The 288358-nt window shown below is 40.5% G+C and overlaps 4 protein-coding genes and 1 long non-coding RNA gene across 6 annotated transcripts; 1 reads left to right on the forward strand and 4 right to left on the reverse strand.

The window, feature by feature from the left end:
• Positions 1-30059: 30059 nt before the first annotated feature.
• CD86 (CD86 molecule) lies at positions 30060-39306 on the reverse strand. The gene is made up of 6 exons (XM_058045562.1): positions 39242-39306; positions 39075-39124; positions 37447-37788; positions 33138-33446; positions 30901-31099; positions 30060-30171 (listed from the first exon to the last, which is right to left on the reverse strand). The coding sequence occupies exons 2-6, from the start codon at positions 39118-39120 to the stop codon at positions 30060-30062; spliced, it is 1008 nt and encodes a 335-aa protein (XP_057901545.1). The 5' UTR covers positions 39121-39124; positions 39242-39306.
• Positions 39307-68377: 29071 nt separating this feature from the next.
• On the forward strand, positions 68378-200641 carry MAN1A2 (mannosidase alpha class 1A member 2). Its single transcript, XM_058045284.1, has 13 exons — positions 68378-68830; positions 97950-98205; positions 112253-112349; positions 128496-128614; positions 130966-131046; positions 154466-154560; positions 155964-156087; positions 156500-156593; positions 174496-174611; positions 180337-180556; positions 187483-187655; positions 194744-194859; positions 197296-200641. Exons 1-13 carry the CDS (start codon positions 68523-68525, stop codon positions 197426-197428), a joined length of 1932 nt encoding a protein of 643 aa, XP_057901267.1. The 5' UTR covers positions 68378-68522; the 3' UTR covers positions 197429-200641.
• Positions 200642-200647: 6 nt separating this feature from the next.
• Positions 200648-201757, reverse strand: LOC131096728 (uncharacterized). The gene is made up of 2 exons (XR_009116003.1): positions 201011-201757; positions 200648-200978 (listed from the first exon to the last, which is right to left on the reverse strand). It is a non-coding gene; the product is annotated as an uncharacterized LOC131096728 (long non-coding RNA).
• Positions 201758-213803: 12046 nt separating this feature from the next.
• On the reverse strand, positions 213804-223610 carry LOC131080379 (3 beta-hydroxysteroid dehydrogenase/Delta 5-->4-isomerase-like). The gene is made up of 3 exons (XM_058018598.1): positions 223442-223610; positions 218529-218693; positions 213804-214618 (listed from the first exon to the last, which is right to left on the reverse strand). The coding sequence occupies exons 1-3, from the start codon at positions 223593-223595 to the stop codon at positions 213804-213806; spliced, it is 1134 nt and encodes a 377-aa protein (XP_057874581.1). The 5' UTR covers positions 223596-223610.
• A 5457-nt stretch (positions 223611-229067) lies between these two features.
• On the reverse strand, positions 229068-237241 carry HAO2 (hydroxyacid oxidase 2). Of its 2 annotated transcripts, XM_058018444.1 has the most exons (7): positions 237111-237241; positions 236326-236477; positions 235278-235561; positions 234685-234900; positions 232787-232945; positions 231004-231073; positions 229068-229300 (listed from the first exon to the last, which is right to left on the reverse strand). In XM_058018444.1, the coding sequence occupies exons 1-7, from the start codon at positions 237239-237241 to the stop codon at positions 229245-229247; spliced, it is 1068 nt and encodes a 355-aa protein (XP_057874427.1). In that variant the 3' UTR covers positions 229068-229244. The 2 variants fall into 2 exon arrangements, with proteins under 2 accessions (XP_057874427.1, XP_057874429.1); XM_058018446.1 differs by lacking the exon at positions 234685-234900.
• Positions 237242-288358: the final 51117 nt, after the last annotated feature.

Raw genomic sequence — 288358 nt, forward strand, 5'->3', positions numbered from 1 at the left:
CATCACATTCAGAACTGCTTACTGGAAAATGTTCCTTTTGCTGCTAGGATCATTGCCACCCTTGCCTCCTGTCTCGTTTCCCTTCCTCATCCTTCTTTCTTTTCTCTGTCTTCCTTTTCTTCTCTTTGCATGTGTCACTGCAGATTCCCACTCCCTGTGCACTGTGCTGGAGTGGTCACCGTAACACACGAAGTGCCACCATCAACCACAAGTATTTGCATTCTGACAACTCCAGAGGAGCATTGATTCAAATCTCTCTCCAAACTGAGGACACAGCACAATGGCCCTCACTTTCTGCTCAAGAGAAAATTGCGTATTTCTATCTGCAATGTCACAGCTGGGTTTAACACTTCCTTTCCCCCGGTATTTTTCAAGAATCAAAAATCACAACCCAGGCACTTACTAACTGCTTTATCCATTTCAGACACTCACCCAGGAGTTCTGTATCTCATCCACCAAAGTATTCAACGCCAAGTACTCTCTATTCCAGGCCATGGAGGCAGAGGCAGGTTAACGCTCCAGCCCCAAGTGCCCCAAATTAACTATTATTAAATAAAAATTAAAAGTTCAGTAGCATAAAGTTTTCTCTCTAACTCCAAAATGGATTTAGATCAGTAAAGCTGGTTTCAGACACAAGGGTTCTAGTTACAAGGACCACATGAAGGCTGCAGATAAGAGAAGTGGTCAATCAACCCTATGCACCACAACAGTCAGTTGAATTGTGCCGAAAATGGAGGGAAAAAGGATCAGATACTTTGAACCGCTCTGCTTTGCCTGTTCTCATATGTCAATCTTACCATAAAACACTGCAAAATTTTTTGTATGGAAATTCCAGTGTGCTTTAGAAACCCCTGTTTCTAACTAAGGTATTTCTAATAAGATCCTGTGAGGTACAGTTCTTATGCTCACTTTTTCCAAACCAGAAAACTGAGAGAAAATGTTTGCCTGAGGTCAGTGTCCAAGCCCAGAACAGATTCTGGAATGGTTGTTACAACTGAGTCACTAGATTGTGTTGCCTTCACCATCATTTAATGTAGGCATGAAGAGATTATAATCTCTCTTTTTTTGAGCTGGGCAGTTCATGTCACCTAACTTTCTCAGCTGAACAACAACAACAAAAAAAATGTGCTTACACAGAATTAGCCTTGAAACACGAGCAAAGAAGACTTTGGTACTAAAGCTACCACCTCTCTGTCAATGTCCTCCCTCAGTCTACTTGGTGTTAATAATGTTCTCAAAATTGTTGGCACAAATTAGTGCAGGCAAAGAATTCTGCACTCTTGCAGTTAATAAGTGACTGAGGAAGGCTGTCAATTTATGCAGAAGAGGTTGTTTGCAACCAACAATAGATGCAGCAGCTTGCAACCAACGTGCAGATGGAATGAGAATGAACTGAAAATGTCCCCCTGTCCCACTTGACATTTTTGCTCATAATTCAGAAGATAATCCTAATAATCTTATCAAGAAAGTATTGAGGTTTGAGAATGGTAGAAAGAGTGTCAGGCTGACAGACCTGGGATCTGAATTCTTCCACTAAGCCATAAAGTTTAACATAGGAGGTAGCTGTTCAACCTTTTCTGCCAATATTGCTCTATTGACATTTTGAGAATGATGTCAAAATTTTGCCTGCTGTCACCCACTCCATCACTGACCTCTCTGAGAAGTTAAGGGTAGGACAATCTGGTGTCAAATACTGTAATGAGATTTGACACACACTTGGGCACAGAGTCAGGATCACCCTAATAATTTTATAGATGTCTCCAAGCATCAGCCTTGTCATGTCTTAGAACAAAAGAAATTACTTTGAGATGCTTTGTATGGTTTCTAGTCACTAACCTGCCATAATCGATCCTCTTTAAAAATAATTACATTTCAACAACTTCAATTACATCAATTAAATGCAAACTAGATTTTGGAATAGTATTTAATCTGAACAGCCATCACCACTGCTCACTTAAACATATTCCTAATAATCATCCAACTAATTTTTCCCCTCTCACAGCTAGAAAAGATGTAAGAATTCGGTCTTCACAACACAGGAATCAATGGGCAGACCCCAGTGAATGCACAGAGCACAGAAACAGATTTTGTTATTGGGGTTGAAACTTCTATTTCTCTTTGCAATGAGAGCTTAGTCCTGCAGCGTGGTGAGGGGTAAAACATAGAACAGTAAGTGAAAAAGGTGCACAACTGCCCAGCTTCAGACTAAATCAAGTACAGGAGTTAAGGGCTCTAATTTCCACAATTAGCACAAGCACTTTCAGGGGCACCACAGTGCCTGGGAAATAGCCTTAGCAACGCCTCACTGATACTCCCTTGACCTTGTCCCTCCCAGCACATCCTCTCTGAGTTTACACTGGGTGGTGAAACTCGAGTAGGAGGTAAAAAAGTCCCAACTGTGATAGAGACACTACTCAAAAAGGGAAATCGGGAAAAGCCTGCAAAGTCACTCTCCTCCATGATACATGAGAAAACAGAAGAACTGTGCTGGCCATGGCTGGGAGATGTAGGGCTATCAGCCCTCTCCTCTGCTCCTCTGAATCCCACCCAGAGTGTCCAACAAGCTTGATGTAGTTTGCACCATGACTGCACAGAAAGACACACAGAAGTGGTATTGGGGAGCAGAGCCTGAGAGGGAGCAAGGGGGAGGTGCAAAATGGACCACCTGTTTAAAGTAGGGAAAAAACCCCAGTAGAAAGGGAACTAGAAAATAAATAAAGGGAACTTAGGGAACTAAGAAAATAAATAAAAAAACAAATAAGAAAATAATTTTATCATATACTATATCTACATGAGTAAAAATGAAGATTTTAATGGCAGCTTCAGGACTTCTCAAAAACTTTCTTCATAAATTTGGTGAAATTTGTTTGAATAGCGCTAAGGCTTCAGAAACTCATAACTGTGGTATAAATCAGTTTTCAAGATACTGCTATTAAGCCACTTTCTATCAGGATCAGTGAGGTGATTTTTTTTCCCAGCGCGTGTGATTTCAGTAAAACAACTTGTTGCTCTTTAAAGTTTTGTTATGAATTACTGTTCTTCTACCCCTCAATATTATTCCTAGATAACTTGAGCCAGAGAAAACACCTCAGAGCTCTACGGAAATTTCTCCTTTCGCTTGATCCTACATGTATCAGAAACCACCCTGCCCAAGATTTGGGGAGGGGAGGCGGAGGGGTCCCTCCGTGGAATTACGTCTGCACCTGGCATGGCCGGCCGGGCTCAGCCTGAAGTGCCCCCGGCTCCCTGTCGCCCTCGGCTCGCTCCGCAGCCCGCCTGGCCAGGGGCTCTGCTTCTCCAGTTTTCTGCACCCCAAAGCCAGACCCGGCGCTGCGCAGCGCTCCCGGCCCGTCAGACCCCGCGGGCTGTCCCCGTCCGTCGCTCCCCCGTGTGCCCCCAGCGCGGGCGGGCTGCTCCCGGCGGGAGCGCTGCCCGCCCCGGCCCCATCCCAGGCTCCCATCCCGGGCGCGCACCCACCTGCCCCGCGCCCCGCTCACCTCGTCCCGCCGCCGGGGCTGCTCCTGCCGCCACCAGCTCCTGCCCTCACTCCGGCGCTGGGCAGGGCGGCGGCAGCAGCATCCCCCGCCGGCCCCCCAGCTGCCGCGGCGGCACTTGCAGCCTCACGGGAACCGGCGGCGAGGGGAGGAGGGGGTGGGGGAGAGAGAAACCCCTGGCCAGGGCCCCGTCCCAGCCCTCCCCGCCGCCTCCGGCGCCCGGGCCCGCTCCCACGGCCACGCAAGGCGGGGCGGGCGGCGGCGGCCACAGCGGGGACCCGCCCGGGCGCTCCTCGCTCCGCGCCGCCCCGCGCTGCCCCGCAGGTAGCGGCGGCCCCGGGCAGGCAGCGCGCGTACCGCCCCGTAGGCGCAGGGCAGGCGGATAGCTGTCCCTGAGCCGCCCTGCTGCCAGGCTTCGGGGCGCTGACCCTGCGGCTCCCCGTGCAGCGGCACCCGGCGGGTTGGCACACGGGTACTTAACCCTGCAGCAGGACGCTACTGTGGGGGAAGAAAAAAAAATTAAAAAAAAATCATTGCTTGCTCACTTTTCTTTTCAAGACTGGTCTTCTTCCAGCTCTCAACGAAAAGGTCTGACCTCTGGATTTATGCTGCTCCCTGGTATCTGAAGCTCAAAGAGTAGCCACCAGGGACCTGAATTTCTTGAAGATGAAAATCCTCATCTTGCTCTGTACAGTTAAATTTTGGTTTGGTTTTGCAGAGTTTTACTGCTACAGAGCTGCTATACCCACCAGTTGATTTGGATCTTAAAAATTGAAATGCAGAGAACAAAATGTTTTCATTATTATATGGTAGCGCTTACATTATTATACTGCTTCCTTAGTCCAAAAATCTTTCAACACCGTTTGAGAGCAACAGTCTTTTGGGATCATTATACAGTTTGTATTTGAAAACTCTTGACCTCATAAGATGCTTTTTAAAAAGGAAAATTAGCACGTAGCTCTATACACAGACTCTGGTGCCATTCTACAGCCAGCCCAAACTTAGATGTTTGGATCTGTCCTGAGCATACAGTTTTCCTTTGCCAAATAATAACAGCAAAAATGTTGATAGAGTTGCAATATATTGCTGAGAGTGACACTTAGAATGTATTTACAGTGTGTTGTATTTTTACCTTGAAGAGGTGATAGAGACCTTTATTTCTGAAGGAGATCCATGAGACATAACTTTAGTAAAATTGTAGTCTATGTATTACTACAGAATTATCCACAGAGCTGAAGTCACTTACTTACTCAAATAGTATTTAATGTATTAGGATACAGCTAATTGTGCTAAATAATTAGTTTTCCTATTTCTACTGCAGTACACTAACTTTTTAAGAAATAGATCATCATCCTTTTGATAGTTAATACAGTATAATTGCACAACCATAATAAAATGCCAGGAAATACTTTTCAGATTTAAAAAAAGACAATTATTGATACCAAAGGGGAAAGAATAGCTTTCTTAATTCTTAATCATGCTTAACTGGAGATGGTTCCAGATACAAGGTCTACAGATTCAGAGAATTCTCTTCTAATGTTGTACTAAACTTTGATTTGCAACCCCAAGAAAACTTAAGACTTCCCTGCAGCAGTCAAAAGTGTTCATGTTTCAAATACTAAATCAAAATAAAATCTTGTTTGAAGAAACAGTACACCAAGTATTTGGACTCGGGCTCTTCAGGGCCATGCTGTAGCATGGCAATGAAATGGAACTTTTTTTAAAAACTGTTCTCTTGTGAAGAAACCTGAGGAGAACAGGAAGCTGGTTATTTTAAGTAATCATGTAGTTGTGGGCAGAGACAAAAAAGATGAAAGAAAACCTTTAAAATGGCAAACTCCAAACTTCTTCCACAGAATCTGTAAATCGGCTACTGCTATATTCATTGCTGCACTGCTCCACGTAGCCTGCCATGCCATTTATGCCACACGAGTTTTTGTGGCCCAGTACTTCATGCATGGTTGTATCAAATAGAAAACAATATAACAGAAAGTTTTATTTCTTAATTTCTCTCAATATTAGTTGTAGCTCCCCATTATCTGTGACTTCATCACATTGTGATGCCTTTTTCCAACATGTTTCCAGCAATAAAAATCAGATGAGGAAGAGGCAACAGGACAAGCCCACTGGGACAGTCTTTGACCTTGCTGGACATCTCCTTGGCTTCTAGAACACAACAACACAAGGCGAGGTGGCAGGATGACATCCATTCAGGGCTCTTGTATTTAAGCCAGTGCAGCACTTTCTTCCTCTTTCTCACCTACAGAGTTTGAGCAGATCATACCAGAATGTGCTTTATCAGGGCACTCTCAGATCCCAGTGTTTTGGGGAGCCCAACCAAGATGTAGAAGGCCCAGTTCTTTCAATTTCTAAGCAGATTTGAAACCACATCTCTCAGTTAGCAAGGAAATAGCCTAAACAGCTCACCACAAAGCATTCCAGAGGAAGAATTACCTATGCTGCCCTTTTCAAACCCACGCTATCCTTCATTCTGATTCACATGGCTTTATTTTATTTTGAATTAGATGGGAGGAGAAAGAAAGAGTAAGCTACTTACACCAGGGAAATACTAAGATTCTGTGTTCTGTACTAATGACAGTAATTGTGGGTTTGACTCTATTGCCCTTTTCAGATGAAGCTGACATTTTTAGTAGAGACTCTGGACCCAATCCATTTTCACTAGTGACCTGATTTTGGAGTCCTTACATCGCAGCTTCTCTCTGCCTTTGCCATATACAACAAACACATAAAATACAGCATAAAAATAATAAGTAAAATCCAAATATTAATTTATTTCCTTCTCTATTGCAAGACTGAACAGCATCAGCAGCTCAGTGATACAATGCCCATGAAAGAAGGAAACCAACAAATACTGAGAATCATTTCTACTTAAGAGGCACATGTGAAAGCAAAAGGAAAAAGGATACACAGAACTACTGAACCTTAGTTCCTTTGAAACTACAAGTCAAGCCTCCCTTTGAATTTTTCCCAAAAATATCACAAACTGTGAAAGAAGGAAAAGGTGGGAAGGACTGAGATGGAATATCAGACATAAGGATAAAGGAGAGAAAAGTTGAGGTGGCGTGGAAGCCAGAGGTTTCTCTGCCTTCCACAATAGTGTGGTCACCTCTACTACACTGTGGCCTTCAGGGTTAGGTCTCAAAGGATCAAAGGCTCCACTGTCAGGCCAGTCTGCCCAAGCTGCAGCCCAGTCCCTTGTGATGGAAAGACACCTGTAGTGTCCGTGGGCAGATTCTTCAGGGAGCTACCAAAGGAGTCTCACAGAAGAGGGAGAGAGAGCTCAGAATCACAGAAGGATGCTCAGAAACAGCTACTTTCCTCTTGTAAGAGTTTTGTTTGATTGAAAGGCTGTTATGGTTTTCAGCTGCATCTCATCAGATGCACAGATGCAGTAGCAACTCAGCCCAAAGCAGACTGGGAGAGAGGATGGCAGCTGCTGGAAAGGGCTCTTGGAAGAGATCGATTGGAGTAGCATCCGTAATCAGCTGGCCCTACCAAGGGTTGATGTATATATTGAGCAGAACTAAGGCAGATAGTGTCTCATGGACTGTCTTTTAGAACACTGTTGGGCAAGTTATGCTGGCTGATGATTCTCTTGATGATGTCTCTGATGATTCCTGGTCAGGAATAATGGCTCTGCTGGGTGGCATTGCACAGACATCTTACACCAGCTCTGTGAATGGTTTTCTCTATTCCAAGTTAATTTCCTAGTGAGTAGCCAGAGTAGGAAATGTGCAGATGCCATGAGGTGGTGGAGTCTCACAAAGGTGAGGGGAGCGGTGAGGTCCTGTGTTGACATGAGTAGGGTAAGTGACAGCTTGTAAGACAAAGTACTGAAGGCTCCTCATTGCATACAGGCATTTTGTTCATCGGTTGTCTCTAGCTGTGAAGGACAAACTATTCCCACAGAGGCATTTTCCTGCCAAAACTCTTTAGAGGGGCAACTCTTCCCATCATCTGGACAAAAATGTTGGTCACCTCCCAAACAGAACTCTTGCAGCTCTCAGGTCAAGTCTCTCAAGTCAGCCAGCACTGCAAAAGCGCTTGGAAAGCCTCTACTTGATTCACCTAGTCCTTGTCAGGAGTATGAACTGGTGCTAGGACAGGCTTCCTGTTCTTGTAAATTAGCCTCTTCCAGTTTACCTGTGTCCCTTATCCCGGGTGTGCATGTGGCTGGGAAAGAATAAAGAATTAGGGAGGACATATAAAAGCTAGATGCCAAGGTGCAAAGTTAAATGGGATAATGGGAAAATTTATTGTTCCTTCTGACAAAGCTTTCTGAGGCAGAAGTGAAGCAGCTGATGTTTGTCAGAGATATACCTCATACAATGGATGTGGATATAAGTGCCTTGAGCCAGATGCTGGGAATCTGAAGCCCAAATCTGAACCAAATTACTCATGGCTGAGTCTTTACCCCAAGGCCTGGCATGCTGAAGAGAATAGTACAATGAGGCCTGAACCAGGTTCTCCATTGTCTTGTTCTGGAACATATGTTCAGGTAAGTATGCGATCAGGAGAATGACAATGTCTGCCTCAACTTCTTAAACTACTTTTATTGCAAAAAAAGAGGCTAGACTGATAGTCTGAAGACTGACAGCCCAGAAGGCTGACGTCTTCTTTCTGTTGTACAAACTGAGCACCACAGGCAAGACTTATCCCTGTCTCCCTCTGCCTTAGAATGTTCTTCAGCTTCAGCATGTACAGGAGAAAAGGGATAGTTAAAGCCTTCTTCTCTGCTGAGACTGAATGCTGAGTACTCAGAAGAAACATGCAAGATGAGTTTTTATAGGGATTCAGAGAAAACTTGAGCTGCTGGCTTGTGAAGGAAAGGCTGGAGAGAGGCTGGGGCTGTTAGAGGGGTGTGCTTTGGTTGTGTAGATGTGGCTATATCACTGTCTAGTGGCTGTCCAATGGAACACAAGTCCCCTTGCTGCAGCTAGACTTTGTGGACACACCACGTGCTCAAATAATGAGTTCTATGTTTTTTAAGCCAAAAATTTTTCTCCCCCTGCTGAGGAACATGAAGTTTGTGTATCTGCAACACATGGATTCCTTACAGAGGAGGAGACTTGCTCTTGAAGGGTAGTTTATATTGTTTTAGGCAGTGCAGGAATGAAGAAAGGAATCAGATTTTGGTTACGAAATGCTTAAGGATTAGACTGGTATTGCACTACCCAAAATGAAATCTACTGGTCCAGCTAGGAGTGAAGCATAAACAAGGCAAAATCTGAATTAAAAGCTGCTAGAGAGAGACAGCACCCAGTGTGCATTGGATAAAACCAGCAGCCCTGTGGACTGAGAACAATCCAACAACAACTCCAGCCCAGCTCCACAAATGTTATTGAACAAGTCTCATGAAGGTGTGTCCTATGTGAATTAGCCTTAAACAAAGAGGACTAAAAATCTCAAGCCTGTTCCTTCTTCCTCCCTGCTGTCTTGGTTTAAAAAGTTGAAAAGTCATGATTAAATTGGCTGCACTTGTTATTTAATATGTTTTATTTAGTTTGTATCTATGATTTTTTTAAATATTTATCATATTGCTAAAGAATGGTGACTGTTTTCATAGAAACTGGAGATGGAAGAGACCCAATAAGTTCACATCCAGTCCATCCCCCCTGCTGCCACTGCCAAATTGTTCTGCATGTTCATTTTCCAGGACCACCTCCAAACTAATTTTGAAATGTTCTACTTTCTTGGAGAGGGTCTGCACTACTCGTGTACAGATCTGGAAGTAGCTGGTGATGCCCATTCTCATTATCTTTCACTCCTTTCCCCTCTTCATCTTCTTTATTCTTGTATTCCTTTTTTCGGGCACAGGACTTCTTATTTGGTTATCCTTAAATGTTTCTTCTCCCTCCTTAGATTTTTAAAAGGATCTGCGCAGTTGGGCAGGGTTACTCTGGCAGATGAAGCAGCCCAAGCAATATCATTTGAGCAGTTATTTGTTGAGCAACCCTACCCTGGAATATCCTGTCCTGGGGAGTATGAAAAACCAAAACAAAATCTCCAAGGTATTTGCTGAATATCAAAGCAGAAGCACACAGAGAACATTGGCCCTCTATTAAACACAGCCAGTCACACTCCTCTTAAAATCCTATTCTGTTATAATTCTTTGGCAAGGAATTTTCTGCTAAAGATATTATTTATAACTATTGCAGTGCCTTTGTTTGTTACCCAGTCCCTGCATTGGTTTGATCTACAGATCACACTTGGCCTACTTGGGGCAGCTTAGTAAGCTGGCTGTTTTCCCTCAAGACAGTCATCTTGTGCTTCAGGAGGTAGCCCTGGATAGAATAACAGTTTCATGTCCACATTTTATGATTGCAAAGAAAACTTTCCAGATGTGAGCCACTGTCTTCCTTTATTTTCACATCCGTATTTCTTCTCTGTATTTCCATCGTTTGGTTCAGGTCAGCTATGGCAAAAACTTGCACATGTTGCCCTGTCCTTTTTACCTTAGGCTGAAGCACAAAAGCAGCACATCAGCCTGAGGCAATAGTGATTATTAAGTCTGCAGGTCTGTAAAAGTTATTCCCTTTGTATTAGTCTGCAGTTAGTGAAATGTTGGGATGGAAAACCATCAGATCTGACTTCAGAGGAGGCTTCCAAACATCTCTTCAGCACAGACAACCCAAGCAAAACTTTATAGTATAGGATTAAAATCAAACACAAAAATCAGAAAAACATTGAAATCAGAAGATCTTTTGAAGTTTCAGGAGTGTTTTCCCTTTCTATATTTAGAAGAGCTTTTGGAGCACCTGTGTGTACATACTGAAAATTTTCAAGGTGAAAACTGAACCATAAGTGCTCATTTACTTTTGGGAAGCCTCTTGATCTTCTCTCATGTTTCCCACAGATCCTTAGCTGCCATCCTTCCTATTCTGCTGCTCTTCTGTCAAAAGAATGAGTCACAGAAGTGCTGCATTTCAGCCAGATTTCTGGCCATATGTACATGTGCTTGCTTTTTTGAGTTCCTCTCCCAGCTCCTTTCTTTCTCTTGCAATTTCTATTCCATTTTTGAGTTGCACACACTATCTGCCCCAAAATTCTAGCATTCCCAGAGAACTTGCACTTTGAATAATAAACAGCCCTCTAAGAACAAAAGAATCTTAATTAGCTCACACACTAACTATAATCTTAAAATGTGATTTATTCAAACAGTCAGTTCTGTTTAATGTGATTGCAAATGTGAGCAGATTTTGATAGATTGGCTGAATGTGGGTTTTGTGTTTGATTTTGGTCAGTTCAGGTATTATCTGCCTTGAAAAACATTAACTGAGATGAATCTTAAGTTCAGCTGCTGTCATGGTTAATTATTCTTGATGATGAAAGTTAATAGCTATTTTTCTCTACAATCTTTGCAAGTCTAAGTTTTTAATCTAGTAAAGACTGAATACTAATGCACTGTTCTACATAAATCACAGGGATCTGCCTTTTTACAAATTAGTTACTGTCTCCTATTGTTATCTAATAACAATAGACACGAAGAACTGGTGGAGTGAGCAGTGATGTAAAGCAGATCCTTTAGAATACTTTCTGTATAACAAATAATAGGAGGTGATTCAAAATAAAAGGCCCCATCAAAAGATCTGAATGGCCCTCTGTAGGTTCTCTATGAATAAAGAGTCAGCATGTGGCAATATTTGCTCCTAAACAAGACATTTCATCCGGGACCTTAAAATTTGAATGAAAAAAAAATAATCTTAAAACCAGTATGAATGTAGTTCTCCATATCTTTTTAGATTCACGCAAAATGCCATTCCCTCTGCACTTCTACCCATTCACAACAATCTAACCACTTTAGCTGATGTTGAGTGCGAAGTGAGATAATAAGAAATTCACACACATTGACATTTGTGCATGTATTCACTAAGCCTTAGGCCTCAACTGCAAAGAAAGCACTTGGACATCTCAATGGACATGTAGATGAACATCAGGTTCACCCAAACAATGCTTCCCAGAAAAGTGCTAATTTGTAAACTGAGGATCTTCTGCCTCTGATTTGCACTACTGTGGCAACAGATGGAATGCTGTATCAAGTGCAAGTGTTCTTCCTTTAAGACAGATGGCCTTAAAACTGGAGATGAGCAAGAAAAAGGACATAAGAATGATGAAAGATTGGGGGGAAAAAAGCCTCAGTGAAAATTTGAAAGAGACAGATTTGTTTAGTTTGTGAAAAGGAAGATGGAGGTGTGAATTTATCACAGCCATTCAGTACCAACATGGTGGTGGGCAAAGTGGTAAATTGAGTTAAGTTTCAACATCAAAGTCAATTTTCTGGTACTAAAAGGAAAAAAGTCAATAACCTTTCCTGTCTACTAGGCACAAAGAAATGGGTAAGTTCTCAACTCCTCAGATATGGAGAGACACCCATTTGCCTGCATTTACACCCAGACACCTAGTCCAGCAAGAGACAATTATTGGAATCTGAATTTATGCAAATTCAGACTTGAATTCAAGTAAATTTGGTAATGTTCCTGACAAATAGTTGTCAGAACAATTACCAACAATTACTCATGGAAAATATTTTCTATTAAAAACTAGGGTTTTTTTAGTAGTTAGGGCATTAATACCAAATAAAACAGTCTCTATTAGAGAGGAAGTCAAACAATGTGTTCACAATACTCCTGTCTTTATAATATCCAGCCTGAATTTATGCTTTCATTACAGTATGGTTTGATCATCAGTCTTAATGAAGCTCTCATTAACCACCTCTGCTTTCCTGCGAAATGGTCACACATACTATTCAGCCATTACTGAATAAAACTACTCATTAAAAAAAGGAAATAATTTATCTACTTTTGTCATCTGTGTCATAGTTGCTAATGGGATGATATGATATCTAAAATGTAGATTAAAAAGTAAATTGTGTTTCTTTTTTAAAGGATAAAAAGTAGTTGAAAATGTTGCTATTGTGTTGTACCTACTTTTTTTCGTACCCCTTCCCACACTTACCATGCTTTAGAATGTCCTTCTTGGGTAGAGTGAGTCTTCAAGATTTTATAGACAATAAGAAATTTCTGGCTGGCTTTTAAATACTCATGTTTTGGTCAATATTGACATTTGTGTTTGAAGAGCAACAGAAGAAGAGGTAATCATGTTTAGCTGTATGTCCCACTACATTCTTTTTATACATCAGTCTTAATAGTTCCCATGACAAGATGCCTTGACTAAGGAAGCATTTTGCTTCTCAGAAAGCTCCTTGCTACAAAACCACACTTGTTTAAGTATTGCCTCTCCTTTGTGCATAGCAATCAACTCACTTGAATTAATATCCTCATCCAATATTGCAGAAATAAGTTGCAGATAGTTACAAGAATGAGGAACTCCACAAAAAAATACTCTCTGTCCTGCTGGGCATTGATTTATTCCACAGGCTTTTAGTGCTGGGTATTTATAAACCTTTTCACCTTACTAGCTGTGACTTGGTCTGATTGTCTGTAACAAATCTTGGTACAATCTTGTTTACCTTATTATCTGTCAGTGACTGGCCACTTTACCTGACTGATTCCATAGGCACACCCACATCTCTGCCTGGTGGCTGATTCAGTAACTAAGTTACTGTTGAAATAAAACAAAAGGACCTGACCCCAATAGTTCTGGATTTTTATCAAAAAGAAAGAGCCTAACATAAGCTCCAACATAAATATTCATATAGATACTTAGATACTAATCTAAGTATCTGAGTATCTATATGAATCTTTATCACCTGGTTGAATCTGAAGCTACGGCTCCAAGAAAATCCTCCTAAGCAGAGCCACAAGGTTAAGGGATTCCTGTTTGCCTCCCTCAGGTACCCAAACACTCATTTATCCCTCTTTGTTTGGTGTGGTTGACTGTGGAGGTGGACAGGAAATTGGGGAATAGATCTGATTAAAGAATCAAAATTAAAAATATGTCTATGTTGAATCTGGTCCTATCTCCTATACAGACCCACAAACATTAGTATCATCATGACTAAAGAGGCTGGATAGGAGGGAAAGGGAATCTGCCAGAACCAGGAGAAATACCTGTAGAAAGTGGCCTGACAGGATCCCTCTATTCCTTGAGGTTTCCTAAAACTGTTCTAAGTGTTCCATAGTCAAATTATTAGTATTCTACCTTATTCTTTATGTTGATTATTGCATAGTCCTACATCAGTAGTTGTCTCACTTACTGCTTTCACTGTTTTCTTTCTCTTTTAGTCTTTACACTTGCTTGAGTTGTTTGCTTTTCAAGTAGCACTTTTAGCCCTCAGAAAATACTGTAGTTATTAATTTTTTAACTTTTCCCAGAATCCAATTATTTTGCTTGGAGTTTGAATTAAACCCATCATCCATCATCTTGTAAGACAGGAGACAACACTTGGCACTGTAGCTTGGTGTTAGTAACATTTTTCAAACTTATTTTTCTACTGCTGGTTTGTTTTGGGTGACAGCAAAAATGTTTTAATTTGCATTGGCTTTTTTCTTATTTTTATTTTAATGGTAGTTGGTTTTATTTATTTTACTTGTGGTTTTTAGAAGTACTTATGCAGTCCAAGAGGATTACAGTGATTACAACTGCTTGCATCTCAGCTACCAGCTGTTTACCTTTCAGCTTCTTGTTGAATGTGGTAGGCTAGGAGATGTCATGTGAAGATTAAAAGACTGTCACGTCCACATCCTGAATGCTGTCCTCAGCTCTGGTCTTTCCCACCGAAAACAGGATGTACCAAAACTAGAAGAGGTACAAAAGAATTAGGATTGTCAATGAACTGGAATAGCTTACATACAGGCAGAGATAAAATATGCTGTTCAGCTTGGAAATGAGGCAGCTGAGGTATGTTGTAGTAGAGGTTTGAAAAATCATGACTGGGTTGGAAAAAACAAAAGATAAGTTTGCCATTTCAATGCCTCCTTCAGGACTGTTTTGGCTTTCAGGGAGGATTAGAACTGGTTGATTTTAGAACCTAGGAGACAGCTGAACGACATATGGACTGTTCATTTACTCCCTCCCTCAGCACTTGTTTCTAGTTTACAGGGGTAGTATGCTGCCTTCTTAACTGGAGCTTTAGTACAACTGGGGATGGCTGCAGAGGCAGCCTGGAACCAGGGAAGGAGGGGTGGAGAGGAGGCCTGGATGCACCATGCTGTGAGATCAAGTCTCCAGTGAGACAGTCCTGAGTGGTGTTATTTCTAGTTGACTGCTGGACAGGAACAGCAGATATTAGGAGAGAAGGGAAAGAATCTGCCTTTTCCTCTCCTGCTCCTGCACTTTCAAGTGTCTTAGATCACAGTTTTCACTGCAAGGCTGCTGTCTTGTTTTCTGCCTTCCCCATGTTAACATTCTCTTTGTGACCCTTGCTTGCCTGGGCAAGCAGTTTCTTTCTTAACTCTTTCAGGATAGTCATCATATAAGTAAGGTGTTCAGGGCCGTGCCTGTTTCTATTCCTGCCCCTTTCACAGACACACAACATTCTTCAAATCAAATATTAGAGGCAAGGTATCAGTTAAAAAAAGATCTGCCCTGAAATAAACCTTACACATTTCATAACATTTCCTTTGTCACCAGAAGCCCTGCAAAAATTGAATCTCTTCTGCAGGCTGCTGCTTCTCTCTTCTAGCCACCACATTTTTCATTCCAGGCCAGCAACTTCAATGTTGCTAATGGTTTCCCCTTGGTGTGCACCCGATGTATAAACAAAGATCTTTTTGCACAAAACAAAGTTGAGTTATCATCTTTGATCAGATTGTTTGGATCAGGTTCAGCTGACAACTACGGAGTTGTTTTTCCACCCCTATGGATTTTCAACATGCTGCAAATCCCTTATGCTTGTGGGATTTCTGTTTGTTTGCTTGGGTTTCTTCAGAGGTTAACTTCTCCAAAGAGCAGTGTGGAAAAGAGGAATGAAGTAAATTTCCCAGATCCTGAGGAGCAAAGAATGCGTGTTCCTGGCAGAATATGATTGCTAAGAAACATCTTGGATGCCATCAAGCTAAAAGCATAAGGGCTGTGAAGTCAAAGAGTGCATCCACAGAAGAGGTGAAGCTGAAGCTGTCAGGCCTTTGAGCATATGGTGCACACATGAAATAGATCTTCAAGATCAAAGGTTAAAAGTTATTTTTTAACTCGTGTAAACAGTTCTTTGTGCATCCACAGTGCCTTTCCTTTTGTCTAGGGATGCTAAAGCGTTTTTGTAACTCTGGGGACCATTACCTTATCTAACAATCAGGAACACTAATGTACAGAGAGTTGAGGTGCAAAGTCAAGTCATGCAATCAGAAGGTAAGGGCTGGCAAAAGCAGGGACTGTGCCTTTCTCTGTGGACCTTGCTTTTACAACATCAAAGATTTAATTTTTAAAAGGGCCAAATAACTTTTAGTAGTGTGTTTATGAGCAGGCTAACACTTCCTATAGCCAAAAGACTATCAAAAGATTACTTTGTACTGCGATTTACCGAAGGGAAGACACCAACGCAGGAAATGAAATACTACTACTACTACTACTACTACTATTATTATTATTATTATTATTATTATTATTATTATTATTATTATCATTATCATTATCATTATCATTATTATTATTATTCCCATTTGAAAGATGAGATACGCAACACTCAGTTTTGTCTTCTAATGGATGAAAAGATACTTCTACCTCTACTCTGCCCACCTTTGTAAAGGCACACATACTGAAATACACACCTTTAGACAAAGCAGCAGCACTGTTGCTGAAATCTTAGCCTTCCTGCAGGCTCTGATTTTGTCCCTGAGCCCCAAGTATCAACTCTCCACCTGGGACACACACATTGGGATACTGATGCTATCAGTATCAAAGAAATTATTTTTTGGATACAGAGCTTGACAACAGCAGTGCTAGGTATGTTTTGTCCATGTTTCTACTAACATCAGTGCTTCAAGTTCAGATTTCATTTATACTTTCAAGTGCTTACAAATCTCTTCACTTGCCCTCATCAATGAGGACTGAAACAAGAAATAGCATAGTACTGAACAGATAGACCAGATTGTTCTTACACTACTGTAGATCCTGGAAGTGAAATATAGTTGTTTCTTTGATCTAGAAAGTCTGAATAACACCTTGAGTACCAAAGTGATCTACAGGAAAGGGCATGATGGAATGTATTCATGTTGCCAAATGTCTGTGAGTTAAAATGAACCACACTAAACTCAAGCAGATGTTCAGAGAACAGGCAAAGTTATTGGCAAAGACCCCAGTAAGGACCACTTTAGAGGAGTGCCTGATTTGCAGTATCTGGGTAGGCAGTTTACAGAGGAGTCTGAAGCAGTTTTGAATTCTGTGATGGTCTGATTTTGAAGTATCTCTTCTTCCTGAAGTTTCACACAGACCCTAAGCTTACCAAAAATAGTGAGTGGAAATTCTGTGGGGAAAAAATAATAGGGGAGATTTGAAATATTGTTACATTGATTTTGAAAACCATTTTTTCCATCTGAATTTCTGAATATTTTAAATATTTTAAGACATAAATGTTGGAAACCAAAGGGTATTCCTGTTAAAGAATGCCTAATTTTGGAAATATTAAATTCAGATAGCTTAACCACATAATTTCTTCCCCAGATTTTACTGAGTCAATTAATAAAAAGCTGCACTTTCTCACCAGCAGGGCTGATTTAAAAGAATTGGCTTTTCCTAATAAACAGTATAACTTCAGAAAAACCACAGCCAGTTTTAAGAGGCACTGTGTTAAAAAGCACTGCAAAACTCTTCACACACGCTCCTCACTGCTTCTCAGTAACAAACATATCACCTGGTGGTAACCAGCTTTTTATCAATAGCTGTCAAAAGGTACAGGTCAGCAGGATCAGCACAGAAAAAAAGGTGCTGATGCAGGTATTCTGAGTATGAGGCCTGACCAAGTAAGATGAGGAGATGATAACATGAGGGCTTTCTTTTTTGAGGGCTTTCTTTTTTTCCTTTCTTTTTTTTTTTTTTTTTTTTTTTTTTAACAGAGGCTGGAATTACTGGAGGTATCAATTAGTCACATAGATAATCACACAAGAAAGTTTGTTCTCTGTGGACTGCAAATGAGAAATGAAATAATTTGCAAGGAAATGTGTCTATTGCTATATGGTCCCCAGCATGGTAAAGGTCAAAAATTCCTGATCAGGTATGGAGGTTGATCCCTACTGCCTGCTGCCAGCTTCCTGGAACTTCCCATTAGCTATCTCTGCACAGTATTGCAGATGTGATGCATTTCCTTGGGTATCTAGGAAGTGAGCAACTATAAAAAGATTGTTATGGAAAAGTCTATTAACACTACTGTGTACTGATTGCACATGTACAATATTTTAGGATTCAGAAGTCACGGAAATGCCAATGGCTGGTTTAAGAAACAAAATTATTAATAGAAGATTAAGTGTATTCACTTGGATGAATGACAATCAGGGATATTTGCTTTAGATAGTGCAAAAGCATATTCTGATGAAAATATGGGGTAATCAGACCAATAAACCAATTCTTCCTTTAGTCCACATTTGTCAAACTGGTACTTGCAAGCCTCTGACTTGACTTGTTTCCTCCACTGTGCTCTTTTTCCCTTGCAGATCAAAGCCTGCCCAGGTTCTAAATATGCTTGTTATCCTACTGCCACTCAGAAACAACCACATCCTTTCCTAACCCAGTCCAAGCAAAGCCCAGAATGTCTTGGAAAAGTGGTCTGCACTGACTGAGATCCACTGTTGAACAGTTGGCTCAATAAGGAAGAATGGCCTTGTGGATTAGAGAGTGGAGTGATTCTCAGGAGATCAGACTCTGTACCTTGCTTTTTCACAACTTACCTGAATGAGATTGGCCAAATTACTTTACTCTGTGCTTTAGTTCTCTTGCAGCGTGACAGTACTTGTGTACTTCTCTTGGAAAATGCTAGTACATTATAATGATGCTGACAAATAGAGCACCTAAATGTCTACATAACTCCAATGCCAATTTCTGTATCTGCCCTGACATAAACCTCAGTGCCACAAGATACCAGGACCTTCACCGATGCCTTCTCTCAGTTAGCTTTTTCTCAGTTTCAGTGTTTCAAAGTTAGTGTTTTCTCAGCTTTTCTTTGGAACCACTTAGCTCCATTGTTTCAGTTCCAGGCTTTCCTTAATGCTGAAATGTTTCATTTATGCCAGATTACAAATCAGATTGTAGCTAATGAAAACAGCCGTTTTATTTTTTCCCATCTACTTTCAAATGCAGGAAAAACATGCTTCTTGGAATTTTCAACTACTCAGCCATTCTTCTAATTCATTTCACCAATTTCATTGTAGGAAATGTTAAAAATTGCTATGGTCCTTCTCAGATATTTCAGTAGTGAGTTGGTCCTACACAGAATAAATGTGACATGCAGAGAACTAGAGCCTTGACATGGCTCCCTTGCTTCCCAGGTGCATTTCCCTGCGTCTGAGAATCCATTGCAGCTCATTCTTGGAATGCGTTACTGTAGCTGTGGTCCACAGCACCAGTATCCTGGTTTAGAGCAAATTTGGGAGGAAACCTCCAAAGGGGTTCTTCTAGAAAGCAAACTTAAGTGGCTCCTCTCTCAACTGGTTTGGGAAAATATTTCCTTGGAGAAAAGTGGAAAAAAAACCCTGTTTATTTAACAGGCAAAGAATTCACTAGCACAAAAAAATTGAACAATATTAAACAATAAAACCTCTTGCCTCTCTGAAGGGATGACAAACTCAGGAAGTCTCCTTCATGGGCTGTAGCTCGGCTTACTCAGTCTCTTATCAGTCCATCCAGCACTGGGAAATGCCACGGCCCAGGCCTGGCCCAGTGGGCCACAGGTGTGAGTTTCTGGTGCTTTTTTGAATTTTCAGTCTATAGCAGGTTTAAACAGTTCTAAGAAGAAGAAAAAATATACAGTCCAGGGAACTTCTCTGCCTCAGCTAGCTAAAAACAAACTAAAAATAAAGGAGAGCTCTCTCTTGCTGTCTGTCTGTGCTGCAGACAACACAGTTTGGGAAAAGGATGCGGGGGAGCAAGTGCAGTACTTGATAACAAACTCTGCACTTCTTCTCTCCCCTCTTTTGTTCTCAGAACTAGTCTTAAAGGCGCAAAACTTATTTCTGGGCTAAACAGACAAATGGGGATACAAGCATCATAAAGTCACCCCAGGACAACCAGTGACTTGGTTTTCCCTCTCATCAGGGACATTGTAGAAGATGAGCCTGCAATTCTTCTTCTTATGACTTAAAGTGGCAGATTCCTTCTTTAGTTTACGAATTGAGAAATTTTACTTTGTTTAAAAAAAATTCTCCCCTTGTTTAATTTTACATCAGACTGGATGACCAACAGGACAACCACCTCTCTTTTGCTGAAATTAATTGTACCTAGCATTCTGCTGTAGAAATTGCTGAACAGAACGAAGCTTTGAACATCTTAACTCTTTCATGTGTAAAAAAGGACAGAACAGCCACATTTCCAAATATGCAATAGACACAGGTAAGCTCACCTCCTTTTACAGGTCTATGTGTACCTACCAGAAAGATGAGCCTGTGATGTTTCTTCTAATTCCCAGCCAGCATAGTTCATACAAGATTGTTTCCAGGGCACGCTATATTTTCTAGTTCAAATAGTTATATTTTCTAGTTCACAATTTTACCTCTTCTCACAGATCTTCAGATTAGCCAAGAGTGGCTCTATCACTCACTGGCTTAATCACATCAGCTGCTTCCTGATCTCAGAAGGAGGAATGGAGTAAGCTTGCTCCTTTTCATAACAGGCATTTTTAACCAGGGGGACTGGGCATACAGGTCAGAACAATCTGTGCTCTCCATTATGTGCGAAATCTAGCTCACTTCTTCCTGAAACTGCATTTCTACCAGCTATATTTGACTACTTGCTTAAAATAAAAGCAGTGCATCCTCCCACTGAACGCTGAAGAGCAGCATTGCAATCGTACACAAAAGAATTTTTTTTCCTCACTGATCTACTTTGAAGGTCCTAATGCACCAAAATCTACTATCTACCTAATGCTACAAAATCTACTTTAGTTAGGTTAGGTTTGCCTAACTAATGCTCAGAAGTCTGTGTCGATCTGCTGTCTTCCTCATCTTTTCACACAAACAATTTGGTTGTATTTACAGCACTTGGAAGAGAAAAAGGCAAAGACTCATTGCTGACCAATATACTGTATTTGTTAACAGACTTGTTACAGACTTTTTAAGGAGTTCACTTGAATCAGGAGTAATACTTCTCTCCATGATTTTCCTGCATATATTTTTGAGCTTCTTGTGCAATTTGCCTTTCAGATAATGTTTTGTCCACGCACAAGGGGCCCAGACCTAAGAGCTGGCAAGTACAGCACAGAGATTGTTATTTTACCTCAAATTATTCAGATATTTATAGCTAAAATTAGAAAAAAAGATGCTCCTACTACAATCAAGGTATCAATTGCAACAGCCCAAGTTATAAGGATGGCTCTCTTCCAGAATATTGTGTACTCTTGGAATATGCAAAGATGCTGCCATCACTAGATGGGTGGGACACTCCTTTTTTTTCTTTCTTTTTTTTCCTCTTTCCTGCACATGTGAGAGGGAGAAAGAGATGAAAAAGGAGTAGGGGTTTTGAGTGTATTTCAAATCTTATCAAGGCAAAAACTTCCATTAATATTGCTTGTATAACCAGAGCAGGAAGGTACACAAAGTGTCTCAGAGAAGATCAGTAACAGATAAATGACATTTTTATATAAGTCCAATAAATAATTATGGCAACGTTTCCAAGTCTTAAGTCCAATGAGCTCCACAGCTTACCTCCTAAAATGTCCAGAGCAAGCAAAAAATTGGCTGCTAAAAATCCATAACCACAGGACATCTTCCTTCATCTCCTTTGCTTGTGCACTGTAACACTGTGTTATCATGTGAGGACATGAAATTGCTATCTTGCACCTTAAGGTGTTAAACTCAATAAGAAATGTGACAAAGAATACTTTGCAAAATGTCCTTGTGACACCCCTACCCAGCTTAACACTTTTGTCAGCACCACTCAGCATTGCATGGGGGAGTGACTGCAGGTGTGCAATAACTGTGATCCTGGAGCCTTCCCCTTAGGGTTCATATTCAACTCACTTAAATGCTTGGGAATTGTCAGGGGCATGTAAAGGAATGGATTACCATGTCTCAGAAGTACGGAGCGTTAATGTAAACTGAAAGGATTGGTACTACAATCTCTTGGCTTCTCACAGTTCTGTCTGATGGAGATTTTTTGTCAGACATTGTCTTTTATAGCCTGACATTCCTTCTTTTACTGGTATTACTTTTTTTCATATTGTTACTTGTTCCTGAAATTGTACTTATTCACACCAATAAAACATTTAGGAAACAGCTGATGGAGAAGTGTATGTACAATGGAGTTGTACAGCACTATGGAGCTTCAAATCCATCCACAATACTTATATTGATACATGTCTAATGACTTGTGTTTGATAAGCAAAATTATCATGTCTCTTTATTCACTGGTAGATCAGCCTCCAAGTACTTCTCTTTAGGCTGGCTGAAATTCAGTGCAGGATGCCTCTGGTATTAGAACAGAAAGTTTCAACAGATTTTTAAATTTCTCTTGGAAATGCTGAAAACAATGTGCAAAAATTGTCTTTGTAAGTTGGGGGGGGGAAATAATTAAACATTTAAAAGGATTTTTAAAATATTTTATATGTTCTCATTCTGTTCCCAATTTTGTTTGGATTGTACTATACTGTCTCTATTCAAATTAAATGCTTTGGCTAGATTTTTTTCCAAGGTTTTACAAATTCTTTTTTTATAATTTCCCTTTTAAGTATATACTTAGAATTCTTAATGATTTCTCTGAGAGGACAACTGCTTTCTATCAGTTGCAATTTTCACCCGCATGGTTTGCAAGTTTTATTAAATAGGAACTTCTCTCCTTAGAGACTCTTTGTCCCTGTCTCCAAAGGGCTATCATCCATATTCTCATTTGTCTGCATGAATTCAATTTTTCCTCTTGCATTCAGTTGTCTGAATAGCTTTAGACTTTCAAACACACCTTATAATTAATTTCCCCTCTTTTCTAAACCTCAGTCTTCTTGTCCCACATCATCTTTCCCTTGACTGCCTCAGAGTTCTGTTCACATGAATAATTCTCCTTTTCCCTGTATTTTCTTCTAGCTTCACATGAAAATTTCCCAGAATGAGAATGGAGCAAATTGCAAAGAATTTGTTGAGAGTGGGCTAGACTGGTGGGATTGATCATGAGGCAGGCCTGAGTGGAGGGGAAGTGACAAGAAAACTACAGTGCAACATTAAACACCAGCAGAGGGAATGCATAGGCACTCAATACCTCATGTCCAAAAGTGCTGTAGCTGCTCTGGAGAAAAGGTGGAAAGGGGATGATGCTGGTGAGATGGCTTCTGTCTCTGTAGCTCATGACAAAAGAGTGGCAGCAAACAAGGCTGATGTTTGCTAGGGCTGTATTGACAGCAACATTGTCAGTAGATTGTGTGAGGGGAAAGATGCTACTGCATTTTGTTCAGCACTTAGACCACCTCTAAAATAGCCTGTCCACTCCTGGGTTCCACAATGCAAGAAAGACACAAATTAGTGCAAGTTTGGTGGTGATGGGACTGAAGCACTTGCACTGTGAGGAGAGGCCAAGGAAGCTCCCGCTCCCTGGGCGGCCCAGTCCAGCCTCATCGCTGACTCCTTTGGGAGTATGAGGGGGACTGGAGCTTCCTGGCGTTGCTTCCAGCCCTTGGCGCTGTGACCCTACAGCTCTCCCTCAGCATGCCCTGACGGCAGCCCCCGCACAACACCGCAGAGCTCCTCACAGCGTCTCAGCCCTTCACAGCCCCTCAGCCCCCTCACAATCTCTCACAGCCCCGCGCAACACCTCACAGCCCCTCACAGCCTCTCACAGCCTCTCACAGACCCCTCACCGTTCCTCAACCCCCCCACCAGCCCCCTGATAGCCATCTCACAGTCCTGCACAGTCCCCTCACACCCCCCCACAGCCCCCTGACAGCCATCTCACAGTCCTGCACAGCCCTGCACAGTCCCCTCATAGTTCCTCACAACCCCTCATCCCCCTGATAGCCATCTCACAGTCCTGCACAGTCCCCTCACAGCCCCTCTCAGCCCCTCACAGCCCCCGCACGGCCCCGGGGCGCCGGGCCGAGGGAGCGGCCTCCGGAGCCGGCAGGGGGACCTCGCGCCCCAGCCCGCCGTGCCGGCGCCGCAGCCTCGGCTTTTAAGGAATAAAATCGATGTGGAATTCAAGTGAAATTGAAGTGGAACCCAAAGGGTCCCGTGTTGCCAGTTCAAGCCGTGCTCCTTGCCACAGGGAGTCTGGGGGGCAGGGGCAGGCCGCCAGGCCTACTCGGGGTCTGTGGGGACTGCTGGGAGGAAAAAGGAGGAGAAAGGCGAAATAAAGACCCAAGCCCAATGGCCTGACTGGGCACCGTCATCATAGGACATTACAATGTTTTCCCTCTGTGGTGCACTGCCACTGCAGGTGTTTGTGCTGGGCTTTAGAGCGGGCAGATACAGTCAGCACTGAAATGTCTCTTTTCATTGGTGTCAGGGATGTGGATTCCCTTGAATCCAGACTTTCACTCACTCTTTGCCAGTGAGAGGAAGGTTAGCAGTCGTAAAACTGATACGAGAAGATAAGTAGATGCCATGATTCCTAACTCTGTGTTCTGGGATCAAACAGCTGCTTTGCATCTCTTTAGGGGAAGGCAGGGTTTGATGTTTCTGTGTGCTATGCTGATCAAGCATTTCTGTATTTTCATTGATAAAACTTCTATGTTCCTGTACCGAGTTGTTTTTATACACTTTCTGCTCTGGGTGCATACATAATATTGAGGGACTTAACTACTGACCCGATTAAAAAACCAAAAAACTACCTTCTTAAAAGTCTAATCGAATTTCTATAAAGGCTTAGGTCTGCAAAATAGTTTTCACTCTTTAGCACTTCTAGCCTGCTTTGCCATGATTTCAAAGTTCTTAAGTGATAGCTTTGCCTTTTAAGCTTCAACTCTGATTGAACTAAAGAAGATGAAGGAATAAGTTGTTCATTATTATTAATTATCTTTTCCAATACAGCGGGGCAAAGATGACTGGCCATGTGACCTGTTGTTATCCCTCAGCATAATTCTGCCAGTTTCAGCCAATCCAATCCAATCCAATCCAATCCAATCTAATCCAATCCAATCCAATCCAATCCAATCCAATCCAATCCAATCCAATCCAATCCAATCCAATCCAATGCAGCCTCAGCTGTGTCATTCTCCAAACAGTTAATTGGACAGCAGGTCTTGCATGTTATTTCAGGCACAGAAAGAAAAATCTCTGAAGAAAGAAGATCTTGTAGTTTTAAGATCTTCTGCTTCTGGATGTCTGATCTACTAGGAAAGGCTTCTACCTTGTTCACAATATGCTCTGTTGCCATAGGCAACTTGAGAAATAGAAGCTGTGGTTCTCATAATTCTTTCAAGAAACTATCTAGTGATAAAGGAATAGGATACCGAGCATCTTTTTTTTTCTTTCCTTGGCTTTGTGTTGGTTTTTCTTTCCACACAGAATCTCTTGCTAGGTGTCATAATTTGTTTTCTCCCTCATATCTTGTTAAATTAGACACTTTCTATTCCACAGTACAAATGTAATATATTCTTGATGTTCCATAAACGTTCAAGAAACCTGATTATTCTGACTCTTTCATCTTCACTTCTTTGTCTCCTTTCCATGCAGCAGCACATGCTGGCAGATGACAAGCTGGAAAGCAGCTTTGCAGAAATAGTTCTGGTGGACCCCAAGCTGTACAAAGTGACAAAGATACCCCTCCTGGACTGTGTTAGGAGGGGTATCCTTCCCGCACTGAGCACTGGTGAGGCCACACCTGTAGTACTGTGTCCAGTTCTGGGCTCCCCAGTAAGAGTCACTGAGTAGGAAGGATCTTTCACACCTTCCTTATTTAATCAGTCATTTAAAGTGTTTTTGCACCAGACAGATTAATCAGGTACTTTCTCCATTTTCTTCATCACTTGCATAGGTTGAACTTCACAAATTCCACATTGTAAACATGCTTTCTAGAGACTTAACCATCTTTTTTCACTTCTCCAATTCTAATATTTTAACATTTTAGAAAATATGACATGTTTCTGGGTATGGCAGTGCATTTAACAGTGCAAGGTAAAGAAGTAAGATCTCTCTGTTGCTTCCATGTCATAGTCCCATTTTAAAACCTGTACAAGTTAAATCACATACATGTTTCAGAAGAGGGCAGGAAATATACATGATGCAGCAGCTGTGCACATAGGTATGCAACTGCAGTCTGAGCTACTCTCAACTCAAAGTTTCCATTTTTTCCTAGGTGTATGCCCTTCTGAAATAATAAGCACTGCTTATTAGAAGCATGTGGCTGGCCATAATTTTTTATTATTTTCATGAGGTTGTTTTAGGTTTTTGTTTTAAGAGATTAACAAAAGCAATGGACAAAAGATATGCTGGTCTCAATATCAAGAACATACCAAGTGGAAGATAATTTGAGGTTGTATATCAAATTCAGGTTGCAAGCTCAAATTCACAAGTATGTGAGGAGGTATGACATGTTAATGTCTGTAAGAATATACCAAATTTCTGGACCTCTGTGCAAAATCTTTCTTTGCTAGTGGCAAGCCTTGCCTAGCTTTCCTGGAGTCTGTGAAGCTGCTCTGCACTTGGTGCATTGCACTTCCTGTTGCAAGCCAGCCTGGTGTATCACTCATCTCCTTACACTTTCTCAGTCCTCATCCATTTCCCATCTTTCACAGCTTTCACCAGCTTTCCTGTCTAACTGTAGTTTTTGTCTTGAAAACCTTCTGGCAGTCCATCCTGAAATCAGAAAACATGTTTTGCTTAAATCCTTCCTGGTCCCAGCATTATGGTCCTCTTAGTGCAGAAGATTGAAAACCAAGGAGAAATTAGTTATGAATTTATGACAGCCTGGCATTCCAGTGTAGAGAAGCATTTTGTTTATACATATATATAAAATTTTGCTTTTTGCCTTCTGAGTTTGGAAAGGAGGAAGAAAGATAATTTGAAACCAAAACATAGATAGATTTCTTTAATAGAATTATTGTATTTTTCTGGCTGAGTGTAACCTCCAATAGCAAATAATTCACCTGAAAGAGGAAAAAGTGCCCTAAGGCCTACTTGCCGTGTGGTGCTTTTTTAATATCGATCTCTTCAGAAGTAACTGCAGAATGTTCTGGAAATGCAACACTTCACTGTTCCATCACTTGTTAACCATAGGGAAATATTGCTTGTTGCAGTAGCACTAGCTGGCATTAAGGAATTTTCAGTAAAACTAACTGACTTTCCTCTTTGCTAATGGCCTGTATGCTGGGAGCAAGTGTACACTCACCAAGTTTAAACAAAAGACTTGGAGCAGTGGAGCCCAGACAATTGTGTGGCCATCCAGAGGGGTCTCAAGAGGCTGGGGAAATGAGCAGAGAGGAACCTCCGAAAAAAAATCGAAGGAAATCCAAAGTTCTGCATCTTGGGAGGTATAGCCCCCAAAATGCACAGGTACAGGCTGGGGCAATCCATCGGGAAAGCAGCCGAGGAGAAAAGGACAGGGATGGCCTGGTGGACAAGCAGAAGATGAGGCAGCAGTGCGCCCTCGTGGCAAAGGCGGCCAACAGTGCCTGGACTGCATCGGGGAAAGCGCTGCCAGCAGGATGAGGCACGTGGTACTGCCCCTCTAATCAGCGCCAGTGAGGCACCATCGGGAATCCTGTGTCCAGTTCTGGGCTTCCCAGTATGTGAGAGACGTGGACATACTGGAGGGAGTCCAGTGAAGGACTGCAAGGATGATTTAAGGACTGGAGCATCTCTCGTCTGAGCCCAGGCTGAGTACATTGGGGCTGCTCAGCCTGGAGAAAAGAAGCCTCAGAGAGACCGAATTAGTGTGTATAAATCCCTGAAGGGAGGGTGCAAAAGACACTGAGCCAGACTCTTTCCAGTGGCGCCCAGTGACAGCCCAAAGGCAATAGGCACAAACTGAAACACAGGAGAATCTCTGAACGCCTTTCAGAAGGAAATTCTGTTAACTGTGAAGGCTGAACCCTGCCCAGATATGCTGTGGAGCCTGCCTCCATGGAGATACTCGCAAACTGTCTGGACATAGACCTGGGCAACTTGCTCCAGGTGACCCTGCTCAAGCAGGAGGGTTGAGCTGGATACACTTTCTAGATCCATTCCAATCTCAACTATTGGGTGATTTAGTGCTGGTTATCAGTTAACTTGAAGCACTCTATCACAACTCTGAGTCTGATAAAGAATTTTACATTAGAGCATTGGATGTGAATTTAATGCATCTTTGCCATTTCTTTGTTAACATTTCTTTGTTTTCTGAAATTCATAATATTCTGCCTAAAAATAAAGGAATGGTGTTTTTGAGTGAAGATGTTCTATGCTGTGGTACATAATGGATGTACACTCTTTCATGTTCTTGCCACATTGATGGAGTCACTGACTGAAAGCTGTCAAAGAAAGAGATGAAGTATGTGAGGAGATAGCCTGGAAATGTGAATACATTTGTATGGAGGACAAAAACGCCAGCACATCAGCCACGCTTTTCCTGTGCCTTGCTACTGTGCTCATTACACCTGCTAGTGCAGAGGAATAATTTTTCAATGCACAGAGGCAAATTAAGATTTTCCTTGAAGCCCATCTGCTTTTTTCCCCTTAAATCTTTACCTCAGGAAGGAATTAGACTTGATTTAAGGGAAAGAAAAGAGGAGGTAGAGAAATTGAGCAGTTAATAGAAAGTGGTTGGCAGCCTAAAGTAGAGGGATGGCAAGGGAGAAAACAAACAACTTCACCAATTAGGAACAAATTAAGGATGGAAGGGAGTTGTCAAAGGACAAACCTAACCCACCGTGTTGCCTTTTCCACTAGCTACAGTTGCTGATGTACATATCATATGTACATATGTACAAATGAACATATGAAGCCTCCACTTGTCAGTCTCAGTCATTGCAGCAATACCTTTTTTATTCATTTGTTTCCAAGAAGTAATTCTGGAAATGTTTCCTCCCTGAGAACACCAAATGTTGGTATTCCCTAACAAGAAGCTTTAATGGAAGGAGAATAAAAACAGCAACACAGAAAAAGACATATGTTTTAATCCATCATTAAATAAGCTTGCTAGAAAGTACAAACTTTTACAAAAAATTAAAACCTTTACCTTCTAATATCGTTTGAATGATATTAATCTGAATGAAAATATTTTGAATGTTAGTGTAATAGCTTAATAAACTGACTCCCAAATAATTTAGCTAACTCAAAATGACATGCATTTCTCTCATACACTTGAAAATGGAGTAAAAATTGAGTTGAAATCTAGCAACTCTCATAATTTAACAGAAAAGAATATTTCTACCCAACAACTGTAGAAAATTTATGTCCCCAGACTGCAACTCTGAGCTGAAATTTGTCTTAAGAATATGATGCTAATGTCCCTGCTCTTTCTGAAAGTGTCAGACCTACAAACACAATCAAGATCTCAGAAGAATTTTGTCTCAGTTCTGCTGCATTCTTCCTCTGGAGAGATGTCAGTGCTGTTGAAGAATATAAAGTGCAGAGATCATTCAAGATTGGAGAACTGACACATTTTGAGCAAAACAAAGGATCTTTTCTGAAGGATAAAACTCCTTCCTATGGCTGAATATACCACAATGTATGAATTGCTCTATCATCAAGGTCTGAAGCAAAATTAAGAACATAGTCAACAAAAAAGGAACATGACTTATGTAATGTTTATCATTATCTGCTCAGCCTAATTTTGTATGGTTAGATATACACACATATGATACCTCATGCTGTCATTTTCTATCCTTGCATCCACCTGAACAAATCTTACAACTCTCAGTCAGAATACAGAGGAACAAAGTGTGGAGGTACTAACTGTCTGGGTGTTAAGCTTGGATGATATATATATTAAAAAAATAAGATGTTAATCACAAATTATGTTTAAAGCAAGTATTTCCTTTAGATTATTTCTAGATTCAAATGCTTGATGGGAATTCCATGACTTTTCTCAGAAAGTGGGGATGCGCCTCGAAGTTCCTCTTCCTGATGTGAAGCTTTACAAGGAAGTTACACAGTCGCTCTGCCAAAAGCATTTATGGCTTATGGTCAGGCAGGAGGCTTGAAACTAGATGAGCTTCAAGGTCCCTTCCAACCCAAGTCATTCTACAATTCTATGGTTCTATGATTTATGGGTAATAGCTTACCTCTGATTGTGTTTGCAGTGATGGTTATGAATCACAGATTGTGGCTTAACTCTTTCTATTTCTGAGACATTCTGTGACTCATACAGCTCTGCTTTCTCCATTGACTCTCAGGATTTTACATTGTCACAGTGCATATTAAAAGATACAACAAAAAGGTAGTCATGCAGACAGGCAGAGCATCATATTTACTACCATTTACTACCATTCTGGAGCAACAATAAAAACAGAGAACACTGGGCAGTAGGTTTCAGCCATCACACAAAAGTGTTGCATGTTGTTCTGTAGGGCTTCTGGGGAGGATTCTTGTTCTGGCAGAACCTCTAAAAACACGGGACTTCATGCTTTGCTGGGTGCAGAGGTGGTTCCCAGTCAGCAGTCTGACTGATGGCCTCAGTTTCAATCTGGATAGCTTCTAGACTGCTAGACTGACATCTAGAACAGATCAATATGTGATTTACAGACATGTGAAAAATAGGAGCGGGTAAAGGAGTTGATAGTAAATGTCCAGTTATCTTAGAATTTCAGAAAAGAACAAGGTGGGGCTCAGGACCCTTAACTGTATAGGGAAACAGGACTGACTGAGGGATGCATTTCCCTCTTGCTATAAGGAAAATGTATTTTGATGTCAACATGATTCAATGCTGAATAAACCCTGGACTGCTGAGAATTAGTGTGAGAATAAAATAGAGAAATGAAATGCCAAGATCAAGTTCTGTTCCCAGTACAAGATTATTCTTTTAGTCCAGCGTGTGGGCAGCTTGTGGTGGAGCAATGTTCAACTCTGTGATGACAGAGATCCTTCTGTGAACTTCATGTAAGTTCATCTCATCCCTGCCCCAACTCCACCTTTCTTATAGTAGTGATAGGCAAGAAAGATTTATATAGTTCAATGACTTTAAGAGCCAAATCTACCCCAAACCCAGAAAAAAAAGAAGGATGAAACTACTGGAAAAGGTGGTAAAATGGTGCCATGGCAGTCTCACAAAGCACAAAAATGGGCAGAAGTGGATTCCAGGATGAGACAGGAGAAAGATGCTTTGACTTACTGCAGGATGAACTAAGTTGCTACAGGAACTAAATTGTCCTAGGAAGTTTAGCTTAAGTCCAACATGAAACCTAACTTTCTGTCAGCAGCTTGAAAGTAGGTAGAGGGATGATTACGAAGGGTAAAGCCTGTGAGCTGAGGGATGGTAGAGCTGAATGACACGTAGTAACTTACTCTGGTTGGTAGACAAGATATTTCTGTTCTTCTTTAATATCACAAAACCCAGAAGAAGTGCAGAAATGATCACTACAACCACAGCTATAAGTGGGCCAAAGAAATTTATCTTTGCTTGCTCCATTTCTTTCTCTTTTATCTCTGAATAAGAAAACAAAGAAGATACACACAGCCAAGATTTAATTTGGTGGCAATTACTTTAAACACTCTATCCCAAAGTTACATGAAATAGAAGTTTAGGTCAAGGCCCTTGACATCCTTTTTGCTTTGCTAGTGTCAATAAATCACTATCCACATTATTTTATTTCCGGTTCCAATAACTAGTGAAACTACCTGGTCTTACTACTCACTTAAACAGCAGCAAAGCAAATAACTCTTTCTAAGGTTTGGGTAGCATGTGAAAGATCAGCAACTTAATTGGTACAACAGCCTATGAGGCAGCTACAGTGCCAATGCTGCTCCGTGTTACCATGCAAGTTGGAAGAACCTGGAACATGTTACTACTTGGTGTCTGTTGAAAATGATGGTCAAAGCCTAATGAAATGCTGTAAGGGATGTGAAAGTAGCAGGGAATTCAAAGGACTTTCCCTCTATTTCTGGTTTTTGTGTTTTTGAGGTTTTGGTTGGCAGGGTTAGCAGCTGATAGAGCTTTAGTTATTGCCAAACAAAACTGATGTTTGTGTAGAGTTCCTGGTTTCTTACCCACCATCACTGTTTGTCAGGTATCTATTTTCATAAAGCCAGAGAGGAGAGAACAATTGAAGAGGAAAGAGGAAGATTCAGCATTATAGTTAATATAACCATTTCAAAACTAATGAGCAATGTGCAAAGCTGAACAAACATTAGAAGGCTTCTGGATTGTATTTTAAGAGTATTTGAAAGTCCTAGAATGCAAAGACATCAGAAGCAGTTTGCCATATCTGGTGTTGATAACTTAACCCTTTAGCTAAATTTATATTAAGGAAACTTCACTATGGAACTTGTTTTCAGAACAAGTGGCAAATTTATTTTACATCTGCAGTAATCAGGTGCATGTTTATACTGCCCTGGTAGGCTTTCCTGCAATGCTACCATTCCCTCTTGGCTCCTTGTTCCTGTTAATTGAAGCACAGCTCTCCATCTTCAACATTGTCTAAAAGAGACATGTGCAAGCCAAAGGAACGTAAGACCAAAATGGGAATTGTCTTTGTTTTGATGTTCTTGTGCCATAGCTTATAAACAAAAACATGTGAAAAGAAGTTTTCCTGGTCCAGAAGATAAAAAAAATACTGCTTTAGTTTAAAAAAAGGATCAGCCATGTGGAACCCTGAGATAATCCGTCAGTAAAGTCATAATGGAACTCAGGTCCCCAGCTTCTTCTTGCAAGAGGTGTCTAAAAAAGACACAATTTCAGAGATGAAAAATCCCCAAATAGTCATTTTGGAATGTGCACTTAATTCTGCCAAATGTTATGAAAACCACCAGGAATGCTTCTAATATTAGTCCAAGTTTCATGGTCTTTACAGTTAAACTCAGCACAGTTTATTTGGCAGTTTGTGAACCAAATATGGTCCATGGAACTCTTCTGTTTAGCCTTCTGCCTCTTTCTAAGGAATAATTAAGAATAGCAGCTCAAGCACTTTAAACCAGCAAAAGACTCCTTTTTTAATATCAGGGTAGTAAAACTCTGGAAGTTTGTGGAGTCTTTATCCTGGGAGATGTTTAAAATTCAACTGGATAAAGTGCTGTGCTACTTACTGACCCTACTTTGAGCAAGGTGGTTATACTAGATTATCTCCAGATGCCTCTTCCAACCTCACCAGTTCTCTGATTCTGTGAAGTGACAACCTCTCCCAACAGCTGTCACCTCCAGAGACTGGTTGCTGCCTGATCCAGACTCCTAGGTTGCTTTGTTGCTACTGCAGCATCTTTCAGGGAGGGGATCAATAGGGCTGTGTTCTGGATTGTGTAGCAATTCCTTCTCTGTGCCCTCTCTTTGCTGTAATAAGATTTCCCATGTGGAAAAGAGAGGAAGTTCAGTGGTGAATAGGATAGAGCACCTACAACCCTTTTAATCAACTCCTAGTCCTACTTAGAGTTTATTCCCTGCCTTGAACCTGCTGCTGTCTGTGATCAGCTGTGCTGCAGTACTACCTGCTCCTACCCATGCAGAAATTGGAATGGCCAAAGGGAGACTCACCTATGTTCAGTGGGACTGAGACAAGGCTTCCCAGCTGCTCCCGAAGGCGAAGTAAGCAGCTGATATTAGTGGGGCTCCCTGCAGGAACTGGGATATTCAGCTCGCTGGTAACGTTGTACAGCTTTGTCACAGCATCCTGTGAGACATTCATGTGAGCCGGACTGCTGAGTGTTATGTTCTCATGTGAAATCAGCCAAGTCATCTCCTTGGGCTCTGGATAACCTCCACTGGAAGAGCAGGTGAGGTTCAAGTATCCGTTGGGCTTTAGTTCCCCAGAATGCAGTTCTATCTCAGGTTGACTATAGTTGGCTGAAATAGACCAAAGACAGAGCATCATGAGCCAGCCACACCATGTTTGTGGCAGTCTCTGCCAGTTATTTAATATTTAGGTTATTTAAGATTTTCAGGAAGCAACAAGTCCAAACACTTTTCTTCAGGAAGACAATGGGAATTCCAGTAAGGGATTTTTTTTGTGTGTATGTAGACTTGCTGCTTCTTGTTCTCAGGGTGTTTCAAGGATGCAAGTCTGATCAGTCAGACAATGGGCCTCTGTCTCTCCCACCTCTTTGAGACACATTAATACCTCAGAATAATGAAACCTTAAGCCCCACAAATAAGGGCTTAAGCAGAAAATGGGAAGGGACTACAATGTTCCCTACCTTTGGTATCCTGAATGGGTAAGGGGAAACCCACAAACTTCTAACTGGGAAATGTAAAAATAGAAATAATCTGAGAGAATCCAGATAGGGTAAGTTCAAAGTGCAGTGCTGTTTAAGTAGAAATATCCCTGGTGTCTGTCAGTATTGTAAGTAAACATTTTGCAGCATATAATTCATCATCACTTTGTGGCAGGGTTCCCTTAGCTTAGCTTTTCTGATGGAATTGATTATAGCATAAGGGTTTTTTATTTTGTGTCATTCACTCATCATAATAAATGAAAAACACACCTGTTGCTTTAAAAAGTCAAGTTTCCCGTGCAAGAAATAGTGAAACAGGAATGGGAAGAACTATTTAAACATAAATAGAAGCTTTTAACCAATACCCTCTCTTAATTAATCTAGATATACTCAACCAGGATTTGTTTGGTCAGAGGTTTATAGTAAAAATAATAGGCTATAATTGAAAAGGAAAAAGAGAGAATGTTGACATAATACTGACCACTAAGTTGGCACATAGCAAGTTAAAAAACCCCAATGAACATCCCAAAAAGTCAGAAACAAATACCGAGAAGTAGACTCAAGATTTGATTCCAAATTTTTAAGGCCAATAGGACTAAAGAATATGCAGAAATATTGGAGAAGGGAAAAGGGCTCTTAGGAAAATGTGAGTCTTGAGAGGGTGAGTGTCACTCTTCTGCACATACACTCAGTGTGTTGGAACAAGGATCTAATCCTTGCCCTAGAGGACTGTTAATATGTATGAATGAAGAAACATGATATTGCTTTTATTTTCTCTATCCTAATACACAATGCATAGGATTTAGCTTAGTCACTTAAATCCCCCCAAGAGAGTTGATGGATATGAATTCAAAATGAAAAAAAGCCCCCCCTTTTCTATACCTCAAAATTTAGTTAAGGTGTCCCTCAGAAAAGCTCAAGGTCTGACTTGCTTAGCTGACTGCTGTCAGACTTCTAGTCTGGAGTATTTATTCTCTCCTTGGTATTTTATAGGGATAGCAAGAACGTAATCCAACGTGGATATGAAACTTGCCACAACATCCAAGTGATTTAAGGGCTTCAATCTTATTGACAGTAAGCAAGTGGAAATAGTAGAATACAGGTTGCACTTCTCTTTTATAGTTTCTGGAACCTCAGTTTACTGAAAAGTGATGCTGGGTGCATTCAGGGTATGGGCTACATATATGGGGTTTATGTTTGTTAACAGAAAAGCACATTTCAGGAGGTCTTTTTTATTTAAAGATATTGTCTTCCAAAAAACTTTGGGATTAGGTTAAATAACTCAAGAGACAGCAGTCCATCAAGCCCTTAATATTTTTATCAATGGCTTAATCACTTTGCTTTTATTCTATTTTCTTAAGTGACCATCTGCCTTACTTCCTTCCAGACACTGACTGTCGCAGAAATAATTAGCTAGCCTTTTTTTTTTTTTTTTTTTTTTTTTTAATATGCAATATTTTACATGTATTTCAGGTTCTCACATTCTGGAAACAAAACTCTTCTGATTATTCTGTGTTATAAGGTTGTAAGATTGTTGTTTTAATGTTTCTAGTTGACTGTATTTTTTTCCAGTCTTCAGATAACTCTACTAGAGCTTTTTTTCACACTTTTCAGTTTTTCAACATCCTCTTTAAAATGAGCAACTCTAAGTCTCTCTTGTGACATCATTTCAGCCTCAATGCTCTGAGTAGTGCATATTTTGAAACAGCTTCCCTAGTCTTACCTACTTCCCTTATTGATCTATCCAGAGGAAGCACTGCAGACATGCCACAATAGCAGATTTTCCAGTTAAGCTGCTTGTCGGCATGGTCCCTACCTTGCATTTTTAAGAGTCAAAGTTTTCCACTGTGAAGCCTTCCTTTTTTTCTGGAGAAGGATCTGAGTCTGTTTTTATATAAGTCATCATGGCAGTATGAAATACATCTAACATATATATAGAATCCTAGAATTTCTTGAGTTAGAAGGGACTCAGAAAGATCATCAAGTCCAACTCCTGGCTCCACAAAGGATGGCCAGGAGTCACACCCATGTGCCTGAGAGCATTGGCTAAACTGTTCTTGAACTCTCTCAGGCGCTGTGACCACTTCCCTGGGGAGCTTGTCAGTGCCTGACCTCCCACCCACGGGGTGAAAAACCTTTTCCTGCTATACAACCTAAACCTCCCCCGACACAGTTTCATGCTATCTATATATTGTACAAATGTAATACATAAAAATAACATGTTTAAATTGAATTCAAAGGTACTGCATTATTTCTGAATACTTTGTCACCAAGTGATCCAAGCAGCTTTGTATGACTGCCCTGTCATTCTCATACAGCCCTTGGGTTTTCTTATGCCCATTTTAAGTGTGACATGCCAAACTACAAAAATCCCTTCCTGTATGATATGAGATTCTAATTAAAAAGCAGCATGTAAGCACAGGTACATTTCAATATTTGCATTTTTCATCTAATTATTTTGAAGGGCTTGAGTTTCTTTAAAATATGGTTTTGTACTGCTCCTTCCTTTGAGAGTTTCTTGAACAGAGAGTAATTTGGAAGGAAGACAACAGCACATTGTTAAAACTGTCTTCCTAACCTAAACTTTAAAAGGTGTAGGAGACTTTTAGTCCTAAGAGTGAGATGTCTGCAACATGTTGCTCAGATTTTGGATAAACTGATAACTGATTCAACTGTTTGAATTGATTGAGCACTTGATGCTACACATCTTAAACCAAGGGCCTTGATACTGAGTGCACATTGTGAGTTTCTGAGTTCTGAAATGCCACTGAAAATGCTTCTCTAGTAGATCCTGGGAGAACCAAAATTAACAATCTACATTTTCTGTCTGTGGAACAAGGGAACACTTGCTAGTAGCACAAAGCTAAATAGGGTCAATTGTCCTGGTACCCTCTTTTTGGCTGCTGTTACACTTGGCCTGTTCTCTTTTAAAGCAGTATGCTGAAGCCTGAAAACACCAGCGCAAGTTAGAAGCTGCTTTATTAATGACTAGCACTAGCACAGTGGAAGACAGAACACAGGCATAGAGATAAACACTACTAACAGAATAATTTAAAATAGAGAAACATTAGGATTATATATTAGGAATTAAAATAATATTAGAAAATGTGAAGAGAACATTGGTGCCTCACTTCCATCTCCCTGTTAAAAGACTAACTGCCTTTTCCTTTGATTACAAAAAATTCTCTGATGCAGAAAAACCAGGTGGAATCTCACCAATGTATGTATATAATTTTCTTCAGAGGTATTTTCTGCCTTCCTTTACCTGAATATATGAATTTCTACTCCTACACGTGGGCTGTTTTTTTCTTTATTTTCCCTGTGATTTATATGATCATAAAATAGCTGTGTGTTTGCAGAGATCTTGCCATGTTTCAATTCTAATTTGCCACCAGTGTTGATAAGGTTGGATAACTACTGCTACTTTTAATAGAAGGTAGTTTGTCAGATGCAAATAAACAAGTTTATTTTCCAGAGTCCTAAAAGCCATAAAAATTGCAGGAAGCAAGTCTCTTATTCATGTTTAAAAGTTTTGCTCCAGAACAGGCGCAATTTCAGGACCCATATTTCTGGACTGAACAAAACCACGGAGAATCCCACAGACCAGATGGCAATCAGAAGAGATTACTTACCAATGATGTGCAGTGACCACTCAGATTGGTGTATGACCCTTTTTGGTTGTTCAGTTGTTTTTTTCATAATAATACACTTATAGTGTCCCTCATCTTCAACTCCTGCATTTAACAACTGCAAGGTCCATCTGGCCATGTCCACCTTGGTGCGATTTATATATTCAGGACTAAGGTTCTCATGCTTTTCTTGGCCATGATATACTTCATGCACCACTTTATTGTCTTTTTGCCAAAAGATTATTAAATCCTTTACGTCAATTTCCTGAGAGTTTGGAAAACAGCAGGATAGGTGTACAGTGTGATGGAGAAATGCCTTCACCGGATGCACACTGGCAGCAATACCTTAGACAGAGAGAGAGAAAAATCAAGATTTCTACCAGCTACAAAAGAATATCAAGTTGCACTCAGATATCCAACACTTAACAACAGTGGAAATAAAACCACCAACATTTAGACATAAATTATCCCACTAGGTATGACAGGACACGTAGTAGTTCAAACTGACTCATTTAGTCATGAGGAGTTCAGGTCATAAAACTATTTCTTGTTTTTCTTCCTATATTTTACTTTCCAAAGAAGGCCTACCACACAGAGGTCATGAGCATCTATATCTTAGAAAACTTGTCTCCAGGCCAAAGATTCAAACAATTCTTGCTTGCAGCATGCTGAATGTAATGAGTTTCTGCCACAAAGAAGATAGATGCACAATTTCTGTTTAAAAAGTTGAGTTAATTCTCCTAAGGAAATTACAACACATTAAATTTTTGAAGAAACTGTGAAGTACACACTGTGTGGTAAGTGTGAGTGTCTAGGGAATGCATGACCAGAAGGTCAGAAGCAGGTGAACACTTTCAATCTCTATGAAGAATTAATCTAAAGTTTAATGACAAATTAAATGTCAGATTTAACTGTTCTGTAATTAATTTAGAATTTAATGACAGAGTAAATGTCAGATTTAACTGTTCTGCTGCTGATCTTGTTAACAGAAATGGTCAATAAACACAATTATGCCTTCATGCAAAGAAGGGATGAACTGCACTACACAAGAGATTATTTTTCTCCTGCTTTCTCCTGTGCATGTGTCCATTATTATGAGTAGTGGCCTGGGGGACTGTGTTTTCTTGGAAAAAGAAATGCAGCCCTCTGTCCCAGAAGATACAAACATCTCTGATGTGTTCAAAAGGAGAAGATTTACAGTCTCTCTCCTGGTGCAAAGTTTCGACTGTTCTTCCAGAGCACAAGACTACAAAATGATCTCTGTGGCTGCCTCAAACTCCAGTTGTCCCATATCAGACTGCCAGTTTTCAGTTTAGTACCACTCTTCTCTATAATGCACAGAGGGGATACACACACATTTTAAAGACAGATTTAAATTGAGAATTTAGGAGCAACATAAAATAAGTGTAATGTAAAGATATAAAGTTGAAGAGAGGAAGTACTTACTATATATATTTTATAGAGTCCCTGCACACAATTTAAATACATGTCACATGGGCTACATGACCTTGATTGTGCAATGGAAGTGATTAATAGTACTAAGGAATGAGCTTCTTAGTGGATGAGAAAGTATCACATAGCAGGACACAAACAATCAAAATAATTTTAATAATTAAAAATGTGCCTTTTACCTGGGAGAAATATCATAGCACAAAGAAAGAATATGCAGATCTCCATGACACTGTAAGAAGAAGAAAAGAAATCAATATATTAGAGGTTGAAAACATTCCAGTACTCCCAAAGAGGTGGTAAAACAAGAAGTTTTAGCAAGAGAGAGTATTGAGAAAGTTAATCTCACCTTTTTCTATAGATTGGTGCAAGGGATTCTATGTGTTTCCCAGCCTTTAGCAACCACAACTAGCATGCTATGGCAGATTTCTGGTTTACAGAGAAGGTGTTGTGCAAGATTACTGCAGACTGTGTATGCCATGGGAGGAACACAGAGTCCCTGAGGTCCAAAGGGCAGGACAAGTACCCAAAATGCCTGGAGCGGAGGAAAGAGGAATGGGGAGCATACTTGGTCTGGCAGTGTAGGGGAGAAGATGGGGAATTGAAAGTAGAGGGGGAGGAGAGTGTGATGAAGAAGGAAGAGGTGGGGGAGACATGTCGGTGATGTCAGCTACCAGAAGTGATGAAGTATGTGACCTTCAGTTTTGTGACAGGAACAGGAACCAATCCTTAACAACAGCAAAGGATAACAGGGAAATCTTATGATATATGATACAGAGAGATGATGCTAAACAGCACATAGTTCTCGGTAAAGAAAAAATTAGTTTCTCTTTAGGAAACAAAACCCTAAAAAAAACCCCTATATCTTGTCTCCTAAGCAAAACACCTCTCTGGCTGCTTGGGTTCATGTGGTGTAAGGGCCCATAGTCCTGGTAAACAGCCAAATGTCATTCCCATGCAACCTGAGAGTGGCAACTGCCTCCAGTCTGTGTTTGCTATTTTGCATTTTAGCAGCACCTTTGTGGTTTTTGTGTGCCTTTTCCATAAATGTGGGACCTGCCTCCAGACCACCCTTGCCAAAGTCCTTCCCTCTCCTCCTTCAAACAGCTCCAAAGAAATCACTTTGCAGGAGCAGATGTAAAACTTTCCAGCTTTCATACTACCTAAAACCAGTGAGATCTCTGTCTGCTGTCCTCACTAGCAGTACACTTTCCTGATGGATGGTTTCCCATTTTTTGTCATGTTTTATTTTAGACTGGTATACTTGGGTCTTTACCCCAGGTCTCTGGTGTCTTCTTCTGCTTAATACAGAATTCCCCTCAGTCCACTGACATGTGTTTTGTGAGTATGCTGTAATGTACAGGACTGACAAGGGTATTTTTTCCAACTTCATCCTACCTTTTCTTAGGAAAGGGGAGAAAGAAGTCCACATGGCTTGGAGGATATGGATAACTTTCTTTTGATCCACCTGTCATAGCAAAAGAGGCGAAAGGGGAGGGAGGGCTCATGCAGAATCCATTGTCATAGACAGAGGTCTTTCTTTTTCTGCTCCAGCCACCCAATTGCATGGTAAACTTTTATCAAGGGATTTTCCTCTCCCAAGCTGGGTCCCACTGAACTAAACCAGACAACTGACTGCCTAAGTAAAAATGCCCATGCCAAGCCACTGAAAACAATAGAAACTGCTTTGCAGCAGTCATATTTCCATCCTATAAATAAGAATTTTAGCTTTCAGTCAAGTGAAAAATAAAGGATAGCTCTATTTTTTTTTTTTTGATTCAGTGCAGGTGTGTAAGAGGAGAAATTAAAGCAGTTCAGCAACTACTGACATAAGTGGAGAGAGTGTTCTGCATGTTTTGCAATGACTGTCTCACAGAAGCAAAGAGCAAAACCAGAACTGAAAATGAGAGAGAGAGAAAAAACCCAGGCAAAAATACCAAATAGCATTGCATGCCTTTCTTTATGGTTTGGATTTGGAGCTGTGAGAACAGAAATCCTCAAAGTTCCTACATGTATTCCTGGCTGCCATCTTCCAGGAGAAGGCACTTTGCTGGGGTAGATGGCATGAAGAAGCATCCTGTGAGTCTGCAGAGGGGTGTACATTCGCCTTCTCTCATGGGAGCTGCTTTATAGAGAATTGCTGAATCATTAATCAGGCTGCTACAACTTCAGTGCTGCGAAGAGCTTTACTTCCCCTTTTTTATAAAATGCCTTTAACCAACGAATGCAAATCCTTGGAACTAGTGTCCAGAAGACTGAAGGGAGGAAGGGGAATTACACAGTATCACTGTGAGTTACTTACACCATTCCTTTGGCATATTCAATACAGATTCTGTGCTCAATTCTCTCTTATATTTGCAGGCCTTTGAAAGTCTTCAGTCCCAGAACTGACCAGCAGTCAAAGGCGGCTAGGTAAGAGAGGAAAGATGGACATTGTGAGTCTGTGTGTGGATGTGCAGTTTTGCTTTTTACAGGCTGAGTGCATCCATCTGTAGAACTGGCACTTTTTTATGGATAACTGGTGAGATGGGAATGGTTTGAAGACCCAGGGCTTTAAAATTATCTCTGACATCCTGAATAATGTGAGGTCAGACCATGGGGAGGTAAATATTTTCCCTTGCTAAGTAAAACTAGCATACGTGGTGTGTCTTTCTTCCCTTTTGGAGCTTTTTCTGCCATTCCTGGAGATGTCTCCATGACTCACAATTACAAATCACGTGTGGACGTCAGAGATGAAAATGGAGAAGCATATTAATTGAAATTATGTCAGTATGCAGTCCCGGGTCACACTCAACTTTTTATTTACTACCTCTGCAGTGCAATCACTGAAAGGAGAAGAAACCATATGAGCACATGCACTTTAGAGGCCTGATTCATGAGGGCTTTGCTTTGGTCCAAACCAGTCTGAGAAAACTCATGAGGCAGTTCCCACTTGACTCAGTACAGGGGGATTCCTATCCTGAATCATAAAATCATAGAATGGTAAGAGTTTGAAGAAACCTTAGAGATCACCAAGTCCCAGTGCCCCCTGCCATGGACAGGGACATCTCCCAGTGGACCAGACTGTTCCAAGCCCATCCAACCTGGCTTTGAACACTGTCAGGGGTTGAGACATCCACAACTTCTCTAGGCAACCACTTCCAGTGCCTCACCACCTTCATGGTAAAGAATTTCTTCCTAATATCCAGTCTAAATTTCCCTCTTGCAATTTGCACCCATTCTTCCCTTTCCTATCACTACAGTTTCTGATGAAGAATCCCTCTCCCTTCAAAAACTGGAAGGCTGCTATGGGAGGGACTCCTTGTGGCCTTTCTCTGGACTTGCTCCAACAGTTCCATGTCCTTCCTGTGTAGGGGGCACCAGAACTGTACGCAGCACTCCAGGTGGGGTTTCATGAGAGGAGAGTAGAGGGGGATTATCATTATTACCTCCCTCAGACTTCTGGCCATGCTGCTTTGGACACAGCCAGGGTATGGTTGGCATTGTGGGCTATGAGTGCACACTTCCTGCTCATGTTGAATTTTTCATCAACTGTCGTGCCCAAGTCCTTCTCCACAGGGCTGCTCTCAATCACTTCACTTCACCAACCTGTTGGTGTCCCTGGGATTGCCACAACGCAGGTGTAGGCCCTTGCACTTTGCTTCTTTGAACTCCATGATATTTGCATTGATCCACCTCTCAAGCATGTCAAGGTCCCTCTGGATGGCAAAAACTCTAACACCAATGTTTGGGAAAAAGAGGCAACTTCATTCCCTTTACTTCTGAGGGCAATTGCCAGAAAACCCTGTGTTACTTATTGAGATTGGTTTTCTGTCTCCTGTTCCTTCCAATCCAGCATGTGAAACCAGCATGTAAAACCCCAATAGGCACAGTGGAGCATGAAGGTCTTGGAGAAAACAAGAGCTTTGTATCAGGTACGCTTGCCTGGGTTTTCATTTGCTCTCCTTTTTGCTGTTTTCAGTTTTGGATGTAGTCATTATCTTTTAAAAGACACTGGCACATCTGTGCTCTTTGACTCCTAAGTTCCTTCATTACCCTTAAGTTCCTTCCAAAATGTTCCTTTCTTGCATATTCCCACAGGTAATTAGTTTGTTTTCTTACAACAAGTACACATATTCTATGGGAACACTCTCCTACCCCATACTGAACTCAAAACAAAACTAAACACTGAACTAGTAAAATACTCTTTTTATTTTTCTAGCATGGGGAATTTTTCTAAAATTTCCACCCTATGCAACACTGAGCAGCTCCATGAGCAGTGCTGTGAGCCTCCTGGAGGCAGGACATCTGTGACAAAGACTTTCCACTGCTGACTTGGAAACTATCCCAGGGGCTTGTAAATTAAATTATCCTGAAAATGCATTTACCGGCCTTCCCCCATGTTGTAAATACAGGTTGATCTGTACAAGTCTTATGAAAGGAAATCACATCTTAAGAAAAGTTCCTTAACATGGCAAGTTCAGAGGATTCTATGATGCCCTCCCCACTAATACTAAGCCACATGACCATATAGCTATCCAGCAAGGGACATGTTTTAAAAACATACATTACTCAGGCAATTTGTGTTTCCTATGTGCTTTCCCAGTCAGAAAAGTGTCACTGTTTTAATCAATTGCAAAACATTTTCTATTGCTCATTCTTTTAGAACTATTTTTCATTCCAAATTACATTTAAAAATGATGGCCTTGTTATTTAATTATTTTTTATTACATGAAGAAAATACAATCCTCTGTCTTCCTGATGTTTGATTTCTGAATGCATTTTGTATCCCTTCCCATTCAGCAATATCCTTACTGTACCTAAGAACTTCAGGAGAACCATGACTTTCACTATGATTCTGGGATCACTTTGCTCTAACATCTAGAAACTCCTCTTTTAACAACAATAAAAAACATCAATTATTTAAATAATACCTTTGGTCCAGAGATCATGGAGCATTCCAGTGCCTCTGCAAGCAGAATCCTTCATCCACGACTTGGGGCAGGTATCTGTGAAAGAGGGCACAGCGGCTGCCCAGTGACACAGAGTCCCACTGCACAAATGACAGGACACAAATGTGTTCTCCCTGCAAGTGAAACCGTGGGGGAAATTCGGAGGGGAAGAACGTCATCAAACCAGAATTAGACATTCGTTTGGATTAGCTGTGGTGTTTGAGTTCCACCTAAAGGAAAGGTCAGGTGTACATATCTTTCCACGCTTTAAGCCACACTTGGGCACAGGGTTGGCGAGTTGGTTGAACCACTTCTACATCACAGGTACAATAGGTGACGTCTGTGCTCCTTTCCCAGCTCTCACACTTGCCTCAAGGCTAGTAAAGCAAACTTGTCATCTGGGAAGCAGCAGTTGCTGGGTTCACATCTCACCAAATCACAGCAGCCTGTTTGACTTTGCACTGAAACAGAGAGAGACCACACCCCTGTTCCCACACAGGTCACTATTTAGAGGTAACAGCTGATTCACAGGCCAATCAGTTGCTGGAGACTCTTCAAGAGTCATTGTACAGAAGAGGGAATGTAAATGCCCATTCCCAGGCTGTCCCTCTTCCAAGCCCCCCATTTCTGCACAGGACACTGCCTGGAAATGGCATCATGGCTACACAATGCAAAGCAGGCATAACTTCAAATAGCAGTTTGCAGGGCACCTCTGGTGTCAAGGTGTGTGCTGCATACAGAAAGATGAGTCTGTATTTGACTCCTAACTGTACAAACACGGCTAACGAGGATTAGCTGCCATACAATATATTCTGTGCTTAGTCCTCAGGTGTTACATGCTTTATTTTCAATAGGAGTCTTTCAAAATCAGCTGAGCATGTGACACAAACCTCATACTGCTTTTCAAACAGAAGGATCGCTGATCAAGTGCTACTTTTCTTGCAATAAATTAATCTCAATTATTAAATGAAGATGTGATATTCAGTAGCTCAGTTAAATGAGCCAAGCCTCTGCTCTAGTGCAGAAATCACTCTAGGGACACATACTGATTTTCTCACAGTGCTTCTTATGGCACATTAACTTTACAAAGGTAGAGGAAATGATTCTGCCTTTTGGTTTTGGTTTCTCCCTTCAACCACCAGAACTGAGCTGTGAAGAAAGGACCTGAGTCTCATACTCCCTGGTGTAAATTAGAATCAGCCTCCTTATAATGTGTATGATTGGACTACACCCTGGAGATCCACTTTGGTCCTTTCACCCAGGTCCTGATTATAAACATCCAGCTCCAGAAATTCAGGAAATGATTGTGCTGATGCCACCATAGGATGGGCTCTGGCTCATTCTGCTATAGCCTGGTCAGCTTGCTTCAGGAAGTAAGGGATGTGTGTGAAGCTGCTATGACAGCAGCTGTGGCTCAAATGAAACAGAGAGCAGCTGTGGAGTCACTTCACTAGTAGCAATTATGTTTTTATGAAGGTGTGCTCCTACTTGTTTATAGAAGCATTAGAAATGCTTGTGTCTGTAACTATCCAAATCATTATCAGATAAAGAAGAAAGGCTAAAGCACTCGATCAAAAGGATTATTTCAATACTGGGGAATGCCTTATTTCTTTCTCCAGTGTTCCTATCTGAGAGGCAGCAAAATACTGCAGTATGGATCTTGCTTGATAACAGAAATGTTCATCCTTTCCTCTGTCCTCACTGCCTGTCTTCCACTGTGTGCAAAAAGCCCAGATCACAGAAAATCCACCCTTTCCTATCAGAAATACGTTTGTGCTACTTATAGCAAGTACTCTCTGAGCAAAAGAAGCTTCCTCTTTTTTTAGCCAAAATTCCCCTTTCAAGGCACATTTAATTCTCTCACAAGTGTCAGTGTTATTCACAGTGTCCCTGAGCTGCTGTGTAGCCCCAGCCTCCACGAAAACCTTTGCTCCGATTTTGCCTGAAGGAAATAACCCTTTTTGAAGAAGTTCTTATGGCTGGCAAATACCATTCACTTTTCTTTGCTTAAATGGGTCTTTGAATATAAAATACAGTTTTTTGGCAAAGACTAAAGTTACTACAATGAGATTTTAAAAAAAAGCAGCCTGTCCTTCCCTAGTACTCCACTGCTGAAAGTCACCAAGTTAATTTAAGAACTGATGACACAGTAAAAACATATCTGAATGGATTGTTATGTAAGAACAATGATATCAGTACTGATTCCATAATATTTATAGGAAATTCAAGAAATTTAAGGCCATATCTCTGCCATAGCTGCACTTCTTGCTATATTCTCATTGACTTTTCTACATGACTGAGTAAAGACTTTGTGATTATGTGTTTGACTATTTATATGTATAATTCTTTGGCAAATTGATAACTTCATTTTCTTGTACTGCCAATTTATTTACGTGGAATTTGATTTCTCCTGTAACCTCATTTTGATTCTGCTAGCTTAGTAAAACTTGTAATTTTATCATCTATTTAGATTTGTTTAAGGTTGGCTTATGAGCATGCAGTAAGCCTCATAAAAGCCCAGCTTAATGAGTGCAGTTGTTCTTGCCAGCTGTAGATAAAACAGTATTCACACCTGAGTCCCTTTTGTCTGAATCAAATTTTATATGTGGCATTCAAAAAGGGGCTGCCTGCGTAGAAAAAAAATCCATCCTGTATCCTTAGCCTATTAAGCATCTGCATCTATTGCCTATTATTAGAAATGAATTCCAAATCAGTTTCTGTATGCACGTTTTTCTTTGCCCAGGACAAACTACTCAACAGCTCTGATTAAAAATAGAGAAGTAGGCTGTTAGGAGTGAAGAAGGGGAAGTTTTTTTTCCAGTCTGTAGCAATCAGAGAACTATAATTTACTTTTAACAGTTTCCTGTGAATGCAGCCAAAAGAATAATTTCTTCAACTAGATTGATTGAAGACTAATTGGACCTAATTTAAGTGTTTCCCAAACATATTCAGCAAAAATCTAAAACCTAGGAGCATTTACAGGCTTCAGATTTTTCCTTGCATGCAACTTAGTCTTGCAGTTAACAAGAAAAACAGGAGAAGTGCATACGATTTTCAGAGATGATGGAGTATCCTCCTCCCACTCTAAGATGTCACAAGAAGTAATGATGGATGAGACCTAAACATTGCAGTGGAAGAAATCAAATTGGAAATGTTAAATATTCTTTGTCTTTCTGCCTACAGAGTCTCACCATTTATTCTGAATGTCATACTAATTTATTGAGTTCAGTTTTCATCTGAGTGAAATCCCTCACCAACCAGGCTGGTTGCAGTTGGATTAGAAGGTAGTGAATAAGAACTTCTTCTAAAAGGGTTATTTCTTCTTTGTATGAGCCTGGGTAACTTTTGATGAGATGGGATGTGGTTCCTAGTTCATGGAGAAAGATTTGCTATGCATTTACAGGTTAGCTTTACCTATATTTTTATTGATAATAATATGTATTTAATCGAGACAGCTGTGGGGGCAATGTATTACTGTGATGCTCTCTTAAAAACTTGTTGGGTGACATCTGAAAGAGGAAACCAATGTGTCTAAATCAGAAGGGAATCTAAAAACTGTGAAGGAAGACAGTGTGTAGGCAAGGAAAGAGAAACTAGATCAGGCTTTAATTGAAACACATAAAAACTACATGAGAAGATGATAGAGCATAGAGAGGCAGGGATTTTGCCGAATATAAGTTAGCAGCTGATAAGAAGGATTTTAAGAAGAGGTCAATTTAATAGTCTTAAGGGAAAAACATACTTCGTGGTAGGTCATAAATAAAAGGTAAGCAATTATTTAAAAAGACAGACTGAACTTGAAAGTCCAGGCTGAAGAGTGAGTTTTCGTCAGAATTTCATCCACTTCTTTGTCTATTCCTAAAAGAAAGACCTTGAAGTCTAAATTGAAGAAATAACAAAGACAACAAAGTAAGGATTGAAAAGAGATCTCCAAGTTGGCACATATAGAAAGAGGAAACATGTTCTTTGTTGAAACTCGGTCACACAAAACGTGTGTATCACTAATACAGCACAATCCTAAAAGCTGACAGGTATTGGGAAAGATGTTTCCTTGTAGCTGTGAAAAGGTTTCCCTTGGAGATATGTAGCTGCAAGGACAAGATGCTATGGTGTGCACATAGCCTCACTGAAATTTACAATTGTGCATCAGGGCTGCAGATTAAAAAGGTTTGGCAATCTGTGATATTGCAATACACTTACATTATGGTAGGACTGTAGGTGCAAAAGAGGGGTTGAAGCATATGGGGACACACGGGGGCATAAGCCTGTGCACAAAGCACAGGTATGAATGCTGTGAGCAGCCCAGACATGCTCAGCAGACACCCCAAGCTGACACAGGGCCACAGTGAGGATGCCTGAAGTCTTATTTTTTTTTTTTGTACACACAGATACTACTTACCAGTTAATGTTAGAAAGATTTTACTAATGGTAGGCAGATGTTTTGTAGGTGCTTATCAGAGTGGGAAAAGCATGGGATAAAATGATCAAAGGCAAGCAGATGGTGTACTGACCGTGTGAGGATGTGGAGAGGTTTTTTTAGAAAGCTGGTGTTGGGTTGTACTGGAAAGGAGGTAAAGGACATCCTGAAGGAAGGGGTCTTAGTGCCCTAGGAAATGGTGTGTCCTGAAAGTAAGTGCTGCCTTCCTTGGGAGCCCCAGAAAGCTTCCAGAGGAACTGAGTGATCCAGTGTCTAAGGCTGAGGTGGCCACCAGGAAGGCAGGTGAGAAATCATAGGACCCCAAAACTGTGGTGATGACATCAGTGGCAAAGAGAACCACCCGTTTTACAGCGACAGAACCCCTTAGCCATATGTAGGATCTGAGTTTTCTGCTAATGGCATAAAGGATGGCAAAATATTCTTCATTATCCCCAGAGTATTAAATGCTGATGCAGAAATTATGCCTGAGAGATTAAAAAGCAAGATGAGTTTCATAAAAAGGTGTGTTACAGTAACAACAGGGTGTTGTTACAGTAACAACAAGGTGTTGTTAGGAGGTATCTTGACTCTGGAGACAGGATTAGGAAATTGTTTTGGCAATGTTCCCCTAGAGTCTCTGGGTAGCACCAAGGCCAAAACCTCTGCTAAGTGGCATAAGCATACCAAGACAAAAAAGACTGAGAAATCAAGCTGTCTTGTTTCTTCTCCCACAGTCACAGCTCACTGTGAGAAATGAAAGGCACAGAATATTACCAAAATGTGTTGTACTGGACAAATCTTAAAATCTAGGGAAAATGGTGATGAATTGACAAGACAAGTTTTGAAGACTGAGAAATATCTTTTATTAATCCAAATATTGGCAGAAAAGACATAAGGAGATTCAAAAGCCTTCAAAAATGCCTGATAGCCTGCTTTTTTTTTCCAGTTTTTTTCCTTTCTAATAGGAAACATGATCTCTCTACAAATCTTGCTTCATTTAGACTATCCTGGCTACATCAATACTACTATTATAATTAAGGCTTTGAATGCCCACATGCAGAAAACAAGAAATGCTAAACACAATTAATGGGGAGAATGAAATGCTTCCAAATGGAAATTTTGGTAATGCTAATTACCAAAGGAGGAGGAAGTCACCTACGTGAGTCTATGGGAGAAGCCTGCAAAAATATGTCTTCAATCTGACCACTTTCTAGGATAGCGCTTTCTCATTCGATGCTAATAGGTACTAGATTTCCCTCAGGATTCCCAGTCTAAAAGCTTGTTCTGCTAAGGAGGCACCTTCATCACCTCCTCTAAAAAGGGTGCACCACTGTATCATAAGGATACAAGCAAATCCCTTTTTCCTTCTCTAGGAGGCTCAGGTTCATCAGAAGATTCTGATTTACTTTTTCACACTGCAGGACTACTTTGTGTACCAGGCTAAAGGCAGTCCTGTAGTAGGGCCAAATCCCTTCTGAACCAGCTCTACTTTGCACAGGACAGTTACAAATCTCTTGGTCAGAAAAGAAGGAGCATAATGACCTCCATTTACTAGTGCTTCAAGTGGGATGTGGGAGCTCTGGATTCATGTTGCTGCCCCCAGGACTGTATTAAGAGTTTTGTGTTAAGTATTATTATGCCAAATGCACAGGCAGTGGTTGGGGCTAGGAAAAGAAGACCAGGAATGACCTCTTCTTTGAGACTGCTTGCATCATGCAGCTAAAGCAATATTCTCCCTTTCTAATTCACAGGTTCAGGAGAGGTTGAGGATTGCCATCTACCAGGGAATAGCTGTCTAGAGTGCTATTCCATAATGTGAGAGTTGGAAGCACACCAGCACCTGACAGACAGGACTGGGAATTGGCCTGCACCCTCCTAGCCTCTGAATGAGAACTCTAACCACTAAGCAAGTGTAAAAACCGTCCCAGTCCTATTGGCAGAGAGAGACATCATTCCTCTTACCATATTTCCAAAGGAATAAGCACCTGCAATCCAATTTTGTGCAGAGACTCATTCAATAAATATGTTCTGAGACAACCAACTACGTCAAGTCCATCAAAAAGGACAACCAGAGAGAAGGCTGGGACTGGCTCTTTGTAGGGCCTGAATTACTAAATTGCCTCTAAGCATCTCAGGCTTTGTCACTTGCAAACCTGAAATTCTGGAGGCCTAAAGAATTTGGCTAATAACAGCTGAAAAGGGGCTTTTATCTTTGTCAGTCTGTGTTTGGATGCCTTAAATCCAGCCCAGGAACCATCCTAAGTACTGAGAGATTTCAGTGGATTTGTCCTAACTGGACAGACTTCTTGTCTCCTTTCATGGCCAGGGGCAGCTCCTGCACTGCTTTTTGTTATGTCTTTGATCACTGGTGAGTACCAAAGTCTACTGAAAATTACATCCCACCCATAGCATGGAAAAAACTTCTGGAGATGAAAGCAAACCTTTAGGAAGAAGGTACTTATTACAGTTCCTAGGAGCCATGGCCAGCAGTACTTAGGAAAACCCTCTCCCTTCAGAAAAGTCTGAGATTTAAAATTCTGCTGGTCCCAGGGCCCATTTTGGCAAGTCCTAACAGTTGTCCAGGAATGAGAATTCTCAGGCACACCCTGCTTAGTTTTGATTCAGAGAAAGAAGGAGTTGCTATTATGAGGCAGGGGAACTACATTTAAACTTCAGTTTTTAAGTTTATTTAGTGGACTGGATCTTACAGGATGTTCCAGTTAAACTGGGAGCAAAGTTTATTTAACATATAATGCCTGCATTTTGAGAGATGGAGATTAAAGCATCCAGTGCATTTGGAGAGGATTTCATTCTCATGGCATCTGGTTTTGCAACTTGTTTAAACAAAATGTGATTCTTTGATGTGGAAGTGATGCTAACATGCAAGGGAATAAAATCCATGAAATTTAAATACAGGGAATGAGTTTACAAATACTTAACCCTGTGTATATGCTGATGTACTGAAGTGCTCTTGTCCCATGCATCCTATATACTTATTCACTCTTCTTATATATTATGCCAGCTGGAAGAATTATGACATTTGAGACCACAGCAGAGAGAATATCCTTTTCAATTCAAGTCCTCTCCAAGCATAAGACAATCTGGCAGTCCTCCGAATAAAAAATAAAAACAAAAACTGTCTGAAAATGGAAGAAAATTACTGCAACCTCTTCTGCAGTACAAGTCCACTATGTGGAAATATTATCAAAGGAGAAATATAAAATTTTGCTTTTAAATGTTTTTGAGGGTTTTTTATATATACCTTAAAATAAATTAAACTCATTGCTGGAAAATGAAAATAATCACATAAGTTGACAACTTATAATCTCTCAATCACTTTTGTTCATTTTTTAAAAATAAATACTGAGAATGACTGTTTTCTTTGAAGCCATTGCTTGGAGACAGCAGTAAAATAAGCTTTGTCTCCTTTGGACAAAGCGTATGTATTTAAAGCTGTCTTTCCATACTCTCCTATCTAATGCTCTGCTAAATTGCTTAACTAAATTTCTTATTAGTGTACCTGCAAAAAATTCTTTTGCCAGGGGTGACCTTCCTTTGGACAGGGTGAATAAAATGACTTAATTCTCCTGACCCTTTGCTGCTCACAGGACTAAAAATGATTGAAAAATCATTGAGAGACTTCAAAATATTGGCAGGTGCAATGGGAGTATCAATGAAGTCAGAGAAAATATTGGTGAAATAGATCATCAATGAAACTAAACAACCAGAGGAAGTGAGAGAAACTGACAGCATCATCAATTCACCTCTTATCCTATGTGGGATTTGATAAAAGAGCTGTGCACTAATCTCCTTATCCTGAAACCTTCCTATTTTGAGACCCTTCTATCATGGCTTTAAAAGAGGTTGACAACATGCAAACTGCTAGCAGAAGAGTTCAATTTACAGGGTTTGACATGGGGCTAAATTGAAGATAATCCCTGGAAGTTAAAGAGGGCAGAAAAAAGGAGAGGAAACAGCACGTTTCAGAAATGTATGATGTGACAGCCCTCAGTACATCTGAGCAGATGAAGAGAAAGGAGGATCCCATCCATAAGGGTAAGCAGCACAGGAAGTTTCCTCTGGGACCAACAAGATGCAGATTACTGCTGTCCTGGAGCTAGTCCAAAGCAGATGTCAGCTCAAGGCTCTGCAAACTTGCCTATGGATGGTTTCCCTACGCGTGAGTAATATTTGTAACCTTTAGAAACTGTGATTAAGTGTGTCTGCATGACAACTTGTACACATCCAAATATGTAGGAATTGCTGTCTTAAATCATATTGAATTCCAAGGGTTGGAAACTGTGTTTGTCGTGTATTAGCTTGCCAAAATGGGAAAGAGAGGGTTTTAAGCCATTTTGAAGGAAACAAGGGCAATTAGGTTAAATAATGGAAAATTGCATAAATTGCTCAATAAACAACAATTCTGATAAGCCTAGCAGCTGACTCAAAGAGGCTGGAAGAAGGTTATGTTTGTTATACTGCCATTATCATGCGTTCTTAGTCTCAGGCAGGTAATTTTACAATCTGAATCCCACTTGTGTTCATATAAAGTGCAGTTGTTGACTTCATACTGTAACTTAAAAGTATATTAATTCGCTTTATTGCAGTTGTAATTTAATTTGAGATCTATCCTGCTTTATTTTATTTAGCCTAATGGGTAATACTGGGTTTAGGCTTCTTAGTTTATTAATGGGTAATCACCCTTGTAAAAGGCTCTCAGGCATAGGGTTTTTCCCTTTCAGAAATGTAGTAAGGTTATAAAAGCTACAGTAATTCTGCTGGTAAATATTTATCCCTATCTCTTGATGTATCTGTGCTCTTCCCAGCACATTATACACCTCTGTGTAAGATACTTGTTTACCTTAGGTTTTGGAACTCTTATATTACATGCCTACATGTACCTGTGTGTCAGTGAGTACTAAATGAACAGGGTATGAATAAATATTAAAAAAACCCTAGTTTTTCTAATTAAATATAACTTCAGAAGGTTTGATGGACTATGTTTGTGCAACTATGGCCTCTCAAAAATCTATTTGTTCTACACTGCATTTCCCACGGTATTTTGTCATCTGCCATCATTAAACCTCTACTTTTTTAACTACTGTAACTTCTAGAATTTGAAGTACTTCACCTTGAATTTACATTATGTATAACAGCCAATGGATCTTGAAATATTCTTCAAGGTGGTTTAATGTGCTTCTGGTACCTCATCACAGGTCTGTCAAACACAAGTGAAAAGTTGTGGAGTTTATTAGCAATGCTGTAAATATTTAGTCCAACAGAATATGCCAAAAAATGATTATATAATTGACAAAGATGTTTTTTATACATTCTAGATTTACATTTTTATTGCAAAGGCAGGCTTTTCAAAACTCAGAAATTCCTGCATATATTATAACGCTCCACCTGCCTTGCCCAGTGCATTCATTCATGTAGGCCTGAAGGAAGCAATGTACCAAAATCAGAATTGTGCAAGAATGGCATCATCAAAACCTCTTCAGCTGAGGCAGATGTGTCTGCTTTTGTGTAGTACCATTCAAACACCTCCTTCACTGCATTATTTCTGTTACATACTATTTATATCTTACAAAAAGTCGGGAGGAGCATTGGAGTACCTCACTACGCTGGCATACTAATACTTGAAATATTATCAAGGATTTTGTTTTTATGAAGCATAAAGGCTGGGTTCCAGTCTGGTGAGGAAAAGACCTGAAGAAATGGTACAGCCTTAATAAAAAGACATTTTAATTTCACTGACATTATCAATTACATTGACCTGCTGAGACGTTAATGATGTGAATGTTAACACCTCTGGTTATGATGTGATTAAGACAGATAGAGAGGAAAAAAAGAGTTTCAGAGGTAGGACTGTACAGTGAAGACACAATTACTTTGTTTTAGGTCTATAGCTCATAGAGCCATGAATTATTTAGCTTGGACAGGATCTCTGGGGAACCTCCCTGCTCAAAGTATAATTACATCAGGTTGCTCTGTACCATTTCTAGTTGAGTCTTTAACACCTCTTGGGAAGGAGATCCTTTAAACTCTCTGGGCAACCTCTTCCAGAATCTGACCACTCTCAAGGTAAAAAAAGAAACCCAAATCAAACAAAAAAAAGGTGATCCATAATTTAAGTTTTTCATGTTCTAACTTGTGTTTTTGCCTCTCATGTTATTGCTGTGCAGCTGCGGCAAGAGGTGAATCAGAAGTGAAGATTCCTAAATGCCTGTAGACCAGTGTGCTAACTAACACTGGAAAATACAATAAGGCAGCAGGGTGGAAGGAGAGAATAAGAGAAATATGAAAAGGGCTGACCCCTTAAAAGGGTTAGAAAACCTGCAATTACATTGATGAGTTATACCTAACCAAGTTTCTGCAATGGGCAGAATTCAAATCTGCACTGTTATGGGGAAATTAAAAATTGAAAGGTTTGCAGTTACCAGTTAAACATCAATAGAGATTAATTTTTGTTCAAAGAATTTAAGACTCTCTGGACAGAAGGGGCCTCCCTGTTCACCTAGGCTGACCCTCCCTGTGCAGAAGCTGGATAAAGTTTTTCCAGAACTAGATCAAAGAATGTCTTTTTAAAAGAAATCTAATTTTGTCTTCTGCATTCAAAGGAATGGTGACCTAACCACTATTCCCAAAAAGTTGGTAAAAATGTCACTTACATAACTAAAAAGCCTTACTATCATAGGATAAATATTTTGGACTTCACTACAAGGAATAAAGATGAAAGTTGCTGAATTGGAAGCTGGTGGTTACCAAGAGACCAGTGTTCAAGGCCTGATTATATTTAGCATGGCCAATCACATGAGAGTCTCAAACACAGCTTCAAAAGCTTTAATTTATGAAATCTTGGGAAAGTCATAAGGAGAATCTGTTTGGGTAATATATCTGGGCAGAACAATGTACATGGAAGATGATGGCTCTTGAGGAGCATTTATCAGCTATCCAAAAGTCACTGTCTAAGAAAAGAACATTGGTACTCTTTTCAGTTGTTGAGGGAATGCCATGACAAGAAATAATGAAGCAATTTTTAACAAGTAAAAACAATTGGATACAGAAGAATGTCAAATGAGAAGTCACAAATCTTGGGAAATTGATATGGTAAGATAAAGCTGCCAAAGTAGTCTCTGATTGGAAAGTCAAGAGCATAAATATGAAAAAAAAAACCCAACAAACCCCACCATTAAGCCCCAGAATTGTTTGGTCATAGCTAGATAAAGCTGGTAAAATTGCTTTTAATGGTGCAGAAAAGACAAAATAAGAATTTCCTTACTATATTTGGAAGAAATCTGTGTGATACACGTCTATCAAATGAACTGCTTTCTGGCCCATTAGCTATTGGCTTGTTAAGTAACAGATGCTAACATCAATAAATCTGCAGGCTCAGCTTATTTGCTCCTATGAGTTATACAAATATTGGCCAACTTGACTTCTGCATCTTTGATAGTTTTAACAGACAAAAGAATGATGAAAATACCCCAGAAAATCATGTCTTAGTGATAATATTGTGTCAATATTCACAGAATGAGAATGATACTGCTAATTATAACTTAGTTAGCCTGATTCAGTCATGGTAAAATAAGGGAAAAGCGGTTAAGGGATTAGCTGAGAAAGACCTGAGGGGTAAGATTATAATTAATGTCAGTTAGCATGTTTTTAGGGAAATGAGTCAGATCAAACAGTTGTGCTGGGAAGACAGCAAGATACACTGAAAAAGGCAACCCCGTTGATACATAATATACAAATGTTTATAAGGCAGTGGATTCAGTATCTCATTACACTGATCAAAACTTTGCACAGCGTAGTGAGAAGGGAGCCCACATACCCTGGGTTAATAGCTGGCCAAACCCGGGCTCCCAGTACCAATTTGCAAAGCAGGAGCTGTGGCTGAGCAATTGTGCTGAGCTCCTGGGAAAGAGCAGTGCCATGTACTGTGGACTCCTCTGCCACTGCTTCTGGGCACAAGCTGCTGGCTGGGGCTGTGCTCAGCAGGGCTGTGCTCTGGGGCACATCCCTGTGCCATGGAAGCAACTGTGAGGAGCCCGAGGACTCTCACAGTGACAACTCTAGCACAAAACCACGGTAAATGACCACAGCTTCTTCCCCAGATGTTTTTGAGTGAAAATGCCCACTTTCTCAGCTAAAGAGTGGAAGACTCTGGTTGATAGTCCATGAAGAAATAGCTCAGAAGAGCCTGGTGCAAATCAGGTCAGTGGGTCTGATAGCCATGGACTGGCTCTTCTTGGGCAGGAAAGCCAACTTGATTCCTCCCTGACTGTGGCAGAAATGCCCCAGAAAGATATTTTCGAAGTCTCCTTGCCTAATTTAGTCAGGACTTTTCTTTTTCTATTCATTGTTCAAACTGCAAATGGTTTGGAGATAAGATTGTAACACAATGGGAGTTCCCCCTGCTTTCCTGATGAGAATGGCTGAAATTTGTTTTGCTTAAACCTAACAGAAGAAAATTCAGCAACCTGATAAACCAGACATGGGAAATTTTTGTCAGAAGGTAATTGTGGGCAATTGTAAACAAGAGAGTTGAATTGAAACCCTTCTGCATCCTGACCAAAATGAGCATTCAATAAAACTACATTTTAGATTCTGTATCTTTTGTTTAGCCTCAATTTTTCAACTGGTTCCTTTTTTTCCCCCTGAAAAGCGGCTCAGTGTAGGCACATATTTCTTTGCTTCCCATAGTCTGTGTCCATGAGCACTGAGCAGAGGCAGACTAAAGGGAATTTTGGAAGAATTTTTCAGAATGAATCTTGGGTGCTTTCTCCTTAGGTGCATTTCTCTTTCAGTAATGATAAAGAAGTACCACAGTGGAACATTTATTCTGACCTGTGGGGAATGTGTCATGATTTGTTTCCTGCTTGAAGACTGATGAAGCTGCTAGCATGTGAAACTCCAGTTGTTGGCCATGCTGACAAAAAAGGAATTTGTAGTTTTTAAGAACTGCCATTAATCATCCCTCGTGTCAGGGAGGGAAGAGTGCAGCAGTGCCAGCACATTTCTAAGGAAAGCTGACAAAAAGGGGAGTGGGACTAAAGAATTGTCTGTGCCTGGCTGTGAGGCTGTTTGGTGCTCTGCCAGGTGGGTGGAGTGTGCCAGTCTCCCAGGTAAGGGGGGTCCCCAGGCAAATGCTGAGCTGCTGATTCAGGAGGTGACTTTCACAATGCTCATGCCTTTGGGAGAGGTGTGGAAGGTACGAGTGGGTTGTTTGCCCAAACTTTTCACTCCCTTGCTTCCCAGGGTCCGTGCCAAGATTATTTTGTACTTGTGCACCTTAAAATTATTTTTGAAGTGCATCAAATTAGTTTCCTAGTACATTTCAATTGTTAAATAATGTCTGTGAGGGATTTGAAGAGTGGCTGCTGACAGAGAACATTCAAGATTTATGTGCTGTCATTAGCTGTGTATGAAGTTTAGTGCAATAAGCCATACTTAAAAGCCTTCTGTCTAATGTAAACAGTACATTTCTTCTACCTGTTGGTAAGTAGGCAAATAGATATGAAATAGCATAAACAGAGCCATTCCAGGCACAGATCTACACTAAATGTTACAGATATTTGCATTATTTATTATGGGATATCCATGAACAATCTCTGAATCTCTGCCATGAGAAAAATTCAGACAAAACTAAATTTCAAGCTCTTCATAAAAAGAAATCATAAAAACCTGAATGCTGGTACTTTAACAGTAGCATTTGAGCAGAAAAAAATGGTGATAAATTAGTTGGAGCAAATTTAAAACAGATGCTACAAGATTTTAATGACCGAAGAATGAATTTCTGGAATATTCTTGCATATTGAGATGTAGGTGCAACTAAGGTTGAGTCAAATATAGCACAAAGGAGGCAGAAAATGTGGGTCTGGTATGCCATAAACTCATAAAAATGCAGCTGATAAATTGAGAAGCTGGTATACCTGATGATGGGAGGATGATGGGCTGGAGAATGTGTCGTGCAGTTTAGCCACAGGATTTCTGCCAGGATTGCTCCTCTTCACAAAAGCAGGCAGAGTAGGAGCAAGCAGGAGGTAGAAACCAGGCCTGGAAATATCTAGTCAGGTCCTTGTGTCTGTGCAGAAAAGTCACAGCTGCAGAGCACTCTATGAAAGAGTTTTGTGAGGCACTGTCTACCAAACACATGACAGGAACAAGCGTTTAGTATTGTAAAAAGTCTGCAAGTTACAGTGATCTCCAAGGCCTTCTATAAATATTCTTTTGTCTCTGGGAGACATCTCTTTCCTGCAAATACAACTCAGCGTGATGCAACCGGCTCGCTCAGATCTGGGTCAGGTTTGTTAAGGAAGCTGATTTTCTGTAGTTACACACACCTTGTTAAGGCAAAACACATTTGCCTGTACTCCCCCTGAGATTCTAATGGAAACTCACTGGTTGCCTGGGTGTACCCCCACGCCCTTATCTCACTGCTCTGCCTTTTCTCTGAATCGATGCTGCTCAGATACTCGGTTCTGGAATTTCTCCCCCAGTGTGGCATTTTACTCTTTGGCATTTCAAGCTTGTTCCATGTATATAAAAATTGCTTCAGTTATTTCTATTTCTGCTTTCACTTTCCTTGACAGTGTTCTGTGTGTTCTATATTTTAGAATATGAAACTTCTGTGCCTGGTTTTGTTAGGTATTCTCAGAAATTGCACATTTCCCCTTCATCCTGCTTACAAGGACCTTACTCCCAGTTATTCCATCTTTCCTGCCTTGTATGTACATCTTTGTGAACTAGTTGGGCTTGTCACTACAACTGCTGGTATTTTAAAATTTTCTGTTATATCTGGTCAAACAGTGTCAGCTGATGTTTTGCTGACGTTGTTTGGCATGTTTATTTATTTTGCTTCTTTGTTTTTTATAGTCTTCACTGAAATAGTCTTAAATGGGTTGTTTAGTATCATGTAATCTGTTCCTTTTAAAGACCTTTGGGATTTTGATTCAGTTGTCACTCAGATTTCTTTTTCAATGATTCACAAGTTTCTTATCATTAATGAATAGATCTGATTAGGCCAACCAACCAAAAAAAACCCCCAAAAAACCAAAAGCCCCCACGTCCCACAACAAAACTCTTCAGAGTGGAGGGGAAAAATCCTACTTCCTCTTTTTATTCTGCACTTTTTCTGAGAAACTGGACATTTCCTCCTATAGACACAATGTTCTTCCTACCTTTGCACTGGCATTTCAAATCAATCTTCTCTTTTATCTCTATATACAAAAGGCAACCTATATTACTCAAACCAGTGCCATTCCTTTAATTGTCATCTCTTTTACTAGTCTAAATGATTTTCATGTACAACAGAAAATGCTAGTTGAATGTGATCTTTTTCAAGATTTCATCAGCATCTCATAATTTTTAAAGCTGCCATGTTATTTACACAGTGCCGCCCAGAGAGGTTGAAACTCTATTGTGATTTTTCTGTACCAAAGTTAGTGATTTTCATCTAACATTTTAGAGTTATAAAATAATTTAGATTGGGAAAGACCCTTAAGATCACCAAGTCCAACTATAAATGTGACACTGTCAAATCCAGCATTAAACTATGTCCCTAAATGCTACACCTAGATGTCTTTTAAATACTTCCAAGGATAGTGACTCAGCTTCTTCCCTGGGCAGTCTCTTCCAATGCTTGATCACCCTTTCCATGAAAGAAATCTTACCTAATATTCAGTCTAAACCTCCCCAACAACTTGGGGCTTGTACTGTTGCTTGTTACTTGGGAGATGAGACTGAGTTCCACCTGGCTACAGCCTCCTTTCAGGGTGTTGTTGAGAGTGATAAGGTCCCCCTGATCCTCCTTTTCTCCAGGCTAAACACTTGCAGCTCCCTCAGCTGTTTCTCCTCAGACCTGTGCTCCAGACCCATCACCAGCTCAATTCCCTTCTCTGCACTCACTCCAGCCCCCCCATGTCTTCCTTGCAGCGAGGGGCCCAGAACTGGGCCCAGCCCTTGAGGTGTGGCCTCAGCAGTGCTGAGCACTGGGGGACAATCCCTGCCCTGATCCTGCTGGCCACACCATTGCTGATCCAGGCCAGGTGCCACGGGCCTGCCTGGCCACCTGGGCACAGCTGGCTCATGTTCAGTCAACCAGAACCTCCAGATCCTTCTCTGCCAGGCAGCTTTCCAGCTGCTCTTTCCCAAGACTGTAGTGTTGCATGGGGTTATTATGACTCAAGTGCAGGATCTGGCAACATCTTCCACTGCCTTGATCTTTTTTCTATATTTACTGTGATTTGTAATTTCCATTTTAAGGATTCTAATGCATTGAATTCTGATTATACACACATTTTAGGTACCAAACCACAAACAGTAAGCACAGCATTCATGCTGCTATCTTTTATTTTAGCTTTTGACTTGGCCACTGTCCCTGAAGAAGTATGTGAATATCGAGCAATAATACAACACAATAACCTGTCAGCAGTTATTTAACTATTGGATGGAACATAAACTTCCATTGCAGCATTTATAGGGAGGCTGGATAGGCTCTCTGAGGCATGAAAGGACTAAATGTAAAGCTCTGAAGATGTTCAGGTAAGATCAGCAGATTTTTATTAATGCTTGAGAGAAGGCATGAAGTTAGCTTCATTCTTCCTGAGGGGAGACAGCTCCCTGTTCTTTGTTTTCAGAGTGTGTGCTCACATGTGGGTGTTTATGGAAGGGGAAAGAAGACAATGCATAATGATGGTGAAGGTGTATAATCACAGATACAGTAGAGCAGAAGTTCCTGTCTCTGGGCATTTTTATCAACAGTGGCAACACTGGTCGTTACAACCAGTAGAAGCAGACACAGAAACACCTTTTTCCTTCACCCACTGTCCCATGCCTAGATTTACCCAGAGAAGCTCTGTTTTGGTATCCAGAATTTCAGTTTCTCTGGAACAGGAGAATTTCTAAGTGTATCTAGTGGACCCAAGTAGCTGAAAATCTCCTGCATAGTTGTTCCAGCTGGGGGGGCTATGTATCTGGAAGTTAGGGTGGTTTCAAACACACACCTCACACAGTTGCTGCATAGCTGTCAAGCAGAGCTCGTGCCATGAGGATGCACTGGGCTCAATTACTTTCTGTCTGCTACAGCTGGTGGAGCCTGAACAGCATTTTGAGCAAATTCTGGGTTCCTTGTGTGTATATGACTTTGATTCATACCTTAATAAATGCAGCACGATCAAAAAGGTCAGGCTTATTACTCACCCACACCTACATACATCTTGGAAATCCCAGACCAGCAGTGGGAAGCCACTCGGGCTCACATGGCACAGCTGGAATACAGGCAGGGACCCCATGGGATTTGTGGCTACAAAGCTTCATGCAGTGGGAGAGAGGGTAGAAGTTCCTAACTAGAGGTACTTCAGAGATGCAATGTAGGGCCTTTGCTGGATACATTCCCATTGCAGCTTCTGCAGGGAAGCCCTGCAGTGCTAGTCTGATGTTTGGATATGTGTAATTACAGACCCACACACAAGCTCAGCTAAAAGATGGTGGGTAGGAAAAGCAGTGGCCACCTGAGGGCTGGGTGGCTATAGATGACTTGGAGGGAATGGCGGGGGAGAGGGAGAAAGTGTTAGATAAATGAGGGCAGGATTACTGAATGGTCAGAATAACAAATCAAGAGGATGCCTTGTGTTTGGATGAGTAAATCTTCCATTTCCACTGGCTTGACTTTCAACCTGCACAGAGGCAGATGGAAAAATCCCTGTTACCAGTCCTGACAGGCACCCCCTGATGGCTTCACAGGGTAGCAAGGATGAGCACAATGCTTGGGACAATGCTTGGGACACAGCACAGCATCTTTCCCAGCTGCACATCACTCTGCAACTGGCTGGATAAATGTAGGACAGACAACAGTCTGACAGACATTTGTTGGGTGACACTGCATCTATGCAACAAAGTAATGTATTTGCCACTGTAGCTGATGATGGTGCTCCTGATCTGGCTTTTTTGATTCATTTGGAAGAAAGGAGCATTGGTTCATGAACTTCATAGTGTATCCTGTGAACTGACAGCTACTGCATCTGGTCAATTTGTCTTGATGCCTTCAGTTCCACTGTCAGGCTTGAGTCAGCCTAAGAGATTCCAGGTATGAAGGTGTTATAGGTGAAGCCTGGAAGAGCTGCAAGTTGTGTAGAACCTTTCTTCCCTCCAGATCTGTGGCTGGGCTAATGAAGGGAGGTAAGAATGTGAGAGCTGACACTGTTATTTTTACATCAAGTGGTATACTCTCCTGTAACAGCAGAATTCTTCACTGACTGTTCATGGTCTGAGGCTCATTCAGTAGCATGAGTTGAATGAGAACATTTTACCCAAAGATTAGGCTTGCCAAAGGACTTCCTTATCAGCTTGTTGTAGCTCTAAGGCAGTTTATTTTTGAATGTCCACCTTTGCTTCATGTTTTTTCTCTTTCTAAAATGAAACATCTTTTAATTGCTCTTTTGGTATTGAAGGAAGATAATGCAAACTATCAATAATACAATGATAAAATGTTAAATGGCGATATATGGAGGGGCCCTTCAGTTTTCCACATATTTGTGACTGACTTTCTTTAAATAGAAAACCTTTTTTTTCTTTTAATGTACAGATATAGAATAAAAACACTTGAAAGCAAAGAGTGAAATTGGATCTCATTAAAACATGGAGTTAGTGGAATGGTGACAGATGGGCCCTGCTGGGAAGGAGAAGATCGTTGAACGAGACTGGGATAAGTTAGTGACTTTGCAATTATAAAGCATGTGGCTTTGTAATTTCTAACCCCCAGTTCTGCAAAGTAATCAGTGCAGTTGGGTCCATATGCCTGCAGGGAGGCTCATTGAGACAGGCACGAAGATCTGCATAGAGGAACAGGGGACATGCAGATATTCCAAAACACAGCTGCAAGGGAGCGAGTCTCTCTCTTTTCCAGCCAAATTTTAATCTGCCCTCTCCAGAATGGAAGAACGCTTCACTGTGAAATACGAACTTGATTTTCACGCTCTCCTGTAGTGCTCACCAGACTAGGGATGGAATTTTAAGAAAAACATGACCCTTTCAAACATTGATTGATCTGCCACTGTTAAATGTTGTCCATCTCAGTATGCCTGTGGCAATGGGTGACAGGTTTTTCTAATTATGTTTCAAAGCAGACTCTGACCTGTTTTTTATAATGTTGAAAATCTTTATCTTGACTCATTTCTGTAATAAACTTCTGGCAATGGGAAGCTATAATTTATTTACTTAGAAATTTCTCAACTCTATTATCGTAAAGATGTCTTAGCAATTCTATTTTTAGGATTGCACAAATGGGGCATAAATCCTGTTTTTCTTTTAAAGCAGATTGTGCTAGGATGTCGACCATCAAATGTGTGAGATTCATGTCCATCTGAATAATCAGCTTGGTTTTTATTTCCAGGGACAACCTCAGCCATCAAGTCCCACCATATGCAAACGTAGATCATGAAGCAGGTGATATATTTAACTCGTTACACAATCTCTTTCATGCACTTAACAAGCTGCAATAATTCAGGGATGGTCTTCCCAGTGCACACTACAGGCAACTATTTGGTTTCAAGGCCTTGAAGCTGTGCAGCTCTTGGCTCTTTTTTCTCACCATCCCTGGAAAACTTATTTTCACTTCCAAGCCAAAGAACGGCATTACTGCTGCTGATTCAAATACACACTCATAGATATCACATTTCCTTTACAATCTGATATTTATGCCCATTTTGTGTCTCTGTAGAGAAGTTGCCATGAGTAAGTTCAGTTTTCATAGCTGCAAATTTTCTGGTGCAGTCTAATACACTTTCATGGTTCCCAAATTTCTTTTTGATGTGCAAGTGCTTTCATGCCTTAGGGAAGCGCAGAAGAAAGCATGGAAGTACTTGAAACATTAATAAATAGGTGTTGGAGGCTGATATTATGGGCCAACTGGGTGTAGGAGGAGCTGGTGTCTTAGAGATGAATCAGAAATCCTAGGAGAGGGGGAAGGCATGTCAGGAAAGATTGGGAAGATGCAAAGCTTGAAGTGACACAGCAAGGGCAGTCACTCACAAAGAAAATGCATTTCCAGAAGAACTCTGAATGGACATGAAAAGTGCAATACTGCCTTTTTCAGAACCAGAGACAAGGAAGCATGATAATACCTAGGTGGAATAGTTTGGCTGAGGTGACGGATCAGAAAGTTTGTATCTTTGGTATGTTACACAGAAAAAACTCAGCAAGGTGTGAGTTGGAGTTTGGATGTGAGGACATAGGGAGAATTCAGAGAAGCAGACTTGCACATGATATAGGTCTGAATTAGGAGAAGAGTGTGTTCTCATCTCAATTGAAAATGGAAGGATGAGAATGAGATTAGGACAGTAATAATCATCCTGCTATAGCCACATTAAGGATGACCAAGGCTAGACTCCCTCATAAAGTTATAGGGTAAGGGTTGCTTGGAAGAAGATGGGATCTGAATTGCAAAGGTCAATTTGTGATTATTATTTTGATAGAAATAAAGTGTACGTTTACATACACCCAGCAACACAGGGAGGAGGATATAGAGAACAGGGCAATGGGCCAAAGACCAAAGGTTTGTGGCAAAGGCTGGCTGAGGCTAAAGTCTTTTTCAGATGGGCTGTGATTGGAGGGATAGGGGGGAAAACATAAAGACAGCCACAGGAGCCACTAGTGAATCTCTAGATTTTAGATTTCATAAAGAATGTGCTCTTGGGACCACAGTCACCATTGAGTCCAAGAGAACATGAATGTTGTTTCAAGATACATCGGATTTTCCATGGAACTTGGAAAGGCTGGACAATTTTGGAGAGAAAACTGAAGAAGAAGCTTCGCAAACAATGAATCCAGACTGTGTGCCCAAATTCTGATGCTAGAAAGGCTCACTGCAGTTTCAAGAAGAAAGAAATAGTACATTGATATGGATCTGTACTTCTACAAGACTTACTTTGTGTACCTTTGAAAAATGTGGACTACCCTAATAGCTTTCCAGAAATATTGGGTTGTGGAAATACAGTGACTTTAGAACTGATGATCAAGCACTTTTGGACCTCAAGTTCCCAGTTACATTAGCAATTGATCAAAGTCAAGGCAGTGAGTACAGGAAATTCCTGGTTCTTGTAAAAGCCTTTATGTTTCAGCTCAGGACACTTCTGAGAGTGTTCTGGGTGTCTGTGATAAAACACTAATAGATGCAAAATCTTTACAATGTAGCACAGGCTCACAAAACCCAACTAATTCAATATGGTGCTATATTTAATGTTGTTCAGCTACAGAGTAACACCACTGCAGCGTGGAAAATCACTGGCAAACTTACAGGGATATGCATATTACCCAGTATGACAGAACCAAAGGATGAAAAATTACTATTAGTCTTTGGTAAAAAATAAGGAAGTCAAAACAAGCAAAAAATTGTAGACAACTTCATCACGGTTTAGACACAGATGCTTTAAAATTTGGAAAGGTCATCATAAACTAAAAAACCTACAGAAATGTCACTTTCTTCCCATAAGCTAAACACAAAGAAACATTTTCTAAAGAAATTGGAAGCTTCTGCTCAGTTTTTTAAAGCAAAGGAAAAACTAGCAGTTGGCAGAGAAGAGTGAAGCAAAGGGCAAAAAGACTGAAGAACAAAAGTCTTCATGGACTGATCTTTGTTTTCCAGACTGTGTATAAAAGCAATTTAACAAGTGAAGACATGAACATATTTGAAGATAATTTACTTTACCAGATCAAAACTAGAAGACAGTTGAAGTGGCCAGCAGACCAGTTGAAGCATGTTGATCCTGTTCTAATAACATTAAATGTTGGGTTTAGTTTCTGTACTGACTGGAGTGCATTGTAGTGTCATTGATAATACAGCTCTTTTTGCATCTCCTCTCTTTGGTATCTCTGTCCCACACTGGTGTTTTGGATTTTATCACCTCATGGCAGTTTCTCACTTTATAGTGCTTTTCAGTAGTGCAAGACTACTGAGCAGGGCCCAGCTGTCTGCTGCATGGCATTGTCACAGGTCTTCTTTGTAGAAAACAAAGAGGAAGCAAAATAAATTGATGAAAGAGTTTAGCTGGGCGGAGAGATGGGAAAGGCCAACAGCTCTGACATGGTACACCGTAAGATCCAGCAAGGTGGGATTCATGGCTTGGTTGTGAGGACATAGGGAGTGGTCAGAGCAGAAAAGTTAATCTTGGCAAGGTCTCCTTTACCTTGAGCAGTTAATTTCAACTAACTTGATTGGCCCTAAGTGTTCCTTAATCTGGATTTTCTTTTGACACACCCACACCTGTGCCACTATATCAACTGTCAGAGTATTTTTTGTTAGCTCAGCTGCTTTCCTTCCCTGGAAACATCCCAAAGTAACCTTTCTTGAGGACTTAATTTCCATAGTAAACCACACTCAGATGAGAAGCCGAGGACTAATCTTCAGCACATCCAGCTGGACTTGGAGTTCTTCTTCCACAGGCCAACATGATTCAACAAATTCAAAACATGTAAAACAAAGTATAAGCCAGATAACAAACCTAAATGCCCGGGATTGCTGTTATCCAACCGGCATTGCTCAGATTCCTGCTGCTGTGACAGGGATCAAGGCACTCCACTCAGGGCCACTGGCAGCATTTGTGGTACTGGAAACCACTCTTGGCTGCGTGTCTGCTTTGTCTACCTGCAGGACACGTGTCTCAATGCTTTTTCTCACTTTCTTTGTGTATTTACACCTCTAGATGGGATTCCTCTTCCTTCTGGAGCTTGTCTCAGCAGGGAGGTTCCCTGCAGGGAGCTGCTGCCTGCTGCTTCAGCTCAGTTCTCATCCTGTCACTCCTACCAGAACCTGGGGTTGCTGCCTGCCCCTGGGAAGTCCCCTCCAGCCCAGTTAGCTTCACTTCAGCAGTCTGGGCTGACCTGTTCTCTCCCTTGCCTTTATACCTCCTCCGCTGTGATTCAGATTTGCTGCCAGTTTCACTAAACAGACCCTGGTCTCCATAATCTGGGAGTACCTGAGTCTCCAGCGTTGTTAAACCTTTATAATGTGGAAAACACCTTACTCTGAAAAAAAGCTGCCAGTGAAACTTGTCTCTGAAATTTATGAACCTACTTTTGTTCTGTGACCTCCATTGAATCTGGATCCTGCAGCTCCCTTGACCAGGTCTTTCCTTTTGCCTTTGCATGAAACCTTGTCATGGTGCTCTGTCGTTTCGGGTGTCCAGGACGACTTCGTGGAGATCCTCCAGTCCAACCCCCCTGCCAAGGCGGGGTCACCTGGAGCAGGTTACTGTGTGCAAATAATGGAGCAGGAATGCCTCCAGGTGGGCTTTCAGTGTGTCCAGAGAGGGAAACTCCACGGATCTCCATGAGCAGCCTGTTCCATTGCTCTGCCACCCTCAGTGTAAAGAAGTTCTTCCTCCTGTTTCGGTGAAACTTACTGTATTTTAGTTTATGGCCACTGCTTCTCGCCCTGTGGCTGGGCACCAGAGGAAAGAGTCTGGCATCATCCTCTAGGCACCCACCCTTGAGATATTTATGTGCATTAACGGGATCCCCTCTCGGCCTTCTCCAGACAAAACAGGCCCAGCTCCCGCAGCTCCCTCGTAAGAGAGATACCCTAGTCCCCTCAGCATCTGTGTGCCCACCCACGGGCCCTGTCCCGCAGCTGTTTGTTCGTGCGGCGTTTCCCCCGAGAGACGCGGCTCCCTCAGCCCGGCCCCGCTCCCGCTGCCCGCGGGGGCCGCGCCGGCCCCGCCCCCGCCCCGCCCCGCCCCCGCCCCGCGCGCGTGCGCCGCCCGCCGCCGCCGCGCAGGCGCCGTGGGGGCGGGCAGAGGGTCCGGAGCGGGACCGGCGCGGCGGCCGCTCCCGGCGTCGTTCGCAGCGGGGCCCCGGCGCGGCCAGGGGGATGCGCCTCCGCCCGGCCCGGACAGGGGGACGCGGGTGGAGCCACGCCGCGCGCCAGGCCGGGCCCCCGGCTCCCCGCTGCCGCTCGTCCCGCAGCCCCGCGGCCGCGGAGCTCGGGGAGCGCCGCTGACCGGAGTCGCTCGCTCGGGCCCGGCTGGCCCCGCGGCGAGGGAGGGAGGCAAGGAAGGAAGGAGGGGGGCGCGCAGGTAGCGGGGCGACCGCGCCCCGGCCCGAGCCCCCGTGGGGGCGGGGGCCGTCGGGGCGGCCCGGCCTCCCCCCCGTCCTCCCTTCCTCCGGCAGCCGCGGGGAGGATGGTGATGGTGCAGCCGCCCGCAGCCCCCGAGGCGGGCCGGGGCCGCCCTCCGCAGGGGCTGAGGGGATGAGCCGTGCCCCGCCGGGGGGTCGCTAGCGGAAGGATGACCACTCCCGCCCTGCTGCCGCTCTCCGGGCGGAGGCTGCCCCCGCTGAACCTGGGGGCCTCCGCCTTCCCGCACCACAGGGCTACCTTGAGACTCTCCGAAAAATTTATCCTGCTCCTTATTCTTAGTGCCTTCATCACCCTGTGCTTCGGGGCGTTCTTCTTCCTCCCCGACTCCTCGAAGCACAAGCGCTTTGACCTGGGCTTGGAGGATGTGCTCATTCCCCACGTGGACACCAGCAAGGGGGGCAAGAACCTCGGCGGCTTCCTCATCCACGGGCAAGGGCACGACGAGCACCGGCACAGGTGGGTGCCTCGCTCGCCGGGAAGGGAGCGGGACTGGGTGACAGGGAGATCCCTTAAAATATGTCTTTCTGCTGTCCCTCCTCTCACCGACGTCCTCCCAAACGTGTATCAACTTCTGAGCGCTAGCCCTGTGTCCTCCAGCTGCCATATGTAGCTGTGGCCCCGTGTTGCCTTCCCCAGTGTGAATTTAGCCTTCTGGCGAGCTAGACCTGAGAGGGCAGATACGAGGTGTCCTCCAGTGGCTGATTTATTTTCTCAGCCTGGCCAATTCCATGCATCAGCCATGGAAAGAAGGGGGTTAAGTTATGGCATTTGTGGAGGCAGTACAAGTGACTGAAAAACTGCCGCATCTCTTCTACAGCTATTATGTGCTTACTCAAAACAGCTGCTTGTTGCTGAATAGTGCACAAGAACTTTGATCTGAAAAAGACTTCATGCTGTGATCCAGAGACTGTCAGCCTATGACGTGCAGGACACAGAACTAGTGCAGATGGCACAATTGCCTTTTTCTGGCCCTTAAAATCACTTGCTCTAATGTTAATCCAGACGATTGAAGGTGCCGGTGGCTCAGTTTCCTTAATTGTATTTGCCAGTGTAAAGAAATCACAGATAGAATAAGAGTATCAAGGGTAGATATGCTGTATCAACAGCTTTTGGGGGGCCACCCATAGCTTTGTGTGGTGCAAGCCTCTATATGTTTAGGACTGGATCATGTGAAGTTAAGCATTCAAAACGCTGGTAAAAAACCTTAAATCATGATTATGCAGTATATTTGCTTCTAATATACTTCAGTTGCCTAAACCTTAAATAATGATTATACAGTATATTCACTTCTAACATACTTCAGTTGCCTAAATCCTACACTGCTGCCTGGATCTTAATGAGGCTGACAGATATATCTTCACTGTCAAAGATGTGTTAAAATATGATGGTGGGTGATAAAATACCTGCTTTTCCCTACTCAAATTAGTAATACAGGGGATTTTAAAGAAAGGTTACTTATGCTGATAGTGTTCCTTTGGAAACAGCTTGAAATATATCTTACTGGCATAAGAATGTTTTTTAAGGTTATTTATATGAGATTAAAAGGAGAGGGTTTAATTTACTTATTTTTATTAATATGTTATGAGTTATAAAGAATACGTGAATACTGTGGTATTTTTCCTTAAGGCATCTTGGATGTTTTTGGGCACTTAAGTTGAGCCCTTTCTCCCTATTTGAGAGAGCACAGGTACTTAATATTTAACAAGGACTTGTTTTGTCTGTGATGTTAATTGCTGGTGTTGTTAAACACTGCGTTAAACATAGGTTTAGACAGTCTGTAATATGCCTCTGAAGTTCTTGTCTTTCACTGTGTGGGTTTATTTTTTTTGTGTGTGTGTGATCTTATTTCTTAGCTTCCCCAGTCCCTGTGGCACATGCAGTCAGATTCAGTTTCTAAAATATAGGACAGATGAAACAAAAAGAAGAGTTCAGGAATGTTCAGGACTCCAGCTGTGGCTGTTGTACCTTGTGTTGCCCAGTAGATGGGCTGTAGAAAAAAGGAGTCTGTTGATAGTGATAGTTCATATTCTTTCCAGGTTCCCTCTTTTAGTTACTGAGGCCACATCTTTAGGAATGAAGTACTACTTTTTTGTGTGTCATGTGTAGATAAGCAGTAGCTTACAACTGTCAGACCTAAGTTGTTTGGGATCTGTTCTTAAACAAAGTGGTTATCCTGACATCAGTTAACTGAGCTGTGGTTCCTGTATTGCTATGGCTGTGTGTACCTCCCACCTGCCCTACATCCAAAATTTCGTCATGTTCATTTTTTGAGTTGTTATTTGAGCAAGAATAGTTATTATTCCTGTTGTTTTAGCTTTGCAAAAACAGGCATATCTTAACTACTTAAAAGCCTGCCTGCTTAACCTGCTTGTGAAACCCTTTTGTGAATATCACAATATGCATTGTGAAGCAAGGTTATGTGCTTTACTTTTGAAGCAACTTTGGCTGATCACTACAGTTTAATCAACTTTTATTTGCCATCAGCTTGTGGCTCATGTGGTTGTTTACCATAATGGAAAACACATGCTGCCATTTTCATTGCATAGTTCTTGCTCCTGGATTGCAGGGATATTGACAGATGGTATTTTGAGAAAGTGGAGGATCTTCAGTGGTGAGCTCTGGATTATTTACTGTTACAGTTTGGGATGGAAAAATTTGTTCTGCTTACTATCAAGAGGCAAAGTCAAGCATCAGCTACTTTGTAAGTGCTGTTTTTTGAGAGAGGCAGAGGACTTAGGGTAGAAAAGATCAAGAGAAATTAACCTAATCCTAATGTGAAGGAGGATGCAGTCTGAAATGTGAAGGGTGAGGATGGATTGACAAGCTGTTTCCAGAAATCGAGGGGCTTCAGAACTAATTGGATCAAAGGTCATTCATATGAAGTATACACTTGATTATGAAGTGACAGATGTTTTGATTAGTCACTAAAAGCTATAGTGTTTCTTCTGTGAATGCTGCTATTGGTGTCTACCAAATGATAAAACACATCTTATTATACTGCTCCCTTGGTATATAGGCTATAATATTTTAATGCTCATTTTGCCTTTCTCAAATCTTTAGTTTTGTAGGCTACCGGAAAATATTTGTATTTCTGTCTTCTAGAAAAAAATGCAGCAGTGATGTAGGTAGAAAATCATTGTGAAAACCATGCTTTACAGTTGGGTGTGCAAACAATGGTTCCCACTGGACTTTCTCTGTATTCCTTGCATTGCTTTCCCACCTCTTCCCCTGGGCACCCTTGACATTCTTGAGTGCTTTTATTTTTATTGTTACAGTGGTTACCCCTTGCTGACGTTAACTTTACATCTTCCATTAAATTGTTTTCTTTACTGCTCCTGTCTTTTGTTTTCCCCTTCCAGGCAGAAAAATTGGGTGGGGGGTGTGGAGGGAAAGCCCTACTCCCTTCCTGATGAACTTAAATATTTATTCAAGAATTACAATGTTCTTGCCTGTCTCCTGAGAAAAACACAATTCTTCTAAGAAGATGGTTAAAATCTGGAGTGAAACTGCAGTTTGTGTTTGGGAGATGGATGGGCTGTATTGCAAGGCAGTTCTCACTTTCAGCTGTTCATTTCATCTGTAAGCTCTTCCTGCAGGGTAGTGCATGGGGAATGAATGAGTAATGTTGGGAAGGTGTACCACAAATTTTTGCCTTTGAGAGGAGGGAGAATGGAAAGGATTAGTCCAGGACTTAGGAAGATATGTGCATACACATATCACAGTTTTAAAAAATCAATTTCATTTCCTGAAGATGAATTTCTTTCCATTTCAAATAGGATATTGCAGAGATTCTGGAACGAGAGCTGCATGATTTTGAAGACACATCTTTCCAAACAAACTTGTGTAGCACTTAAAATTTGTTACATGATTTTAGATAACTGTAATTTTCCCCAAACTTCTGCATCTCTTGCCACACAAATATACTTAAGGTGTTTCTTACTATCCAGCTACTTTTCAAGTATCTGTGGTGTTTCATTCTTCAGTACCAGATCTAAAAGATAGCTCTGGATGTAAACCAAAACATTCTTATAGCTTCTTTGCATCTGATGCAAATGACTGAGAATGCAAATGCCCTGTAATCTCCTTGATTTCTCAGATTTTTTAAAAAATAAGATTATCTGCAATATGTAAATTGAGAAGACTTTTTGCTTTAATGATCTGTCAAAGCAGCTGCTCTCTGTGTTACTTGACAAAAGCTAAGGCCGTTTCTGTGGTGAAAGTGTGTTAATCTTAGAGGCAACGAGTAATGTAATTTTATGAGCTCTTAGCTACTTTGTAGCAGCACTTGGACTGCTGTTGGGCAAACAGTTCAATCCTTCAGAATCTGTGAAGATGTATCTTCAGCTGCTGAATTCCTGTGTATCACTTCAAGTCAAAATTTCTGTCTGACTGGAAAAAAGCCTCAGCAGCCCTCAAGCCATCGGGTTGACAGCAGCTGCTCATACATGTGCCCACCTCAATGGCCTTGCCCTGTGTGTGGCAGTGGGTATAGATCAGTTTAAATCGTGCTTTTGACTTTGTTTCTGGAATGCTGAGGATTACTCTCTGCTGTGTTATGCAAAGATGGAAGGTCTGCAGTCTGATATGATGAGTTGTGGGTCAGCAGATGTATGGCAATAGCCTAAAAGTGCTCTTTCTTCTGTTGCTCAGTAGGTGAAAGCAACAAAAATTATTCTGAGGTGATTTTGGTCTTAATTTCTTCTTCTAATTTCTGCAGTTTTTTAAAAAAGAAACATGAAAAGCTTAATATGCTTATTTTGAATCCCTTTATCTTCTCTCATCTATATTACTTAGTTAGCTATAGTAAAAGTGGTCAGAGGAGATAATTTAGCTTCTATTGCTCAGTGGGATCAGTGCTTTCTGTCATCCTCTGCCATGCCATTGAGTATAAAAGTGCATAAAACTCTTTGCTCTTCCTTTCCAACTTTTCTTGAAGCACAGGTCATTAATGAAATTAGGAGTACTTGCTATTGTGATTCAGGGAACCTGTTTTTTTCCCCTGAAAAATCAGGAGCCACTCTGGTGTCTGCATCCCAGCTCCTACTGCATTCAGTTTTTCAGTGTGTGAGATTGAGCCTGTCTTTAGAGCAGGTTCCCCACAGCCTCTCTGAAATGTGGGCACTGATTTTAAGCTGAGATGCTTGATCTAGAAGCAAGGATTTTCTGGAGTGCCACTTTCAGGAAATGCAAGTCCTCATGGTGACATCTCTGGAGCCAGTGAGGGCAGGATAGTGCATTCCAGGTCAGGCTTCAGAGACATCTCATATGTCTAGTGTGAAGTTGAGGTGTAACTGCCTGGTGTCATCTTCAGCTGCTGAAGCTTCTGCAAGAGCACTGACCCTCTTTATTTGAAGACTGTTCTTGGCTAGAGTTTTTAGTAGCTGCATGTTATTCTTTTCTCTGGAGCCTGTGTTGAGAAGAGACTTGAGAGATGATGCTGGTACTTGGAAGAATTAGGGGGGTTTGATGTCTTCTGGAGTGCCTACGTTATAACCTTAAACATAATTGGTACTTTTCCTGCAGTTGCACTGGACAGTGGGAGAGGTGCCCTCTTGGATTATTTCTAAGGTTCTGCTGAAATTAGTGCTTTATATTGTAGGCTGAGAAATGCTTTCAGCTTTGAAATACAAAATGCAAATTTTAGACCATCTGTTTAGATGTCCTCCCTCCTCCCCCCCCCCAATCTGCTGAGCAGCCTACATCATATGTAGAGTGCTGCTTTCTTCATGTTCTCTTGCTGTACTTCAGTTAGTCAAAGTATTTCCTGTATTATGAAAGAGAGGAGTTGAGTGCTGGTATTCTCCAATTCTTACCCTTTCCAGTAAAAAAAAAAAGTTTGAACTTGTTGGTTTTCTGCATGATCTACACTTTGTCTACATGATGGGAAACAATCAGGCGTGGGAAAACAGCAGAAAGCCTGCTGGCTGGATTTATGCCAGCTAGTGGGTGGAAGGCAGTAGCAATTTGGTTCATTTGGAGTTTTGTAGATTAAAATCTTTGAAGAACTTTAGCATAAATGTGGGTTGCTTGATGATGGTAGCAGTGCAGGCAATAGTAAGCAGTATGGCTAGTTGTGGGCATACAGCACTGCAAGAGTTCCCCCATCTTCTGATCCTTTTGGTTTCCTGTAGTAAATACAAATATCTCAGTCCTACTGGGCTAGTTCTGAATGATGGGATTTTTCTTCCTTACAAAAATATTACCAAACTTGTAATTAGTTTTACATCCACGTATGGTTTGTGTACATGTTTTCATAACAATTGAAATGAGGCTGAATATGGGCAAAGAAGACAAATTTTGTAATATCTTTCTTCTTATGTCCATCCCTAAGAAGCCTGTAAAATTTTAAACATGGTCAGTGCTTTTATTCCACCATCCTTCACTTTTAATTATTGCAGCTCTCAGTGTTGAGAAAAGTCTGGTCTCATGGGTAGGCAGCTGTTTCTCACAGTAGTTATTCAGGCTAACAGAGTAGGAACTTGGGGACACGTGTTTGGGTATAGCTTATGGGATTTGTTCTTTTCCCTTCATTTTCTGAAGCAAGCTCAAGTGAGTGCTGTCATCTGTCTTAATTCAGTAACTAGATTATCGCTTTTTTACTGAATTAAGAGTTCTGTTGCAAGTAAACTGTGGGGAGAGGGGTGCTTAACAGGCCAATAAGCCTATAAGGGGCAAGAAAGGGAAAAAATAAATGCCTTTTTCCTGCCACCTCAAACCCTGAAATAAAAATTCTGAGTGCTCCAAATGTCCTGTATGCCTGTAACTGTTCTATTTAGAGTGAATACATGTGTTCATGGGGGGAAAGATAGGGAATAGTTTTGGTGCCTAAGTTCTTGTCATAAAATCTGTAGGCTTTTGATTCCTTTTGTCTTTGTTGTCTAATCTAGTGCCCAGTATAGAGCAAATTATATAACTTCATCTGTTCACTCGAGGATATGGAGGTTCTGTGTTATTTTTCAGGTCTGCAAATACTAAATGATAAATAGTAAGGGAGATAACTTTCCCTGGTAACTTCCATTCCTTCCACTCTTGTTTTTTAGAGTACCTAACCAGGTACACTAGCATTTCTAAAATTTAAAAGGAAAAAAACCCCCAGAAGATAGGTTAAGAAGTAACCTGTAATATTCTTTTGTTATCTAGAGACTAGTTTTGAAAGGTCGTTTTTAGCCTTGTCTTGGAAGCCAAGAAACTTTGTGGCCATGCTGTGGACACATTGTAGCTCTCACTGATCCCTTGCTGTTCTCTATTCCCTCCTTTTCCCCACTCAATCAGCAGCAAAGGGTGACCTGTTAGAATTACATTTCTCTGTCTTGTGTGTCCTGGTGCTGAGGGAAAGACCTTAACTGGGAGCTGTGCTGAAGGAAGGATCACAGAGCCCAGCAGTACCTGGTGATACTTCTGCTGCTGCTAGTCAGTCTGCACAAGTGTAATTTTGAGCCAGCCACAGCATGAGTCTTCTGTTCTTCACTGATTGTTAGAGAAGGGTGGCTGGAAATGAATGCTGTGGTAAGGAGAACCGGGGTTTTGTGGCACAGCAGTAGCAACAGGGCGTGTTTACTGAAGTAGTAGAAAACATTGGGACAGAAGGCTAAAGGTCATTCAGGTTTGAAATACAGGGGTGTGTTAGTTCTGTTTCTCCAAGGATTTATTTGCCCAAACATTGAATCATATTTGTCATTCTGTCTCGCTGCCTTTGTTCTTTTAAATATTCTTATGATGCACACCTATGAACTGGATTACCTGGCATATTGTATTCAGCATCAGTTTTGTTAATGTTTGATGTGCTCTGTTACTTGTTAGTTAACTCTTAACCCACCGGATGATTTTGGAAATGCTTCCCCAGCTCCTTTCAGCAGCACTGCCATTGCAGCTTCCAGTGGCCAGCTAGTTATTTTCTGTGATTCTATTTGAGAGAGCAAGTTTGAGGTTTTCACTAGGCTTAACATTATGTAATCTGATCAGTATGGCATGAGCAAAATTACAGTTTTAAGGGAGTGACGAAAGTATTTTCTTGCTATATAAAGCTCTAAGAGCTCCTCAATGAGATTACTTTGTGTCTGTTAACACCAGCATGCAGAAGTGTCAATTTTCACAGAACTTTGTTTGGGTTGGAAGGTATCTGAAAGAACATCAATTTTTGACTCCCCTTCCAAAAGCAGGGACCCCTTCCACTAGACCAGATTGCTCAAAGCCCCATACAGACTGGCCCTGAACACTTCTAGGGGTGGGGTATCCACAGGTTTTCTGGACAGCTTATTCCAGTGCCTCATCACCCTCACAGTAAAGAATTTCTTCCTAACATCTTATCTAAACCTGTTTCAGTTTAAGGCCATTCTCCCCTATTCTGTCACTACAAGCCCTGGTAAAAAGTCCCTCTCCAGCTTTCTTGTAGGACCCCTTTTGGTACTAGAAGGCTGGTAGTAGGTCACCAAGGAGCTCACTCCAGGCTGAATGAACCCCAGCTCTCTCAGCCTGTCTTCATAAAGAGCTGCTCCAGCTTTTTCTGTATGCCAGTACCCATTTGGAAGTCATTTGCATGATGACATTCATCTCAGCCGAGTTTTAGCACTGCTTGCAGGTCAGCAAGGCATCTGAAGCTTGCACCGACAAGCTGTGTAAGTATTTTCTCAGTAATTTGTTATCATATCTCTCTGTGACCTGCTGACATGTTTTAAGGCTGAAGTGTACCATCAGGCCACTTAAGAGCAGGTGACCATCAGTGGTAAATCAAACGAATCCAATTTGCTTTTTATTGGATCAACCTGAATGTACTTACGGAGGGTGAGAAAAACATACCATTTGTGGGAGCGGTATATCCCTTAAATCCTTCAGTGGGAATCTTGCTTTGATTGTCCTGCTGGATAAACAAACCTGTGGTGAATATACTGGGTTCTATTTCTGGTTTAGGTTTGTTAGCAAATAAGAATAGCTCACAGCAGTGTGCTGTTTCCTCAGCAGATTTTTCTGGGTGTGTTGCTATCTTTACCAATGTATTGCCTTTGGAGGGCTATTTGCTGTTTTCCCAACGCAAGTTAGAGGATCTGCTTTTGCTCCAATATACTTGCATCCTTTCTGCAGTATATTTAGAGACTCATAATCCAGAGCTGACTTTCTGGACATCAAACTTCCTGTTTGTTTTCATTACTTTTATGAAATAAAATTTGCTGTGCACTTAAAAATAAAAATTGAAAGAAGACCTGCCACTCTCTTGGGTTGTTTGAGATGACAGTGCAGTAGTGGGAAATATGCTTAGAGAAGAGGGAAGTTATTTTCCTGGTTAAGATACAATATTTTTCCCCCCTCTTTTTTTTTTTTTTTTTTTTCCTCACAGAAAGAAAGTGGTGGTTTTTTTTGAAAAAATGATAGCATGAAGTAGCTTGACTTAGAACTGTGTTTCTAGTGACCTTTTAAATCTCTTAATCAGTTTTATCTTGGAAACACTGATGACTATTTAATTCTAAACTTAATAATTGCAGATGATGCAAGCATGTGTCTGTTTTTCCAGTACTGTAATCACACATCCTTAGTTTCCTAAAGGCATCTGTTCTGTTGTCACTGGCTTCTATTTGAGTGGAAAGTGTTCTCTAAGTGATTAAGTAACACATGAAGTGAATTCTGAATTGCAATGCACAGTGTTCTGGAGAAGAAGATATTGCAGAGGTGTAAGAGGCTCTTTGCATTCTGGAGTTCTGATGTTAAAAGGAGTATAATGGAAATTCAGATTTCTGATTTGTGAATAAATCTGCCTTCTACAGACAGTGGAATCTATGACAATTAAAATTTTAATTGGTCTGTAATACAGACATTTTCCAATAAGCAGAAAAAAATCAGAACAAATGGGAAATAATGCAAGCAATTAAACAAAACTTTAACTTCAGTTTTATCACTGTCTTGCACATGATTTTAACTGGTTCTAACTGTTCTGATTTAGATACTTAAAAACAGTCAAGCCGGATGTGCTAATTGTTACACTTGTTAAATTGCTCCAGATCCATGCAGTGAAAAGTTGAAAGAGCTGCAGCATTACACCTATTTTTATGCGAAATGAGTTACTTTTTCAAATCCCAAATTCTGGAAGGGAACTTAACTGCTCTTCAGTAGCTGACACACTGATAACTAAGAATTTTTTTAGTTTTGTGTCATGTCTGGGAGCTTTGTCATTTTGAGGGTCTGATACCTATGGAAGGATACCAAGGTATCTGTGTGTGTAATATCTATATCTATAAATTGCCCAGTGAGGTGGATAATCAGTTGTCACTGCCATAATTTCAGTACTTGAATGTGAAACTTCAAAGCCAGTGGCTAAGGAGATGACTGATACTGTATTGGCACTTTTTATGAATAAACTTCTGTATGAACTTGGTTTAGTATTTATCTGAACACAATGATCAGAAATGATTCAGAGTTGTGTTGGTAACCAAAGGAAGCTCTTTTGTGAAAATAAGACCAAAATTTACTCAAATCCCTACCCAAAACCAAACAATAAAGCCTGCCATCATTCTTGGTTTTCCTTAATGTGAAAAAGATTCCAGGTTCTCTTCCAGCAGTGTTTTTTTGTTGTTCTTTCTGACTGGCTTTTACTTAGCCCCATGTTGGCATCGCAGTGTTTGGCAGCTGCTTGCTGGCCAGAGTAGGCAATGGGAACAGTTTATTGACTCACTAAGCCAAGAGCCTAATGGTGACTTTGTTCTTGTGTGTGTTGGTGAAACAATGGAATTTTTGTGATTGCGTTACTCCATGTGAACTCCAGGTGCTTAGTTTGGTCCAGGTTTTATACATCTGTGGTCTTTTGATATGTTTGTTTTGATTTCCGTAAATCACTTGAGCACTAATTTTGTTCAGATGGATTTGCTGTTGCAGTTATGCATCGTCGTTTGCTTGACGCCCTGTCTCCCCTCTTCAGACATAATTTTCTCGGAATAGCATCTGGCCATCACACTACAGTGGGACTAGATCATCCAATCTACTGCTATTACAAAGAAAAATGAGGCTTGACATATTCGTGTCAATTTGGCAAAATGCCTGAATCATTATGCTCAATGAAATATGTGACATTTCAAGTGGGAATGTAACCTGCAGGAGCACTTGCTGGAGAAACTGGAGGCAGTGCAAGGAAAATGCCACCCTTACTTGTGCTGGGAGGTTCAGATACTGACACAAGCCACCTGATCAGTACCCATCACAAGATTGTGGTTTACTCCATTAAGATATTTAATTTTGTTAAAAGATTTTCAGTCTCTAGAATTTGGTGGTGGTGATGATCCTGGGAAAATGTCAAGAACCTTTTAAGTTTAAAAGAAAAAAAAATCCAAGGAAACATCTATGGAACTTCCTTTCATATAGTAACAAGTAAACCAACTAGCAACTAGCCCAAACTCCAAAGCAGTGTGTGTAACTTCTGAGTCAGTCGTAATTACTTGCTGTTCTTTGGTTCTCTTAGCAAATTTGTTTTGAACCTTCATGGATTCATAGTGTGGAATTTTTAGGAAAAAAGCAGGCTGTCTAATATTGCCTAGTGTTTTAGTAACTAGAAAATATATGGAAGCATAAAAAAATTTAAGTATTCCTTAAATATGATACCTAACAAATTCATTTTTCTATATCTGAAACCTTTTAAGAAGGAAAAATTCCTGGAGCCTGTACAGACTGTAAGTAGAATTCTTCCAAGCTGTCTTGAAAAAATTGCCTTAAACTCCATCAGCCATAACCTTGCTCTTTCTAGCTTTAAAGTGTATTCCGTAATGCTTAAAATAGAATGTCTTTTGAGATTTAGAAGCTCTTATATTTACATCAAACTGTTCAAACACATTTGTGGCAGATGGTTTTTGGTTTAGTATTTTATTTTCAGTTCCTGCTCTACCTTTCCTTTTTATAGAATTGTTCACTTATATTTAGCAATTTGACCCTACTGCTTTCAGTTCAGTGCTCAACAGTTGAAATGAAACAGGGCAGTGAAGTGGCAAGGGCTATGCAGTGGCTCTCTAGTCCAGAACTTCTGAAACAGCAGCATCATCTTCTATGCTCTCTAGAGATGGAAAAGCTGGGAAGGGAGGAAAGGATAGGAAGAGTTGGATTGAAGTGTAACCCAGAAATTTTTCTTGTATTGCTTTATACCAATGTCCTGGGGTGACTTTGTGATGCTGAATTGTATCCCCATTCATCTGTTTAGCCTAGAAATAAGTTTTGCACCTTTAAACTAGATCTGAGAGTGAAGGGGGGGAGAAGAAGCAGTGGAATGTCTGAGGTGGCTGTACTTAAAAACGAAGGGATAGGAGCTTCAGCCTGCTCTCTCACAGACAGTACTGTCTGCAGCTCGGAGAGGGCTCTTCTTTGCTTTTAGTTAGTTTTGTTTTTGCTAGCTGAGACAGAGGAGTTCCCCAGACCGTGGCTTTTCTTTTTCTTGGAAGTGATGAGCCTTGCTTTGGACCAAAAACCCAGAAAAACACTGGGAGCTCATGGCTGTAGCCCACTGGGGCCTGGGACACGGCATTTTCCAGCACTGGAGGGACAGATAAGAGACTGAGCGAGCTGAGCCACACCCCACAAAAAGGACTTTCTGTTTTTGCCATCTCTTCAGAATAATGAGAAGTTCCATTGTTTAATATTATTCATTTTTCTATGTTTTGAGTACTTGTTAAAGAAACAGGGGTTTTTCCACTTTTCTCAAAGGAAATTTTTGTCTCTTGAACTGGGTGAGGCAGGGGCCACTTGAATTTGCTTTCTAGAGGGACCCCTTTGGGGGTTTACTCCCTAAATTTGCCCTAAACCAGGACAGCTATGCTGTTTTTCACATCACAGCCTTTGCCCCAGCCTTCTTCCTACAAAGGCTTGGTGTGGTCCTGAAATGTGTTATGGTGATGGCTGGATAATATTGCTTCTTTTAACCTGTTGATAATGACTGAACTTTAACCTCTGAAAAGAAGAAATTAGTAAAATCTCAATAAAACTAAAGAAATCCTCAAGAAAGAAAGTTACATTAGGCTTTGACATCAGTCTTAAATACCAAGTTTTGTGTTATTTATTTTGCCCCATACTTTCTTACTGGAATCCAAAATGGTGACTGATGGTGATATAGTGTTTATTGGAGATGGAATAAAACTTTCAATTCCTAGTCTGCGTACTTAATTTTGCAGTGTCTTTAGGATTGGAAAGAACTTCCAGCTAATATTATCTTCCATGCAGGACACTGGCTGCAAGGACACAACAAGGACACATTAGTCTTGAGAAGTAGAGTCTGTCTTTAAAATTGCCATGGGTGAGTGTCCGGCATCTTCTGCCATGCGCGGAGGTTCTTCAAGCAGGGGATACACAGCAGTTATTTACTGGCTCATGCAGAGAGCCTAGCCAGTTAGGCAATTTACTGTGGATTAATGTGCTTACCAGCTCAAGGAGTCCCTGCTGGCCTGGAAGGTATAAGGTAGGAAAATACCAGCCTCCTTTGATCTTGAAGTGGATTGATTCTTGATCTTGCTGAGTCAACATGTTCCAGATCCACTTTTTTCTCAGTTTTTATGCCTCTTTTAGTCAATATTCTTCTCTTGAATTAAGTTAGTGTCTCATCAGTTACACTCTCTTTCTTAGCTTTTGTGACTTACAGTGATGAGAGAATCCTCTTATAAGGTACCACTTTATTTTTGGAGGAGCTCAGCCCAAGCTCACATTGGATTTTTGGGTAGTAAAAGAGTACAATTCTTGGTTTGGTGATCTTGGGACTGCGTGCTTGTTTACTCTGGACAAGTGTATTTGAAACTATTAGATCTGAACTCAAAATAAACATGACTGTTGCCTACAGCCAGTGAAGTGAAGGAATGGGTTGTGGGTCTTTTTCCATTTCCAAAACTTGCATTAGTCAAATTGACAGTGTTATCCTGCTTGAGTAATCTCTTTCTTAATTATGTGCAGTTATAGCGTGGATGTATTTGTTAGTGAAATGAACTCCTTTTCATGAATGAGGTAAGAACGTTGCCATAATAATTTTAAGTAATGGAACAGATTTTAATTTAATCTTGAAGGAATCAAACATGTAACTACAGCTATCCATGAATCACACTTTGTTGTTGGGAGTTCAGGAAGTTGTATGTGGTGGTGGTAGAGGAAGAAGTTAGACTTTACATGCTGGATGCATATGTTATTTTATTCTGCAAATGAACAGGGGAAGAAAATACTGTGTACTATGTACTGTTTCTAAAGCTCTCTGAAAAACCTGAGATTCTGTTGAACACAATTCAAAGATCAAATCGTTGAGACATTTTATACCCCCAGCTCTCCCATTGTTCTAGATTCATGTTTTGGGCTGTGGTACTTCTTTGTGTTTTCTGTTTTGGTCAAGAGTAGTTTGTGTCCAGCTCATCTACTGCTGCATACATCTAAAGCCTGTGTATAGCTTGTAAAACATGTTAGTATTAAAAGTATTTCACCGATAGTGGAAATAGCACTGATAGCTTTAAATCAGCATTTCATTGCATTAGCTTAATCTGTTAATATTATGATAGGCTTGTGAAAACCACATGTGGTAGTTCTAAATGTACATACTGCTGAAACATTACTCATTTGCTATATTTTTTTTCCCTTCTTGTGTCCTGACAATATTTTGATTGCAGATATATGTGGACAAAGATTTGCTCAGCAATTCCCAAAGAATGGCAAGTCATCTTTGGTGAAATTATTTACATATCATTGTTTCTTCTCTTGTACTTTTTACATTCGGTGGTGTTTACTCTCATGATGCTTCGTACCATCCTTACCTTGTTTATGGGTCAGTGATTCCTTAGACTGCAGCCTGGATTTTGCTAGCTGAGATGGCTGTCAACAGTGTTTAGTCATTTGGGAATATATTTCAATTGGGAAGGTATCTTTTGTGGAGTGAAGCTTATCGTTCATATTTTGTGCAGTTTGCTCATGGAATGGAGCAAATGAGCAAACTCCTGCATAATTTGTGGCAATGATATCTATATTCTTGAAGATATTTGGAAGCTGTCTGGATGTGATCCTGGGCAAACACCTCTAGGTGACCCTGCTTGAGCATGGGGTTGGATCAGATGACCTCCAGAGACATCTTTCCCTCTCGACCTTTCTGTCATTCTGTGACAAGGACTGTGTTCTCATCTGACATGCAAATAGCTGCTTTTCCATATTTATAGATGCACAGAGTAGTTTGAGCCTTGCATTGCTAGGTTTTTTTGGATGGGAGTTGCTAACCTAGTGTTGCTTTTCTGGCCTTTTTGAAAAGGAAAAAAGCCAACATCCAGTTATCTGTCTCCTGAATCAAAATTGCGTATTTTATTAGCAGTGGGGATTATTGTCATGTGGAAACTTATTAAAAGCACCTGGAAAGCTAAATAATTTGTCATATAGTTGTCTCTTATCCTCTGCTTTACTGACAAGATTAAAGAACTTTGGGAGTAATGAGATAGAGTTTTGCTCTGTGGAAACAGCACAGATTAGACCGTACGTCATGATTTCCAGGTATTTTGTTGCTCTATCTTTAGTTACTGTTTTGGCTGATTTGCTAAGTGGAGAGGCATAAAGCTTTGGTGTTCTTTCTTTCTGACTAGTCCCAGCAGTGCTGAATGTGAGAATTTACATTTCTGTTTTAGTTAATGCAGCATTACTCTTAAATATGTCCGCACTGCAGCCTGTGCCATTTTATATGAAAACGTTTTGAATCACAGTGTATGTACTATATGTGTGTGTGTGTGTATGTATTTCCACCCTGAAACAAGGACAACTGTGTTTAACAGCAGAACATTGCCTGCAGCTCCTGTCCTGTCAGAGCTTTTCTCACGACATGTCACATAATACCTTCTGGAAACTATTGATATTCAGAGACTGAGTTCGAACTAATTTTTTTTGTTTGTTTAGTTACTGTTGTTGCCCTGTAATTCATCCAGTTTCTGCAGAGCAGGGCTAGGTTTTAAACTGCTGCCATGTAGAAGGAAGGGACTGATCCTGCCAATCTTGCACTCAAAGCTCTGTGTCTTTCAGACAAATCCAGTCCTGCTGCTGCGCCACAGCAAGGCAAATTGAGTAGCACTGATTCTGTGTGAGCCAGGAGGGTTGAGCATAGTGGTGTCCTGGGGGCAAGAGGAACAGTCAGGAGAAATTGTTCTGGGCCTGTGTTTGGATAGAGCTGCCCACTCCTGGTAGTGTTGGTTCCCCATAGCAAAGAGCTTGTCTCCCTTTCCTATGGGAGATCCCAGGATACTCCCCCTCCTCTTTCTCTGCAAGCTCTGCCATACAACATTTCAGTGCAGGGCTTGTGGCACCATGCATGTTGGGTGCTATTCTGATTTTAAACACATTGGTAGACAGGTGTCAATTTACCATATAGACATACAGTAATTATTGGTACAGGAGGAAGAGAAATCTGAGCAATGTGTGTGAACTTCCAATCAGATATTTAAAGCAGTGTTGCTTCTGGGATGTGCAAGGCAGCTTTGGCTGGGTGATTAAAATAGCATTATGGAAATGTGGTAGCTTGAGTTGACAGAACATCTGTGTGAGGGTAGTCACTTCCTTAGAGCTCTGTAGGACCTGCCAGAGGGTTTCCCATGCAGAGAAGCCTGGTACCATCTGCTTACCTGAAAGTTTGCCATCTCTGAGTCTGCATTATATGCCACTTGCTACTTTTACTTTGTAACAGCCATTTTCACTTTGTCTTTTTTTGCTGTCTATTTATATTTATATTTATTTTTGCTGTCTATTTAGTATTTGAACAATTAAGAACTTTCAGACTAAGACCATAATATCATGACTGTTGCTTTAAATTGCTAACTTTCTCCAGCTGTTTTTCTTCTGTTGGTGAGAGTTTTGGTGCTTACTCCTGGAGATCAGGCTACCAAGGAGACTCAGAGTGTAAAAGGAGGGAGCTATCTTATTTAATTGTGATACCCCTTTTGAACACAGACATCAGGAAGAGGGTATTCCTTCAGTTAATATAGTTCTCATTTTCTAAGTATAGGGGGTGGGAAAAGGGAAGGAAGTACCTGATTGGAATGGGAACCTGGAGGGGGAGGGGTGAGATTGAGCCAGGGCTTGCAGAGGACCTTGGTGGTAGTGAGGAGCAGCAGTTTATTTCTTTGAAAGCTGGAGATGGAAACTGCTCTTGGAGCAAAATAGACGAGTGTAGGATAACTCTGAAATATTGCTTTTTGGTTTCTTTTCCTTTTTCCCTAAGTAGAAAAAGATTATTGTTGTCTCAGGTGTAAGAAGAGGCAGGCATTGGCTGTGTGAGATACCAGAGGCTAATCAGAGGCCTTGAGAAGAGGAGACATTTGGTGGATGTTGATAGTTAGGAAGGCAGAAATAGAATTTAAGATGGTAGGAAGTGACTCTTGCTGATGGAAGAAGCAGTATCAATGGGGTAGAGTAGAGGAAACCATGTGGCTGAGTGATGGAATAGATAGAAGTGATAGTAGAGAATGGCCATGGATAGTAGTGGTTAATGGCCATGTGAATTTGTGTGCAGAAAACATGCTACTTGTACCTTGGGCTTTAGTTTAACACCCCTGAACATGCAGGTCTAAACACTTTGAAGCTCATTTCCTGTTCTGCTGTGTCCCCAGACATTTAATCTTCACAATATTCTAGCCTCAACATCAGTGTTTGGGCAGTCGGCCAGTTAGGAGACCTGATTTGGCCTGAAATGATCCATAATTTTTCAGCTGGCTCAGCTCACCACTGGCTGCATGGCTTGTTGCCCAGTCTCCTGAGTGCCAGCATAAGGAGTAAGGGAGCTTGCTTTTACAGGACCACTAAAAGAGAAAAGAATGATTTGTACAGAGATAGTGACCAGTACAAGGAATATAGGGTTATAACATCCTTTATCCATAAACCAATATTTCAGCTGTTATAGTTGATCATTCTAGTAATGCTGCAGTCACACAAAATCAGTCTTTAACCTACTAAATCAGCAGCAGGTATGGACATCCGAGCATCCTTATATGCCATTTCTTGTTCCTACAGAAGTGCTAGTTTTGTAGCCATAGGTGACTGGCTGTGACAATGCCAGGGAAGCTGTGTTCTGGGCTTTATCTGGCTGGAGGTCAGCAGAGGGGACCCATGCTGATGAAGTGCAACTCTAACTTACCCAGAGATATCTTCTTACCACACAGGGTAGCTTCACAATCTCAGGTGTGAAGTGGTGGCAGTGTTATTCTGCAACTGGAAGTGGGGTCTGCAGATAGATCCCCTCTCAGTTTGTCAGAGAAGAGCTTCCCAAAGCTCAACCTGCCAAGGCTTGTGCATGCGCTGGTGTTCTGTGCTTTAGGTGCTGTTTCAGTTGTCCAGCTATCATTTATCTCACCATGTTTTTATCCAATAGTCCTCAGTTTCCAGCAGATCCTTGCTGTATTGTTGTTGGGACATTTCACTTGTCAGTAGCTAGGTATTAATCAGCTTAAATATAATGTGTAATGGAGTCTCTTTTATTTTTTGCTGTGAGCTGAGATGTGTGAAACCCTGTCAAGGTATTTTCTCTTCCTCTGTTGTTTACGTAGATAGAGGATGACAGCCTCCTGCTACTAGCTCAAATGGTAGATTCTCTTAGTGACAAAAAGCTCTAGGATTTCTGTTTTGAAACACAATAATATTTAAATGATTGTCATAATTTTCAGTGATTGCTGCTTCTTAATTTTCTTTAAAAACACACCCTTATCCCTTACTGCAATTCTATATGGCAAATGTCTTTTGTCAGCCTATTTTCTGTTGTCTCAGGTTCTGTTCTTAAGGCTGCTTACTTGATGCTTCTAGAAGTCAGTAAGATATTGCTACTCACAGTTGCTGTCTTAACTTTTCCTGGCTGTTATTTGAAACTAAATAAAGTTTTCAAACCCTGTTCTTAATAAAATAAAGGAGAGCTGATAGGGATGTTGGCTTGTTAACTGTGTTGCTTGAAAAGCTTTCTTAGTCTGTGTTGTGATTTGCTTGATCTTTTATACAAAACATCAGTAGACCAGTAGTTTTCTTCTTTCTACTCTTCATCCTGGAATCATACATTTAGTGTGGGTGTTTTTGGACAAATTCTTTTCAAGTATGTCCTCTCTTGTTCCTTCATTTTAGAACAAGCTTATAATGTCTTTGTAGAATGTCACAGAAGCATCTGTCCTACCACATGTGGAGAATGAGGCTGTCCTGTTCTATTAAGGATTTAGAGCATTTGTATTAAGCACTTCTCATTGCAAGGAAGTAATGCAGCTTTCACTGTGATAATCTTACACAGTGATTTCAGCAAGCTTTTGATACCTGCTGAATGAAAGTTTTCAAGCTCTAACTTTATGAAGGTAACAGGCAAAATCCTACTTCTCTTTTGCTTGAAGATTCTTCTATATTGCTGTTTCTGTATATCAGGTGAGATGTTGGAGAACTCTTCATAGCTTATGAGGCAGACAAATATTGTTCTCTTATTGGGCTGAACAATCTGAACAAAGGCATGTTCACATCAATAGATGTGCTAAAAATTCCTTTGCTTTAACATGTGCATGTGCAGAAACTAAATTTTTTCAACTGGCTAAAGCTCCTACTCACAACTTCAGTTTCTGAAGACTATTATTTGGGTCCTTTCCATTACTCCTGAACATTTTTTGGCCTGACTTCAGAAACTGTTTCTTTTCCTCTGGTAGTATCATGTGTAAAAGGAGAGGTTTATAATTCTGGGGTCAAGGAAGATCAGAAAAGGAGGGAGGACAAGATACTGTGTATAACACACATGTATGATTGCAGTTCCTTTGTTGTCACTTTGTTCTTGTGTTTGTCCCCATATCCTCCCAAAATTCCCGTACAAATTTGAGGTTTTGAACCCAGCATCCTGTCTTGGCACAATTCTTGGGCAATGTGGGTGGTACAGAAGGTGAAGGAGTAGTAAGCCAGTACTGTAGTGCTGAACATGTAATTCAAGCTTCTGTAGGGTATGCACTAAAACAGTTGCTGGTGGTGTACAAAATGGAACCCATGATTCATTTTTCTTAGGTAAAAAAGATTTAGGAATTATGTTTCTGAAAATTCAAAAAAACTTGTCACTCCCAAGAATATTAAAATATGTAGAATAGCAGTTGCACATGCAACTTGTGGGTCTGCATGTGCTTGAAAGGGTGAAAATTAAGGTGTAGCAGAAACCAGTGATATTCTTGGGGTTTAGGTGTTTTAATCTATTGTTTTTAATCTAAAATTAGCTAAGTCTAGCTAATTTTAGGGTTCTGTTTAATGTTGGATAGCTAATTAGCAACTTTTTCTCTGAAAAAACTTCTGTCGAAGCAACTTTGTTTATTATAGTGAAAAACTTGAGTTTACGAGTACTCAGTTTTGTATAGAATAAAGAAAAATAGGTAATGCTTGTGAAGATTGTAACGTGGTGACCTCTGCGAAGGATGAGCTTTGAGTGATATGGAAAATGCAGCAAAGCTTCAGACTCTGCAGCAGTTTTTGTGATATATGCCAACTCATAGAATGTACCACTCTTATTTTCCTTTGTGTCTTGTGTGGATGGGTTTAAATATTTGGGTTTTCTTCCTATTGGAAATTCAGTTTTGGGTAATAGTAGTAGACTAGAAATAATATTTAAGAGCTTAATGCTGTATGTGGGAGTTCTCTGTTTCCTTTTAGTTCTGCTTGAGCATATGCTTCAGTATCTGATCTGTGCCATCAGCATCAGTGGGACTGCCTTGTCCTATATGTAAATGTGCCTATTTATAAAAATTCCTTCTTTAGTAGGAAGCAGAGATGATGCATTGGTCTTGCTTGAGAACTCAGTTCATTACTTCCTCAGTGCCACAGGACCAGCTATGTGTTATTCTACCTTCATCAAACTGCTCTTTGTGTTGATAAATAATGCAGTATGCAAGGTGGTGGTCCATGCTTAGACTTGACTAAAGTGAGTAGAGTGTAAATACATTGCTACATACATAATTAATTTGTGTAACAGCAATGTTTCCAGTGACTTAGAGTGATTTGTTGTGGAAAATACTGAGGTTTGACATTGTTAGTTGTAATGGGCTTCTGAAATTAATCCTGAATTAAACTAATCCTACTGGTTTTTGATAGATTGAAACCCATGTCAAAATAAACCTAACATTTCCAAATGGAGAATTCTTAACTTTTATCCTACCCAATTCTCTTGTTCAGTATTGATTTCTTTTTCTGGTTATTACTCCCCTAGTCTATATGTATTTTTCTCTCCCATTTCTTATAAAGTCCTTTCATCTTTATTGTTTTTAAAAACTAAAGTCTGTCTCATTTGAGTGCTAGTTGGAAATGAAGATCTGATGCTCCAGTCAGTATGGTGCTAGGATACAGGAAGCTATTTAAAACAGTTTTACTCAGGGCAAGGTACCACCACTCTTCTCATTCAGTTTTCTTGAGGAAACAGGAAGAGATCCTAAATTTCCTGAACTTTTAGTAGAATTTTCAGAGTCCTTTTATAGGCATAAGATTGATTACTAAAATATATTTTTCCCCCTCTATGTTAGCATTGTAAGTGCTTGGACCAGATTTAAGACCTTGTTCTGCAGATGCTTAATATTCTGCACAGAAGCAATTAGTTGCAGGTGTTAACTCAAGTTCCTTTAATCATCAAAAAAACTGAAATAATGCCTATTTTTGATTGTGTTAGTGCATTGAGGCAAAAGTGGTTGTATTCTACTTTACACTGGAGGAGCAGAAGAGATACAAAAGAGATGTTTGATAGGGCTGTAGTGATTGAAAACTCCATATTGTTGAACTTTGTGCAACTCCTGCTTTTTCTAATGAAGTGGTTTTGTACCCAAATGACATTAAGACAGTAAAAACTAAATGAGTTTGCCTATATCTAGTTGAAAATGTGTAATTTTGTTTGCTCCCCACTAGTGAACGTTCCATTAATTGCTGTTGTGGTCTTAAAAAGTATTATTTTTCTTCCTGAAATAGTTGATCTGATTCTTCTGAAAATCTGTTTCAGCTGATACTCTAACTGCAAAACAAAGAAGTTTCATGTAAGCTTTAAATGTTTACAGTCTCTGGTGACCCTTCTTAGCGTTGACAAATGCCTGGCTGCTCGTGTAAGTGCAAATGTAGGAGTGTTTGTACAAAACAACTACTTTTCTTCCCTAGTAAAACTTGAGCTGACTGTACCAGCAGTGCTTCCTAAGCTTGGCACCCTTGTCCTTTTTTAAGTTTTTTTTTCAGATTACACGGCTGCTGTAGACAGAGGTGAGGAACAAATGCCTTTACTAATGGTCACGCCACTTGACAGATTCTCAAAATAAGTTTTACCAATCCTGTTCGTGTAAATATTAATAACATAGGAAGCAAATAATTCCCAAAGGATGATCCCTTACCTGCATATCTTTTTTTCCTTCTTCCTTCAAAGGCTATACATGTTCCAAATTTGATAGTGTTAGCTGTACTATTTTGGTCTTAACTGGAAGGTATGTTTTGTTCTTTTTATTATGGTTGTAAAGAAACCCTATGAGTTGTCTTTTATGTTAACATTCTTAATTAATAACTTATTAGCATAAGAAGATTCATGAAGGTCCTGGCTGTGCTCCAAGATACTATACAAGATACCAAGGAATATTCAGTGTTGTTTCATTTTGTAGAGGACTTCATGCGTAAGGGATGTGCTTCAACTCTGCACTCCCTTCTGCAAGTTCTGTGTGCCCATTCAATCTCTGTTTTTGAAATTCTCTCTAAATATATTTCCCCCAGGATTTTGCTTGTCCTCATTCTAGAGCTGTTTCCAAGGCCCATACCTAAATTAGAGGACAAAGGAAAACAATTAGGTAGAGATAGTAAAGTACTAACAAGCAGAAGGCCTCTAATGACTAGCATAGAAATCTGTGAGTTTAACATACTGGATTTCTGGAAATAGACATATTTTTTGGGTGTTTCTAAAAAAATGCATATAACGAATTAAAGTTGCAGGGGAAAAAAATACAGAAAGGCAATCTAAGGATGTCAGTAGTTAAGTGGCTTGTCTTCCTGGTGGAATTGCTGGATGAAAGGAGCACAATCAAATTCTGAGGGCTTCTAATGATATGGGTTAAGAAAGACTGAATTTAGAATACTTGGCAACTAAGCAGATAAATTAGATGTAGTCAGGTTCTAGAAAATGGGAAGAATGCCCAGACACTGGCAATCTGGACAATGGCAAAGTTTCCACTGCTAAACAAAAGATAGGGAAGGAAGATTAAAAGTTAAGTTAGTTTATTTGCCTTGAAGGTGACACCCAGCTATCTACAAAAAAATGTCAGGGGCTAAGATTTTGGTTTAAACACAAGATCAGATCTGTAACAGGATCTGTGAACTTCCGTCATGGAGATGAGAAGTCTTGAGGGCAGTGATGAGGGTGACTAAAAGCTCAGATTCTTGGTCTGAGATTTGGGCTACGAACAAGATCAATAAGAAGCATCATTTCTTGCAGAAGGATGGAAGGAAATTTTATTTGGAGAAGGTCTGTGTCGACTTTGTGGGAGTATTTAGGATTCAAGGAGAGCGGCTGTGTCAGTGAATTCTCTCTTCTGCCTAACATCGTCCAAGTAAGTTGAATGATTACAGTGAGGAGGACTGGCATCCAGAGGGGTGGCCCTGCCCTTTTTGAAGACCAAGGAAGGAAGCTAGTGAAGCCTAAGTTGGTGCAAATAATAGTAAAGGAAGATAGGAAGATGAAGGAGGTTAAAAGGAAGTGTTACAGCAAGAGGAAGAAAAGCTAAAACTAGATGGAAAGGGATAGGAGTTGAATTAGGATTCTGTCTCATTTTCCTTCTGTTTGAGGAACAGTGCTCATGTCACATGCAAATTAACCACTTGCAAGGAAAAGATTTTACTGTCATCTTTGTCTAAAAGAAACCACTCAAGGCATCTATTTTTTGGGGTAATTTTCTGGGCAGTAAATCACAGAATCTGAGAGTATCTTGAGTTGGAAAGGACCCAGAAGGATCTTAGAGTTCACTCCTGGTACTGAGGGGACAATTTCAGGAGACACCATGTACCCGGGAGCGTTGTCCGAATGCTCCTTGAACTCTGTCAGGCTTGGTTCTGTGACCACTTCTCTGTGGAACTGTTCCAGTGGCCAACCACCCTCTGGGTGAAAAACCTTTTCTAATGTCCAACCCAATTCTTCCCTGACACAGCTTCGGGCCATTTCTTTAGGTCCTTTCACTGCTCACCACAGAGAAGAGATCAGTGCCTGCCCCTCCTCTTCCCCTTCTGAGCAAGTTGCAGCCTGCAATGAGCTCTCTCCTCAGTTTCCTCCTCTCCAGGCTGAACAGACCAAGTGATCTCAGCTGCTCCTCACAAGGCTTCCCCTGCAGACTGTTCACCATCAGAGGATGGCTCTCCTTTGGACACTCTCTAATAACTCAATGTCTTTCTTGTAGCACCCTAAACTGCCCCAAGCGCTCGAGGTGAGGCTGCCCTGGTGCAGAGCAGAGTGGGACAATCCCCTCCCTTGCCCTGCTGGTGATGCTGTGCCTGATACAATGTTGGCCCTCCTGGCTGCCAGGGCACTGCTGACTCAGATTCAACTTACCATTGATCAGGATTCCTTTCCACAGGTTTTCTGTATATGGAAAAGTTGTTCAACAATAGTTTTTCAAAGTGTATTAGATATGTTCTCTTCTGATGTCATAATGAAGTGTTATTAACTCCCTTGGGGAAGAAAGGTTGAAATGGGGAATATTCTGCATTTCAGCATTTCATTCCCAGGCCACCACATAGATGCTCAAGTAACTGTATAGAGTGTGTATATAGCACATGTAGGTATTGCTGTTTTAAGTAAAACAGTGAGCAAGTAGGATGCTTGCAGATAACTAAAAGAGCATAATGTTCTTAAAGTAGTTTAGAACATTGACAAAGGACAGTTTGACTTAGTAGTTTTTTTTTAAATAACAAAACCTTTTTCCTACTAACTTATCTCTTTACTCTGTGTGCTAGAGTTTTAGGCTGTGTCCATCTGCAAGGTGAAAATATATTTAGAAACAGTGTTTTGGGGACAAAACATTTGGTTGAAAACACGAATAAGATTCTTCTTAAAGTCACTTTTGAAAATCTTTATAACCAATACTTTGATAGTATTTTTGATGTACCAAAGTTACCTCCATGCCCGTAGAATTCATTTTTTTCCAATAAAAATATTCCTTTCTAACCAGTGATCTCTGACTCAGTTCATTACCTGAAGAAAAAAAAATTCAGTCTAATAAATACAACCTTGACTTGCCTTGAAAGAGAAAACTCTTGCTGAGTAACAGCCTCTGTGTTAATGGTGGAGCTTCCCTCTTCATCTGTCACAGACACATACAGCTCTGGTACTCCTTCATGAGCCTACCTCTGATGTCTCAGAGCAGCCCAGCAAAGTGGGAGAAAGTGGTCACTTCTGCAGGATGATCATGATGAAAACCAAATATTAGAGAAAAATAATCAGGCCTCTTTTTCTGTGTGTGCTTGACAGTAATACAGCCATCCATACAGTAAGGGTAATCCAGCAAGAACAAAACCCAGCACAACTGCTCTGTTCTTCCAGTTCTTCCTCTTTCAGACTCCAATCATGTGAGGGGCAGGATGTGTATCTCCATGCCTCATGTATGCCATGAATGTATATTCACCATATACTGAGGGAAGGTAATGAGGTTGTGATACGTGGGGATAGTATAAAACAGTGTATGCTGAAGGACTGGAATGAAGTCTTGCAGTTAGTGTGTGAAATGCTTCTTAGGGGCTGACTCTCAAACTTTTTAGTTTTAATTAGTGCCTGCTTTTTTTCTTTCACTGTCTCTGAAAGTAGCCTCTGGTTGAAGATCAGATGTGACCAAAGGGTAAAAGTTCACAATTTCCACACAGGAGGTTATTTCTGAATGATAAGCTTACACAAATATTTGTGTCCTCTAACAGTTGTCTATCCATCTGCTGAAAATCCAAATGATAATAAACTGTGTGTCCTTTCTGTATAGTAAGCCAGTGGCCTACTTTTTCGTGGCAAGAACAGTTGCTGGTGGCCTGCTTGCTTTTCTTGACTCCGTTCTAATTTTTATTTCTCTCTTTTAAATCTTGAATCTCACAAAGAAATTTGAACAAATTTTAGAGGGTTTTTTTTCAGTTTGCTTTCTAAAGAGCCTGTTGTGTCACAGCAGATAGGGAAGACTTTTGTTAAAAGTCATTGTCTTGACAAGTGAGGCTTGGGAGCTGTTGAGAAGGCTCGCTACTGTGTTCATAATTAAAGCACATTAAGTTCCAGTTGGTGATTTGGGTGTCAAGCGTTATAATTTGTGGTCTTCTCTGAATGATATTTAGGCAGCTCGTGGACACTGAGAGCATACAGTGTTCCTCATAGGCAGCTGCAATAGCTCATGGCAGTGATTGTTTAAAGAACTTGCACCTGTTTCTAGTTTCAGATTCTAATTATTAAATCTATTTATGGTTCTTCTTGGCAAAAACAGTCTAATCACAGGTTATTTTAATAACATTGGTTGTTTTAAAGTAGCTACTGCTGTAGTTTCATGGTACTTGAACATCTCTTGAGACTCTTGAATAAGCTTTAGGGATGCCTAGAAGTAAGTAGCTTTCTCTTAGATAAGGTTTTGAAGATTTACTCAAAATACTTTAAATTTTAAGAGTTTACTTATGTTGCTTGGAAGCGGGGGTGGGATACGGAAACAGTTTGACAGGTTTTGGTATACGTGTTTATGCTGGGATTCTCTCCAATCTTATATTTTTAGATTGATCCTTCTGAGGTCTCTGAGTATTTTAATATAGTGCTCTCTGCATGTATTAAATTGTTGCTTACGCCTTCCTCTGCTGGCCAGGAAGCTTGGTGACTTGAGGGGGTGTCAGCTGCTCACACATAATCAGTCTTCTCATTCTCTGAACTTTATTCTCTATTTTCACTGAATTCTTGCTGCTTAAGAGCTCAGATGAAACATGTGGTATTGTTATTTAGGGGTGTGATTTTTCTTCTATCAGAGTCTTATACTTGAATGCATTTAAAAATATGTCTTCAGCTGGCATGTAGAATATGAGGTGTCATGTAGCTCATGCTGTCCATCATTGGTAATTGCACAGAGAATATGTATCTGCAGAAGAAGCTCTTGTGCTATCTCCTGTAAACTCCCTCAAATACCTGTTGACCTTTCTCTTCATCTTACTGTTTGTTTATCTCAAAATGTCACTTCCTGGAAGAAAGTCTTTGAGCTGATCATAAAGTTAGCATTGGGATTTTTCATCTCTATTGAGTCTGTTTATTTTCTTCTGAGTGACTGAAGGAAATCAGACTGTGCCATTCAAACTTTCTTAATTGCTCTAATTGGATTATTGTGCTCTAGAAATGAACAGCTTTTGTATGTTTATACAGTGGTTCCTGCAGTGTAGACAGATGCGAGTTCAAAACTTGTTTTCCAATTTATGGCTGTTTCATGCACTTTGAGTCTAGAAACAGATGAAGTTTGTAGAGTGATGGAGCTTGTATTATGATTATTATATGTGGCACCTGGAACGGAAAATTAAAAAAAAGGTAAAAGCAAAATCTTCCTGGCACTTGATATTGGTGGTGCAAAGTTAAGGTTCACAAAGCACATCGGCAGTGACTCATTTCAGTGAATCAGACTCACTGTAACTACTCAAACTTCATAATTCTTTTTCACACAGGGGATTGTATTTAGGCACTTCCAAGTTAACCATGTGTTTTACCAAACATATTTCTATTTATTAATAAGCAATTAGGTTAATGTAAAGATACCTTGACCAGCTTTTTATTAAGGTCTGAGATACACTGTTACCTTTTCTGTCATAAAAATGCCATTATTTCAATGATGATTGATCCTTTGCAAAAAGAATTTCAATACCTATCAGCAAAATATTTGTGAACTTAGAGAGTAAATACTGTCACTTGCCTAAAGATACTGAATTTTGAATATGGGAAATGTACCTGCAAAATACATTATTCCCACACTGAAATATTTTGACTCTTAACTGTTCAGTAACATTTCAGATTTCTCATTCTTTGTCAAGCACCTCTTTGGCTCCTTTACTGTCTCTCGGGGAGAACATGACTGTGGGAGTGATGTCTTGTTCTGGCGACCTCATTCTCATTCTCTCCAGTTGCATTTTATGCAGAGCCCTCTGCTAGCCTTGGAAAAGCTTTCCAGAGCTTCAGATCTTCCAAGTGGTAGAAATGTTTTCTGTTTTTTGTTATTGCTATTTGAGCATGATATTGCTGCCACGACAGAGTGTGAGTAGCTTTTGCAGGAATACAAGGAAGTTTTTTTCTCATTTAAGTGGGCCACAGTAGAAGTAAAAGTTATCCTAAATGGTATTATTTGTTCTCTCTTTTTAGAATAGTGTTTGTTTTGCTGCTTTGGAAGTTTTTTCTTTGCTTCTCAGTTAAGGGAGAGAGGCGCTGATACCTTTAGACAGTTATTAATGATCTTGGATTTCACAGTCAAATTGAGGAGCTCAATCCTTTGTTTTTTTATTGTTCGGAAGAAATATGGATGTGGTGTGAATCATATTGAGAAAAGTGGCTGAAGAACTTCAGTTTGAAAGTGTTTCCATCAGTGCATCTATTAAAATGTTGCTTTGTATTCTTAGTACTGATATATTGAAGGTAATAATGCTGCTATAATTTATTTTAAATGCAAACCTAATAGCACTTTGGAAAAATGTAAGAGCTAATAAAGTACTCTGTGTAACAATGCATTTTTTTTACCTAATGCTTGTTTTAAAATGCCTACAACTTTTTTTGGCTTACATTAGTCATTGAGCAACTCTGTTTTTTAAAGAAGCTTGTAAAGGTGGTGCTATATTGAGAGTCTGATATGTGTCTTTCTGATGCCTTGAAATATTTTAGGACTGGAACGGGCCATTTTTGTCTGTTATTAGAATAACCTCTTTAAGCCAAGCTTTAGAACTCTTCATTCTATGTGCAAATCTTAAAACTTTGACTGATCATTAAAGATCACACTATAAGGTATTGCTTAAAATCAAGATGACGCTGGTCTTGTTGAAAGTGAATTTCAAAATAATGTTTTACTAAAAGCTCTTATGCGCCTAAATGGCTTTATAATTAATTCTGCTTTTAGGACTGATGGTTTAAGGACTTTACTGATTGGAACAATGAGTTGTGAATTGAAGGGAAAACATGCTGTGGTGGGGGTTGGTAATAAATGAAGTGGTTGTGGAGTTTTTTTGTAGTGGTTACTTCCAATCTTGTCAAGTTGTGTACGATTTATTTATTGTGGAGAAAGTGAAGAAGAGCCCTTCTGATTTCTTAAAAAAATATTATTGAATTATTGCTAGATATGCCTCTGCACACATCCTGTAGTTGAAGTACAACTCTCTAAATTCTTGAGTGGACAAGCAAAGGTGCTAAGACAATCTAAAAAATTCCTATGATAAATTTTTCTACAATAGTGTTGTGGATGTGTGTGGTGTTCTTTTGGGGTTCTTGGCAAAAATAGTGTAGGATTGTGTACTAACTAAATCAATAAACTTGTCTAAATCATTAGAATTGCTTTGAGAAAACCAGGTTAGGATGTGGCTTCTGTTGAAGCTGCAGTTTGTTTGTAACCAATATTTTTTTTAGTAATGAGATCCTGACTAGCATTTGTGTCTCTAGAGAAGAAGAGGAACGTCTGAGAAATAAGATCCGAGCAGATCATGAAAAGGCTCTGGAAGAGGCTAAGGAGAAATTGAAGAAATCACGGGATGAGATTCAAGCTGAGATTCAGACAGAAAAGAACAAAGTAGTGCAAGAATTGAAAAAGAAAGACAGCAAGCCACTGCCCCCTGTTCCTTTACCAAACCTGATAGGGATACACAGCGGAGAACCAGCAGACCCGGATATCCGAGAGAGGAGGAACAAAATTAAAGAGGTAAAGATGATGATGATGATGTGGTCTTGCCTGTTCTTGTGTCTGATAGCAGTTATTTATATGGCATTTGGTTTCTGTGATTTATGTTAAGAAAGAAAAACAGATCTGCAAATCATGTAGTAAACTAAAAGTAGTAATGAGCATCAGCATTATTGTATACTGTTTGAGTATTAATATTTCACTGGATAACAACTTAAAAATTATTTTAAGGAATTTCTTCAGCCTGGTGGTATGGATTCAAAGTGATTTTGTCATTAACACATGGAAGAGTAACAAGGGCATCTTTCAAGTAGGGCATGACTTTGTGAGTTTCCTTTCAAAGAATGGAATATCTTACTGTGTCACAGGATGATTTTAGGTGTTAAAACATAAGATTGAATATGAGGAAAAAGAAGACCTGCTGCTAATATTTGAAAATTACCAAATTATCGCATACTTTTCAAAATGCATTTTAAATGGGTTTTAAAAATTGAGTAAATTTAAATGGATTGAATGTGTTACAGGTAAGTGAGACAAACTAAGATCTTGCTTAGGCTTTTGGTTCTATAGCAACTTACACTATGGGAATTGCTGTTCCTCTCCACTACTGGTTGGCTGTGAGATTCATTGCCCCTTTTTGTCCTGGCAATGCCAATTTTCTATTACTATTGCCAGACGTTTCTCTGAGTCTGACCCTCTAACTCGTATAGCAAAAACATTGTACAGCCTCCATTATTCTTTTTCTTTCCTGCACTCTGATGAGTTTTATACCAAAAAATTGATTGAGCGAAGCAATGCTTCACTAAAGGAATGCTTCAGGCCAGATGCAGACAAGCACTGACTTTGTTACTAAATAATGTCCAGGACAATAGCACTTAGTATTTACATCAGATAAATTTACTTTTAAATTGCAATCTGAGTTCAGTTCACTTATAAAACCAAAAAGAAATCTGTCATTCACCTGTCCTCGTTGTAGGAAGTAGTTGTAGCTGAATTATGTGCCATTCTGTGGGTGGATCACCCATTCCGTAGGTAGACCACCCAAGCTGGAATTTTACTTTGAGTATTAATGATGGATAGATGGAATCCACTCTTATAAAGTAATGAGCAGCTGGTTATTATATATGAGTGATGCAGTGTCGAGCTGTATTTGCTCCATATAGACCCCTGTCACAATCTGGGTATCTGAAGTGGCAAATCCTTCTGTGAAAGTTGTGTCTCTTAGTGATTACTGCAGAAGTGCTTTTGCTAGGAAGTTGTGTCTGGAATATTGGACCTCCTTGACCCTGCTTGGTTAGGGCTGCTTCCCGAAGAACAAAATTGAAATGTGGATTTGAAAAGGCTCTACTAATTTGTTTGCAAACATTTTGAGTGAGAATATATAGAGCAGTTTGCTTTTCTAAATGTTTTTGTAGAGTGGACAGTGAACAGCATGGTTGTCAACACTTCTTGATTTTTACTACAGATTACTGTAGCAAAATACCTTTGAGATGGATTTAATGCATAGAATAAAGTTGAGTTTACCAAGTAATGCAAAATTACAGAGCACAGCTAACAGTGAAGAACTATCTAGAAGAAATAATTAACCAAAGCTCTTATAGACCAAGTCTGGAATTGGAGGGGGGATTGAAAATTAGTATTTGCCTTTCTGAGGTTGTTTGGTCAGATTGTAGCTTGAGAGATTATACACTCTAGGTTAGTAGAGAATTGCAATTTTCATGGTCTCATGAAAAAGTAGTAAAATTTGGACCATTCTTGCTGATTTAAACCTGGAGGTACAGCAAAGTGTAAGGAATTCAGAGTAGTTTGTGAGTAAGAATCACCAGGTGGTGATCCTTAGCTGCAGTTGCCACACACCTCATGCTGTAAAAGGCTTACTTCTTTTTTTGATGATCAGCCTACGTGTGAGTCACACTGACAAGCTGTTTTTCTATTGCATAACTTGTTGATGACTACTATTATGGTTTCTGAAGTGTAGCTTTTCATTACCAGACCATAGGTGTTTGCGGGACTATGTTTTAAGTGGATAAGTCCTTCAGTTAGGATAATAATGCCTTTGTCTTGAGCAGTTTTCCCTTGAGCGCACACTGTGCTTGTTACAGCCCAGGATCACGGGAGCGTGAGTGCAAATTCTTTGTTGTATGAATTGCCTTCATTGACTCAGCCACGTTAGTACTGTAGCTACCAGGTGATCTCCAGAGTTCTTAATTTTAGTTTCATGCAGGGCAGGAGATTGTCACTTCTATAGCTAGATGTGTGAAGGCATAGAACACTGCAGTGGGAGGTGTGCTAGGGAGAATAGATAAGGAGTAATGCTCAGGAACCATTGATGAACAAAGTGGCTGAGATTAAAACATATATTAATAGTGTCAAATGAACAATATTTTATCTGAAGCCTGTTTTTGACAGCATCCCATGTCTCAGAAAAGACAGCAGTGATTTCAGAGATGTGAAGTGCATTTTGAAATCCGCTCATCACTGAGGTCCTCCCTCACTGTTTTATGTAACCAGTGTGGACTAATACAAATAGTCTTTGGAGATAAAGACATAGCAGAAAAAATGAACAAAGGAAACAATATCTCTAATGTAGGTCTACAACTGATATATATGAAAAAAAAATTTTTTTGACATGTAAGACATTTTGATGGCCTGAAAAATGGCCCAGGGAAGCTACTGACTCTTTGGTGGCTGCATATCTGGCTTCAGAATTCCTGGTGTTCTCAAGAAAGCATTTGACCTGCTTTGGTTTACTGTGAATTGTCCTGATAAATTTTTGAGGAATTTCACTCTCAAAGAACAGCTTTAGACTGTTCAAATTCACAAAATTAATGATCTTATACAGCCTATTTCAGCTCCTATCAAATGGTGAAAAACTGTATAGAATTGGATGGAATGGTGGGGGCTGTTTGTAACACACATGAATCTTTACATATGTGAGGAAGGCTGGAAAATTTTCAAATGAGGATCCAGTTTCTATTATTTTTGCAGAAAATATATTACCAGTTTTTCTTTCCAAATAGCAATTTGTTGAAGTCTGTTTTTTTTTAACATCTCTTTATAAGTGGTTTGGCAGTAGTTTAACATTTTAAAAAGGCATATTTTGATTTTAGAAAAAAGTGCATATAAAAGTAAAAAAGAATTTCTGTAATGCTCTTAAGAGAGCTTTGCAAAACATTTGGAAACTTTATATAATAGGAATGTTTGCTGAGCACAGAGAGGGAAGTTTCTTAAGGTCAAGGAATACAACTGGGAGCAGAATCTGCATCTTACTGGAGGGTTTTTTGTGTGTCATTTGGTTCTGAAAATTATGTATAGTGTTACATTGTATTCTCAAGTTTAGTTTGCAAAATTGTATAATCTGTCTATATTCTACTAAGACGCTATTATTTATTTCAATAAGGAGAATTTCTGAGTTGGCTGATTATTTTAGATGCACAGTGATAACTCTGAGAAATAAAGGTTTTCCACTTGCTTACCACACATGCTTTATAGCACTTCTCTGGCATATTAGCTTGCTGTTCAGGCTTTGAGAAGATGCTGTGGTGTTTAATTAACTGATACTTTAAGAACAAACACATTGAAAATTATTCTTGCTGTTACACTTTAGCTTTGTATTAATATTTTGGCTTTTTGTACTATGTAGAACAAAAATATTGAAAAGAGAATTTTTTTTTAAAGATTTTAAGTGCAACTTGTATAATTTTACTGCAAGGCTTTAAGATGAGTCTTTTCATTGTGGTTAATGCAGAGAAATTAAGAACAAATCCTGTCTTTTGGAAGTAGTTGGCTTTGTTTCCAAGTTAAATTAGCTATAAATTGCTTGAGTGTTTGGAATTTTGGCACTTAATTTCCATTATTATACTCTTTAAAGGTGTTTAAAGAGTATTTTTTTTTTCCTTTACGTTTCAAGGTAATCATTACATAGTGCTCTGGGGCCTATAGTAAGTTTTATTTCCATGGGAAGGTAAATTCTACCCAGTCAAATAAGGAAAATTTTGTAATTCTTTTCGCTCTATTCAGGGTTCATGTTTTCTTTAATTTCAGCCTGAGATGTCACAGTATTGTCTTACTGCCATCACTCATTTAGGATACTTGTTAAAATAGTGTATTTCATCCAATAATGGTCCTAATCCTATGCAGGTGATCCTTTCTCTCTGCTCAGCACTGGTGAGGGCACCCCTGAATTCTTTGTTCAGTTTTGGACTCCCCAGTATGAAAGAGACAGGAGCATTGTTGGAGAGGGTCCAGTGAGAGACCACAAAGATGATTAAAGGACTGGAGAGTCTCTCTGGAGAGTCTCAAAGGATGAGGCAGCTGGGCTGGGCAAGAGAGGGAATTTTACAAAATACCTGGAAGGGAGGATGCAAGGAAGACAGAGGCAGGCTCTTTTCAGTGATTCCCAGTGGCAGGCACAAAGGCAGTGGGCACACACTGAAACACAGGAAGGAAGCTGCACCTGAACATCATAAAGCATTGGTTTTTGTGAGAGTGGCCAAGCACTGGAGCTGGCTGCCTACAGAGATTGTGGAGTCTCCCTCCTTGGTAATGACTGGGAGTGGACAGTGCCCTCCTTGAGTGGGGAGGTGGGACCAGATACCCTCCAGAGATCCCTTCCAACCTCAGCTATTCTCAAGTAAGATGATGTTTGTTGTCTCAGCCTGTCAGCTGGAAGACAGCTTCTCCAGAATGTTACATGAGGGCACATGGTAAACTTAACAGCTAAATAATAATGCTTCAGATTAAGGTTTCAGATAGATGGGAAATCTGAGTTCTCTGGAGCTTCTGTTCTATTACTTGTTCTTTGTTGTGATACGCAATTGTGTAATTACACAGTGCTAATTAGAAATGCACTTTTTGAAAATCAAGCTGAAAGGAGGTGTGCTGTCCACAGAGGTAAGGTAGAGTTATGAAGTGACTGAAACTGCTGCCTGTACCATTCTTGCTTGTGCAGTTTAAAAGCTCTTATTTTTAATGAGATGGGAGGGCAAGGTGGTATCTTTCTGATAAACTGTTCTCAACCCAGCAAAATTCTGGTTGTGTTCCTGTGTGTCACACCTTTCTGGTTAAAAAAAAAAAAAAAGGTGGATGAGATATTTAAACAAAAGTTATTGTGAAGTGGACATCCAGGAAGTAGAGGCACCAGAGTTAAATGTCATTGAATAATAGAATAGTTTGGGTTGGAAGGGACCTTTAAAGGTCATCCAGCACAACTTGAAGTTCGTTTGTGACATATGACACCTGTAGAAAGAGTTAAGTTCGGACGCTTTGCACAAGTGAGGAACAAGTCTGTCTGGGAAGCTGGGGATGTTCTGACTTGAGTTCTTTTGCCAGTGATCTTCCCCCATCACAACTTCCCACTTAACCTCTTTTAAAATTAGAGTTGTAATATATTGCCTGTTTGAAGAGAAGGTAGGAAGTTAATTTATTTAATATTAGTGGAGGCAATGTCAGAAGTACTTACAGATAAGTGCCAAGAAGAAAAGTGATTAAAATGTATTTTCATCCTGGTCTCTGGATGATACTCAAGAGGCTGCTAATACTGTTGAGGAGTAACAGGCTGTTTTATAAGCAGCAAAACTTATGGTTTCCTATGGATTTTTGACCTATATTCCCTCATACCACCCTCTGCTGATCATGCACTTGTTGCTGTGAATATCCTCTTAGCTTAGTATTTGCCTGCATGAATTGCAGTGTGTTCTGTGCCTTCTTTAGAGCTACTGGTGTGCTAAATGCTGCCCCCCTGAATGAATAAAGGGTTGAATTATAACTGCATTTGTCTCAGTCAGGGTACCAATTTGTATCGGTCTGCTTTATCTAGCCACAGATATTTTTTCTTTTCCTCAACACAAAAAGTAGAGTATCTGGTTCCTCCAGCTCTTTAAAATCAAGTGTGAAATTAGAAAATGGATTAAAAGGCTACTGTAAATGTATGTGTCAAATGATGGATGTACAGACAGCAAGGTTGCATAAGCCTCATTCTTTTAAGAAATTGGGCTAAAAATAGTAAGTGTCCCTTCACCTGAGTTCTAATTTTTGTGCTTATTGAGGAAAGAGCTGTGTAGAAGAAAGAATTACTTAATCATCCAGAGATCTTTTCATGCTACCTAAATCCTCTTTTCATAGTTACTATTCATACAACTTTCAGAGCTAATCTCATTTATTGTTTCTCATTGCAGTGTTTCTGATCTAGCCAAATAGGCTGCCTTCTCTGACTGGAGGACCTTTTATCAATATCTAAAACCAATTTAGAACAATTTCATTACTGCTGACACTTTACAGTCTTTGTTTCCCTGGTCAAATTTACTTGGACTTCTAGTTGGTTGCAATACCAGTTTGTAATGATCCATGCCTGTGAAGGGTTTTGCATTGTATTTTGTAGCTCACTGCTCCTGACTTGCATTTCTTCAGTTATTTCTTGAAACTGAAGGACGTAATTATCATCACCCAACTTTTTCAGTATTTAAGGTAACACTCCCTGCAGTGTGAATGTTTATATAAAATCCATACACACACATTTTATATATAAGTGTGTGTGTATAAAAATCTCTTTGCATTTACTCACGTGTATACACACACACATTGTTTATTAGTTGGTGTTTTTTGCACATTATTTGGATTCTCTATGTTCTGGGTTTTCCAGTGTAATCTGACAAATTGAGAACAGGTAAATTTGTTTTCAGTTAGTTTCACTGCACTCTTTTATAGCTTATCTTAATTTTACTGAATTAGTGCAATCTGTAAATTGAGGATAAAATCTTTTTGATTGAGCCTATGGGTAAACTAGTTTTCCATTTATATATTAGAATGAATATTGTTCAATTGGCACTTTGGCCAGTACAGGCATGTTAGGAGTGGCCCTGAAAAAGCTGTGCCCCAGCTTGTTGGAATGATTTTATAAAGAATTCATTTTACATTTGTTAAATCAATCATTTATGTCTGTGAGAAGCTTTGCATCTCGGTGTATTTATTTTGCTGGAATAGAAAAATGGAAATAAAATCCTAGTGTGCAGCTTCATTTGCAACATTTCTGCTGCAGATCCCGGATATGTTGATTTGATTTGTAACTTAAAATGTGCTACTCATGAAGAATGCAAGTTTTTGTTGGAGGCTGTTTTAAAAATGAATCAATTTAGTCAAGCTGTAGAAATTACAGAATTCTCCAGTGCTTATGCAGTATTGGAAGCATGTTAAAAATTCAGGAAGGTGTTCATTATTAAGGATGTCTTTTTTCCAGACCATTGTGAGAAGAACCTGTCTTTCAACAGTGAATTAGCACATTTGCAGTATTTAAAACTCATAAATGCAAATTAAAATCAAAGAAATATGGAAATATTTCACTTAGCTGATATTATCAGCCAAACAAAAATGAGAAAAACCCCAGGTAAATTTTCTATCTTCACAACTGGGTAAATCAAAAGACTCCATGAAATCTAGTTGACCTTACTGCTATTTTTTTAAAAATTTGTATATTTTATGCCATTTATTCTTGTGAAACAGAAATGCTGGTAGCAAAAATCATGAATTACAGCTAGATTGAAGAGATGTCTGTTTTAAATTACACATGATCTATTATACAAGTTACAATAGGTGTGTTTTGAGCTACGGAGACTTTGATTGGAAAGCCAGAGCATCCTGTTGTGTTCTTGTTAGTCATCTTTACATAATTTCTCCTTTAGTCCCCTCTGTGTTTGCTGGAGCAGCTCCATAGGATATATGCCAATGTGTTTTTAACATGCAGTTTTCCTGATGGTGTTAGCTCTCAAGTATTGGTAGTAGTGATGATATTGATACACAGTCTGAGCTACTGGTAGTTGATGTGTAACCTCTCACAGTGCATTCCATTAAGTCAGAGACCATCTACATACAATACTGAGCTACCTGAAACTGCCTACAGTTCACTCTAATTAATTCACTCTGAGATTTGGATTCCTGATTTGCATCGCTGGCATCTATTCTTATTTTCTGCTTTGTTACCAGAGGAATAGTGGCTAACAAGGCATCAGTTTTTGAAAGGGATTCAAGGGGAATCCAAAGCAACTGCAGAACCCTGTGCCTGCTGAATGAACTGCAGATTACCAGAAACCAGAACAGGGAATAGAGTCACTGAGCATATAGATATGTGTGATGTCCTGCTCTATTCCAAAGCCATCGAAGATCCCCAGAAGAGTCAACAAACATGTGAATAATGGAGAGATGGTTGGATACATAGTTTTAAAAAAAATATTTGGCAAGGTTCACTGCTAATAGGTGTTGAACTAAGCAGCCAAGGGATGGAGGATAGTTTCTGTGTTTGCCTGGAAAACTGGTTAGAAGGCAGGAAATTGAGAGTGCGGATAAACAGTGCTGGAGGTCACAGAGGACATGTGCTGGGGATCCATGCTCTAAATTATAAAAATGAATTATTTAGAGTTTGAAAATGGATGTGTAGTGGTATGACAACTTTGCTGCCAATGTGAAGAATTGCAGAAAAACCTTATTGGACTGAGTGATAATCTCTTTTTTTATTTCTCAGCTAAATGTAAAATGATGCATATTGGGGCTGGAGATGGAGAGATTCCAACTTCATGCTAAGTATGAAAAGCTGTGAGGTGACTTAGTACACTTGAGAATGAGAAATTGTGTTTTTTATAGTTCCTTGGAAATGTCACTGTAGTGCTTAATGGCAGACAGTGAGCAGATATTCAGCATTTCAGAGAAGAGAACAGAGGAGGTTCTTTACCTCAGCCTGTGAAGCTCAGGTCCCACTGCATCTTGGAAGCTTCATGTAGTTCTAGTCTTTCAGCTTCAAAAAGGATAGGGTAGAACTGGCAGGGGTGCAGGGCTAAGCAGATGATGGCTAAGCTTAGACTGATGCCTAAAAGGACAAGACTGGAAGAAAGGAGCTATAGGAACCTCTCTCCTGGCTGATGTGCAGCTGTGGTTGTTTACAAAGTTGATCCAAGAGGCTCTACTTTTCTTAACAGCACAGCACCAATCAATCTTGTGAATACCATATTCTCTTGAAACTGTGATGATGCCCAAGGTCAAAAATACCTGCATCATGTTGAGTTAAAAATATTTGGCTTTCTTAACATTTTTGAGCAAGGTTCACTGCTGCAGTGAAGGTCTCCAGATTTAGGCTCTTTACATCTACTGTTCCAGTTCTCACCAGTCTGAAGGATTTTCCTTTGTAATTTCATCAGGCATCTAAAGCTTCAAGTATTTAATGCCAGCAAAAATAGTTTCCCACTTTGCCTCCATCTGATAAGTGTTTTTGTTTTATTAATGGATTTGTTACCAGATTTGACAGTAAAAGAAAACCTAGTGTTCTGTGTGTGTTAGGAACATATTCCAAACAGACTTTTTCAGTGACAATGTTTAAAAATGCATGACAGAGGCATGAACTGGTGCCTAAAATAATTTCTTTTGAGATAGAGTTCCCAGAAAATAAATGTATGAGTTTTCTAAGTTTCATCAAAAATCTGAGTATACAAGGAAAAGATAATTTTTTAAATTAACATCCAACAGTAGGAAAATTATTATTAATTTTTAATCTGCCAATTGAGCAGTAATTTCGTCAGCAAGTCCTTGGTTAATTTTAAAATAGAGTTTGAAGATGGTTTATATAAATCTCTCAAAATTGTATCCTTAATCAGAATACATTGCTTTGAAAGCAAAACCTATTTGCTGTCTGTTATGCATGTTCCTGATGGAATGGCAGGAACCAGTAAATACAGCAATTTGCCAGAAAATTGGTTCTTTTGCTTGTTTCTCAGGACTCCTACTTTGTCTGCTGGTTGCCTGTCCTGTTTTTAAGACTGGAAAGCGGTTTTTGAACCAATCCTTACCTTGAATTACTGTTTGTGACATGCTGGTGTAGTGGTAGAACTGCCTTACAACTCACTTTTCAATAATTGTAGCCTTCTTTTATTGTTTGTCAAAAGACATCATTGCCACTCTGTCTTTATAAAACTTCTTTGTAAAAATCTGATTTCCCAGTGACTGTAGGAGATTAGATCCCATGAACATGTTCTAAAGTCAGCAACACCAATTAGATAATGGTGTACCTAGAAAAGCAGTTTCATTTGGCACGTCCTGCTTCTTCCTTTTCTGTCTGTCTTGCAACAGAGTCCAAATTAGCCTTTTTTGTAGAATTACCAAGTTGTATTTACAGCAGCATCTTGCTGGTTGTAATTTCGATTACATCCCATAAGAAACATTTTCAAGATTAGGATGCAGCAGACCAATACCCCATGAATGATTTTGCTTTCAAAAGCAAGATCTGTCATTAATGGTGTCAGTTAAAAGTCAAAACTGCTTGTTCTCTGGTGGCCAGATTGCAAGATGTGTATATGACATGCCCAAGTTCCAATCCTTTCCTGTGACAAGCTGCTATCAGGTATGGAAATTTCAGCTATGGAAATGTGTGTCTTGTGGTTTTCACACTTACTGATCCATGCTTGTAATTTTCATTCTACTGAGCTTGAGGTACTTCTCTTGAGTTCTTTAAGGGCTGGGTACATTTGTTTTTTAATAGTTTCACCTTCTTGCTATTATCTGTAGTGCTGATGTTCCAATCAGTTCTGAGACTTTCCTCTCCTCTTAAAGACAGAGCTTTGTTTTAGGAAAAGCCTGTCTATCCCTGCAGCTATTCTTCAGCATTTCCAATTTGCACTATGCAAACGCTGCTTAGCGTACCTGTAGAAATAATTTTGTTTTTTCAATCAAGAGTTCATGTTGTTTGTACTTTCCAAATGTACAAATGCCAAAATGCCATCCTCAGTTAAATTTTGTAGCTGTCAGAGGCATCTGTCTTCTTGTGTCTCTCCAAAGCTTTTGTGTGCACAACTGCTCCCAATGGTATAGATGTTCTGTCTACAGTATAACATGCTACCTGTTCTGGCAGTAACAGAAACCTCCATGTTGTTACAAGATCTCTTGGCATGTCATCCTTACAAAACTTAATACTGTATGCAAGAGCTCTGGGGCTTCTCACTTGCGTGTGATGTGCAGCTCTCCGCTAACATGATATCATGCAGTCTGTTTGCTTTGTGGTGAAGGAAAGCAGCAAGTTGAGTGCCCAAGTAATGGTCAGCGTTCATCTGGAAACAATCAGTTGGCTGCTTAGTGTCATAAATGATTCTTGAGGACTTAAAACACCATATTCTTAGTTTTTGGGCCAGGCAGAGAGGCAGGACAGGTGTGTTTGTGGTTACCAAAGCAGCTTAGTCTCCTCAAAATATAATTTCTTATCTCAGTCTTAGTTGATGCAGTCAACTGTGTCTTAGTCTCTTGTGTTGAAGAGACTTTCAGGTCTCACTAGTGTATTCTTAAGTTACTTCTGCATTAATTCATCCATCCATTGAAATGTACTCCTTTTCAGTTTCTATCTTAATAAAATTTTCTTAGGATAAATTATATATAGCGAAACGTGTCGTATGTATTCTGTTTTAGCCCTTTGTAATTTGCATACTTTTTTTGGGTTTCTTCAGAATGAAATATTCTGTAATGAATTATGTACCTTCCCCCCCAGAAGTACAGTGAATTGGGACAGTGAAATATTCCACAATTAACATTCTGCTGTGAGGAAACAAGTTGTTCTTCTCCTGGACTTAGCTAGTTTTGGTCTGTTCTGGTATTTGCTATCAGAATGTTAATGGCTATTTGATTCTTCTTCATTAAATACTTATTTGGGACATCCAAAGATCTCAGAAACCCAGTTTCCCTTATGTGCAAGCCAGTTGGTTGGATCTGCCACGTCATGGTCACATGTTTTGTTTAGTTATCTCTCTGCTTTCAAACACAAAGAGTGCACTGGTCAGCCTTTAGTTTTGTCCTCTAGTTCTTTCTAAACCTTTAAGTCTGTTTTCCCAAGTAGAGTTTTTAGGACTGGCAGGCTGCAGGTTACAGCAGGACCCTTCACAGGGGCCTTGACTGTCCCCAGTCCTTAAGTCTACCCTGACTAGATAAAGCCTGAAGTAGCCCAGAGTGATCCCATAAGTGATCATGCTTTGAGTAGGAGGTTGAGCAGGAGAGGCATCCTGAGGTTCCTTCCCATATGAATGATGCTGTGAGTCTCTATTTTATGTTACTAAATTAATGAACAATTTTATATGGAAGGTTGTAGGTCTGTTCTGGATAACATTAGTGAGAACTCTCTGAGGAACTTCTGTGCTTACTGCCTGTCCCAGGCTTTTATTGGATTTGTCACACTGCAGTTTTCTTACCTGTCAAGAGAGAGTCACTTTACCTGATTCATCTTGATGTTCAATAGCCATGAATTGACCAGTTTGGTAAGTGCTGTGTAAACACGAAGGAGTTTGTGACTGCTAGGGAAATGGCTTTTCTCTCCTCTTTTAATATATTTGCATCCTCTTTTTCTTACACTGCTAGTTCATGGCACTAAAAGAAGTTCTAGAGTATTATGGCCTAATCAGATGTCAAAATCAATAGTGCAAATACTAAAAGCAACATGTGAGTTGACTTTGAATGACAAAAGGAGAGGGACTTTGGCATCTTGAGAGGGGCAGCTGTGCATAGGTTGATGCCAGTTTAACACAGAAGTGCTCCCTGGCTTCTTGGGCCTGTGGAGGGTTCAAATTTATTGTCTAGGCATGACTTAACAGGGCCATGGGAAATTTGGAGGCAGCTTACATTAAAAGGAATTATGACTTTGCAGTTTGGATAGGGGTCTCTTGATGGTTGTAGGGGGAACAGAAACTTTGTTTTCCATTTCTCAGCAGGCAGTTTAGATGCAGTTTGAAAGATGCTGACTTCCACTAAATCTTGAATGTGGTGGGAGGAGGAATCTGAGAGGTAGTAAGAGGAGAGATGTGAGGTAGTGCTGGTAAGGCAGCTGGCTGCATCTAATTTTTTAGCTAGCATCTGCTTGTTCCTTCACATTTTCTGTGAGTATGGTGGCTGTCTGATTAAAATAAGAAAATTACAGTCATGTAAATCGTAGTGAAAACAGATTGCCTTGCCTCAGTTTCTTAAAGGGTTGGTATTGTTCTGTTAGTTACATTCACATAGTTTTTCCTCTTAGAAAGCATTTATCAGACTTGTGAAAATCATGATTTTAAGTCCTATACATTTTCTTGGATGTTTTGTTTATATTAACACTATTTTAATACCATTTTAAAAAATGAAATATAAAATAAAATATGTAAAATGTTGTGGTTACAGACACATGGCTGTTCTAAAGGTTTCTTCTTACTGTTCTTGTGTCTGGGGCAGTCAATGCCTTTTGATATCTAATTTCTTCCTATTACTTTCTTTTACTTGTTTGTTTACTAATAATATTAATTTATTTAAAACTGCATTCACTTTGCAATTTGGTGGATGCTGAATTTCCAACAAGTAAGGAGTTTTAAGGGTTTTAGCAAATTCATGAAAACATTGCTTAGTGGCTCATGTGCACAACTAATCAGCGAGACCTTTTGGGTTTTTAGATGCAATTTTTTTACTAGGCGGTGGAAATATCTATTAAAAAGCTAAATGTTTTGTGTAGTAAATGTTAATAACATTATACTGCTTTGTTCATTATGCTTTCTAAAAAGCAAAGCTTTTGGCATTTCTTTTGGTAGAGGCTATATGACGGTACATCTTTGTCAAGTAGGTGTTGCTAATGAGAAATCTGTTATGCCTTTTGTAAAATTGTTGATTCCTATTTGGAGATACCAGTGTAAATGAATTCTTTTTATGCTTCAGGTATCAGTAGATATATTTTTCTTTTAGTTAGCATCTTAAGACATTAGCCAGTGTTTTAAAGCAATTCCTTACACTTAAATGCATTCCTTATGCTTACATTCTAAAATGTCTGTGCATATATTGAAGGAAAAGAAAGAACAAGAAAACAACCTAATGCAGAGCATTAGGATCTGTAGCTCAAGTCAAATAGGCCTGAAATTTTTTCCAAATTTATTCATGCTGTAAAATCTGATTTCTGTAACAGAAGCAGTGACAAAATAATTAGTCACTGTGCTGGGATGCTTGTGAAAGATGAAATCTCAAATAAGGAGTAAAATGTTGTATTCATAGAGAGTAGTTTTACAATGTAATCAAATCCTATTTTTTTCCTGTTTCTTAGATGATGAAGCATGCCTGGGACAATTATAGGCAATATGGATGGGGACATAATGAGCTCAAACCAATTGCCCGGAAAGGACATTCCACCAACATATTTGGTAGGCTATATTTTCTGGTTTGTTTGTGATTTTTTTTTTTTTTTTTTTTTTTTATATTTCTGTCCATGTGTCTTCTTTGGAAGTCTTCCCGAACTTTCTAGCAAACTCTGTTTTAATAAAGAATCTTTCAAAGTGTGATTGACAGAAATGTATTATTTCAGTGGTATTTCATTGAATTACTTTATTGACCTATCTTTTTGGGAGTAGTATGTTCTTATTGTTGCAGAGACTAAGCTGTGTCTATGTACACTGATGCTTTGTGTGCATGTGTACATATATAAATGAAAGTCCTGATGCAATGATGGTTATTTTTTGGCTATATTTTGAGATGCAATGAATATAAATGTGTTGGGTTGTTTTGTTTTTTTTTTTTTTTAACCCACCTCGTATTGTCTAGATCTTTGTGTTTAGGTCCATGAGAAGCATGGAAGAGTTTGAGTTGGAGGGAACCTTTTAAAGATGATCTAGTCCAACCCCTCTGCCATGGGCTGGGACCTTCCATGAGACCAGGTTGCTCAGAGCCCCATGCAGCCTGGTTCTGAGCATTGCCACCCACAGCTTCTCTGGGCAGCCTGTGCCAGTGCCTCACCAGTGGTGCTTAGCACAGTGCATGGAGAGAGTGAGCTGAGTGCAGCACTGGAGCAAAAGGCTGCTTCCACGGCAGAAGGGCATTTCTTAGGTACCAGGGCAGCGTTGTGTAGCACTCTTAGATACTTTGTTATCTTGTACATAGGCACTGCCATAAGTTTCGCTAAGAAAATCTCTTCTGCACCTCACTGTGATTTAGTTTTATGTTATGATTAATTGATGGTTTTATGTTTTTTACAGCTGATGAAACTGGAGTTGACAGGGAAAAATCTTTAATGTTCACCTCTATGATCATGTAGTCTTTGCTACTTGCAAATCTGTTGCTTAATTTGCCATGTGTAATTCTAGATTAGCCTTGGTTTGTAACCCAGACTCTATGAAGTAAGTTTTTTTCCTTCATGTGGCAGAAAGACATTTTTATGATGTTTGTTTTTAATGTGACTGACATGATATTTTGAAGCAGTTACGAATTGCAATTTCACTGTAGTATTTTTTTTTCCATTCCTCCTCTGCTTACTTCTAACATGTCTGCTAATGAGTCTGGAGGATTTCTGCTTTTTTTTCTTGGAATGATTATTCTTTGGAGAGCTTATTTTTAAAATTTTGGCATTGCTTTCTGAAAGAAATTGCAGGCCTTGTCCATGCTAAAGTTTCTGCTCCTCTTGTTCCAGCTAACTCTAGCAGCCAATGCCCTACATGTTTGTCCTTTTAAAATCCAGATGCTATTTTGTGCCATTTAGTTTTTAGCCAAATCATGTCATGATTGCTGTATTCAAGGCTATTTCATATGAAAAACTTTTCTGAAACACATAATCTTCAGCATATATCAAGTCTAAAATAGAATCAGCTATTGTTCATTTGGTGGATGGCTGATGGGGGAGATGTGTGCGGAAATTGGTCTTTGTCAAGGACTGTCTTAGGCTGTATTGTTATTCCAAGCTCTTTACCAATCTCTATTACCCCTATTGACACGATTCCCAGCAGTATTTGCCTTTATAGAAGGGTTGCTTAATTTTTTTTGAAGCCTCATGCTAGTTTTAATAAAAAGATGCTCAGCAAAATCTGTTTTTATTATTCATCTCAAAGATGATTTGATCCAAACTATTTTCAGCCATTACTGCAATCTACTGTGCTTCCATTTCAATTCCTAGCACGTCTATGAGATCCTGCAAGGAGATGGTATCGCTGGTTGAATGAAAGGCAGCCCTTTGCATGAATCTTTGGGAAATCAGGTTTGCTGATAACTCCCAAGTGAGGTTAAACACGATTCAATTTGGAAGACAAATAAGTCATTAGTCTTCCCCGTTGGACTCCACTTTTGTCTAAAGCAGTGTATATCTATATCTATGCCAAGGAGAACACAACTGTTTCTAACATTGCAAGATCTAGCAGGTTTCAGTCTGGGGTCAGAGAAGGGCAGAGGAGGTGGCCTTCTCTGCTCTTAAATCTTACTTTTAAGTAATTAAAAATATAAAGAAGGATAAACTTTATAAACTTTAAAGCAAGATGCTCTATGCCTTACTGAAGCATGCCAGCAAGGATGTTTATGGGCTTCCTCAATTATTAGTTGACTTTTATGACAAAACATGGTAGGTTGCTTTAGTTGGCCTGCAGCAAGAAACTCTTGCCAGTCTTTTTGAGATGTCTGACTGTAAATTGTAAAGGAGAGTCTGCTAAAAATACTGTCTTTCAAACTGTGTAGTTGGGCAGTATCTTGAGCAGCACCTCTTCCACAGCTGGGTCACAGCATTGGTAGTATGGTACTGCTTTGAGAAAGTATGACTGGGAGTGGGTGAGCTTTTAAAGATATTTACATTTAGATGATATATGAAACAAACCTTAATAGGTTCTCTCTTGGTGAAATGGGGTGATAACTGCTTTTGAAAAGGCTGGCATTTATTCCTACCCTGTAAAATGAAATATAAAAGTCAAGGAGAAGGTGCAGCAGAGAGGTGTAAATTTTCTTTCCAGTTTAGATTTTTATTTGCAGCTCTGCTGAAGGTTGTAGCAGCTAAGCTAAGAACGAAAAGTTGGCCTTTTTTGTTGGACTGCTTAAATTGGTGAAAAAATTTGATGACAGCTGCAGGGTCTTGTTGCAGAGGGGGTTTGTGTGGTATCCTGGTCAAGTTCTCATTAAAACACAAAGGGTAAAGAGGCTGATTATGAAAATGATGCATGTAAGATAATGAGCAAGCACAGCAAACACTGAGCTTGCTTCAGGAGGTTTTCTGAGTTTAGCATGAACCAGATCAGTTGATGGTATTGTTGGATTCTCTCCCTGTAATGAAATCTGATTGGATTTGCTTTTGAGGATGAGAGAAACCACCTGAAACATGCTGTTTGAAGATGATTTGTCTCTGTTTGATGTAGATGAACATCTCCTGAAAACACAAACAAAATTATTCAGTCCTGATATGCTTCAGAGTTTTAAACTGTATGTGTTTGTATCCGGCATAATATGAACTAATTACCATAGCATAAGCTGTAAGGATACTTTATTGTGAGTTAAATTGAGTAGTTAGTACTAGTTAGTTTGCATCAGTCTTCAATCTGTGTTTTTCTAAAATATGTTTATTTGAGAACCTGAACTACTATAAGGAACAATATAAAGAAAATATACAATGCTTGGGCAATTTGGAGCACTGTCTTCATCAAAACTAGAAATTGTGGACTGTCATCTAACCTGATGCTTTCTGAAATAAGAGTTCTGACATTTGTGGTGTGTTTTATTTTGTTGTTTTGGGGTTGTTTTTTGGTTTGTTTTGCTAATTTTAATTATCTAAAAATAAAGTGAAGATGTGCAATTTGTCAAGTAATAAGTACATGGCAAGTACTGATACAATTCTTGCAAAATTGAAAACTTCCAGTATTACTAGCAGTGCACTTCTAAACCTTGCATTTGGATGTGTTCTGTCTAGAGATGAGTTGCTTTATATGAAGATGGCCTGGTAATTCACATAATCCATAGACAGTTATATGTCTAGATGTGTTTTGAAGGGTGTGGAAAGATTTTAATAGTGATAAAAAGTTTTAAAAGTTTAGAATTTGTGGATGCTTGCATATACACATGCCTATTCTCATGCCCAAAGATTTAATGAAGTCATTATTTTGTATTTTGTCACACTAGAGCTGTCTCATGCATTGATAGTGCTTTCATGTCTCTCCTGTTCTTTCACCTCACATGCCATGCAAACAGTCAATTTACCCTGAGCTGCCTGCCATCTCTCTCTTGGGATCCTGTCTTCTAAGAGAGAATTGTCAGTGAAATCACATTGTGATTGCATTTGTGGTACCTGGTAGAGCCCCAAGGCTGCAATGCAGTGCCTTATCTCTTCCTTAAAGCTTGACCAAATAAAGCTGTCCTCTCTTTTATGAGGAATTTTTTGTCTGGCATTTTAAGTGTCATTGGTGAGCGAGATACGTCCAAGGGAATAACTCAAGGATTCAGGTGGGGAAGCTCATGTGTTGAATATTCCTTGATATACCAGTGGACTGCTTGGTTTGTACCACATCACTGAGCATGTCCAGCCTCAGCCTTTTGCTGCCAGTGCCACTGATGCACCCCGGTTACTCGGGGGAAAGTTGCTGAGGTGACTGCCCGGTGCCGCAGCAGCGTAGGAAGCTCCTGCAGCAGCTCCTCGTGTTGCTAAGCAATGGAGATCTGACAGTGCATTTCTCCCTGTGCCGGGGAGCAGGAGCAGCAGAACTCCCAAAGAAAATGCATCTGTCACACTGCAAGGATGGGAGGCTGTGGCAAGAAGGAGCTGAGTCAGGCACAGGAGCCTGCTTTTCCAATGCCTTTGACAAGTACAGTACAGCCTGGGAGAGCAATGTGATTTCTTTGTCCACTTTGTGGTTCCTGAAGTGAGGGGTGGAATATTTCTTCTAAGCACTAAAAGAAAACACCATAACAGAGTTTTTATTATTATTTACCCTTGGAAATATTCTTTAATTTATAAGACATTTTTGTTATCTGTCCTTGTGGCAGTTACTGGGCTGCCTGAGCTGCTCTGGCATTATCATCTGCTGTCACCTGATTAGTTGTAATTTACTTTTGAAGTTCATATTAATTGTCAAGGGTGTCTGATTTAGTAAGCCTTTTGTATTTTCTGGTTTGTTTGTTTGGTTTTTAGCTGGCAAAATACCTGTTTATAACAGTATGGAGAAAAACACTTTTACTGGAAAGAAAATAGGTTATACAGTTTAAAGACTGTGGAACGACCTTTTAAAAATATGGTGGAAAACTTCTCATGTCTTCTCACTGTAAAATCCTAATAAAAAGACAGATGGAAATCACAGCTTCTGCTCAACATCCTTTTTCTGTGTATGTGTTCAGCCTCTGAATCCATGTAGAGGATAAATGGGCACAAAAAGGGAATATGAGGTGTATATGTAAACAAAAATGTTCTTGACTATATGTTATCTTGATAAACAAAAGCCTCCTTAGTGAGCAGTAGTTCTTATCTTTTAACTGTACATGCACAAGTAATTTAGTCATTATTGCCTTTTTCTGTGGCAAATGGAAAGGGAAAGAAAATCCATTCTTCCTAACTAGGGAAGAGAGGTAATTTCACAATGCAAATTTCAGCCTAATCTCTGTACTTCAGGTTCAAGTCAAATTTAAAATAAATGGAAATGGCCTTAAGACAGGCCTGTGCATCTGTGTCCTCTGCAAACTCCATAATGAGTGATTACAGCAAGATAATGTTGAATATTATAAGTACATTGAATGTGTATTTTTTGACCAGTAAGATGAACTTTGAAAAGATAAAATTTTGAGAAAGAGCATAACTCTTGAGCTACTGGCTTTATTTGAAACTAGAACCATGTTCTAATATCAGAAGAAAAGTTCCTTTAGGTCAGATGACAGATCAAACATGATTGTTACTCAGTGTTCAAAAATTGCTCACAGCAGGTACCTAGGGAAGACATGTAAGAGCAGGAAAGCTCATAGTGAGCTTGTCTCAGAGTACTCCACAGCCTTACAGAAGTTTGTATAGTGCTAGTGTTTCTGTGGTCAGAGGCAGCAAGTTTTATTTAATCACTTCTAGTTGATTTTTCCTTGGTTTTGTCCAGACTGCTTTGGAGTCTGGCCAACCTTAAGAGCAACATAACCCACTATGAGTGGTTCCATAGTTTGATTTGATATTGTGTAGAAAACTTTTTTATTTTGAAGGCTGCTCGTTGTCCTGGATTACTGGTTTTGGTGTTGGAAAAAAGAAATAAATCCATTATTCATCCCTTGCTTGCTGTTCATGGGTTTGTAGAACTGCATATGCCCTCAGTAGTGCCCCTGTCCTGCATGGAGGGTTTTAGCCTGTAAACTCATTTATCTTACTTACATTTTTCATACCTAATATGTTGTTATTTTCTTTCTTTGTATATTTTCAAGGCAGTGGTTTTGGGATCTTTTTTGGTCTTTGAGACGAAGGCTAAAACTTTGCTCCATTTTCTGTTTTGTCTGCTGTTCCTCTCCTAATAATTCTCTGTCTTTTAGGCTCCTTCTTGAGTCGACAAACACAGTACAGGGTAGCATTTCTCCAATAGCATTCCTTTTGGAAATCCTCATCCACTGTACCCTATGATTTATGCTAATGTTATAAATATTTTTAGTTATTTCATATTTAAGCTTTTGTCCAACCTAATCATTTCAGTAGGATCCCACTGGTGATTTTACCTCACACTGATGGCTGTTTACACTTATCCCATTTCCTATCTTTTAAACCGTTATTCATCTGCATGAGAACAATTTTCTTTTACTGTGTGGCAGGTCAGTTTTCTCAGAGATTTTGTTAAGGGATGGTCTCACATCCCTTCTGTATATGTTCTCTGCCGATATGCAAGTTCACTTCTTAAAAAGACTTTAACATTGATGCTAAGACAACACTTCCCTCTACAAAATTTCTGACATTTCCCTCGTTTATCTCATTTAGAGCTGTTTTCTGATTGATGCTGCCAATTGGGCAAATAGTGATTTGTTTTACTTCACTGCAATGTGTATCGTGCTTATTCAGAATATAGTTGTTCTCTGAAACTTGCAAATTTGTGCAGACAGGATACAATCTGTCTGTGTGTTCCCTCTTAAGTGTTTTACAGTACTGGTGCTGTAGATAAAAACAACTGCTTAGTAAGAACGTTTTTTGAATGTCACTGATATTTCATCAAACTGTCAAAAGTGTGCTTATGCATATCAGGAAAACAGGAAAATTCACCACAAGCAGCTGTTGTCTTGTTCTTTTTAATAATACAATATTCTTACTGAATTCTTCTCACACAGTTTGTATTAGTTCATGTACAACATAATTAGGACAGTTGTACTCAGTGACTTCTTTAAGTGTCTGAATCAATTACGTTAAATCCTATTCAGAAGATTGAAAATTCTGCTTTAATGAGAAAATACCACAAAACAAACAACAGATGCACAAATGCAAAATGAAATTAGATAAACACACCTCACCTACACACACATAGGATAGTGAGGTAAACATCTGCATGAAATGGCAATGAAAAAATTAATCATGCTAGAGTTCAGGGCTGAGGCTCAGAATTTTGATTCTTCCCAATAGCATTCTCTTCTGTTCTTCTCTTATAAACCAGATGGTTTGCTCTGAGGAAAAAAAAAATGTTTCTTGTTGGAAATCTTTGGACTTAATGTTTATTTTGAATTGTGAATTATTTAGGTTGTGGGAATGCTTGAATTTAAATCATGAATTTAAACTTTTTTCCTACCTTTTGGAATTGAGCGCAGAGGGTATAATAAGGAAATGAAGATAAGGCCATGCAGCCTTGTTTTGAACAGGCATGACAGCTGAGTAAGAATTAGCATTCTGAGCTCTAAACCTAAATCTGCTGAGGACAACTCCATGGGCATATGTACAGTGAGGGAGTCAGGTGTGGGTGTGCTTTGCTGTCATCTGAAGCCAGAGGATGCACCAGGCAGCTGGAATTCAGGAACAGCTCAACCACGTGAGTGGAGCACTGTGCTTGTGCCTGATACACTGCTACCGTTCACTCAAGTTTTGCACCCATCTGGTGAAGTTCTATGGCTATCCCACTGGAAATCTGCTCCTCTTATGCTGTCCTAAAGAAAATTTAGGAGGTGGCTTCGACCAAAGTGTGTGGAAGTGGCCCAGATATAAAGATAGAAAAGCCTGTGTGCTATGATGGCTCTTAGGTGTTGTTTTTTTGATATGTCTTTTCCTACTGCCTAGCTGACAAAGTAATTTAGCTTACAATTATCTGTGAGAGATTGTTATCTTGTCATGGAAGACCTGTACTTAGCTTGCTTCATATAAAGTCACACAACTATACTCAAGTCCAGATAACATCTTGTTCTCTTATTTACTCTCAAATATTAGCCTTGCTTTGCTTGCCGTGGTGTTTAACTGATTGCTGCTAGTGTTTAGGCTCTTCATACTTCCAGGCCATCATTCGCAGATACTTTTCCCTTCAGTCTTCCACTTCCTGTTTTCTTAAAATGGGCTTACTTCAGATCTATATTTTTGATTAGTTTTGATTGACTGCTTTGTGTATACAGCAGATTTGCTGTCACTATTCACTTTTCACATGTTATTCTTGCTTTCTTTCTGATGTGCTTCCATGGCCTCTTTTGTACTCAATGCCATCTTCTCTCCCTCTTTCCTTTCCTACTCTGAAATTCATCCTAACCTTCTCCTGACATTGTGGCTTTCAGTTATCACCAGGTCTTAACCTTCCACTAACTCATATTATAGTTCCAACATTAATCTTTATTATGGTCTGCACACAGTCTTCCTCCTGTATACAGTGATAGAGTTTGGTCTTGGTGCTTTAAAAATAAGAGAACAAAAAATATGGAGGTAATTGGATAGAAATGTAGAAAATTGAAATGGTCTGAGGATATTCAGTCCTTGTACTAGGGGGGACTGCATTCAGCTCTTGCTTGCATGAATTTTGAATTAATTTGAAGGGCCATGGAAGATTTAGGGAGCAAAGTAAATCAATCAACTGAAGAGCAGTCAAGAGGAAGGTTTATTGCCATGTAGATTTTTAGACAAAGTTTTAAAATTCGAGCATGGATATTCAGGCAGCAGTTTGTTGATTATTAACAAATACCAGCAGGTCCAGTTTTTAATAGGTTCAAAGTCTAGCATACAATTCAGTGTTCTACTCCCATGACTTCCTCAGTTATGAAATTAAGGAAAGCATTAAAATTGATCATTTAATATTATTTATATGTTGAAGTACTCTATTGTCTGATACAAAACACTAAGACCTCCTTTTCATGTTGTCTATTATCAGCAATTTAACAGAACTAAGCAATCAACATGCTTATTTTTTTGTTCTGCTTTTTAAATTAGTCTAAAATGTTAAAGGCAATTGGTTTCTTCATGGATACTTACAGGCTTATTCATTGCATTTTATGACTGAGCTGAAATCATACACTGCAGTTTTGTATGAAATGTGTAGTTTCATTGACTAATTTTGAGGCACTTGTTTTCTCAGTGAAATTAAACTCTCTTATTCAAAAGTTTAATTAATTTTCTTAAACGTTATCTTGTTCCTCGTGAGTCATTAAGATATTTTGCAAGTGGTATGCTTCAGCAGTGGCAGCTTTATTGCCAGACTCTCATTAGAGATACAGAAAATTGTTGATAATTGTTTGCTTTTAATTTTCATGTTACATATTTTCATACTATGTCTCTAATTGTCTGTCACATCAAGAAATTCTGTTGCTACAATCTAAAAACTTGAATTATTTAAATCTTTTGTACTAGAAATTGGTGTATTTTCTAATATATAGTGCAGTCTTGCCCAGTATGTATTTTTCAGCCATTATGAATCTGGGCAGACAGGAATAACAATAACAAGAATATTTATTTTCCTTAGGATTGTAATAACTCTGTATTGAATTTCAGGCTGAGTTTATCAAGGAAGCACTTTCACTCAGAGTCTGGGAATTAAAATAACTGCCTATGTGAAAAATAACTAAACTTTTACCTTCAGAGTGTAACACTTCAGAGTGTTGAGAGAGTATATATTTCTCCTTGGTGAGGCTTTACATCTCCTCTTTTGTTTCTGGAACCACTATGGTGGAAAGGGGAGGATCTGCTTTATGCTTTTGTACACCCCAATGGTTGGGTTGCTCTGTCAGTAGTGCTGGATGAGTCTGAAGCTGAGGTTGCCTGCTTTAGTGGAGATTTATCTTAGAATGGTAAATTACCCCTTGAGGCTTTGGTCCTCTTACATTCCTTTTGCAAGCTGATCCTGCCTCCATCCCCAAGTAGCTTCACCACCAATCAAGCATGTTCTGCACCAGTAGGAGTGCAGAACTTCCACTGAGTGATGTCTGTCCAGGGCCCTGCAAAAAAAAAAAAAAAATCAGATATGAGACAGGCTGAGACCAATAGTATTTCTGACACTATTTCTGTTTGTATCTTATGGTTCTGTCAGTCAATATGACCATCCCATTGGCCATGGGAAGTTGTTTTGAGAATGAAAGCTATTTTCTTGCATCTATATCTCTAGCATTTGCGTATAACTAGCTATGGATTCCAGCTTTTTATTGCTTAGGAAGATAAGTCTGCTTTCTAGAGTATAAAATAATCTATTTTGATTGCAGGGATGTCTTAACACAGAGATACTTGCTCTTTGTGTGGTGTAGAGACACTTGTCTTCAGTAATTGCCCAAATGCTTTTAGTGTATCTAACTTCTTGTTCCTCCTCAGTCTTGCAATTTCCCTTAGCTTTCTTCAAAATGTAGCTGCTGCTGATGTCTGCAGGCTATCCTTGCCAAGGAGAATAAGAGTCTTTATTACTGTTATTTATTCCTGTGTGATTTTGTCACTGGTTTAGGAAATATGAAAACCCTACCTTGATTGTAAATGGACTGATGAGCATCCTGCTTTTGGGCGTGTCATCTGCTGTCTTTTCTGAGGAAAAATAAAATGCTTCCTTCTCAGTTACTGCTTGAGGCAGAAGAGTAGGAATGGTTACATGCATCTATTTATATGACTTCTTTGTATTTATATGATTTCTTTGGAAGCAGAGCGGCCTTGGTAGTTTTACACTTAGGCTGGTTTCCTTGACTTCATAGCAGCAGCGTACATTTTGGTAATGAGAGATCCATTTGAGTAGGCTGGATTTCCTTCAGGTTTGTTACTCCTCTAGCAAGTCTCTGGGTAAGTGCCAAGTGTGTTGTAAGACACTCACACACTTGTGGTACAGGGGTGTTGGAGCACAGGCATAGGGAGAAAGGCTAAGAAGGAAATTCTCTCTCCAACCTTATGCCTTCCCCTGGCTTGTTCACTGTGGGGATGCAGGGGGGCAGGAAAGAGAAAGCCTTGATGCTGTGCAAGCACTGCTCAGCAATAGTCAAAATTCTCATGTGTTTCCAACACTGGTTTAGTCACACATCCAAACCCCACAGCACCATACAAGCTGCTGTGAAGAAAATTAACTTGCTCACATGCAGACTCAGTATCCCTGCTCAACCCTCCACTTAAGCCAATGAAAGCTCCTATGGATTGTTTTTAGGAGAGGTAATGAGATTTGTGTGTGATGTATACATGTTGAAGTAATGAGGAGGTATGGGTGAGATGTTAAATAATCAAAGTTTCTGTGAAGCACCTATTTGATGGTTACCTTTCAGCTTAGTGCATGACTTCAGTCTGTTGGTGCAGAGTATTGTCATCTTGTTGCTTATTTAACTTGTCTATGTCTCATATCTTTAGTCTTTTCTGTTCATAATTGATCTATGCATAGTTGATCTATTAATATATTTTCTCTAGTACCTCACTGCTTATAGTCTCTTCTGCTTCCACATAATAAATACACAAAGAAACTCTGAGCTGATATAGGCTGATATCAGACATTCTAAATCTTTACACTTTTTCTTATGGTATAATGAAAATGGGCTATTTATTTTCTTCATATTCATTTTGTTGTGGAACACTTGACACTTGACACAAGGGAGCGATCTGTCTCCCTTGTACTCTGATAGTCTCTTGTGGGACTTCCAAATGGTACTAATAAGCCAGTTCTTCATCTAGTGCTTTGGCATACTGAAAGAATTTTAGATAAGAACACTGTTTTTCTTTTAGAGGCCCTGATATTTACACTTAGTCGTATTATTTGCTAGAATTTTCAAACTGTATTTTATGTGGCATTGAGTGAAGGAATTATTTGACTTATCTCAAGAAACTGAAGTCTAACTACAAATTTGAATTACCATTTTGCAGTCCTTTGGAATAATACTTTTGCTTAATGAGAGTGTGCATGATTTTCTTAATAGTTCAGCTATTTCACTGCTAAATTCTTTCCATTAGCTCATGATGGATGTTCTGTTTTATTTAGAAGAATGGGCATTGCATTCATTAGGCAAACTTCATTAAATTTGGAGCTCAATCAACTAGAACTATAATTATATGGAGAGGAAACTTCCTAATCTGACGTTTTTAAAACGGAGCCTTTTTGGAATTGGTTATTATCTTCTGCGACATGACTAGCTGAGCCTTTGTATTGAACAGAGGCAGACCTGGGAGGAGTGCCTTCAGCTAGCAGAAGTGCTATTTTCTATTATAGTTTAATTGTTTTATAGACTTTTTTCACCACAATGAGACATCTGCTCCCTCTATATGTGGAGCAATAATAGACTGCTTGAGGTGGTAGCAAGAAGTGTATACTATAAACTGTTATCTCATCATTTAGGGTTACTTTATGGCACTTTGAATGATACCTTCTGCAGTTTAATTCCAGGAAGGTTATCCCCTTGTCCTTTTGATCCAAAATTTATGGATCTTGGCATGGCTGGGAAAGAAGAAAAAGGAGCATTCTCTATTATGAATGGAAAATGATTTCACTTTGTGACTTTAGATGAATGGTTTCTATCAGCATCAGTAGGGGGAGGGACCACTGCCTATCCATTTCTGCTTTACCCATAGCAGCACACTGACCCTAGTGCAGGCTAGTGACTGGAACACTTGCTGTTTCTTCCTTCTTCAGTTTTCAGTCTATGCCTTGCTGCAAGTGCAGTACATTTTAAGATGAGGAATGTCACTGCTTGTTTTGGTCAAGCTGTAGATACTGAAGAATTCAGTGGAAGGTCTTACTTAAGAACAAATTAAGAATGACATCCTTTCTACACAGTCCTTGAAGAAAGAAGCTGAGAGCTAATTTTACTCTGACCAAGCATCATATAGCCCACATATAGTTTTAAGTTGTACCTGTCTTACAGTATGGAGTAGCCAAGGTGTTAAATGTGTATCGTCCTCAGTGTTGCATTATGTTCAGTTCTGCCTTGTATTCTTGTTGACACAAGATTTCTGAGTGTGAATTCTGCATTTTGGACTTTTCCACCTCAATGCCCACGAGGAAGGAATTAGCTTGCTTCCTGCTGCCTGATTGACACTAAAGGAAGAAGACTGGGCAGACAATCTGTTGCAAAATTTTGATTTGTCATCTCTTGACCTTTTGGAAACATTTTCAGCCAAAAGGATTTGAAAATGCAAAGATTGTTCTTCTGAGTCTTCCTCAAGGAAGAAGTACTCATGTGTAGAAAAAAGAAAAATAACTCAAATTTGGTTGAAATAGTCTGCTTATATGAAAAAAGAAAAAACGAATAATTTATTATAGGTTGGGAATGTATATGCTGTCTTTAGGAGATTGGGAGAAAAAAGAGTTAGGCTCTCACATGAAGTCTAGAAAATATAACCACACTGATTTGTGCCTCAGAAACAGGTGCCCATCACTGCTTAGGGAAGAGGCACGTGAGAATAGAACAGGCTTTTCTCAATCATGTTTTGTTGGACATGCATGGTTCTAGAAAAGATAAACATAAAAGGCGAAAGAAAGGAATGTAAAGGCAGCTGGAATGAGGGCTTGAACAAAGTATTAGGGTATGGCCCAGACAAAAATCTCAGAGTGTAAGCCTATGCTTTGAATTGACTCTTAGGGACAAAAAGTACTGGACAAGCAAGTTCTATTACGCTTGTTTCTGTGGCTGCAAACAGCACCAAAGGATCTGTAGAAGTGCTTTGTAGGCAATCCCTTTTGGGGACTTACTGGTTTAGGTGAGATCTCTGTATATGGGGTTGAGGGCTCACTTTTAACACAGGGATAGTGAAAGCAAATTTCTTGTCTTTATTTGGTGAGGTCATATTTTTCAGTCATTATGGGATGCTCTGGGGAAACATTGAACACCTTTGATCAGCTCTGGAGAGAGCTCTTTTCTGTTCTCTCTGAATTCATCTATTGGATTTGTTAGATGGCAAAAGTTGTGTGCTTTTTAATTTCCATGGCCCTTCTTTTGTGGCTCTGTGCAAAGAGAATTCAGTGAAAAGGATTGTTTAAATTTGTGGTTTTGAAGATACTTTCTTGACATCTGGCAAGTAGATATTCTTGCCCCCAACATACTGCTCTCCCATATTGTTGACAGTGAAATGTAGTTCTCAGATCCAGAAAACTGTGGAAGATTGTACCATGGTGTTTGAAGTCCTTTGGAGTAGGTGTGGGGAGGTAGGGTGGTGGACAATGATACAACAGGCCATTTCCATGCAACTTGTTTTCTGCATCCCTTGCAAGCTGAAGAATACGAGAGCTTACTGATCTGATTACCACTGTGTTTAAGTTGAAAAGTTTTTACTTTTTGAAACTATTGCAAGAGGAACTTCCAGGATTTCACAAGACTTATGTATCCCTATTCGTTCAAACACTGTGTGTATTTGACAATTTGATCAATGTGATTTAAATAAAGGAACAGAAATTACTTTGAGCATGTGGTGGAAGCTGTATAACACATTCCAACTTTATGTAAAAAAAAATACTTTGTCAGCTGGTACTAAGGTAGTCCTTGTGTCATGGTCTTATTTGCATATTTTTGAAGTGATAAATTAGATAACTGTCACATGATGCTTTTGAGAAGGTGCTAAGTTAAGTGCAGTGCTGTGGCTCTGCTCAAAGCAACCTCCACTTTAGCATAAGCAGTGGAATTTGTCATTTGACTGAAGGTGTTAAACCTTACAGTACTTGAGCACCCCAGTGAATTCATTTCCAGAGAGTTATAGGTATGGCTGGTGGACAATTTGTCAAAGGATTTGTCTTTTAATTAATCTTGCAAAAGGTAGCGGTGTCCCAATCTCTACTTGAATTTTCTTAACAAACACTGCCAACTTCAGGCTTTTCAAATCTAATTGAAATTAATTAAAAGCAATGCATGGGTATTCTTTAAAAATTAGATGGTGGTTACTTTGTCATGGATATTGTTGTGTTTAATTTTTATTGTCTGGAGAAAGAAGTCCCTGAAAATGGAATTAAGCTTTCTCAGTCATTTAGATGTGTGAAAGAAACACAGTGGGGATGATGGCTTCATTCAATTACTGTTATGTTTGAGGGTAAAAAGTATAGCTCTAACCATGTGAAAGTCAGAAATGGATGAATAAGAACTACCAAGCAGGAACACTGCTGTAGAGATTCCCATTAGAGGTGGAAAGCACATTAAAAGAACCCTAAAATGGACTTGTCATTAGCATCATTAAATTACGAATCAATTCACCAGAGTTTATAAATCAGTGTGCACTGGTGTATAGATTACAGGTATGGACAGTGAAATTTGGCGACTTTGTTGGTGCACAGGAAGTTTTAAACACTTGATGAAAACAGATAACTCAGGATGATTTTGGTTTCCTCTAGAAACCAAGACCTGTGCCTACTGAGGGCATCAGGTTTGGTTGGCATGGCCTAGGGAGATCAGGGCTCTCATGGGCCACGGCTCACCATCTCCTCATCCCTTGCACAGACCGATGAGTCACTCATCAATCAGCTCTAAATTGCTGCTGTTTCAAGTGAATGGCATTTCAGCTTAAAGCACCATTGATTTTTATTTGGCTTTCAATGCTCCACTTGAAGTGGTGACAGTTGAGAAATCCATTAGCGCTCCTAGCGCGTCCCTGCAGACGCCCAGGAGAACATCTTGGGACTGCGGCTCTGGCACTCGTGCCCGGCCAATGCTTCCCTGCTCATCAGGCCGTGCTTTTCAATCATTAGCTAGCGTCCATAATTGCCAAACTTTGAATATTTCAGAAGTAAATGTTGGGAAATGCAAGGCATTACTAAGGCATTACTGCAAGTGCTGATTGCTTTATCTTGCCTATGCCTTTTTTTTTTTTCCTCCCCTAATGCTTCTGTCCTAGAATTCCTAGTAGCTTTTTGAAGCTGAATATCTTTCTGTCCTTTGATTTTTTGTGGGGTTTTTTTTTGGTGTCAAAGTACAGTTGCTCAAGTTCAAGTTGGGAAAGCAGATGAGAAGGGCTCTTTTTTTCTGTCTTTAGCATTCTTTTCTCCGCAGAAGCCAAACTGTGCCAGAGGATTGATACTTTCAAAGAGAAGTGGGAATTCTCTTCTGTACCTGATAATTCCTTGCTCATTATTTGAGCAAGGATAATTCTTTGATAATTCTTTGTGCTGACACCTTTGTAGTAACTTTGCTTTGCTACTGCTTTGGTTATTTTCTCATGTTTGTGATGCTTAAGAAAAGTAGTGAAATAGTCACTTGTAATAGAAACTCTTCTTTTTTGCACGTAGGAAACTCACAAATGGGTGCTACCATAGTAGATGCATTGGATACTCTTTATATCATGGGCCTTCACGATGAATTCAGAGAAGGACAAGAATGGATTGACAAAAATCTTGATTTCAGTGTGGTGAGTAGATCCTGCCCTAAATATTTCTGTAGTTCTTTTCAACTGTTCATCTTGGAAGAGGTCTTTCAGGTGAAACTTAATAAAAATTACAGATCAAAGTGTTAGATGTGAACTTGTAACAGGTGTGACATTCTCTGTGTATCTAACTTTGTTTTAGAAAAAAAAAATGCCATGACCTTTTCACAGCTATGATTCTAAGTAGAGATACACCTATATATTGTATTTTCAAAGTACAAATTATAACTGGATAATGGAAGTAACAGAAAATGTTTTGTGAGAAACAACCAGGTATCAAAAATGAAGACACAAAGATGAGGTTTTATGGGCTGATAGTCGTTACAAATAACTGAGCTATGAAAGACAATTTTCCCCAAAACTACCATGTGTAAATTACTTAAGAATACAATCTCTTCTTCCATTTCTTAAGAGTTTTAACACAAAATATGCCACTTGAATTCGTGAGTTTTCCTACAGGCTCTTAATCTATCACAAGAATTTCCCAGTTGGTCATACAGTATCTGACATTCTTGAGAAGCATTAAATGAAAGAAATGGCTCTATTTTAGTCTTATTGATTAGTGTTCTTTGTACTAATTTTGGGACTGTCACAGACTCTGTGATGGAATTTGTATTTCAGTCCTTGGATTTGCCCTATGGTTCCAAAAATAATTTTTCATTCAGTAAATGTACCTAATGAAATATAGTTGTATACTCCAAATTCAGCAAATGCTTTCTGTTGTTTCTTTATTTTAACCCACTTTTCAAAAATTATTTGTTTGGGCTTTTTCCTTTTGATTTATACCTTGACTGTCTGGCAAACATCAAAGAATTTTTACTCTGCTTTTTCTGTTAGTGCTAGATAATTATTCAGTCTAAAACTGAAGATCCTAAATATATCAGAGACAGTGTAGAGATAATGATGCCATTATGAGGATGAACTAAATTGCTTCCATAACTTTTGTCTGATCTAAGGCAATTTCAATATAAATTTGCAGTATTTATCTAGGATTTGGATGGAAGAAATTTACATGACCCTCTGGGGTTCAGTTACATCTTCCTATGTATAAAAAACCATTTCTGAAGGTTAATGAGTTGTCTTGTGTATACACCAAACTTGAATAATTTTCTTATAGTTTGGAGTTTATAAATAAATACATAAATTTGATCCTCTTGGATTCTTCTACTGGGAAATGGAAGTCATTGGTTTCACTTTACGCTGTCCCACTGCATGTGTGATTCATGACTTTAATGGGTATTAAGTGGAATCATGCTGCATTGGTGTTATTTTTCTTGTATCACCTCTGTGTGAAAAGGGAAAACCTTTTACTAAAAACATTTGGGAGTATTTCAAACTTCCAAGTTTTAATCAGTGCTGTTTGAATAAATTTTTATTCACATAATCTTTCTGAAATATGTAATATGTGCAAAATGAATTTAGTTTTGATCCAAGCACTGCAGGTACCAGAGAAATAGCACAAAAGGAAAGACGTACCTGTAAATGTCATTTCAGCTGTGTGCAGATTGGTGACTCAGCTTGTTCAGTGCACATTGTAGTGACTTTTCTGGATAAAAGGAAAAGTTTTGCCTATCTCAAAATCTCTTAATAAAACTATATTTCTGTGTCTAATAGGTTGAAGAGAAGTTTATGGGGGAGACAGATGGAGTGTATGTGGAAAATTAGCTGAATGGGGCACAGAGGGAGTCAGTTGCTAAAACTATCTGATTCCTCTTAATTTTTTGTGGGTTAAATGAGTCAAAAGATACTGTTGAATTTAACCTAGGGATAATAATGTGGAGGAAGGCAATAAAATCGTTTATTCTCTTGAATTTCTCAGTGGTCCTGCAGTACTACTTGTCATAACAGAAAAGCTATTCCGAGACAAAGATTATGTTAAAATAGAGCTCTGAATTTGAGTTTAGTAATTTAGGTTAAAAAAGTGCATTATGGGAATTCTCTAATTATCATTTTGCTTTATCTTTTTAAACTAGAAGGTTTGGTGCTATGCTGAAGCATAAAAGAGAAGATGCTGAATTATAGAAATGTGTAGTCCTTGCCTTATTTTCCACCAGCCCAAATTACTGTAATCGCACTTTGTGGTGATAAAATGGTTAGAGGGCAGGAGAAAAACGAATTTGATTTTATTAAAATCGGTTGAAGCTGTAACTAGAATTGTCATTTGGTGTCACAAAGATGTGCATGAGAATTTCAGTTTGGGTCTAGAGACTGCAACAGTACAGACCCTTGCATGTGGATTGCCTTAGGATATGTACTTTCTTCTGCCTTGACAATTTTTTTTCTTCCTTCATTAAGGAGTTGGTTAATTATTTATTAATGCTCTCTTTCTGTTCTAGAATTCTGAAGTGTCTGTTTTTGAGGTCAATATTCGCTTCATTGGCGGTCTTCTGGCAGCATACTACCTTTCAGGACAAGAGGTAAGGAGATTGAAAGGTGTCTGAAATTCATTGTCTTCTACCAAATGTGGCATATTGAGACTTTTGTGGAATCTTGATTTCTCAGTAGCTTGCAAACTAATTTCACTGTAGTCAGATGTCCAAAATAACAAAATTCTTAGAGTATGTAATCTTTAAAGTTTGTTTCTGAGTAGGTCTCTTGGCATTTAGGACACTTGGTTACAGTTCTGAAATGCTTCTTTTATTGAGATGTTTTCAGAAGATATCCACTCAAATAAGCATCAGCTTGAAATGTCAAGTGAAATGTCAACCTTTTCATGCCAACAATAACTTGTTTTGATATTCTGTAGCTCCATGAAGGTAGAAATAATAGCTTTGTCACTTGTCCTGCAAGGATGTAGGTTTGCTTCATCAAAGTGCTACTCAATCTTCTTACCATTTTCTTGGTGACAAACTGGGAAATAGGAAGCCAATTTTATACAGCTTCTGAAACTTCTGTTAAAACAATGTAGATTCATGCTTGGATTCACAGGATGCATGTCCCCAGAGACTTGCAACAATGGACTTCCTTAGTCCAGCAGTCACAGTACTGTGACCTCTTATTTCACATACTTTAACAAGAGTAGAGCTTGACTCCCAGCTCTTCTCATATCTTAGGAGCTGCATGAATTTAACTTATTGCCTGTGTCTTTGATTCTTTGGTTTTGTCCTGTTATTTTTCATGACCCATCTGTAGCCCACTACCAGGCATATTTCATGGCTTTCAGGTGTTCTTAGGTAACTACTTCCTTTGTTTAGGGAAGCACCACATATGTACCAACAAGTTCTCAGGGATTTTAAGACTGCAGCCCTAAAAGTAACCAAGAGAAAACTCATAATTTATTGTCTCTTTATCTGTGAATTTTCTCCTTTATGAGGGTCTTCTCTTAGGAAGAAGAGCTCAGCAGCAAAGCAAAAATCCTGTGTAGCTCTTGAAAGAAATGGGTGGTTTAGTTTTCATCCAGTGCTCCTGCTTCACCTTCTTCAAACTGCACCATGCTCCTTAGAGGTATCTACTGTGAATATGAAAAACCTCAGAGAAAAAGCTAGGATCACACGTTCACAGCTGAATTATTTGTATATATTGATACTGCACTTGTGCACAAGCCCCTTAAAAAGAACTTTTTTGCCCCAGTATGCAGATGGGTGCAGCCAAGCACTGCCAAAACATATGCTTTGCCTGCATTTGTAAAGCAGAGTATTCTTTCTTAAATTTGCTTCTAACCTTTTGGTAGAGTCAGAATAAGCTCTTTTGCTTAAATAGCTTTAATTTCTTTCCTTCATAGAAAACATCTACCCTTTCTTTCCTAAATGTTGGCTGGGCTGAGTCTTTTGTTTTTAAGATTTTTATGGCATCATTCTCTCCAACAGACTTCAAATGCTTCATGGCTTGTGATACAGGATTCCCGTCAAATGTCCATATGTATCATCTTTATTTTCCTAAGGAACTGCTAAAAAAAGTGCTCAGACTGCATTTCTTTCAAAATAGTGTGGCAGCTAGGATTGCTTTGGGTATCTGAGACACTGCTTCATTTGCCAAGTTGGATGGGTTTTCTCTGCAATTTGTCGTTGTGGATATGACAAGGAAGGGATTTTGAGGCTCTTCAGCAATTGAGCCCAGGAGAGACACCTGCGTCTGGGAACTCCTTGGAGTTGGAAACAGGTTGCTTGAGATGTGATTTCCAATCTGGTCCTCTCTCTTCCCCAAAAAGGGAACATATTCCTGAGCTCAGGATTGGGACATGGTTGATTTCTTTATTCACTGCATTCAGACATGTGAGGAGCACTTTGTAGCATTGCTAAGACAGACAAGCCTCTTCCCAGTCTTTTGGGTGTTTTACCTGATCAGGTTGTGAATGTGCACGTGGGCTTACACCTTTAGGCAGTCTCTGTCTCCTGGTAGGTGTCCTTTCTTTGTTCATCGAGCCATCATTTGCTTGATCATATTCACTTACCCTACCTTGTTGATATTCCTGTCACCTTCTTCCTATCTCCAAGCCTCTACTTCTGCAAGGCTGTTGCTAGATTGGTTTTAGAAGGTTTTCATACTGATTTTCCGTACTTTTGCATGTCTTGTTTGATGTATTTATAATAAGGTCCAGTACAATGAACTGCTGCTTTGAATTAATTCTGTTTTTTCCTTTAAAGAAATATAAATTCTGCTTAGGTCTGCAACAGGAGTTACTGCTGTTTGGTGATAGTTACTAAAGCTGCTCTTACTTCATTTGGACTCCTGCCACTTAGTGTTGATAAAGGTGCTGTAGGGACAACCATAAAACAATGTCCAAGATTTAATATCAGCTGTGGAACTGTAATAATTTGTAAATGACCATGTCTGGAGAATTTTAAAGTCTTCATGGTGTATCTACGATGACCTTTGTTGGGAGAGAGTAACTGTGCTTGACAGGATTCTATCTGATTGATTAATAATGGTAGCTATTGACCATAGTTTTCAAGTACAGCAGATTATTAATTTAGATGAAATAGTCCTTTTCAATGCTTTTATTGAAAACATGTTAGATTTAAAATTTATTTAGCATGTCTAGTGGCATGACTTTGTGGGTTCCATGCTGTATTTAAACTGTCAGTTACTGCTATTACTTAGAGGAGCATCAACTGAGATCATGGTTTTAATAATGCTGATTATAGGTAATGGTAGAATTTTAAGCCTTTTTTACTAAGATTGTGAGTATTGCTGTCCTTTCATCAGTAAGGGTTCCCTCTTGCTCACTGCAGTGAATGAGTGAATAATGAAATATATCTCCCATACAACCAAAAATAAAGTTGCTGTTTTTAGCAGCTGACAGCTTGGCTGAAAATGCTGTAGGGCTTGTCCTGTCCAGTGCCGAGTCACAGCCTTTCTTTGTGAAACATGACATGTGTAAAATTTTTAACAGCTCAGCCTTTCACATGTGGGAATTTCTGGTGGGCTTTCATAAGTGATGAGCATGTAAAGCTAAAGCTTGAGAAGGATGCATTTTGGTGCAAATGTCATGGTTGTCTTGCCTCCCTGTACCTGTGTGCTAAAGTAGGGAGACAAAATTGTTTCCCTGTCTAACAGGCTGTTCTCTTGATGTGTGAAAGATCACCATCTTTCTCCATTTTTCCATCTCAGCGTGCCATTTGAATGGAAGATAATCAAGATACAACTGCAAACCTTAACACAGTGGAAAATTTGCCCATGCATTCTGTTTCAGTCTTCTGAAGTTGAAGCAACACTGATACCTCTCTGGTGGCAGAGGTTGTAGATCTGCAGTCTGGGGCCCTTGTTTAAATCCTCTGCACAGTATGTTTTTCCTGGCTGATTGTGGACAGGCCATCTGGTGTCTGGCTAGGTGTATGTTACCAGATGAAAGTGTGTTCCTTCTTTGTCTCAGTTCCCACAGAGAAATGAGGTCTCAATCTGTCATCAATTTTGAGATTCTTTGAGGCAATGACTTTTCTGCAGGGTACATTATTGAACTATATCGTGAATATATGCTAAAATCATGGAATATAGGATCATAAAATGGTTTGGGTTGGAAAGGATCTTTGAAGATCATCTAGTACAACCCTCTCACCGTAGGCAGGGACAGCTTTCTACAGACACATTCCTCGGAGCCCTCTCTGACCTGGCCTTGAACACTGCCAGGGAAGGTGTGTTCACAGCTTCCCTGGGCAGTGCAACCTCGTTACCCTCATTGTAACAAATGCCTTCCTAATAGGGCCCTAAGAGGACTTTGAGCAGCCTGATGTGGTGGAAGGTGTTCCTTCCCTTGGCAGAGGTTGGAACTAGATGATCTTTAGGAGTGTCTTCCAACGTGAACAGTCTTGTGATAATATCCACTCTAAAACTACCCTCTTTCAGTTTTAAAACAGTTGTTCCTTCTCCTGTCATTAGAGGCCATAGTAGAAAGTCCTCTTCATCTTTCTTGGAAGCCAGGCCTCCTTCAGGTGCTGGAAGGTGCTAGAAGGTCCCTCTGGAGCCTTCTCCATGCTGAACAACCTCAACTCTCTTAGCCTGCCTTCAAAGGAGATGTGCCTCAGCCCTTGGATCATTTTTGTGACCATCTTCTCAACCTGCTCCAACAGGGCCACATTCTTCTTTTATTGGGACCCCAGAGCTGCAAATGGTATTAGGGTCCTCGGTATAAGTGGGGGTTCAGTGTATTTTTTTTGAAATGGTATAAATGAAAGAAAGAGGAGGTTGGACCAGATGATTGCCTGTGGTCCCTTCCAACCTGACCGATTCTGTGCAACAGAGGGAAGCTCAATAAAAAATGAAGGAAAAAAGCATGTTCTCTCCTGGGAGTGCTGTGTGTCATAAAATAATAGAATCATTTAGGCTGGAAAACACCTTGACAATAGAGTTCAGCCTCTCCAGGCAGACTCTCTTGTATTTTGCAGTATGCCAGATATTTCTTCCCAGTTCCAGTAAGCAATCTGTGCAAAGTGTTCACTCATTTTTACTCTTTATTAAATTGTATGCTAATAGGTATAATCTCTTAAGTACCTAAATACCTAAATAAGAAATGCAACATTCATTGTGTCTATATTTAATAAGGAGCCACTAATTAAATATTTTTGAGGTATAGGGTTTATGAGAGTTGCTTAGTAGAATTGTGAGTGACTGGGAGACATACTGTGAGAACTAGGCACTCCTATTTTCTACCCCAGGTTGTGATAGAATGGATAACATGTTTGTATTTTACATTTTGATCAAACAGGATTGTAGTTAAAGTGTGTGAAGTGCAAGCTTCCCACCTTCTGAGTTGAGAGGAACCACTGTGCTTCCTCTTTTGCGTCTGTCAAATAGATTTTATAGTCCAAAATAACATATTGATGGTAAAATATGTAATGAATTCTTATCTAAGTTGAACCAGACTGTTTCTCAGTAATCCCTGCAACAATCCTTTAATTTCTGTAAGAACTATGTACAGTCTTCATTATGCTTGTGGGTTGGGGGTGAGGGACAACACTATGATACAGCTGATAATGTAACAGAAATAAGTAGAAATTAAATGTTCCATATGCCTAGTTTGGAGTAAACATTGAGTATGGAAAACCAGCCTTACATGATTTAAAAAACAAAAAATAACTGTCAATAAAATTCCAAAACAAAATAACAAAAAACCCAACTTTTTTTTTATGTGGTTGCATTAAGGGATTTTCTTTCTTTAGTGCATTGTACCAGCACAAATATAATTTTTCTCTTTAGTTATGAATCCATGTGGTTTTTTATAGTTTCCAGTGATGCCTGGCAAGGCACTGTTTAGCATTTTCCCTGGAACAGTAGGCTTCTTTGTTTATTCCAAGTTCATTCCCTAGACTTACTGTATAAGAATGTTTTGTATTCTTTATGATTTTCTTTAACTTAGTATCCAGCACTAATGAAATAAAATATCTTGATGTCACTCTATTGTATGTAACACCATCAGGATAGAAATGCTTAATGAATGAGTATCATGTATACAAGAAGATTAGAGCAAGATAAACTACTTGTATTTCACAAAAAGAATGCTATTGCAATTTGTACTCTTATTAGATTAGATCTGTCTGTTCATACAGTCTTCTAAAGTCATTTTCCAGGGAGGTTGTCTGGAAATGAACCCCAGCATGACTGGTTTCTGAGGATATGCCTCTGGAATTCTTTGATCTCCTTTTGTGTCTATCTAGTTCTGCAGTTCAAGATTTTATTCAAGATCAGTCATGTTTGGTGCTTGGTTTTTCTCTGGGTAAGATGGGGTTTTTCTCTTCTGTATGGATGTTGGTATTAATAAATTCTTTTTTACAACACAAATTATCTAATTGATCTTTATTTGGTATATGATTAATTATATGTTCTTCCACTTCTTTCAGTCGCATCTGTGCATCTGGGTCTTTTTGGGCATCAGGGTAGCTGATACTGATTTCTGAGGGACGATAGGAGCAATGTTTTGTAAAATCACTGTATGTCCACAAAGCTTTCAACTCCTGTTGCAAAAGTGCAGCAAGCATGCAAGCAGTAAGAATGAACTGCACAAGGCAGAAATGAGTTGGCTGATCTCTCTGTGTTAATGCTGAAAGAATGAAGCTTGCCAACAGACCACAGCAAAGAGCTGCAGGAGAATTTACAAAATAGATCCATGATGATTGTGTCTGAATGTAGAATTTGTGAGAGTAGGCTACCAGGAAACCAGGAGTTCCAGTGTCGTTAAAGACTAAAACAGTAAAAGGACTGTTGCAACCTGATGTAGGATATCACACTGGAATTTTCAACAGAAGTTGAATTTTCTTGTGATGTGCTGCATCAAGTGGTCCAAGAGTTGTGATTTCTGCTATGCTGTCCCCAGACCTGGCTAGGGAAGGAGCAGTCAGTATGAGGAAGACTTCACAGATGACAATGCCAGAAGAAATCAGCTTCAAGCCTTCCTGTTGGGTGTGTGAAGTTCTTTGAGCTCATAAAAGCAGATGGAGATTCCTAGAGCATCTTGCAGGACCCATTGTTCCTTATTTCTGAAACCCATCCAAAAGACAAGAGTGAAGATACTGAACCCTGCTATGAGCAGTATTTTCACTTCCAAGTGTTTGTGAGCACACTGTAAATGAACTTTCTGCTCTCCAAATGGCAATGTCTTCAAGGAGGGAGGGACAGACATCTGCATAGTCTAAGTGTTGTATACATGCAGAATCATCCTGTAATTAAACACAGGGAATGATCATTGGAGCAATAAAGCCCAAATAAGACAAAGAACAGTCTTGTACCAGAGGTTATTGCTCTGTGTTCAAAATCCAATTTTTTTACAGTAGTATTTGATGAATTGCTGTCACTGCTCCTCTATGGCTCCTGCCCAATAGCCTCCAGCATGGATGATACCCACTGCTAGAATGAACGTGACTGCCTGCCAAATGTCTGTCCAGCTTCTTGAAAAATAGATAGATACAGTCCAATTTTTTGAGCAAATCTCCAAGAATAGTAATCTCTTCACAGGGATCCCAGTCAAAGGCATGTCTGCTGTCTCTGGATGCTGTGACATCTTCCCTAAAGGTTAATAATCCTTGAGTACTATTTCTTCTCCATTCTGTGGAACTACTTCTTGCTTTAGAAAAGTTTGTATTTCCAGAGTGGCTTGGCATACTTACTTCTTACACAGCAAGCCCTAGCCAAAAAAAAAGAGCCTCATCCATTGATAATTACAGAGTTATCAGCATCTCGCCAGGAGGGAAGAGAGTCTTCTACCTTTTATATATCAAGCCTTCCCCTTCCCCATGGCTGCAGCCCAGTCTGTGACACTGCATGGCTATCTGGTGGCTAGCTGTGGTGGTGAGCCCTCATGACCATGGATCCCCTCTGGGGCTTGGTGTCACCTGTGGGAGTTGGTAAACTCCCTCAAATAGCAGTTTCAGCCTGGGTTAGGGATTTTGGTGTTTCCCCTGTGTGTTCCCAGCATGCATTATTTTCTGTTTTCTCATAATATGTGCTAAGTGAGATACTGTTTATATGGAGATAAAATCCTCTAACACTGAAAGAGAGTACCTGGAGCAAACATCTGCAGGCACTTGCAGGAGCTATGTCTCCAGGTAGGAGAGGGCAGGGTGTAAAATGCATATCATTGTCAGGAGGCTGAGGAGATGTAGTTAACTGAGACCAAGAGAGTCAGAGGAACATGATGTTACATGGATCTATTTTGTTTCACTACAGACTTTCTTTCAGGTACCTAGATTTTATCTAAATTAAGATGGATCCTTTGAATGTGTGGATTTCCCCTGTCTTTCTGAACATTAAAGAAGAAATAGTACAAAAACATGTAAATAGAGCCCACATCTATACAGACAAACTCTTTAATGGTCATTTCAGTGAGTAAGCCTGTTTTATTTTCTGATCCTTAAAAAGTCATTGCTTGTTTTGATGTGCCTACGCTATGATTTATTAAAAAATTATATCACAGGCTCTAGAATGTATCTGCCAAGTTGGTTGTTTTGAGCTAGGATTTCCACCAAAACATGTGTGTGTGCTGACTATAGTATCATGCTACCAGCACTCCTCTGTTCCATGTCTGAGATGGTCACTAAATTCCAGGGTGCTTGGGAAGTAGTGCTCTGTTCTGCAAATGCATGAAATGCAACCTCAGCCAGAGAGGTGATCACAGAGGAAGGGCTATTCAGCCATCACCCATAGGTTCTGTGAGGGAGAGTTGGCAGGTGTGTGTGTGACATCTGTCTTTATCAGCACCCAGGCTGAACTTCGTGTTCTTGATCTTTTTTGTGGAATTGTATTGGACATATGTCCCATTAATGTGCGTGAAGGTTTACAGTGTTGTGAGAGAATGTTGTCACGCTCGTTTCAGGCATTAGTAATTGCAAAGTGGATAGACTTGAGAATAAAAATAGTGAAGATAGTTACTGGATTTGGAGTGCTTCAGTGATCAGGAGTATGACATTACCTTTTCTCAGCAATTAGCACTCTGAGTGCCTGTGGCCCTCTCACATTAGAGTCCTTAAAGCTTCTGACAGTTCAGCACATTTTCTGAAGCAAGAAGAACCAGAAAAAGGAATGTGACAGTGATCTCTTAAAACTTGGATTTAACTTTTCTAATAGTATCTGATAGAAAGTCTGTAACAAAACCAGACATTGAGCCCATGGCCTTGGAATTGCTCCCCACAAAAATTCATCTGTAGCTATTTCCAGTTCTTGCATGTGTTCTGGTTTGTAGGCAAGGTGACTGAGAATTGGGCTAAGTAAGTGATACTTACATTCTCTGCCAAGAGCTCCTTTGTTAGCAGTCCATAAGAGATTTGTAGGGTAGGCAGGAGTGACCCCATCTTGCCTTTAGAGTAACTAAGTGTTCTCTGGTACTAGCAGCATTTGTCTGAGGAGAGAGTGCACAAATGACCCATTGACTGCTTGCTTTTTTCATGAAGTGAAGCTTCACAAATCTTTAAAACTTATGGTGTGAGTGGCAGTTGGAAATAAAATATTCCTGCTAGCAGTAGTGCATGGAATGACAAAAGCCCAGAGATGGATGGAGAGTCGCTTGTTGCACAGTGTACATGGCTGTGCTTGAGGAACAGCGTCAAGTAAGGAAAACAAAGTGAATGTTATTCTAAATGTCTCTTGTGTGATAGCAGCAGGAGGACACTTACACCATTATGACAAAGTGTTCTTGTCTGCTGCTGATTTATTAATATAATAAAAAGGGTAACTTATTGTTTTATTTTTGTTGAACAAAGTTATTTACGGTATTTGCAACATAAAAAAATAGAAGATTAATAGTTTACTCTGTTTACTTTTGTCAGCTTTAGATATAAAGCAGTTCATTTACATGACTGTCTTTTTCATCTTTTTAAACACCATCAAAATGATATATCTTTCTGGGCAGAATAGTAATATCATTTGTGTGGATCAATCTAGCCTCAAATCTCATTTAAAGTAGAGCACGAGGGATGTTAAGTACCTGATACTCTATTAACAGATAATCAAACTAATCCTTTCCAGGAATCTGACAGGCAGCATCTCCTCTGTTCAGGAAAGCTCATTAGTCAAATTATGTTCTATGTGTCAATGGATATCCCCACCAACCAACCTAAATAGATGAAATATGGGTCTTCAGTAAGTAAGACAATACTGTGTGTACTGGTTTCACGGGATTCTTGGCTGTACTGATGAAATTACCTAAATTAAAGCTTTAAGGCCTATCTAAATTAAGTTTTCAAAGGGTGAAAATTTCAGAAGAGTTAACAGCATTGTGTATGTCCTATTCAATGAAGATGGGATTTGAGCTTGTTGCCAGGAGATGAGCTGCTTATTCATAAGTAGTTGTGACAGCTCACTGGTCTCTTAACAGGACACAGTCTGAAAAAAACCCTCTATTTTTCTTTGACTCCTAAAGTGTTGTCTCATATTGGGCGTTGCCACAGCTCACTGCAGTGCAGATCGCAATGCTTGTGCAGTTTCTGTTTACCAGGCTTGTAGTAAACATTTTCTTGACTGGCAAAGGACACTTAGCCCAGTTTATTGCTGCATCTTGGTGCTGCACGACACCTAAAGCAGAACACTGACTTTATTTTGAATTTGTTTCTTCCACTCTGATTGGAAATAGGTTTTTTCTGTTAGTGTAATATACTTTAAACTGGTGGAAATAAAGGACAATTTGATTTAGCACTAGAAAATAGAATAGCTGTGCAGTGATACCTACTCTTAAAACTCATTCTTTGGCCATGTTCCTGTGGAGGGCTGTAAAAGCTAAGAAGGAGCAGGTCATTGGTAATTATTGTTCATGTGTCATGTATCTCCTCTTGACCAGGTCTGTGAGTTTGTCTGTCCCTCTTCAGTAGTTTAAGAAACACATTGATGCTGATGGGCACCAGTGACAGCAAGCACAGTATCCTTCCTGTTGTTTTTCCAGACATTTGTTTATTGGCATTACTCTTGACATAGTAACACATTAGTTTCTACCATGGAGTTTTCCTCTTCTTTCCTCCTGAGGATTTTCTCACTTTATCTGATCCAGAAAGGAAGTATGGCATTGTCTTTTGTCAACTGAAAACACAGTTCTTCCAGCAGGATTTTTTTTCACTTTGAAACAGAACTGAAATACAACTCTGGACATACTGCTTTAAATTCAGCATCTTTGGCTGGCTTTGACTTTTGGAACTTGTTCTCATTCAGTACTAACTCTTTATGTTTTTGTCTTGAAAAGGAATTTGCATGCTCACTGAGAACAGATATGGTGAGAGAAAAAGAAATGCCAGGAATGCTACAATAACTGCTAAGCAAACCCACTAGAATCTAGGAAAATTTTAACAAAAAATATGTTGCCTCTAATGGTGTGTGCACCTACCACATGATAAAGATTATGAACTCTTGTTATCTTAGGAATCAAGAGGATGCTGTCTGCAGTAACATTCTGTTACCATTTATGAATTGGAAAATAAAGAAACAAATATTTAAAGGAATGACCAAGAAGTTCTCTAGCCTTCCAACTCAGCACATTCTGTGATTCTGTGATTTTTTTTTTCAAAATACAAGATTGAAGATAAGTGCCTATATCAAAATATATCAAAATAAGGCAACTATGTGCATTTTAAGAAAAGGTCTTTTAAGGTAACCTAGGTAATTGTGAGCCAGATAGTCTGATTTCACTTTTTCTGCCCACACCAGAAATTTATATAATGGAAAATAAGACATGACCGGTACATTAGTGATTTGACAATTCAAGTCTTAAGAATTTATATCTGACTGTAAGTTTGCTCTTGTTGAGATGGAAAATAAGTAGAAAACTCCTGAGAAATTTAATTGAATGTTCATCTAGGCCTGTGTAAATTAAATCCATTTTAGTGTTGCCAAAGGTGTAGGTGCAGACTGGCAGCTACAAGAAAAATGAGCAACTCATGTTGAACAGACCAACATGGGGTCAGAATAAGGGATTGCATTTTGAGTAGTTGTGGCTTTGGAAGAGTATGTGAAACTCAGAAAAGGCAAGCTGCTCAGCTTGAATCTCTGGTATGAAATCCTGTGGCAAAAGACCTATGAGCATTTGGGTTTATAAATAGGAACTTCACATATGAGGAGGAATTTATTTCTGTTGAAGTCATTAACAAGACTTACAAGACTGCTGTTGGTATGCTGCAAGCTTCTTGGCAATAATGTTCTTAGAAGGATTTGTAGAAGCAGTAGAAAGTCGTGAAAAGTAAGAGGACTGGTAGTTGTGCCTCCTGGACAAGTGAATAGTCAGGATGTGATACAGGCCACAGTCCAGATATCTCTCTGAAGGGAGTCTTCCCCTTCAGTACTGCTTAGTGATGTATCTGCGTAAAGGTATCTTGACACTTACTCCTTTATTTTATGCAGATGATTAGATTGTTGTTCTTGAACCTTTTCTATTTCATTTATGTGGCATAAAAGAGCAACATTTTTATCTTATAGTTCTGATCCTGAGAACTATAAATTATGCTGCAGGAGTCTGGATATTTATCTCACCATTTTGTCAAAACAAATGTCTGGTTTTTCAAGTGCCTTGCAGAATTTATGCTACTGTGAAGATTCAGTGCTTACTAATTCATTGCTCATAGGTTTTGCTTGCCAACTAATTTTCTGTCAGAACTTAGTCCATATATGTATATATAAACTGTAGATAAGCTACATATCTGTTGATTGGGGAAAAGAAGCCAGTTCATAAAAAAGAAAAAAACAAACAAAAAACAACCACCAAACACTATTTACTTTAATCAGGTGCAGTGTAATGTGCTTTGCATCTGTCATTGTGTCAGGAATATGTTTTTGAAGATGTAAAAGCTGTACGATTTTTTTACCTTTTTCTTTCCCCCTAGACTGTGATTTTTGCATTGTAATCTGTCACATTGCCGCAGTGGGAGAAGGGAGGCTGTGTGTATAATGACTGCACATAGTGTAAAACAATATGTAATTTAATCTCTGTTTAACTTTTCTTTGTAAAGGCAAATACAGTCTAAAAGGGACTGAGTCATTTCTGACAAAGACTAAAGGGGAAATCAAGACAAATTTAAAAGGGAAAGCTTGGCAGGGAAAGATTGGCAGCACATTCAAGAGAAATGGGAGACAGAGGAATAACTGAGAAAGAAAGTAGAAATTGAGACAATCTAAGCATAGAGCTGAAGGACAAAAAAGAGAAATATATGGGGAAATATATTTCATGGCATAGAAAAAAATATATGAGAAATTAAGGAGATATTTGTCATGAATAGAGAAGGTGCTAGGAAAAGGTGTTGCCGAAAGGAAACCAATGTCAAGAGAGATTAATAACCACAGGAAGTAGATAACTTCCATTGCATAAAAATGGTTCTAATAAAACTTGTTAGCTTAGTACGAACATCTTAATTATTTGACTTCAGAACCATTTCTTAAGGTTTCTAACGCAGATTTTTCTTCTTAAAAATCACAGAGTGAGTGGATCATCAGTTGAGTTGTGAACTTCAGGCATGTAATGCAGTCTAACTCAACTGAGAACAGCTGGTAGTACCAAAATACCAAAGACCATTGATTAATAGAAAAAACCCAAAAAACAGCACTCCAAGGTTCATTGATACCATTTGCTTTGCCTGGATGTGTTTGGCTACAAAGGCATGTTGAAAGACCGATATACTAGAGTCAATTCTAGTTCCTAGGACTATGTTTTGGAGATGAGAAAGTGTTTTTCTCCTGTCACATTCCCCAAGATGTTTCTCATAATCCTGTTACTTTCAGCTGTGCTCTTGGCAGTCCATCCATTTTATGTCCTACCTTCTTTAGATCTCCATTCGTTCCCTGCCCTTCCTCCTGATGCTTTTGTATCTCCCCTTCACTGCCTATTTATGCTTCCTTCTTTTACCAGCTTCTCCCTGACACTTCACCTTGTAGGAGGGAGGGGACTAGAAGTCCTGTGCTTTACCACTTCTGCTTCCCCACTGGCAAAGCTCCATGCTGATCTTCTGTCCCTTGATGGTTCTTTTCTCCAATTTCCTGATGGCCATTCCGATTAATTTTTCTCCCTTCTCTGTCTCTGTTCCCTTTCTCCACAGTTTAAATCAGTCTTTCTCTGTGCCAGCTGCTAGTGGGGGAACATTTAATCCAGAAGCCAGGCATTGTCCATGCTGTCACATCTGGTTCCCTCTGCTACTGGAGTAGCTCCCACAGAAAAAGGAGATTGTGCTTAGGCATGAGTGATTGTGGTTGGTGTGTTGTGCAAATTCAAGATTGTTGCTTTTAGTTCAGGGACCATTTTTTAACAAAGGTAGCTAAACTGGTAGGTTAATACTGCTTGTGCAGGTAAACTTAGAGTGAAGAAGCCAGAGATATGAAAAGCAGGAAAGATGAAGCACAAAAATTGCTTACTACTGTAATAATAATAATAGCAGAAGAAAAATTAACTCAAGACTGCCATGGTTTTTGGCTCAGACAGGATGTGAAGCAATATGCTACATCTCCTGGAATTATCAGATTGAGGAGGCATTTATATGCCAGATTTTCATCACATTTATTCTGAATTTTAAGTCATATGTGATGTTGACTGACTGCTGTAAAGTGCCCTGGATTTGAAGGCCCTTTAAAAATTGAGAACATGTAACATTTCTACTCAGAAATGCATGAAATCTGTGCCAAGGAAGCTAATACAGCTATTGAAGTAAATGGAAATTATGCAGTTTAATTGAAGTATTATTAGCCAGTGCCAGGTAGTTCAAATATGATTAGCTAGTTGTCCAGTTCATGCCAAATTTTTATTTTCAGATCTTCTAAAGCAAAAATGTTGAATATTTCTAATAAGCTAATATATGCACAGACTTTCTCATATGGATTTTTCAAAAATATCAGTAGTGTGAAACCAATGAATATTTCATTACATCCTGAGATGCCTCAGTCAACAGTAACTGGATTCCTCATGTCTCTTGTCCAGGAAACCAGCTTTGGAAAACTTTTGAAGAAGGTAAAGATAGTATCACTTAAGAATTCTGTTTGGAAATCTTTCCCTGCTAATCATAGAGAAATGCCAGAGTATTTATCTTTTATCTAAGAAGCACTATTTGAATATATGATTGCTAATTTGTAAAATGTAAATAGGGGAAGTTGTAGTCAACCAGATAATATCTGTCTTATCTGCAGTTAACTGATGGAGTTGGAGTATTTTTGTGTGTTTATTTTTCAGCTCATTTGTAGACTGTAGCTGAACAGTGTGATCAGGTAGGCATTTTAATGCTTTTAAGTACAACTATTAACTAGGATAGTTCTCTTAGAGTGTTACGATAAGATAGAGAGTTTCTTCCCATTTCTTTTGATTGCCTTTGTCCCTGTATTCATTATTCCAAAAAAATCATTACTTGTATTTTCATCTCGAAATAGTGTAGAGCCTCTAGGAAAGAAGCAGCTTGGGATGTATGAATGGACCTATCCAGTCCTGTGGGCTTTACTGAGCTTTTGGGTTCAGAAGCAGAGTGTAGAGCACAGTTGCAGCTTTTGCCTTGGAAATTGTGATAGTTGTGATACCCTGCAATAGAATATTTTTACAAGCTGAGTCTCTGGATCCTTAAGCAGAGAAACTAAGGAGAGCCAAGCTTGTGTAGCCATGAAGTTTAGGTGTTTCATCACCTAATTTCATGTGTCATCTGAAACTGGACAGCCTTCCTTGTCTTTCCTACTGTTCTTTAAAATTGTCAGCAAAAGTGTATCTTTCAGGGAGGAATCTGGTGTGACTTCTTTAAACAAAAGTGTTTGTAGAAGTCTTGTTTGTGATTTTACTGGTTAAAGAAAATGTCAACCTAGTCAACATATTTTTAAAACTAAGGGAGTTCCCTTTTTCCACATAGAAGGAACATTCCATGAAGCATTTATTGCCTTGTGAAATGAGCAAATCATCAAGTTATGTAATATTTATGGCTTAAGTACTATCTGCTTTATCCTGTTGCTCTTGAGAGACCAGAATTCTCCTAGCCCAGGAGTACTTTGCAGCAGCGGATTTAACCAGTCTGGACTTTTATGAGGGTGAATTTGGCAGTGTTTTAAAATTCTGGAGACTGTTAGAATTAGGCAGAGTTTCTTTGCCTGTGTAAACTGCCTGCATGTAACAGCTGAGTGCCTTGCAGAGGTGTAGTAGCTTTGCTGCCAAAGCTTTAAGTGGGTATCGGTGGGCACCAGAGCTAATGCTCAAGATGAGTGTGCTGGTATCACCCCTAGATCACTTCTGCCTTCAAAAACGGCATCCAGGAGGGTCTGGGGAACTACAGCCTGGCCAGTCTTACCTCTGTGCCTGGAAAGATGATGGAGCAACTAATTTAGAAAACTATTCCCCAGAACAGCAAGGTCATTGGGGAACTCATGTTCAGCCAACCCTGATGACCTATGATGAACTGACTTTATTTCTTAAGATCCTTGTAAAGAAGTTGGTGAAGTATGGGCTGGATGAGCAGATAGTGAGGGTGATTGAAAACTGCCTGAGCAAACAAAGTTCAGAGGGTGATAATCAGCTGTGCCAAATAGAGTTTGAGGACAGTGACTGGAGGCCTACCCCAAGTCCAATCCTGTTCAATGTTTTCAGGAATGATCTGGGTGATGACACAGGTGGCACTCTCAGCAGATTTGCTGATGACACCAGACCAGGAAGAGCAACTGATATGCAGAGGAACCTCAGTAGGATGGAGAAATAAGCTTGACAGGAACATCATTCAGTTCCGTGGGGGCAAGGGCAAAGTCCCACACCTGGGGAGGAACAAACAGACCCAGCTCTGCAGAAAAGTGGTGGACACCAAGTTGACCATGAGCAGCAGTGTGTCCTTGCAGTGAAGAAGTGAATGGTATCCTGGCATGCATTAGGAAATATGCCAGCAGGTCAAGGGAGGTAGTTCTTAGCCTTTACTGTATCCAGTTATAGGCTCCATAGTACAAGAGACATGAACACACTGGAGAGAGTCAAGCAAAGGACTGACAAAGATAGTTAAAGGACTGGATTATCTCTCATTTGAGGGAATGCTGAAAGAGCTGGGATTGTTCAGCCTGGAGAAAAAAAGGCTCAGGAGAGACCCCATCACTGTGTGCAAATATCTGAAGGGAGGAAGTAAAGAAAGTAGAACGAATTGTCATGATAGCCATTTTAAGTTGTCACTGTAGTCCAGATTCAAGCTGATTCTTGGTTTTTTAACTCTGATCTTAGACTGCTGGGATGGGTTTAGATTTTTCATTTTCATATTGATTTTTTCTGTCTCAATATAATATAAATTCATAGAGCATTGCCTTTGCAGAATAAGTCTTCTCTTGTTTAAAGAGTTTCAGTCTTTTGGAAATGCTAAGTGTTGTTCATCAAGTACTTTGGTAATCATTGCAGCTCACCAAGGACTGCAATAGTACCTCAGCTATGGCATTGTCTTTACAGTATCTGCAAATTTTCCCTCCTTGAACATCTGCTACAACTCAAGAAACCTATAGTGCTGATGAGGTGCTGTTGAATTTATGTATTTCTACATCATTTCACCTCTGTAGGTAGTATAGTTTGTAACTGCCTTGCTAAATTTCACATGAACATGATTTACATTCTCCAGGACCAATTCTAGATGTGGCATACCTCTTCAATCATCACTAACAAACATCTATGAAATATACCTCAAGTGTTCTCCCACTCTCATTTCATACTATGATAGCTGAAATCTTACCAGGATCTTACTGCATCTCCCTCATCTCACAAGATGACTTTGTAATTACAAAGTGAAAATTACTAGAAGCAGATGTGTAAAGAGGGAGCTGTTTCTCCATTTCTCGGTAGCAAGATGGTCCCCACTAGCAGGGGAGAATGCCCTAGGAACAGTGGGAGCCCCCAAACCTGGGAGCTCCCAAGATTTACAGAAGCAAAATATGTTGAAATTTAAGAGCTATTCATCTAGGAACTTGGAGCTATTTATCTGACATGCAGACATCTTTATCTTATGCAGTAAGACTTATGTATCATCAAACCTGCAATGCTTATTAAGCTACTTCTGCTTTTCTTATTTTTTTTTTTGTGATAATGCTGCTTGATTTTCACCATGAACCTTTATCTCTACTTATGCAGAGAGTACTCTCTAACATGTTGACCTTTAAATGAGTGTTTAGCCACCAAAAGGCAGTGAGGAGGTGACTGCTGCAGATTGAACTCTGAAAGTACAAAGATAACTAATTTTGATTGGGCCAAGGAATACCACAAGGGTCTGTGGAATACCACAAGGTATTCTGGAATACCACAAGGGTAGTTTCCTCAAGGGTCTGAGTCTGGTATCGCTGTCAAGGGCTCTGGTTTTTCAATCTACATTTAGTAGATCGATAGATCTCCCCCATCATCTTCCTCCTTAGTGTTCAAAGGAAATGTGTTCAGGATTTGATACCAATACAGTAGTACTGATGCTGAACCAAGCACTACATTTCTGTGAACTTGTGCAGTATGTCTGCTTTGTCTGATGTTTTTTTCAGTGATCCAGGGCTATCAAGCCTACAGATCCAGCCACATTGCAAGGCCATATATTCTCACTACTTAATAACCATCAGATTAGAGAGAAGTCTGACATTTATTACTTTTTAATAAGAACGTTTCAAAGGCTGCTCTATGCACATAAATGAAAGAGATTCCTTATTTGTAGAAAACATCTATCATCGCTCTCAAAGTTAGGAGCAGAGGCCATTTGGTGCTGTTTGCCATTCATAGTGCTGGAAGGGAACACCTAACAGCAGTATTAGCATAATACAGTCTTCTGAGAGCTGAAGCCATGCATCTAGGCAGTCACTGGATACATCAATAAGGCTTTTGAAGAATCATTGAAATCTTTAAGGCCCTTTTCTGCTGCATGTTTTAATGGCCTTGCTTGGATTAATCGGCTCAGGAGCAAGCTTTCATATTGTGGGGTGGGTGGCAGGTTTGATATGTTAAGCATCAATTTAGTGGATGAAAATTATTCAGGCCCTCACAGCTGGTCTGCTGTACATACTAGTTTGTAAATACTGATTGCTGTTTTCATCTTAATGAGGGATCCACTTATCCGATTTGGGGTTTAGATTTTGTTTTTTCTGCCAATTTTCACTCTCTTTCCTTCTAGCTGCCTACAGCCTGATTTGTTTTTGAAAGGGGGGAAAATTCTTCTATTGGTTTACAGTATTTGAAGAAATAAGTGTTGGGCTAGTAAAGGCCATGTAAATTGATGGCTTTAATGTGTTAGATTTTGCCATGTAAAATGGAGACACTTTTCCAAGGCTACAGTGGCTTTGTCTTTAAGAAGATTCTGATCTGTTGTACAGTTGTGGCTTTGTGCTAACAAAGCATCTTGGGGTGGATGGTCTCCATTATCCATGAAAGGTGCTTTGTGTATCTACAGAGTAGATACCACACCTGAGGGGCAAAACATTTTAATTTTATGGATATGGAATGTGCACAAGCCATCTCATACTTGGGAACTGTGGTGGGTTGATGCAAAGTGCCCACCAAAACTGCTCTGCCACTCCCCTCCTCAGCTGGACAGGGGAGAGACAAAAAAAAAAAAATGCAATGAAAGACTCATGGGTCAGGGTAAGGACAGGAGGTCTAATTGCCAACTACTGTCATGGGCAATTAGACTCGACTAGGGGTAATTAATTGATAAAGAAAAATAAAAATTAAATCTTGAAACACCTTCCCCCCACCCTCTCTTCTTCACAGGCTCACTTTCACTAACAATTTTCTCTACCTCCTCCCCCCCAGCAGCACAGGGGTCAGGGAATGGGGTTGCATCAGGTGTTATCTCTGCCATTCCTTCCTCTTCAGGGGGAGGACTCCTCACACTCTCCCCTACTCCAACATGGGGTCCCTCCCACAGGAGGCAGCTCTCCATGAGCTTCTCCAACATGAGTTCTTCCCACAAGCCACAGTTTTTCACAAACTGCTCCAGTGAGTATGCCCCCACGGGGTTGTCACCAGCAAAGCTGCTCCAGCGTGGGCTCCTCTCTCCACAGGACTACAGGTCTGCCAGGACCCTGCTCCAGTGTAGGCTCCTACAGGGTCACAGCCTCCTTTGGGGATCCACCTGCTCTGATGTGGGGCTCTTCCATGGGCTGCAGGTGGATCTCAGCTCCCCCATGGACCTCCATGGTCTGCAGGGGAATCTCTTCTCTGATGCCTGGAGCACCTTCCTTCCCTCCTGCACTGACCTTGGTGTCTGCAGGGTTGATTTCCTGATATATTCTCACTCCTCTGGCTGCAGTTGCTCTTCTGTGGTTGGTTTTTTACCCTATTCTTAACTATGTTATCCCAGAGGCTCTACCACCATCACTGATGGGCTCAGCCTTGACCCATGGTCTGTTTTAGAGCCATCTGGCATTGGCTTAGTCAGACATGAGGAAGCTTCTGGTAGCTTCTCACAGAAGCCACCCTTGTGTCCCCCTACTACCAAAACCTTACCATGCAAACAAAATGCAGCAACATGGGTGGAAGAGTGCTAAGACAGCAGAGTAATTCTCAGTTATTCTTCTGTTTCTTGGCAAAATTAAATAATCTAAGTCTTTGTATGTATTGTGCAGAGCATTTTTAAAAGCTTTGGTGATGACTTTGAAGCAATCAGAGTCATGCTGCATTAGTAGTTATTCTTATCATCAATTTTTTCCTAATAACTAACTTACTTTTCCATGGTCCATTTTGGTGTTATTTTTTGTTCTTTGTGTCCATGGAAAAATATTATTTCCTTTTACTTGTGTTAGCCTTTTATATACTGAAAAGTCATTATCTTGTCCTCTCTTGAACATCTTATGTCTAGACTAAATAACCCCAATTCTTCTGCTGTTTCCTAATGAGCTCTATTTTTAAGGCAGCCATTCATTTTTTGTTCTTTTCTGTTTTTCTTGCCTATGCATTTTTTGAAATGCATTGCCTGTCAACAGGGAACTGCCAGGGCTGAAATAGAATCTATGAGTTCAACTCAGTGTAAAAAAAATTAAAGTAAAAATATTAAATGATAAGTAACTGTTTTGTCTGATACCAACACATTATTTATAAGCTAGAGCCCAAGGCTTTTAATGTTGTTCTTATGTTAAGTTTGAAACTTGCTAAAGAAGGCACTTTAATGAGCGCAGCAAAACTCTCTGGACACATCTGCAGTTTCCCATAAATGGCACCTCACTCACCACTGCCTGCTACATTTCTTTTCCCTCCCTCTCTCCAAAAATGCTCTTGTGGTCACTTGGCTCTGATAAAATCCTATGCAGCTGTCTCCCAGTTCTTACTCCAGCCTGCATAGGTAAACACTGTGCCAAGCACTCAGTGGTTTTTTAATGCAGAAGTAGCAGCGAGATCAGACTGAGATGACAGTAATAGAAAGTAAAGGCATGCCTTCAACCAATACATTCGGTTTTAGATGTGAAGCATATAGAGAGGGAGTGTTGTACCCTTCTGATGCTACATCAGTGGTGCTCAAGAGTCCTCAGCCCGATGGAGGTGACAGGAAAGTGCCTTTAATCACAGCCAGTTTGGGCAGGTACTGCTAACAGCATGGTTGTCTGAATTAGCAGTTCCTGCTGGTGCTCTGATGCTGAAATGGCTCTGTGATTGCCTTTTAACTGTCTTGTCCAGATTCATGCACATTTAGATCAGCTCAACCTTTACTTCATACGCTCTAGCGAAAAACTCCTTCCTCAGATACCATACATTTCAAACTAATTAAAAGCTGGATAGCAATCTAAATAGCCATTAAGAATATTCTTGAGCAAGGATGTTTCTCAGGATGTTCTTCCATTGAATAGTCTTACCCTAATGTTTCAGTATCTTTTATTAATGAACAATATGATAGTGCATAGCACTTTCAGAGAGTGCAAGATAAGAAAGCTGAAGATAAACAAATTCATATTACAAATGTCTTTCCAAACTATTTGCAATTTCACTGGAAGTCATCGTTCTGTTCTTCATTAGGTATTGAAGCTTGCTTGCACTGTAGAGGGAGTACCCCCAGATGACTCCCAGTAGATAGTTCTGTCTGGTCTTGACCCATCTGCTACTTAAAATTCGAAAAGTTCAACATGAATTTTTTATGCTTATTTATAGATTCAAATGAGGTAGTTCTTATGCAACTGGGCCAAGACCGAGGTTTTAGTTCTCTTAAGGGTTTCTTTTTTTCCCAGTTACCAGAGATTCCACCTGTACTATACCTCTTCCTTATACTATGCCTTCCTGTTCTGAATCGGTCCTTTATTCAAGGTCAAAGTGCTATATGAATTGTACTCCTAAATTTCTGTGTATTTTCTCAAAGACTGTCTTTTGTCAGTTTCTTGGCTAAAAATCATTCAAGCTGCATTGCCTCTGTTGCTTCATAGTTATACCAAATCATATTCTCAGGTATATCCTTTTTCAGTTTAGACATATCCCATCTTACAGTTCATATGGAGAACCTCTCTACAAGTTCTTTATCCTGGCTCATTGCTTTCACATTCACCTATATCTCTCCATACTCCACTGCATCAAATACAATTAGATGTCATCTTTAGTATTTTCTTCTGGTTTATTTCATGTCTCACTAGTCATTTCCTCAAACATAAAGATATAGATTTTTTTCCCACCTTCATATGAAAAATAAGGATATTCTTGATTGCTTATTTTTCAGCTTGCTTCTCTAGTGAGCATCTCTTCAGTTTCTTTCCATAGACCTTACAAATCAGCTGCTGCAGTCCTTCCTAAAGATTTTATTAATTTTGATTACAGATTATTGGTCAGGTCATTAACAATAGAATTGTAGAATATCTCAAGTTAGAAGGACCTTTAAGGACTGGGGAATCCAACCCCCTGCTTCTCTCAGGACTAGCTAAAACTGAACCATGTGACTGAGAGCATCTCCACAATTTCCTTGAGCTCTGACAGGCTTGGTGCTGTGACCAGTCTCTTAGTGAAGAACATTTCCCCTATCTGAAACTGCCCTTATGCATCTTCATTAGACTTCTTCATGTCCTATTGCTGGTCACCAAAGAGATGATGTTTCTATGCTATGTCTGTGTTGCGTGTTATTCTGGGATGTGGTAGCTTTTTTTCTAACTGTTTTGTGTGGTGCATCAAATTGGCAAATAATGTTATCTTCAGGTTAAGGAGATACTTGTCCAGAAATGTAGTGAATACTGAGAGGGCATTGATTAAAATGTGTGCTAGCAACTAACTGGTAAAAGCAGATTCATACTATGGAGTATGAATTATTATATTACGTATATCTACATTGTATTATGTATATCTAGGTACCAAATATGCCTTTGGAAAACATGCTTGCAGGTAGACTTAGAAGAATTCCCCCAATTGCTTGTCTAATAAGTGCTGGGCTCTGAGTAAGGCTATTACAGATTTATGTTCTAAAAGTAAGGAGAAATAACAGTAAAAATTACTGAGATTTTGTCTTGTCAATAATTTCTTTGGGGATTCAGACTAGAGAAGGAAGATTAGCCCTGGAATTATTTTTCATATGCATTATCGATGAAGGAAAAACCAGAGGAAACTGCATATCTGGTTTTGCATAGACAATGTTCATAAAAGAATAGGAACTCTGTCTGAAGCAAAGTCATTAAAAAGAAGTTGGAAGTTTGTAAAAGCTAAAATACTTGGGTAGGAGAGTTGTGTCTTGGTTTTTAACTGAAAAATACAAGGTATGATTTAAAGACTGTTTTAAAAAGCACTTGAATTTCCTAATAGCGGTGGAGGGAGGTGGGAGGAGACCTGATATTCTTCTGTAATAGGAACCTAAGAACTGTTGCTGGAGAGATTGGAAGGAAAGAAATCAAAATGACAAGTTTGCTTTTCATGTTCAAATCTAACCGAAAGTTATAAAGTGAACAAGTGGCAAAAAATTATAAGTTAATATATTTTTTACAATGTAAAGCTTTTTTAATACAAAGAGGTAGGTGGGGCAAGGAAATTTCAGTCTTTACAGTTCTGGGAGATAAATCAGACTTTGTAACTATTTGCAATTGATCCTACTATCTTAGGTTTTCAAGATCAAAGCAGTGCAACTGGCAGGAAAACTTCTTCCAGCCTTCAACACACCTACGGGTATACCATGGGCAATGGTGAATCTGAAAAGGTAATGAGTTTTCTTTTGTGAAATGTGTTCCTCCCCTTCCCTCCAACTTAAAATTAATAATGGCATACAGCAGTTTTTCTTAGTAGTGGGACTGTAGAAAATGCAGACAAATTGTCATTTTTGGCATGTTAGAATAGTTTTGGTGGAGTTCAGCACGTTCTAACTCATAACTGCAATACATTTTGATCCTGGGGTTTTTTTATGATTCTACAATAAACATTCAATTTGCCATTGGACCACACAGTGTATTATTCTGTGTGTTGCTCTAGAGCTTAATAATTGTTTCTTTACTCATTACAAAATCTGTTAAAAATCAAAGTTGTTTGCAGGACATGATTGAACTTACTGGGTTTTCTGTACTGTTTGAGGTGTATATTACCTTTAGAAGATTTTCAGCATTTGAGAAGATGATGGGACTCTGAAGTTACTATTTCATTTTGCATTTTAGCTTGGGGTCTGATGTGCTAAAGTGAACTGTGGTCTGTGCAGATGGAGAGGCTCCTTTAGATGACTGCTCAGATCAGACTGAACTTAGATGGTCTGCATTGCCTCATGGAAGACAACTGCCTTGCCTAATTTATGTTGTATTGCTTGCTCAGTGCTAGGATTTCCCTCAGATTTTGAGAGTGTTTTTGATGCAAGGCATTCTTTAAATTTTCACTACGTCCTTAAACAGTAGCTGAATTGGGATGTATATCTAGATTGTGTGTACACTAACTCATAACTGAAATCACTTATGAGAGGAAGTAGAAGTAATCTTCAGAAATACATAGTTAATTACAGAAATTAAAAGACCCAATCCTGAAAGGTGGTGAAAACTCCCAGATTAAATTAAACCAGAGGTAATTTAGGAGTTAGGATTAGCAAAATGGTATCACTTTGAGTGCAAAAAATAGATATGTCACGCTTTCTGCTGATTCTTTAGGTGAGCCTGAGGAACTCAAATATTATGCCAACAGTAAACATCCTGTATTCCTATGTAGACACAAGATAGGGAAGCACATCTCACACAAGTCAAGCGAACACAGCAGATCAGCAGGACAAGGCAGCAATGCTGCCACCTTCAAAACTTGTCTTACCTTGGTTCTTTTTCTTAAGAACATGCAGTGAATAAGAAACAACTGTGATTGAGCCCAGTGTTAAGTCATCATATCTGTGTGACTTCATGGTATTATATTATTTAAACATAGGACTTTTTGTCGATGAGGTTATGGTATCTTTATTCCAAAAAGATCCAACCAGTGTACCAATTGACCAATCAAATCACAACTCCTGTAAACTTAAGTGTGGGTTAAAATATTGTTGTTGCTTGCTTAATTGGCTGTGGTAGTTGTGCTGTGCACAATAATTCTGAATTTTCTGTTGTTTTCTTCCTTTCTTTATGCATATTTGTTGGAATTCAGTGGTGTTGGTCGAAACTGGGGCTGGGCTTCTGCTGGCAGCAGCATCCTTGCTGAGTTTGGTACTCTGCACATGGAATTTGTCCACCTTAGTTATTTGACAGGAGACCCTGTATATTACAACAAGGTGAGTCTCAAAAATCAATATTTTTTATCATACTTCTTATCATAAATTTAATTAAAGGAGAAGTACTTTCTATATTGAATTCTACTTCCATTCTTGGTAGCAGGTAAATATTTTCATGCTTGTATTTCTGTTACCAAATTGTTGTATTTCAACTAGAAATATATGATAACACAGGTTTTCTTATTTGTTTCGGAATACATTTAAGAATCATTATTTTTAAGCATGTTTATTTGAGCAGTCCTTTAAAACCAAAAATGTACAAATCTGAAGAAAGCCCTCAAGAAAGCTTGTGGTTCAGATTAATAAAATTTGCTACTAAAAATGAAAGAAGAATAAAAAAGATTAGATTTAACTTTGTGCAGAGGGCAGACAAACATTTTTAGTGGTGAACCTGATTCTTGATTTAATTTAGGTCATGCACATTCGGAAGTTACTTCAAAAAATGGATCGTCCTAATGGACTTTATCCAAATTATTTGAATCCAAGAACAGGCCGGTGGGGTCAGCGTAAGTATTCTTATTTTATTAATTCCTAATTAGAAGTCTACTTCTTATCTTGTTGTTGAGTTGGAGATCAGAAAATTTATTCTGTAGGGCACAAACAGCATTGCTTGATAACTTAAAATGCAGAAGGACTGCTTGAACTTGAAATCTCCTGAAATGAGTCTTTTCCTGTCTCTGTCTGAAGTCACAGAGCTCACTTTTTAGGGTACTTTCTGAAAGCAGCTTGCTGCTTAATCTGATGCCTGTCCTTATGTTTATCAGTCAATAAAATCTTCAGTAATAAAGAATGAGGCTGAAAGTATTTCCTCATTTTGATTCTGTTCCTGGTTTTGTTCTGCAAACCATCTGGTAAGTGGATTATTGTAAGGTGACGTGCATTAATGCATGTTTGTGGTGGTTAAATTGTGTTAGGCACTGACATCTACAAACATAATTCATCTCCTTAGTGGCCTGTGAAATGGCATGATGAACCTCCTTATAGATGTAAAAAAAAAAAAAAAAGCTTTGGAATGAAAAGAAAAAGGAAAAAGCAGGCATTATTGCTGACAAGTTAAGAGGAGAGATAAAACATCAAGAGAGAGACACAAACATGATTCCTTTCTTGTAGTGGCTCTTTCAAAAAAAGTTGAGTGGTTTTGTGCTTTGGTAGTGGCAGTGATAAAAGAGAATTTTTTTCTTCAAGGTTTTATTTCTTTATCTTTTATAAATGCAAGTCTATTTAGGAAGAACAGGCAAGATGATTTATTTCTGTCCTGTTTGACATCATTGATAGGTTTTGGGGATTTCAGTGGTTGGCTGTAAATATCCTGCAGAACATGTTCTGGCTTGCAAACTGAGAATCTGCTTCTGACTTTGAATCTGGTATGTGAGGGAGATGAATACAGCTGTCATTGCAGTCATTGTGAAATACTAGTCTAATCCCATCTTAAAAGCCAAAATTCTCTCCAAAGCATCTTATATCTTTGAGTGGATCATGACACCAGCTGAGATGGGCAAATGGTTTGATGGGACAAATTCTTCTGATAAATTTAAGTTTAACAACATATTTATAAATAAGAAAATATGCAAATACAAATACTCAGGCATTATTTATTCAAAAGACAGTTTTGTATTTTTGCTTTGAAACAATTTTTTATATTTTTTTTTTATTCCTAACCATCTGCTTGTGCTGGTTTTATCAAAAGCAGTCTAATGTGATGTATCACCAGGATTCTTTAGAGGCTGTTTCATAGAATCTTGGAATGGCTTGGGTTGGGAGGGGCTGGTAAAGATCATCTAGTTCCAACCTCCCTGCTGTGGGCAGGGGCACCTTCTGCTGGATCATGTTGCTCAAAGCCTCTAACCTGGCCTTGGACATTTTCAGGGATTGGGCATACTCAACTTCTCTGGGCAGCTCACCCCCACAGTAAAGACTTTCTAATATCTAATTTAAACCTACTCTCTTTCAGTTTGAATCCATCTCCTCTTGTCCTGTCACTACATGCCCTTGTAAAAAGTCCCTGTCCAGCTTTCTTGTAATTACAATGCACAGAATTAATATCTCTTGGGAATTAGATGCTCCTCATCACTAATAATAAACATACAGTGGAACTTTGCAGAAGTTTGATGGAGCTCAAACATACTATTAAATGGATTTTGCAAGATAATACATTTGGGACCCAAGTTTAAGAGTGCAAACTGAGACTTGCGTTCTGAGGATAAAAAGAAATACAAATTCTTAGAGCCTTTAATTTTTCTATGCTGATCATGAATGAAAAATTTATTTTCTGGAATTTAGTGATTGGGGTTTGAGGTTTTTTTTTAGCAAATAAGGTTCCAAGTGCATATTCAGATATTCTTGTAATATTTCTAGGATTTTTACAGTGCAGCAATATCATGGCTTAGGATAGTAGTCTCCATTTTAGTAGTTCTGCTAAAACCACAATCAGCTGCTCACTTGCCCTCTGCCTGCCTCCTGCACAACAGATCACTGGTTGAGATAAGAACAATTTGCTGGAAACAGCAGTGAGATGAGAAAATGAACAATAACTGCGAGAATATTAATAACAAAACGTATAAAACAAAGAAATGGTTTATATAGAAGAGGAGACCTGTTCTTTCCAGCCAGTTTCTTCTCCCTGAGCAGAAATTATGCCCTTTTGCTGAGAGGGGTCATTTTCCCTGCTTCTGGCAATGACCTGAGATGGTATTGAGCAACATTAGAGTCTGGCCGTGCCCCCTCCCAGCTACTCTAAAAAATTAATGCTGTCCCAGCTGAAACTAGGACAAACAGCATTTGGAAACCTAATACTCATATTGTGGATAGCATAATTCTCTACTTCCTTTCACAAACTTGGATGGAATGAGAAAATGTCTTGGCTGTATCCCTGGTAGATCAATCTTAGGTGCATCTACTTGAAAAAAAATTAAGAAGTTACAGTAAAGGAGCACATGGTCTGAAACACTGGACAGATGGGATGGAGTAGCAGGGGCTTAGGCAGGAATTTCTTTCTCCCTTGCAGAGGTTGTGTTCTGCTATGCATGAGTGAGGCGAGTAGGGATGATGCCTTACCACAACATCCCAATTCACGAGAGGACTCATGTCTAAGCCCCCTACACTGTTACTGGCTTGAGTCCCATGGTTGGTATTACAGGCAGGCAAGGCTTTTATGTTCCCCTCAGAAGGTAATTTCAAAGAGCATTGTATTTGGCTTGTTATATACCTTTGTACTGGAAAGACTGAGACAATGGAAAGAGTATCAAAGCATAGCTTTTCTTTTTCCAGCTTCTGGGAAAGCTGCCCTTTTCATCTTTGCTGTGACCTTTAGTTTGATGCATCTTATCTTGTACAAAGTACTTTCTGCAGATAAGTTTCTGAGAATTATTTCAGAACACATTATTTGCCTAGATACAAGTAACTTCACTCTGACCTTTCTAGTGTTGCTTTCCTTTTTTTTTTTTTTATCCCTTTCTTTCTTCCTTTCAACAATTTTTTCTCTGCTCAGACTTTTTTGGTTCAATTCTAGTTAGTTTTTTTGTTAATCTGTGCATTATTCCAACTAAGTCACGAGGGGTGTGAAATAGATAAAATAAATCAGCATAAATATATACCTAAAGATTCTGCTGAAGAACTATGGGATATAGCTGCAATATAACATATTTCTAGTGGTGGGTTTATTTTCTATTTCTGTACCCTTTATTCTAGTGGTGAGTGCCTTTATTCAAAGTAATAATAACATCAGTGGTGGTGGGAACTTAGCAGTCAGACCAATTAATGCTATAACTACCAGTTGATTCTTAGTATTAGACAAAATATATAGTGGAAGTATTAATTTAGGACAAATTTTCTCAGCAGTTATATTTTTTCTTTCTCTTTATATTTACTTTTTAAAGAAAAAATTTACATTATTTAAATAGAAGAAAAATTGTTCCCTTCTAGAAGTATTGCTGCTTTGTTTAATTTTGTTCCAACAAGCTGATAGGTAAGCTTGAATATTTAAAGAAAATTCCTGTTGCAAGATTGTGGGACAAAAGGGAAGCATCATATTCTGTGGCTTTGGTGTGGCCCCATAGGGCTGTAAACTGGATCTATCTGTACTTGCAAACAAAACCTTGTGGAAAGTTCTTGGTACCTTCTACCTTAATACTTGTTAGAGTATTTTGATTCTTTCTCAGAGCTGTTTGCACTAGGAACCTAGGCACACCCTAATTTTGTAGGGTTTAACCAAAGGTACCTTGGCCCCCCCAGTCCTCTTTGCATATCCAGTGTTCATGAATGGTGATGAGCTAGCTTTTGTAAAGGTCTTTCAGGCCTTTTGGGGATCAGCAGTTGTTACAGGGTTTTTCTGTGCCTCAGAATATTTCTGTCTTAGCCTCCATAGATCTTAGGCCATGTTGCTGTGTCTGGTTTGCCTCGTTTAAATGTTTGCTCAAAATGTGGTCTTGTGCTCTTCTTGGGTTAGGAGAAGGGGAGTGGTGTGTGTGATATGCTGTAATTTTGTCAACATCCTTCTGATGTGAGGTCCAGTGAGTCATTTCTGCTGGGGTTGGATTTATCAGAGTGCAGGCCTTTTGATCTCAGTGTAAGTAGCATGTTCTGCCGTTTCACTGCTGGGAATGACGTGCTGGGGACAGTGCCCTGAGATGCGCAGACCGTCTTTTCCACTTGTTCGTCTGCTGGAGCTTACAAAGACAAGTGCTTTCATTCAAACCAGTCAATGCTTCTCTTACAAATGCCTGAACAGCTAGAAGCAGTGAAGTAACCTACCAGTCAATTAGTAATAATCATTTCATCAAGAACAATGTGACCATTGCTTCCAGGTTCTTAACAAGTTATAGAGATGAGTCAAATCATTATGTCAGTGTGGCATTAATCTATAGGCACGTCTTTGAAGTGATTACAATTTAATTAATATAAATGTTCATTTGCATTTAATGCACTTGACATAGCCCTTGAAGAAGGGTGACAGATTACTTCTTTCTTTTACTGCCTGCCTCAGTGAAGCAGCAGCAGCCAGGGTCTGAAGCCACAGCAGGCAGGACTGAGCAGGGACTACTGCTTCATCCCATAATTTCTTTCAACTTGAATGCTGTAAACCCCAATTCTAAGAACTGCTGGGTGAATGGTTTACTGGTCATTGCTAAATCCCCATCCTTTCCTATGCAAATACTTTGTAATACAACTGGAAACTTAATGCTGTGTAGCAGCAAGGGGGTTCATTATACCCAGGAGGAGGAAAATGATAGCTAAATATTTGGGGTTAAGCTTATAATGGGCAGGCATTATTGCAGCATGGGGGTCATGACAGACATCTTTTGAATGGCTTCAGCTCAGTATTTGTCAGCTCACTGGGGTATTTGCTAGAAGGCCGAGCTGTAATGCCTACAGGAATGTTGACAGATTCCATTTTTACGTATGGGCTAAGGTGATGGTCCAGTAGGAACAAGTTATTTACAATACTTCTGTTTTGGGGTTTCAGTTTCTGTAAGACTGAAAGGAAAATAGCTGTCAGGAAGGATTTTCTAATCTCTCACATTAACCTTCAGTTGACTTTGTTAGCTTTTGGTTTACACATGGTGAGTAGTTGGATTGGTGTAAGCATTAGAACTTTGAATTTAGATTATTTTCGAAAGCAGTAACAGTGCTTTCTAGAGAAGCTTCCTAAGCAGATATAACAGAAAGTTGATTAAAAAGCTAGGATTTCAAAATTATGAAAATTGATTGGTACTGAAGAAAAGGGATTTCTTAAAAAATTAAAATATGTTGAAAAAATTTAGTTTGCATTTGCAAACATGTTAGATGAGAATACCAACTAGAAAGGCAACAACAAAAGAAAAGCCAAATCTGCATGTTATTGCAAAGTCAGGGCATGCATGTCATGTTTGCACATTTCTGTAAATTGGTCGTTCTTCCTTTTTGCTTTCCAATGCTGAAAATAAACTACTTTATTTCTTCTGGTTCCAACATCTCTTGCAAGTAATAATGTTATTGAAGAGGAACTCTAATTACTCTTAACTTCAAATCTCATTTCCTGCATCTGGGCTACCAATGGAATTACCTGGATTGGTTACTAAGAGAGTTGTCAGTTTAACTAAAGATGGGGTTTAGGCCAAATATGGCTTCCATATGCCAGAAAATAAGCAGAAATGTCATACTGTGTTAAACTTCTATGTTTATTTCACCTTAGTGATATGTGGGCACATTGACAGGTTGCTGTGAAATAAGCTAGCATGTGAATTTAGAGTGCATGAGCTGAGCATTGCTATTAGGAATGTAGCAGCAGACACCAAATTTGTCACCACCAAATGCTGATGTGATGAACATTCAGGCTGCAGTCTGTTCTCTGCTGCTTTATTCGTGTCCCCTTACAGAAAACAAGCCCCTTACTCAGACTTGCAAGTAGCCCAGTGTGGGACACTGTCATCATCTTTATAAGGACTCATTTACAGTGTGATATTGATCACAAGTGATCAGAGTATTAAGTGCACTAAATCTAAATGGTGTCTTCCATGTCAAAGTGATAGCTATCCTTTAAAGACAGTAAGAAGATTCACACAGGTTATTTAGCCTGTTACACTACCTTAGGCCCCTCTGGTGATGTTCTCACTTTCTTGCAGCTTCTTGTACCTGTTACTACAGAGTAGATAAAGGTACAACCCGGATGGCTGAATGGGAGAAGTTTACATCCTCCATTTCCCAGTTGATTGTGCTGTAGACTGGCCTTCAAATAAACTTAAGCAAGTATCTTTATGAATGTGCAGATTGCATTTTCTTCAAGTGGTCTTTAATTTTCAACAATAACTGCTTAAATCAAACCAAACACTTTTAATTTTAAAATGCTACTTGGAGGAGGCATCTGTAGATTTATTTGTCTTAGATTTACCTTTCTTTTAAAATGGTGCAAATTTCAAACATTGGAAAAAAACATTAAATTACTGTAATGAAGTCAGTGGAAATACTGGGTGAATATTCCAGGTTTTCTATGCCTGTCTGTACAGCTGGTTTGAGGCTAATGCCCTTGGGCTGAGCAAAGTAATTAAGCAAAAGGCTTAATTTAAACTCTTGCAGGTAATAGACAAACCATGAGCAATGCATCCTATCTATTTTCATTTGTGATATGATATGGTATCAAATACACAGCACCATCTGTCTATATTTATTTTTCAGAATTTAAAGGAACAGTGAAAATAAATTTGATGATAATGTATATAACATGGTTAAAATAGATAAAGAAACCACTGTATTTAGCAGACTCCAAGACCTGGGGATTCCTCTTTCCCAGCACTTGAAGGCCAGCCAGGTCCAAGTGTCTCCATCCCTGTCTGATGGATGTGACTGCTGAAGTTCCCATTTGCAGTCAGGACATATTCCAGAGGTGCATTAAAAGGATAATGATGCAGCTGCCCACACAGACAGCCACCCAGAGCCCTGCCTTGGCAGCACCCCTGTGTAGTCCTGCCACAACTCACCTGCAACACACCCACAGGTAGCCAAGTTTTGATCCTCCTCCTTATGTTCACTGTCAAATAGATGCATGGGCTTGCACCCTTCACAAGTATCCTCATGCTCATGGACCCTTCAAATAATTAGCAGAGGCTTTCAGTCCAATACTTGTGCTTGCACCCTGGACCTGTGTAGATGCAGAGGTCTCCTGTCTCCTGCTGTCCAGCTGAGAGTTTGCTAATGAACTACACATGCACTCAGGATTAAATTCACTGGGAAAAACAAACACACAGAGGTGATTTCAGTTGCTGGCACGTAAACCTGGGGCCCTGGGACCCACCATCAGCCTCTGAGCTCTGCCACCCAGCTCTCCCAGCCCCTATGATCTGCAGACCTCTTTTTGATGAAGAAGGTGCTGTCACACTCTGCGCATCCCTTTGTGAGAATGCAAACACTGAGAAAAATCAGCCTGTCAGCTGAAGGGTATTGCCCTGTCAGTGTGAGCTCTGTCTGATCCATAGGGAGAGTGGCTCTCTAAAATGCAAACTTTCAAGGGTGCTACAGAGATAGAAATCCAGATCCTGATTTATTTATCAGTTATCAGGCCTTTCATTTTTAAAATTAAGCAGAAGCTCTTTCAGTCTTTACACCTGCCTCTGGGAGATGAAAACCCTTGCAGATGGCAAGGTGAAGTGAATAATACTGAAGAATGAAGTAGTCTTTGAAAAGATTAAAGAAATACTGCAGATAAATATTTCAGATAAAAATGTAATTGTAGCATAAATTAACAGGTTGGTGGTGTGGTTAGAGATAGTGCAAAGATACTAGTTGTGGAAAACACGTCTTTTCCAGCTGAAGCTGCTCATAATCTCCTTTAACTGTGAAGATATTATACATTCTCTCTTGTACCCTTACCTATTTACTACATGCCTTGCTTAGCACAAGGAGTATCTTAAATTATGTCTATTAATACCTGTACCTTCTTTAAAGAAACTAGCAAAGTCAGGAACTAGCAAAGTCAGGAAAAATAAAATTGTGAAATATAAGGTCAAGTTCTGGCAAAACATCCATAAGCTAAAACGAAGCAAAGGGAATTGAGTCAAGTCAACCTTGTATATTCCAAAGTATTTTCCAAAACTCATCAGATAACTACTTTCTATTTGGACTTGTGAATAATAATTTCTAATACTTTAAGTTGCAGATGACTATTTTCCCCCTTCAGCTTAAGGAAAAGATTTTCTCTCTTAAATAGAAATGGTACAGAAGTAAAATAATTGCATATTGTAAAAGTACATGTGGAGTAGTTCTCAACCTGACTGCATTTTTACACATTTATTTGATTTAGCAAGTAAATTACTTTTTTAATTTGTGTTTGGAACATCATTTATAGAACTGGAGATATGTGATCTATTGGATAGTTTGGACATTTGTGTAAGCATTTATTTATGGAGGTTTTTCTATTTGAAATCTGCTTTCAGTTTATTACATTATGAACAAATAAAATTACCGCAGTATTTCTAGACTTCCAGTAGTAGGCATGCTGTTGCATATGAGGAGGTGGGGGTGGTTCTTTGCAGTTTAATTTCTTTTGCTATCTTGACAGGTGTCCTTAATTTTACTCTCCAATTTATTTTGTGTTGTTCTGTCCTTTGGAACATGCATGTGTTTTGAATAGAAGATAATCTGTGTAATCTCTGCTGGGGAATTCCCCTTGCACTTTTGCTTTACAACCTTGTACAAATGTAATTAGCTGTGTTCCAGGAAAAAGCTGCATTCAAATTTGTTTATTCATTAGAAGCCAAGAGCAAGATAATCTGTTAAAACTTTATTTTAATGAAATACAACAGAACTGTGCATTACAGGGAATGTGCTTTTATAAGACTACAAGGTTAAGATGCTCAGCTGGTCTGCTGAGCAAGATGCTGGAAGAGGTGAACAAATAAAAGCTTTGTTTAATGTGTTAAAGGTTCTAGTGTTATTGGAAGGTTAAACATGTATATGAATTATGCATTTGGAAAGAAGTGTCTATAAATAATTCCTAAAGAGAGGATTTGGATATGGTATAACTTTGGGTTATGAGAATGCTTGCATACATTGCTAGGCAAAGAGATTAATGTTTCATTTTGTTTTACCATCAAGCTATACTTTTAGAGCATGATCTCAGTGGGGAGTGCATCAATATCTAGAATTTGTGATTTGTCCCACAGCAGCTTTTCCACTTGTCTTTCTCATCTTTGTCATTTACTGTGAATTCAGTAAGTTCATCTGTATTAATGAAGTCTGGCATGTTTAGGGTACTGCCTGATGTTTTTGAGAGCTTAAACTGATGACTTTGAAGACATTAACTTGAAATCATTGGGGAGTATAAAGTTATCCTTTGACACCTCTGTGAGTTTTTAGAGTTTGATTGCCTGTGGAATCTCATTATTTCTGTGATAATTTTATGCCTAAAACTGCATTTTTGAACCATTCTTGACTAATTAGTTTCTTACAAAAGGGAAGGCTATCAAAGTCCACTTACAGACTTGTTACAGTCTTACTAAACTTTCTTGGTTTTATTTTATTCCTTCTCTGTAATGTGTTGGAGGTCCTAGTGTTTCTGTTGATGCTCTCTAGATGATTGGTAAATTCAGGTGACACATCTGTTGTCATATCTGACATCTCTTTCTTTTTATTATGTCTTCAGTATTGAGACTCCATATTCTGAGTTCTATGTGGAGATATAACTGCTGGTGGTCACGAGAGAAACATTTCCAGTTTGGTGACATTGAGAGGAGAGGGTCTCTAGTTCTGTTCTGTGAACACTGAATGTATCTGACCAATGGCATCTTTTAATCCTGAAGTTTCACTGGGAGTTGGACTGTCCTTGTAGCAGCAACCTAAAATACTGTCTCAACTTGAAGATCTGTGTGATATGGTCCCATATGACATATATAGTCAAGTAAGAGAGGAGTGGTGATGAATGCAGTCCACGTATGGTGTTATAGCTCAGTGTCAGTCACAGAGCATGGACTGAACAAGTCTTAAAATCAGCACAATTTCCCAGCACCTACAGAGTGATCAAAATGTCAGGCAGCTGCGTGCACCATTTCAAGCATCTGTCATGAGAAGAAAAATAAGAGCTACATAGACTGAAGTTTAGGAGAAAGAAACAGAGTAGCCTGGATTTATATTGCATGTGGTATAATCCAAAAGTACATCAAAAACAGGGAGTGTCTTTCCTTGCTCCTCAGAATCGCTTTTGACTGTCAGCTTCCATGTAAGAGATATATATATATATATATATATATAAATATATAAACTGCCATGTCTTTATACAGCTTGAAGGGTGAAGTTTTTGACAGTGGTTTTTCCAGCTGATTTGGTGCAGATGAATGTTGGACTAGATTTAATCTAATAAAGGTTTCCCTCTCCCATGATCTTGTTTATAATATTCAAGAGGAGAATCAAGATATTCAAGGAAGATTAAGGTGAATAAACTAAAGGGTGTAACAACCTTAAGAACTTGTCAATCCCCCTATACATGTACTCCTATTCAAAAGGACTCTGGGTTTTGGATGCATACTTGCAGCAGGTGATGCTATCCCTTTTAGCTCTTTCACAGCCACCTTGACAAGTAAAGAAAAGTCATCAGAGACAAGCATGCACGTGACTTCCCACCAATCCACTGCAAATCCCAGAGGCTTTGTTAAAGCTGCCCACACAGTTGGGATTTACAGTGACTCCAAACTTGGCTGAGAGGCAGGTGTGCTTCATTTGGGTGGCTCTGTGGGTGAGTGTAATAACCTTGAAAAGACAACTTCAGGTGATAAAAGGCTTCTGAGTAAACTTCTCAGTAAACACACTGACATAAGGATTTAATGTATTTCTAATTTTAGCATGTGGACTTGATTTTTTTAGTTGATTGGTGTTTAATTCTTGAATATGTCTCCTGAGAGATGACCTACGTCTTTCCAGAATTATAAATAATAGCTGGAATGTTTTGATGTTTCAGGAAAGTTTGAATACAAAAAACAAAACAAAACATTTGTTCCAGCTGTGAATTCCTGAGAGTGAAAGTACAGTCTGTTGTAAGATACCAAATTAGGATATTCCTTTGACATTACAGAATCGTAAATTGCATTCAGTCTGAAGAAATGTTTTGATTCAAAGAACATTAGTTACCTAAATATGTGTATTAGTTGGCTTGTTATGCTTGCTGGTCTGTTTCAAAGTATTTCTATTGTCTTTGGACTCACTCAAATTGTGCAAGTTTAACTGTTTTTAATCTGTAGTTTGATAGTCCCTACAGATCTAGGAAGTAATTTTGCTTAATTTTATTATATGAGAAACTGGTAGCACTTATAATTAAGATTGCTTAATACTTTCCATTAAATGATTGTGTTTTCAGTTTCTTGTAGCTGCCAGACTTTAGTTCTTCCAACTGGAATATTCTGTCTGCCTCAAGCTGTTCTCTTGGGGTTTCTTTAAACAACTTTGACAAAAATGCTTTAGTCATCTCTAAATGAAACTAGAAATGGAACGTGATTCTACTCAGATTAAAGTCTGTTTTTTCAAAGAGTACAGTGAAGGAACTCAAGAACCATCCATATTTTCCCAAGTCTTGTTAAAATATTCACATCTAGGTTCTCCATCTGGAGTTTTTAGAGTTCAGCTGCTCCATTCTCCAGAGCTTTGAGTGCTGAGCAGGCGTGCTCACGCACCCCCAGGTTGGGAGGAGCTGAGCGAGGTGTTTCATGTTGCTGGATTCTGTTGTGGCACCAGACTGTAGAATGGGAAGCAGTGTCTCTTCAGCTACCTCCCAACTGATAAATGCTTAACTTAAATTCTCCAAAAGTGATTCTGTTATATGAGACCCTGAATGTTTTCAGAAAAATTCTCATGCTGGTAATGTGTTCCTTAGTGATACATAGTTTATATTTGACTTAAAATTGCACCTCCACTTCCTTTTACCAGGGCTGCCTTTCCTGCAGTTAATTTACAAGTGTTTGCACTTTTAAGCCAACCACTATGGCTTATGACATCCTTAGGTTGAATTTCTGCTGTAAATTGCAGCAGCTGCAATTTCCAGGGCCTCAGCTTTCTGGATTAAAGGATTAAAAGGGGAGCTTGCACCTATATAGAGCTGCTGAGGAGCAGTAAGACCAACTACATGAAGTAAAGATTGAACTGAAATTTAATCAGAGCCAGCCTAAAGACAAACAGAAAAACAATTCTTTGGAAGTTTCCTGCACAGAGAAAGAGGGCTCCTGCAGTGTAAGGCTAGTTGGTGCAGGCCAGAACAACTAATGGTGATGGGGTATGTGGGTTTCTTAATGAAAGTCAATATTAGCTACCCCCTCCTGGTCATTTAACTTCTCCACTCTTGAACTCCTTCTCTGACATATTACAATAACACTTTGTCAATTTGTGATCCTTGGGGAAGATCAGCCTCCTTTTTATTGCTTTCTTCTTTTGTTGCAAAGTAATTCTGTACTACTGCTCTTGGTTGAAATTAATCAGTGGTTTGTTTATCTTGGCATTTCCAGTCTAGTGAGAATAGCACAGGTTTTAGTGAGTTTTGCTTTATTTTAAAGTCCAAAGTGACAATTACAGTTCCGAGATTTCAGTTTACAAATAGCCAAATTAGTAATTTTTTGCTTGCTTGTTCTCTCTCTGTCTCTACTTTAAAATATTGAATCAGTGTTGTAGTTACAATTTGTGAATTAAAAATACTGTGGGCATAGTTGATCCTGATCTCCACCTGTTTGTGCTTCTGCACTGTTCCAATGTTATCTCACTGTCTTGCTTTCCAGCAGGGCAGCCTGTGCATGCTAAACATACCTCTGCTCAGTATTGTATTTCATCTTTTTTATCCTGTGTGCAGTAAGCCATGCAGAAACTTTCTGCCCCGGGGTCAGGGAAGGGCAGAGGCTCGCTCCCCTCTGCTCCTGGCTAGCAGGAAGCCTCGCCCTCAGGTGTTGGGACTGCAGCATCAGTTCTGGCATGAGGTGCTACCTTTAATACAATGCTTGGCTTCTTTATTTATTCTTGCTCTTTGCCAAGAAATGACAATTGAACAATTAAGGCACAGAGCAGAGAGGGTTTAGCAAATCATGAACTGTTTTTAATTTGCCTCATTAAGCTGCTGTTAACTACTTAAAGCCATCTGCTTAAAAATAATTTGCACATCTTAAGTTTGCTCTAGAGAGCAGGTAGACCTTCATTAGAACAGGCTTCATTATTAAAGTTATCTTTAGGGGGCTGTCAGTTGTTGTGGGAAACATGCTCACTGAACCAAACTTTCCCTGTAAACAAAACAAAGTGGCACATGTTGGTAACTTGCAGTCTGTGGCCATAACCATATTCTTGGGAACTAGTGCCATTCATGTGGAAATTGGCTTGCTCTGGAGGAAGTTGTTTACAGATATTAGGTACGTCTGGGTATGACAAATGAGGATGAGCTATGGGAATGCATAGTATCCATGGTATCTACAACCTTCCTCAAAAATTAGTCCTGAAGAGAAAGAGCAGACAGACCAGTCTCAGTGCCTCACCTGTCACTGAGGAGGGGGAGCCTTGTTGCCTATGCCTTGAAGAGCTGTTTGCAGTAAAAAACCTGTTTATTTGTTTCCCCAGATTTGTAAAGAAACATTTTCACTTACAGAGAACAAATCACTCGAGCTCTGCAGACCCTCCCTCCTCTCTGGGGCTGAGATCCAGTGGCATTTCAGCGAGACTGTGTGCCCTGTCTGACCTCCTGCCTGTGCTGTGGTTTAGTGCTGTCCTGCTTCTTGTCTGGGAGACTGTGTCAGCAGTGAGCTCATGGGTTGCTGATACCAATAAGATCATTTGGAATGAAACTATCTTAGGAATATTAGATAATGATGGTGTGATGTTGTAAAGGAAGGTCCCCGTCTCAGTCTGTGGGAAAGAGGTAGATCTGGTTTTCAGCATATTAGCTGAGACACGATATGTTACTAAGCACAGATATTTTATCAATATCTTAAAAACTCATTAAAGTATTGCTCTGAGATTGATTGGTTTGTTGTTCTTTAAGGGTTTTTTGTTTACAATTGAATGCTGTTTATTAAGAAGAAAAATGCCAATATTTAACAGGATTAAGATCCTTTGTAGTAGCTGAGCAGAAATATTGCTGTGAACTTGGAATACCATTGTCTTTCTATTAAGGTTTTATTTGTCTCTTTTTGGGAAGAAGAATCCTTACAAACAGACTAACTGCACAGGTTTGCACACAATATGCTTTTAAGTGTGATAAACCAGAAAAAATACAGGGTTTCTTGTAATTGCTTTTGGTTGCAAAAGTTGAAGGTATTCTTTCCAACTGCAGTTACTGTGTCTTTTAGTTTGAAAGGAATTCCAAAGCAATTCTTGACTGGAATCCTTTTATGTTTGCCCAGTCATCTGGGCCTACATTTGAAAAAATGCGGAATGAAGAAATTACCCAAATTTGTCTTGATTTGAAGGAATGAGTGTTCTAAAAATATATACATTGAACAGAACATGTGGCTTCAGCCACATTTGTTGTGCTATCAAGAACTTCTGTTCTTTTTGCTATATTTGTCTTAATCTGGAATGAATTCTACTCCAGAATTTCACTGTAAAACAGCTAATCAAAAACAGCTCAAAATAAAAACCTTTACATGACAAAGAGCTAATTAAATGATTCTTGTAGATCAAATTTGTGAAAGAGCGAATCCATTTTAAAATGTTCAAAATGCTTGTACTTAATGCTTATCTTCTCAGTTGTTTACTGCGGAGTACCCAGTGTCAAGATGCTATTGTAGGCTCAGTTATTCAAATCACAAGTTAATTCCTTTTTAGTACTCTGGATTGACACAGAAGGTTAGGGCCAGTGTGAAAACGTCAGTAAATTTCGTATGGAAAACATTTTTATGAGCAAAACATTCAGATTTGAGCTGACTTAAATCTTTGAAGCCATCTGAGCTATAGCTCAAAGAGCAGGAGAAAGTGATAACCACCATGGACCTTCTGATAAGTTTGGATAGGGAGGTTTGCTTTTAGGAGAGAATGATATGCGATGACCCAGTTCTACAGTCTTCACCAGTTATATATTTCCTAAGGAATCTTGAAAAATATTTCTTTAGCATTTCTGCTCTAGGTGAGACCAAATTGTCAAAGACCCACAGTCTGTCGCAAACTGTGTTTTAAGTAATTTCTACTTATAGTTCTTATAAAATGCAGCAAATTCTGCTTTAGCAGACACTAGCAGAAAAGCTGAAGAAGACCTTGCCAGAGTGCAGTTAATGCAGCTGTAGAAGCTGGAAAACTCACTGTGTTTAAACCTCAGTTCAGCTGCTGCACTGGCCTCCTTTTCACTTCCATCCCCTTTTGGCTATTTTTGTGAGTGGGGAGGGGACAGGACATAAAGACAGCTGCATCTTGATGTGGCCAGCTCCCCTGAAATACCATCATGTGTTCCCACCAGAAATATTTCATGTCCTTCTCCTGCTGCTGAAGAGAAGGAACAGGATCCGTTTGCCTTTTTTGACAGGTCTTCCCTCTGGTCCAGCTGTGAAAGGCATCAGCTGGGGAGTGGAGTAGCCCACTGCTGGATGAGAGAGGAGCCTTGAAAACTCTGGGCTGGTCAGAGCTGCAGTGAGGTATGCATAAAAGGAGCAAGGAAAATGCTACTGCTGGGACTTGGAAGGCCCTTGAAAGGCCTTAGTTTCTTACCATGTGCTTGTCTGCTTCTGAATGGGAGGAGGATTTGAATCCAAGAGGCTTGAGCAGCCCTGTTCTCTGCACGAAGAAGGTGCAAAAAAGACTGTCTAGGGGATGGCTGTGAGTTTTGTGTCCCCCAGTGCTTCTGGTGCCTGTGCTCCCTATACTCTTGGCTAAGATGAGAAGGAATGTGAAGGAGAAGAGCTGCTGACAGAAGAGAAGGACAGTTCTCAAATGACTGCCTGGAGAAGTAGTCATGAAATGGGACATGTTGCTGATAATTGACTTTTGAAAGACACCTGGAATGTGAATTTCTCTGTTTAGGAAATGAACCTTTTCTGCTCATCTTCCTGCTCTTTCCTGTTCCAATCCCAGCTGGAGCTACTACGAGAACACTGCTGAGGGTTCAACAGCCTGTCCTTGTTGGGACCTGAGTGCATCTGTCAAGGAAATCTGGCTGAGGATCATCCTTTACTCAAATGACAGAGCTCAGCTGGGGACAAGGCAGCCGCTTAACAGAAGTAGTTTTAAACTGTCTCTTGTGAAGTCAGTCCCTGAGCAATGCTGGCATGAATTGTAGCTTTGAAGTCTTGGGATAGTTTGGATTTTTTTTATTTTTTTCCTGAAAAACCACAGACCCTTGTTTCTTGTGTCTGCTTAAGAATGTAACTGTAAATCGAAGGAATGATTTCTAGCCCTTGTGTTTGTGTAAGAAAGTGACTCATGACCCGAATGTCCTCTTATAGCTCAGGGTGAGAAAGCTTATGAAAACTCATAATCACTGAGTAACTGGGTGTGAAAAGGCAGTCAGGGAGAGTCAGAGGTACAAAAGAAGGGCATGAAGTAATTTGCTTCAAATTCACAACTTGCAACGAAATGGGAAAGCTACAGACTCTACTTGCTCGTTCCTTTGTTTAGAAATCCATTTTTAAGTAGCAGAGGAGCCAAGAGGCAGCTAGAAGAGTTAGGATAGCAGCATCTACCAGCTCTAACCTCCTACTCACATCTTCAGAGACAAGCAGACATGCTGTGGTAGGGTGGTGCTTGGAGAAAAAAAGAACAGAAGGAGAGCTCAACCTCTCTTTTGCACCTTTATCTCAGAAAAACTGTGAATAATACCACTTTTTGAGGTATTTTTTTAAAGGAAGTGTCATATCTTTTCTTCACCCAGTGAAAGGGTACTTGCATGACTCAACCAGCCATGTTTAGGGCAGTGAATTTCTGGCATTGTGACAATGTTGGTGTTAAACATTTCCCCTGCCTAGCTTCAGGAGTCTAAGACTGTTCTGGTGCTGCTGTTTTGAGAGCTGTAACATTAGGAAAGAGAAGGTTATGTGTATTCTGGTTGGAGTCACTTATTAAATCAAACAGAGTGCTGCTTTTTGAATGAAGAGTGTACTGAGTGAGTGCTTACCCTGGTTGGGGCAGGAGCTGCAAGGCTGCCAGACCATCAGTAGGCTTTTTGTGGGGAAGTATGATAGTTCAGCCAAAGAGAAATACAGATAGTTGTCAAGTGGTCTATCAGCACAGAATAGCAGTGACACTATTTGTGAAAGGCAACCTCTGCAAGGGAACAAATAAAATAAAATAAAAAAAGGGGACAAAGAAGAAATCTGTGTGTTAGGAGGTTCAGTTTATGTGCTGGTGGATTCTAATAGTGAAACACTCTTACCCTGTGGCACATGGCACAGCTTCTCAGGCACAGTGGAACAGAGCAGGGCGTGTGCTGTATGCTGCAAAGGCACCTTGCTTGCCTTTGAAAAATAATTTCAATAAGAACATTTAATTTAGAGAATTCATTAGGCTACTGAGTAACTACCCTGTAAGAAACAAAAATCTGCTGGAAAGATTGGATTCTGTGTAGTTAATGAATGACAGTTTGTAGCCAGCCACATAACCTGGTTACATCCTGGATACAGAGGTCTTAGGAGGTTTTATACATGCTTTTTTCACATATACCTTAAAAACCCAAAAACTAAAACCCCCAAACCCTGGCAGTAAAACAATTAGATTCTTTGGAATGAAGTAAAAACAGAGGTTAAAGTACATTTTTGATATGAGGGATAGCCTGTGCAGAATGACAAATAGGGAACACATACACAAGGTTCTATGCCTGTGATGTAAGTTTGGAGGGGAAGGAGCGCAGTGCAGCTTTCTAAACAGGCTAAAAATGTTTATAATTCTGCAGCAGTAGGCCTTAAAAACACAAGTTTATGTTTTGAATAAATCTAAGGTGCTATTACATAACAACTTCAACCTTTTTTTTTTGTTGTTTTCTTCCCTCTTTCCCTTCTACAGATCACACATCCGTGGGCGGGCTGGGAGACAGTTTTTATGAATATTTATTGAAAGCCTGGCTTATGTCAGACAAGACGGACACGGAGGCAAGGAAAATGTACGACGATGCAATTGAGGTGATTATGATTCATTGAGTTTTCCAATACAGTGGAACAATCTTTAATGATTTTAAGGAAATGAAATTAAATAAAAAAAAGAAACCTAGGGAGAAAAACCACCACCAACCAAAGGACTTGTTTTGATTATGTAAGTTTTAAGAAATCAAGTGATGAATAATACTAGCTTTCACTTTGAGTAGTTTAAAAAGTATTATTGTGGAATACATGTGATGCAGATTATTGTGCTAAAAATAATCAGCTTGTCCCAAATGGTACAATGTAAAAGCCCAGGCTCTAATTTATTAGAAGGAGATCTAGCAACCTTGAGATGTGTGCAGAACAACCAAGTCACTTTTTTACAGTGTTGAGAATTCATCATTCTAGGACACGAAGTCCCAAATTGTTTTATTCTTTGCATTATTTTCTAGGGCATTTACATGTTATATTCCATATTTACCTTGTAAAATGCAGTTCATATCTATTCCTGTTTCTATGGTTCTTTTGTGCTATGGTCTTACTCCCTGTCACAGACAAAGTGCTTGCCTAAGCAGGGCAGTACTGCAGTTCAGTGGGATTTGGGGGTTGGTGGCCTTTCTGTGGTGACTCTGAACTTTTTGCTGCCCAGCTGTTACTTTCCCAGTTTCCCCATCTTCTCTCAGCAGCCTCTCATAGTGGTTCCCACTGGGCCACCATTCCTCTCCTGCAGTTCAGAAACATAAAGAGTAACTGAGCTGGTCTGAGTGAGCTGTGGTACCAGCAGCAGCAGGGGCTGTGTAGCCTTGTCCCAGTGCTGATGTGTGGCTGGTGCCTGATGTGTTCCAGGCTCTGTGCATGCCCTGTTGCTTTCAATGTACGTTTTTACAGCTTAGTTTTAGTGCGGTCGGTCTTCTAAAGCAAAAGACCTATTCTTGGAATTATCAAAATTCACATTTTACAAGATATATAGTGAAAATTCTAGTACAAAATTGTTTTGAAGCTGTAATATGTCTTACTCCTGACCTGAATTTGATTACATTTGACTTCCAGCTGCTTTGACTTTTCCCTTCTCTACATTGTTTTAAAGGGTTATCTGCACCATATAGTTGGTTACTATCAAATGTACAATAGACATTCTCTTCTGAAGGAAAAGTGCCCTTTTTTTTTCTGGGTCTCACAAGATAAAACAGATTTTGAATTATTTCTTAAGCTTTTTTCTATGTATTTCCCAATATCATGGAGACAACAATGTTCTTCTAATGTGATTCTTCTTCTAACTGATTCCTTCTTGATTTTATCCTCTTCATCCAGCCAGAAGCTCTGCTTGTACTCTTAACCTTTGCCTCATACCATCATCTGCTTTCCAGTTGCTTTATTCTGAAGCTGGTTATAATCTTTTCGATTTACTGCTTTCCTACCACTGTGATTTACATTCCTGATTCCTCAGTGTTTGACCTTACACTTATCTCTATTGCAACACATTGTTCAGGCAAAACCTGTTTTGTCACCTGCTCTCAGTGATTTTACAGAACTGACTTTTCCTTTATCATTATCTATAGTTACATCAATTTTTGTGTCATCTGCAATTTTTTTTTCTAGCATTTTTCTTGGAGATCATTGTTAGAAATACTGTCTGGTGTTGAATAAAGTAGCTATGCAGAATCTTCATGGGATAAGGATTTTTTTTTTTTCACAATTTTTTTTCTTTACTTGTTTAGGACTAATATTTTGTAAAATGCCAAGAAATTTTTGAAATCTCTAATATTTCTAGTATCAGCATACACATATCAATCAAACATTTATTTTTGAAACCACATCATTCATTTTATATAATTGTTTTATTAACTTTTTAAACTACTGATAAAGCATTGGCTGTTTCCCAGTACTTTTGAACTTTCTTAGCTTTCCAGGGTTTGTTAAAATCTATATTACTAGTTCATAAATTACTTGTGTATTTTTAATAGGTTAAAATACAGTGTATGGGGGCCTGTGGGTTTAGCGATTTTTAGCAGTTGATATTTAGCTTCCATTGTGGTTACTGTTGAAATATTTTACTCTAATTCTTAAACTGTGAACACTTAAAATTAGAGGAAATAAACTCTCCTGTTCATCCTCTTCACTGTAAATCATCTTGCAAACATTTTATATGGGCACATCTCTGAATGGAGACAGAGCAAAGCAAATTTGGGACCATGTGAAAACACACTATGGATAGGAGGGAGGAAAAGCCAAGCTGCTTCTTATTCATGTGTGATATGTCCTGCAGTCCAAGTATCAGAGAATTCCTTCTGTTTTTTCTCAGCTAAACCCACCCTCTACATTTGAGTCTGCATGAATTGTACTGATTTATGTGCTGTGGAATTTATGTGCTGTTTCAGGGTTTGTGTCTCTCCCAGGTCCTACTTGATGTTGAAGGACATAGGCAAAGAGTCATTAAGTAGGATTCGCTTTGTGTAACTGCAATTGGAATTTTTATTATAATTTTTTAAGAGGCCATTCCCTTACCATTCTTTTGTTTTTGCCTATAATATAGGTCTTCCTCCATAGCTAACACTTCTTATTCTTTGTTTTTCAAAATGTGGAGCAGAAGCTGTTTGCATCATTTGTGCTAGCAGAAGGGGAAAGGTGTAGCATGCATTCCTCCCACTCACAGCACAGAGTTGGAAATGTTCTCAGCACCCACCAGTCTAAAAGAATGTGTCTGTCCAGCCACACTTCATTCCCTTCTCTTATTACAGCAATGTGAGTGGAAGATGGACAACATAACCTCACTCCTAAGTCTTGCAGTAGACAGTGATATCTCATTCCTTGGAACTATCACAGAGAAGAAAAATGCAGCATCTGTTCTTCAGATGTCATGGTTTCCGATCCATGGCATATGAAGTCTTATCCAGGTCACCACATACTTCTAACATGAATCCAAACAATTTGTATATCCATAACCCCTCTGTATAACATGGGTGCAATCTTCCACTGTAAAGGACACTTCATTGCTATGTCCTAGTATGAAAATTCAGAGCTGTGATAAAAGCTGAAATTGTGAAACCTGTTGGGAATTTTTTGTGGTGATAAAAATTGAGGATGGGCCTCTTGAATTTGCTTTCAACATCATCATGTGGGCCTTCCAGCTAGTCTGGTTTCAAGTGTCTTTTTTTCCTTTTCACATCAGCTGGAGGATAGGTAAGCTTCTTTTTGATCTGCTGCCTTGAGTAGCCTAATCTGTTAGGCTCACAAATTTGATCTTCACTCTTTCTTACTGCACAGCATTAGGTAGCTAAAAGAAGGATTTGGCCGTGTGCTTGACTGTCACAACATAGCAAGTACTGCTGCAAGACAGCTCAGAAAATGCTATTTTTTGTAGTCATGAAAAGCACGTGAACTTCAGGGAACATTCAGGTTTTGCATAGAATGACAGAGTACCTTGAATAGCAGGGGACCCTCAGGAATCATTGAGTCCAGCTCCTGGCCCTGCACAGGACACCCCAAGAATCACATCATGTGCCTGAATGTTGTTAAAACAGTTCCTGAACTCTGTCAGGCTTGGTGCTATGACCACTGCCCTGGGCAGCCTGTTCCAGTGCCCAACCACCCTCTGGGTGAAGAACCTTTTCCTGCTATCCAACCTAAACCTCCCCTGACACAACTTCAGGCTGTCCCCATGCCTACTGTCACTGGTCTCAAGAGTGAAGAGATCAGTGCCTTTCCCTCCACTGCCCCTCGTGAGGATGTTGAGGGCTGCAGTGAGGTCTCCCCTCAGTTTCTTCTCTAGGCTGAACAAACCAAGTGGCCTCAACCACCCCTGTTGCTCAGGCATTGCTCAGACTAAGGAAGCTCCTTCCATTAGTTAATCTCTTAGGTGATGTGAACTAAATCTTCTCTTTGGGAGTTGAGGTGTACACATCCACTCTGGTATGTGTATGCTCCTTGTAGTCCAGCTGGATGCCACTGCTTTGCAGTTCCTGTTGGAGTGCTCTGTGGCCTCAGCCATCCAGCTGAGGGTACAAATGCCACACCTATCCCAACCTGCACCCCTGGGCAGTGCTCCCAGCAATGCCCAGCTGTCCCTTGTTAATTACTGTAAATACCAATTGCCATTATTTTGCAGTTGGCAGGCAGCAGGTTGTTGAACGATAAAGTATTTTGAGAGAGTTGCATTTATGTTCTTGAGATGCCTCCTTTGTGACTCTCAGAACCTAACCTAGTTATTAAGTAGCTGATAGGACTTGATTTTCAGATTTCAAAAACTACCCCTTCTACCAGGCAGTTATTTCCAATTTCAGAAGATGTGTTTTCTGTTCAGAAAAGGAGCATGTTGCACCTAGAACATCCTCTTCAGTCAAACTATGAAAGCAAATCCAGAGTAGAAGTGTAGCTTGTGGAGAAATATATAAATTCGGCCTTTGTTGGCTGTCCTGGTGCTAGCCACAGTAATTTTGTCCCACTGGAAATGCTTCTGCAACCATTTGCTCCTCAACAGCTATGAAGTTATGGGAAAATATAATTCAAAAGGGGATGTTGTTTAGCATTTGGAAAAAAATGCTTTCCTCTAGGAAATAAATAATCCATACGCTTTAGTGCCTTTCTGCTCTTCATAGTTAAAGTGGCTTTCCTTCAAAGAGTGCTCAACTTTTATGTACCATATGGTCGAAAAACATCAGTTTTGTCACAGTCTAGAATAATGGAATCAACAGAGTTAATGCTCCAGATCTTGATATCCTTTCCAATGGCAGTTTTCAGCAGGTCCAATACTTCCTGTACCAGTACTTTCAGCCCAAATGAGGCCTGTAGAGTTAACCACATCAGGCTCCTTGGCAGCAGAAGGCAGTCGTCAATACCAATTTGCCTGATGGTTAGACAGGCACCCTGGCAGCTGACAGAGACTTAGTGGTTTCTACTCTGTCAGTTACTTCTGCCGTCTTCTCTCTGGATCCTGCCATGAGCACAAGCCTCAGATCTATCAGTGGTATTAGTGAAGGAATTAACCCAACAGCAGTGCAGACCAGCACTTCTCTTTCATTACTTTTTCACTGTCTAATGCTAGACATAGTAAATACTGAAGTAAGTTGGTGGGAATTGTGATCCTCTCTGAAAGAGGCTTAAGCAAACATTGTTCCATGTAGTTTGCAAACTTTGGGAAGTTAAGTCAGCTGCTCTTCTAAGAGAAGGATACCATTTTTAAGTCACAAGCAATGGCATGTTTTGGTACAAATGTGTAAAAAGAAAGAAGCAATTGCCTCACATATATAATAAAGGGCTTTTTTGTGATCAGCTGCTGCAACACCTATCATTTGAGAATGTGCAATCAGAAAGCTGCTATGGAGAAGTCAGAAGGTGGCTGGAGCATTCCTGCCACTTCCTATTAAAGACAGGATGACTGCATACATTGCTGATCAAAAATTTCCAACATGGTTGTGTTTTCTGAGTACTCACAGAGTGCACAGAGCTCTGGTACTTCCCAGAGTTAACAGTTTGACAAATACTGTTTGAGCCATAAAATAAGTGTTGAATTCTCAAGTAAAAGCCCTGTATTGTCTCTGTTGTGATTTTCATATGTTAGATGTCATTAGCATTTTTAGCAGTTAAGGGGTTTTTTTTTGTGCTTTGAAATTATATTCTTAGAGCTGTCTGTTCCTGTGGTGCTCAGAAATGAATTTGAAAAAAGAAAATTATTTTTGTTTTGAAAGCCAGACTTTGCTTGCTAAAGGAAAGTTAATAAGTAAAGCTTGCATGTGAACAGCATTTGAATGTTCTCTTAATCTCTTTGTAGGCCATAGAAAAACATCTCATCAGAAAGTCCAATGGAGGACTGACCTTCATTGGGGAGTGGAAGAACGGGCATCTTGAAAGAAAGATGGGCCATTTGACCTGTTTTGCAGGTGGAATGTTTGCCCTTGGAGCCGATGGTTCCAGAGATGATAAAGCTGGACATTATTTGCAGCTCGGAGCTGAAATTGCACATACGTGTCATGAGTCGTATGACAGGACAAGTAAGACCTATTGTTAATCTAATTATTTCAATAGTTGGAATACAGCAACTCTTGTAATTATTGTTAGGATTTGTTTGGACTCTGTCTAACATGCACTGGTTTTATACCAATATGAATTTTTAACATCTGTGTATTTACTTCTGCTCTTCATCACGGTGAGTAAATCTAAACCCAGATTTTATGGTTCCTTCATGCATGTTTGTCCTCATTTTTGGATCAGTCAGCTAAGATGGGTTATCTGGGTATGGTGAGGAAGGAATTTGTGTGACCTCTTGTCCTCACAGATATATAGGGAAGTTTTTCTTTCATATATACTGTTCTTACAGTTAAGTAGAGGGTAAAAATTGTAAATAAACTTTTTACAGGTTTTAGTAATAGTCCATTCTGAATAAGAACAATTAAACAAGAGAGGATGAAGAGTATTCTGCAGACTGTGAGAAGGCCAAAGGCCTGAGTAGTGAGGAGGCAGCATCAGACTTTATTGGGCTGGAAGCTTCTCAAGGTCAGTGTTTTGGACCAGGATTATTTTATAGTGACCTTGATGCTTGAAGTGTACTGAGTATGCTTAGGGTGGCCATATAGTTGTAGAACATAATTAAAATGGAAGAGTCTCAGAATAGTAATCAGGGACATCTTGAGAACTGGACTATCAGAAATAAGAAGTTTGCCAGAAAAAGTCAGGAGCTCTTTGTCTGAAGTGGGAGTTGAAAAATGTCCTGGTCTGTATCAGATGAAGAATTTTCAGCAGAGATTAGATAATATTAAGACTGCCTTAGAAGACATGTGTAATTTGTCACCCTGAATACTCTGTATAAATCTGAATTTCAAGCAGAACAAATGCAGAGAAGGACCAAGAGAATGAATAGAGTGACAGAGCTTTTATCTTACAGTGGGGAAAATATGAGAGATTGGCCTGCTCAGGCTAGAAAAATAATACCGAAGAAAGGAACAGATTTATTGCCATCTCAAGGGGTAAACACTGAAGAGAAATAGTTATTTTAGGATATAAAAGAACACAGTTGTAATGAGAGCAAAATTTTTAAGCTCGCTGTGCATAAATGTAGGTTGGAGATTGGAAATGGTTTTGCATAGCTATCAGAGAAGTGAGTTTCTGAAATACCTTCCCAGTAGAAATAATGGTAACTATAACTTAAGCAGTTTTAAGATGAGAATTCATGTATTTATCCATAGGATTACATCGTATCATTGTATAGTTGCCTGTCTTTCTAAATAATTCAGTCACAGAAGTGATAATTATGTTTGCGTAAGCAACAGTTTTAAAAAAAGGAAAAGAAAAAATGTGAGTATGCTGAAGAAAAAAAGGTAGGACATAGCAGCTATTGTTGCATTCTGAAAAATTGCATTTAAATGTTTAATTTGACATTTAAAAATAAGCAATGTTAAATTCACAGTTGTTTGAGCAGGCCTAATTTTATTCCTTCAGATGTTTATTCTGTACCCTAAATAAGTCAAAAGATGAGGAAGATAAAAGTTTTGATTACATATTTAATGACTGTATAAGAACACATGAGCAAGAAAGACTGAAAGCTGTACAGACAGCTATAAATTTGCAATGCCCTTGTTCTCTTTTGTTCAGTCATGCAGTCCCAGGAATGTGGATTGTTTGTGTTTGGATGTTTTGGTTTTAATTTTCTGGCCTGATTTTTCAAAGGATATTGAGAACTTATATATGCAAAATGTCAACTTCTTTGTTATGTTTCAACAGCAGGATTTGAGCATAATGGTACACTTTAATGGCAGAACTGGCTGATGGCAGAAAAAGCATCTTTAAGAGGGCAGACAGACATCCTGGTTCAGCTAATAGGTTTATGGTTCAGCAGGCAAAGGGGATTTCCTGATTTTTCTCCTATGGACATGGGAGAGCTTGCCCCATTGGGCATGCCCAGAGGAGGGAGAAGGATGCAGAGACTGCAGGCAGGGGTTAGGCAGCTCTTTCTTTAGATAAACCAGCAGAGCTGCCCTTTCCTGTGTCATCCCACAGCTGCTTGTAATAAACTACAGTAATGGTGATGTAATACTTCAGTATGAAAATACTACTTTATGAAGCAACCTAAATTTCCATAGCTGAGCTTAAGTCTCTCTCTAAGAAAAATTGAAACAAAATTTCACAAAAGAAAAGCATTTCTGGAAAATGAGGGCATTATATTGACAACTATCATCAACCTGTTGCACATATTGGAGGTTTGAAAGCCTGTTCGAAAAAACAACCTGATATTTCAGAAAGCTGGTTATTTTAGTGCTGACTGGTACAGGGAAGCTGGAAAGTCCTTGAAACTATTCCTAATGTATTTCTTGGGGATTATGTCCCAGTGGCAGCTGGCATCACTGCCATGTAATCAAGAAGTTTATGCAGAGATGTAGTCCCACTGATAATCTGTCACCTGTCAATGTTCCCCAGGAATACCTGAGAGAAGACCTTAGACTCCAGACTAAGATGCTGGAGAAGTGACTAGGTATGTTGTGAGAAGCTTGGGCCCTTGCCATGGCTCTGTGAAAATCCATGTAGATTCTGCTTGAGCTGAGGATCAGTCTGTAGCACTGGTCAAAGGATGTCTTTCTAATTCAGCAGCTGGAGGAGGCTGGTGGATTTTGGAAGGTGATGGCAAGGGGTGCAGTCGTCATTCTGGTCTGCCTATGAGCAAGGGATCTGTGTTTCCAGGATCTATTTGGCATGGCAGCATGAGAGCCCCCTCCAAGGCTCTTCCCCTCTTCAGGAAATTGTTAATGCATGTGGCACCCTTAGAAAGGATTTGAAAAGGCTTATTGATGCTCAATGAGAAAACTTAACTGTAACCAGAATAGTCTTGTGATGTGCAGTCTACACATACCTCTATTTCCTACCAACTCTACTATTTTTTTGTACCATGAATTATCAATATATTAATGCTGCAGCCATCCTAAATCTCCCATCCTGTGACAGGAGATTTCAGGATTTTCCTGTAGTCCTGTGTGCTCTCAGTTTGAAGAGAAGATTGAGAAAAACAAAGATAGGAGGCATATTCTGATTGGTGTGCTCATTTACCAGCAGAAGAAATCACAATGCTGTCAGTGGGCACTGGTAAGGCTACAAAAATACAGCTTCCTGTGCTCATGGCACAAGGTTTCTTGATGTTGAAGCTTATGTGAGTACTGCACATCTTGAGGTGTTCTGGTTTCTGGCGATTAGTTCTTTGTTTTTCATGCTTAATGTGAACCACTGAGAAACATGGCACAGGCATAAAATAATTGGCAATGCGAAATCTGGAGATGGCAACAAAAAACAAGTTCAATGAAATCAAAGGAATGGAAAGATCACTAACAAATCAATCTGAATAATCAGCTTTCATAAGTTTTGTAGAGGTTAGATAAATAAGCAAAATTATCTGTATAGATGGCATTTGTGTACTGATCTATAGCACACAGTATTTTTAGTACACTCTACCATCCCTTATGCATAAGAATTTTCCTAGCCATTAGCTGATAGTGTGTAAAGTATTGACTGACTACAGAGAGCTTATTTTAGGATGAAATTTTTTGCACTTCTTTAAAGTTTCTTGACAAGAGCTGTCCTCAGAATCGCAGTACAGCTTTAGCTGTTTTTTATGTGTGACAATTCTAGTGCAGAATAAGCCAGATGACTAAGATTTCAGCTGAGACATATGCAAGGGTATGAGTAGATGCTATCTCTGACCCAAGACTTTCAGTAAGCAGCTAAACTGGCAAGGCTGAGGAAATGAGAATAATAACATGTTTTGGTGAGACGTATGAAATAGCAATGTGTTGATGGAATAGTTCAGAGTCTCAAAGAGAAGTGTCTTGGATGTTCTGTTCCTCCAATTTTGTATGAATTAGAGCCTAGCATGTATCATTATAACTGTGAATCCTTTCTTACTTTCGGAAATTTATTGTTAGATTGATTGTAGTCTTAAAGAAACATACAAAACAGACAACAATATTTTCAAAAATACTTACGGAATTAGAAATATTTATTTAAAAGTACAAAGATTTGCCCTTTTGCTGGCAGTGCTAAATACAGCTCTCATTGAAGTCAACTTTACGTCAGTTAAAATTTTTTTAAATGGTGGTTGTTCAGCTTTGCACTGGTATGAAATTGTTTCTCATCTAGTCTCGCTGCCTAGACTATAGTCTATCAGTGCTATTAATATGAAAATATTTGGATTATTCTGTGACCACTATAGCATTGTAAAATGGCCTTAGATGGTTCTTGGCTTAGAAGAATGGCCCCTGAAAGATACTGTGTCCATAATAGCTTCTTTTCTTTAGTCAGCTATCAATTTTGCATCCTTGATTTCAGATAAGTATTTGGTGAAATCATCACAACATGCAGAGGTCACCCATCCTTGGGTGGTTTAATTTCTTGTAGTGCTCAATAGCATTAGGAGTAGGTGTGAGTAGATAATTAAGGATTTAATGCACGAGCAGGCTACAAAGCAAGACAAGACATCACAGTTTCTGTAGGTGGTGGATCACCAGAACTGCCTGAAATCCAGCTTCTTTGGTGGATAAGACTAACATAGCTGTGATTCCCTGATTCCAAAAGGCTTTTTAACAAGTGTTTTACTAAGGCCCATTAGGGACATTAAATGATTACAATTTAAGCAGCAAGTACCTGCATGGAGGAAGAAAATGGGCATAATATAGAAAAGAGGATAGAGGTAAATAGTCTACTCTTGCAGTGGATAAATGCTGGTTAACCAGCACTACTCTGATATATTTGATATATATATGTGTGTGTGTATAGGTGTATAAAATGTATACTGTATTTATATATATATTGTAAGTGTGTAGTATATTTACATTTCATATTTTAGTATGTATTATCTATAAATAAAGCACACATATACATAAATTATCAGAAAAGGGCAGGAACAGTAAACTAAGTGTGCTGATAACAGCAAAAAAAAACCACTACACAAGGATCTTATGAGGTTGAGTAACTGCATAATAAATTGCTAAATTAAATCCAGTGTAGTTAATTGTAAAATGAGGCACCTCTGAAAAAATTATTTCTAACCTTACATATTAAATGATGAGTGCTAACTGACCGTTGCAATTCAGGAAATTGCTTTTGAGATTATGAAAATGTCAACTCAGTAGCACTCAGGAAAAACAAAATGAGAAAGAGAAAAATAAAAAATGTCATTATGTCACTGTATTAATCTCACCTGCACCTTTTTTCCCTGTATTTGCTGGTCCTCTCTCATTTAACAAAGGATATAGTAGAACTGGAAGAATTGCAGAGAAGGGCAAGAAGATTAACTAGAGGCATGGAACAGTTTCTATTCAAGGCACAACTGAATTGAATAATATTATTCAGGGTGGAAAAGGGACCTTCTAGGTAGGATTCATCAGATCTGCAAAATCACATAGGGATTGGAGAGTGGTTCTGCATCAAATAGGTATTAAAGGTGTGGAACCCCTTAGCAGAGGTTGTTTTGGATGCTCAAGGCTTACACAGATATAAGGAAGCACCAGATGAATACTTGGGAAATAAATTTATTAAGAATTACTGATCACCTAAAAAAATATGTCTAGTTTGGGAGAAGTCTTGAGCTCAAAAACAGTAGAGGCTGGTAGAAAAGATGGAAAAAGGTATCTCATATACTTGATGGGTGCTTCCACTTCCCCATCAATGTCTGATCTTGGCAATTGTTTATGTGATACTGGAGCAGACAGAATTCCATCTGGTCCAAGATAACCATTCTTATACTCAGAATTTTGGATTGGTAGAACTCTGTATCTAATCTCCTCTATTTTATAGTGAGATTTATATAATTTTTTAAGTGAAACTGCTAAAGTGTCCCATTTTGAAAGAAGTGCAATAAAAATTTCTTGATGGAGTTTCCCATACCATTCACGTGGCTGAAGCAGTGTGATGCTTTTTCTTTTGGCATCCAGAGCTATATTCCCTTGAAACAAAAAAATTAAGGAACTTCTGGAGATTTTCTGCTGGGGCTGCACTGAGAGTTGCTTGTATTTTTCATTATAGCATTCTAAGGTTCCCCTTTCAGACCCATGAAACCTTGGTTAATTTGAATCTCTAGCCCATAGGAATTACACGATTAATTGCTTTGATAATTTTTAAAGCTTGAGTGCAGCTTCAGAGTTCAGCACCTTAAAAAGTCTCTGCCAAAACAAATGGTGCAGTGCAGTAATAAGAGTGCATTAGTAATGTTAAATTTGAGGACCAATGTGCAGCTGTTTAATACAAAATATGTGTAACTTCTTATTATAGACAGATGTTTTACAGGTGTATTGTTCTTATATGAGTAGTCTTCCAGGTGCTGGCACAGGGCCCTTACAGGTTCCTTTAAGGGCTTTAACAATAAGTGAATCTCTTATTTCAGAGATTTATTTTCTGGTGTATTTAAGACTTTGCTGCCCAGTTGTAAACCCTTTACTGGAAGATCACAGCACATCAGTTACAGTGACCTGACAGCACATCCTTAAACCAACAGTTTGGATAAAGATACAGGTTATTTGGTATGATACTACTTGGTTCCAAGATCTTTTCCTACTGTTCTAGGTAGGATCAAAGGACATCAAAACCTGTGTTGACCCTTTTTTTCTTTTTTCTTGTAAGGAACTGATGTTGGTCACTTCAATTTTATCCTGTAATTGAATATGTTAGTGTGTTTATATTCTTAGCGTTCCATTAGTTTTCAAGAGGATTACTGTAGTCCTGTCAAAATAGGTAGTTTTCTCAAAGGAATTAGATAAATTATTCATAAGAAAAATTATAGGCCTCAAAAGTAGGAAATATTTATGAGACTGCTTAAAGGTTCTGGTTTTTTTTCCCCACAAGCTTGGGATAAAGCAGTCTCCTACCCATCCTTCCTACAAAGATTGGTATGGAACAAATTTTTTCTTACCTTTTTTGTTGTTGTTGTTTGTTTTCTCTGCAGCACTAAAGCTGGGCCCAGAAGCATTCAAATTTGATGGTGGCGTGGAGGCGGTGGCAGTACGGCAGAACGAGAAGTATTACATCCTAAGGCCAGAGGTGATTGAGACCTACTGGTACATGTGGAGGTTCACCCACGATCCCAAGTACAGGCAGTGGGGCTGGGAGGCAGCACAGGTAACTCTGTTAATCATCTGTCACTAATTAATTTTGTGTATTTCCCCTTTGAAGCCACTTCAGTCTCATGGTAATGAAACACTTGGAGTGGTAATTGATTTTCACAGTTTGCTGCAAACCGGGGTACATATGAGGGTGCACACAGTTATTGCTGTTTTGCATTTGCTGAGTCAGATGCTCAGGTGAGAGGTGCATTCAGCATTACACAGCCCATGAGTTCAGGCATGGAAACAGAACTCTTTAGTCATGATTCCTACTGTTGTCAGTAGTGTGCAGCCCCCGAGAGTTTCTCTGCTTCTCTGAATTGCTCCAGCAGTCTTTGGAAACAGCTCAAAGCCAGTTTCAAAGATGAGAATAAACATTAAAGATAACAAGACAGTAATGAAATATTTTGACTACATCCAGAGGAGATGAGAGAAAAGCAAAGGAAGAGACAAACCAGGAGACTGGGTAAGTTTATTCTGTGGCTGAAAACCAGTTTTGCTCCAGAAGTAAGAGATCAAGAAAAGATGGGAAGAGATCTGTTGAGATGTCTGTATTCAGAATATTTAGCCAAGCTCATTACTATGCATTCCTCAGCCCAGCTGCAACACCTAGAAGAGTCCAGGTATTTTACAGTTGTGTATTAGTGTGGTTTTGCCTTTTAGCCTGTTTTGTTCCAACAAGAATTATGTTATTCTGGAGACAGGTTCCACATTTGTATTCCAGAATGCATTGCTGCTGTCTCCAAAACATTGTCTCCTTGCCTGTGTAGATACTACAAATTCTTGCTGATCTAACCAAGCTCCTTTCAGAAGCTATGGCTGGATGATCCAAGCTGAGGTGGGGTCCTTTGTAATAGGTTAAAAAATTTACAGATGTAAAGATTTTCAAGCCAGGATCAGTCTCTTAAGCACACTGCAAAGCATGTATTTTAATTGCATTTTGCTCAGTTTTCTCCATTTGCTTTCATTATCTTGGTTCTCATTAATGCTTTCAAAACAAACCCTCCCTTCCTCCTCCCCTGCCTCCAGTTTTCTCTGTGTGCGGGGTAGGATTTTATTTTGTCCTTCTGTCAACCTCCATTGAAGTTGTAAATCAAGCAGCCCCTGTGCTTAATTGCCTCTATCCTTACAGACTGCCTTCTTCTGCTTGTTGTTTCCTTGATACAAGATTTCTTTATCTAACATAGCCATAAATTATTTTTGACTTCTTCATAAATAATTTTGCAAACCCCTCCTTCCCACAATTAGGAATTTTCCTACCCCACAATTGTACTGACACAGAAGCTTGAAGCTTTTTGCTCCCCAGGATTTTCTGTTCATTGCATATAGATAATAAGTTCTTGTGTTTATTCCTCACACCTACTCACTACTTTTTCTTCTTCCCTATCACACATGGCTCTGGCTGTGTTTATTCCATCATTTATAAATAGAGAAGAAGCTGGTGTGACACGCAGAGCAGTTGGCTTACTGCTGTTGTACAACACTGTCTGAATTTGTCTTCCTTTTGCCTTCCAACCTCTGAAGCATACTTGGATTTATTATCTATATTTTTTGACAAAACTTATGCACTTTAGTACAAATCCTATGCTTTGTCCAAGGCCTGTTCTTTTGCATCTCTCCAAATCCAGTGTCTCTGGGGGAAAAAACAGGAAGTTCAATCTTACATTCCCTCAGTGATCATAAATCCCTGTGACAGGGTCTCTATCTCTTTCCTGATGAAAAAAAGGCTAATTCTCCCTAATACTGTACTTAGCACTAGAGACAGCATTCATCTCAATTGTATTGGGCCAGTCAAATTGGATGATGGTGTGCTGGGGGGCTGGCTGAAGTATTACAGAAATATGCATGGAGGATACTCAGGGTAAATACAGAAAATTACTAAAATCCTTTTCAGGCTAATTATTTGAAAGCAGTAAGAGCCACCATTTCACAATAGGCATGGAAAGCCAATTACTAATCTGAGCTGTGTGAATGAAGGGCTCAATTAAGAGTTGTGGACTTGTGTATCTCACTAAATAGGACTGCACCAGAGAGAGGCTGCTGAGTTCATCAGAGCTTCTATTAACAGTGAAAATAAATAGCCAAGACCTAAAGCTCAGGCTAACTTCAGGCAAACTGAGGGTTGATACTAAGATGGAGTGGAAAGACCCACAGCTCTCTGTCCTCATGAGACCTCAGCTGCACCCAGATCTGGGGTCCTCAGCACAAGAACGACGTGGACCTTTTAGAGCAGGTTCCAGGAAGGGACAGAAATATGATCCAAGGGTAGGAGCACCTCTCCTACAAAGACAGGCTGAGAGAGCTGGGTTTGTTCAGCCTGGGGAGGGGAAGGCTCCAGGGAGACCTCACTGCAGCCTTCTAGTACCTAAAAAGGGCTTATTAAAAGAAGCGAGATGGTGTTTTTATGTGGGCAGATAATGACAGGACAAAAGGCAATGGTTTTAAACTGAAAGAGGACAGATTTATATTAGATGTTAGAAAGAAAGTCTTTACTGAGAGCATGGTGAGGCAGTGGAACAGGTTGCCCAGAGAAGCTGTGGATGTAAGTGTTCAAGGTCAGGTTGGATGGAGCCTTGAGCATCCTGTTCCAGTGAGTGACATCTGTACCCATGGCACTGAGGTTGGAACTAGATGATCTTTGAGGTCCTTTCCAACCGAAGCCATTCTGTGATTCTACTTAGAGAGGAGTAGACAGAAAAGAGCCAGACAAGTTGGAGGTAAAAGAAATATGGTTTCACAGTTTCGTGGGTTAGAAGCTGTGAGTATGACAGCTGGTGAAGAAACTGGCACAGTTTTCATGGGCATGTTGTTGGCACAGTCAAGAAAAGTTGCATATGCCACAAAAAACACCCTCAGAGAAACTGAGGGAGCTGGGGTCCAATCTAGAAGCATATCAAATTTTATTTCCAAAGAACTTAGGTTCATGTTGACCTCCCTGTATGTTATCGGCACTGAAATTTCATTTTTTGTCACTTTTGAGTCAAGACACATGTATTTGGCAGGAGTATACTGCTGAATATTCTCCTGTTCTATTCTGTATTTGAATAAAGGAAAGTAGAGAACCCACTACTTCTTGTAGCTTGCTCCATTATTTATTTGTTCTTGCTGTTAAAAAAACCCATGTTTTATTTCCCACTTGAACTTGCCTAGTTTCAGCTCTCAATCACTGGGTTTTCCTGTGACTTCCTATGCCATTTTTAAATGTCCTTTCCCCCATGTTTTCTTTCCAAAGAATTTTCACAGATTATCATAAGCAATGTCCTAGCAGGAACTCAGACTGAACTATCTTACATGGCCATGGAAGTCTTTGAAGTGTCTCTGCATTCCAAAGGTTGTCTCTACCTTCCAGGCTAGCCTGGGTCTGCAGTTACACAGTCTTGATGACTAGATTTAGGATTATGTGCCTGGTTTTATGAAACTCATTTTGTTTGGCACCCAGTTACCAGCAGATTACACTGTCTGCTGTTATTTACATATGTCATTGTAGCCAGCAGCAGTGTTCAGTGATTGATAAAACTTCAGACTGCTCCTTGTGGATCTCTGTGAGAAGCAGCTCTATTTTGTGGTGATTTTGCATTGCCAGTTCTTTCTTATAGCGCTGTCAGTCAATTTTAAATTGAATTATATTGATATGGTATAGTGCTGCCTTGTCTTCTCATAACATCTTAAATACTGTGGCAATTGCGTTAGAAGCTTTTAAGTTTATTGCATCTTTGCAGTTACCTTTATTTGTCAAATTTGTAGCTCTCAAAGAATGAAATCAAGCTTGTGACCAAAATAGTTTTCTATAAAACCATGCTGATTGGTGTCAGTTATCCTCTAATTTTATATACATATATATATATATGTATGTATCCATGTGTCTCTGTAATTGACTGGAACCAACATTAGGTATGCTGTCCTATAATTATTCAGTCTGCCAGTGCCTCATAATGGTAGCAATATTACCTTAATACCCTTCCAGTCATCTTGAAGCTTCCCTGTATTCTCTGGTGCAATAAATTAAGCATTATTTTTACAGGGAGACTGGTCTTCAGCTCTGGAATGAAAGTGTATCTGGGTGGCAAAGCAGATGCCAGTGCACCAAGTGCTCTGAGGTCTGTGTGAAAACAGAACACTGAGAATTTCAAGTGGCATCTAAGCAGCTTGTCTGTGGCACCAAGTTTTTCAGCCAGTGTCCTGAAGTTTTGCACATCTTGGAATCAAGGACAAATTATTTGTTCATGTTTTAAAATTTTCTGTTTGGATGAATAGCTGAAAAGCAATTTTTCAGAGGCTTTTTTTCCTGTACAGTTCACTACTACCTGTATTATGTAGAACTCTGATCAGCTAGGGTTAATCCTTTGCCTATTCTGAGCACAAGTCTGCTTTCCCAAGGAGAAATTTCTGAAGATACAAGGTTACTTGGTAACTGTAAGGAAAAAAAAAAGTTGATCATAAAAAAAAAAATAGATCATACATTTTCTCTCTCTAGGCTTGTAGGCCTGCTGGCTTCACCAGTTTTGCGCTTAGTTACCCAAATATGAGACCTCTAGAGCATAGAGGAGGATCTCAGTGCTATCCACTAGCTGCAATTTCCAAAATAAGCAAGTTTTGTCTCTTACATTGGCTTGGGGATTTAATTCTTCTGGAGGAAGGAGATAGTGTCCATACAGTGGTACCATGTATTCCTTGTTTTCATTTTGCCACAGTCACTAGCAGGTTTCTCCTGTACAGGCTGGGGCACACAGCATCAGGGTTGCTGGCTGGTGGACCAGAGTCCTGATCAGGCTGTATGCTGGGAATTCTGGCAGGAGTTGTAAACACTGGGGCTTCCTCCTCCATCTTGCCATGCTTCAGAGCAGACACAAGGTCGGGTTCTGCATTATTATAAAAGGGGATAGTGCCAAGAGCAGGCACTTCATTTTCTGCCTAAAAAGGGCTTTGGCTCTTGTTTATTCATAAAACACCTACCTGGAGTCTGTAGGAGTTCTGGGGAGGAATATGCAAATTGTTCTGTAAACAGCATATGCGTTATTTCTTCAGAAGCTAAGCAATTCATTTTTTTCTTTCCTTTTTGTTGGTTTGGTTGATGGGTGTGTTTTGATTTTGTGTGGAGAGAGTGATGTTGGGGTTGTTTGTGTTGTTGATGTTGTTGTTTGGCTGCCATGTGGTAGCTAGCATCACTTTTGTTGTGCAAGAGCATGCAGACAAAGAGATTGTCATGGGTTAGATGTGTCACATACACCTTTCCCTTCACTGTAGAGAAAACCTGGTCCACCCAGCTCTCAGCATGTGAGAACTCTCAGTGTAGCCCTATCCTGCACCAGTAACCAAATCTGAAAGTAATTCATCCAGACACTTTCTCCTTTTAGACTCAAGTCCCAACAAAAAATGGAGCCTTTGCCTCCAAACTTGGAGAAAGCTGTGCTTGAGATAAGGAATTACAGTAAGCATTAGATTTTGCCAAGAAAGAATGTACCTTTCTTGGCAGAAGTTCAGACTCTAGAGCCACAGCTATTCCAATAACATCCTTTTGCCAGTCTCTCCACTTGCTTTTCTAAAACCTTGCTTTTTGGAAAATTGAAAGAACTTTGTAGAGTCTGGATTATTCTTTGGTCCGTGAACGGTCTGAGATTTCCACAGGGTATGTTCTAGGAGGAGGTCAGCTGTAGTACCTGCTGTGACTTACTGTCCTGGGTATCCTGCTCAATTTTTTGCTTTTCCTCCTGATTTCAGTGACAGCATCTGCTGACATTCTTTGTCCATTTGCCCAGTGGAAAATTCCTCTCTGTCTCCCAGTATTTCTAGTATGCAAAGGCAATACTGAGGTCCTTGAAGAGTTAGTTTTGATTGAATCTGTTTTCTCTGCATAAAAAGGGCATAATTCAAAACTTATTTGCTCCCCTGCCTTGACTCCCCTCAGCTTCTGCTGAGTATAACTAGCAAAAATCAGAATTAACAGAAATGTGGGCCTAAAGCACCCTGTGGAGAGGAGCTTCACACAAGGCTATCGGGCTGAATCATAGATGACTGAGCTACAGGTGGCTGTGTTCAGTTGTTGGTAATGACAGACATCCCGAGACAAACATTTTCCTTCATCCCTGATTCTTTTCTGTCCCTGCATGAATCTATTAAAAGAGTTGCTATCTGCTGAGGAAGCACAGTCAAAGCAGCAGGGAAGCACAAATAACCTGTGAATCATTTCTTCAGAGCCAGTTTTAATGGCTGATATCCTTGTGTGCTGTAAGGTCGTGCATGGCAGTGGAATAATGAAAGTGTAGGCGAGAGGTGCTCTGAGCTACTAACGCTTTCTTTCCCGTCTCCTCCTCTTCCATTGTGCTTTTCACAGTACTGTGTTGAAGCTGGGGAGGGGAAGAATCCATTGGCCCCTTCCTTCATGGAATCTGCATGGATTTAAACTCCATGCTTTAAAGGTAAAGAGCTCTGCTGCAGTCCAGCATGCAAGCTGACTTGAGTTTCAGCTGTATAAACAGGAAACAGAATAACATAGGTAAGAGAAGGAGATGAGGGGAGAAAGCTGCAGCTAGAAGAGTTTACAGGATGGAATCAACAGTCCATAAAGATGAGAACAGTATTTTATTTCTACTTTCAGTAAGTCTCCATGACTAGCTACCAATCAAAGAATTCCTATAACTCTTCAGACTCTTCCAGCTCCAAAATCCAGGGATGTTTGTTACCTTCCTGTGCACATCACAGCACTTATTCCATTGATTTGACTGATGTTCTACCCAGTGTCACCAATGAGGAACTGCATGAGCTCAGAGAAAAAGTGTATGGAGTCCTTGTCATGTCATCAATATCAGCCAACAGTAAATACCCAGGAAAGAAAGTGTTCTTCCCCAGACTACTTTCTTAGCATGTAGCAGTTTGCCAAATGCGGTGTCATTAATAATGCTGGAAGGATGCAACTTCTGTATGTGTCCAGTCTATTTTTTTCAGCATAAACTGTTAATGTCCATAGCATCCTTCAACTAAGACATTCACAGCAGAGAAATGCAGCACAAAAAGAACCACCTTCTTTGTTGATTAAGCTTGATGCTTTAAAATTTCCAAAACTTGTTCTACAGTTAAATTTTCTGTCTTTTCCCTTCCTTTTTGCAGGCAATTGACAAGTATTGCCGAGTTAGTGGTGGCTTTTCTGGTGTCAAGGATGTGTATTCCTCATCTCCTACATATGATGATGTACAGCAGAGCTTTTTCCTTGCTGAAACTTTGAAGTAAGTACTTTTCACTTCTGCATCTTTCTGTAAAAAACTCACATCTAAATTCTAGAAGATGCTCCACAGGTAGCTAAAGAGACAAAGACTGCTTTCAAGTATTAGGAGCACCAAATGGAACAGAAAGCAGGTCCTGAAAATGGCAGGTTTTGTGTCTAATTCAGGCATCACAGCATGTTTCACTGAGAAAAAGGGACTCCAAGTTCATTGTGTCTAAGGGGATAGTGTGGCTATTCTATCCTTCTGCTGGCTCCTTACCAAATTCCTCTAGGTAATCACAATACTTTGTTGCCTTGTGTTACCATTATAAAAAGGAAGTCAGCCGCTGCCACCTCCTCTGTTGTCTTCTTTAATTTTATTTCACTTACTCTTCAAGTTCATTTTCTGGAGACTAAAAGCAGTGGTCCCAAAGAGAGAGGCAGCAGTTTCAAACAGGTCAGGGCAGAGAAACAGTACCTCTCCAGGAACTGATGGTATATGATTGATCTGCCTATAAAAGCCAAATGAGAGAATGAAATCTGCTCCTAAGGGACTTGTGTGGTGGCAAGGCTGACTTTTGATGTATCACCAGAATCCTGTCTGCATCTTAAATAATCACAAGGAGATCTGAAAATTCACTGATGCATCATTCAGTAACTGGATATATTATAGTACAAGCATTGCAGATGGTGGCATTTCTAGGAAAGAACTCAGAAATTTTTACTGACTTTTGGTTTGGAATATTTCCTGCTTGTGGAACAAAATGAAGGTTTATTGAAGAGCTGAATATTAGATGTTTTTGACATTGATGCAATTGGCATAGCCCAAACCAGAAAGTGGTTTCACAATGAGATAGCCCAAATGAAAATAAAGACAGAAGGGTTGGGTATGATGTCATGAGAAAAATGACGATGTTCCTCAGAAGAGGAGCGTAAAATATGTCTTAAGCAATACCTGCTGTAGTCTATTCTGCTATTCATATTCATTCCTCTCAAATTCAAATTTGGTAACTGTCCCAAATATGCTTTGTTGCTGCTTGGATACTTCAATTCATCAGAGATACACAGCAAATTTGAGAGATTTGAGCAGTACCTGGCATGAAGGTACCTGTTGAGTGGGAAGGACCAAGATGGAGAAATAGGTTGCTTAAGTTATTCAAAGGAAAAGTGTGAATCAAGTGAGGAAGGTGAGTTTGAGTAAGATGAAATATTGCTGCTGTGGTGAGAAGGGGCTTGGAGTGCTGCAGCAGGAGAGAGCAAGGCAGAAGTATTGAGGAAAGGAAGGGTCTGATGCTTTAAAGACAAATGAAGAGTGTGGAGAAGGAAACAAGATACGTGTGACAAAACTGAATCATCCCTGCAAGAAATTTTTATCTGTAAACAGTAAATAGATGAGGAAGGAAAGAAAAAGTAAGGCTCCACTGACTGGATTGTGGATAGAGCTGGCAAATAAAGGCAGCAGAAGAATTGATCAGACAGTGACACAGGGCTGAAAGCAGCAGACACTCCCAGTGTCTGATGGAGAGAGAGCAAAGGAGCAGCAGAACAAGTGTGCACATTCTGGATGTGGCAGAGTCCACTAATGGGAATGACACCCTTTCCTTGTCAAGTGCAGCAAGAGCTGTCTTTTTCTGGATGGCAGGAAAGCAAGCAGGAGGTGAGAGATCCTGTACACCCACACTGTTGTGCTTGCACTCACACAGCCAGGTGTTCTGTAACACGGGAAATTCATTTGAGTTTTAGCTGTTGTGTTAGGAAACTTTGACAGATCCCTACTACCAGTATGTCCTACAGAGTTACAGCACAGCCACATTCAAAGTGTGCATTAAGAAAAAAGGAACAACAAATATTTTTTTTCTGCATATGTCCAGTAATCCTTATTTTGTTACATGCTTTATGTCCTCTGCATTTTATTATAATGTACAACATCTGTGAAAACCTCTGCACAATCTGTTGTCCCATTTCCTCTCACCAGAAGCTGAACCAGCTTCCAGAACAGTGATGACAAATCAGATATCTGCCATGGTTTAGTCGCTTCTTCACGAAACCTTTGGCTTGGATTAAAGAGGATTAGTAATTTCCAAGTGGGTTTCCTCCATTAAGAAAAGCTTTTTGACAACTTCTCTGCTCTTCTGGTCCCCAAATACTTGTGCTTGGGGTCTTGATGTTTGTTTTACACTGCAGGTCTTTGAACGGAGACTCAAAAAACAAAAGTTTCTTGGAAAGATTAAAATGTTGTCATTATAACAACTTTTCATTGAAGGGCTTGATCATAATAAAAATGAGTTCAGATTGTCATAATAGGGAAGGTTGTGTGTGTGCTGTACAAAGATTGAAAGCAAGTAATTTGTTTATAGCTGTAGTTGCTGAACTGTGAAGCCTGAAGATGGTCTGTTGCTCCTGTCTGCCTGTGCTCTGCTTTAATACCCACGTTTTTCATCTCTGTCTTGTTGTCCAGGTATTTGTATCTGCTTTTCTCCAATGATGATCTTCTACCATTAGACAACTGGGTTTTTAACACAGAAGCTCATCCTCTGCCTGTTTTACATTTAGCCAACACCACACTGTCAGGAAATCCTGCATATCGATAAAAACAGCTCTATGAAGAGGAAGAGAGACTGTTTTCAGCTCTGTTTTGTTTACATGGACCACTTGAGACTTTAGCAGGAGGGGAGACAGACAGACAGACACTTGGTAAACCTAGACCCCCGAGTCAAGCAAGTATTGGCATGGGAAATGAAGCTCTTCAACATATAAATAAGTTAAAAGTTCTGTTTTATACATGACCAAAACACGTGAGTGTGATTTTTGCAGGCGGAGACTTCACACGCTTTGAACCCTGGCAAGACATGGAATCTACAGATGATATTAATGCAGCAGCACGAGAAAGAGGAGGCTTTCCCTTCCAGGGAAAGGAACTTGCTGCTTGCTGTTGCAAGGAACAACACACAGTCACCTCTTCAGATTGGGTGGGTTCCAAATACCTAGGTTTTCTTTTCCTTTCTTTTTTTCTTTTTTTCAAAATTTTTATGATGGCATGAACAAAGCAACACCACTGCACCAGCAGCATCAGGATTTGAATTTCTTTCTGTACCTGTCTGAATTTTCTAAGGAGCATCTGTCCAGACTGGCAGCCATTCTCAGAGCCTCTTATCTGTTAGACCTAAAGTACAAAAAATATTGCCTCCTCATTTCCCCTTTTCAAAATAATGCTTATATCCAAAAAAGAAAAAACAATTAGTAAGCATTTGCTTTGTAGTTCACTGTCAGCAGAGTGGGCTTAGTTCATTTGGCAAGCTCAGTCAGAGTCTGGAGTGTATCACAGGAGTAGGAAGGAGCCTAAGTTTCCCTTCCTCACAAATTATGTCACATGAAAAAAACCATTCTCCTCTTAATCCTGGTTCTTTTAGCTAGATAAAAAGAGATGACAACATAAGCATAACTGTTTCATGATTTATATAGGAGGATACAATATATGGAACTAAAAGAAGCTCCCCTTGAGCTAAGCAGTGAGAGCTTGCTGCTCTGTATTTTTGTATACAATCTGTTACATTACACTCTTTGGATACTATTCACAGAACCTTCTTTGCAGGTATATGGGTGTCTGACAGAAGCCTAAAACTGCTTTTGATTTACTTTACAAAACTTGCTTTTCTTCTGGGTGCTCCAGTACAAATCCAACATGATCTTTGGAAGCAGCCTAACATCTCTCATATGTGACTGGAAAAAGAAACTGAAGAGTCTCTTCTTTCATTAATTTATGATGCTGCTAAATGCATGGGGTATTTTCAAGTACATCATGGCTGGGCTGGATAGTATCCCTTAAATGGAGTATTTTTCAGTCTTCATTTATTTGCTAAAAAAAGTTTCATCTTTCCAGATTTTTTATCTTTTCAGTTTTGTCTTCCTCAATCTCTTTTACTGTTGCTCAGAATAATTACAGCTCAAACTATTCTTTTTATTCCCCTATATAGCTCTCAGATCTTTTTGCCATGGTGACTGGCTCCTTTGCTGACAAACAGCCTGCAGGTTTCCCTCCTAATCAGTGCACAGGTTGAGTCTTTAAAAAATCTTGATGATGTTTTTGTACTGAAGCAAGTGGGAGAACTCTTCAGTGAGCTACAGCAGTACAGCATCAGATTTAAAGAGAGTGAGTGCTATTTTCCCTCCTCAAAAATGTTTTTCTATGAAGTTTTTTTAAAAAAAACTTTGCTCCTTATCATATTATATTACATCTGACTGTAGAGTTTCCCCCCAAAATTACTCTTCATTTGTCTGTGTCACTAACTTAGACATAGAAATCATCATATGATCTTAAGTAAAAATACTGTCAGATGCTTTTTTTCCAGACAGTTACTTTAGTTTAAGAGGAAGAAAACATGGGGCTTGGGAAAAGTTTGAGTCTCAATGTTTCTACCTTAATACCAGTTACTTTGTTACTGTAATTTGCAGCCGTATCCTAAAAATAATTTGAGAACTTATAAAGTAATTGGTATGGTAAATAATACTGATTTCAGTAATTGTTTATTTAAAATTAGAAGTAGCTTAATAAATGGATTCTTCTTACTGGCCCCACATTAATTTATTTTTCTAATTATTACTCAGTGACTTACTGAAGAACTAGCAATTTTTCATTTTCCCAAGTTCAGATATGCTGTGTTTTCAAATTGTTTTTCTGATCCTATGAGAACTGTTATTAGTTTAAAACTGCACTTGATTGCCTTGTTCTCCTACATGTCTCTGGGTATATAGAAGAAAGAGGAAAAGCAGACCTTTCTGTTAAGAAAGAAAGAAAGAAAGATTTAAAAATAATAAAAGCACTTTCTGCCCCATAGACCTGTCCCTGTACTCCCCCTGGTAAATGCAGGTGTAGAATGGCTGCCAGTCTGTTCAGAGAAATGTCAAGGAGTCCCAGAAACAGCAAACCTGCTTCTCCTCCTCCATCCCCCTCTTGTGAATTAAAGAGGAACCCTTCAAATTTTCAAACTTCTCCATGAATCCCAGTGGGTTAACTTATTGCCACAAGAATGTCTGAATTGAAGACAAAGCCATTTCATGTTATGGGATGGTGTTCTTCTCAAAGCAGATGTACAGTACTGCTGTTTCTTCTTTGTGTAGATAAGCAGCAGGAACCAAATAAAGAACACTTGTTTCTTGTTTCCTAGTCACCCCAATAACAGTCAGTTTATACTCCATCATTCTTTAAAGTACCAACTGGCCTTTTCCTCCAGAAGCTAATGATGTGCAGAGTCTATCAAAAACAATGCATTTTAAGGACTAATTACTGTGTCTTTCATAAATTTCATCCTGAGATTTCCTAGATCAAGCAGAGTTTGGAGTTTATGGGTTCTGGCCGAGGTACATGCTTAATTACCAGGCACCACAGATACTGAAACTTCAGACTGAAGTGATGTGCCCTCCTTCTGAGTCCTTCACAGAAAAGTAGGTTCTGATCTGCAAAATGGCATTACGTGCAACCCAAAGTTCAGACTGTTTTCCCTCTGGGTACATAAGGTACAGTAGAATGTTGCCATTTCATTCTGTTGCTGCTGTCTTACTTTCTTGAAGATAAGAGTGTAAATTTAAGCACAAAAATGACTTTTTAGTCCTAGCTGTTTCTGAGTCTTGCACTGTACTCTCTAACAAAACAATCCTCATTTTCTCTAGGTAGCTGTCCCATTTTACAACTTCTACAATACCCTCTCCCCTTACAGAATGAAATAAAAACCAGAAAATCATGTGCATTTTTGGCACACTGGATTTGGGCAAGAGCCTGGAAATCCCCAAATTGTCTATTTCCTGTTTGCATGTTCCTAATCCAAGCCTCAAACTTGCCTGTTGGTCAGGATCTGCCAACAGTAATTTTTTTCTAGCAATTAGAGCTTGACTTTTCAAAGAGGCCAGATTTCTGCAGCTTCCATTAACAACCCTGGAGCTGTGCATGTCCCGCAGTCAAGAAGTCAAATTCTTAGCATTGTCCTCTAAATAAAAAGCACCCTTGAAGGATATTCTGAGTGTTAATTTTGTTGCACAATATAGTCCTTCAAACTGAATGTTCAAGGAAAGTGTAGAAAATAGCAAGTGCCCTGGAGTAGAAGGAAGAGCAAGTAGTTCCATGTGCCAGTCACACCTTTGCTGTTCCTTCAGCTCTCTGCTCCAGATTTATGGATCACTGTGTTCTAGCTCCCAAACACTGACACATTCCCTCACAGTATTTTACAAGATTTAAATATTGCCTGGGTTCTGAAAGGTGACATTAATTACACACTCCCTGTAATGCCATCCTTTAAGGTTAGAGGTGCACCCCCTCAGCAAAGCCCTGTTGGTATTCACACTACTAAGCCTAGACCATGTTTATAAGGGGACAAATAAGAAACAGACTTCTTGATGCCAGAGAAAAATGAAAGCAAGCTCTTGATCCATACTGTAGTTGGGAGATCCGTTCACCTTGAGTAAGACATCCCTCTTTCACTCCTTGAATCTTGAGAAAAGTCTTCTGACTCAAGAGTTTGAGTTGCCATACACAGAGGAAGCCCAGGCTCTTTTGCAAGTTGTGTGCAAGCTGTAGCAGAGATATTAAGCAGGAACTGCTTCAGCTGTCAGCGCCTTCTAACAAACTGCTCTGTAATTGCCCAGGAAAGTTGGGAACCACCAAAGTCAGAGGAGACAGCCTGACCTGTTACAGTGAATTGTTGCCTTTAATCCTAATTGCTTGGTGGAAGTTGGATTTGCATTCTGCCTTTATTCTTGCTTTGTCTAAAACTGACAGATTTTTTTTTCCTCCAAAATAATAAAAGGGCAAAAGTCTATCTTCTGATGTGGAAACCTTCTGCCTCTGACCTGGAATCCTGCATATGTACTTTTTACAGATTAAAAAATAATATTGTATATAAAAAGATTGAATAAAGAATGTCTTTAAGTGAAAAGAGTGTGGTTTTTGTCCTTTGCCTCCAAAAGCAGCATCCTGTAGCACTGAAGTGTGAAGCTGACCCTATTCCAAAGGCATGGTGGTGCTGCAACTTTTCTTTCCACTGCAGCTCTACTAAGGACTTAGTCAACTTAAAAATGTATCAAGACCCCCTGTTGCAAATTTAAACCCCTGTACCTTGTACTTGCTTCTGACAGGTCCCTGTAGTGCTCAGATGGCTCTCAAGGTGCAGCTTCAGGCACAACACTTCAAGGCTGTTCCTGGGTGTCATTGTGAAAGCCACCAAACCTTACGAAAGTTGTGTGAAATTGTGTGAAAGTGGCTAAAAGGTCCAAAGATCCTTTTAGATGAGGGTAAAGGGTCAGACAGACAAGCAGTGGTACTAAATAATTAAGACACCAGGTTAAACCCCCAGCTTTTCTTGAGACTTCAGTAGCCAGTGAGTTGGGCGATAACATCTGTCTATCCATTCCTCTGCTGTCTGGGAAATGGAAAGTTTCCAATTAAGTGTTATTCACAGGGAAACTGCTATGTGGCTTCAACTGAGCTTGTTTTTCCCCTGCACCTTGAAATTCTCTGGAACTGCTGCTATAGTTCTGTTTTTACAGTACAACCAGTGAATAACCAGATTTGCTTTCTGATTCACTTTAACTTTGCATAATCCTTTCTGTCTGACATCACCCATGTTGCTTATACATGGTACCTTGTTTTCAGGATGCAATGATAATAAGAGGAAATTGCCTCCTAAGTGCCATAACTGAGTGCAACACATGGCTCCTGCTGCACTGCCATGCAATCCACCTTGAGATCCAGTTTTTCATCCATGTGTTGCTCCATAGCTTCTTGCACTGGCACATTCACGCTGCACCCAGCTCCCAACTGCAGCGTCACTTCCAAAGCAGCAGCTTTTGCATCCTTTGATCTCCCTGTGGTGTCCTCAGCCCCTGAACCACCTCACTGGGATTCACTTGCTGTAGCAAGGTGTGTCCTGTCCTTTGTGGTTGCACTGCATTGTCTGTGCCTCTTCAACAGTGAAGTGCTTCCCGCCTCTGCTTGCACCTCCTCTGAAGCAGACGTTCTTTTGCATGTTCTCTGCCCAAGGGATATATATAGGGAATATCCTCTTTTATCTCTCTGCTGGCACTCTGCCTGCATGTCACCCACCCCGCTCCCTTCCCTTGCAGACTCTGTGATTGTGTGTGCTCCTTCCTGGAGACCATGTGTCTTTCCTATGCATATTAATTAGCTGTATTTAAAAATCCTGAAATTAATCCTTTAATGGGTTATTTTTAGCCTTTGTCTTGTAGCTCTGGGAGCTGGTTTCTCTCAGTGCAAAGTCATAGGCTTTCTGTGGGCTTTGGAAAGGAAGCATTACTCTATCTTTGCTGGTTCACGTGTGGGATGTGTGAAGGCTGGTGATGGTGTGGTTGTTTTTTTAATACGAAGAGCAAGAATCTTTTTGACAGTATTTCAGGCTGAGGCAACCCCCATGAGAAATGGTTTGAGAAAGAGCAGTCACTCATGTAGCCAAACTTACTTGCAGGTAAAAATTCAGGGAAGAATTTGGGGAGGAAGGGAAAAGCACCGTGTGTTCATGTGCACCAACAGTGTCACTGCTTTCTTAGGTGGTTTCCGAGTAGTCACAGGTGACAGGTGTGATGTCTGTCTGTAATGGTAAGAAGAATTTGTTTGCAGAAAAATCTAGAAAGAATTGTCAATACAGAGAATAAAGGATCAGATAATGCTGATACCTCTAACAGCAGAAGACAAAAGAGATTTAAAAAGTGAAAATGCAAAGTTGTTCCTCCTGGGACAAGGAGCAAAACCTTTCACTGTAGTCTGTGATGTTGTCAATCTGAAATTGGTAACAGAAAAAACAGAACATATATGGCTGAACATACAGTCAGCCATAATATACAAATCATCAGTGCAAGGTGAAAGAAACAAGTGAAAATTAAAATGGTTGTGCTGAGTCAAAACTAATGTCTGTCTGACCTCATATCTTGACTCAACTCTGATCAAGAGCAAATTCCAACAGAGGAGCAGGAAAGTGAATTTTGATACTTCACAAACAGCCTGAAGTGATGTGGAGCTTCCTGAGCCATAGGTGATTATCGTGGTATTTAATAGGCCTTGACATCCATGGAGGGGGGTTGTTCTCTGGAATTAGTCCAGTCACTCATTGAATCAATAGCGGCTGTCAGGGACAGAGCAAGCTCTGCCAAGGAGCCTCATGGTGCTGGCAAGGCATCCATGCACTGGGAGGCCGTTTCTGATGACACAAAAAGCATGTCAGTGCTGTGCAGAGATGGGTGAACACCTCTGAGATGTGCTCTGTGGTTCTGGTCACTGTGTTCAGGAGGGCTTGTCTCAGTGGAGACAGGAGTATTGAGGCTTACCAGGGAATGGGGAGTTGGCATCAGGAGAGGTGAGAGGAATTCAACCTGGCAAAGTGGAAGGCTGACAGAGGGGATATCTGCTGTCCACAACACAATCAAGTGGTTGGTCAGCCTGGGAGAGAAAAAAGCTGTTTTTCCTGGAGGACAAACCTTGCACAAAGGCCCCACACAAACTGATATCTGCAACACCTGAATAACTTCTGACAATGATGTCCTAGGAGTAGAACACATGTTTATCTGCTGAATAAAGGATGATGTTTTGTGCTTGCCTGCAGTTTCATGTACCTGAATCAAGGATGTAGGAGGTCCTTTGCTGTCCTGCATTCCAGAGCTCCTGTGGGATCTCTAAGTCTAGGGTTGAGTTTACAAAAGCTCTTTCCTTTGCTCTGTTATCTGTTTCTAGGGCAGGGTGAGTGTAAAAGGCCATGGAATCAGGAAGAAAAAAGCCTTTCTTAACTTCATGGATGGGAGTTACTCACTCACATTTGCTATGCTGTTTGAGTAATGATGAATAGAAATTCACCAAAAGACTTCCTATTAAGTTTTCTAACACGGTTATCCAATGACCTTTTGCCACTGGATTTTCTGTGGAGAAATCAGAAACAGATTGCAGGGTGTTGGAGCACAGTGTTAACAACAGAGGGACACCAATCTCTTTTGATCTAAAGATTGTTACTGAACAAAACCCAAGTAACTAAGAATATTATATTAAAACAAAGGAGTGGTAGTCTGCAAATAGAGTCCTTTGTGCAGTAATTTTTACACAGCAAACTAAGGGAAGATCACCAGTACCCTCAAGAGAGAATCTCTAAAGATACTCTCTGTTGCATGAATTTAAATTCTTTCTGCTCCCAGTTCTAGATGGCTCATCTTGTCCTTTGTTTGGGTACACATCCTGTTATTACTTGGGGCGCTTTATGCCTGTGGGCTATTTCTGCACTAATTAATGTTCACATCAAGGGATTTCCATGACAGTTCTCTGGCATTTTTGCAAGTGTTCTCTTAGCTCAGCACTGATACATGGTCATGCATTTTGAACACTTCAGCCAGGCACATAATTTCAAAGAATGCACAGATTCTTGCTGTTCGTGTGCTCAAATCTTAAAACCAGTGTAACTTGAGCAACCATATATGTCAGACCAGTACTACAGTCTGCTAAACCTTATGCCAAACTCCCACACTGTACTTCTACTTGTATTACAGCAAGGTTAGGTTTTCAGGTTCTCATTAGAAATTTTGCAACTGAAGTGCAAATTTTCCACAGGGAAAAAATCCTCCAAATCTTTGAATGCACACCAGCCATCAACTTGTGGAATTAATTGCTTCGCTGTGAAGCAGGCTTTGATGAGTTCAGTGACAACAGTGAAAAATTCACTGCCACATCTAGGTGACATCGTTACGCTGACTTTTTATTAGCTTAAATAATACACAAATGCTCCTTTTTCAAGTGTATCCCCTAAGAAAAAAATTCAATATGCTGCCTCAAATTTCCTCCAGATCCTGCTCATGCTGTTTCTTAATGGAAGTCTATGGGTCAAGCACATCCAGGCTTCATAGAGCACAGTCTGTAGCCCTGGAGATGTTCCCTCTGAACAGGTTATGTTCGGTGCCAGAGGCTGGTTAGCTGCATCAGGAAGATGCTCTGCCCACATCCTTTTTTTTACCCCTGCAGTAGAAACTTCTTGCCAGCTTGAGCTGTTGGGAAAGGGCAAGGATGTGGCTGGGTGTGCTCTGGCACATGTCAGCTCGGAATCTGGAAGTCATAGTTTGTTTTCAATAATAGAATCAGACTGACTTCCAGAATGGTGACATTTGAGCATTAAGGTTCATATGTCAGACACTCTCACCCAAATGCTGAACAATCTTTGTCCACCCCTGTGTTTTTAACTTGCCAGGATTTGCAAAGTTCCTGGTTTGGGGAGTCAGCGAGGCTGAGCAGAGCCAGCCAGGCACAGGGGGCACAGCAATCTGCCCTGAACAGATCAGAAAATCAATACAAAGGATGAAGATGCATTTCTGATATGGGATAGGAACTGTGACTGTGAGGAGCCTTCTTCCTGAAGGGAAAAAAAATCACCTGATGTGGAGAGTCTGTAACCTCTGTGGGCACCATGAGATTTTAACTGGCTCCTGTTGGGAAAAGGCTGTACTTCAGCTGCTTCACAAGCCTGATTTTTCAAAAACTGATGAGTCAGGCTGCAAGAATTATGAGATTGCTTCTAAATAATGAGTTTGAGGATCTTTTTCCATGTCTGCAGTTGTGGAGTTTTATTTAATCTCGAGCTTTTGTGCCACTCAGAGTTTAATATTTCCAAGCTCTGACCTTTTTTTTTTTTCCAGAATGGTGAGAACCACCCTTAAAAATAAATGAAAAATAAAACTTGGCTTATCTTCCAATCTGGCAGAAGTTCCAGCATTATTAAATGATCAAGAGCGGGCACTGCTGCATTAAGCTCACCCAGAGCGTTGCTACAGAAACTTAAGGGCAACTTGCTGTTCAGAAAATAAAATTCCAAATTTTTTTACAACTTAAATGTGAAGCAGACATGGATCTTCATTCCATAGACATACCACACAATTGATCCTGTGGACTGCTCTGGTTCAAACAGTTGGCAGCATCTTGGTTTTAGTGAGATGGCTCACAGTAACCAAGTACAAAACAAAACACTCAAAAACAGAACATCCAGGTAAAATGTCCCTGTGATATAAATGGGAGCCCCAGAGTCACTTCAAGGATTCTTGCACTCATCTTCATGGGGACAGAATAATTTTTCCACACCAAAGTGGAAATGAATAAATGGGATTTACGCACTTGAATGGGATTCATACACTTGACCTTGAGTCTGTCACCTGTGGTTCTTCCATCACTTGCAGCAGGAGTGCTGGAGGGAGGAAGCAAGGGGGAAACTCAAGGGATTTTTTAATCCTGTGCTATTTATCTGCTTGTGCAGAGAGACCCAGCAGACTTCCAGTGTATTAACCAACTTGTTCTCAGACAGGAACAAAAAGCTAGACAGTGACACTCCAGTTTTGGAAGCTTCTTCCAGACACTATCTCAGCTGTGCTGTAGCTCTGGTGTTGTCACAGCTAAGCATGGCATCACTCCCACTGGAGCAGTGTCAGAGGATGAACCTGAGACCCTTTCTTAAAATATATGTATCAAGTCATTCCTTTAAAGCGACATTGAGAAATTTTGACTCGTAAGAGGAGCTGTCTTGGGTTGCAAAGCACCCAAGAATGCAGAAGAGGAGGTGGGATGAATACTTCTGTGATGTATCAGGGTTGTTCATTTTTCTCTGTTTGTCTGGATCCCCCGTACCCAGCAGCAGGCAGCCCACACCAGCAACCTTGCACGGTGTTTTTTGTGATAAAAGTGCAGACTTTGTGAGGACAGAAACTCCGCAGTCGGAATATTAAGTCGGGCTTTGCAGAGCAAGAGGGGAAACCATCGCTGAAGATACCATCTTGTGGCAGTAAGAGGCACAGAACAACAGAGCCAGCAGATCTAAGCTGCGTGGAGCAAAGCATCAGTCCTACCCAACAGCTGATCGTGCACTCCTGCCTTTCCAAGAAAAGGAGGAAATGCCACCGAGGGGCAAGTCCTGATCCTGGGCTCCGGTCCCGCTGTGTCCTCGCCCAGGAGCCGCGGGAAGGGGACACGAAGGGAGAGCCCCAGATTTACACGGCACTCACCCCACCCAGCGGCCGCTCCTGGACATCCATGCCCTAAACAACTTTCCCTGTGGCAGGATGGCGAGATCTGAATGCAGATCTGTGGTATTGCACTAAATAATTAATTTAGTTATTGTTTGGCACTGGGTGATTGGAGATTTGCACTGAGTAGTCTTTATATTGCACGGAATAGTTGATGTTATATCACATGGTTTGTTCTTCCCCTCTCTTATCATAGGGCTTTCCCCTCACCCACCCCTCTCCCCAATACCCCCTGGGGGTCTCTGCCCTGGTCAGTCCCTCCTCTCGCCCCTCCTCACCGGTGTCCCATTGCCTGTGGTTCTCTTCCTCTGCCCCATTCCCCGGGTATAAAATGCCCTAGAGGCCGCTGGCGGTCTCGGTCCGTGGGGGTTTTTCCATCTGGTAGTTCTCCTGGGAATAAAGGGAGGACAGTCATTCCCGCGTGGAGAAGAGCGCTTCTCGTCTTTTGCCTTCGTCCATGTAAGATCGTGTGGGCTGAGGGCCATAGCCAGCCGGATTGGACCTGAGCAGCCTGCCCGGACACGGAGTCTCACACAGATCGGGTCCTTACCCCGGGACCTCTCCCAGGTGTGTCCGTGGCCCCTTCCCACCCGCCTGTCCAGTCCATCAGGAGCTCTGCCCTCTGCCGCCAGCCCCTGATGCCCACCTTGGCTGCTCCCATAGCCCAGGAGGAGGCACCGAGGGCAGGAGATTCCATCTGGGATCTGTGTCCTGCAGCAGGACCCGGCCAGTTCGCACTTAATCACAGAGCTTGTTCCTAGAGGTGATCCAGCTCCTGCTGAGAGCTTGTCCTGGTTCCTTTCCCTCATTTATGGCAATGCCAGGAACAGAGAGTTCGAATTAAATGAGGCCGCTGTAATAGTAACTAATTCCTCTCTGTAAATGGATAGCCAGGACATTTAAGGGGGCTGAGGGAAAGTTCCTGGACAAGCAGGAGAAGTTGAACACTGCAGAACCACACTGCCCCAACCACTTTGTACAGGCAATACCTGCCGTGCCATGATCGGGATCCGACAGTTCTCATCTCCTGATTATTGCTGGTGGCCGGCCAGAGAGACCATTGCTGCAGCAGCACCTGTGGGCCAGGGTTATTTCAAGAGCCCTGGGGACAAGAGACATCAATTCCAATTTGGACCAAAAAAAACTCCCCCCTGAAAGTGAACTTACTTGGTCTTAGTGGTGAGTGTGCAGTGTTCCTTATGTCATCAGCACAAAGAAATTGCAAACAGAGCATGTAGAAAGCCTGAGTGCATGTGAAAAATCCAGTGTGCTTTTGGTCTAGATAAATGAAACCTAAATATATAATTAAAATTGCATGTGGGATTATCAGAAAAATATATATCTAGCTTCTGATGAAATCACCACGTAGAAAATTTTGAGGTGCAAGAATATTTGAAAAAGAAAATAGAGAAGATGAAGGTGCTTCATTCCTGAAAATTACAGGAATTTTCTTTTTAACAAAAAAACCCTGGCAGGATGAGATTATTACCGAGTATATCACTACCTTCAAAGCAATTTTTGCCCACATGTATTTTGTTTCCTTTCAAGTTTCTAGATTGTCTTTCCACGTTTTAGGAAGCAAAAAATCCCCACCTTTCTTTGTCTTGATGGTCTTCCACAATGCATGTTAAGCATTTTGAATGGCACCTGTTATAGGATCGAGCTGGAGATTTAATAAATCTTTATTTTTGATTAATATTCTTTTCCCTTTTGGAGATTAATCCTTAACTGCTTAATATTCAGTGCCTGCTGCCAGCACTGGAGAGGCACATCTTATTTAAGAAATGAGACAAGTTTAGCTTTGTGAATGAGGAATGTCTAGAAATAGCAATCACTGGTCTGAGTAAGAAATCCATTGCACAGCCACACATGAATTCCAGTTATCCAGTGGATTTTGAACTGGGATGGAGATGCAGAGGGAGAGATTTCAGGAGGGACAAGAGTATTACATGGGACTGCAGGGGACATGGCAAGGAGTGGTGAAGTTGTTCTTTGGGAATGTACCCAACTGTGCTCCCACTTCCCAAATTAGCTTTACAGCCACTATAATCTATTATAGCTACATGTATCAGTGACAGATTTCTCAGGTCAAGAAACAATTGGTACGTTTGGTTTCCTACATTACAGGGCCTGTTCATAACTTTTCACATTGTTATTCTGCACAAAGCCTGTGAACTGAGCCAAAGCTTTAAAAAAGAAAAAAAGCAATTTTAAAGATCATAATTGAGAACGTTAGCATTAATTTTGTGATTTTTATAATTTAGTCTGCATTAATCCATTTAACTTCATAATGTAAAAAAATTTTATCATTCTTTGAAGTCTGCAATGCACTCAGAATACCAGTGTCATGCTTGTCTGATAAAATGGATTTTTCACAAAACCATGCTCATTGGCATCAACTATCCAACTGTCCTCCACTGACTGTATCCTATATTAATGATACCAATTCCAGGCATGGATTTCTGGTATTGACATGATAGCCACTTTTGCTTCTGTTCCTCTGGAGCTTCTTCCTTATTCCTAAATCTATTCAAAATGTGTGTTATTATAGTTCCTGGTCCCTTTTAGCAAGCAAAACTCTGCTCCTCTGCAGTGACAAAATATTTAACAGCAAATGGTGGTCTTTATAAATGTAGGGTTTTGAACCTGCTGGAACCAGAAGTCATTAATTTGCCTCTAGCATGTAAGTACCACTGATATATTTGCTATTTCATCCTTTTCTGCATGTCTGAAGGGTAAATAAACACCTTTCCAGCAAAGCAGCCTTAATGCTTTGGGTTTTTTTTTTCCTTTCCATTCTTTATACAGAAGTAAAGTTCTTCTTACTGACTGTGATCCTGTTGACAGTGGAGCTTCGTTGATAACCAATAGTTTGCTTTCTTGATTGCCAGACAAACTAATTAAATCAGAAGAATGGTCCTGGTCAGCTGACATAAAAACAACAAGGCTTGTCCTGATCAAGTGCATTTTGTAGCCATTTTGCTAACCTGCCAAGGGTAAAAGCATGGAAACAAGTTACTGCAAAGTAGACTGGAGTGCAAACTTGCAGGAAATCAACCCTCTGCAGTAATTTTGCCTGTTCTCCCTCGCGGTATCCTTGGAATATCTTTATTGGCTTGTGTTTGTTACTGGGTAACAGCGCACAACAGCTCCAGTGCCTCTGGGCAGCAGGATAAATGTCTCAGGCAGCCACTCCCTTGGGCTTCCAGGACGTTTTATTGCAGGCACTCCACTATTTTGGGCAGACACCTGAAGCAAAAGGCAACACAGATGCCAACCCAGGGGTGCTCAGGCAGGGACAGAAGTGGGGAATGAGCTTCCTCTAAGCAGGAATGACTTGTCGTGGGGATTGAAGGAAGGAATGTGGTAGCGAGACACAGGGAGGAAGTTCAACAAAGGAGGAATTTGGCACTTAGAAATCTGACTGTTGGGAGCAAGGCTCTTGGAGAGATGAAAAAGATCCCACTGTCTTCCTGTGAAGGCAAAAATGGCAAAGAAAAGTCTGGCAATGGGAGCTTGCACTTGGGAAACAAGTCACTGAACTGTGGAAGAAAAATTGTCCTTTATTCTCTCTGGCAGCATCTGTGAATATTTTAGGACTTCTGTTAAACATGTGGAAAGTTGTCCCAGTTTTCTGGTATGTGTTTTAATGCCCCACCCCTTTGATGTGTGAAGTGTCTCCCCCTGTTAAACAGTGGCTTTGCTGCTGTTGTCCCTCTTCCCTTGCTGATCTAATTCCCTGTGCCTGGATTGCCCTTCCTGCTCCTACCTCAGTGACAGAGCAGCCATGGCTGCACCCATTGCTTGGCACCCACTGAGCATTAGGATGAAATATCATTAGCCCAGAAAAATTGTGGGTGTTACTGTGCTAAACATGTTTTTGCTTTTCTAAGGGTGTGCAGAGAGCAGAATAAATGCAATAAGAGTGTGCCTGCAGGGGAGGGAAGAGGAACAGTGTCCATGGAAGGCGATGGAGAAGAAGAAAGCACAGAGATCCAAGTGCAGTGTCCCAGCTGCAGGGAGAGGTGAGGCCTGACAGGAGCAGCTGGTGCTCTGCCAGGGCCCAAAGCAGCTGCACCCAAAGTGCTTGTGACCCTTCCTTCTCTCCCCAGACCTCTTTGGAAGAGAGAGCCTGTGTTCCTTCAGGATATTTGATAATCATTGTCACCATGGCAGAAAAGGTGAATCATCTCACATCTGAAGGTAGGGAGGGATGAAGTAATCTCCTTGCAGGCAGATGGAAACCAAAGGCCATACCCTTGTGGGGATCTGTGTCCCCAGAACATGACTGACAGTTCTGGTGTCTGCTATTCTGCTACTTCACATCTGACACAGTTGACCAAAGATGTTACTAAAGCACATAGTTATGTTTGCACTGGGACTGTCTAATGTCTGGGGCGTTGAATAATTAAACTGAACACAGACTTCAAGCACTCAGCACCCCTGGAAGTGTGATTTATGTATGTTAGTATTGAGTCAGGTAAAATGTTTCTGTTCACACCTCTGAAACAACAGAGGAATTCCCATCTTTAGAGTTGTTTTCAGCAAGTGAGATGTATGTTTAAGAAACAAACACTGGATCAGATTTGTTTTTTCAGACCAGATCTGTATTTTTGCCCACAAGTCAAGTCACACATTGTGCAGAAGCTCATGTGGCTATCAGAGAAGCACAGGGGCAGCACACGTGTACCTATCAGCCTAGGTTAGCCTTTGTTCCCAGCTGAAGTGTGGTAAGAGCAGGATATTTTTCAGCACTCTTTATTTTTCCTCAGCGCTCACAAATACATTGACTCTGCAGTGGGAACCCCTCTGTGATCAAGGCCTTCCTGCAATATTTTTCTCTGTTCCGTTTTCTTGAAGTTGTTCTGCTGGACACCCACTGGATTTATTGCAAAATGAGGGTGTATAAAGTATTCACCTGACCAGATCTGTCCCTTCTCTCCCTCCACATGCTGTCCTGATTAAAACTGTATTGCACTTACATTGTACTTTTGATCTCATGATGCTTACGGTGCTCAGAGTTTGACTGTCAGGTGAACATGAAATGCACAACACCCTTGAAAAAGTGAACAAGATTTGTTGCAGCTTTTGCCATCAGGTGGCTTCTGCCTGCTGCCTGTTTGGTGAGGTTGGCAAACTCTGAGTGAATAGGGAGTAGCTGAGTGGTGCACATTTGTAATGTGTGATCATACTTCTAGGACAAGTTGTGTTTTACAAAAGCCTTGGAGGTGGCGTGGAGTGAAAGAAGGGCTGAAGTGTTCACACCATGGATTGTGTGGAGTCTTGCTAAAATAAGTCCTTGTGCTGCAGAGATGTACAAGTGGGTGTGAACTATGCAGTACAGTTACCCTCATCAGCCTGTACCAACAAACAAATGAACATTTTACTTTTATTTATTCTGAGGTCGAGGGTGAGGGATTGCAGTGGGCTCTTACACAAAGTATTCATTTAAATGCTTTGTAGTTTGCTGCTGCTGCTCTCTGTGGTGGTGTTTGCAGGGGTCCTAGGACCAGGGAAGAGACAAGGATCTGACTCCATGTTTCAGAAGGCTTGATTTATTATTTTATGATATATATATTATATTAAAACTATACTAAAAGAATAGAAGAAAGGATTTCATCAGAAGGCTAACAAGAAAGAAGAAGAATTGAATGAATAACAAAATCTTGTGTCTGACCAGAGAGAGACACATTTGGACTGTGATTGGCCATTAATTAAAAACAACTGCATGAGACCAATCACAGATCCATTTGCTGCATTCCACAGCAGCAGATAATAATTGTTTACATTTTGTTCTTGAGACCTCTCAGCTTCTCAGGAGAAAAAAATCCTAAGGAAAGGATTTTTCATAAAACATGCCTGTGACAGGCTCTCCTCTGGCTCAAGGCCCTACTTGCTTAGCTGGGTTTCAGCTCCTCTTGAGGCTCAGGCAGTGCTGCTCTGCAAGATCAGCCTTCTCTGGGGGATCACGGAGGCAAGCCACTCACCAGTGCCCTGCTTGGCCTCTTCCCACGAGTAGCGGGGCACGTAGCCAAAATCCTGCTGTGCCTTTCTATAGGAGAAGGTGAAGGGGGTGTTGAGCAGCGTGACCAGGTGGCGATTGGTGGAGGGCACGTATCTGACAAAGGGCCTCAGCAGGAAGCTCAGCATCTCCAGCAGCAGCGAGAAGTAATAGAGCATTGTCAGGGGCATGGGGAGCCGGGGCTCAATCCCAAACCCCAGCTCCTTGGTCAGCTCGTAATTCAGGTCGGCGTAGCTCATGTGAGGAGTGTCATCTGAGATGTAGTAGAACTTGCCCCTGACGTGCTTGGCTCTCTGCGGGGCCCGCAGGGCTTTGGCGGCCTGCACGTGTGCCCAGGCGATGTTCCCCACGTACACGGGGTTCACCAGAGCCTCCTTCCTGGAGAAGCGCAGGTAGATGTTCTTGTTCAGCAGGCACTTGTCCAGATGGCCTTGGAGAAAGGGGCAGCCTTCTCCAAAAATGTACATGGATCTCAGGGCACAGGTCATCAGCGTGCCGCCATCCTTCAGCACCTGGCCGTCTGCTTTCAGCACAGCATCCTCTGCCAGTCTCTTGCTTTGGGCATAAGGAAATTTGGATGTGCTCTCATAAGCTGTATCTTCGTCCCCGTTGAAAATGGGGTCCCCTTTGCAGTTTGGGCCCGTCACTTCTATGGTACTGGTGTAAATGAAGTGCTGGACGTTGCAGCGGATGCACGCCTCCAGCAGCAGCTGAGTACCTTCAGAAAACAAACATGAAAGGCAGTCTAGGTTAGGGTCTCCTAACCAGGGAAAAGTGGGGGTTTCAGCTCACAAACAGCATCTCTGGCCTGAGCTTAGCCAGATCTCCCTCCCTGCAGCTGGGAGAATCCTGTCCTGAACAGGGCAGTATGTTCAATGACACTGAACCTGCTCTGAATGTGTATTTAAGTGGTATCAGTGCACCTTCCAGAGTTAAACAAGGGTGAATATTTGATCCTAATTGCATATTGTGGGAGGTTTTTTTATGCCAAGAATCAAAATTTTGCCCTTCCTTAGCATGGAGACTGACCATGGGTTCAGGGATTTGTGCCAACTTGAGTAGGCTTAAGGCAGAGAACCTTCAGAAGCTGCCCCTCTCCTTAGGTGTCATCCATGGTGAAGCCCATGTTTTTCAGGTTTGAGGATGCTCTTGGTTTGCTAAGGAGGGACAAAATTATTATGGGACCTGAAGGTCTGCTGCAAAATCAGTGCGCTCACACCTAGTGCAAATCTATCCAGTATTTGACTGACTAAAGAGAAGGGCTTGGAGAGAAACATGGTGAAGCAAGACACAATAACATGTAGTCAAAGATCATGAAGTGCAATGAGAAAAGAGAGGCTTGTGGATGTATGCCTCCTTTTCTGGCATAATCTGGCTTTTCCTTGCAGTAGTACAGGATTTCTTACATTTAAAATCCTTTAATGCTTTCATCGGGGGCAGCAGAGGTCAGCTGTTCAAAGTCTTTTAAATAGCCAAGAAGGTTAAACAAGGAAAGCACACTGAAGGGGGAAATAAATACTGTAATAAGTTGTGTTGTTATAGTTGCAATTAAAATCTTTTTTTCTACCCAGCTTTCAGGCAGAAATTGCCTTACTTGTTGTGCATGGTGTAATGAGAGAAATTAAATGTAAAAAGGCCAGTGACTTTGGAAATGAAGACACAGCTCAAAGACATTTGAAAACATCTTTGGCAGAGAAACATTAAATTAAAATGACTGATATGATATCAGAAGGGTGTAGACTAAAATCTAGGGGATAAAATCAAGCACCAGCAGTGAGGCATATTAAAGATCATTCAAGTCTGCTCAGTCTGTTACAGCAACAACTGAGGGCAGCACAAGGCAGACCAGGCTAGTGTGACTGAAACAAATGTAATGAATTACAGAGGTTCAGAAGAGCCAGAAATATTGGCAGCAAAATATGGACTTGTTAATGAGTGAAAAATAGGAAGAATTATTGAACTGAATATTGTTAGGGCACCAAAATTCCTCTTTTCAAGCTTGAACAAGAAAAAGAAAGAAATTGAAACAATGGAAAACAAATCTGTATGAGGCTTTCAGAAACATTAAGGAAGTGCACTGGAAAAAAGTTATACAGATAGGAATAAATTAATGTGAAAAATGAGCTCATGCAAATCACCCTGTTTAGATGACATAAAAGCCAGGGTCATCTGGGAAAAAAAATGTATTTATTATATTATTTTAAAAATAATAGCTTTATTCCTGCTGTCAATACCGTTTGGTAAATAAGGGAAAGTAATCAAATACGGAAGGTCTTGATGAAATCAAATGAGATAGCAAGTTTTAGAAAAAGGCAATAATAAAATAATCTTGACAGTTGATATCTGTTCAAGATAATTTTCACCCAAATAAAATGTGGTTTATTTGAACATCAGAGTTGTATGTAAAAGTTTAAAGATTCCTACAGTAATGGGAATCTGAGTATCTTTCATATAGCATGTAATAAAGTAAATTATTACTGTGTTACATGCTTTATTCAGTGAGAGGGTCCCCATGGTTTGCCTGCCCTTCTGGCTGAGGATCTGGTTCACAGAAGGTATTTTGTTTTGATTATAATTAATTATTTTCTCAATTCACTTCCTTTTAAAAATTTGCTTCCCTTCCTTCCTAAAAAGATATTTTTGCTTTGAGATATTGTGTGGCAATGGAGGAAAGCCCTGCATCAAGGCAAGTTTAACTTTCTCATTTCTGTCCTGGTTCATGAACAGCCACATCTGATTCTTGAAACATTTCTATTATAGAAACATTTATATTTATATTACACAAGTTCTATTTTCTAGGAGAAACAAAACTTCCATCCTGCAAGCCCATGAAATACATAGCAGTGCCCTGGCTGGTCAGAAAACCAGAAGAGCATCAGAATGGAAATGGAAGAAAACAGGGAAGAGAGGACAGCAGCATTCACTCACTGACCTTGTGGCCTCTTGGCTCTGGGAGCAGGACTGTGGGTGGTATTTCATTCTAGCAAATGTTATCAGCTAATCCTCCCTGGCCCAGGGGGCTTTTTTCACCCATAGGCAGACACTGTAGGCAAGGGACTGAGTACTGGGGAGTCAGAGCTAAAGAGCTTTCTGGGCTTTCTGGGACATTTTAATAGTAGTTTGATTTTTTTTCTTTTTTCTTTTTTTTTTCTTTTTTTTTTCTTTTTTTCTTTTTTCTTTTCTTTCTTTCTATTTTTTTTTTAGTTGTTGTTTTTTATTTTTCCCCATGGTAAAATGTGTTTGAGCAGCACATTCTGCTGTGAAAAAACAGATTTTAGCAGGAGTACAGGCATCAAGACAGAGCTTTAGAAATCCTCTCTCTGAACTACCAACCAGGTATATTTTCATATTACCCAATGCACAGGTTTCCAGGAACTTGCCTTTCTACTCTTCCCTCCTGACAGGGGCCTAAGAGGCTGCCCAGTGGGCTCTGTGCTTTGATCACTGACAATTTGTGGCTTTGATTGAACCAAAATGAAAGGGTCTGGAAGCTAATGATACAGGGAATGAGGCACATAAAACAACTAAAATGCCATCCCACTGTTTTTCAGGTACATGTAAGAAACAACTCGACTGCCAAGAATTCTCTCTTCCTCTGAGCACTGGTGAGCAGCCAATATTTGTGAAAGTGATGCCTGCACAGGTATGTTCCTTATTTTTCTGTGAAGAAGCCCTGTGGCTGTGGCAGAGGGGAACAAAGAACTGGGAAAGCTGTTCATGTAAATAAGAACATCTTCCCCAAATCTGCCCCAAGCTGTTGAAGCAGCACAGCCAGGGAGGCCAGTGTGCATGCAGGTTAGGCAGTGCCTGTTCTCTGAATGGCACTGAGGGTTTTGGCATCACAGACAGGGGTGAAGTTGTTCCTTTAGGAAATACCTTGAACTTCCTGGTAGGTGATGCTAAACCTTCTCCCTTCACCCAATCTTTCCTGAGGAATGGGTGTTCCTTAGTGGAAGGGAAAATCCCATCACTGTGTCATTGAAACTCTTCTCTCCCAAAGCTCTGAATTTGTTGGGGACTTTTAAATTATAAGCTCAAGGTGGGAGAGCACTTGTTCCTTTCAACTGCCTTCTTGCACACACAGAATTAAAGGCAGAGGAAGGAAAAGGAGAAAGAACAGAAGAAAAGGAATAGCAAGGAGAGAGCCACAGGCTCTGGGATGTTATCAGTGCAACATTTCTGTAACTGCAGCCAAAGTCTGCAGTAGTTGTAAACATTGAAAAACACACTTAGGCAGGAATGCCATGTGGGGTGGGAGAATAAGAACCAATTTCTGAGGTGAGAATTTGGATTTCAGAGGGGAATTTCTTCCAGAAAGTTCCACTGAGCATGGGTTTGTAACTATCACCACTGAAGGCAGAGCCTGTGCAGACCTCAGCATGGGCATACATAAGTGTTGACAAGAGTGGGTGATCCTGCACTGCCCTGAAATGAAAGACTGGATGTGGAGAGGCCCAGAACTTCTTGGGGCTGCAAAGACACGGGATTTGCACCCCTGGGTTTGTCTGTGCAAGATGCAGAACAACCCAGGTAACCTGGCCCAAAACAACCACGGCTCAGGTGCTCCCTTCCCTGAGCTGTGATCAGGACACAGATGTGGCTTTGAGGAAGGTGCTTCCCCTGCTCACCTGTGACATTGACTTCCCAGAGCAGCTTCTTCTCGATGAGGCCCAGGGTGTCAATGAGGGAGGCCGTGTGGATGACCAGGGAGACGCCCTGGCAGGCGCGGTGCAGGAATGTCACATCTCGGATGTCCCCTTCCAGGATCTTCAGCTCAGTCTTCCCCTTGAACTCTGCAGGGGCAGCAGAAAACAGAGCACAAGACCTTACAGGCACCCTAAGAAGAGCTCTGGAAGGCTGGTGAAGAGCTGACCCTGCCTGGCAGGTGCTGACTGTCCAGCAAGTGCAGGGATATTTAAGGCTGTGAAACAGAAGGCATCTCCCCAGGACTCTATTGTCAATGCTAACTACAGTGCTACAGAGGTTTATTTTGCATTACCTGCCATAGATCTGGAGCCAATATTCAACGTGTTTCTTTCTATTTTATTTTTTAGAGAGAGATCTTTCCCCCAGCTAGCAAGCTTCCTTGAGCTGTGGCTGTGTTGAAGCTCACAGAGGAGTGGCTTTAGCTGTGCATGTTCTGGTGGCTGGCTGGCTATGGATGTGTTAACCCAAGAGCACTGAACAGGCACTGCATGTTCCTGTCCTCAGGCTGATGAATGATCTCTCTCCACCCAGAGCATGTGAGCACAGGGATGTGTTCATGCCTACTTTCTGCACCTTTACCTTGCCTGTGTTGCAGCTCTTCTAATAAATCACATACAATTCTGACATCTTTTTCTTTTACCTTGGCCAGGACCTACAGTGCCTCTTCCAGCTCCAGCTCTGGCTCCATCTCAGTGTCTGTGCTGTGGGGTCATTTTTAGCCTGCACATCTTTCTGGTTCATACCTGAACTCTCAAGAGTGTTCTCCTGAGCTACCTCAGCCTGGCTTGATTAAATCTTGCTTTTTAAGCCCTGTCCCTTCACAGCAGCTGCAGTGTGTGACCCCAGAGGAGCTCTAGGTCTCAGAGCCATCCTTCCCTAAGCTGTGCTGGGCCAGAAGGATTATTCTGCAGCCCAGAGTGACACAAAATGAGCCAGCACCAGACAATCACTTGGAAAAATGCCCAATCCAAGGCAGTGCTGCTGTGCAGGGGCCTCAGCTGGCCTGGCTGCAGCAGTGCCACGGGACAGGAGGGGACTTCCCCAGCATGACCACAGCCTGTGAGGAGCTGGTGCCATCACCAAGTCCCCTGGGAGTCTCTGCTGTGGCTGCACTAGATGGCTCCCCAGGCACAGCCACTGGGCAGGGACTCTGCAGCACATCTTCTTCAGCATCATCAAATGCCCCTTTTAGATAAGAGAAGCTGATTAATTTGTACAGCTTTTAGCTTCAGCCATGACTGAAATCCTGTGTATCCTAGTGCTTTGTCACCAGCTCCAAAGCAGGCAGTGTTTCATCCCATGTCTGTAATAAGAAACACTGAGAGAGACAGCTGCTGGATTTGGAACCGAGTGGGGATATATTTTAAAATGATTTTATCTCATTTTCTCTATAGCACACTAAGAATGTAATCCTGTGTCAATTTAACAATTATTCTGATGCAACAGGCTTAAGGGACTTTTTTTCTCCCACCACAGACAGTTGGTCTGAGATTTAAGGTTTGTGGAACATTTGCTGAACTGTTACTAAATCTAGAGTTGCTGCCCTCCCAGCACAGTCATTGCCACACACTCTCTTCTGCTCCTTTATTTTACAGACTGCATTCATTTCCTAGGATTCTGTCTCCAGAAGCTTCACTCTGATCTCTGCTTGCATGGATGCAAAAGTGTCAGACTAGGGATGGGCTTTTAAGCTCCTGATTTATTAGAGATTTGCTCTAATAAATATTAGTGTCTGCATTGCCCTTAGGTTTATGTTCTCCATGAACAAAGCATTATGGGGTTGTAATAATCCCAAGAACAGACAGAAATAGTTTTCACAACATAAATTCTGACATGTGACCTCTTCAAAGTTATCACAGTGCCCAGGAAGGGGTTAGGAAAATGGAAGCTTTACACACGCAAATCAAAGCTTTTGGGAAAAGTACAGAAGAAGCCTGTTCCTTTTAAAGCTGATCACAAGAAGTCTGCTGTCTAGGTGCTTTGTGCCTTGTTTGGGCTTGCAGTTTGTGTGTGTATGATATGAGTCAGGAAATCTGCTCCTCTGTTCTGTTTTAGCCAGCAGAAGTTGCCGTGGTAAGTACAATGTGGGCCTTGCTCCCATTAGCGGCATCAGCTGCATGTCAGGAATCAGCAGATTGATCTTGTTGAAGACAAAACTACAGGTGAGCTTGGAAGAAAGGAGAGTTAAGAAATGACTGGCAGGGGTTTCAGTCAGGGATGGCCAGCAGAGAGAACTGCTCTTGATTTCCATCTAGACAAACCATTGCCCAGGCAGCAAAAGAACACTTGTGGGTGGGTCAGAGGGGGAGGAACAGAATAAATTCAAGTCAGCTCTCCATTTTTGCATAAAGTGATTATGACAAAGTACCTACTCACTGGGAAAACTTGTTCTTCTTCACCAGTGGTTTCTGTGTCCTCTGAATTGTAAGTAATCTCCCTGCTTGCTTGTGGGTAGTTTTTGCTTGAAAATGCAATGATTTCTCAATAAAATTCAGTGTCCTGTTGTGAGCAGTTTTTGACTCAGCAGTACAGACTATTTGCCCTAAACTTGAGAACAACATAGGAGTTTTCATTTCTCCAGAAGTGCCAATGCAATAGTGAACAACAAAAAAGGATTGTGTAAGTGGGAGCACAGGAAGGGCAGAAAGATAAATCTGACATGGGAGGTGGGAGGTAAGAAACCAAAGAACCATGTTGAATGCAACATCCATTCTCAACCACACAATGGAACCAGGTGGATTCCAGCTCACAGCCCTGGACACTGACTGGATCATCCCAGACTCCCTGGGGCTGTGGAAGACCACAAATGCCACTGTCCTACACAGACTGATGGGATGGGCAAGCTCTCAGCAGGAAAGTTGTGTGGACAAAAGGGGAGTGCCCCTGAGTGCCTTCTGGCACAGGGACCTGTGACTTGCACCCACTGCTCTGTCTCACTACCCACAGCTCTGACTCTGCACAGATATTGCAAGTGCAAGGTGCTCAAGAGATCAGTGAGGAAAAAACCCACTCAGCTCTGCTCCTGCCTGTTCCAGAAATCCAGATAACATCTGCTAGCGAGTAAAAGTCCCTGTAGTAAAAATAATGCAGGTCAGAAGACTCCAGCCCCACCCACAGGTTTTGTAGCTGCCCCGCACTTGGAATAGGAGTACTGAGACAGAGAAGGGCTTGAAAGGGAACAGCAGGGAAATATTTTGGGCAGCTCTGAGCACAGGGACTGGCAGGACACTAAAAGACATGTAGCCACAAGGGCTGATGCAGACAGAGGTGCTGCCAGTCAAAGTGCAGGGGTTCAAATCTGTTTAAGCACATCTGGAATGTCAGCCTATGGTCCCTACTACCTATTTATGGGGAAGAAAAGGCTTTGGTAACTGATTTTTCCCTACCTCCTGTGCTGCTCAGACAGGCAGAAGGAATGTTAAAAGAATAGGAGAGGGGGTGTATGGGCGGTGCTCTGTGGAGGAAGAAGGGAGGATAAGGAAAGAGGGCACAGAGCTTGCCTATTAACAAAAAAACAAAACATCAAAACGTTTGCTGCAGCCCAGCCAACATTGTGCCCACACAAACAATGGTTGTCACTCCCCAGGATGTTCCATTATTCCCACAGACCTCTTCTGGCCCAAAGCTGTGTAGATGCCTCTGCTCTGCTGCCTCACTGCCAAACCACACACACTCCTGCTGCTTCAGCCTCTACTGTAGCTGCAGGTTTTGGGTATGTTCCTGTGGAAACTCTCTGGAAACCAGAGCAGGAAGGGCTGCTGCAAGGCTCAGGGGCATTTAGAAATCCTGAGTCAGACTTAATGGAGAAGAAGTCTGTAAAATGGAGCAGAGTTGTGTAAAACAGCGATAAAGACTTGTGCAATTTGTACCAGGTGTATTGTGCACTGTTGCTGTCCCTTGATGACACTTTAATGCTCTATAGAGTGATTGAGGCTCTTCAGCAAATCATACAGAGATATTCCTTAAGGGCTCCCATATAGTTTCCTGCATAGAGGAAGAGGAGTCTTGCAGTGAAGATGTGATGGAGGAAGTTACTGTTAAGTAAATATAATGTAAGGGATTACACACCTAACTGAATTTAGGCCCCTTAGATGCCTTTTTATAGATGTGCTCAGTGTATCTCAGTAAACAGGAAATTCAAAATAAAACCCTCTGAGCTGCTTTCCTTGCCACAGACTGTTCCTGACACTGGGCACATCAGTCCCTTGTGCTGTCTCCAATCCATTCAAGAAGCCTGCCTTGCACTTTGCAAATGGGTTCTGTCTCTTCTGTTTAGCATTTGCTTAAACAGGAAACTGCAATAATGTTATTAACAGAAGCAGTTTTAAAAATACCTCACCACAGCTCTCAGCCAGAAGATCACTATTAATCAAATTAATCACAGGTTGAAGAAAACCATTGGAATTTGCACCCACAACTTTTTCACTGCCTTCGCTGTCTGGCACAGCAGAACCCAGCACATCATGCTCTGGATATCTCTGCCCTCCCACCCAGTACAGCAATGCTTGAATTTTCCCTTTCCCCAAGAAGAAGTGTGAGATTTTTGCATTAATTTTGCTCTGTGGGTTTTGTTGTAAGAGGAGTCAGGTTGAAAACAGCCTGTTTACTGCATGAACAGTATACGGAAGCCTCTGGGCCTGACAAAAAACCCTCTTGTTTTCACATTTTACATCTGATTTCTGTGCTGGAGAGAGAAGGAGGGATAGAGCAAGGATTCCTTGAGCTGAAACCTCTTTCTGCAGAGCTGTTTCAGATGACAGGTAAAGGTTTCCCAGGTGCCCAGGAGGGACTGCAGCACCCCCAGCTGCAGCACAGTCCCAGCAATGTCACTTACTGTCAAACCTCCTGAGTGCCTCAGCGCTGAAGGCTTTGTCCAGCAGCCGGATCTCGGCCGGAGCCTCCTCTTCTTCCAGCAGCAAGCACACAATCCTCTGGCCAAGAAACCCTCCTGCCCCTGTCACCAGGCAGCTCACCCCAGCCAGGGACATCGCTCTGGGTTGCTCCTCGGTGGCGGATTTGCCGTCTCTTGAGCTTGGTTCTCCTCCTGCCTGAGGGAAGGAACATATGACATCAACCTCTGGAAACACTGCCAATCAAAGGGTGTTACCAGAAGGAGAGACTACTGAAGAACAAACTTTAATCCCTACATCAAAAAAATTTTTAAGCATGCCTTACTTTTGCTAGCTAATCCTATTCAGAGGTAGTCTATGGATTTTTTCGGTGCAAAGAAAACATTCTAACAAATCATTACAAACCACCAATTCAATTAGCAAATCTGGAAATGCTCAAAATCGACTTCAATGCCAAACAAACCCCACAAAAGTCTGCCTTGAGTCTCGGTTCCACCTCCCTAGCACTCAGCAGACCGTGGGGGAGATTTGCCTGTATTTATACCCTGCAGGGCACCACCTCAGTCATTCTGCTCCCCTCCCTCTTGAGTGCCTCCTTTGCTGCAAAAGAATGTGATGCTTCCACACCACTCCCACCAAAGAGGAAGGCTCTGAATACAGTGAGGTCTGAGCCTAGATGTGGTCCTGCATCCCTAAATCCCCAGAGAATAAACCCTCATGTTCATAATTCTCTTCAGCTGCACTTGCTTGTGTAATACAGTGCCAGTGTGCCAATATTGAGGGTAGGGAGGATTTAAATTAAATGTGAATAGAGGAGAAACTATTTAAAGTTGTTTGAGGAGTGAATTCTGCTGCTGTGTATTTTCTGGATACTGGGCTCCCCCATTACCCCCAATGTGGGTTTGTCACTCTCTCTGTGCAAGATCATAACATCTGTGCAAGAAAATAACCCTGGGGATTTTGTATTTGTTCAGTACACTACAGGCATTTGAAGTGATGAAATTGTTTAATGTACCATCCAAGTTAAATTCAAGCTGCAGGGGGGAAAGATTCACCTCTGGAAATGTCTTGTGCAAGAGTAGCTATTTAAAGTAAGGCTGTTTGTGCCTCTGCAGTGATCTGTGTCTTTTCTGCTATGCATCTCCAACAAGCAGGGAAAATGCCCAGGTGTTTCTCCCTGGGGTTTCACTCCACCTCCAGCAAAACTGTTTTGCAGTGTAAGACCAGGGCAGGGCAATAGCCTGAACCCCCTGATGGCAGCACTGCCCTCCTGGGTCTGTCAGGACACGCTGGCTGCAGCTGTATTTTCTCTCTCTCTCTCTCACACAGGGATAGGCTGCCATCCCTGCTGAAGCAGGATGATAAATAGGGAGCTGCCTTGAGCGACAAGGAAGTTACAAAGAAGCCCAGCAACACAATTAATTAGGCTGAAATCACTGGAGAAAGGATCCTTGTTTTGGGACATAGCTGGAATGGATCTCTAAAAATGCTTTGTTTCCTTTCATGCTACGCTCCTTTTTTTATTCTATCATGGGTTTTGTTCACTCATTAAAGAGAGTTCTGAAGAAAAGCTGTAGAAGCATCCCCACACTGTTACGTTTTTAGAGCAAAACTGGGCTTGCAAGTCTCAGGAGGAAAACAAAACCTCTTCTCTTGAAGGAGAAAGGTTTCTAGCTGACACAGATGACAAAGTTTTGGCAACTGTTCCAATCCCAGAGTCCTTGAAAATCTGTTACTTACCCCAACAGAGCTTTAAAAAATTTGTTATCAGTGCTTCTCTCCTTGGCTTTTCACATTCAGGACCTTGACATTGTATATTCTTATCAGAAGCTGCTGCAAATTAATTTTCTGCACTTTGCAAGGAAAAATAACTGGCCAAATATTGCTGCTCCAAGTGGCATTCTCTGTAACAGGGCTTCCTCTTTTTTTGCTTTCAAAAAGGAAATAAAATGCTTTGAAGAAGCATTACAAGACCACACAGCACCACATAGCTTCTTAGGATACAAAACACTCTTGTGCACCAAGCTTGTCCATCAGAATGACCAAGCTTAGCAGGGTAGTGCTTATATGAGAATATGAGTGCCTCACAGGGGACTGCAGGGAGATTTACTGCTGCTGTGCTTTGTCCTCTCAGGTACTACTCAGACAAATGCTTGGCTTAGTTTGAGGGAATTTTATTCATCACTGCATAGCAGCCTCCATCTGAACTGCTGTGCGTGAATGTCAGTGGTCAGACAGCAGCAATTTGCTCAGTTCCAGCTCAGACCTCCTGGTTCTTCTGCAGTTTCATCTAGAGACAACGTTTTCACCTCTTGTTTCGTGTTGATATCGCTGCTGGGCTGCTGAGCGCCGTGCCAGCTCCTCCTGAGCAGACAGGACTGGCTCTGGTGTTCCCCAAAGGAGAGGGAGGCAGATGCTGGAATGGGCTGCACACCCCAGAACATGCCAGTGAGCAGCAAAGCCAAAGTCCACCAGACGCCCCCACCAGGAACAACTTGATGAAATTCAGAGTTATTGCACAGGTAGGGGACTTGCAGATAGAAACATAATTGAGCAGTAATTGAAAAGGGTACCAAGCTGTGTCAAGGCATAGACATTTTTAAACTATGTTGATGTCTGTAAAATGAAGCCACCACAATCTGATATTTTGCTGTACAATGGACTGCATTACTGAGAGCATCATTTTAGAAAATCAGAGCTTGTACATTTTGATGTGTGTGTTGGAGAACTGCTACACATGGACTAAGTGCATAGCTTAGTATATGTGCAATGCCCCAGGTCCCATTCCAGCCTGGCCCAGGAACAGCTGCTCCTCTGCTTTGCTGTGACAGATACTTTGGGGCAATGACTGGCAGGTGTCAGAGAATGTATTTTCTTAGCCTTGTCACAAGGGGAAAAATGGATTGGGAGGGAGTGTAGGGGAGATGAGAAGACACAAAGAGAAATAATGAAGGGAAAATTCCCAGCAGCATTAGGAAAAAACTGTATCACGGTATTGGAATGAGCATGGAAGTTTTATAGGATAAAAGGTACTTTTACAGAGGGCAATGCTGTTTAATTATGGAATCTGGTAAACTGGTTTTCCTATCAATCAGGGTATCCAGAAGTAAAAAAGAAAGAACAGCTCTATTTGTCCAGAAAGAATTTTAATTCAGGAAAGGGGTTTCTGAAATCTGGCCTGTTGCCCAGACCTATGAGAACTGAAGCAGGGAAAAGCAAAAGCAGCAAAAGCATACTCATTATTTCGCTGGACCTTTTGATTTCTAAGTAATTATGACCAAAACACACACACACACACACACACACACTCTCTCTCACACTCTCTCTCTCTCTCTCTCTTCCTCTCACTCAATTCTATGTTTCTTCTCACATGAAAAACGAATGTGTTTCTCTACCACTGTATGTCTGGCAGCTCTGGGAGAGAGGCTGGACTTTGAAATGTAGTTTTACTCAAGGAAATCTTCTGCCCTTCAGTGTGGGAGGCACTGTTCCCTCCTGGAAACATTTCTCTCTCCACTAGTTATATAGTGACAAGAGGGGAAAAATATTTAAATAATTAACTTGTGGACAACTGTCCTGTATTGGACTCTGAATAAACACAACTTCTCATAGTGGAGAAGAGTTGTAAGACACTTTTATCATGGTATGAAGAAAGCTTAAGAGGCCTCAGTGTTTCTGTGTCTTCAAACCTGACAAAGAAAATATCTCCTATTTCAGTAATACCAAAATTATTCCAGTAGAACGGAGAAGGTGATTGTAAACATTTCTGACATTATCTCCACGATCAAAAAGGCTTCTTGCAGTAGTCTTTGCCATATTAGACAGCACATGATTTGGGCAATTATCTAGAAACAAACATTTAGTCTCCTTTTCCCTTTAGTGTTAGGAAGAACTCTATTTCCTCAGGTGAAATTGGTGAGTGACTCATATATTTAAAGGCTGGAGAAATTTGCATTATATGCCAAAGAAAAATGTTTATGTTTGGATCCATTTTGTAGATAAACTACCCTTGTAAGTAGGCTGATTCTCTGTCCCATCCTCCAGGGATGCTGGGAAGCAGCAAGGTTTGATTAGTCCTTAAATTGCATGTTTACAATCTTTGAGGACAGTTTTTTTATAAGATTTAACCTTGCTTGAACGTGTATGAGACATCAAGTACATAAAGCATAACTGGGTGCAGACAACGGGGTGTAAAACTTTGGTATGCATTGGCTTAGGCCTAACTCAGATTACAGAAAACTTTCAATATCTTGGAAAAACTGGGCTTGTTAAATAGGCTCTTATCCTGATTGAACCCTGTGACCTCTCACTTTAGGTTCACTCACCAAATATCTTTGTTTTTCACTCAGAAAATGCTTTCTTGCAGCCTTTCACGGAGATACACGAGCTGCCTCTGCAGCTCCAGGTACTTGGTCATGGCAGCATGGTGGCATGGCAGGTACAGATCTCATGTGCAGCTCTTTTTATGATTCTGTGATATCTTCCTACAATTCAGATTAAAGGCAACCTCGGGAGATCTCTGTGCCAGCCTCTTCTCACAGCAGTGTCAGACAGGTTGCTCTGGACCTTGCCCAGGCAAGCTCTGAATATCTCTGACAATGGAGGTTTCACAAACCCTGTGTTGCAGTGTCTCACTGCCCTCATGGTGGTTTTTCTCCCCACTGACTTCTGCCTGGAATTTTCCTCATTGCAACTTTTGCCCATTGCCTTTCACCCTTTTACTGCACACATCCAAGAATTTGGCCTGGATCTTCTCCAAATGAGTAGTAAAAGGCAGTGATGTGATCCCTCCTCCCCCTGCCTTTAGCCTTCGCAGGACTGAGCACTCCCAGTTGTCTCATTCTCTTCTTGTACATCCTTGAAATCCATCAAAGTGTGTGATGTGCTGTAATTCCCAAGTCTTATCTGCTGGGCTGTCAGTCTGCTGACAAGGTTTATTGTTACTGGAACAGAGAGGAAGGCCTCCATGTGAAGGCCTCTGGAAGATCACTGCAGACACTGTTATCTCTGAGAAAAACCAAAGTCTAAACAGAGAGAGCCAACAGGGTTAGCTTCTTCCTTCTGCCCTCTTTGGGCAGATTCAAAGTGGGATTTATGCAAAAGGTCACCTTTTGGTAGCATGGCCCCCCCTGCATGTGCCAGGGAAATGGTATCAGGGAATCTGCTGGCTCCAAAGCAGGGGGAGGCAGGGGGCTGCACCACTGGAAAAAAGAGCTGGCTCTTTCCCCACAAGTGGCACTCTTGTGGCACTCACACCCCTTCCCTGCTTTGCATTTAGAAGCAGTGGGCAAGAACTGCCCCCACTTGCAAAGGGCAGCTGGGGTGCCTGGCAGCTGATTCACCTTACTTCTATATCTTTTATAAATACATCCAGGAAAAGCCAAGTCTGTGGAAGATAGCAGCCACAACACTTACAGTCCCAGAGCAGGAGAGGTGTGTGGATTGGGTTGCAGTGAGACTTGGCATGACAAGTGGAAAAAGCAAGGCACAGGGTTTTCCATGTCTGGCTGTCCAGTGTAGCGGAACTTTGGAGGAAGACCCAACATAGGTAATGCTGTGGAACAGCCAGTTTAAAGAAAATGCATTTAGACAAGTAACAATTACCCAAACTGTTATGGAATTCATTCAATAAAAGCAGAGAACAGCCTTTGCTAACACAGAGCCTTTCCTCATCTCTTCAGCAGTGTCCAGAAGGCCTTATCAGATACTTATTGCGCCTCCTTTTTCATCTTCAGTCTGGCTGGGACCTTAGCTTCAGCTGCCTCTGTTTGGTGGGCAGGAGGCTGATCACAGCCTTGAGAGCTGAACCAGGTGCTGGCCAATCTCTGAGACGCTGGCACAGCCTGCAATAAATGAAACACTGGTGAGAGGGAAAGGTCTGTGGGTGAAGCTTGGGAGCCCCCCTGCTCTGAACCCCAGTCTTGTACAAGCCAGGCTGAAATAGGTTGGTGCTTCAATATCTCCACTCCTCAGCAGCATCATCAGCCTCGAGGTTCAGCACTGGAGTCCCCCAACAAGAAGAGTCAGAAACATGAAAAAAATTATTTTTATAACAAGCTGAGCAGGGTCCAACCTGATCCAGTAAAATCAGCAGAAAAACACAGAGAAAAGACAGGGGTTGCTGTGCACCAAATGGCCAGAGGTGAAGATTTGCATTGCCGTTTAATTTGGACAAATATGGGTGGAATAGGGGTGCTGGTTGACAGCTGGCTGAACATGAGCCAGCTGTGTACCCAGGTCTGGTACAGCCATCCTGGCCTGTGTCCGCAATGGTGTGGGCAGCAGGACCAGGCCAGTGATTGTCCCCTGTGCAGGGCACTGCTGAGGCTGCACCTTGAATCCTCTGCTCAGGCGAGGTTTAAATTGGATATTAGGAAGAATTTCTCCACAGAAGTTGTTATCAAGCACTGGAATAGGCTGCCAAGGAAGTGGTTAAGTCACCAGCTCTGAATGTGTTTAAAAGACACGCAGATATGGCACTAAGGGACATGGTTTCATGGTGGAATTGGCTGTGCTGGGTCAACAGTTGGACTTGATGATCTAAAAATGTCTTTTCCAACCTAAAAGATTGTATCATTCAATGAATTTCACAGCCTCAGCAAAAGGATCCCAACTTGCTACTCTTGCTGAATCCTGTGCCCTTTTGCATGAAAAGAACTGGGGAAAAGACCCAGGAATATTTACTGGTTGAAAAAGTAACCCATAAAACCACACTATGGCCGCAGGGATTTCAGCTTCCGTCTCCCAGTCAGTGTTACTATCCACTTGAGTTCTACATGTCATAATATATAGAATATCCTGCACTGGAAGGAACCCACAAGGATCATCCTGTCCAACTCCTGGCCCTGCACAGGACACCCCAAGGATAACACCCTGTGCCTGAGAGCACTGTCCAAATGCTTCTGGAACTCTGTCAGGCTTGGTGCTTTGACCACTGCCCTGGGGAGCTGTTCCAGTGCCATAACCCTCTTGTCCAAGAGTAAAACTGGAGCTTGCACCGGGCTCTGCAAATTTGCTGTTTTGTGAGAGGCTCAAACAGGGCAGCTACAGCTGGGAGCAGGAGTGAGAAAAACAGAGTGAGAGTAAAGGGAGGAGACACAAAAGCTTTTAAAACACATGTAATCACCTCCAGACCATATTCTCTAACACACAGAAAGAAAAATTCTGCATCCATTTTTAATGAGCTCTTCATGCAGAAAAAAGATCAGTTGCATTTCACCTTGATAAACACTAAATACTGAAAAACTGCTACTGTCATTCCCAGGAGAACAGAAATTCCAAGTTTTGCTCAGCTGTACTTCGGAGTTTTGCATGTGTTTACTTGGGTCACAAAGCTGCTCTAACCTACTCCCTCTGTGCAAACTCCATTGCTGTGACACCTGGAATGCCAAGTGGTTTCACAGGAAGCAGAGAATCTCAAGTATAGCAGCTAGAACCCTCACAGCTCCTGTGGATTCCCTTTTTGTCACCTATCCATCACACTCCTGATTTTACAGGGCTTGCATGCAGAAAGATCTGTAACACCCATTACAAACAAAATACTTACCAGCTAAGGCCATAGACAAGCAAAACTCATCCTGAAGGATTCTCAAGACATCCTGAAGACCTTCTTCACCCTGCACCAACAGAGAAAGCAGTCAGGGTAAAAGAAGCACTGGCACAGAGCAGTGCTACAGGATGCCTGCACCCTGAGAGCTGGGATAGTCCCTTAAATCCATGCCAATTCCAGTCTCTCATGCAGATGAATGATTAAAATGATATGATGGATGTGCTCAGTTCATCACAGATCAATTTAGATACTTTTCCTTTTGGGATACATCTGAACAGGGAAAGAAAACAAAGCTGTTTTTCACTTCTGACATTTTGTAGCTGGTTCTTTTTTTTAGCTTTCAGTTTTTCCCCACCAATGGGCTTGCTATTTAAAATGTCAAGCCTTACAATGCTGACAGGTTTTAACAAAGTAATGAGTTTTATATATGTTACCACTCCAGAAACCGTAGTTCACTCAATTACTAGACTGAATCTTTAAAAATAATAGACTATGTGTTTTCCTTTGTGTAAGTGACTCCAAGAAGCTCAAAAGCCAAAAAAAAAAAAAAAAAAAAACACATAGAAGATTTTGATCTTCCTATGAAATACTGGGGGATTAATTTTTTTTTTCTCTTGAATTTTCTTTTTATGTCTTGCAATAATGAATGCTTTGGGTGCAGTCAGTGTTAGCACTTGTTTATGCCCTTCCTCTGTTGTATGCTTTGGTAATGCCACTGAGATACATCTTTAGGAATACTCTACGGAATACAACACCAAAGCACAATTGAACCCCCCAAAATCTCATCTCCTTTCTGTTGCCATTGTGGAGAAAGTGCAAGCAACTCACAGGAACACCTTTTTCATCTTGGGCCCATTGTTTGATATTTACTGGCCAAAAACACAGTACTGTCAACTCTAACAGGTTTTTTTAGGAGATGGAGGTGATTTCTTGATCAAAGCCTTGCTACTGGAATCCACAGCAACCACACCACTGGACAAGAGTGCCATTTAAGAGAAAGAAAATGTGTCTAGACCACACAAAAAAAGTATCTTTTCTTCTAGAGAAAAGTTTTGGAAGACTCCATCCAGAGTGTAAAAAGCAAAAAATTAACAAAAGCCTCCATCTGGTATAATAATACTATTTGAATTTTAATTATATTAAGTTTACCTCCTGCATCAGAGGCCTAATTCATGACTCTGGACCATAGAAATATGCCTGGAGTTGAGAAGCAGCAAAGCTGGAACTGAAATAGCTGTGGAAACCCAGGCCACAGTGGAAAACTGCGGATACATTTTTCCAGGATACAGTTTTGCTCAGCCTGGTCCAAAATGTTTCAGCCACCCGTGGGATGGAGCTCTATATGTATTTCTGAAGAATTCATAGCACTGCTCTGAAACTGTTCTACCAAAACCATGTATTGTTCGCAACTATTTGCTGAAAGCAAATAAAATTGTCAGACTAATCTTTCTGGAAAATAAGCCAACTCCAGTTTTCAAAAGCACTGAGTCCTAAAGTATTTTAGCACCAAACTACAACATCAAGAAATCAGGTCCCACAAAACAATGCTATCACCTTCAAAATCCCATTGTCCAAAATCCCAGGAAATTGTCAAATTCAGTGATATTTTTAAATCAGAGGAAATGTCGGGGTTTCATTCAATTTGGGGTGATTCCACTTCAAATTCAGCAAAATAAAATTAAAAAATATATTCTCCACCAGTGACAACTGTGTGACTTCAGTTGCAGGACTGCTGGAGAGTGTGAGAAGCAGGCATATGGACCCAGAGCTCCTTACTCACCTTGTAAGCCAGGCCCCACAAAGCTGGTCTTCCAATAAAGACACATTTTGCCCCCAGTGCCAGAGCTTTTAGCACGTCGCTGCCTTTTCGTATCCCTCCATCGACATAAACTTCCACTCTGCCTCGTACTGCCTCCACAACCTCAACCAGAGCATCAATCTGCAAGAAGAAGCCAGTCTCACCTCGAGGGCAGCTTTTGATTCCCAGAGAAGCAGGGCATATTCCAAAGAGACAGGTGAGGATACAGTGCTTTAGTAGGATACCTTCTCGAAATGAAATGTGACAATGCATCACAAATAGCTCAGCGCCAGGAGCTGCAGAATAACAAACATGCAGATCCCTGCTCTGCTTTCCAGACACTTAATGCCATTTTCCAGTGCTTTGCTTCTACTGATATTCTTTGGTATCACTTTTGATTAGTGAAAAAGCAACATTTTCAATAGATTTATGAATGATTTTTAAATATAAATTTCAATGAGAATAACTGTCATCAGTGTTTTACTTTTATTTGAGACAATGATGAATAATATAGCTGTTTGCAAGAAAGGCTGATGTCAGACTTCTACTGCTCAAACTACCTAAGCTTACATTTCAACTTAATCCTGGTGACCACTTGTTGAGTGCCTCCCTCTAAAGCATCTGTGAAGGGCTTCATTTGCTATGTAGTACAGTCAATAATTTCCTCCAGGTTATGTCTCCTGATTCCCTAAGGTCTTTTCTGTAGAGGTCAGCATGGAGTAAGCCTCAGATGTTATTGCAGGGCAGCACCACACAGAGATGCTGGCTCTGGCCCCAAAGGCAGTACAGCCAGGGGCAGGACAAGGCACTGGACATAATTAACTGTCCTTCAGAGCAAACCCAAAAGGCTCTTTTCTGCAGTGTCTTATACCTTTTTTCCTTCCTTTAGTTTTTTTTTTCTGAATTTCAAACTGAGAACCTTCAGGCTGAAATTTTCTAGGACTAACTCAGCAAGAGCCAAGCTTGGCACTAGAAAAATAGCAGAGCCCAACTAGGTATCTACTGCCTTGTCTGTGTATGTAAAACAACTTTTAAGGCAGAAGAACAGTTTAATGTGGATGCCATTTCTGTTATTATGCCTTTAGCATTGAGTTTATTAAATTTTTTTTTTATTCGTTATTGTCAGCCTTGACGCAGAATAGAAGAGAATTCCCTGGTACCTATTTTTATTTAACAAAAGAAAACCAAGAAAAGAAAGTTCGTAAGATACTGTGCAATGCAGAACTGTAAAATAAGAGCAATTGGAAAAACTGACAGGAGCCAAATTAATCCAGTGAAATACATGAATGTCTAAACAATGCATGATTTCTTTGTACAAATTTAAAAGCAGGGGAATTTTTCTCCAGATAAGTTATCCTTTTTCTGGCTCATGTAAGTCAATAAATTCCCATTTAGACTTGAGCCTGTAAATACGCAAGCAGACCTCTCACTAAATCTAGCTGCATTATTTTGCATGTTTTGACAGATGTGAACAATGAGAATACATTATGCTCTCATTTGTACAATTTTGGTTCCAGAGCTTTGTTTTCTTTTTGCTGCAGTGCGCAAAGAGTTTGAGTGTGCTGCACCAGCTCATGGAGGCACAGGCAGGAACTCTCCCTGGCTTAGGCCAGGAGTTTACCTGCACTTAAGTGGGTTCTGTGGTACATACAGAACCCTGCCAAGAAGCTGAGGAAATAGTGGATAGCCCCATGCCAAGGCATGGATCTCACCAGTTTAAAGCTAAAGTATGTCTGCACACATCCATGGCCACTGGACTAACTCAAGTCCACCAGAAGTGTATGCACAAACCTGGGCATAGAGACACCCAGGTTAATGCAAACATGCAGACCATAAACAGGGAAAATGTGGGACATCCATTTTCATCTATTCTCACTTACAGTGGCAGGTCCTTCATCCAATTGTCTTCCACCATGGTTGGACACAATAATTCCCTGAACTCCGTGTTTCACTGCCAGCTCTGCATCTTCTCTTGTCAAGATGCCTTTGATGATGATGGGCAGGCGTGTCAGGCTCCGCAGCCAGTAGATGTCATTCCAGGTGACCGAAGGATCCAAGCTGTTGGGTGGCAGTCCGTACTCAGAGCAGTCATCTCCCTACAGCCACAATGAAACAGCAAAAGGAAAACTCATCCAGGCTGCAACAATACACAGGTCCCTTGGTGTCTTCCCTTGCCCTAGAACAGATTAATCAAACTTGCCAACAGACATGTTCATCAGCTCCAGAAATGTCACATGTCTCTGGAGGAGAATAATTACAATGGGGGTGGAGATCAGTGTCTTTGAGGCAGCTGTGTGGGGATTTTGTGACAGAACCCAGTCCGGCAGGAGGTCAAGCCAGGATGCTGCAGAAGCAGCAGGGGAGGAGATACAACCCTATACAGCAAATGCCAGGGCAGCAGTTACCGAGTGGTTTTTCTCTCATGTGGTACATGCCAGCGCAGTGAATGAAAGGACAGGCTCATTTTACAAACCTCAAAGGCTCCTTCCAAGTTCTTCACTTTCATGTGGGGAGGAAGGCGGAAGCCATTGCGGACATCGTCGCGTCTCTTGCCCGTGTAGGGCAGATCCGCGGTGAGGACGAGGGCCTGGAAGCCCAAGGCCTCTGCCCGCCGGACCAGCTGCTGGGAAGCTGCCCTGTTGCGGTGGATGTAGAGCTGGAACCAGCGGAGGCCGCCGGGCGCAGCCGCGGAGATCTCCTCCAGCGAGCAGGTGGAGTAGGTGCTGGCGATGTAGCAGGTGTTCATTGCTCTGGCCGCTGGGGGGGCATTGGGAAGGAGTCAGAAACAACGGCATCCGAAGGGCCTTGCCAGGCGTCAGACACAAAACCATGCACCGTTTGCAGAGACCACCCCAACTCCTGATTTCATGTGCATCCTACAAAGCACAGGGCAGCTATGCCCCAGGATTAACAATGACTGTATTTACCCTACACTCTTGTTAGTCCATGGTTAAGAAAGCAGAAAAGGGAGAGGTAATTAACCAAGCTGTGCTTTCATTTTGCATCGGCATTTTTTAAAAAGCATGAATTTTATCTTTATGACTGAGTCCTCTCAGGGATGTACTGTTAGATCTATTCAGTGTACACAGAAGAAAAAACATTTCTAGGGGTCAGGTCTCCAAACTCTCCACAGGATTTGTGAAAAGGGGGTATCTTTTTGTCCAAAGGAGACATTTCTTAACCAGTAACAAGGAATTCACAGTCTGAGTCCCATCCACCCCTTCTACAACCCGTCTAGAGCCCCTAGGACTGAAAACCTTATGTGGTTTTTGGTATGAGTCAGAAATGTGTTCACTGCCCTCTTCTTCGGTTGGCAGCAGACTCCATAGTGCTGTTGGTAGCTGGAGAAGAAGGGCACTATCTATACGACTTCCTATGCAGTGTGTCAGAAAGTGGGAATGGAGTTTTCCCCCTCAAGACTGAAAATCTTTCTCAGTCACACTTTGAGTCCTCCTAACAGCTTCTTGAGGCTTTTCCACAACCCGCTTTTGGTGCTACATGGCACCAGAGCGGAAGAGTACCTCTGGCTGTGCTTTTCTCTCCATCAGGCCATGCTAGCTGGTGGAAGCCTGTAGGGGCAATTCCTACAGGAAAGCTGATTTCAGAACCCAGGATTTTAGTCCTGATGTCCATCACGGATACGTCCCGCAGCATACGTGGCCGGAAACGAATTCTGTAAGGCAAAAAATGTATTCTCCACATCTGCTTTCAGGATAGCAGATGTTCAGTGACTTTTCTGAAATTTCATGGAAACCAGGTCTTCGTTTACCACATAATTTCTGCATCTCCTGCCTCAGGTCACTGTGTCTTGTTCTCCCACTTCCTCCTCCAGATTCCTTTTACTTGCAGGCAGGCTGGGTCCTTCCACCTCACCATTCATGTGTCTGTCCTCACTGTACTGTGTGCCTGCCCTCAGGTTCTGCAGCATATTCCCCAAATCCCACCCTGCTTGCACATAGGCTTCCTGCTGTTCACCAAGAGCTCCCTTTTGCAACTCATTCTATCAGAGCTGCTCATGCCCTTTCCTGTAATGCCACACACTCCATAGCACACTGTACTCTACCCTACCCTACCCTACCCTAGCACCTGCCTATACCCTCAGCATCCCTAAAGCCTCATACAACCCATGTCATACTCAGTCTGGCATTAGAGCACACAGTGCACATCACTCAGGTTTTGCATTTAGCTTGGGGACCCCCTGGAAAGGACAAGGTTTTATGTTCCTTTGCTTGTCAAGTCCAAATACTTGCACAAAACCAGTTTGAAAGGTCCCAGTACGACTCCCTTCATTCCCTTCTCACATTACCTTTTATATGCCAGGATGTTTTCATCTCGTGTGGTACAGTCGTCTGCTCCAGCTGCAAAATAATCCCAAGCAATCTTGGGCAAATACTTCTTAGCATAAGCTTCGAAGTCAGAAAGACACACCATAGACATTGCTGAGAGAGGTGTAGGGAACCTTGAAGAAAAGAATGACATGGAGCAGAAATTAGATCCCTGAACTGTCATTCTCTCTTCCAGGGGCTCTAACGTCACTGAAGGCAAAACTTGGAGCCATCTGTTTTATAGAAGAGCTGCTGAGTTGTCAGTCTGTCTTGCACATTGGTCTATGAATCCTTTACCCCAGTATGAGGAAAACTTGCAGATGCAGCCATGAGAGAAGGAGGAAGCTTGAATCTCTGTGCCTCTCTTCATTCTGTTTTAAACAGCAGCCTGAAGAGGACATTTTAGGTCCTCTGCTATTTCAATTGTGTAATTCTGTCATAAGTTCCATCTTAAAACAAGCTGCATTATTTGTTCCACTAATTCTGCTCAAAGGTTGTCCCAGAACATAATTTGTCAGATTATCCCTAAGGACGGCACCATGACTGAACAATTAGTTATGGAGCACAGGGATGGAATTCAAGATCATGAAATCTGGAAACAAGTAAATACAGAGTCTACATGTAACCTGCTCCAGGATGAACACACTGTAAAACTATGTCCAGACCCTGAGAGTAAGTCACTGTAGAGGCCAGTGCTGTGGAAAAAACAAACAATTTTCTACAGATCTTCCTTTCTCCTCTGGAACAAATACTTTCTGGGTGTTTGCATTGCATGCTGGAGCACTGATACATACTATAAAAGGAATATACAGAATTTGGACAAACCATGAGAAAACACTGGCAAAAATCAAATTCCACAATATGAAACATATTTCTGAGAACTAACCTCAGACTTTCAGGGAATGGAAGTGAAGTTGTGTGACCCAGATGTCTAATCAAACCAATGTAAATGCTGCCCAGAAAATGCCTGCACTTACATACTTTTGAAGAAGCAAGAACTGAAAGCTATGCAAATGAATGTTTTAGCAAACCATGCCCGTGTGTGCAGAAACATGTACAAAACACAGACAAAGTCAATTTTCTAAATTGTTTGTTGCAATTACTTCTGCAGTCCTGATTAAAATAAGTATTTAGCAAGATATGTGGAAACATGAAATTTTAAAACAGCTGTGGCTCGGTCTGACTACTCTAAAAAATATACAGGAAGAAGTAAATATCCTAATTTTCAGGATTAACCTCCCACCCCAGATTAGCAAGGGTTGCAAGCTTCACCCAAATCAGCCTCCCGTGTTGGTCACTTTTGGCACAGATAAAGACACAGGTTCTGTACACAGACACAACCTGTCAAACTGCAGGCACCCTGCTTCCCACTGACTGAAGTACCTGTGTTTGCATTTGAGAATTAGCACTCACAGTTCTCTGCTAGTAAAGAGCCCAGGATGAGGAACTCCTTGGAAGAAGAAATGCAACTGATTTCTTCAGTATTGTTCAGTCTGCTCTGACAGGCATCAGGTAGGAGAGGGTGCAAGTACCCCAAGTCTGCTTTCTCTGACTTTGAGAATTGCTCTGATAGCACAAGTCTTCATAAATGTACTGTGACATTCTTTAAACCATCTATCACATCTAACTTTTAGAAAGGTCAACATCATCAAGCAAGATAAGATAAACCAAGTCCTCTCATGGCAGAATAAACAGGAATTTTAAACAACCCCAGTTCAGACTTACTTTGGATTTCAGGGAAAGCTGCAGGGGGTGAGAGCTTCTCCTTCAAGTTTGCCTGCAAACAGGATTTTGAGAAGGTCTTTTCACTGAGTGGCTTCTGTTTCTTCTGCAGTCAATAAGCAACCACCAGAGATTAAAGCTCAATCCTGTGGTAAACTTTGTACTGTTTGTATAACACTAACTTTGTTTTGCCATCAGGAGATTAAAACTCCCTTCTGAAAAATGCATCACCTTGTCAGCATTGTGATTGCTTGGGACAGAGCCCTGTAGCTGAGATCTTTGGCAGTGGCTGATGGCTCTGCATTCACTAATCAAGCAACAGTATTTCAGGGGGTTTAATGAATCTCTAAACTGTTGGTAACTTGTTGGTTCATCCTCCCAAAATGATGCTTCACAGACAGTGTGAGTAGTTACAACTCCCAGCTACGAAGCCTGGATAATTTACTAGCATGTGGGAGATGTTTTTTGCTTCCTGCAGTGTATAAACAACTAAAACACCCTTTCTCTTCTGCCTTTTTTAATGGCCTGTATCTCATCAGGACAGAGGTACCAACAAATTTATGATATTGATTTAAATTTTCAAGATATGAAAAATAAACACTGGACAATTTTATTTGGCTTTTAGCTTCTTTTAGCCTTTAGGTTTTGTGCCTTCGACATTTCTGTGCAAGTATGAGAGCCTGAAGTTTTGATTTTTTGCTAACTGAGAAATGAGATATTACAGTGACAGATGCAGAGGACAACTCAGAAACTTGTTAAAACTTTCCCAAAGTATTGTTGGCCTCCCAGCTCAAGCAGCCCAGATGGGAGAGTGAATGAACTACTGTGGTGGGAAAAGCTGGAAGCTAAACAGAGCTGCAGCCTCATTAGCTAGCATTTAACTCTCTGGTCTGGTCCAGGAGAACAGACCTGACATTTGTGACAGCAGAAATTGAAGGTCACTGACACCATCTGTGCAGCTGTAGTGAGCACCTCTTCTTCCTGTTAGATGCATTCACAAGATCCTGCCTAAATTCAACCAGTTATGGTTGGCTCTACTACTGTCTTTTGAAACTTTAAATTCAGCCTTCAGAGCTCGTTATCTGCTGACAGCACTGTGGAACTGGCTTCTGGCATGGATAGCTGTGGGTAAAGGTGTCATAAGCTAGACAAGGTGTGCACATTTAGCTGAAATGCCCACAAGCTCCTTGGTTTTCTTCCCTGCCCAGCACAAGTCATAGGGCAGACAGCCTTCAGGTCTCTTCTGAAAAGAGCAAAGTGTGTGCTCACAGCCCAGGGCATGCCTGGGAAGGCAAAGAAAATCCCGCCCTCTTTCTTCCTCCACTAGATGTCAGGTTTGGGTCATATATTTCAATATCTAAGTTGGTAAAAGCAATAACAAGAGTGCAGTACTTGCTGGCCTGCACTGCAAGGCACTATGGCCTTAAAACTGCTACAATCACATCACCAGAGCACTGCTAATATGTTTGGAAATCTTCACTCCCTGTGCCTTATTTTTAACATTTTTTGGTGCACAGCACAGCAATAAATGTAGCTACATCTGGTCTGGCATGATCTTTGGTTCAGCTGCAGGGTCCTCTGTCATATTTCTCATTATGCTGATCTCAGTACTTCCCTGCTTTAGGGGTGCACATTGCAGCCAATTCAGCAAACCATAGATTTTATGCTTTCATGATTATCATAATTTTACATGAATTAAAAATAGTCTGTGACTACTGTATTTTGGATCAGAAAAGGGGGAAAATCTCTGTGTTTATGCTGTGGCTTTTAAGAGGCTGTACTTTGCATCTAGATATATTTGCTTCTTTCAGCAATGGACTCAATTCAAAGTAGCAGTGATTTGTTGTTCCAAAAGTGGTAGTTTCTCTGATAGCAGTAATAATCCTGATTTAGCTATGAAGCTGTAATCTGAGGAATTCAGAATTTGCCACAGAGATAATATCTTTTATTATAACCCCTGCATATACTTGAAAAAAAGTGGACAAGTTTTAAAATCCTGGAGCCTTTTCATTGGAGTATAGCAAAAAACCTTACAAAGACTCTCCAAAAACTTTGCTGGAAACCTAGCTATCTTCTTTTGAAAACTAGAAAAAATAGTATAGGAAATAATTACACACATCTGGTCCATCCTTGCAGGTAGAATTTTGTCAAGCAGTCAACAGGCAAAGCTTGATTTTTGCACAGATTTGTGTAGCTGGGCTTTTGCAGCTGCTTACTTTTCAGTGCTAACATAGTCAAAGGCTCATGAGTCCAACACAAAGATCCTCTGTAAATCAGTGCTCCAGTTCCTATTACAGTCACAATGCTCCTTCCTCCAGCTTGTTGTATTTGTTTGCTTTTCACAGATGGCAAATCACGGTGGGTCAAGCTGACATCTCTCTCCCTGATGCATCCACTAGTGCTCCACTAGAGCTCAGTGACTTTAAACACTTAGGTGAAGAATCTGGTGAACTCCAAGCAATGTAAATAATTCAGATCATGTAACAGTTTGTATAGTCACCACTGTTTCTCCTTATCAGATGTCTTTCTTGGGCATATGCCTCAAGTGCAGAAGGCCAGTTATGCAAGAAAGTTTTTCCCAAATTGAATGCTTAAATAGCCATCCCTCTGTTACAGGTGGAGAGGGCAACACATCTTATATTTAACGTTGCCTAACAGTTTTGATTATAAGATTTGTTTTTCAGTTGCTTTTAATTTTTTTTTCATATTTTAATCATTCTAGGCTGAAATTTTCCACCCTTGCTCTCTGTGTTTTATTTTGGGAACATTTCACTGAAAGTTGGTCAGCAACTTCCAAGAATGAGGTTAGTGAAAAATATGGTTGGCCCACGCTGAAAATATCTTACAGTGGTTTCACTGCAGTTCAGTGCTTCATGCAGGGGCTTGAAATTAGCGGGGGTTGATCCCTGGAGACATCAGCCTGTACTTGGTGGCCATATGAAAATCCTGTCAGATCTGACCTAGCTGTAAATCACTGCTTTCCACTTGCACATGGCCTGCAGAGCTTGTCTGAAATCCAGATGTTGTCTGTGCTGAAGACTTGCCTGGTGCAGAGCATGCTGGTGCCGCAGGAGCTCAGCCCCAAGTACGAGCAGAGGGCAGAGAACTGGCTGTGCCCTGCTCTCCCTCACCCTGTGCCATCCAGAGCTGGATCCAGCCTTAAACAGCAATGAAGGAGGAGGAGGAGGAGGAGGAGGAGAAAAATAATGCCTCAAAACAGGACCCACAGGACAGCATCCAGGGACAGGCAGGGAGGGATGTGCAGAGGCAGCAAGGCCAGAGACAGAGCAGGTGGGAACAAAAAAGACAGGGATGTCCTGGGATGGCAGGGTTGAAGGGGGATAAAAGGATCAAGAGAAGGGGATAAATTTGGGAAAGAGGCAGAAGGGGACAGCCTGTGACACACTTTTCTAGTGTTCTAGGAGACTACTAAGAATTTGGCTGCTCTTTCTGCAAAACCTTGTCTCCAAAAACCAGAAGAGAACTTGATTTATGCTCAGCATTCATCTGAATTTTTTGTGGTATCCTCTCACTCTTACAATTTCCTTTTTCATTCCTCCTTTCCCTCTCCCCAAAAAACCCATAAGAATTCAGCAGCCTGCTTCTGTGTCCTACTGTGGAAGTCTGTTCTACTGTCTTTCTTCAGATGAGGAAGATCTGGAGTGCTTTGTGGCACTGAAGAAAGATAATGTGGTTACCTCTCTCCATAAAAGACCTGGAGCTGTAAACTGTGACACCAGCAGTGTCCAGAGTCCAACAGGCTGGGAGGAAAGACCACAAGAGTGTTTGATGTAGGAGACCCAGATGGGTCATGTGAGGAGGGATGACCTGCAGATATCAGGGAGGGTGTGTGCAAGCACAGTCACAGGTTGAGCAGACCATAACAAAACATTTTTAAAAATGGATTTCAGAGAGCACATGCAGAGTCATTGAACTATTGCTGGGAAATGCTGGAGGACACTGACTGTATATTCTCACTATGAAAACATACAGCACCCTTCAGGTACATATCTAAGACTACTGTCAGTCAAAGAACTCCACAGATAAGTGCGACTTATAGCCTTTATGAAAAGTTGGTGTAAAGTGTGAGGTGAGCAAGAACAGACTTGGGGAGGAAGGTCTATGGAAGCTGTTTCCCAGAACACCCTTTGGTTCTCACCAGCTGCTGCCAAAGCTGTCTCCAAAGACACTGAGCTCACACAGGGTGGAGCAGCAGAGGAGCTCAGACAAGACTCAGCTTGGGGTTTTCCCCTTGTTTTCCATGGACAGTTGTCCCTCTTGAAGCCAGGGAGTCAGAGGCAGCTGGGAATTACATTAATCATGATATACCCTGACATATATAATGATAAATGTAGGTTTAGCTGTGGATTATTTTGTCCCTAACCTTACCTAGCCTGCTGGGCCAGCTAGGCTTCTGTAGCTGTGGCCTTCCTTCTTGGCCTTGCTTTTAAAGTACCGTGGTCCTAGCAGTGAAAGCAGTAGCTTGCTCAGATTCACAGAGCACATTAAAAACAGAAACAAGAGGTACCTGGGACCTGCCCCTCTCTGAGTTAAAGGGTGTTCTACTCTTGATGTTCCCTTTCCATTTTGTCAGCTGGAAAAAGTCCTGGTGGCTTCTACTTGCAGTGGGAGTAATCCTGCTATCTGCAGCATCATTTGGGAATCAGTGAGGATTAAGTCATTGTCAGCCACTGGACAACATTCACAGAAGAACAGAAAAGTAGGTTGGAGAGGAGAAGCCATCCAGTCCGCTCCTGTTCCTGAAGTCAGAATTAGCTACACCCATGCCTGTCTGCACTCATAGAGATGCCAATTCCTCCAAAGAAAACCAGTTTCATCAATTGACTATACAATGAAAATTTACAGATGTTTCATCTGGATCTCTCTTCCTGTAATTTCACTTATTTTCCACCCATAATGGGCACAAAAAAGATTCAGTCCCTTTCTCCTCATGTCTATTTTTAAAATATTTCAAGTTCATTGATGGGCCACCGCCTCTATTGTCTCTTTTCTAAACCAAGTTATGCAAATTCCTTTGGCTTTTCATCATGAGCCATATTTTCTAGACTTCTGGTCATCCCAAGTTCTGTCCTCTGACTCTCCAGCTGTTCAACATCCTCCCTTAATTAAAGCACCAGGAACTGGACATGATCTTCCAGCTGAGTCCTCTCCTGGCCCTCATATGGAACAAAGGAGACAGATTTTGCCAATACTACTGTTTATTCAGCTGTGATCATACAATATTTTTGTGTTCATTACTCAGCAGTATGTTCCTTACTTATTGCTTCAGGTGTGCCAGTCCATCCTGGAGATGAAGAAAGGAGACAAACACTTTTGTTCATCTCTTCTAAACAAAGAAGTAGTCTTATCTCCTCTTCAGCTCAGATAAGAGTCAGGCTAAGGGTAATAGAAATCTCAAATCTCACAGATCAACCACGTAGCAAAGAACTCTCATTTTTGCTGAAGATGTTGAGAGGTGGCAGATGACTTAAAAAGACTCCATCCCAAATACATGACAGAGACACCCTACATCCTGGAAGTCACCTCAGAGAAAAAGAGGCAGAGAAAACTGCTATGGTATAAAGGAGGCCTTTGAGCAACAGTGTCATGAACAATCTCTATCATGACAGGTCCACCTGAGCCTTGAGATTTCGTGGTGGTGGAAGGGCAGAAAAGAAGGAGATTTTAATGAATCTCAGTGTTAATGAGACTGTGGACTCAGAAGTATAAATGAGAGGCTGCTTTTAGCCTTGAGACTGAATTAGTGCTTAAGCTGAGCCTAGGGCTCTGGAACACCTGAACTGCTGCCTTCAGGGAGCAAACCTCCACTGGTGCATTGGAAGTTGGCTTGTCTACTATTGCTAATGTCTAGGCACCAGCAGAGCTTCAGTCTCTCTTGAAAGTAGAGAATTTGCTCTCAAGAGGCCCCAGAATGGGTTCAGAGGCTGCCCCCATCCCCAGCAGCCCACTCAGAGGCACTCCTCTGGCTGACACTGACTCTGAGAGGTGGGATGCAGCTGAGCTGAGGCTGTGTGACCCTGTTTGCCCACTGGTCTGTGGCAGCGTTCCACTGAGGGGTTTCTCTGTTTTGCAGCAGCTTTGCACGAATCTTTCAGCTTGGGACGCTCTGCAGCCTCCAGATTCCTCCCTGCGATGCTGCTGTCCAGCTCACAGACAGCTGGTGATAGAGAGCTAAAGGCAGATGTTTTCCTCACAAAACTGCAAACTAGGTATTCCAGATTATTTCTCCAGGTCATCAAGATAATTTAAACTAGTTTCACACTCTTCAAATATATTCTGTGGGGTTTTTTTCCCCTGTGTTATTTGATTAATTAAAAAGTTAGCAATAGAGATCTCAATAATCAAAGTAAGTCTGAATATCAAGGACTATTGTCTGATTATATTTTTCAGTCTGTATTGCTCTCAACTGCTGAAAATTGTACAAAGACAATATTTCCTTAGCTTGCTTCTTAGAAGCTATGAGACATGAGACAATGTTCCAAGCCTCACTAAAGTTAAAATAATCTGTCTGCTTTTCTTCCCTTGCCACAAGTCCCATCACAGGAACATATTAGATTGGTTTGGTATGATTTGTTCTTAATAAATCCACCCTGGTTGCCACTCACCTTGCAGTTGACTTCTGGAGGCTCAAGTATTGCTTCCCCTGCTCCCTCATTCTTAAAAAAAATGTAAGAGGCAACACATTCATCTCTGTACCTCACAGTTTCTCAAAGATAGCAGCTAATAGTGCTGGCATCACTTCAGACAATCTTCCCAGTATCCTAGCAGGAATTTCATCAAGTCCAGCTGATTTGAAAACATCCAACATATCTAAGTCTCTTTCATGATATTGCTTGGTCTTGCAGCAAATTGAAAACACTCCCAAACATCCTTAGCAAAATGAAGGCCCCAGACAGTAATTTTGGAATTAAAATATTCCCCAACAGGCTGGAAAACCCAGGTAGCTGGGGCAAGCTGATGGGTGTGGAAAAGGCCAGGTTCAACATGAGATAAAAAATGGGGAAGCTCTGAATCCTCAAGAAAATCATAATGCAGAAGATGCAAGTAACCCAGCAGGCAAAGGAGAGCAAACATAATGAACTTTATACAAGATGCCAATAACAGAACCAAAGTAGTGCTACACTCACTTCCACATAGCATGTGAAATCTCAGAAAGGAAATAGGGAAGCAGAATGTTTGATCCAAAACTCAGATGCCAATCAATCATACGTGTTGGAAACCTGGAGCAAAGAAGACTATTAAAGGGACACTAAACCCAGGATATAAAATACAGAGATAAACTGTGCAGGAGGCAGAGATCTGCTCTTTCTCATCAAAGGCTCATCAGCAAAAAAAATTTACAAGTTCACCATCTCAGGTTACATGAAGTCTGTGCTGGTTGAAATTCCAGGCCTAAACAGAAGATTATTGTTATGATAGATAATGTTACTGACCCAGGATAGCAAAATGCCCTAAATTCAATACACTGTAAGAAATCAGAGAAGCAGGAAAAACAGTAGCAATGGGAGACATCAACAGCCCTCCTGTAGACTGACAAATGTCATGCCAGCAGATGAAAGAGAGATGACATTTTTGGGCTCTGTCAGCAGTTATTTCATGGAGCATCTGGTCTGAGCCCACAGGAGCAAAGGCAATCCTCAGCTTTGTGGCTCCAGCCCTTCTAATGGCAGCTCCACTCTGTGACAGTGACCACAGAGGGCTCAGCTTCACCAGCTCTAGAGGAGCACTGCAGGCCAAATACGCCAGTGCCATTGTCCTCCACTTCAAGAAAAGCTATGCAGGAATGAGGGAGCTTGTTAAAAAGAATCTAGAAAGGTCAACAAAGAGAAATCCTAGCAAACAGCATGGAAACTTCTGAAGAACACCAGACTGGAAGCATAACACCGCTGCGTATGACCTATTGAGAAAGGCCGGAGAATGGATTAAAGGAGGCCAGCACATATGAACAGCCAAGTAAGCAAGTTTATTAGCAGCAAAAAGGCAATTTCCAAAAAGATGCCTATTGTATCCAAACCAATAAAATGAAAAGAATAGTGTTGTCAGGCAGATTAAAAGCAAAAATCCTAGAAGAGTTTGAGGAGAACTAGCTAAAGAAATCAAAACTAGTACTTCATCAAAAATGTCTGCAGAAAAATCTTGCTAGGGGCTCTGCACGGCCAACTAGTGATTAGACAAAAATCAGAGACAATTAAGCCATTCTGCAGTGTTTTTCACTGGGAAGAAAAGGGAAAAAGTTTTCATATGGGGGAAAATGCCGAAGATACACCTGAAGTCAAAGTAATTGTGGATGAGATTTTGTTTCAAATAGACAAAGTGAAATATTTATTACAAGCTGCTGGAGTCAGATGATACCAAGCAGAAATCAAGGATGGAAACCCTGAATTACTGTTCACGGTGTGCAGCCTTCCATTTGGAACCTCTTTGGGACCTAAAGACTGAAAGGTGACATTTATTAAGCCAATCTTTAAAACAGGTCCTGGGGGACATCTGGGGAAACACAGCTCTTATGTTTCATAGTACTTTCTAAGCCTAGAAATGTGAACAGCACAGCTCCAGAAGACCAGGGCATGCTTGTGTCAGAGGGCAAATTCTGCTGTTGACAAGTCGTTAGCATTCGGTAGAGAATTCTTCATATGTGAAGAGATAGAATATACTTCAAGTGAGTAGAAATCTTTGTGTAAAGAGAAATCTTCTCTGAGAGCTTTCCTTGCATATCTCTGAAAGGATCGTCAGCAGATTTTCAAAGATAGCCCTATAGACAGAATCTGCCTCACCAAAGCCTGATAAGTGCACTAAATAGCCAGTGTATAAGAAGGAAGTTTATGAAAAAGAATTAATTGAAACAAAGGAAACAGAGAGTAGCAATACATATTTTTCAGAGCAGATGTCTCCAGAGAAGCTGCACAAGGATTTGTGCCAGAGCCAAAAGTATCCTGGATCAAAGCAGGATAACAGTTTTCATAGACCTCTTTCTTACATAGAATCCTAGAAATTTGGGTTGGAAAAGATCTGTAACAGTTCTCCCGGTAGAATGCTGTGGGTAAAGTGTCAGAGACTGTCAATACAGTGTCATCAGCCCTTTGAGTGACTGTCTAAGGCAGCATCGTGGCTACATTCAGGCCAGGAGAAACAAGTCATGCAAGAGTCATCCCCTATCTTACCTACCCATTATCAAAGGCCCCCTTGCCATCAGACTCTTCAGAGTTCCTTCTTGGTCTAAGTGTGCAGTAGAAGGTACTGAGATGTCTTCTCTCTAACTAGACTTTCCAACTCCTCTACTTTGCATTTTTAAACAAATGGAAAGATGAACATTCTTTATAAACAAGATGCAAACAAAGGTTTTAGTTCACATCTCCTTAAATATTGATAAATATTCCTTAAATATTGACAAACATTTTAACAGTTTGCAGCTCTCTAGGCACAACCACACTTCTTTGTTAAACTTGCATGAGGATCAGATCTGCTGTTCAGCCTGTGTTTCCTATTCAGTTTCATTTGACCATGCCAAGGTCTCATCAGTATAGTTCTAGACCTGGGCTCCTTTCTGCTTTGCCATCCATCTCCTTCTTCATCCACATCTTCCTGTTTTCTTCATATTTAAATATAGTCCTTATAGGGGAAAAATAAAAGGCTGTATACTTGTAAACTATCCAAAATTATGAGTCCTGAAGTAAGAGAAAGAATTCCTTGGGTTTTGTTTGTTTTCTTGAATGGATTTGTCCAATTTGAGCTCCTCTCCTGCTAGATTATTAAAGAGCTCTTTAGAATGTAATATCTACTACAATGAGAAATTTGAATTACTGCAACATTTCCAGTGAGGTTTTAATATTTTTTTATGTGCACCATTTATTTCTCATCATTTTATTTTAGGGCAAATGAAAGCTGGGAAAAAAAAAAGCAATCAGTCTTCTTTAATTAAGGGTTATCATTCCCTCTGGTGAATTTGTGGAGAGTGGGAACAGAATAAATTTCTCTTCATTTCCTCACTGGGAATATTAAGTGCAATGCAGCTAATTTGTCTGTGAATTAAATTTCCAGCTCCTTAGGGCTGCTCTTATCTTTTATTTTACTGTAGCAGGGGAAGATACAGTACTATGCTAACCAAGGTATAGTGGAGAAAATAAACTTTGTATTCTGCTTGCCTTTTCTGGTATTGAATTTCTGTAACAAAGAGAAGTATATGCAGAAAATAATATATGTGATTGCTCTAGGAATCAATTTCTTATCAGTCTTCTCAGCCTATTAAAAAAAATCCTTTAGACAGAACACTTACAACAAAGTTGAATCATTATTTTGCAAATTCAGCATTCTTTCACCATTTACACAGATTTCATGCATGTCATTTCTGCTGGCTCCTATTAGCAAGGAGGGTCTACGGCAGAAGTTTTAAAAGCAGCCCTTTCCAAAGCCTTTTCATGGAGGCCAGAGCCTTGGCAAGGTTTGTGTGAGGGGCAGGTGTAAGAGCCTGTGACGGGGTTCCTCAGGCTGGCCTGAAGGACACCAGAACTTCTTGCTGTGCCTTGATTCCCTGCAGCACTTCCTGCTCTGCTCCTTCCATAAGCAAGGGCAGTCCTGTCTTCCAATCAAGCAGCTGTCCCAATGAAAAGGATTATTTCTTGAAAGTAAAAAAAAACTTAGACTAAAAAGGTTCTAATCCAGCAGAACAACATATCTACTTGGAAAAAGAAGCCACTGACAGTCCTGTACATTCAACTTCTCTCCCTTTTTCTGTACTGAGATCTTCGTAAATGTTCAATGGATTTTCCAGCTGTAATGTTTTTGAAGCCTGAAGTTTGGCCCTTGCCCTGTTAGTTTGGGTGTTGGTGAGAAACGTTTCTGTCGCAGACATCTTTTCATGAAAAATCCTTTGCTTAGGATTTTTCCTCCTGAGAAGCTGAGAGGCCTCAGGAACAAAATGTAAACATTGATTATCTGCTGCTGTGGAATGCAACAAGTGGATCTGTGATTGGTCTCATAGAGTTGTTTCTATTTAATGGCCAATTACAGTCAGCTGGCTTGGACTCTCTGTCTGAGACAGAGGCTTTTGTTATCGTTCCTTTCTATTCTTAGCTTAGTTAGCCTTCTGATGAAACCTTTTCTTCTATTCTTTTGGTATAGTTTTAATGTAATATATATCATAAAATAATAAATCAAGCCTTCTGAAACATGGAGTCAAATCCTCGTCTCTTCCCTTAACATAAGACCCCTGTGAACACCGTCACATTTTTCTTACTTGTTGGCTACTGCCTTGCTCTCCTGCTTACTTTTTCTCCAGCAAGGCCAATTCTTTCCCCCATGAAAGCATTATAATCTCAAGTATAGTAAATCAAATCACTAATAATGTCACCATAAAGTTTTTATATCTCATTATTCTTAATCAATTTGCAGTGGTTTCCCATTTTTCACCCAGCTCCCTGTGGGAGAGAAGAGGAGATACAGCTTTTCTCAGAGCAGAATTAAGGTTGGATTCCAAGAATGACCCTAAGGTAAATTTTAGATAAAACCAAATCTATTTTTTTATCCCTAATATCCTATGTTTGGACTGTGGTTTACATGTGACAGAGCGAGCAGTTACAGGTTTAACAATTTATTGCCCATTACTGAACAAAACAAAAAAAACGCATGACTGAATGTGTTTGTTACATTTACATGTGAATTGTTCATTATCAAAAATATGTCTTGCCCTATTTGTTGTAAGAGTTCACTAAAAGCTATCTTGATATGGAACTTGGTGCTTCTAAAAGAACTCTTTCTATGACCTGCTGTTCTACTTTTCCTTTACACCTACATCTGTCTGCTAACCCACTGGCCAAATGGACTACTCCATAAATATTTATTTATTTATTATAATTTATATATGTTTGTAATTGTACTTGAAATACAGTTTTTCCCTACAAAATTTCTTAGGTGGCTGAGGAAAGCAAGGACTTTGTGGCTAGGAAGTGGCTGCAAAGCATAGCTCATAATTTCCATATTCTCCTCTATCTCACCTTTAGCAATTCACTTCTCTGGATGTTCTTTCACTTGGGGCTTCTATTTTTATCAAGGGACAATGTCCTGCAGAATATGCTATTTATGGTGTCCAAACAATGGTGTAGGACACTTGACAGAATGATATTGGCAAGCAGTTGCCTTCTTGTCAACACTTCAATTTTTTTTCTCCTTATCTCTAGAAATTTTGGCATGGCTGTGTGGCCTGGCCTAGGCTTATCACACCCTAGATTCTAATCAGACTGGAAGATGGAAACTAATGCAGTACTGGTGGGTGCTCTACTGGTAAAGCAGAGAGAGCACAGATCTATCCTCGTCCTTCTGGGTTCTCGAGCATTGTTCTGGTACCTTGGAGGGACACCATTTGTGGGTGATGTGAGGTAAAGGATGATGCTGTCTCGTGACAAGATATATTCAACAAGCAGTGTTGAATCTCCACCATCAGCCTCTTTATTTCTGGAATCCATCAGGTGTTTTCTCTGCTCTCTACCTGCTCTTCTCAAAGTTTTTCCATTCGAGACCTGTGCCCTGTGCAGCCCGAGTCCCTCCTCCCTGAAATAAACCTGGGAAGTACAGGGCAGAATCACATCTAGAAGGCACCATCCTCAACAGAAAACAGATCCTAAAGTCTTGTGAAAAAGTCTTGTCTTCTTCTTGATTTAGAAAATGCCTTTTTGCATTTTAGAGGAAATGAAGGGAGAATAAAGGGTAAGGTTAGTCAATAGTGACATGCTTTAGAGGAACTTGAAATGGAAGTTTGAATGCCTCTTGTGTGGTTCAATATCTGCTAGAGTGAAAAACCTGGGTGATAGAATTGGATCCAGGTCTGAATAACATTTGCATGTGGGTCAAACCTATTGCATACATTTGATCTGGTTAGGCTCCGTGGCTTAGACCAGAGGAAGAAGCAAACAAAAGAAAAAAAAAATGAATCTATTTCTCTTCTCTGGTATGTTCAGCACACTTAAAGTAGCTGTCTTATCTTTTTATGAAAAACATACATGTATTTGACTTCTTTTTCTCCACCTATCCTTTCCTCAAAGAGGTGCGGTCTGGGTTTATAATTTCCTGCTACAAGCAGGCCTATGACACAGGAACAGGGGCTCAAAAATTATGTTCAGAAAATAAAATAAAAATGCTTTAAGCAATCTACCCTCTGCTCATTACAAGGAATCCATATGCTTGGAGATACAAAGCCAACCTCTTCCCTTTCTGATTCACACGGAGGACATTCACAGCAGCACAGCGTTTCAATATGGTAAATACAGATGTATAAGTCATTCTGGAAACAGTGAATAGTGAGCCCCAAATCTGTTTTGTGAAAAGGCATATGAACAACATCAAGGTTAAAGCAGAGCAGTTAATACTGCTTTAATACAGCAGAAGCCTTCTCCCAGAGCCTGCTACTCCCTTAGGCTTAGATCCCTTCCATTTGCACAGCTTGACAGTGCGAGGACAACTGATGCTGGAAGAATATGGACTCAGTATGTCAGCCCAGCAAAAGGAGATGAATAAGTATCATACAGATGGTGTGTGCTTAGAGGAGAGGACAGGATGGAGACACTCTCCTTACAGCTGGACCAAAATTTAATCATCTGTGCACCTGGCTTCAGACAAAGTCAGAAGAGAGATGTGGTTTTAGTTAGGGATGTAAGCTGCATCACAAAGGCAGAACGTCTATTAGTTAATGGCTAGTATCAGTTTTCATGCCTTTTAAGACAATAAATATTTTAAATATCAAGGCTTTTTTCTTTCATCTGTGTATCTATTTCTCTTAAGTGCATTCCACTCCTGTCTGTTCTCTTCTCCTCTGCCCTGGTCTGCAAAAGATTATGCATGATTTTGTCTGATGTCCACCTCTAAGCCCTCAGTTATGGAAGATGTTCCTGTGTCACCATAGGTCATAGTCCATAATTATTTCATAATTCCTATTACCTTTGAGAGAGGATTTCACATTGGAAGAATGGGCACTCAGTTTCATAAAGACAGTGAAAGTTATGGTACAGCAGGGATCAAGCACTTCTCTAGGAGATGTGGATTAATTCAAAAAAGAGAGTGTGAAGCTGTGACAGAGTAAATACTCCATCTGCCTAAGCATGTCTGAGACTGATATGGAAACACAAAAGCAGGCCTGTCTGGCATGGTCAGAGAAGCTTCTGAGAATGACCAAATTTCAGGCTGGAGTCTGAAATTCGTGTCTAGGAGTTATTGTTGGCTTGGCCAGAGGCGCTCTCACCCATCCCACCTGCCCAGCCTTTCATTTCCTCCCCAGCCTCTCATTTCCTCCCCATCAGTGCTTGTGGTATTTGGAGAGTGTTTCTACGTATGAAGGCTTTCTTATTTGTTTCTTTGCAGGGTTTATTAGTAAGCCATGCTGCTATTTTGCCCCTGTGACAGGGAGTACACTGACCTTTCATCTGCTTTGTTTAACTTTGTTCTTTTTTTAATCACCAGTCAGCCAGCATGACAAGGGCAAATAGTCTTGCCTCCTCTTGTATGTATTTTTCAACTTCAGCTCTTTGCATTCATTGCAATATTAGTTAGTGATATCTTTTTGCACTGTCACATGCAATAGAAATGCCCAAGTGAGGAGGCTGACAACACAGGTAGATTGTACACTGTTAGAGAGAAACAGTGTCTGTGAATTTAGGAGAGCTACCTACAGGTTAGACCAGCTTCAGGGGTGGGACTGAATCCCCTGAAAAAAACCTGACATCATTTATTTGTGATAGACAATTCCACTTCCTTCAAGTTTTTGTTATAAGGATACCAAGTGTTAATGAAACTAGCAGACTTTGTGTTTCCAGAGCTAACAATAAGATCTAAATAGTAGCTAAATACCATCTGGAGGGTGTTTGCACCAGTCAGGTGGTGGAAAGACTGAACAGCTTCAGGAACACCGGAGAGGTAGCTCCAGGATTTTTATTTCCCATCTCACATACAAAGATGAATAACCCTATATTGACCTCTGGCATCATCTGGGGACAAAAAAACATGACAGAAATTGACAGAAACTCAAGGAGTTTTCACCATAGGAAGGTTATCTGTCTTTAGCATGGGAGGTTTTTGGGGTTTTTTTGGTTTGTTTTTTTTTTTTTTGTTTTGTTTTGTTTTGTTGTTTTTTTTGAGTGCAGACTTTATAGGTTTGTCATTTTCTGTGAGTAAAAGCCTTGCTGCAGACTTGGTCATGTATTCACATTCATATGTGTATGTGATGTAGGTCATCTGGGTCTCTGACAGTTCAGAGGTTAAATTCTCTGTAGGCACTTCAACATTATGACTCTTCTGTATTATAAACACTAGAAACAAGAAAAATATCTACCTTTATCAAGCTTAATGAATAGGTAACTTTGTAATCACTTGTCTGCTGCTGAGGCTTCTGTGCCTGAAACTAGATTAACCCTCCAAGTTTCATAGTCATCTGTTTAGAGGTGCTCAGCTAAGCTGACTAGATACATCAAATGTTGCTTTCACATTGTCCTTTGAGAACAATTTGTTAGACCTCAAGCAGCTGGGGTCCAGATTGGAAAGAAGATGCCTACAGAAACCGAGTGTGTCATTAAATATCACCAGCTTCACAGAACGTGTTAAAGGGAGCTGGCATGCAAGATATGCAAGGGACATAGGGATTCAATCATACACTGTGCAGTTTCAGACAACCCAACTGGAAAGAAAGAAAGAAGTGACATTTGTGCTATTATCTAGGAATGACTGAAAATGCTTTGAAGTCGATGGAAAGATTTTCACTGAATTCCGGAGCTCTGAATCAGGTCCTGGATAGTCTTATACAGAATGACAGGGAACTTTCATCTTCAGGATTTCATTTCAAGGGACATGGCATTAAATTGCCTTGACTAGCTGTACCTTAAAAAAGGCCGGTGTACCTTTAAAAATGAAACGGAAAATGTTTGGAGCTTCATGGTCACTTCACTGCTGTACACTAAGCAACAACAATCTAGACACTTATACTGAGATGTATATACCTAAACTTCTATGTAACTAAGATATGGAGAGAAAACAAGCTTGAAGGGTTAGGCTTGAGAAATGCAAACACCCTGGAGGTCTGGGGACACTGTAGCTGTGAAATATAGGGCAAGGGGAGAACAGCACTGCCCCAGTATTGCTCCTTCCACACCTTTCAGCTCAGCATCACCCATGTGCTTGGCACCTCAACAAAATGTGTCATTTAATGATGCACATAGGCTTAGCGCTACATTTAGGGTTAGGCTTGAGAAAATGACAAAGCCTAGAGTTCCAGGGACATTGCAATTACAAAAGGCATCCAAACTGGAGCACTCCATGTCACGTTCTTACATTTGATTACAATCACTTCTTTCCAGAATTTTTTTGTATTTCTCTCAATCAAATTTCCTTTCATTGTAAGTCCATCCCAGTCAGTTTTCTTTCATTTTTCTCTTTTAGATTTCACATCCTTTCACAAAATGAAATTCTTTATTTCGTGAAAGGAAATGAAATCTTGTGATTTCAATAAGGATCAATTCAGCATGGTTCAGCCCATTTCCCTGCACTTCATGTCATCCCAATCCTTTTTATTGTTTTCATTTTGGAGTTTTTTCTTGTTGTTGTTTCTTTTTGGTATTTTTAGTGGTTCATTTAATCAATTTCTTCTCCAGTTCTCTTTATTTCATTTAATTCCCTGATTTCTGGATTTCAATGAATATCATTTTGGCAAGGTTTGGTCCATTTCACTGCAAAACAAGAGCATCCCACTGCCCAAAGCTTGCTCCCTCCACATCTTCCTTCTTGGCACAACCCATGTGTTGGGCACCTCAGCTAAAAGGCTGCTTTTACTGCTCTGCTTAGGGTTAGGCTTGAAAAAACCAGAAAGCCCAGAGCTCCAGGGATGCTGCAACTAAAATAGGCATGCCAAGGGAGCACAGCACTGCCCCAACATTGCTCCCATACCCATGTTTGTTCATAGATCTTTGTTCTTATGCAAATTTATGCAAACCCAACCATTCCACAAACATATGTAGTATCATATATATATACACATTTACAGGTGTGGGCCTTGCCATCTGAGTCATAACTTTTGTTCCTGTTGTGTGGAATTGCCCAATTTGTCAATAATGATCTCTAATGACACCCCTATAACCAAACCCAACAGGCAGACTCTCAGCTGGTGTTCATTGGCACAATTCCACTTGCCTTCAAAGTCCTTAAAATTTTCAGGTGCAGGCACACCAGGCTTGTAGAGAGGGGATTTACTGTCATGTTCTCTCACGTAGTATCATTTGTGTATGCACCCCAAACTCTGTTGCTGACACATTGGAAATTCATGTGTAATTTACAGGCTTCTCTCAAAATTAGGTCTTTTCCTTAGCCTACATATTCCCATGGCTCCCCTGGTGAATAAATGTGCTTTAGATAATTTCCCCCATATGTACTGGTTTTTATCTTTTCCCAACTAGGATTTCATTTTGTCACCCAGTTACCTACTCTCTGATTCTTGGGCTTTCTCTATTCTCACCAACCTGGGTAGTACCCTCATGCCTGCAGACATAAGAAACTTGAGCCTCCCTCCCTTGCCCAAAAGATCTAGAAAATATCCACATTATTGTTCAGTGTGCAATGTGTTCTGCAAAATTCTGGAGAGCTGTAGACTGTAAGCCGATTTTTGGGCAGTTTTCAGATTGCCTGTTAGTGACAAAGCATTTTAAATTGTGCTACTAAAGCCAAAGGTCTGAGTCCAGAGTTACAACATGACTGACACAATTCTAAAAAAGAGACAGGACAAAGCAGCTTAGCACTGTGAAACCTTAGCAGCAAAGCACTCTTAGCACTTCCCAGTCTGGCTGCCTGCAAGTGCCTCCTAAAAGCTAAGACTGCTTGAAGGCTGCTCTGATTCATCTCACTGACCTCAGGCATGTGGAATCCAGATGAGGTGAGGACGGGAAGAATGTGAAGGTGACATGCTTGCATTGGTGACCTGGAGAAGGGATAAAGTAGGAGTTAGTGTGACTGGCTTCCTGCAGTGCAAGACAGGAGCAGGGGGTACTCAGGGGGACATGTAAGGCACATTTGAACCTGGCTCTGTGTTAAAGTTCTCGTGTCATATTTGCTCCACCTACTGCCCTCACTCCTCCCATTCATCTCACACACAACTGAAATCTATTTTAAAAGCTTCTGTCTGACAAAGTCTACTTTCTCTTCATGTTTCCATACTGTAGATCTTACTGCTACTTATCCTTTGACAGGTGAGCTCAGATGCACAGCGTCAAGGCTCAAAGACAGCACTGGATTTAGGCAGTTAAATGATGTATATGCTGTGGGCAAGCAGCTGCAGCTGAAGGCAAGATCAGAAGCACAGAAAGTTTGCCAGGAGCCCATCCTAAAGTGGCACAGGTCATAAGGTGGCACATTCCCAACTGCAAAACATGGCTAGAGCTTTTCTCCCAGTCTGAATTAGTTTGTCTGGACAAACTAATAAAATTGCAGATGTTGTGATGCTGCATCACAAATGACTGGCACATAGGACTTATGAGCAAATATTTTTAAATAGAATAGAAATTAGATACAACACTTTCTTTGTTTTTAATAGCATTATAATTGATTTTGTCAGGTTTTTCAGATTAGTTTCTGCTGTTATCAATCATGCATACTCAATAAAAATTGCATTTTCAAATGGAATGGGAACTTGCCTGCAAAAAAATCATAGCCTGCATCTATCTTAAATATTAATCAACAGCCAGGCCCAGACACTAGAACTGGTGATCTGACATCTCCCAGTTAAAGCACTGCAACTGCCTCTTGGTTCAAACTTAATGTAGAAACCCATAAAGGACAAAAAGATGAAGGGACAACGAAGTGTACAGGGAGGTTGTAAACTTCCTGTGGGTGAGGAGGAGCATTGCAGAGAGCTGTGTGGAAGGCAGGGGCAAGACAGAGGTTCCCAAATGCAGCAGAAAGGGCAGAAGAGTCGTCAAAGCCTGGGGGAGAAAACTGGGACGGTCAAGCACATGAGATCAAGACAGGGCAAACCCTTGTGGCATCTTTATCTTGTGTAAGGGACCACATAGCAAGTTGAGGCCAAACTGCACTTGGAATTTCAGTGTTCCTTGGCTCTTGCTTTTACAGCCATTGCAGAGCTAAGCCCTGAGTCAATCTGTCTTGCAATCAACTCTCCTTGTACCACTGCACAGTACATTGCCTTTTATTGCATGGTGTTTCCTGGCGAGCACATCTGAAATATCCATGAACAAAAACTGAAGTCACAAACTCCCAGTAACAGGATCCACATTTCCCTATAATCTCATTCAGTTCCTGATACTGTCTAGATATGTGGTTTCTTCTACAGTGAGAGTGAATGCCTTCACAAATTTAACTAATTGATGCTCAAGAGCCTCTTGTTGAATGTTCAGCTGAGCAGCCTTTGGAAAGTGTCACACACACAGCCACCTTCTCTCCCACCTCCCATTTCAGAAGTGCAGTGTCCTCCCAAAGGCTTTTTGTGCCCAGATATCCAATACAAGGTTTTTCATGCTGTTTTTCCTATCCTGTGGTTTTAAAGGAACGGGGGAGATGGGACATTCCCCCCCACCCCTCTCTCAAATTTTAATTCAAGATAACTGAAATACTTTCTTTTAGGCACTTTCTCTAGGCAATGATTCACTTTCAAGCTGAAATATTTGATTTCATTAATGCAAACTTACTGCTGTGTATTTTATTAAAAGGTATAAAAGAGTAAAGCAAATTATTATGCATTTTTAAAAATACTGTATTAAATAGAACAGTCTATTACTAGAAATTTCCCAATGAACTTATTAAAAACATTATGGCAAATTATACCAATAAAATTAATGAGGCCATTCACACTTTTATATAGTGGAATTGGAATTAAGAAGTCAGCCTAGGAAATAGTTTTAGCTAGCTCCAATCATACATAAGTATGCATCTAATCATACATAAATATTTTATTACTAAAATAACACAAAAAATTCTAAATAGTGCTTAAAAAACAGGAAATAATATATTATGTAAATATATTTCTGATCATGAAGGTATGGAAGATAGTATGCATATAAAAAAAAAAAAAGAAAAAAAAATCTAATAAATACAGGGTGTATGAAACATAAGCAAAAGCTGTGGATGAGTGACCTCAGCTGTGGGATTTTGTGTTCTGTTCCTGGATCCCTGACAGGAAGTTTCTGCTGTGATCTCTGCTTCCCCTGTCTTTCTGTCTTTTATGGGCACTCCCATGTTCACTCACACTCTTTATCTTCTTTCCTTACCTGTCCTACCTCTTTTCCTACACAGCACTCTGTGGATCTTCACCACAATTTTCTATTACCTCCTTCTCTTCCTGACCACTCTTTTTTATTTCTCTCTCCTTGTCCACGATTCCCATTCAGGCTATTCATACCCTGCACAATGTGACTCTCCCACCTTACTGCAGCTCCCTTTCTTCTCCCCCACCTTTTATTTCCTCAGGGATTCCTACCCGCTCTCTAGGACACTCCTGTTTTGCAGCTGCCTGAGCACTGCACTTTCTCACAACACTCTGCCTTTGCACTCACAGCTTGCTCTGTGGGCCCACCAACAAAGACTGGGGTCTTCCATGTCTGGCTCCTACCTAAGCTATGTCCATCCATCACTTCTCCCCACTTTTCGTCACTCTTATCTTTTGTTTCCTGCAGTCATCTTTGGTGACAGGTACTCTGCAAGGAGCCACTTTCTTTTGTTTTTCTTCTGTACTCAGTCCTTGTGGCCTTTCATCATGGAGTCAGTTTGGTGCTGGTATTGACCTGCTGAACCCTTGATCTCTTTCCCACACCTTTTAATCAAGCTGCAAGAGGAACTGTCAAGAACCAAGGCAAGTATGAAGTCCGGTCTCCCCCAGATCTAGGAGATATTTTGGGATGCTTTGCCATGTGGGTTCACAACATGGCTTTGTTGTGGATGGATGGATGGATGGATGGATGGATGGATGGATGGATGGATGGATGGATGGATGGATGGATGGATGGACGGATGCGTTACCTGTGGTGGTGGAAATCCACAGTTTAAATAAAAAAGTTCAATTCTCTTGTACAGAATGCCATTTCTGTATCTCAACTGCAACACTGGTGCCATCATCCTATGATTGTTCAATGCTGTTCTGCACAAGGGCACAAACAGATCCTGTGAAAGTGAATACAAAACATCACTGGAAAAACAACTCATAGGTTAATGAAACTTACATTTCTGCATTCCCAAATCTCAGTGTGCCAGATAACCTCTAAATGCAATACAGGGAAAAGACAATTGATTAATTGATTCTTATTGGCAGAATCCCCATCCACAGATTGAAATTCCTGCATAAATGGTAAAACAGATCTCTTGGCAAAAGACAGAGAGATTGATTTGGCAATTGGGAACTGAGAAAGAGGGGAAGAGACTTCCTCTTGAGGGAAGAAAACTGGGAAACACATCTAAAACTGCATTAGAAAACTGTTCTCCACAGGTACCAAAGTGAAAGTCAGTCAGATGTCCCACCTGCTTCCTTCCTCTGACTCTCCCCCATCAAGGACAACAAGGCAGGCATCCTTACAGCAATTAGACTTAAGCAAACAAAACAAATTGGAGGGGTTATGAGTGTGTTCCCCAAGTGTAAGAACAGGCTTCTTGCATCAGCATTTAGTAAGCCAGCATGTGAGAATGATAGATGGAGAGTCTGGGGGAAGGGAGATAAGGAAGTGTCCTCACTGTTGAAGCCCCCATTGAGTTTGATTGGAATATGTGAACGAGAGACTTGCAAGGAATATGGAGTTGATTATCAAAACATGGCAGGGAAACAGATGTTGCCTGCTTTGGAGACTCTCCTTGCACATTCAACACAATGGAAAGGGCTCAGATAATAAAACAGAGAGGATCCCAGCAAGAAATATAGCGTGCTGACACTTTTATGACCTGAGATGCTTACAAAATACAGAAATGGCGTTTTGTTTGCTTTCCATGCGCAGCTTGATATCACATGCTCAGCTCTCTCTGCTGCCACTTGGAGTCAGGAAGGGCGATATATTTTCTTTTCCAGATAAACCTAGTGATTCTAGTCAGGTGCAGAAAGCAAATAAATTACATAAGAAGACTTTCTGTATCTATTAATCAAATGGCTTGTCATTTTCCAGGCCTTGATCCACATGAAAGAAAGTGAGGAGGGGGAGAAGGAGGTAGGAATAAAGGAAGATGTGGAAGGGAGCAGAAAGAAGATTCTTGCTGAAGCTGCTTGAGAGGTGTCTCATAGCACGAAGGACCACAGCTTAGACAAATGCACTGAAAAAGAACTCCCTGCCCTCTCCTTTTGAAGTTTTTCCTCTTCAAGCCAAGGGGGCGTGGTCCAAGAGGAGAAATGTATGAACCAGGAATATTCCATTATGCTTTTGGGGAAGTTATTTCCACATTTCCTTCTTCTTTTGAATGTTGAGAGGGGAAAAAACCCTCCTGTTGAAAAAAGGAGCCACACTCAACACATACTTGGAGGTTCCTTTCCAGCATATAGCCAAGTATTTGTGTACTATAGCAATAGGGTTGGCTGCTTACACAGACAAAGAAGGAGAGGAATTTTCAGTGCAGAGCACAATAATTCTAATATCAAGTAGAGAGATATGATGGACTCAGTAGTTTGCATGAGAAACTGGCTCTATTTCCCTCTCAGAAACTGGCCTCACATGTAATATTAAAAATAGGCTCAGAAGAATCTTATTAAGGCAGATACATTTACTTTCTTCCTTAGATCATCCTGAATGTAAATCAATGAGTATTTATAGTATTTTTGAGATCTTCCAAGAACACAAGCTAGAAAAGCATAAAATTACTGTATGGAGGGACTGAATTATTGCTGCGGACCAAACATGAATCAGAATAACATCCCACATGGAAAACTGTCAGGAAAGTTCTTGAACCAGGAACCTGGTTCATGGCCAAAGAGTAAATCTGGTTCTGTCTGAATCAGCTGCCTGAGAAAATCTGTCTAGATTTTCATGTAGTGCTAGATAATCATGAAGTGACAATACGGGCAAAGCAATTTTTAGCTCCGAGGTTTCTTACTAATGCTTACCTCAGCTTAGGGAAGCTGGTCTCTCTAGGTTCCCTCTACCATCTTTGACAAGAGGATGGCTTTTCCCAGAGACATCTTGGAGGACTGGAGATTAGGCACTTCTGCATTTCTTCCTGGAGTTGCCTCCACAACTGTGTGTCTCTCATCTTTCTAATTTCTACAGAGAAATGGGCAGCTGAACAGTTTATACCCACAGCTAAAGTACTGCGATTGAAGCAATGATTCTAGTTCTGGTGTCCACACCCACAACAGAATGGTCAAAATTGGAATGGATTCAAAAAAAATCCATAAAATAATTTAATGACTAATATTAGGTCAGGAATATCTGCTGTATAGTGGAAAAGGAAGAAATGCAAACCTACCTTATCCAATAGATGTTTTGAGATGAGATTGGAACCTTAACAACAAATACATATGTGGGGAGGAGGTATCTGATAAGAAAGAGCTCTTTAGTTTAGCAAGAAAAGACTATGAGAGTTACAAATTTGGGTTGGAAAGGATTTCTAATTAAACAATGAAATCACCTATGGGGAGACATGAGGTATTTTTCATTACAAAAACACCTTACATCAAAACTGAAAAGATTTGCAAAGGATATGCTATAACTCAACGACAGGCTACTAAAGTCACTGAAAAAAATTACTAAATCCTTTAGGTTTACAACTTTGATCTTAAATCCTGTAGAGGCTTACAGTTTTTTGTAACTCTGCCAATAACCTCTTAACTTGTTGGCAGCCTCTGTGCTAGGTAATATTCAAGGTCAACCAAAGAGGATTCTGTAATTTTTACTCCTACTTTAACGTATGTTGTCAGGCAGACAATGGGAACACCAAAAATACTGGCTAACTAACATTTGTCCTGCATATCCCTGTTGAAAGTGAGTCCAGAAAACAGCCATCAAGTCTTTCGTAACTAATGGCAGCACAGTAAAGTTTCTTAACTGGATATCCGTGCTCCTCAGACAGGGAATTTGTCTCTAGATTTACATTGTGACTTGCTACATCTATGCCTTCTGTGGGTCCTGATAGGTGTAACAGAATACCAACCACAAAACTTTTGGCTCATGAGTTTCTTGTATATGTATTTGTTTGTTTAGTTTTAATGAAGAAGTGCTGTACTCGTTTCCATTATATTTCCTGTTCTGGACACATTCAATTGTTTAATTAATAAGCCCCTCATGTAACATTTTTTCCTGCCTTAGGAAGGTTTTCCTGAAGTACTCAGTATAATAACTGTCTTTCCCCCAGCACTCTGGCCATGTTCTTGAGTCTCCTGCATGGAGCAATCCCTTTCTTTGTTCAGACAATTACTGGTAGGTCTTGAAGTGCCAAATGTCATTCAAAATGACAAGTAATATATTCACTGTGGATCTCAGGAAGGTTTTCAATCCAAATATATTCATTTTTCCAGCAATCTCAGCTTCTTACTCAATTTTGCTACCATTTTCTGTCTAGCTCCATGATATTCTAATTGTTTTTCAATTAACTAACAAGTTCTGGGATAGAAAGATGCATAATTTATGCAGCATAAAAAAATCACTTTGGAAAAAACGTGTAGAATTTAGAGACAAGATATTTGACAGGGCAGCATCACAATGTGAATATGCTATGAGAGTGAGAATCAGATTTCAGGGCTAACCATATACACCCTATATATTCCTGCTGGTTTAGTCTGTGATTATCTGTGTTTTGCTCTTTTGGTTATCAGTGGTTTGCAACAGCAAATAGCATTGAGGGTGCTACAGATGATTCCATTCTGTTGTGTTCCCATTTTGTCTTCTGGTGTCCATAATGGAACCATCACACGTCTGCAGTGTATGAGTGATGGGCTGGGACACACCCATTCAGAGGTGTATTTACAATGGCTGGAAATCCTGCCACAAAGTAATGCCCAGGTGGGAGGTCTGTGAGAACCTACAGGGAATTGCCAGCATCAGGTCTGTGGCTGCAGTGTCCACACACCTCCTCAAGCTTCAAAACCAGTGCAACCACCTGGAAGAAGCAAGTCATGTCACCAAATATAAATTTCATTTCTCCATGTGGCAGGGATATCCACCATACTGGACACAGCTGTTTATATCATGCTTTCTTTCATTTTATTTGTTTTATAGAGTAGGCACCTTACGCTGCCTAGGCATACCCCACCAAAATAATAAAACAAAAAGATTTTGCTCCACATTTTATCCTCACTTTCTCTCCTTCTTCCACTTCAGAACCACAGGAAGTTTATTCATTCTGTGTGAATTGTGTTTTTCCAACAAATGAGGCTAGATTGATTTCCTGTAATCTTTTTCCCTTGTAGGTTTTACTAGAATGTAAAGACAAAACAAATTATCTAAAACATTTCTCCCTACACCAGTCCCAATACTCAACCTTTCCATGTGCTCAAAGGCTTGATTTAAAGTCTCCAACTACTAGAAATTCCACCATATGCCTAAGTAAGTTACTTCAGTAGTTAACTGACTCCACAGCCATGCACATGTTTCATACCCAATCTCAATTGGATCAGATTTGGCTTTCAAACACCAGGCCTCTTGCGCCAGAGTTGCAAAATGTCATACAACATACATTCCTTAAAATACATGCCCTATTGATTTTTAAAATCTAAATGCTATTACTGTGGCTCAACTTAAGCTAATCCCTTGGAAGAGTTAGCACCTCTGCTGTATATATGGAGGTTGATGCCTTATTACAAAATGCTTACAGAAATTTTTGTGGAACACTCATATTTCTAGAGGAAAGCTTCATAAATTTGGAATGTGATTGGACCAGTGCACCTCTGGCTGTCAGAGGTGTGTATATTCCACAGAAGGCTGGCAATATTGTTGCTGATTCTGAAATTATCTTGGCAGGATCCAGCATTAAGGAATCTTTAACCTTTTTTTTGGGTTTTCTTTTCTAGTAGCTAATATATATGACACCTTTCCCAGCAGGATTGCAGAGGCCTGAAATCTGCCTGTTGTTGCAGTAAATGGACTCACCAGTTCACATAATCCATAAACCAATGAAATCCACAAAGGATGCAACTTATGCATTCAACATCCAGAATTCATACACCTCCATACTCCTCATATAATGTGCATTCTCAGATCAGCATTTTTCTCCTCTCAAGGCAACTAGTGATATCTGTACCCAGGCCCTCTGCTGGACAACTACATGGAATGGGATTAACTCTTTTTGAGGTATCATTCTGATCATGGAGCACGATCTAACACATTTCAAAAGTGCTTAATTCCTGTTTGCTTGTAGGTTTAAAAACAGGTTCTATCTGGTGTTGAAGATACCTCTGACAAAGACATTTCAATGTTTTAGAATGAGACTGCCTCTTGATAGAAAGATTTCATTTGAAGTCCTGTTCACCACAGAATTGTAGGAAGTTAGATTTGGAAAGGAAACTCAATGATTTCAAACATTTCATACAAACTTCATGGTCTTCTCTGAAGCAAAAAAACCTCATCCTGGTTAATTTGTACAAGAGGAAGTTAACTGTCATGCAATTATTGAAGTATGTTGATGGGCAAAAGATACCCAGTGAAAGACAAATAAAAGCAAAAGGAAATCGATAACTGGAAACTGAAGAAGATCATCTCAGAGAATAAATTAGATTATATTCTTGTCCATGAAGCCACTTACCCAAGAAATACTTCATCAGCTGACATTTTCAAATAAAAAATGGAATGTATTTCTAACAGCTAATTTAGAGATAAAGCAGAAGATACCATTCTATTGATGGAACCACCAATCCTTGGCTTATTTTATGGAAAAGCCTACACTACAAATATTGTAGAGGTTACTCTGGGCTTTAGAATCTCTGGGAACATCATTAGTGTCCTGTGTTTACAGGAGTTTAGTTTTTATTTTACCTCTTCTGTTTTTAATAGGCTGATCTTCAGCTTTTAAACTCATGCAGCTTCTTCATGTGTAGAAGTGTCTCTCTTTTTGTGTTGAGCAGCCTCCTTCCTTCTGTGTACAGTGCATCTTCATCAGGTCCCTTTTTTAAAATACTGAACCAGGCAGAGAGCAAAGTGTGGTTCTTTTTAGCTCACTCAGATGATGACATTTTCCTCTCACATAGCTCTCCCAGTAAGTGATCCTCCTTTGACCGAAAAGGGAAAACAAACTTTCAGAGAACCTGCTTCTTACCAGCTGGCTGATCCCCACTGAAAGCTGGCCTGGAAAGCTCACTGTGACTTCCTTGAGCTGCAGAAGGATGGGTGGATGTGGGAGTGCTGAGTGAATGAGGGTGTGCATGATATGCTCAGAGAACGCAGAGCGCGGTCATGCGTATGGGGATGATGTCTCTATTAATGCCTGAGTGGGTGAGACATTAAACAAACTAAAGGTCACTGCCTGGGACATTGCAGCATCAGTGAAATCAATGTGTGGGTGCTGTAACTGGCAATCAAGAACCATGTCTTCACAGAAAGACCTGTAATTTTTAGAATGTGTAAATTTTAGAATGTGGACACATTGATATGCTTTACATCCCTGATCGAGGTAGCGTTGGATGGCTCTTCACTGACTAAGGAGCTCTTAAAAAAATAAAAATATCCTTTCTTCCCGTCCACCTTTTCCCTAAAATTTCTCCACGTAAGTTTCAAATAGAAAGCATGTGAGAGAAAGAGCTTTTCTGACCGGTTGAGAAATGTGACATCCAAGTTTCATTCTGTTTCTCTCAAAGCTTAGCTAAACAGCCTGCAATTACCCCAACTAACACCTCTGGGAAGCCAGAGCTAAGGTTGCATATGTTGCCTGTAATTTAGGAACTTGATAAAAAATGGATAATGTTGCTTAAATAAAACAAATCTGGACTGTAAGAAATGTGAAGTAAGATTAGAGATAAGAATATGCTGCAAAGGACAGAAATGCAGAACCAGCAGGGAATGTAGAGTTCTCTGGAGTACACCTTTGAATATTGTGTATCTACGCAGGAGATCGTAGCACCTGTTAAATTTAATATATATTAAGTATTGTCATATCTTATATATCTGAGCATACCTTCATATTTTGCTGGCAGCCTACAATTCCCAGATTTCAGTTTATGTTACAGAAAGTATGTATTCAATTCCCAATGAAAAGCTGATTTAAAGGGCACTATTGGGAATTGTAAGGAGATTAAATTGTTTTAATATTTTCAGTACATAGAAGGGGGAATTTAAATGGGAATCTGGGAATCTTTGTTCCTTTTGTAAAGGTCAGGATTTTGCCATAGATACAAGAGCTAGAAGAGAGTAGTTATGTGGATTTTTGGTTATGTAGATGTCCACATGTCCTGGGTGGGAGCTTAAGATGTTCTTAAATCACATACAGTGCACATTGATGCCTCATCTTGTCAATGTACATAGGGATTGCAGATCTGTGTGGGTTGTTTTCATTACTGAAAATGGAAGACATGCAACAAGAGGAAAACAGGCTACAGATTGTTGAGACCTTGAACTCACTGAGGTTTTAGATTTGTACATTACCTCACTGAATTTCAATTAAGCCTACTTACTTTTAACTCTAATCTTTTACCATTATTTTTCTTTCTTCAGACATTAATGGTATTTTCTTAATTTTAATTCAATTTAGACTGTTGGAATGCTCATTTTTCTGTAGAAGAAATGTCACTCCTTTCTAGAATAAAATTAATCCTATGCAAAAGGCCAGTGCAATTGGTTTATATACCTGATTTATATACCAGGGTAGGACATGAAATCGTTCTTGGCAGGTGTGATCACGTTCTGCCCTGACAGTCACACTGTTCTCCTGGCAGCACTGCACCACATTGCCCATCACTGTCAACTTGTGTGTAATAAAAAATTCATGCAAGCCTTGCTTCCAGTTTTACTCCTCCCAAAGCTCTGGCCCTCATGGCAGACCATACCCATGCCACTTGTGAGTTATCCCAGGGCTCGTACAAGAGAGGAGGAGGAAAAATGGAGAAACAAAAAAATGGCGACTTTCCTTTCCACTGTTCTCACTCCCAAGATAAAAGAATGCACATTTTATAGTATTTTATGTTTTATTTTTTAGTATTCTATGCACATTTCCTCTACTTCTGGTAGGAACTGATTTTAGCAAGAATAAAAACCATACTAATAGCTTGCTGCTTGCGCAGGGAGAGCACGTGTGATCTTCAACTACAGCAGACAAAGCCCTCCCAGTCTTTGAATTGATGGCACTATCATGGAAGAAATACAGAGCTCCTAGTCACCTTCTGTGTGTTTAAAACTGCTTGGGTAAATTCCCCCATATGCACTGAGAATTCAACCTATGCTGTATCCAAAAAGGGAAGCTACAAAAAAATTTAAATATGTCATAGCTGGCTGGGGTGGGCTTCTTCAGGCTCATAAAAATCAGCAAGCAAAGTTCCTAAAGGCTTCCATAGGTTTATTTCAACTTCAAACTTTAACCAAACTAGTCACAGGTGACTGTCAGTGATGATATCATCACTGAGAAAAAGACTGTAAAATGGAGCTACAAAGTACATTGGGGCAAATAATTAACCTATTTGCTCAGAAAAATATAATTTGGAGTTAATCAAAACATAAATCCACACTGAATTTAGTAAATGTACAGAAATTTTGCAGGGGGAGTGAGGTGAGAGGGGACAGCAAAGAAATAATTTTGACATTTTCTTGATAAACATTTTCATTTTTCCACAAAATATTTTGTTTTGAGATTTGCCTGCAGGTAATAGTCTTAAGACTAAAAAACAACTCACTAAATTTAAATTATTTCTCTGCTTTGGTATTGAAGGAAAAAAAGTCATCTTGAAAAAATGTTTTATTTTACTGGGAGAAAAAAAAATTGGTATTAGTAAAAGAAAAAAAATTTCAGAACTATTGAATCAGAATTCAAGCTGAAAACCATCTATTGATAAACCATTCAAAAACCAACATTCAGTAACCATAAAAAAGGCTGACACTGAACAACCATGGGCTTGGCTCAGTTTGGCCCAGGTCATTCCCTAACCCTTGGTTTCTGGAATTGAGAGGTGATGGGTAATTACATGGAAGGCTGTCCCTTGGTACACACCACAGCTCAGTCAGGGAAGGGAGAAAGACAACCAACCAAAAAGGGCTGTCCCTTTCATTGATTTTACTCTCTGGGTCCCAAGAAGAACCTGAAAACCTAGACTGTAGGGAGAAAACCCATTATTTTGGCAGATCTGGAATTTTCCAGCCCATGAGCTTTTGAGTCATGACATGCCAAAAAAAAAAAAAAAAGTGTAAAAAAATAATCTTTTAAAGAATGCTTCAGTTTCTCTACAAGTCCAAATATGCCTCATCCAATTTGTCTCAAATTTTCCAGAAAACTTCTACTCTGACATGAGATCATATACATGAAATGTAAGACAGACTGGTTTATAGTTTTGGCAAAGGCGGGGAGGAAGACAAATTGGATTGCATTTTTAAAGAGAGAATTAGGATCTCATCTTTGAATTATCACTTATTTAGGCAAGTCATGCCTCTCATGACATTTAAATCATTAGGAATTATTAAAAGAGTAGTAAATATGTTACTGGGGACTACTTTGCACTGGCAAAGAGATCATAAAACATGGAGGAGGAGGATGAGACAGAAGGAAAATAGGGATGCGTGGGGAAACCGCAGAGAATAAAGAGGAAGTAGTTACAAAAACTTGTGTGCATGCTGTGTGCAAGGAAGGGCTGACAAGGATCTCAGGGGACTCTGTGGTGTAGTAGGATTTTAAGAAGCATAGAGGACTGTAAAGGTCAGAAGCAAAAGAACAAAGAGATGTTGAGAGGCTGGGGAGGTGAAGACCCTCCTGAGGAAAGAGAAAGAAATAAAAGTAATTTTCTCAGAGAGGATTTAATGGCTAGAGACATCACAAAACAGAGTGAAGGGAAAGAGAGTTTATGCCATTGTAAGAATCATACATCCATAAATATTTAAAAGTGGATGGGCTAATCACTTCTGAGGGCTTGGGACACCCATCTCCCCACAATTTGTGCTGCAGGAAAGCTTTGGTACACCACCACCCACCTTGCTGCCAGCTCCTTCTGCACTGCAGGGAAACTACCATTGCCCCCCTGAGTGCAAGCACTGCTAAAGGGAAAAGTCAACATTTAATTAGTCAAAAATTCAATTAGTAAACTCTAGTCTCAAAGTACCTTAGGAGCAGCTTATAGTGTTTGAAACATGCATAAGGATGACTGGACCGTACAAAACAGGGTAAGATCATCCACTTATGCTGTCAGCATGCTGAAGGTCACAACCTTAAAGAAATGAAACACTTCAAAATAAAATACAAAATTATAAAATACATTAACCAGTAATAATCTGCAAAGAAATAATTCTGTGCTAGAAACCTACCAACTCTTGTCTTATACTCCTTCAAGTGCCTCGGGATGATGGCTTTTATTACTTTTTGTCATGATTTCATTTTTCCTTTGCAAAGAAGAAAATCTCTGTTACTCTTGGAAAGACATGGGAGGGAACCAGAGGTGTCATGCAGCTCCCTGCCAGAAACACATATGAAGGCAGCCTACTTTGGCAGAAGGAGGACAACTGGCCCTGCCTGTCTAGCCACATATGTTTCCTGGTCTTTATTCTCCCCAGCATTACCACATGTCACAAAGTTCTTTACAGAGCCTTAAGAGGAACTGCAGGCTTCCCACCCAATCAAAAACACAGAAAACCAACCTTGCAATTAAGTATCCGTAACAAATTATGAGGCCTGAGGATGTGTTGCTGCTCTTCAGCTGACAAAATTAAATAAGACTTTTCACTTCTGCATTTTTTCTAGGGATGAGGGGGATTAGGGAGGAGGCTTGGTTTATTTTTTCCCTAATCACACTGCCTTTTGAGGGGAGAGCCCGGACTATGGGCATTTAGGTGATGTCATCTGCTAGACAGCACCTACATGGAGAACATGAAGTGGAAGTTTTCTACCCAGCTCCTGCCAAACCTAGGGCAGATGCTGCATGACTGCCCAAAGCAGTCCACTGAGACACAATGGGATGATCTCCATCCTTCCAGATGTGCAAAGGGACCTCTGGCACAACCCATGTGATTGATGTGTGGGCAGACATCTCATCTCATGAGGTCTCTCTCAGACTTTGTTTCCAAGGGCTGGTGTCCAGGAAAGGGCTACACTGGCTGAAAGGAAGCAGAAAGCAGAACTATAATGAACCTCCCCAGTCACCAAAGCAGGCAATCACATCATGTAATCCTTTTAAAATATCTACCAGCTCCATCTTAGAGTTTGTTCAGCTTCCAGTTTCCATTATTCCTACTGATGCTTTTCCTCAACTCTTCCAATTCACAGCACATGTTTGCTCAGAGCCATTTGTTCTTGTGCCAGGATGGTCGCTCTGCTTATACAGCTCTTCTGTACCCTGGCTGCTCAGCCCTGCATTGAGCACAGAAAATATGAGGATTTTCTTCCTGGTCTTCTGAAAACTCAGTTTAAAAAGACAAATTATCTTGGTTCCTCTTAACTTACTTCCTCTCAAACCATGACAGGTGTCCACACATAAGACAGGCTTTCTACCTACAACCGTGCCAGCAAGGCATCCTCTGCAATTTTACTTCCAGCTTAGGCTTTGCCAGGCATGAACTGTGTTCTCACTGAACTCTTGTATCACGATATTAAAAGTCAACATCTGGTAGAAATGCTTCAGGACACTGTAGGATGACAAATGTTTTCTCCCCATTCATATCCCATTGGCAACTCACAGCAAACGTGCAATCAAGTAAACCCTCAGGTTTTATCCTGCTCTGAAACAACCCTGCCCTCCCTTTTCCATGCACCAGTATTTATATCCTTTTTTTTATTTTCCTGTGTAAAATATGACCTTTTTTGTGCTCATGATTTCCTCAGGTCTGTGCCATCAAAAAAGCCATCATTGCTTTCTTATGCTTTGTACCGAAATCATCAGATGAGATCCATCCCATCTCCATATGCACTTCCCCTTCTTTTCCTTTCCTGAGAAAGCTTGTCCTGGGAATCACTAGATTTTGAGCACATGATGGAAAGATGTTGTCCAGCCAGGGAACTCAAACTCTAAGAGAGAGCAGGAACTTGGACTACATAGCTTGTAATGCAGTACACAAACTAATTTTAATAATGAAATAGGGTTCAAAAAAAATCCCTGAGAAAACATAATTCATAGATATTGAAATATGTTATAGAAATGAAGATGTCAAAAAATTTATCTTTCTGGATAAAGCTTTTCAGAACTTCTACTCTGCAGGAAAGTGGATGGTCTGAGCATTTGATATGCTAATGGTAAGCCTATTTTTAGAAAAAAGAATTGTTACTTAAATACATATTTCCGTTCTTTACTAAAGTTCAAAATTAAGGTGAGTCATCCACAGAAAAATTAAAAAGATTCAACTGGGAGACAAATGGCAGCATATTCATACCCCGAATGATAAAATTGACGGTTTGCATAGCTATGATTTCACAAACAAATGGGAAAATGTAGGCTGGATTGCAAGGTTGCCAATGCGTAGAATTTGCAATAAGCAGTAAGATGTCTTTGCATTATGACCCTATTCTCTGCCATAGGAGTTTAACTTATACCTTGCTGGAGCAAATTTTGAAAAGAGCAAATGCCTGTACCTGCAGCACTCCTCTTTCTTGCTCTACTATGTAAAACTCAAGGAGTGAAGTTGGTTGTTCTCGCACATCTGACTGTTTAGAGTGTGACATTCCCCACTATAGTTAATCTGGTTACCTCACTGTGGGTGGAAATCAGACATGATTTCATCTTGAATTTAAAATAATTACATGACATTATGGACATGGAGAGGAAATTCAATTAAAAATCTTTTTCTGACTCCAACAAAATTATCAAATCTTTCTAATCTGACTTTGAAGAATTACCATGCTATGCAAAATACATCAAATTGGCTTCTGAAGGAAAAAAAAAACCACCAAATGTCTTTCAAATGGGCATCTTGGTCCCTTTTATTTTAAATTCCCATGTTTAACTTGTTCTTTAGGAGACTATGTCTACGTGAAACTGCTGTATAAATTATAGACATGATCTATGATGCAGAACAATATTTATAACATGCCTTTAAAGTTATGTAATACTGAGAACAGAAATGCAATTAAGTGGAGAGAAGAGGAAGTTCTGTCCTTTGCAGAGTATGCTGTCTCATCTTTAAACAATGCAACATGATGGAAACCAATAAATGTTTCTGCAGAGGTGACCTGTTACTCCTCTGATGTATTGATATGGGAAGGGTTGATCTCAAAGATGCATTTTTTTCCAAAATCAATTTTTCAAATTCATTTGGGGAAAATAATGACATTTTCATTTTCTTTGTAAGAAAACTATGTACTATCTTCCCCACATGTTCTCAGAAGACTGCAGGCAAAAATGGGCATTTGGAAGTTATTTTCTAGTTTATACTAAATTATTTCATGTGATTCAAAAATAAAAAGCCATGTTTATATGCATGGATATATTTGAGAATGAGACAGATAGTTTCTCAGAAATGGGAGCCCAGATGACAGTGACATCAAAGACTTTCTAAGGATATCAGCTGCACAGAAGTCTCTTTGTTTTCTCCTAACAGAGTAGTAGTAATTAATCTTTTGAATTCACTTTCTTGAGAGATATTGTTTTTATTTATTTGGTTTTCATATACCAGCATAAATATTTTTCTCTCACTAGTTCCTATCTACCACATTGTACACCATGCAACTGTTCTTTTGTGACTGATTAAGCACCAGAAATATAATGTAAATGTAAATAAATGTAATGTATGTCTGTAAAACACCCATGGGATATTAGATACCAGAATCATCACTAATGACAGTTCTATTGACCAATGTTGGCTTTCACCTTTGTTGGGTCACTCAGGCCTCCGTGCTTCTCTAGTGTGTAGTCCTAGATAACTTAAAGCTCTGGCACAATCATGCACCAGGAAAGGGCTGGTGGTAAGACAGATGCTGTAACAGGCAAAAATCTGAAAACCGGGAAGAAGAGAGGCATCAAGCAAACTCTGTAAACCAGATATTTTGCATTGCAAGACTTATTTTCTGTGCACATGTTGATTTTTTACTGAAAGAATCCAAGTTCCTTGGGAAAGTGCCCAAATCAAATAAAATTCAACACTCAACCAGCTCTAGTATACGACCAAAATGAAAAAAAAAAAGATAATACATCCAACTACAGCAACTTGAAAGTGGTTTGCGGTCATTATTATCTCATTTTCTTGATTTTGGGGGGAGGGGCTTGATAAGTTTGGGGAATATTAATTTTGTACTTCCCTGTTCCCTAGTCCTGATTTAGACCATTCTTACACAGACATTTTAATGGCAAAATGTTGCAGAAATTTTATTCTGGTGAGTCTTTGTAAACATATTTACAAATGCATTTTCCAGAGAAAGGGCTTCAGAGATCATCATCTTCTGTATTACATTAGAAGAATCTTGAAGGAATCTGGACTAATTTGCAAGACTGCACAGAAAGATAATTAAGATCTTGCACATTCAGGCCTACTTAACTGGAGAAAGACTATTATTGATCACAAATTCAGAGTTGAGAGATCAGCTTCTCACATGTTCTAAAATTTGATTTCTGTGTTAAGACATTAAAATCTGGCAATTTCATCTCCTCAAACCCAGCCATGTGCACTCAGCTGAAGCTGTTCACCATACTCAGGCATCACCAGTGGCTACATTTGTATTCTCCTCCGCAGAATTATCAAAAGTGGACAGACTGCAACTTTTACAGAAATACCCCTAGAAATGTGAAGATTTCTGAGGGAGAAACTTGACAGGAGAACATCAAACATTTACTTTTTAAAAGCCTATCACTGAGAAAAAGGACAAACTACAGAGGGAAAGCAAGGTGAGGCAAGGCAAAGCAAGGCAAGGCAAGCATTTTTTAACAACTGACAAAAGGTTATAAATCCTAGCCACAAAGAACTCAGAAATGTCCTCTGATTTCTTTTGTTTAGGGTCTAAGAAGAACAGATGAACAACTTAAAGAGATGAGGATTATTTTGAGTAATTGTCCATTTTCAGTAGAAAATTCTTTCTGAATTTTAGAAAACTGTGCATAGAAATTACTTAGCTTGTTATACTTGCAATCAGATAAATGTCACACCTCTAGGACCTGCCATATGGGCTCATTTTGCTAGGACTCTAGTAAAATATAGGCACTTCTTTGATATCACAAATATGAAAGGAAGAAAATTTCTCATATTGAACTTCAGTTTTTCTCATTTGGGTCTACAGAAAAAAGGAAGAATTCTGAAAAATGAGCCAAACTATAGGAATCTAATCTCAGAAAAGAGACACAAAAGCAGTGTGCTGTGTTTCAGGATTGTAGGACATTATACTAGCAATATTTCTCAGAAAACTGCAAAGCAGAAATCAGAAATAAGCTTGATCAAGTGCTCCATTTCTGCACTGCTCTGCTCCTAGCCACTCAGGACAAAAGAGGCCTGAACATCAACGCCAGCCCTTTTCCCTCACCAGCTCAGGTTCCTGATGACAGATTCCAGGAGGCGCTAGGCACTTTTAAACCAGCCCAAGTTGGCAGTGGTGCCAGCTTCGGTTTGGGAGGCATCCTGTGCAATGCGGAATTTCAGCAAGCAGCCGGCCACTCCGGGCCACAGGCCACTGAACACAAACACCATGACATTTCCCTGTCAAACAAAACTCACCAGGTAAGGTTACTGATGGCGGAATGCAGGAGGTGATTTGCACTGTCAAACCAGCCTAAGTTGGCAGTGGTGCCAGCGTGGGTCTGGGAGGCATCCAGTGCAATGGGAAATTTCAGAAGGCAGAGGGCCAATCCGAGCCACAGGCCACTGAACAAAAACACTGGCCCTTTTCCATGGGAAACCAAACTCATCAGCCCAGGTTCCTCATAGCAGATTGAGGGAGCCAACTGGCACTGCCAAAGCAGCCCGAGTTGCAACAGGGGGCAGATGGGGTCTGGGAGACATGCTGCGCAATGCAGATTTTCAGCAGGCAGATGGCCTCGCCGGGCAACAGGCCACAAAACTCCATCGCTGGCCCATTCTCCAGGAAACAAAAATCACCAGGCCAGGTTCCTGGTGTCAGTTTGCAGGGGCAATTGGCACTGCCAAAATACCTTGAGTTGGTACAGGTGGCAGCTGGGGTCTGGGAGGCATCCTGAGCAATGCAGAATTCCAGCAGGCAGCCGGCCATTTTGGGCCTTGGGCCCCTGAACAACAGTAGAGGCCTTTTCCCCAGGAAACAAAACTCACCAGGCCAGGTTCCTTGTGTCAGTTTGCAGGAGGAACCATGCACTATGAAAGCAGCTTGAGTTGGCACTGGTGGCAGCTGGGGTCTGGGATGCATCCTGTGCAATGCAGAATTCCAGCAGGCAGCTGGCCATTTTGGGCCTCACGCCCCTGAACAATTGTTCAGGACATTTCCCAAGGAAACAAAACTCACCAGGCCAGGTTCCTGGTGTCAGTTTTCAGGAGGCACTTGGCACTATAAAACAAGTCCAACTTGGCACAGGTGGCAGCTGGAGTCGGGGAACATCCTGTGCAATGCGGAATTCCAGCAGGCAGCCAGCCATTTCTGGCCACAGGCCTCTGTGGGACAGACACTTTATGCTGTCCTTGTGAGATAGCAGGGCCTCCTGAAGATAAGGAGAAGCCCCATATCTCTCCTGAAGGAAGTCCAAGGTTGTTACCATGGAGACGGAAGGAAGGAGAGAAAGTTGAGAAATATGGACTCTTACTGGCTCGCAGAGTGACGTGGCTCCCTGGCTGCCTACTGGCAACTTTGTTTCTCTCTTATGGCCAATGGGCACTGTATGTGTGTTGGATGGGTGTAAACATCTGGAAAAGTATAAAAGCAATGCTGCGCTAATAAATCTCTCACTTGCACACTTTTGATGGAGTCGTGTATTATTGTACTGTGTCCTACTCTATAACGACAGGCCCCTGAACACGAACGCCAGCCCTTTCCCCAGGGAAACAAAACAAGGCAATAAACCCAGGCCTGGGCTATGGCTCATTCCAAGGAAAAAGCTGTGGAGGAATCCATGTTGTGGCAGTTTTTTGTTCCCCTCGGGACATGTTTTGCAGCTGCAGTGTGCCTGGGGCTCTGGGCTTTGTGGTTTTCAGTACCCAAGCAGATGATGGGCCACTCAGGGCTCCAAACCCCTGAACAACAACACCCTTTTCCATGGGACATAAAACTCAGCAGCCCAGGTTCCTGGTTTCACTTTACATGTGGCAAACTGATGGAGTGGTGAGTTTTACTGTCCTGGATTTCTCCATTATAAAGCTGCCAGCATCTGACCCTAGCCACAATGACTCCTCTGCTCCTGGAACTCACAGCCCTCAGACCAGCAATGTCTCATTCAATCCACTCTGTTACCACTGGCCCTTTTCAGATGCATTCCACTGCAGTCCTAAAACTCCGCATTTTCATTGAGCATCCTCTCTGATCCTGACCCTGACCATAACAATACTCCAAAATATCCTGAAATACCCTTTAAAAACCCTTACGATACACTGAAAAGCCAAAAATGTCCTAAGAAACCTTCAAGAATCCCCTATATATCCTCAGAAGTTGTGGAAAAATCCTGAAAAAAATCTTCTCAGCCTCCAAGCCCCACCTGTTGCTCTCAGATGTCTTCCCTACCTTTTTGCAGTGGATCTTGTCTCTGAGAGTTCTGTTGTTATCCTGGTGTGAAGGTTGATGTCTTGTCCCACCAGGAGGGTTCCTGGTCTCACTGTGAGGGTTGCTGCGTTGTGCTGCTGTTGGGGGAAAAGGCTGTTGTTAGGGGGGCTGATTAGGGCTGGGCTAAGGGGTGGTGCAGCTGTACCATAACTTGCCTCCTAAACTGTACCCTGTAGCCCTGATCTCCACTGGACTGTCGAGCCCTCAAGCCCTCAGGCTCTGTCTGTCACACTCAAGCCCCCACTATGCCCCTCAAGGTGCCTCTCAGCTGCCCCTCAGCTCCTGTGTGTCACCCTTAATCCCTCTCCTTTGCCCCTCAGCCCCCAGCTTCTCTGAGTCACCCTCCAGCTGCCCCTGCCACCCTCAGCATCTCTGTGTGTCACCCACTGCCCCTTCTCCCTGTTCCTCCCTCAGTTCCCAGCCTCTGCCACCCTCAAGCTGCCACAGTGCCCCTCAAGCTGCCCCTCAACCTGTCCTGCCCTGAAAGGACCCTAAAAAAAAACCTATCAATTCCCCAAAATAGCCCTAGTTTTCAGTGTCCTAAACACCCCACAAACATCTAAAAAGAGCCTCAGAATACACTAAAAATACCCTACTTTTAAAAAGCCCCTAAAAATCCCCAAAGAACCTTTAAATAATCTGTAAATAGTCCTAAAAGAGCTCTGAGAATACCTCTAAAATCTTGAAAATGCCCTGATAAGACCCTAAAAAAGCCTAAAAAATTCCCACAAAAACCACAGAAATACCCTAGTCCTAAAAATGTTCTCCATATACCCTCAATAGTCCTCAAAAAGCCCTAAAAACTTTTAAGTAGTCCTAAAACAGCCCCAAGAACACACGTAACAATTCCAATTAGTAGTAAGACAGCCCTTAAAACACCCTAAAAACTTCTTTTAACAGCCCTGAAAAAGCCCTAAAGGCATCCCAAACATTGACAGAGAATTCCTAAAAAACTTCTGCAAAAAAAAAAAACCCGAAAATATCCTTAAAAATTACTGAAAAAAATCCTAAAAAGAACCCTAAAAACTGTTCAACCCCTACCTGTAATTCTGTGGCCTCCAAAAATCATCTCTACCTATTAACTGGGGTAACTACCTGAACCTGCTGGGAGGGTTCTCAGGCTGTCCCACCATTAGGGCTGCACCTGTACCCTAACCCTACCTGGTACCCTGTGTCCTTTGCAGCCCTAATCCTCGGTGTCAGCTCTCCACCAGTCAAGCCACCACGTCTTTGCCCCTCAGCCCACAATGTCTGTGTGTCACCCAAAGCTCATGTTTGGGTTCCCACGTGCTGCTGCAGGGAGTCACCAGTGGGCGGTGGGGAGAGTGACAGGGAAGGGGCAGGATGGGGAAGGGTGAAGGGCAGAGTGACAAATGGGGCAGAGGCAGCCTGGTTTTCAGAACTCCAGCAGAGGGCCAGTCACATAGCACCACAGGCCCCTGAACATCAATGCCGGCCCTTTTCCCTGGCAAACAAAACTCACCAGTCCCCAGTTCCTGGTGGTAGATTGCAGAAGGCTCTTGGCACTGTCAAACCAGCCCGAGCTGGCAGTGGTGCCAGCTTGGGTCTCAGAGGCATCCTATGCAATGTGGAATTTCCGCAAAAGAAATATGGATGTTTGCATAAATGGTCTTTCTTTTGTTCTTTGAAGACACACATGGTCCTGCTGATTAGTTCTCACTGGGGTTTAGAGATTCCTTCAGAGCAACCAATAGTGATGTGATAATCTTGGCCAAGAGTCCTGACACTCAGGCAGAGATCATAAAACTAAGAGGCTATTCTCTTGCAAGAACTGTTGAAAGTCGGATCCAGAGGAAGAGCATAGAGGTCAGCTAGTGAGCTGCTAGTTCTACAACCCTGCCAAATTTATATTTGTCAATGTTGTAATAGGGACCGGCCAAACACACTGGGAGTCAGTGCCAGGTCTAGATGCAGAGATAAAAACAGCCTGCCCAACAGAACTTATGCTGCACTGATATCTCTGACATCAGATGAGCAGGATTGTCTGTACCCAATGAAGACAGTTGTTTTTTTCCCTAAAATTTATCTTGGTTGCCTGAGCTCAATGAGCTATTTGAACTTAGCATTACAACTGTCACCAGAGTAGTCCCTTTCATTTGAATGGACTAGTCACATTTATACACCACACATCTAAGAACACTCTGAACTGGACTCTAGAACCTCATATTTTTGTGTTCCTGTTTGGTCTCCACTCCAGAACAGTGTGCCTTTGTAGTGAAGTCACTGCTCTGGTTGTCTGTAACACTTACAAAATGTATGAAATGTTAAATACAACAGCATAGCGGGCATTTTGCAGGCTGCGAAAAGAGGTTGGCAGCAGGCATGGCTCCCCACACATTGTTCTCCGTCAGAGGCCTCCACCTGCTCTACCGGAAGAACATTCATGGAAATGAAAGGCAAGATGGTAAATGTGTTTAAAATGAAACTTAGCTACAAAACTCTTCTCAAGTCTTGCATCAGGGGAGAATGAAATAAGAACATTAAGAATATAAATAGAATATTCTTTTCCTACAGCAGCAGTTCTTAGCACTGTACTTAATATTTTTCTTCAGGTTCTTTTCCAACTCTGAGTTGATTTAGAGCTGGTTCCCAGATAATTCCCCTCTCTCAGCCATGCCTGAGAGTGGAGTTCTCTGTCTACAGAGCAGATGCAGCACCAGCAGATGCTGCCTGAGTTTCTCCAGACATTCAGTGAGCCCATCAATGGAAAGAGGATGGTCACACAACACACAGTTACACTGTGGAGCTCATTGCTTCAGGAAACAGGCACAGCTCAAAACCTAACACCAATTGAAAAAGACCAAGAACATCCACAGCTGCCACAGGCAACACAGCCAATGTTCCATTCTGCCACTTCCCAACTCCTGGCACTGGGACACGAGGTCAAAACATCCTCTTCTCTTTCCTCAGCTATCATACCACAGGATCCTCAAATCTTCTTCTGAAGACTTTTGGGTTCTGGATACTGGACTGGATGGGCAACAGTCCAACAGAACCAGGAGATTCCACTCCTCTATACCACAGAAGGAGGAAGGGGGCTTCAGTTGCCCGATGCCTCTCCTTCTCCAACTCTTTCCATGCCTTTTATCCACAAAGCTCAAAGTACACTCTGTAGGGGTTATGTCCTGGTATAACCAGCTTAGAAAGGCATGTCAAACATGCTGAAGTGACTTTTGCTCAATGTCCTACAGCAACCAAGCATAAGAATCAAGAAGAGAACCCCAATATGCTCCCAGCCCATGATAACTTTGCAGCTGTGCTGGTAATTTCTAGTTAAGTTGCACATGTCACGACTCTGCCCACTCTAGGCTGGCATCCAGCCTGCTGCGTTCCTCTAATCAGAGTCTGGCTTCTCGCATTGGGATTGTGGTGGGCTCTGCTTTGAAATGAGATGCCTGAAAATGGTTGACACCTGTACTCCTCTGGCTCTCGGGAAAATTTGTTAACCTTCAAGAGAAGCTCTTGGAGAGGATGGACTTTCAAGTTTTACAAGATGGTGAAGCTCTCTTTAGTTCCTTTAAAAAGCATTAGCAAAGGTCAGATTAACAAGTCAACACCGAAACTAGATACGACCAAGACTCCCAAAACTGATGCAGAAAAGAAAAGAGGTGGGTGGGGACTGGGTGTGGGGGGGAAAGGCCCACAACACAACATTGGCTCTGATCCTTTCCCCCTTGTTGGGCCTGGGGCACACTTGATAAGGTGAAGGGAAATTGTAAAATTAGACCTGGCAACCTACACAGAGAGGCCCAGTGCAAGGCCCTTGGCCTGAGGCAAGCTGAGAAAGTTGAGGAATTGTGGGGGAAAGGGGACTTGGCAGCCTAACTTCCTGTGGCTGCATCCAGGGCTAATTAGTTTTCAGTGTTCTGTGTGTGTTTGAATGGAAACAAGCCAGCACTGAGAGGCACGGGGTGAGGAAATCAAAAACACATGCACCAAGAAGGAAGAAGGGGGGAAGAAGAAAAAAAACCCAAAATACCAGAAAACCTGTCCTTTTCAGCTACATTTTCTTTTTCAGGGGGGGATCTCATCATTTTGTTCCATGAGCACTAAATCACCCCGGCTCCCCTGTCTATCACATCTCACATCTGCTTCAGAACTCATTAAACATCAAAAGGCCTGCCCTATCAGTTCTGCTTAGTTAGAAGTCTGAGTTACTAGAGTCCTAACCAGGGAAGATTTTGTATGTTTTTAATAATAGCTTAAGGAACTTCTTAGCACCCCATAAATTACTTAATGCAACAAACTCTTCCTGTGGACCAGCAAATGTTTTACAGAGGACCTGAATGCTGCCTTAACATGCTTGTGGTCAGTCCAAAGCTACACAGCAACCTGTTTAAATGAACCTTTAATCCTCAATGTTTCACTTGAGGAACTGTTTTCTCATGTATCCTCACCTGGCTCGAGCCTACTCTCATTTTTACTGTGGCTCTAATTTTATGTAACTACATTATAACTTATATTTCCGTAGCATTTTGATCCTTCAGAATGACAAGCCAACTATTAAAGCAGAGATCATAATGCTGCAGCACCAATGAAACCTGTCTACTTCTGCCATACGATTTTCTCTACTTGAAATACACATGCACAGTGCCCTCCACTACTGCATGTGCCAGACAAACAGTTCACAAAAATAATTCATATACAGGAGACACAATGGACACAGTAAAGGCTCCAGTGGGCATTTGTTGTTAAGAGTGCCACAGGAGCACTTTAAAACTAACTGAGCCTAGGCAGAGTCTGATCCCTGAGGCAAAAGCAAATCAGTTTTCACCAGGACATCCACAAGCTTTTGTCTTCAGTGAAGACACTTTTTTTTGCTGATTTTGAAGTTTTTGTCTGCAGCTATAGTATCATAAGAACATTTCCATCCCTTTTTAATCAGAAAGAATGGAGTTTGCAGTTTTCCCCTTACTTAGGAATTACTAAATCACTTTTTCTCACACTTTAAAAAAAATGTGACCAGTGGTCAGTCTTGAAAACGTGACTCTCAGGGTGAAAATTACAGATGGTCATGAACAAATTAAAGAGAGCCTTTGAACTAAAAAAAAAATCTGCATGTTCAGCTTCAGCAATCATTCCCACTTGATTTATAAGCTTTGTCATTGATTTGCAACTTATCCTTCTTTAGAAATAAACAACATGCTTTTTTTTTTCTTTCAAATATTAGCATAAATAAAAGGAAATAAAGAATAAATAACACGACCCTCAAGCTAAGTTGAATTAACTCATCATGGAGCATGAGCACAGATGTGTAGTAGCCCATCTATTATAAGGCCCGATGCCTCCCCTGGCTATCCAACACTCACCTTGGTGCAGAAGAAACAACCTGCGATGTCAAAAGTACTACTAATCTAGGAATCAAGAAAAAAAATTAAGACAATGGCAAGTTGCTATGTATTTTCTAGGATTTTTGCTTGCTCACAAGCTGTGAATACTGCTTACCAAGGAAGACTTCCCTTTCCAGACACAGTGTGTCTGGTTCCTTGCATTTCAGCGGGACACAGTCCTGCAGAACAGTGAGGACTTTCTACAGTGGGCACAGGATGGCCCCCAAGGGACCACTCCCTCCCTATGTTCATTTCTTCACAGAGAGGTTTCTCAGTGCTCTCTGACCAGGTCAGATTGAAGGGAAAAATGTTAAGTTTATTCCAATGTGAAGCACCACAAGGAAATCAATAGGCAATTCCTAGTCATTTAGCTCTGTTTGGAGATCTGTGTGGCACTCCCTTCAATGACACTGCTGATAGGACAATTTCACAGCTGTCAGAGCTGCCAGCTGAATCCCTAGGTGATCCATGGCCTCTGCTCATTGCTCCTCCAAAGAGGAACCTTTATCTGGGATAAGCTTCCCATAAGAAAAGTCTAAGTCACAGAGGTCCTGTTAAAAATATCTGCCTCTGGGGACTGTCTGTAACCCTTCACCTTGACAAGAAATATAATTAGGACATCAGCTTATAGAAGGGCATCAGTGAAATAAAGCCAGTCACAGTATCAGTCTGTCTTGTGCCATGTGCTTAAGGAATGAAGCCCCAAGTTAGCCAATAAATGAGTTCCCTTGCACCACACAAGGCTGGCACTCCCTGCAAAGCAAGAGGCCAGGGATTAAGTTTAGTCATTGAGAGTTCACATATGTTTAAGTACAGAGATGTTCAATGACATATCACTCCAAAACTATTCACTACTTAAATACTTAAGTGATGGAGATTAATCCAGCTTATTACTAGCTCTGAACAGAGACTAAGCACATTAGGAAATGATGACAATTTGAAGGTAATTATGTTTAGAGTGAAAAATGCCTCAGTCATGGCTTGCTCTGTGAACCCACATCAGACCATAAATATTCCAGAATCACTGGAAGGCTATGAATAACACCAAGATGAAAAGTGACCAGAAACTATCATTGCATGGGTAAATCTTTCAAACAGGGAGGCCATGGACTCTGACTCTGAGGACAACAATATCAGCCCTTAGCTGATATTCTCTGATTAGGCATACAGCTGCAGTCTTCCTCCTGCAACCGCTATTTTCCTCTGTATTCAACATTTATATCCTGTACCAGTTTCAATTAAGCACCCCTATGGAGGAAATGACAGGTTCTGAGTGAAAGAAGCTCTAGGGAGTGTGTGCACTTTCCCACTCTTTGATTTCCCCCTTCATGTGGAGCTCACACTGCCTTGGGATGATATTTACTCTTAACTTAGAGTCAAAGAACATATTTGCTTTCTGTTTTTCATTAAATACAGAAGGTTTCAGAAAAGAGGCCATTTTTCATGAAAAAATTGTTTTCAAGTGAAAAATATCTACCAGTTCTACTCCTGACTCTAAACAATTCCTGGCCTACGAGCACATTACTGCGACTTTAGAGTTCATAGAGTGTGACTCCAGAAATGAGAAAAATGTTTCCAAAAAGTTGCCATGAATATTTTAAAAAAACCTCAACAAAGTATTTATATCACAGCTAACAGTCCAGCTGGTAGCCTGCATGCCATCTGAGACAGCCACAGCATTCACTAGCATCAATCTTGCTCCTTTTTTTGATGATGGGCTCTACATTTGCTTTCACTAAGTCTCCTGCTTCGTCCTTCATTTTCTATCACTTTAAAATAATTGTCAGTAGCCTGATATAAGCTGCTGTATTTTTTGTCCTCCTTCTGCCTTCGTAGCCTTCCTGCATTTAAAGACTCTCTGGAATAAAGACAACTCCCTAGGTTGAAGGAGAGGATTGAACAGAAGGTACTTGAGAGATGCCAGAGTGATAAATTGAAGGTGCTTGATGCACTGTGGCTGATGTACTAAATGGGACATTGCTATTTGGGAATGCTTTGAGAAGTGAAGTATGTCTTATTTGGGTACTAAAAACTTTCATAAGACATTCTTCATATGTGCTCACATTCTTTGCAGTTTCATCAAAGCAAAATCTAGCCTCTGATCAAGCAGGCAATCCCTTCCTTCCTTCCTTCCTTCCTTCCTTCCTTCCTTCCTTCCTTCCTTCCTTCCTTCCTTCCTTCCTTCCTTCCTTCCTTCCTTCCTTCCTTCCTTCCTTCCTTCCTTCCTTCCTTCCTTCCTTCCTTCCTTCCTTCCTTCCTTCCTTCCTTCCTTCCTTCCTTCCTTCCTTCCTTCCGACACTTCCTTCCGACACTTCCTTCCGACACTTCCTTCCGACACTTCCTTCCTTCCTTCCTTCCTTCCTTCCTTCCTTCCTTCCTTCCTTCCTTCCTTCCTTCCTTCCTTCCTTCCTTCCTTCCTTCCTTCCTTCCTTCCTTCCTTCCTTCCTTCCTTCCTTCCTTCCTTTTCACCTGAGACTTCCTGAGTGTCTTTTCTAAAATGATATAAATCCCTCCATCATCAGCCCAGTGCACACAGCGTATTTGGAGGCAGCTTATATAAACAAAATAAAATTGAGTTTATTAGCAGTAACACATGGTGGTATAGTTTTGCACCTATGAAGGTCAACAGAAAAAATTCCCATTTAGCTTCAGGCTACTTCATTGCCCATCAGAGAGCTCAGAAGCCACTATTCAAATGCAAGAAGATTGTTAGGTTTACTTAAAAGTCATTAAATATATTTAAAATAATAAATTGGTTTTATGTCTTTCTATATTTTTAGTCTTGACATTTGGCCCTCTTAATATACAAATATGCTATTTTTATGGACAAAGGATGAGATACACAATCCCTTTAGCAAAAGAAACAAACCAAAATATTACCTGTCACAGGACAAACAGGTAAATAGTGTGAATTAGCACCATGAAACGAGGTGGAAAGGCACAGTAGAAGTTCATTCCCGTTTTAGGAAAACACCAATGCTCCCTTTTTTCCAAGTTTTGTTACAGAATATAAGGTATCAAAAATAAAAAGACATCTGCTCTCAGAATCCTTGATCATGCTTTCCATGTTGGCAGGACACTGTGAGCTCGCTACCACGTGCCAGCAGGGCAGCCAAGAAGGCATCGCTGCAGGAAGAGAGGCGAGCTGAGCTCATCAGGGACACGCTCACACTGCAACCAACCCCACACAACTGTGCCTCAGGATTTCTCTAGGGAGCGAGGCAGAAAATAAACCCCTGCCTCCTCCAAGGGAGCAGATGCAAGGAGCACAGAAGCAATGCTGTTTGACATCTCCAGAGTGAGTCCTAAGTAAGCAAGATGCTGGATATAGAAAGCAGGTGTGATTATTGTGGCACCTCTGCAACATCTATCCATCTAAATATCTAAGCATTGGTAGACTTACATCACCGTGATGCATGGAAGTCCCAGAGTTACTGTTCCAACAACATAAAGCCACAGTCCAGACGCTGAGGGAATTTTTCATTTTATTTCTCCTCCTCATTTTCCACACCTATCTGTTGTTGGCGGTGGTGGTGGTCTGCTGCTGCTGCTGATGTAAACTTCACTGAACACAGGAGTTTATACATTTTATTTACAGAATGCCAAAGTTTTATCTTCACTGGAAAGCAAGCCAGTTACTGAGAAATTTTCCTCTTCTGCTCTCAGGCCATTGCTTTCAAGTCTGACAGACTTCCTGTAAAATAGTACAGAAACTACACACCATATTGCTTGATCCCTAATTTCACCTTTGCTCAGTGCTTATTTCTTCATCTATGTATTACTGCTCTTGCAAACTATCTGGCAAAACATATTTCACTCAACTGGGAAGAACAGCACTTAAAGTGAACAGCTGAAAGGTAAAGAAATTGTTGTCTGCACAGGCTCTGAGGTTTTGTTTCTCCGGACCAAAACTCTTCTGAATAAATTTCCTGCAAATCAGCAGCACTTGGTTTTGGCCAGACCAAAATCTTCTGCACCATAATCTCTCCCTTTATAGTAGCTCTTACTCTCAGATATGTCTGCTTCAGCTTTGCAGAACAGATTTTTCTACTATTGCATTCTGTTCTTGACTATTAACCTTGATTATTAGACTTTTATTGACTAGAAGATCTTTCTCTGAATGTGTTAATTAAATGCCTGCCTGTTTTCCCAAAGAATAAGCCCACTGCAATTCCCTCTTCTTTTGTCCTCCCTATTTTTAATTAATTTTTCCTTTTCTTTCTTCTACTTCTTCAGTGTATTTGTGAATTCAGTAATTCAGTCCATGTCCTCTGTTGGCACAACCCCAAGTCTTGGTGCCAGACTATCCTGTGCCTTTCACATGCTCTCCAGCCCTCTCAGATGGCTAAGTAAATACTTCATAGCGCCTTCTCTGACTACACTCCCTCTCTTCTGTAATATTGTTTTTTCTATTCAGTTTAGAAAATTATTTTGCCCTTCTTCGACTAAAGAGAATTTATGGCAGGTATCAGCATACATAAAGTTTATGCTTCTCCCTAAACTTGACATTTTGTGGTCTTCTGCTTGTCTAAACTGACCTTTCTTTAGGACCAGGTGACCCTAATAGTGGGTGAGGGAAAGGTTGTTCTTGTTTTCTACCAGGACTTCAGTAAGCCTTTGACACCACTTCCCACAGCATTCTCCTGGAGAACCTGGCAGCCCACGGCCTGAGTGGGTGCATTCTTTGCTGGGCTAAAAACTGGCTGTGTGGCCGGGCCCAGAGAGTGGTGCTGGGTGGATTTACATCCAGCTGGTCACCAGTGGGGCTCCCCAGGGCTCCATACTGGGGCCAGTCCTGTGTAAAACCTTTATCAGTGGTCTGGATGAGGGGATCGAGGGTAAGTTCCTGGATGACATCAGGGTAGAAGTGTTGCTGTGCTGGGGGGCAGGAAGGCTCTGCAGAGGATCTGTATAGGCTGGGTTGATGGGCTGGGGCCAATAGTGTGAGGTTCCATAAGGCCAAGTTCCAGGTTCTGCTTGTCAGTGAGAACAACCCCAGGCAGCAGCTCAGGCTGGGACAGAGTGGCTGGGAAACTGCCCAGAGGAAAAGGACGTGGGGGTGCTGGTGACAGCAGCTGAACATGAGCCAGCTGTGCCCAGGTGGCCAAAAAGGCCAATGGCACCTGGCCTGGAACAGCCATAGTGTGGCCAGCAGGAGCAGGGCAGTGACTGTCTTCCTGTATTCAGCACCATGCCTGGAAGTATTCCAGAAAAGATTGGGCATGGCAATGATTTAGTTGACAAAGTGGCAATTGGTCAAAGGTTGGACTCCATGATCTTGGAGGTCTTTTTTGACCTTAAATACTTTATGATCCTATGATTCTATGATATTCTGTTTTGAGAAGATTTTGTTCATATTCTTCTTCTGGCTTGTAGTTAGGTGGAGGGGGGAAGTGCACATATATATTTGTTTATTTCCTTTTCTTGTGTTCTCACTTAGAGAA

The sequence above is a fragment of the Melospiza georgiana genome, chromosome 2 (genome assembly GCF_028018845.1).
Source record: "Melospiza georgiana isolate bMelGeo1 chromosome 2, bMelGeo1.pri, whole genome shotgun sequence".
In the NCBI taxonomy this organism is placed as follows: Eukaryota; Metazoa; Chordata; class Aves; order Passeriformes; family Passerellidae; genus Melospiza; species Melospiza georgiana.

Bases quoted from the DNA above. Each gene is read 5' to 3' on its own strand.
- CD86 (XM_058045562.1), bottom strand. From the start codon at position 39,120: ATGGAGATCTGCATATTCTTTCTTTGTGCTATGATATTTCTCCCAG. The intron at 31,100-33,137 runs GTGAGTCTCCCT...TTTCTTATTCAG, and splicing joins CTCAGTCCCACTGAACATAG to AGATAAAAGAGAAAGAAATG. The intron at 30,172-30,900 runs GTAATCATCCCT...GATCTGTTCTAG, and splicing joins GCTCACAGGCTTTACCCTTC to ATGTCAGTCTAGCAGTCTAG.
- MAN1A2 (XM_058045284.1), top strand. From the start codon at position 68,523: ATGACCACTCCCGCCCTGCTGCCGCTCTCCGGGCGGAGGCTGCCCCCG. The intron at 112,350-128,495 runs GTAGGCTATATT...TTTTGCACGTAG, and splicing joins ACATTCCACCAACATATTTG to GAAACTCACAAATGGGTGCT. The intron at 131,047-154,465 runs GTAAGGAGATTG...CTACTATCTTAG, and splicing joins ACTACCTTTCAGGACAAGAG to GTTTTCAAGATCAAAGCAGT.
- LOC131080379 (XM_058018598.1), bottom strand. From the start codon at position 223,595: ATGTCCCTGGCTGGGGTGAGCTGCCTGGTGACAGGGGCAGGAGGGTTT. The intron at 218,694-223,441 runs GTAAGTGACATT...CTGCCCCTGCAG, and splicing joins GGCACTCAGGAGGTTTGACA to AGTTCAAGGGGAAGACTGAG. The intron at 214,619-218,528 runs GTGAGCAGGGGA...TGTTTTCTGAAG, and splicing joins CTGGGAAGTCAATGTCACAG to GTACTCAGCTGCTGCTGGAG.
- HAO2 (XM_058018444.1), bottom strand. From the start codon at position 237,241: ATGTCTATGGTGTGTCTTTCTGACTTCGAAGCTTATGCTAAGAAGTAT. The intron at 234,901-235,277 runs GTTTGTAAAATG...TTGTGGCTGTAG, and splicing joins ACTTGGAAGGAGCCTTTGAG to GGAGATGACTGCTCTGAGTA. The intron at 229,301-231,003 runs GTAAGTATTTTG...CATTTATTGCAG, and splicing joins CTTGTCTATGGCCTTAGCTG to GCTGTGCCAGCGTCTCAGAG.